The sequence below is a fragment of the Martes martes genome (genome assembly GCF_963455335.1).
Source record: "Martes martes genome assembly, chromosome: 3".
In the NCBI taxonomy this organism is placed as follows: Eukaryota; Metazoa; Chordata; class Mammalia; order Carnivora; family Mustelidae; genus Martes; species Martes martes.
This window is the reverse complement of record NC_137890.1, coordinates 168,382,471-168,669,979: the sequence shown is the minus strand read 5'-3', so window position 1 is coordinate 168,669,979 and position 287,509 is coordinate 168,382,471. Positions and strand designations below refer to the sequence as shown.

At 52.6% G+C, this 287,509-nt stretch overlaps 1 protein-coding gene across 1 annotated transcript; it reads right to left on the bottom strand.

Moving 5' to 3' along the window:
- Positions 1-97,450: 97,450 nt before the first annotated feature.
- TNS1 (tensin 1) lies at positions 97,451-231,216 on the bottom strand. The gene is made up of 31 exons (XM_080798523.1): positions 231,191-231,216; positions 208,570-208,611; positions 195,236-195,277; positions 194,201-194,251; positions 188,368-188,417; positions 185,992-186,163; positions 183,852-183,902; positions 182,609-182,731; positions 182,080-182,144; positions 180,808-180,891; positions 177,212-177,324; positions 176,789-176,849; positions 176,495-176,570; positions 175,817-175,946; positions 174,259-174,324; positions 172,773-172,889; positions 141,429-143,027; positions 130,594-130,790; positions 129,541-129,616; positions 125,879-125,971; positions 117,278-117,476; positions 113,296-114,362; positions 110,145-110,231; positions 109,327-109,458; positions 108,871-108,963; positions 108,117-108,194; positions 106,242-106,313; positions 105,832-106,000; positions 104,692-104,760; positions 104,266-104,298; positions 97,451-102,142 (listed from the first exon to the last, which is right to left on the bottom strand). Exons 6-31 carry the CDS (start codon positions 186,157-186,159, stop codon positions 101,998-102,000), a joined length of 5,163 nt encoding a protein of 1,720 aa, XP_080654649.1. The 5' UTR covers positions 186,160-186,163; positions 188,368-188,417; positions 194,201-194,251; positions 195,236-195,277; positions 208,570-208,611; positions 231,191-231,216; the 3' UTR covers positions 97,451-101,997.
- Between the last annotated feature and the right edge of the window lie 56,293 nt (positions 231,217-287,509).

Below are 287,509 nucleotides of genomic sequence, written 5' to 3'. Positions count from 1 at the left end.
AGGTGATTGTGACAAGTGGTTGGATATAGGGACCACTGCTCTTGGAGATATAGAAAGCATTTCCTCTGGCCTTGGACTCTTCCCCAGATGATTCAACTCATCCAAGACCATGTTGATAAATCCCCCATTGTGCTGTGGCACCCATGCTCCAGTCTCCTGTCCCTTGTCTTTCCCCCATTTGCCTGGTCCTCTAAGCATACTTCTGTCACTCCCACCTTCTGCTTCCCTTCCATGCCATGAACTTGCACATCACAGCCCCAGCCCCCTTCTGAACGGACCCTCACATCTATGCTGTCTCTGGCTTGGCCTTTCTAACCAGCATGCTTTGCCAACAATGACCTGTGGGGAGCTACAGAAAATGTCTTAGTTTATATGCTATTTCAGGGGAGTTCACCCATGTATTTGTTCCAAGATAAACACTCAAGAATATGACTGATTAGGTAGAATGTACCTAAAAATCTATTTGTGCTCTGTCTCTTATCTTGCAATAGGTTCTTAAATGGCGGAGGAGGGAGATTCTCATTTAAAGAAATTTAGTGCCTTTGAAAGCATGAGCGGGGTTTCAAAAAGATGTATTCTTCCTAAATGAGATCTCCCATTCAAAGAGCCAGTGGCCTTTATCCCTACCTGTTTGTGTCGTTTGATGTGCCTGAAATCTAGACTAGCAGGGCTGGAAGGGACCTTCAGTGACATCTTATCCAAGGGCTCAGAGAGTCACCGAAAGTTCTTAGAATACAAACCAAGCACTTAAAACTTTCCTTATAATTTTATTGTCGGAGGCCACACCTTTGTCTTGTCCACCAGGAGATGGAAGCAGTGGATGCTGTTCTCAGACCGTGTTAACCCTTCACACATTGGTGTTCCGTTCCAGGGATTCGGCCACAGGGTACTGATTCCCTGTGGCAGGTTTCTCAACAGCTGCACTACCGATATTGTTGACCCAGTGTTCTTTGTTGTAGAGGGCTGTCCCAGCCACTGCAGCCGTTTGGCAGCATCTCTGAACTCTGCTCACCAGAGGCCACCAGCACTCCTCCCTAGTCCCCAGAATAGTCCCCAGAAAGGATGTTCCAGACAGTTCTATCCTCTAGGAGCCCACCATCCAGATGGGACATCGGCATCTCCACCAGTACTCACCAAACCCCATGATAAGCTCTATCACAGGAAAGAGAGAGGTCCTACCCTGCCTAGAGAGTCAGAAAAGCCTTCACAGTCTTCAGAAAAGTCTTCACAGTGGGGTGACTTTGGGGGCAAGTCTTAAAAAATAAGAAGGCCTTTCCAGAGGAAGCGTATTTCAGATGAAAGAAATAAGCTTGCACCCAAGGCGTGGAATTGCGTGCTGTATTCCTCGAAGAAAACTGTTCAGAGGAGTTGGAGCTGAGAGTCCCTGGTAAGAAGGGACAAAGAAAGATAGAACAACTGAACCAGAACTTTCAAAAGCTCCAGGTTGAGATCCCTGGATGGTGTTGTCTTTTCTGACAGCCCAGCCAATGCTGGAATTCAATGACCATGACTACCATGGCCCAAACCCAAGATCTTGCATCCAGGTGTGTCTGGGTGGGGAGGTTACATGCCAGTAAAGGTTGGGCTTACTCTGACAGAAGGCACTAAACGTTCTGCCAAAAAAGAGAAGCTCCCTGTCAGTAGCCATTGCTTCTGGCCTTCCCAGAATTCCAGTAGCCCTCGCTACCAAACTGGCCTGCCCTCCCTCCCAGCCTCTTGTGCTAGCCTTGAGGGATGACTTCTGTGCCCCTTCCCCTCATTATCCTTCCTCCCCTGGGTCTCCCCACACATGACAGAATCACAGCGAAATAGTTGCATATCTGTGGGGGGTACATTTTCTCCCGGTACTTTGTCTCCATCTCGTCCCTGCCCCTCACTCGGACCCTGGCCAATGCAGGCACTGTTGGGGCGAGCAGGGGATGGAGAAAATGACCTCTGGAAGACCCCTCCAGCTGACATATCTGATTCTATATCACTGAGGAAACTGAAGAAAGGAAAATGTTTATTAAAATCAGTGAGACCTAACAAGGGGGTGGAGACAGGGGGAGTGCCTGAATTCCAGCATTCTCCCCACGGAGAGAGGGTGGAAAAACCCAGGCCTTTCAGCCTGGACATCATCAGATCCCAGCCTCCCCAGAGTCAGAAATCAGTGGAAATGTATATATATTTTAATACACCCTCATTACCAATAAAAACAGTGTTACATCAATACAGGGGTTGGTTGAAATGCGTCCCAACTTCGCTAAACGGGGAACGCATCGAAACGCCTGTAATAATATCATGCAAGGCAGTCCCTCTGCCAAAACGTCCACGGAGGGGAATTCATACTGCCAGAGAAAATCTGTTCTTCATCAGGGCTTCAATATTTGAGGAAGCCGGGGACATTTTTCTGCAATTGAAGCAAATTGCCAGCTGCCAATACTATGATTTAATTCCCTCTTTTTTTCCCTCTCATTTGAAACAATTACCACGAGGGATTGGTGGGCCATGAAGTCCCTGTGCATAACCCTACCTCGGACCCACACGGAAGGAAGGAATGTGTCCCGGGAGAGCAGGAAGAAAGGGAGGGTGGTGTCCAAGGGAGGTGAGAGAAGAAAGGAATGAAGGGAGCGAAAGAGAAGTGAAGGTAGGAAATAAGGGGGAGATGGGGGGGCAACTGAATGAGGAGAAGGAGAAAGTACAAGGAAAGCAGGAAAATGAGTTAGGGAAGGACAGAGGAGAACGAGAACAATGTGGGCGAGGGGAGGTGAGGAGGGGAAAAATCACAGCCGGAGAACAGAGAATGCCAAAGTCAGATAGGAAAGACTCAGAGATGACACAGTTTGGTTTCCTCTCAGGGGCGAAGTGTTTGCCCAAGGCTATGGAGCTCAGAGGGAGAACCAAGCACTCCTGACTCCTCCAATGCTGACTCCTTGGCAGCAGGCAGAGAGCAAGGCGAAGAGAGGGGAATTAAGATGAAAAAGATGAGAGCTTGTACATGTGCCTATGTCCGCCTGCAGCATTGGGTTTCTTCAAACCCCTGTGTTGTCTAATATAATCTAATATTCCAAAATCTATCATGATCTCATGTTCATAGTGTCCTGCTGGATAGATCCTGGGAGCTTCTCACGAAATGTACCCAAGACCTTGAGGACACGATGTGCTCCCTCAACATAAATGGTCAAAACCAAGTCCTCCAAGGCCTCTGGCTTCCTGGGGTGGTAAGTACACTGACAAGACCCCACCGCTTGTGTGCCTGGAAATCCCAAACTCCAAGGTGGCAGTTCCTGCTTTGGAAGCCCCTGGCAGCCTCTTAGAGATGAGGGTCTTTCTGGCTTAGGCCTTGGTTAACTAGTTTTCAATCCTGTCATTATTTAATAATATTATGTCAGTGTTGATTTATTTTGATAATGGCTCTGGGGTTGTGTAACATTAATATTAAAGGAAGATGAGTCAGAGATCTACAAGACCTTTCTGTATTATTTTTTTGTAATTCCAGTAAAACTCTTATTAAAAAAAAAAAAAAAAAAAACCTTCATCATGATTTCAAAGGCCAGGTTTGAATTTGGAAGTGGCAGTAAGTCCCTGGGTCCCAGCCTCTGGACTCTGGTCAATGGCTCACCTCTCTTGTCTTCCCTCCTTCATCTCCTTCCCATACAAGCAGACACATGTGGATGCTCTAGGTTGTTTGCCCAAGCTCAGGCCCTGGCCCCCTGATCCTGCAAATAGCCTCTCCTTTGCCACCCTCAGTGTCTAGGACTGTGCGCACCGGCTATGCCATCTACCCCCAGGAGGACAGACCCAGGGAAGGCTCAGGGCCTTTTGAGCAGGAAATTTCACAGTCTCAGGTGCCAGAAACATGGCCTAGAAGCAGGTGTGAACCACAGGCTCCAGGGAGGCCCATCGTTGGCATCAATGCCTGAGAAGGCGCATGGAAAGAGAACTTTGAGGTTGAGAGTGCCTTACCAGCTTCCTCTGTCTCCATGAAGACAGTGAACACACTCCCTGTAAGGAGGTAGGTCCTGTACATTCACATCCTAATCAAACACCCCACACCCCCCACCTCCCATCCCCTTTCAGGAAGCATCCCCAGATTCACTCCATCCCCAGACACAGGGATGCATGCTCTTCTCGATTCCACATCACCTACCTGAACTCCTAATAATTCTCTGATTACAATTCTTTGTGTTCAACCTGTGTCTCCTGCACTAGACTGATAATTTCTCAGAGGCAAGGACTGTGTCTCATGTACCCCCCACACTCCCAGCCCCAAGTACGGCACATAGATGGGCTTTATTCATGGATGGCTACATTGCTCTGTCTTCCAGAGAACAGAGCAGAGAGGTTAGGAGATTATGTTGCCTGGAATCACGCAATTCAAGAGTTCAAATCTGACTCACACATTTAATTGCTATGTGACCGTGAAAAAGTTACTTAATCTCTAAGGCTTAGCTTCCTCGTATGAGTTGTTGTCAGAATTGAATGAGGCAATGCTGTTGAAGCACTTGGCAGAGCCCCCGGTATTCAGCAAGCACACCATAAATGTGATGAACGGTAAGATCAGGCTGCCAGGATCGTGGGCTGGTCCGTGGATGGCTGGTTTGCTCACACCTCAATAGCTGTCTCAGTTATCTCTAAGTACAGGGAGAGCCAAAGCAAAAGATAGATGCAGCCCTGAAAGAAATCACCCGGGTGCCTCCCAACCCCAGCAGCCAGGTCAGCGGCCTTGCTCTGTAAACTCAGGCCAGCAGGATGCCTCGGCTCTCCCAGCCCGCTGCTGACTGATGGAGCCCCAGACACTTTCCAGAGAGCTGACACTCTATCATCTCCGGCTCAAGCCATCATATTTCAGGGTGGCTGGTGACAATGCTGAGACACATCAGGAGCTGACAAACCAGAAAAGACTGTTTTCAAGAGATCAACACATCAACACCTGTTAGTAAAAACTAACTAATTCCAGCAGCCTGGGAATGCCAAGAAAGAAAAAGACATGAAAGATGGATCCCTGGATGGTAGTAACAGAGACTGAGGTCTCAGAGCAGATGGCCCTGTGTGGCCACAAGTCTGGTGTGTTGGGATAGGGCAGCAGTCCCCAAGGGGGTCCAGGAACGAGGTCAAGAGGAAAGTGTAGCAACTCAAAGCTACACCAAATCAATTCCAACTGCAATTAAAATGACAAAAAGCAGAAGGAATAAGAAAGTAAAGGGTAAAAATCCAATCAAACCGCACATTAAAAAAAAAAAAGTTTGTTAGAGAATTAAAGTGTAAGCAAATTCAATTTAGGTAGAAGAATTTCACTGGATAAAGGGCATGTCTGAAATACAAAGTCAAACAGTTAACAGATGTAACTAACTGTAGACATTTAGGGTCTAGTTCTAGAGCAATAAAGCAGCAGTGTTCTAGAAAAGTCTGTCTTTCTCATTATCCTGCCAACCCCACCAATGAAACCCTGCTCTGCAGCATTTGTGGGTTTCCATGGTGTGAACATTTGGGGGGAGGGACAGAGGGAGAGGGGAAAGAGAGAATCCCATGCAGGCTCCACACCCAGCATAGAGCCCAACTTGGGGCTCAGTCTCCGCCCCCCCCGAGATCCTGACCTGAGCCAAAACCAAGAGTCAGATATTTCACCAATGGAGCCACCTAGGCACCCCTGGACACACTTTTTTAAAATAAGTTGTCTTGTTATAACTGAGTTCTAAGAGCTCTTTGAGGATTCTGGGTACTAGTCTCTTGGCAAACATTTTCTCCCATAATGTAATCTGCCTTCTCACTTTCTTAATAGTATCTTGTGATGAACAGAAATTTGTTTTTTAATTTTGATGAGGTTAAATTTATCCATTTTTTTGTAGTTATTAACTTTGTGGCCTGCCTAAGAAATCTTAGCTTTCCGCACGGTAACAAAGGTATTCTCCTATGTTGCCAGCTAGAAGCTTATTGTTTTAGCTTCCGCATTTAAATATATACCCATTTCAAGTTAGTTTTTGTTTTTGGTATGAAGTAGTCTCTTTTTTAAATCCCATATGTTTCTATCCAGTTGCTCCAGTATCACTCACTGAAAAGAAGACCATCCCTTCCCCACTGAGCTGCCTTGGTGCCTTTGTTGAAAAACAAGCGACCATGTACACAGGTGTCTAGAATCTACAGCTTTCCCAACTGGTCTGCCTGCCCAGGCACCTGAAACTTCATCGTTAGAGATAATTATCTTTGTAATTTGCGTGATCCGAGTCCTTACAAATCCCAAATGTCTGTCTGTGAAACACCAAATCGAGCTCTGTTCTCAATTTATACCTTGGGGTCCTGGCTTTCATTAAGTGCCAGACAGTAGAAATGCCCTGGGCCTGAAGTCAGAAGATCTGGGTTACAGACAGTTCCAATCCAGCAAACTTCCACTGAAGGCCTTCTCTTTGCCAGGCAGGGTGCTTGGTTGTGCTGGGGTGGGGGAAGGGGAATGGGAAAGTCTGAGAAACACTTTCCCTGTCCTGAAGGCCTTCACAGCTGGGCTGCAGCTCAAATGGTCTGAGACCACCTCCACTGACCCCAAGCCCTACAAAGAACCCTAGAACCCAGGGTGGAGAATTTGGGAGATTTTCCATTCCACTGGTAGTTTCAGAAATTTTAAGATGTCCTAGTCAGTTCCCTACTGGTTCTCAAGAGCCCTAAATTTCTCCACTGTTGAAGAAAAATTAAAATGGCCTCATTCATACACAGTGCTTAGCTCTGAACGTGACATCTAGTAATTGCTTAGTAAACAAGCTGTTATTGTGATGATGATGATGATGGTGGTGGTGGTGGTGGTGGTGGTGGTGGTGTTAATTCCTCCCAGGGCTGTGATTAAAAATAAAGTTGTAAGGACAGAAAATCTCAGGGTTGAAGGAAACTTCCTACAGGAGATCAGTGTTTAATTATCCAAGTGGCCTAGATATCTCAGTTAAAAATACAAATTCCCAGGAGTCAGCCCAATATTCCATTCTTTTTCCACTGGGTGAGGCCTGGGAACCTGTATTTGGAACAAAAAATCTCCGAATATTCTATGATCAGCTAAGTGTAGAGACCACTGACCTCTGGCACAACCGAAGAAAGGTGGGGATGGGAGGATGCCTACTTTTCTTAGAATGGTGTTATTATACAAATGTAGTTGGTTAAGCAGACAAAATTGCTATAGTCATCAAATACTTTCCAGAGAAACAGCTACCACCAGGCAAATGCAGGGAAGGAAAGGACAGGAGATAGGAGGGGGCTGGAAAGGAAGACGGTTGGGTGCCAGAAACACATTTCAACTATTTCACAATTTTACCTGGGGCCAGGCCCTGCTTAAGACCCAAAACCAATTTGTATCAACTTAGTGATGGATGAAACCAACAGGTCTGGTAGCCAATTCAAACTCTAATATGAAAAAATAAATAAATAAATTGGAGCCAAAAACTAATTGAGTGCAAGATAAGACAAGCTGATATTGCAAACTCTTTGAAAAATGATTTTAAGGCACAGTAGCAAATTTCCAATTCTGACTGAGGTATGGTGACCCAGCAGGACTGCTGAGAGTCAGGGCACCTCCAGAGTTGTGCAAATCTGACGGATGACAGGCCAAAGTAAATTGATTTCAAGATGGAACAAAGCAGGGAGGGGTTGGGACTGGTTTGGTCGGCAATAAAATTTTCCATGGGTCACTCAGATTTCTTCTTTTTTTCTGAATTTCAGGGTGCGTAAGCAGATGGCTAGAGCACAGGAAGAGAGGAATAAAGGATCTGGCTGAGAAGAACAAAGTGGAAGTCCTGTAGGTCACGACTGAGACCGGGAAGCAGAATGATCCCACCTCCAAAATCTCCAGAGAGGACACTCACAAGCATACTGCCTCCTGGTACAGGAGGAGGAGCTCTGGGCTGGGATGCAGGAGGTCTTGCTTTAGCCAGTAACAACCAGAATGACCTTGGGTAAGCCAATTCCATTCCCTTGGCCTCAGTCTACACATTGTCACTGGTCACTAGTCATTAGATCCTACAGCCATGACCCCTAAGGTCCCTGGAATACTGGATGGCTATTTCTGGTTCACTAACGCTTACTGAGAGAATAGGGAGCCCACTATGGTCACCAAAAATTGCTTACCCATGAAACTTCTCCCACTTTTCCTCATATCTACTTGTGCTTCTCAGGATGAGTGGCTGAGGTCACAGTGCGCTCAGTGGTATGGAACTGGGGAAGCGGGGGTTCATGGGTCTCCTCTCCAGCTGCAAACCCCGCCAGACCTGAGTAGGAGATGGACTTAGAATCACTGCTGAGGTCTCTGCTAACACTTCTCCCACCCAGCCTCATCCCCAGTTCCCATCACCACCTCCTCATCTGGGCTGGGGAAATGGAGACTTGTCCACCAAGGGCACTCACTCATGCTGTGGAAAAAAAGAGAGAGTTAAGAAAAGCCAAAGGGAGCACTCCCTCCCTGTCCAGAAAACCAGTAGTATGAAGCATATTTCCTCTTACCGTCATAAGCTGACTCTGGAATGGCAAGTCCACAGTCAAAGAGAAACAGAATATTTGGCAGATAAGCTCCAACTCTGATCTCTTGGTATTCACATTAAGGAGACCTATCTTTGAGAGACAAATATGGCACTAATATTCTCTCTTTCTCTTACACAAACACACACACACACACACACACACACACACACACACACACACACACACTGTTGACACCATGCCCTACCACAGCAACAAAGCCCAAGGAGAACCCCCAACAGAAGTTGGGAAAGAAGTTGATTTTTTTCCCTTTGTTTTCCTTGCCTTACTTTAATTATTTCATGGTGAAGTGATATATATATCTTAAAGAATCTTATTCCTGACAAGCCTGCCCAGATGACTTCCTAACCCATATCACCTGATGAAAAATAGCAAGACTGACTTGTTCAGCTGAATCCCTGGAAATGGTGCATCTCCTGATCTGCCCTTCTTATAGAAAATATGCCATCATCTTGAGGGCTGCAGTGGAAGTTCAAATGCAGCCCAGTCATTGTGACTGTGATCATGATGATGTGGATGATCAGTTGAAACCAGCATTTTAGGAGAACCACCCTTGAGACAACCTTTCATCCTTGGAAGCATTCCTGCCTTGCCTTGGGTCAAGCTCACTGCCTTCTTGGTTGGGACAAAGAGCAGGGCAGTTCCACACTTGGAGACTCAGGGCCCGCTATAGGCAGATTACCCATCTGACGACTCACTTAAGGAGACCTGAAGTCTTGTCTATCCCTATTTCCAATTCCTGGCACAATTATTTGTACATATCAATGAACAAAATTTCAGAAGACATTAAGACATAGTCAAATTCAACCTGCACAAATAGACACAAAGACAGCCAGGCTAAGAATAGATTTCTAACAGAATCACCTAGTGCTTTGTCCCTTTCTTAAGAACAGAGTTTGGGCATTTTCTCTTGTTTCTAATTTGAATCTTCTGGCTATTTTATGAGCCTACTTTCTCCTTTTAAGAGAGGAAGAAAGAGGGCTCCCTAGCACAGAGAAGACCCCACCCAAATTCTTTTTATTTTATTGTATTTATTTTTTTCTTTTAGAGATGGGTGGTGGTGAGGGACAAAGGGAGAGGGAGACAGAGAATTCCAAGCAGGCTCCGTGCCCAGCACAGAGCCCAGTTCAGGGCTCAATCTCAAAACCTTGAGATCATGACCGGAGCTGAAATCAGAAGTCGGATGCTTAACTGACAGAGCCACCCAGGCACTCCACAAATTCTTTTTGTTTGTTTGTTTGTTTGTTGTTTTTTGTTTTTATTTTATTTTCAGTGTAACAGTATTCATTGTTCTTGCATCACACCAAGTGCTCCATGCAATACATGCCCTCCCTAATACCCACCACCTGGCTCCCCCAACCTCCCACTCTCCACCCCTTCAAAACACTCGGGTTGTTTTTCAGAGTCCATAGTCTCTCATGGTTCACCTCCCATTTCAATTTCCCTCAACTCCCTTCTCTTCTCCATCTCCCCATGTCCTCCATGTTATTTGTTATGCTCCACAAATAAGTGAAACCATGTGATAATTGACTCTCTCTGCTTGACTTATTTCACTCAGCATAATCTCTTACACTCCTGTCCATGTTGCTACAAAAGTTGGGTATTCATCCTTTCTGATGGAGGCATAATACTCCATAGTGTATATGGACCACATCTTCCTTATCCATTCGTCCATTGAAGGGCATCTTGGTTCTTTCTACAGTTTGGCGACCATGGCCATTGCTGCTATAAACATTGGGGTACAGATGGCCCTTCTTTTCACTCCATCTGTATCTTTGGGGTAAATACCCAGTAGTGCAATTGCAGGGTCATAGGGAAGCTCTATTTTTAATTTCTTGAGGAATCTCCACACTGTTTTCCAAAATGGCTGCACCAACTTGCATTCCCACCAACAGTGTAAGAGGGTTCCCCTTTCTTCACATCCTCTCCAACACACGTTATTTCCTGTCTTGCTAATTTTGGCCATTCTAACTGGTGTAAGGTGGTATCTCAATGTGGTTTTAATTTGAATCTCCCTGATGGCTAGTGATGATGAATATTTTTTCAAATGTCTGTACTGCCTAGAGCAATCTGTACTTTTAATGCCATTCTGATCAAAATTCCACCAGTATTTTTCTAAGAGCTGGAGCAAATGATCCTAAAATTTGTATGGAATCAGAAGAGACCCTGAATTGCTAAGGAAATGTTGAAAAACAAAAATAAAACTGGCGGCATCATGTTACCTGATTTCAAGCTTTACTACAAAGCTGTGATCACCAAGACAGCATGGTACTGGCATAAAAACAGACACATAGACCAGTGGAACAGGGTGGAGAGCCTAGATATGGACCCTCAACTCTACGGTCAAATAATCTTCGACAAAACAGGAAAAAATATCCAGTGGAAAAAAGGCAGTCTCTTCAATAAATGGTGCTGGGAAAATCGGACAGCTATATGTAGAAGAATGAAACTCGACCATTCTCTTACACAAAGATAAACTCGAAATGGATAAAAGACCTCAATGTGAGACAGGAATCCATCAGAATCCTAGAGGAGAACATAGGCAGTAACCTCTTCGATATCAGCCACAATAACTTCTTTCAAGATATGTCTCCAAAGGCAAAGGAAACAAAAGCAAAAATGAACTTTTGGAACTTCATCAAGATCAAAAGCTTCTGCACAGCAAAGGAAACAGTCAACAAAACAAAGAGGCAACCCACGGAATGGGAGAAGATATTTGCAAATGACAGTACAGACAAAAGGTTGATATCCAGGATCTATAAAGAACTCCTCAAACTCAACACACACAAAACAGATAATCATATCAAAAAATGGGCAGAAGATATGAATAGACACTTCTCCAATGAAGACATACAAATGGCTACCAGACACTCCACAAATTCTTAACATCAAAACAATTCATAGCCTGGAAAGAGATACAGAATTCCTCAGACTATATTGCCTGTAACTTGTAAGATGTCTGTAGACCTAATCTTCTAAACTTACTTATTTTCCCATATTTTGAGAGAGAAATCTTCCAAATCCCTTTTTATAGTCATAGCCACATTTGATGTATTCCTGAGGTCAATGTATACCTGAGGTCTCAAAACCTCAAATCCACTATTGTTGGTAATGAACACAGAGGTTCCTCTACCGACAGAAGGGTCTATACAAGTCAGTTCTATAAGGCACACATTCTTATCATGGAAGGACAAGACTCACTACACACCAAGTGTGAGCACTGCGCATTTGAAATATTTCCCAATTTTTCGGATAAGAATTCAACAAGTTAACATCATTCCACAGCCAATATCCTTCATGCAGTAACAACCAAATGGCCATATGGGAATCTAAATTACTGGAGCTTGGTGCTTCACCACGTGGCTGAAGATTGTGCAGGCACACGGGAAATTTTTCCATCCTAGACTTCCTGGAAATGCCAAAATCTGTTTTGTCCTCATCTTAAGTGAACTGAATTACAAGCTGGAAATAACTCAGTTCCTTGAAAAAGGAGGTGTGCTAGGTACATTCCATCCCCGGATCAAATTAAACAGTTTACTCCAAAGTGACCTTCTTTCCCGCACACTGAGGCTCATCTGAGTTTCCCTGCAGTAAGCACAGACTTCATTCAGTGGGAAAATCTCCCTTTCGCAACACCTAGACCCTCCTCTGAATCATGTCCATTTCCCCTGCTGATTTTGTTCACTCTTAAAACTGACGGATTGTTAAATGGGTATTCTCTTTTATTTCTCCTGTTTCCTCCCCTCACCACACCCATTACTCTACCTCTTTGCAAGCCATGAAGGAGAAAATGAGAAACTAGGTAGTCTAGAGAAAGTTCTTTGGACTTTGGAGGGTATGCCCAGCCCTAGGATAGTTGGAGAAGGGTTTCACAGAGTAAGAGTCACACGTGGCTAGAACTGTGTGGTGAGTGGGCTTCACCCACCTGCACCCTGGGTTTCTGTCTCCTAAGCCTCCATGGGAGGGCAGAAGCCCTCTCCCACCCTCTTTAAAAACCAGGCCTTCTCAGAGGCTGGTCACTTATAGGTGCTAGGGATGTGGGAGCTCCCTCTACCATGTTTGATTGGCTCCATCATCGTGGTCCTTTGGGTAGTTTTAAAATCTGTTTTTAGGGGCACCTGGGTGGCTCAGTGGGTTAAGCCTCTGCCTTCCGCTCAGGTCATGATCCCGGGGTCTTGGGATCAAGCCCCGCATCAGGATCTCTGCTCAGCAGGGGGCCTGCTTCCCATCTCTCTCTGCCGGCCTCTCTACCTACTTGTGATCTCTCTCTATGTCAAATAAATAAATAAAATCTTTAAAATCTGTTTTCAAATGTTTTTCCAACTTACCCATTTCCAAGGTTGTATGTCAACAATAAGGATATCATTACATTCAACAGATCATGTATATGTCATTTGATTGCCTAGCATCTAAGATCTTCCCTGCTGGAGTATGAAGAGCCTGAAGAATGAGACTGTGAACTTTTATGTCTGTATCTGCAGATCTTAGCTTAGTGACTGGCACATATCAAGTGCTTAATAGAGACAGTTAAGTGAATAAATAAAACAATGAATGAAGTCTCAACCTAGACCCAGCATTAACTAGGCAGACCTTGGGCAAGGAAGGGGGACAGGGAGGGAGGAAGGGGGAGAAGGAAGGAAAAAATAGAGGGGGGAGGGGAGGAAAGTAGCAGCATAATGTACAGCACTAGTTCTCCAGAAAGATAAGATTTTCCTGCATAAAACAATTGGGGAACAAGGAAATTCGATTTATATAGTTCCCTCCACTGGAAGACAAATCAGATGAGTGAAACTGAGTTTCACAGGCAAAAAAGAATGTGTGTGTGCATGTGTTGAGGGGGTAGAGGGGAGGAGAAGGAAGGTAAAGACACATAGTCTACTGCCAAAGAGAAAAGGGTTACAGGCCTGATTCTGCCAGGTCAGCCATCCCTATTCATCAAACTCACTTAATTGCTGTAGTCTGGACTCCCTTTTGCCTGAGTAAACAAAACCTAAAAGATTTTTCGAGTTTATGCCCTTGTTTTCTTAGCTCTTCTGAATGTGCTGTCAGCCAAAGGCATTGGCCGCACCCCTCTCTTTCAACACACTCCAGGGGTTTGCTCTGTTTATCAAGCAAACAACTGGTTTGCAGCAAAGACTATCTCCAGCTTCGGGGAAGCTGCTCTGTTGGCTTGCTAACCTGTTTGAGGAGCTGACAAAATCAATTTTCTCTGTTGGAATCCTCAGAAGCCATACAGGGTCCTCCAGGCTCCTTACTCTGCACCTTCTTGGATGATCAATCCATCCCCTCCCCAGGTGAAGGTTGAGACTGAGGAGACCCCCTTTCCAGTTTTTGTGTTGGCCTCCTGGCTGTCATGGCCATGTTGTCAACTTAATTCCATTGCTAGATCATGAAAGTTTTAGCTACATGTTGATGGCAGCCCCATCCATTTGACTTGCACTTCTTAGATTACATGCTGAGTAAAAGGCATTTCTTTTAAACATCTAGAAACCCACCGAATGTTGCAAAAGCATGCATTCATATGCACGTGCACAAACACATACACACACACAAATACAACCTGAAAAATCTCATTTCTCACAAGATTCTGAAGCCCTGCTTCTCCTGAAGCAGCCCTTATGCACTGCACAAGGCTTATCCTTCCATGCTCTAGAAACCTCTTTGAAATAAGCTGTTTCGAAAATTGAGCAAGTCAAGCTTTGCGCAGTGGCAGTATCGTAGCCAATGAGGTTTATCCGAGGCGCGATTATTGCTAATCGAAAATTGAGCAAGTCAGAAAGATGGCGGTAGGGAGGAAGGTCACCTTGTGTAGATTAAAAGGAGTGTTCTAGTTAAATGCCTACATGTTTTGTCATGGTCTAGATTGATTGTGACATTCCAGTAACACAAATATATTTATCTTTGAGTTCTATGTAATGTATACATAAATCTTACATATTTGTTCAACATTTACTGCCATTATTTATAATGGTCTCTGAGCACTGCAGATGTTAGGTTGATGCTATCTGTTTTACATCAAAAACTTAGTCTACAAGGTAAAAACCCAACTCTAAGCAATGACTCCAGACACAGAGGTTTCCAAATCCAGCTACACATCAGATTCATAAGGAAAAAAACTTTTTTTAATATTGATTGCAGGTCCCACCCCTGAATTTCTGAATCTGGATCTTGGGGAGGGAGTCTTAGGCTCTTTGCTTTTAACCACATTCCTCGGTGATCTTTATCAGTCAGCTCAGCAGGGCAGGACTCAACAGTCTAGCAAATGTAGCTGCAATTATTAACAGAGTCTTCCAGATGGAACAGCCTCTGCTGACACCCAGATCTCTCTGAAGTCAGTACTCCCCAGGACCTGTGAGAATGAGATGAGGGAAATCCTGCATCCCTGGGGCATGGTAGAGACCTCAGAGAAGGAATTTCTTGAGTGAAGACCCTGAAAGATCATGGTGGAGATCAGCTCACTCTGCTTCTTTCAACAGTGTCAATCTCTTCCACTACATCACCCTTCTCAAATTGTCCTTCCACCTGCAGGTTTCCTGTGGACATGAGGGAAAAAATGAAATCCTAAAAGATCACTCAGAATTGCTCCAGAGACCCACCCCACAAAACGTTTCTGAAATGACATTTCTGTTTGCTCCAATTCAACATTTACCGAGGCTGTAGTTTTTCACCTTTTCTCCATCCCCAAAAGAGATGTTGCTCAAGCTAGTGCCATAAGCAGCGAGGACAATCATGAACCTAACATAAGCCTCTTCTCACTTCATTCTGCATCAGAAAAACTCAAGAAAAGCCAAATTGCCTCCTCCCTGCACCCTTTATGTTCCCCTATTTCTGGACATTCAAAGATGCGAGGGATTCTAGGAATCCTTCCAGTTCTCACTTCTTTATCTTCTACTCTGGCAACATTCACCTCTTGTTCTCTGCCTTGCTTTTTTCTGTAGTTCCCTTTATACACTGTACAGACCACCAAAAAATGCTAAAATTCTATCCCTTAGCAAAGCAGAAACAGCTCAGTAGAGATGCTAACCTGACCTTATGTTGGGCTTTCAGACCCTCTCCTCTTTGAACCTCTTTCAGAATCTGTCAATCCAAGGACACACACTCTTGTCTCTAAGTTCTTTATAGCTATGGTTCATCACCATCCACAAGGTCACTGACTGCCCTTCCCCATGACCTACAGCTGTATTTGTTTGCAGCCTTAAATAGTACTGGCTTCTCCTTCTAAACAACTGCCTCCCTGCCCCACCTCCCACCCACCACTCCTCATCCTTCAGCCCTGGGTCAGCCAGTGGTAAGTCAAGGGCGAGTACAAAACAAATTTGCAGTTCTCCTTCCTGCCCCAGATCTTTCTTAGTGCTAATTTTTTCCAGCTTTTCCCTTAATGCTCAATATTTGTATCTGGGATTCCTGTCTCCAGATGTATTAGTTTGTGTGGTTCCAGGCTGGACTTTAAGCTCCTGTCTCTTCCCAAGAAGAAAGGATCTTTAAATCTAGAAAGTTCCATCCTGGAATCTTTCCTGTTGTCCACCAGGAGCTCCTATTCCAGAATCCACAGATGGCTTGGAGAAGAGGTTGGGCAGGGGTGAATCTCGTTCAGGCTGTAAATATCCAGCCAGTCCATCCCACAACACACACCAATACTGGCAACCAACATCGTGGCAGCTACCACCCCTCCCTCTGACCTTCACTTGAGCAGAGAACTGGCCACAGCACCTCCCAAAATAATCTGCACACAGCTTAAATTGAAATTTACAAGGACTCCTATCACATTTTTTCCTAAAATTCTAAATCCATAACATCTACAGAACTCCTTTGATCCAATTATTGAGCAATTCTGTGGACGGAAAAAAAAAAAAAAAAAAGAAAAAAGAATGGAAAAGAAGACCAACCCATCCGCCATCCACCCATTAAGGTTTCCATGTTTTGCTCTTTCTTTTCTACCAGCCAGACCTTTGCACTTTGCCCATTGTGACCCCAGTTTGGTTTTCCACAAGTGCTCTGGTGCATATAGAAGTGATTAAGTTTGATTTGAGCTCCAAATATTCACCATGCTCTTGAAAATCAATGATGCCTCCCTTCCAGGGTCTTGGTGCTAAATGTATTGATCCATTAGGTGTTCTCTGAAGTATGGCACTCAAGGTGAGTCCTGTGAGTCTGGAGGTCTGTGAAAAGGTAGTTCAACTTCGCTAAGTACCCAGCTCCCTCATGTGACACCCAGGGGGCTCCTAGTTATTTTATACTAAGCTAAATCTGAATCCTTTGAGCTAATAAAAAGAAATCCAGCCATACAGTAGTTTTGGGAGAAAGAAGCACAATGAATCCAGTCACTACCATGTCACAGATTCTCAAAGTTGGGGAATTTCTGCTCTCTGGAGTGTCAGTGGGCCAAAGTGACAAACTAATTGTTCTTTTCCATCTGGGTAGTTGGCATCATGTGGACATAACTGGTATCTGATTCTACTGCCTTGACAAACACTGAAACTATGCAGACCAAATTTTATTACAACAGCCTCAAAGGGCTGTCCATTTATATCATGCTGAATTTTGCTGCATCAAAGATTTTGCAAAAGAAGAGGCCACCTGCTTAGAATTCTTGTTCCTGCCTGGAGAGTTTGAAGAGAGCAGTAAGGGTCCCCCGAAGCCAACCGTCACATGCAGACCTCCAGTGCCCACAGTGGAGTAGCACATGCTAGCTGGCACCTTCCAGCTGGAAGAGAAAGACAGAGAGAGAGATGGAGAAAAAGAGACACAGAGTGATTGAATTCAAGCCACTCAGACCCCAGGCTAAATTGTCACACCCTAGTTACCCTAGAACAGAGTTTAACAGGCCATTCCCTGATCCAGAAAGTATCTCAAGAATTCTGGTCTAAATTCCATGGTCTACTTAATTTCTCTCCACTTATCCAGAATTCCCAAACTCATCCCAAGCTGGAACTCTGGATTCTGAGCCTGTGTGAGGCCTGGTGACCTGTGGGCACCTCTGGTCTTGGGTGACCCCCACCTTCTAGTTTGGATCCTAAATCTTGAATGTCTCTTCCAACTTGACAGGTTTCTACCTTGCCCTCAGGACTCACTATAAAAACTCAAGCTGCCCGGGGCTCCCAGGAGTGAGCTGGCCTTGGTTCAGTGATCTGGAACTAGATATTTTTGATGAAGGGCTAAGTTGTGTCATACCTTTCCTGAATTCCAGTCCAAATTGTTGTTTTTAGAAGCTCACTAACAAAGAATACACAGCTGGAGAAAGTTATCTCCTTTCTCTGTGTTTTCTAACCTCCAAATTAAAAACTAGAAGTCACAATTCCAATAAGGTATCCTGGCCTCTAGTAGATGTCCAGAAACCTGGGTTTCACTCCTGGTTCTGGCACTACCCTGCCTGGTGACCTTGGAAAAATCCCTTGAGCTCTCTGAGCTCAGGTATTCTCTTCAGCTTTTATATGTTCCTGTGAGATCTAAGAAGTCACAGCCTTGCCAACCTAACCACCCACCTGGCTTAAAAGCATGACTATAATTTGGTTACTCGGGTAACCCCTGTGATGGTGAATTTAGGTGTCAATTTAAAGGGCATTTTTGTTCCACGTATAAGTGAAACCATGTGATAATTGTCTTTCTCTGCTTGACTTATTGATTGCATAACATAATCCCCTCCAGTTCCATCCATGTTGATGCAAATGGTGGGTATTCATCCTTTCTAATGGCTGAGTAATATCCCATTGTATATATGGACCACATCTTCTTTATCCATTCATCTCTGGAACATAAGGAATAGCACAGAGGGCATTAGGAGAAGGAAGGGAAGGAGGAGAAATCAGAGGGGGAGATGAACCATGAGAAACTATGGACTCCAAGAAACAAACACGGTTGCAGAGGGAAGGAGGGTGGGGGGATGGGTTAGCCCGGTGGTGGGTATTAAGGAGGGTACAAGTTACTGTATGATGACTAACATAACGTAATAAATAAATAAATAAATAAATAAATTGCATTTTTGAATGAGATTTGCATTTAAATCAGTACATTTTGAGTTAGAAGCTCCCCCTCTGTAATATGAACAGGTCTCATCCCAACAGTTGAACCTGAATAGAACGAAAAGAGCTGTCTCTTGGAGTGATACAGAAATCTCCAGCAGACTGCCTTCAGACTTCATCTGCACCATCAGCTCTTTCTCAATCTCCAGCCAGCCCACACTGCAGACTTTGAACTTGCCAGCCTCCATAACTGCATGAGCCAATTCCTTATAATAAATCTCTCTATATATACAGGCTCATCCAATTGGTTCTGTTTCTCTGAAGAACACTTACTGACACAGCTCCCAAGGACTGAGCATCTGCATGTACTGAGCCCCATGGCCATCACTGAAACATAGGGTTCTGCTACCAAGGAGTACGCAACCTAGTTGGAAAGGTAAGACAAACTTGGAGGAAATAAGACAGAACAACATACACAAGTGGCAGAGAGTGTGGGCCAGTTGCTGGTGCTATAGCTCAGAAGAGGATTCAGAAGAAACTTTGAGGAGGAGATGACACTTCTACTGGGCCTCTAGGACAGCTGGAATGTCTCAAGGGGAAGAGAAAAGGAGGGATGGCCCAAAAGTGGAGATGTGTATGGTTCCTCTCCTGCCCCTGGTTTCCTGCCTTCATGAATGCCATCACCGTCTCCATAGGTGCCTGGATCACGTGGGCCTTGGCCTTGTCTCCACCCAAGCACTCCAGCCTCCACTCCTTTCCCCCACAGTCAAGCATCTATCTTTAGAGACTAAATACTGAGAAATGTTCCCCTGCTGTCCAGCCCCACAGCTGCCTTTCTAGTCAAGGCCACCATTTTTGTTCCCTTGAGCCACCAGTATACCCCTTATATGCTGACCCTTTCTTTAATCTTGCCTCTCCAACTCTTTGCTCCCCACAAAGCAGAGTGATCCCTCAAAGTGAACACTGGGGGCACCTGGGTGGCTCAGTGGGTTAAGCATCTGCCTTCAGCTCAGGTCATGATCTCGGGGTCTTGGGATCGAGCCCCACGTGGGGCTCCCTGCTCAGCGGGGAGCCTGCTTCACCCCCCCACCGCCTGCCTCTCAGCCTACTTGTGATCTCTGTCTGTCAAATAAATAAATAAAATATTTTTAAAAAATTAAAAAAAAATTTTAAAGTGAACATTGGATCACTCTCTTTACTTAAAATTCTTTTTTTTTAATCTTTTTTTTTAATTTTTTTAAAGATTTTATTTTATTTATTTGACAGAGAGAGAGATAGAATCACAAGTAGGCAGAGCAGCAGGCAGAGAGAGAGGGAGAAGCAGGCTCCCCGCTGAGCAGAGAGCCCGATGTGGGGCTCGATCCCAGGACCCTGAGATCATGACCTGAGCCGAAGGCAGAGGCTTAACCCACTGAGCCACCCAGGTGCCCCTTTACTTAAAATTCTTTAGCAGCTCTTCATTTCCTATAGAATAAAATGCAAATTTAGTATGGCTCCATCATGTTGTACTATAGCCATTGCTATGTCTCCATCCCCATCACTTGCTGCTCACATCTTTTACTACTAAAAGCTCTCAGGTCCTCAGAAATGCCATCTTTCCCATCTCCAGACCCTTGCACATGCTATGCCCTCTACTCAGAACCCTTTTCCTCTTTCTTCAGCTACTTGCCACTTTTCTTTGGGTCTCAGTTCTATTTTCTAGGAGGAACCCCCCCAACTTCTGCAGATTTGTTTGGGTGTTTCCCCAGCTATGCCCTCTCCTCCCTCTCTCTGAGAACTTACCACGAGGGCCAACTGATAAATTTCCTATCTTCCCAACTGGACCTTAAACTTGAGAGACATGTCCAACTCCCAACCCCAAAAATTCCCCCCAAATACTAAAGTACACATGCTAGAAACTCAAATGTTTTAAGTATACTAGGTTTGTCCTGTGCCCCTCAATACAGAAATAACAAGGCAAGCCTGCCTTCACAGAGCTCACATGCTAAAGATAACAAACAAGTAGATAATGTATAAATGCAGTTAGAGTTGTGAATACAGCCATAAAGGAAAAACTAGAAGGTTGTCCTAGACCATATTGGAAGAGCTAGAACTGGAACACCTACTTTAGACACCAAGTGGTAGGGAAGGTCACTCTGAGAAGTTGACCTTGAGCAAGGATCTAAAGAATGAAAAATGGCCAGTCATGCAAAGACCAGGGAAGTGATATCTTGAGGCAGGAGAAAGCTGGGTATATTCTAGGAATGTCATAAGATTAGGATGGCAGCAGAGAAGAAAAAGAACATATTCTTGATGCTATTAACCCCACTGTACCAGAGGCTCAGACTGCAGCCACTTTATCGCCTATGGGATGAGTCATTCAAAGAGGTGGTTTAGTTCCCTCCAGTGGGAAAGACCTTTGGTAATAGAGGAGCCCCATACAGCATTGTCTTTTCTACAAAACATTTCAAAGCCCTAAGGCCCTGGCTTACAAGCTCAAAATCCAATGCAGTGAAGTGAAACTTGTCTTATTTAAAATGTTCCATATGCTAAAATCAATTAATAACTAGTAAAGAAAGAGGAATGAGATTGTTAGTGATCCCTTTTTTCCTTGATGGGGAAAGAGGAGCATGGGCAGAGGACAGGACTTCTGGTGTCCTTCCAACCATCACATCAGGATGTGTCTCTTTGAGAAGTTGGGCTCTGAAGGTATCACTGGGATGAGTAGACCTCTTTCTACGGATTAAGAGTAGGGACCTCCCTTAAGGTCATGGCACTTCCCAGCCACACCCACTTTATTCCAAGGCTGCTAATGCACACTAGATCTGGAATGTGACCTGTCATCTGCTCCTGGGCTGGTTCCTCCCTTTCCATGCCCCAGAACAATACCCATGATAGACTGAGTAACTGTGGATAATAACAAGGACACTGGAGCCAAGAACTATTTACAGGTCCTTCTGGACAACCTGTTCTCTTAACCCACGATCAGAATCAGAGCTCCTTCCCTCCGTTTGTCTGCTCCTTCAGCCCTCAGAGATGGTACACATTCCTAGCTTAGGCAATGCATTCTTGCTGTCCTGACACATACCACCAGAGTAGGCTAGGCAGGCCATTGGGAGAGCCAAGCTACCCACCCAACACTTGGCTTTGGCCAAGGGCATCAAGCCAGGCCATGGTATCATAGCTGCTAAGGTCCCTTGATAAGCCACATCAACTCAACTCTTAAAATTGTTCATGGTATTGCTGATGGAGTTCACGAAGATTACATCAGACTGTATCCCTCCAAAGCCCAGACTGAATGATGTTTAATTAGGACAAGTCTGGTGGTTAACTCTCCCTTCACTATGGAGGCAGCTACTAGATCCAGATCTGGGGTGGGTTTCAGTAGGGACAATGTTTTTGGTTACAGGAAGCACCATAACATAATGGAAACTTCTGGGTATGCAAAGGTGTCTACAACAGCTCTTAGATCCAAATCCATCACTATGAAACCACCACTGACTCTGGATTATTTTGAACAAATGTCCAATATCAATGCATTCCATGAATAGGTTTCATTCATTCATTCATTCAGAAATTGTGTTTAGCAGTTCCTGCATGTCATTAGCTGTGCTAGATATGTGGGTCAATGAGATAAATAGGACATATTCCCATCCTTCAGAGATCTCCATAAAATGCGATATGTTTATTTACTTTTATTTATAAAATAATAAATACATTTATTTCTCTTGAGAAGGTAGCTGAAATACCTCTACATGAAACTTCCAAAGCTACAAAAACTACCAAAAACATCATCATGAACTATAATGAGCACCCCATCTACAGGGACAGTGATGCTGCTGCCTGCCAGCCACCCACCACACATGGGTGTCTGAATCCTTCCAGCTGCCTTGGAGACCTGGGTCGTTACTCTCTCTGGGCCAATAATTCTGATGTTCCTACAGCTCTGTCCCAGTCTCTGTCCCAGTTTCTGTCTCTGAGGCTGCATTAGTCATGCTAATGTTTTTTTCTTTTCCACAAGGCCTCATGTGTCATAGGCGATTAATAGTTAACAAACAGAATGAAATAGAGCTGCAATCTCTACAGCAAAGAGGGCATTCCCTTTTTTGTGTGATTACTAATGTAACATTAATATTAATAATGACATTTGAATGCTTGCTTAGTCCCAGGAAAGTTCTAAATGCTTTCTGTAATTATATCATTGAATCTTAACAGTGTTACCAAGAGGTAAACACTATCGTTCATCTATTTTCAACCTCACTTTGTAGAAGCAGCACCAGAGGCTGAGATTGACTTGTGTACTTTATTCCCTGAAAGGATTTCCAGGGGTTCCAGTTGAGATCTGCTGACCTGGTTCAAGCTTCCCACTTTATGAAGCCCATTCATTCAGGCTTTATCACTGCCCGGCAGTGGCTACAGTGCTTTTCCAAGTGGTGGCCACAAACCCACAGGCTCCAAATTACGAGGTTATTTAGTCATTCAAGGAGTACCTATTCTAAATTCCCATTTGATGAGAATACAGTGATAAAACAAACACAGTCTCTGTCCTCAGGAGGCTTTCAATCTGGAAAAGTAGATAAAAGATAGAAAAGCAAGAGCAGGCCTTGAACTGACTGGACTTCCTGGCACTAGCCTGGAAACCAGTCTGAGCCTGGCCTTTCAGCTCCCCTACCTCGAGCTCCCACAACTGAACCCTTGGGCTCCAGGCCCTTAGTATGGCTCACACCTTGGAACTGTGCCTTCCTATGGCTCAGAACCCTACCCTATGACCAACCTCACTCCACCAGCACCCATGTCATCAGCATCATGGGCAAGACAATGCCAAAAATTTACTTTATGCCTTTTAATGGAACTAAAGACAGAGAGAAAACACCCAAAGAAAGTCGTTGGACAGACTGCCTCATGACTTCAGGAATTGGAAATGAGAAGACACCCATAGCTACTGAGATTAGCACTTCACTTGTATTGTGGCAGGAGAGGTTACTTGACCAGCATCCTTCTCTTCATTATGATGTGTCTGTGAACTACAGCCTGGACTCCACCATCTTCTTCATTGACATCATTGTGGCCCATGAACCCAAGGGCCTCCTGGTCATTGTTACTGCCACCTTGCTAATGACAGAAAAGTGGATGGCCAAGAAGAACTTCCCAGTGAAGAACCTGGATGTGGTGGAGACCCTCATTCCACTTCTATCATTTGCTCTAACAAAACTGTCACTGAGACTCACCATGGGACCCACATGCAGTTTGACACTCAGACCTACGTGGCTGACACACATGAAGAAGAGACAAACCAACTCTCTGCCTGAAGCTCTGGAATCTGGGCCTCCTTATTTAAGATAATAACACTGGATAAGCAAGTTGGGTTCAGCAAGGACAGGAAAATATTCCCATCATCAAGAAAGTTTTGCTTGGAGATGCCTCAGAAATTGCCCTTGGATGTTCTCAGAGGTCACTGTGGTGCTATGGTAGAAATTAGGAAATAAAACTGCAAAATGCCTGTAATCTCTTTTGATTCTACCAGCAAATTTCATCTCCTCGTATATGAGAGCAATGGCTCCAGTGATTAATGTCCCCTTGTGATGGTGAGAACTTCTCCCTGTGAAGGCCTTAGAGAGCACAGCACCATCACTATCAATGTCCTAGATTCACCTCTGGACAAAGGCACAGCTGAGGTCTTCCTCACAGTGTATACAGAGCTAGATGGCCTAGGGTAGACACATCCTTGTCTTCTACCCCCTCTACCTTCCAGCAAACAAGTTCCCAGAAACCTACTCAGTTGACAGACACCATGATCTTTCCCACCTCCAACTTCTGCTTTGTACACTCTTGTCAACAAAAAATCCATCCCCTTCAGTCTGTGCACTGTGCCTGATGCTACTCAGTGAATGCCAAAATGCTGGTATCAATATCATTATAACTACAGGTAACTGTCCTTCATAGCCAAAACACTCCCAAGGGTGTGTAGGTACCATTTCAGCCAATAGTAGGATGGTAGAAGATATCAAAAAATGCCCATCGCTGATGGGGAGCAAGTTAGCAAATAGACTGCTAAGGCCACTGTAGTGGCCAGTATGGAACCGAAGGACATAAATCATGGGCACCTGTATGAGTTCTTAACCAACCACTTGGGGATCATCTTTGCAAATACTGACCATTGTGTTAGGCTGTGAGAGATCAGACACAGTTGTTGCCATGACCAATGAGGCAGTGAATGATTTTCCAGTCTAAAGAAGGCAGATATTGGGATTTCCATGGAGGTAGCAGGTTCTGATGCTGCCAAAAAGACAGGCCACACCGTCTTACTGAATGACAATGACATCTCCTTACCTATAATCACAGAGTGGAGGAAGGATGCCTAATCTTTGATAACCTGAAGATAATTGCTTTCACCCTGGCCTAGAACACTGCTGAACTTTGCCCTCCTTTTTTATTTAAATTTAATTAATTAATATATAGTATATTATCAGTTTGGGAAATAGAATTCAGTGATTCATCAGTTACATATAACACCCAGTGCTCATTACATCAAGTGCCCTTTTTAATGCCCATCACCCAGTGACCCCATCCCTCCATCCCCCTGCCCTCCAGCAGCCCTGTTTCCTATAGTTAAGTCTCTTATAGTTTGTATCCATCTCTGATTTCATCTGCCCTTTTTAGTTTACATTACTGCTGGGTTTGCCCTGTCCACCAGCATCATTACGATCTTGTCCATCAATTTGGACACAGACATAATTCCCTCATCACTTTATCTTACGAAAAAGCTGTAAATGATATTATGAACAAGAAGCCTCACCATAGGGAAATGGACGGGCTGGTGAACAAGCCTCCTGCCATATACTGCTGCCCACACATTGGCCTCATGCAAGCCTCTGGAGCTTTGGTAGTTCATGTCACTATGTATGCAGGGGGAGATTTAGACCCAGTACTCTCATTAACTTTGGGACAATGGGAAAGGACAGCATGAATGATTGGGAAGACAGCTATGCACAAGAATGGGAGAGGTATCAGAGACAATACCTGGAATGAATAGGCTACACAGCTGCTCTCATTGGCATTATTAAGGTCCAGCACATAGTACATCTGATCGTGAAGAAGATCCAGAGTAATTTCATCTTCTAGCAAGATCTTTCCAGAAATAAAGCCATCAAGGCAGGGATTTCTTCCTGATTTATCATAGCATTATTCCTTTCCTATGGCCTTAAAAGTACCACAGTTCTGAATTTCACTGTGTTCCTGGCACAGGGTTGGTCTGTGGATAGGCCACTTGCCCTTCTTCTTTGGATGTATAATCACATGTGAAAACTTTTCATCAGATTTTACTATGGAAGCTGTTAGGATAATATATCACTAAGACATCCTTTTCCCCATGTCTCCCAATTTCACATTGGTGATATCTTCAGATCTCTTGTGCTATGATCACATCATCAAAATCCACACTAGAGAATAACAAAAATTACATGAAAGACATTCAATTGATGTTTTGTACTTTACAGCTGAGATCTGACTGTTCATGCATGACTTTCATCTCTACCTCTATCTCCTCTATCTCTACCTCCTGTTTTCAAACATGATAATGTCAAGGTGATGCTGTAGGGAACAAAAACACATTTTCATGTACACTGGTTTCCATGATAGTAAATAGTCTTGTATAACCCAAATGTGAGCTGGGCTTTCCCTGCTTTTAAGCTCCAAATAGGATTCCCCAAATTTCCATTCTGCAAACTGTTGAAGATCCAATGCCCTCCCCAATATCTCTGTGAATTTCTGAGGAAACTTTGTTCAAAAATTCAGCTCCAGGTTTGCAGGAAATGGAGGTGGAGGCAGGGTCACATCATAAGAACACGGGCTTCCACATTCATTACTCTCAGATATCGCCAGCATGCTTTCCCTGCACCTCACCCTTCACCCCCAACCCTCGCTGTCTCGCTAGGCCATTTTTGTATTATCTACTCCCATCTCACCTCCTCTCCCGCCTCCCAGACTGCCCTTGACCCCTACCACTAGAACACCAATTTGGCTTCCCCCGACTCATGCTCTAAAACTGAGCTCCAAGTGCACTTTGCATATCCTAACTCAAGGGGCTCAACTGAACAAAAGGGTCTTTCAGTTACCAGGAAGCCATTATGGTTTGAAAGAGTAATATCTATTTCTTGTAAAACATTTGCAAAGCACTTTCCAGCACTGACATTTTGCCAATCCTGTTTCACACTTTTGACTTGCATTTATTCATGTAGAACACATATTATATTGACAGGCCCAGAGAGAACTCATTTTAAAGTAAAAGACATTTTCTAAAACAAATAAAGATAGAAAATATTAAGTGACATAAGAAAGGCCTAGAAATCAGACTATCGGTAACTGACCTCTGACATCCCTTCTTAATTCCAATTTTCCATGATGCTGGGTCATGTACCGTGATGCCTAGTTAGGTGAATAAAAGAGGTTTCAAGGAGCAAGTGCATCTGGCCCAGACCTAAAGAAGATACAGTGGCAAGATAAGGGATCCAAAGTTTAGAGAAAAAAATTAACTGATTCCATTTTCCTTTGAATGAATCAGGAGTCTTTATCAAAAAATCAATATTGGGACTTTGACATTTCTGGGACATTCTCAATTATCTCTTCTTAGGTTTTATTACTTGTAAAATGAGGAGATACCACTGCCTCTCTTTCCATATTTATTTCCTTTAAGCAACATTTCTTGGGAGCCTTCTATGTTTTGGGCTGTGCACCAGGCAGTGAAAATACAAAGATGCAGCCCCCAGAGGAAGGAGTTCAAATCAAATGGGAAAACGGAAAGACAACAAATGTAACTCAGGTTCAGACCTTCCACCCCTGCATCCCTGACAGTCTCTAGTTTCTTTCACTCAAATTTAGGCACAATACCCAGGGCCCCATCCCCAAGTTCATTCCCACCAGCCATTTTGATGATTTTAATAATTTATAATAAACCTTCAAAGCGAGTCAGGATCACTTCCTTCCCTTCACTCCTATGGTCTCTTCCATCCCCTGGCTGCCCCCTTACCTCTTTCTCCTTTATTCTATCCTCACTCACCTCTCAGCAACAATACAAATTCCCTTCCTTGCCCTATGCATGTGGTTCCAAAGTCATCTTTTGCTACTCGAACACAGCCTTGAGTGTCACCCTCCACCCATAGTGACTCAAAATATTTCTTCCAACAAAATACAGGCCCCCTTCAAGGAAGAGTTCCAGAGAAGGAGGGAAAGGGGGTCTCCATCTATGCTCAGAAAATGTAGCCATGCTCAGACTAGGGTGGGTCTTGCCCAGTACAAGGCAGAAGAGGCAGCCTGTGTGGGAAAGACTAAAGGGAATTCTGGTTGATAAAACATTATTTCTAATTCTCAGGAAGACCTTTCCAGAAATGTAGGGAGTTGGTCCACATACTCGCCAATGTTTGGGTTATGTTTCAACCTTGCTTGAACACTATGAATGCACACAGTGCCAACTCCCATGTGCTTTGAGGAGGGCTGGGTACATTATGCTTCTCTGGTTTTGTTTTTTGGGTCCTTTCCCTATGTGTCTGCGGTGTTTCTTCCATTAAAACCAGGACTTTTCCTCCGTCTGGGCTTCCACACAAACTCTGGCCCAAGCCAATACTCCCAAGGGATGCTAAATCCACTTTTGGAACCAAAAAAATTGGGATAATTTATTCAAAAAAATATGCCAACAACTCTACAAAGAACTTTTACGGGCGGTATCATTTTGCTCCAGATTTCCAGACAGGAAGGAGTTATTTTGTTCACTCATGGCATAGCAATGACAGGTTGTTCTCCAGACATTTCTGTGATGGAAGGAAAGGCAAGTCCAGAGCATGAGGTAGGGCCAGGGAGCCCCTGCAGCCTGGTGTGGGAGTTTTTGCTTATTCACCTCTGAGTTCCCTCTTTTTTCTAGGTCCTTCTTATGTACAGAAATCACATCTCAAATCAGGATTTCAGATGCAGTCTCCCAGCATAACTGGCATTCTTGTTAACGCAGCTTGGAAAGAAGATTTCAGAAAGACATGATCACTGTCCTCAAATAGCTAAAAGCATGTCACATAGAAGAGACATTATATTTACCCAGCTTGGTGACAGAGAGGAATGGAGACTGTAGAAGCCACCAGAAGGCAAACACATCTTCATTATGGAAAAGAGGGCTTTAGACCAACATAGAATTGAGCTATTTCAAACATCTGAAGTTACGAACTCCCCCAGATTCCCCAATACCCAATTTATTTATAGCACTGATTAGCATGGGGTGTGAGGATGTCCTGGGGAAAGAACTTGAACTTGAACCATGGCCAAACTGGGGTTTCAGACATAGAAAGGGACATGGTGAATTTGGGGTGTGTGAGCAAAACATGATAAGAGAAGCCATACTTCAAAGGGAGAAGCAAAGCAGAATCTGCAAGGAGGAGGCAGAAAAACATCAAAGTGTGGGGTCTTGACTTCAGGAGTGAGAGTGGGGACTCTGGGAACAGTCAGACAGCAGCCCTGCTTTAATTGTCCCAGCCCCAGGCACCATGGTGACATGTGCATCAAGAGGAAAGGGTCTTTCTTAAGCATAAGAATAACCATGATATCTAAGGAACCAAGCAATTTTTCAGAGGGAACAGAAGTAGACCATCAAGACAAGGAAACCATTTCTGTCTTGGCAGAGAAAAAACTCTTAGGTAGCTTGGAACAGTAAGGAAGCAATCAGTAGCCTGGGGGAAAGTCTGGAAAGGCCTCGACACAGGCTATAGACCAAGTGCAGCCTCAGAGACAGAAACTGGGACAGAGGCTGGGACGGAGCTGTAGGAACATCAGAATTATTGGCCCAGAGAGAGTAACGACCCAGGTCTCCAAGGCAGCTGGAAGGATTCAGACACCCATGTGAGGCAGCTCTTGTAGACTTCCAGAGACAGGAGGGTTCTTCTCTTGACCATCATTACACAAGGACCAAAACTTTGCAGCTACATGGATGGAAAGCATCCAACTATTGAATTTTATGTCTGCATTCTTTTTTTTTTTAAATTCAATTTACTTAACATATAGTGTATTATTAGTTACAGGGGTAGAATTTAGTGATTCATCAGGGCATTTAACACCCAGTGCTCATTACATCAAGTGCCCTCCTTACTTCCCATCACACAGTTACTCCATTCCCTCACCCACTCCCCTCCAGCAACTCTCAGTTTGTTTCTTATAATTAAGAGTATCTTATGGTTTATCTCCCTCTCTGTTTTCATCTTATTTTATTTTTCCTTCCCTTCACCTATGTTCTTCTGTTTTGTTTCTTAAATTCCATATATGAGTGAAATCATATGGTATTTGTCTTTCTCTGATTGACTTGTTTTGCTTAGCATAATACCCTCTAGTTCCATACACATTATTGCAAATGGCAAGAGTTCATTCTTTTTGATGGCCAAGTAATATTCCACTGTGTATATACACATCACATCTTCTTTATCCATTCATCTGTCAAAGGACATCTGGGATTTCTCATCTTCTTTTATATTTCTATAAGGTCAGAGTTATAGATGTAATTAGCTTACAGTAAAATCTACCCTTTTAAGTGTACAATTTAATAAATTTTCACAAGTGCATACAATGTAAAATCACTCCCACAATCAAGATGCAGAACATTTCCAGAACCCCAAAATGTTCCCTCATGACTGTTTGTAGTCAGTACCTTTTTATAGTCATACTCCAACCTCTAGCAACCACCAACCTGTTCTGTTCTTTTGTTTTGTTTTGTTTTTAATACATACAACTGACCCTTGAGTAATGAGGGGGTTAAGGACTGTCACTCCCACACAGTCAAAAATCCATATATAACTTTGCTCAAAACTTAGCTACTGGTAGCCTGCTGTTGACTGGGAACCTTAGCAATAACATAAATGTTTGATTAACACATATTTTTTATGTTTATGTACTATATACTGCCTTCTTACAATAAAGGAATTTAGAGAAAAGAAAATGGTATTAAGAAAAGGGCTGAAACTGTGGAAAGAGCCTAGATGTCCATCAACAGATGAATGGATAAAGAAGATGTGGTATATATACACAATGGAATACTATGCAGCCATCAAAAGACATGTAATCTTGCCATTTGCGACGACGTGGATGGAACTAGAGGGTATCATGCTTAGCGAAATAAGTCAGTCGGAGAAAGACAACTATCATATGATCTCTTTGATATGAGGAAGTGGAAATGCAAGGTGGGGGGGTTGGGGGGAGGTAGGAAAAGAAAAAATGAAAAGATGGGATTGGGAGGGAGACAAACCATAAAAGACTCAATCTCAAAAAACAGACTGAGGGTTGCTGGGGAGAGGGTGGTGGGGAAATGGACATTGGGGAGGGTATGTGCTATGATGAGTGCTGATGTGTAAACCTGGCGATTCACAGACCTGTACCCCTGGGGATAAAAATACATTATATGTTTATTAAAATAAAAAAATTTAAAAAAAAAAGAAAAGGGCTGATGTCCAAGATCTATAAAGAACTCCTCAAACTCAACACTCAAAAACAGATAATCACGTCAAAAAATGGGCAGAAGACATGAATAGTCACTTCTCCAATGAAGACAAACAAATGACTAATAGACACATCAAAAAATGTTCATCATCATTAGCCATCAGGGAGATTCAAATTAAAACCACATTGAGATACCACCTCACACCAGTTAGAATGGCCAAAATTAACAAGGCAAGAAACAACAAGTGTTGGAGAGGTTGTGGAGAAAGGGAAACCCTCTTACACTGTTGGTGGGAATGCAAGTTGGTGCAGCCACTTTGGAAAACAGTGTGGAAATTCCTCAAGAAATTAAAAATAGAACTACCCTATGACCTTGCAATTGCACTACTGGGTATTTACCCCAAAGATACAGATGTACTGAAAAGAAGGGCCATCTGTACCCTAGTGTTCATAACAGCAATGGCCACAATCATCAAACAATGGAAAGAGCCAAGATGTCCTTCAACAGATGAATGGATAAAGAAGATATAGTCCATATATACAATGGAATATTATACCTCCATCAGAAAGGATGAATACCCAACTTTTGTATAAACAGGGACAAGACTGGAGGAGATTATGCTGAGTGAAATAAGTCAAACAGAGAGAGTCGATTATCATATGGTTTCACTTACTTGTGGAGCATAAGGAATAACATGGAGGACACTAGGAGAAGGAAAGGAAAAGTGAATTGGGGGAAATTGGAGAGGAAAACGAACAAAGAGAGACTGGACTCCGAGAAACAAACTAAGGGTTTGGGAAGGGAGGGGGGTGGGGGGATAGATGAGCCTGGTGGTAGATATTAAGGAGGGCATGTATTGCATGGAGCACAGGGTGTGATATGTAAACAATGAATCTTGGAACACTGAAAAAATAAAATTTAATTAAAAAAAAAAGAAAATCATTAGAGGGGTGCCTAGGTGGCTCAATCAGTTAAGCAACCCACTCCTAATTTTGGCTCAGGTCATGATCTCAGGGTCACGGGATGAGGCCTATATTGGGCTCCATCCTGGGTGTGGAGCCTCCTTAAGATTCTCTCTCTCTCCCTCTCCCTCTTGAGAAGAGAAGAGAAGAGAATTATGGGGTGCCTAGGTGGCTCCATTGGTAAAGTATCTGCCTTTAGCTCATAATCCCAGGGTCCTGGGGTGGAGTCCCACATCAGGCTCCCTGCTCACTGGCAAGCCTGCTTCTCCTTTTCCTCTGTTGCTCCCTCTACTTGTGCTCTCTTGCTCTCTCTCTGTCAAATAAATAATAAAATAAAATATTTTTTTAAGAAAGAAAAATAAAATCACAAGAAAAAAATACATTGACACTACCACACTGTATTTACTGGAAAAAAAATCTTCATTTAAGTGGACCCACTCAAATATATTATTTGTTGCCTCTTCCAGAATGTCATATAAGAGGAATTGTAAACTTACACAGCCTTATGAGTCTGGTTTCTGTAGATAAGGCATTGAAATTGATCCATGGTCCATGATGTTGCACATTTCAGCCCTGGGTCCTGTTTTCCTAGTAGCAGAGCTCCAGGTACAGGTACACCATGGTTTATCATCTGCCAGTTGATGGACTGTTGGTGATGTTTCAGTTGCTTCTAGTTTTTGATGATTACAAATGAAGCATTTGCATCCAGCTTTTAGTGTGGACATATGTTGTCATTGGATAAATAGCTAAGAGTGGGATCCCTGGACCCAACACTAACTGTATGTTTAACTTCTTAAGAAACCGTCAAACTATTTTCCGAAATGGCTGGACACTTTGGCATCCCCATTGTCTCTGACTCTTATTGGGGGGGACCTCATTTAAACTCATCAGATCTTGAGCTGAAAATACTGATATTCTACTTCTGCTGGTTCAATATCCAGGAAGTCAGACGTGTCTTGAAGAAATAGAAGAAACAGAATTTGCAGCTTCTGGGAAAGAGACTTTTGTGACACTGTGGGTATCCTATAGGGGCTAGGTAACCACTTGTCATGGATGCAGAGGAGGGCTAGATGACCTCACCTTCCAGCACCCTCCCCACTCTGTCTTCTGTGAGACCATGAAATGACTGTCACCCTGGCAAGCGTTCTCAGACACCACTCACCATTTCTTACCACTTGGCTCACAGACAAACATGCATCTTGATGTTTGACATCTTTATCAGTTTGACTGATGTATTTTCCCTGAGTTGATATCTTTTATGCAATCAATTGGATCTCTTAGCAGTTTTTGCAAAAGAGGTAATAAATTAATGGACCACACACATTCTGTTTCAGGTTCATCGGCTGACCTGTTTGAGACTATAGATACTTCACTCAGCCTCTGTATGCTTTAGCTTCCCCATCTGTGCCTGACAGCACCTAGTGCTGAGAATTCTGTAGAGCATGCTGAGAATAGGAATGACTGAGAAATGGTGTTAGTATTTATGACTAGAAACACTGCTTTTACTCTGTCCTCTTTGCTGTGAGTTCTGGAGTCCAACAAGCCTGAATCTGGATTCTGACTGTGTGACAAACTATGTGATCCTGAACCAGTCGCTTAACCTCTTTGAATCTTGGTAAAATGAACATATTCTGCAGATGATTAGTTAATGTAGGTAAAGCACCTTGCATATTATCTGGTAGACTCACCCCTGGGGAACATGATGCTCGTATTTACTGTCACTGAATCTACTCCCTCAATCACCACTACCTAAGGGCATTGTGGTTATCTCAAGTTAATGCAGTGGGAAAACTGGGGCTGAGATATAGCATTAGATACAGAGCAGAATGTGGGGATGGCAGGAAGGGCTGGATGGGTGGTGACAGAAGTGACTCAGAGGTGACCCATCTGCAAGCACTGAGGAGCTGCCTCCTTGTGGTAAAGCTCCCCAGTTTCTGGATTTGGAACCATTTTCTATCACTGTCTATGAGCTCCTGGCTTGGGATATCTTTCTGGTTAATGGCTTGCATTTCTGTGTCTCCCAAGGCTCTTGACTCCTCCCAGCCATACTGGGCCTCCAGGAGCAGAATTACCCTCAAATTACTTGAATGGACCCCAGGACCACAACTATTAAGCAGAAGGGTGGCCAAACAGCTCTGAAATGTTTCCTTTCTATAACCAAGGTAGTGGGTGGATCTGACTGGACCCTGACAATCAGGCTTGGTCAGAGAAATCAGAAACTTGTAATACCTGTAAACTTTGTTTTTAAAGTGATTTCCCTAGACCAGGCCATTGTCATCTCCAAGAACATGGGAATAATGAAGGGAATATGTCCTTCACCTTGAGAAATGTCTGTAAACACTTCTCAAAACCAACACAACTGACTTCTCACCTCCCATCTCCACCTATGTTCTTCCTGTGTATGTCACCCCTCATCCCAACCAACCTACCTCTCCTAGGTTGGGGAGACAAATTAATTCCTTCCCTCTCCCAGCCATGTAGTAAACCAGGACAATGGGTTCCAGCCAAGAACTGTGCAATGAAGGAGCCAAGAGCTGGGTGGGCAGTGGTCACCCCTCTTCCCCATGACCTGAGCCAAAGGCAGATGCTTAACCACCTGAGTCCTGACCTATCCTGATCTAGGGGAGGATGGGAGAGGGGGAGTCTGCACAGAGCACCACGGGGAGAGAACACTTGACTTGGAAGGAGAGCGCACCATGTGGATCCCAGCATTTCTGAGTCATGCAAATTTGGGCAAGTGACAACTTCTCCTAGACTCCATGTTCAGATTCTGAGCCTATAAAATGGGGGTGACAACACTGCTCTTGCAAGATTACTTTTGGGGATTTGAGATTACACATATACAGCACCTGGCACATAGTAGGCACTTATTAAGCCATAGATACTCTTGTTATCGTTGTCTTTCTTCTTGCTGTATGGATTAAATAAGACAATTATTTTGAAATTCTAGTACTGATTCTCAGGAGGTCCTCCGATGTATGACTGGGAAGGAGGGGAAGGAGTAGGTTCACGGGCATGGGCTCTCCTGTCTCCATTACTTGTGGCCTGAATAGGGGCATAAACAGGTTCTTTGTTTTCATCAATTCAAGCCTTGGAGGGAAATCTCAGAGTGATGGAGGAGCTGGAAACGAAATCCTTAAAATGTCACTTTTCAGCTACTTAACTTTAGAAACATCTTCTGAAAGGGGGAGTTAATTCAGATGGCTGACTTTTTTATAATCATTATCAATTTGGGGTTCTAGACATCATTTCTCTGGGCTCTCCAAATGCTCCCTCACCCTCCCACACCCACACCAAACCATGGAAAATCCAGAGTTGGCCTTGGACAGCGTGTTCTGCCTCCTCGCAGGTGATACCTATTTTGGGGACAAACAGAGGGTTCTGGTTTCCAAGGCTGTGGAACTGGAAGCCAATCCACTTGCTAAAAAGATTGGAAACAGCGTCTCAGCAGCTTACAGCTAAGCATGAAGGCCTCAGCCCCCAGGGAAGCTCTCACATTACAAAACTTGACAGAAACCACTTGGAGAGACAAGACCCAGGTCACTTTGTTCCTGCTGCAGGAATCTGGGTGGGAGACAGAATTGTGACCGGATCCTGGCCCCAAATACCACCCCAGCCATGCAAGCTAGCTCAGCAAAATGGACTGCTTCTCCCCAGTCAGCCACCTCCGCCTTGCCTATCTTTCCACTCCGTCTTTATGTCCAGTCATTACGCAACAGTGTAGGACCAGGACTGCTGGAGGGGCAAGATCTATTCTCACCAACCTGGAAACCCCACACCAGCATTCCTGTTTTCAGCATGATACCTCTGCCTGCTCTGGAGAATATGTCTAACCAAGCCAGAAACCAAAAATGCCCCATCCTAGGCCTTGAGACTTCACCCGCCAAAAACATGTCTTTCTAAACTGTCCAGGAGATTCCAGATCTCAGAACAGAAGTATCTCACGGCTCCAGGCTCTACATGCTGACTCATTTCTCATGGACAAGTTAAACCCCTTTTGGGATACAGAACTAAGCTACAGGTGCCCCAAACCCAGTTCCAAAAGCCCTCCAGGAGGGGGGCTCAGACAGAGCCAGAAGAAGTGGAGGCGGGTGGCAGGGCTGGGAAGGCGCCAGAGGACGGGAAATGAGCTTCTGCCCTTCGGTCAGTTTCCAAGAGCGGTTCCTTCCAGCCAGACTGATTGGGATGCATACAGCTGTCTCCCTGGTGGGGTTTCAGTGTGTTTCCTCTCCAAAACTGCAGCTGGAAAGGACAGTTGTGCAAAAATGAAAACAGGACTACGAATCCCTTTTCAGCTTCCTTTCAGCACAAACGAAGTAAAAATGCGGTCAGTGAAAAATAGGAGAAAATAACATCCTGGTGAATTAGTACTTTAGCATAAGATTAATTGGAAAAATTGCTTAAGAACTAATTGTTTCTATTTTGCATCTCTAGAATCCTGGGGAGCTAATCTAGTCTCAAGAGGAGGAAAGATAGGGACTTCGAGATTCTGATGGAAGTGTCAGCTGGCCTCTATTTATGCCTGTGTTCATTGTCTCAATTCCATTTAAATTATTGTGATTTCTTTATTAAAGAAGCAATCTCTGTTTGTTGGAGCAAAAAATCAAAATTCAGTTAACTAGAAAAGCTTTTTTAAGTTCCCCTTCATTTCTTTCCCGTCCCATACGATGTACATAAGTGCCAGATTTTTTTCTATGCTCTTATTAAGGTTTTGTTTTTATAAAAGTGGAAACACACATATTTTGTCATTCTTTATCCTCTCAATTTTATCAATATGTAACCTCTAACCCAGGTTACCATTTTTTTTAATGTATTTATTTGCGAGAGAGAGAGAGAGAGAGAGTGAGAGAGAGAGCACAAGCCGGGAGGAGAGTCAGAAGGAGAGGCAGAGGGAGAAGCAGAAGGAGAAGCAGACTCCCCACCAAACAGGGACCCAGATGTGGAGCTCAATCCCAGGACCCTAGGATCATGACCTGAGCCGAAGGCAGATGCTTAACCACCTGAGACACACAGGCGCCCCAGGTCACCATTTTAAATGGTTCTGTACCATATCCTCATATTCCATAGTCTACTCAACAAATCCTTATTATTGAATATTTACAGTCTTTCCAACTTTTTGTTAATAAATGTTATAATTAAACCCCCCATCTTGCATATATAGCTATGTGAATTTGCCTGGTCGTTTATTTAGAATATATTCCTAGATGTTACATTACCATGTAATATTTTGTTTATTTTTGATACATATGCCAAATTGTCTTCCAGCCCGGTTGGACCCAATTATATTCCCATTGAGTCATGAGTGCTCACCCCCACACACACACTGTCACTATTATGAGTATTGTCATTCTTTTCTTTATTTCTTAGCCATGTCCATGTTTACTTGATAACTGCTTTCATTTGCTTCAGTGAGCATATCATGAATATTTTGTCTTTTCTTTTGGTTGCATTTGTGAGATCAGATCAACCTTGGTCATTATCTATTAATAGAAAAGAAAGAGAGAGAGAAAGAGAGTATGGAGGAGACAAAGGAAAGTCCAATCAGGTAAAAGAGCAAGAACTGGACTTTCCTTTGTCTCCTCCATACTCTCTCTCTCTCTCTCTCTCTCTCTTCAAAAGAAAAGACAAAATATTCATGATATGCTCACTGAAGCAAATGAAAGCAGTTATCAAGTAAACATGGACATGGCTAAGAAATAAAGAAAAGAATGACAATACTCATAATAGTGACAGTGTGTGTCTCAGTGCCATTCAAAATGGTAGGACACCTTGTGCCACCGTTTAGTTTCTTCACAACCATTTTTAAGTTGATTCAAGTGATGTGTGTATCCAACTCACAGATAGTGCACATTGGAGCAGAGTTGCATTTGCTTGGTCTGCAGAAGACCACCGCACAACAAAAAAGTGAGGCATTCTCAGAGGAATGGACCTGGCTGGGTTGCCACCCAGTATGGGCTCCCCAAGCCATTCTGTTCATTAGCAACCCTGTCAACAGCACCACTACCAACCCCTAACCCCAAAATACCAGAGACTGGTTGGAACACAAGTGAGAGAAATGATGATAATTTCCAAGTGCTTCTCCTGCGCTTATGACTTCCTTTCCTTTATGTTCCACACACATCATCTCTTTAATTCTCTCAATTTGAGGTAGATGTCATGGTTTTTCCCTCTCTCTGTGGGGGTGGAAGGGACAAGCTGAAGCACAAACCATGGCAACAAAGCCAGAACTTGAGTCCAGATGCCCTAATTTCCAGCTTAGGCTCTTTCCACTCCCATGGCCTGGTAGGGCTTGCAGGAATTCTCCCCACTTCTAGTTCAGTTTGAGGGGAGCCTCAGATGAGAGCCCAAAGATAGCCAAACCTCTTGTTGTTGCACCAGATAAGAAAGAAAACAGTAGTCAGGCAACAATGCCCAAAGTCCCTTTCAAGTTCTGGGCACAAGGACAAGGTATCACTCTTCATAGAGAAGTGGACTCCAGTGCCTTCAGGACTGAGAGGTGTTAAGAAATCAACCCCTGTTAGACAAGCTACATGTAAATGAATGACACCCATTCTGTTTCTCCCTGGAAAAGCTCCTACCAGGCCCATGTGGCTTAGTCTGAGCTGCTTAGGGACACAGGATGTGAATGCAAGACACCAATCATGTGGCTTCTTCCTCCCCGTTGCAGCTTTCCTCCAAGAGGTGGAGAAGATCATGGCCACCAGATGTTGCAGAGGGAACGAAAGTTGGTGCCTGGGCTTTGCCAGAAGCCTACCCCCCATCCTGCCACAACCATGGGGCTCCCTCCAAAGATCACTGTGGGGGTCACATCAGAGAAGCTTCTCCAGCCTTTGCAAATGCCCATCTGCCTGGGCACCAGGGCTCAGAGGGGGCACCACAGGGAGACCGGATCATCTGGTGTTAAGTATTTGTCAAGACCAAGTTGAGTCTGGTGGACTGGTTTGAGGGTTGCTGTCAGGAACATCAAAGCAATGAAAATATTAAACAAATAAGCTACTTTAAGATGTCCTCCGAGGTGGCGGACCTCTTATAAGCAAAGGCTGGTAGAATTTTGTCATCCCTCCCCCTTTTGCCAACCCCCATACTTTGCTGGATTCTCTGCCACTAGCCAAAACTTTTCACCTAAATTAGACCTTCTTCTGATGGAGCTTCAAAGCACTCCATCTCCTGGCCTCTCCCACCTTCTTCAATGTCTTTCAAAGGACACTAAATCTACCCCTCTGGACCCCCCTAAAGACAAATGCCATACAACTCCATTTTCCAGCCTTCCAGTCCTTTCTCAGACCATCCCACGTAGCAGAGTCCTCCAGCATCTTATTTCCTAAGGTGCTTGAATCATACCAAATCCCTGACTCCAGGGAAGCTTCTTTTGTCCCACACACCCCACCAAAGGCCATCATCACCTTGCACTCAGGCTTGCATTCCAGGGCAGGCGTTGACCACAAATGCCCCAAAGAACATCTGCTAATCCACACATTCACACGTCACGTTGCAGGAACGCAATTACCTTGTGACTGAAATCAACCTCAGAAAACTTGCTTTTCCTGCCTTCGGTACATTCTCTCTTCCTCACTCGCCAGACTGCCTCATTCCAGCAGATGCCGAGAGCTTCTGGTTGTTAAGAACTCATAGGTCCCCCTCAGATCACCAAAACAACCAGATGAGTTAGATAGCATTATCCTCATTTTACAGGGGTAGGGACCGGGGTTCACAAAGATGGAGTGATTTGCCCAGGTTCACACAGCTGGCTGGAGCCTGTCTGCTGAGATTCGAACTCAGATCCATTGAAAGTACAACCCATGCTCTAACAACAGCCTGCCACACGAGAGACCTCCGCCAGGTCACACTGTTGTTTAGTGGGGTTAGAAAAATAGAACTAAGAGGGGCGCCTGGGTGGCTCAGTGGGTTGGAGCCTCTGCCTTCGGCTCAGGTCATGATCCCAGGGTCCTGGAATCAAGCCCCGCATCGGGGTCTCTGCTCAGCGGGCAGCCTGCTTCCCTCTCTCTCTGCCTGCCTCTCTGCTGGCTTGTGATCTCTCTCTCTCTCTCTGTCAAATAAATAAATAAAATCTTTAAAAAAAAAATAGAACTAAGAGGAAGATCGAGGCTTAAGGAAGGGAGTAGCAGGGATAAGCAAAGAAGGTAGCCTGTTGTCAAGGCAAATAAGTGAACTCTTATAGGCATTTGACTATGGCAGTTCTTAAGCAGAAAAGCAAAAGTAGGCAGAGGAAGAAAAAATATATAAGTAGAAAAAAATCTCTGAAAATCATTATGTCTAGGCTCCCGCCTCCAGAAAAGACTTCCCTTAAGCCACACAGACCAGGTGGAATCATTTCTCAGGAATATACCATCTCTATGCCTATATGGTATGAAATCCCAAGCAAATGCCCCTGAGCCTTCCCCAGAAAGCCCCCCTCCCATGCCACGCCCTGTCTTCAACTGCCCTGGGACAACCAGGCTGCTGCAATGGCTTGGGGTTCAGCCGTGGTTTGAAGCACCAGCTCAGCACTCCCACTTGATTCTCAGCCTTGATATGGTTCATGAGAAAGCCCAGACCTCCCCACACCAGGCCTGAAGGGCAGGATGAATTCTGCAAGACCTCCCACCCCAAATCTGCATCAGAACTAAGATCCCATGCCTGTGTTGCTTGGGCTGTCCCCAAGCAGGGGCACAATGGGATCTCTGGACACAGATTTTCATGGCGACTCCCAGGAACCAAGACCCTTACGGATGGGAAGCCAGCACTCCCGGTCCCATTGGCGAACCCAGCACTCTCTTCCCGTGTTGGGTTCAACAAGACACCATGATCAAGAGTCAGGAGAACAGGGTTCTTATCCCAGGCTAATCACCAACCAGCTGTGGAGCCTTGGCAATTCTCTGACCTCTGACAGGATCAGACCCCTCATCTCAAGACCCTCAAAAGACTGAGTTTCCAAGCCATCATAGAGAAGATCTGATCCAATACCCTCATTTTCCCAGTGGACAAGACAAAGCCCCAAGGCGGGAAGTGACTTTGCCAAGACGGTGGAGTTGACCAGAGTCACACAAGACTTTAAGAGAGGAGCAGAGGCACTTTCACACCTCTCACTTGGAAGACAAATACCCCCACAAAAAAGGGGATGGCCCCTGGGAGGTGGGGGATGGATGGTTGAATTTCAGGGATGCTGTAGAGGGATAGAATGAGCACTGGACCAGTGGTTAGAAGACCCATGTCCCCACTTGTCCCCCAGGTGAGCCACCTTGCCCTGTCCCTCCACCTCTTCTTGGCACTCAGTTCTCATTTATAAAACGGAGCCCCCTACACACGGCTCATACCTGCTATGAGAAGTAGATGAGAAATGTGTCTCGAAAACCATAAAGGTCTATACGTGCACAAGTGAATTCTGCTTGTCTACACAGCCACCTTTAGGATTTGGGTTTGGGACCAGGAAACAGAGACAAGGGTGAGCCATGCTCTCTGAGCAGATCCACGGCCAGGGGCTCTCTCAGCAAAGGGGTCCCAGAGCACAAGCCTAAATCCATGTCATTAGAGCAGGGCTCAGGTTGTGTGTGTCTAAGCAGCTTTGGTTTGAAAAGATTAGGAGGCCAGTAGAGCGAGAAGAAAATTTGATGAGACAGCGGAATCCTGCCCGCAGTACCACACTGCCCTCTCCAGGTCAGTAAGGAGAAGGCACCTCGGCGGGGCCAGGTCTGGCGAAGTCGGAACCCCCAGGGTCATTGGATCCATTCCTCTGCCTGAGAGTGGAGCAATCCCTCTGCAAGCTGAAACGGGGTTGGGGGACCGCCCTCACCCTCAGCAAATCTGTTCTGCCTAGCCCAAATCTTCCTCCTGTCCTGATGCTCACCACTCTCCAACCTGCTTTCTGAGGAGCCTGCAGGCAGCCTTAGCATCTCTCTCTCTCGCAAGTTGGGACTTAGATGGTTCTGGAAACAGAGTAGCAGTCCCAGCTTCCGCCCCACTCACTGTATCCTCTTTGCCCCAGAACAGGGTGGTTTCTCCATATTCTGGGCATATTCTTGTCCTTGGGGAAAACCCCCTGAACCTAGGGTATCGTGACCTGCCTAAATAAAGGGACAAGCCAAGGCCCTGCAGTTTTTGAGAATGAATGAGAAATTCTGTGACTCAAAGAATCTCCTCACAGAAACCCACAACTGCTCCTCGATTTGGAAGGTGGCATCCGGAGCCCAGAGCCTGCCCCCTGGCCCCATGAGAACGTCCTTCTTCAGTGGCCCTGGCTGGGCCAGACCTTCCCCCACCCCCACTTCATTTGCTGTCCTTTCTCGGCTGGTATAGTTCAGAGCCCAGCCCTCTGCAGCTGCCTGACCAGCCTCCAGGCGTGGGCTTGGGCCACGCTCCTGTGCGCCCCTGTGCAGACCCGGGCAGCCGCTGCAGCCGGCCCCGCCATGTGACAGCAGTGATTCACACCCGCAGACGCCCAAACCAGCTTCTCCATTCTTCCTCTCCAGGACATCACAAAAGGCACAATCTCGGCTGTTCAGGCTGGAAAGCCTTCAGGACAGAGCTGCATTGTTCCCAGGGTCAGGAGGGGCTAGAGGCTGAAGGGAATTAAGAAGACAGGGAGCCCAGGCACAGAGTGGCTTTCCAGGCAGCATATCCCTCATGCAGGCCAAGCCCACTTCCTGTCCTGGCTCAGATTCTGGGGCTCGAGTTTACATCTCCTCCTTTAGAGCTGATGTCAGGTTGGATCATGGGTTTTTCTTATTTTCCACTCTGCACGTGTGCATTTCTTCGAAAAATACGCATGTACTGTTTCTTTGGTCCTGTCCAACACATATCTTTTTTTTTTTTTTTTTTTGGAGACAATAACATAAATGCAGAGCCTGGCAACCTTTGTCTTTGGGGGCATGCTTTATCTTTTCTCTTCTGCTCCCTACCTCCAACTAAACAGGGCCCCAGCAGGTGGATCAGGCCTTTCAAGGATCTGGGAAATTATTAGTCCAGTCCTTCTGATTCTCAGATTAAGAAAATCTTCGATTCTGGGTGGTTAAAAATAAGTTCCTAGTAAATAAATATTTGGAAATGAAAGGGCTTCTGGAGGCCGCGGGGTCCCATTCTGATCACTGGGGAGGTGGACCTTCCTCCAGAACCAGCCCGTGGCAGGCTAGTCGGTGCGCCCCACTTCTAAGCAGCTCCAGCTCATCGGGAAGTGTTTTTGAATATCAAGCCAAAAAATCTGCCTTTCCTGCCCCATCCCCGTGGTAGACTGGAAAATGGACCACCATTCATTCCCCACTCCTCCTTATTCCCACGCTGTTTGCATGTGACTTTGCAAGACAGATCTATGACTTGCTTTGACCAACAGAAGGCAACCAAGGTGGTGTCGTGCCATTTTGGAGTCTAGGCTTCAAGGGTCTTGCATCTTTCCACACTCTTGGAACCCCATCACTGCCATGAGAACAAGATCAGGGTCGCCTGGAGGAGGACGAACAGACACAGGCACGAAAGCTGAGTCATACCAGCTTGAACGCCCCAAGAGCAGCCAGGCCTCAGCCGGTCTGCCAGCCGACCACAGATGCACCAGTGAGCCCCGGCTGAGGTCTGCCCAGCTGGCCCCGATCGGCAGAACTGCCCTTCTGAGCCCAGCCCAAATTGCATGCCCTCTGAATTATGAGCTGAAGAAATGGTTGTTTTCTAAGTCACTAAGATTTGGGATGTTTTGCTATGTGGAAAATGTAAGCTGATGCACTCCTAATAACCCTCCGGAACCATACCAAATAATTCTGATTCCTTGTCTGGGGCGGAGGGGTGGTGGACAGCCCTTTAAAGATTGGAATAGCTGATTCTCATTGACTCTACACTCCAAAATGGCTTTGGGGGGCAGTGCCACCCTCCAACCCCCGCCTTAGAGGGAAAGCACAGCCCAGGCATCTTCCCCCTCTCCCCGCCCCCAGCGCCAGCCCCTCCAGCTGCAACAGAGCCTCCTTTACCCTCCATGGTCTGCATCCATCAGTAGCATCCTGTGCACTCAGGAACCCCAAAAGCCCCAGTGCTCAAATATTCTAGTCTTTCTGGTATATTCTCTGATCAATTAAGAAAAAACTGAAAGATTGAGGCAAAGAAGGTGCTAAAAGTTCAATGAAAATACTTAAGTCAATTAGTCTTCTTGAAGCCACTTTTGACCCAAATCTAAACTGCCAAAAAGCCTCCAAACCAATGTCCTTGGTAGGTTTCCAGTGGAGCCCTGGTTCCATGGGCCACGATAGTGGGAAGGTGGTCAGAGGATGCTGGCTTCCAGAATTTGCCACGTGGAGCCAACAACAAATGCACTGAACTTGGTCTTGGGGTCTAATGGGGAAGGTCACCATCCCCACCACAGGAGACGGATCCAGCCAACGGCAGCCCCCATTCTTAACCAGACACAGAGGGAAGTGGCGTTGTGGGAAACAGCGGCCATCTGTGGATCCTCTGGCTGAAAACTTCGTTGCAAAGTTGGCCGGTTCCAAACGAGCCCTTGCAGCTTGGCTTCCTGTTTTCCATTCGCACTCCCTGTGTGTCACGGCACAATTATTCTGGTAGACGTTCTCAAAATGGACATGGTCTCCAATTTTCTTTCCCTAATAACAGTGCGGGAAATAGGGGTGAGGGAAGCAGAGAAAGAGAGAGAGAAACCCCAAACCTCAGAAAAGGATGAAAACACTCCTAAACTCTATTTTGAAAATGAGAATGTCACAGTACACAGCCCTCTACTCATTCAATCCAGTCCCCTGCTCCGGGCAGGCTACGGGCGAGGACACAAAGATTTGGGGAAGTGAGGCAGGTGAACCTGCTTTCATGGCACATGAAATGAATAAGTCCCGGAGACGGAGGGAGGTACAGCACGGGGAACAGAGTCAATGCTATCATAATGACCTTGTGCGGTGACTGTGCTTACCACGGGGAGCATGGAGTAACATATAAAATTGTTGATCCACTATGTTGGATACCTGAACTTAACAGAACATTGTGTATTAATTACACTTCAATTTTAAAAAAAGAATATTTTGAAATTTCCCTGAGATCCTAAAACTCATCAGCATAGCATCGATGACAACAGCAACAAGTGGCTGGTGGCAAGCTCCTGGGAAGATGGCGGCCACCAGCAATTATTTTTCAGCCTCCTAAAGGACACTGAAAGTGGCTCAGAGCAGAACAAAGAAAGGGCAGCTCTCTTGCAACTCTCTTCTCTCTTCCATCAGACAAATGCACCAGTCCCCAAATCCATTCTTCTTCATGGCCGTGAAAACAGTTTGAAGTCTAGAGTATGCATATTTTAAAGGTCTTGGAGCTGACTTGCTTGTGGATTTTAGATTAAAAGGTTAGAATATGTGAGTGTGAATGTGTTTGTGTGTCTGAATTTACCTGTTTTTTTAATCCATGTGCATACAGATACACACTTGTTTTTGTGAGAGCTACTGCCCATGAGTGAGGGTTTACATAAATAACACTGAAAATCAGTGCAGATGTCTGTGAGCCCATGCGTTTGTGCACTTGTTGGCCGGTACGTGCATGAAATTGTGCATATGTGTGTATGTGTGCAAGCGTGTGTGTTCTCCGCACATACTTCACCCCAACATGTCTTCAGGACTGAGTTTGAAGTGGGTTTGGTGCCTATACCTGCCAGTGGACTCCGGCCTCTGAGAGGTGTGTCTGTATGTGCACGTGTCCTTCGCACACGTGAGGCCCCGTGCCCGCCCCATCTCCTCCTTCCTTCCCATGAGTCCACAACAGCTTTTGTTCACCTCCCTTTGGGATCTGCCAGCTAATGGCAGGGGTCCCTCTCCTGGGAAACAACACTCCTCCCCTGCTCATTTGTGTCTCATCAGAGGGCTCCAGGCTCCAGCCCTTAAATGGCAGCCCACGATTGCAACGGACGACTTTCTTAATTGCCCATGATGCTTGCGGGCACAATACAAACACCACAGTAGCTACTAGGCAGCGCGAGCTCAAGAAGGCTGCATTTTGCGCCTGTGTGAATTGAGTGTTCCTGGGAGCTGAGAGGCCAAAGCGGGTTGGAGCCACTGAGAGGCTGTTATTATGGCCTGGCACGGGCCCACTGGAAGCTTCTTGGGACCCTGAGGCTATTTCACCACACTCTCCATCGGCAGCACCCCTAGAATTTCCAAACCAGGACACCACCCCTGCCCTGGCTGCCTCCTCCCCCATCCCCTAGTCCCGCTTTCTCTTTCTCTTTCTCTGTCTCTCTTTCCCCTTTCTCTTTCTCTCTCTTGTTCTTTCTCCCAGTTTCCTTCTCTGTGTCTCTCCTCTACCCTTTTTCTCAGTTTGTCCTTCTCTCTTCTCCCTTCCTGTCCTCTCTCTTGGCCTCTCCACCCATCCTTAGCTCACAACAGCACACTTAAAGCTGGACAGTGGCCTGAGAATCAGGCCCCCAACGGCCTGGCCCCCACTCCCAGTCTATCCCCCAGGTCTTCATCCAGCCCATTCCTTCCAAGCTCTGGGTCCCCAGGGGGGATTTGTTCTTTATATTTATCTCCAAGGCTTTGGAGAGGTCAGGGTGGCCTAGCAAATGGACGGTCTTGTTTCCCTATTTCCATCTGTTCACCCCCTCTTAGGTGCCTGAGATAGCTGTGCCCAGCTCCTTGATTTCGGCTTCAGTGGCTTTCACTCACATAGGGGGAAGTGAGGATCCAGAAACAGGGAGAAGACACAGAGATCCCCAGCAGGACAGAGATAGGGCCACAGGTGCCTGAACCCCGGCTCCTGGGTCCATAACTTAGGGCACAAAACTGCTCCTCCCTAGGCTCAGATCGAAGAGAGATTTGAAGAATTTTGGAGCAATGACAGCAGACCACCTGATTTCTTCCTGAAACCTGGGAGAAGAGGTTTGGGGAAGAGGGGGAAGATTCTGTTTTATAAAGGGCTCAAAGTACCCTCATCCAAACAGTTCTTCAGAACATTTTGCTTGGCTCCATAAATGTTTATAACTCAGTGAATGAATGAATGAATGAATGAACAGACTACTAGATTCTCCTCCCCAGGAATGCCAGGAGACTTCAATAATGCTAAATCTAGATCTCTGCTCCAAGCACAGATGTGCAAGGCAACATCAGCAAGGCTTTCCAACAAAAGGAAACAGCAACCCTTGGGTGAGTACCCTCCCCTGGTTGCACTCCAGATTCCTTGTCTATGAAATGAGCCTCCCGTGAGGGTCTCAAATGATCTTCCCACCAATAAATTTGGGGACAAGGAAGCTGAAGCATCAGGAGATACACGTCCCACCCCCTCTCAAGCTTCTCCCAGAAGTCCTTCATTAACAAATCACCTATACACTAATCCTCAGCTCAGGTCTGCTTCTGGAAAGCTGAACTTAGACAACAGGTACTCCAACAAAAATGCTTTCAGTTGGGGTGTGTAGGCAAGAGAAGCTATAGAAATGTCCCACCCATCTAAAGAAAATGGCCACTTTCCAGATGTTTGTTCCTAGAGGGAATGGAAGCCATGCGGCAACATACCCTGATTTTTTTTTTTTAATTCTTAAAGGAATTCATGGTTTTCATGAGATCTCTTGATTTTTAAGTGTGAGAAACATCTGAGAGCATTTTTAAAGCCCTGCTCACAAACAAAACAAATACACAGACTGTATTCAACATTCTGGCAACCAGATGCCGATATGTGATCTTCTTATTCAAAGACTCCAGTTAGGAAATGATTGGGAATGACTTCTATATTCAACTAAGTTGGTATCCAATCCAAAATCACCATGCACTCAAAAAAGCAGGAAAATAGGACCCATAGTGAAAAGATCAACCATTCCGTGAAAACCAACCTGGAATTGACACGTGGTAGAATTTACAGCCAAGGAAATTGAAACAGTTATAAGAGCCGTGTCCTACATACCCAAAAAGTTCAGCGGAAATATGCAGCATATCTTAAAAGACGCAAATCAAACTTCTAAAAATGAAAACTAAAATGTCTGAGATGAAAAATACACGAGTTAGAATGAATGGGAAATCAGGCATTGCAGAAGGAAAGATTAGTAAAGTTGAAGGCATAGCAAAAGGAATTATCCAGGACACAGAGAGAGAAAAGATAATTTGGGGGATGGGGGAGGAACCCAGAGCATCAGGGATCTAGGAGATGACTTTGAGCTGCCTAATACATGTATAATTGGAGTAATTGAACTAGGGGACAGAGAGGACAGAAGAAATATTTAAGAAATACTGACAAACAATTCTCCCAGTTTAATGAAAACCGTATATCAACAAAGGAATGAATGCCAGGCAAGAGAAATATGAAGAAAATCACACCATATAATTAAATTGCTCAAAACCAGTGATAAATAAAGAGATGCTCTTAAAAGCAGTCAGAGCAAAAAGATAGATTACAAAGCAACAAAGATCAATATCTGAGTAGATGTCTCATCCCAAACAGTTCATGTGAGAAGGGCACTAGAACCACATCTTTAAAAGAGTGAAAGAAGAAACTGGAATTCTACACCTAGTGAAAATCTTTTTTTTTTTTAAAGGTGAAATAAAGATGTTTTCAGACATGAGAAACTGGAATAATCCATCAGCAGCAGACTCACACTAAAAGAAATGTTAAAGTCCATCAGGCAGGAGGAAAATGAAGCCAGATGGAAAATGAATCTCATAAAGGAATGAAAAGCACCAGAAATAGTATTTTGCAGCATATTAAAAAAAAAAAAAAAAAAAAAACTGAGGGCACCTGGGTTGCTCAGTCAGTTACATGTCTACTTTGGCTCAGGTCATGATCCCAGGGTCCTGGGATTGAAACTTGAGTCAGGCTCCCTGCTCAGTGGGGAATCTGCTTGTTGATTCTCTCTTTCATTCTCCCTCTGCCCCTCCCTTCCCACTCATTCTCTCTCTCTCTCTCTCTCTCTCTCCTTCTCCCTCCCTCTCAAATAAATAAATAAAATGTTTTTCAAAAATGAAAGAATAAAATAAATTAACTCAAAACAAATCAGAGACCTAAATGTAAAATGTAAAACTGTAAAATCATCTATAGAGAGAATATCAAGGAAAAGTTTTATGATTTTGTAAATACAGTACCAAAAGTACAGGTGATAAAAGAACAAGTTGATTAACTGGTCTTTGTCAAAATTAAAAACATTTGCTCTTCAAAACCGGAATGAAAAGGTCAGCCACACACTAAATATTTATGAGTCATAAAGCTGATAAAAAGGATTTCAATATAGATTTATGCAGAGAACTCTCAAAACTCAATAATAAGAAAATGAGCAACCAATAAATAAGACAACCAAAAGACTTGAACAATGGACACTTCCCCAGGAGAAGAGACACAGGCAACAAATAAGCACATGAAAAAGAAGGTCAGCATCCTTACTCACTAGGGGAGTGCAAATTAAAACCCTAAACACATACCACTTGTGAAGCTAATTAAACAAGGAGGCCATTAGACTGAGGTGGCTCTAATGCTCTGGTGTCTATATAAGCAAATCAGACTTATAGGAGGCGTGTAAATGCCTCCAGGTTACAAAATCAAAAACCCCAAGGACAGCCAATCACCAACAGCCAACTAGCCTTTCAGCCAATTGATTGGCCAATCAATAATCTCCCTACTTTGCTTCTGCATTTTCTCTATAAAATCTCTCCCTGAGCTCCTCCTGCTCACGGAGCTCTCCTAACCACTTCCAGCTTGGTGCTACCCAGGCTCAAATCAGTGTTTGCGCAGATAAACTCTTAAAGTTTGTAATGTGCCCCAGTGTATTTTTTAACACCCTAAACAACTATTAGAATGGCTAACATTTTTATATAATTTTTTATTATGTTATGTTAGTCACCATACAGTCCATCATTAGTTTTTGATGCAGTGTTCCATGATCCATTTTGCGTATAACACCCAGTGCTCCATGCAATATGTGCCCTCCTTGATACCCATTAGTGGGCTAACCCATTCCCCATCCACCTCCCCTCTAAAGCCTTGAGTTTGATTCCTGGAGTCCATAGTCTCTCATGCTTCATCTACCCCCCTGATTCCCACCCCCCTTCATTTTTCCCTTCCTTCTCCTAATGTCCTCCATGCTATTCCATATGTTCCACAAATAAGTGAAACCATACAATAATTGTCTTTCTCTGTTTGACTCATTTCACTCAGCATAATCTCCTCCAGTCCTATCCATGTTGATCCAAAAGTTGGGTATTCATCCTTTCTGATGGCTGAGTAATATTCCATTGTATATATGGGCCACATCTTCTTTATCCATTCTATTGAAGGGCATCTCGGCTCTTTCCACAGTTTGGCTATTGTGGACATTGCTGCTATGAACACCAGGGTGCATATGGCCTTTTTTTCACTACATCTGTATCTTTGGGGTAAATACCCAGTAGTGCAATTGCTGGGTCATAGGGTAGCTCTATTATTAACTTATTGAGGAACCCCAACACTGCTTTCCAAAGTGGCTGCACCAGCTTGCATTCCCACCAACAGTGTAAGAGGGTTCCCTTTTCTCCACAACCTCTGCAACATTTGTTTTATCTTTTCTTGCCAATTTTTGCCAGAATGGCTAACATTTAAGAGATTGACCATATCAAGTGTTAGTGAGGAGGTGAAGGAACTGAAACTTCCCCAAACTGCTAGTAGGATTTTAAAATAGGACAAGCACTTTGGAAAGCAGTTTGGCAATTTCTTAAAAAATTAAATACACACCTACCATATGACCCACTCTACCGTATGACTTACCCTAGAGAAATAAAAGCGTATGTTCATACAAAGACCTGTACATGGATTTTCTTAACAGCTTTATTTGAAACAGCCAAACGCTTGAAACAACCCTTCAACAGGTGAATGAATAAACCATGGTATGTCTATACAGTGGTCCATTACACCACAGTTACAAGGAGTGAACTACTGCTATGCACTAGGACACAGAGGAATCCCAAAATAAGTACACCAGTGAAAGAGTATAGACAAGGCGATCTGATCTAAAACAGATTTTTCCATTTGTAGAGAATTCTAGGAAATTCAAACCAACCTATGGAGACGTGAAGCAAATCAGTAATCTCATGGGGAGAGAAGCAAAAGACTACTCCGAAGAGCCACAAAGAAACTTTGGGGGATTATGGACATGTTCATAACTTGATTGTGGTGGTGGTTTCACAGGCATATACATACCTTGACACTTGCCAGGTTGTACGTCTTGAATACATGTGGTTCTGGTGTGTCCATTATACTTCCATAAATCTATTTTTTAAGAACAGGGTATAGCAGTTAACGAGTGCTCAATAAATAGTTGTTGAATTAAAAAGAAAATTAATGGTTACAAAGAGGAAAATATCCCTAACCTGGGCATCTTGGTTGGGGGACAAGGGCAGGGGGCTCCACTGCCCATAGCATTTGGGACACTTGGCCCCCCATAGAGGGTCCAGCTCCATGGTGGTCCCAGGGTCCATTCATTCCCTCTCCACATGCCTCCACAGGGATTGAGTTAGCAGTACATTTACTCCAAGGTCATGTTGTTAATATCCATGGGGAAATGAGAATGGATACAAATCTCCACCAGGGACCAGAGCTTCATCAGATCTTTATTTTACATAATCCATATAAAAGTTTGCCTTTTATCCAGGCATAATACCTGACTTAGGCTAAAATAAAAGAGTTCACCCTCCACACTAGAACCATAAATGCAGTATAGGCCAAATGATCCATGAGCAGGCCATTTGTTTGTAACTACTCTGCACCATGGTCTTCCTGGTGTTTACTAAAAACCTAATATTTTTCAATATATTTCTATGAAACTGCCTCTTCTTCTGGATAGGAACGCTCAAATGACCACCAAAGGGTCTAATTTATGACCCCAGAGCCCATGGCTACCTCATTTATGTTCATTTATATTTAAAGCAGTTCCCACTCATCGACATGTGTTTCTTATCTCACAAGGATTTTCACAGCGCCCAGTGGGAGTCAGGGGAGCGGACACATGATCCCCTCCTCACAGATGAGAAACCCCAGGCATGAATGTGAAGAGATGTGCTCCATATGACACAGCAGTGGCTCACAGGCCACATGACTGCCCACGCAGTCTCCGGTGAAGTAGAAGGAAGCACCGTCGCCAGCCAGGGCCGTGACCTTCCCCAGCTCTCTGGGGTCAGAAGGAGCTGTGCCGTGAGGTCATCCATGGGAGTCCCATGGCCCGAGTGTCCCAAGTCCTATCTGCCACAAAGACTCACCCTCCTGCCTTTACTCATTCGTCAGCTGGGAAAGGATATGAATCTGATTACTGAAGGGGCCGGAAGAATCCATGGGTCTGGAAGCCAAAGTGGATGCCTTTTGTCCAACTCAGCTCTGTCCCTAGAGCCAGCAGGCAGTTTAAATAGATCTCAGACAGCAACTGTGCTGGGAACCCAAGGTCAGAGAAGAACACATAGCTCCTACATTCCACCACCACGAGACCCACTGCATGGGGCCGGGATCTCAGATGCAGAAAGTAGGATGGGTAGGGCTTCTCCAAGAAGAAAAGTGGGAAAACGCAGAGTTGGTCTTGCAGCACAAGCCCGGGGAACCTCTGGCCCAGCCTGACATTCCAGTTTGACAGGCTCTCTCCCCGACCAGAAGACCACAAGCCCCAGAGGTCCATTAAAAGTTCAAAGGACAGCACATGAGGTTCCGGTCCCCTTATCTCCAAATGGCTTTACAATCAACCAGCCAGACAGCTGCAGGAATCTGCCACTGGAGATGGGGAAGCAACTCAGGAAGCTAGTAGAGATCACCAACCAGGAAGTCAGAGAAACTTACTTTCAGACCCAACTCTCCAGTTTCTTAGCTGTGAGACCTCAGACAGGTTACTTTGCCTCTCTGAGCCTCAATTTCATCAGAGAATGGGCATGATGGAAGTGCCTACCTCATTAGGTTGCCATGAGGATGAAATGGATTAATGCACAGAAAGAGTTTAGTGAAACGCAGGGTACACAGGAAGTGTTATTGTTATAATTCTGCTTGGAGACAGAGGAAAGGAAGGGGACACTGTGGCCTGCTCGAGGTTTGTTGGATGGGTCCCTGTGGGCGAGTGGGGTAAAGCAGGGCAAAGGGAGCCAAGACAGAGCACACAGATGCTAAAAGTGGACACAGAAGGCCACCGGATCCTCCGCATCCTTCTGTCATCTAATTATTGTTCTCACTTGGCAGATGACAAAATGAGACTCAGGGGGCTGCATGGTAAGACACCCCCCACCAGCAGCTCTGGTCCCACCATGGGCCCTGATTCCGTGGTCTGTCCTTCACTCTTTGTCGAGACTGGGTCCCTTCCCATCTGGAGAGCCACTGGGGACAGGATGTGCCTTTCAGCAAGCCTCTTCCAGCACCATGCAGAGAACAGCTGACCTGCTTGGCATCATCCTGCCTCCCCACTGTGGCTGCACCATTACCCTCTGATGCCTGTCACCCTCCCCTAAGAGAGCGCCCCCAAACCCAGCCCAGCAGCCCACCTGCCCTGCATTAGAAGCCCAGGACACAGACCTTCCAGCCTTCCTCCCACCTATTGTGTCGCAAGCCAGGCCCAGGCAGCTCAGTGTTAAATCAGTACTTGGGGCGGGGAGTGTGGAAAGGTACACGGGGATAAATCACTCAGGCCCTACTCAGGGGGAGATCACGCACCGACCAAGTCACAAGGTTGGCTGCAACAAGTGTCTTAGAGGCAGAGGCACAGATAAAAGGCGCTGGGAGTTCCAAGAAGGGAAGAGAGCCTTCCAGCTGGAGGGCAGGGAACAGGCATTTGACCCAGGTGGCATTTCTGTGCCCCAGACAGCCAAATCCGTGGGGATTTAGCTCCTGACTTTCCCTGATGAAATGTGGGAACAGGTGATGGAGGCAGCTGGTAGCGCTTCTCTGAGGACCTTGAAGGGGAGCCAGAGCCGAAATATGGGGCTCCCTCCTCCAACACTGCTCCATCCTCAGCATTGGACTTCCCATGCCTACACACACACACACACACACACACACACACACACACACACACCCCTGAGAGCTCCCCAAAAGAGCCTGGCTGGATTTGCATGCAGAAGGGGTCTCGCTCAGGGCCCACGGGGGACTTCAGAGCCCATGTGACTAGGAGAGAGCTCTGAGATCTCACCCTTCTGCCCTCAACTTGCTGAGAGTCCCTGGGCTCTGGGGGACCCCTCATGGACCTCACTGGGGAACCCCTCATGGACCACAGTCATTCAACAAGCAGGAACGGTGTCCCTCTACTGCCAGCCCTGGCATAAGTGCTGGGAACTCATTCAAAAAGTAGGAAGGGATGGGATACATAGGACTAGATGGGAAGTTCACACTTCACCTGTCCCGAACACCTCCAGGCTTCTCTGATCCTCTTTCTTTCTTGACTTCATTCTTGTATCCATTTACTTAACAAATGTTTATTGAGCCCAAGTTCTCCGAGAGGCCCATGGTCTCTCCCACCTTTCAAAGTTTGCTTTCTTAGGAATAGTGCATCTCAAATTCAGGCAGGTTCACCCTCTGCCACAGAAACATGACATGGTTGTTAAGGACTTCCAATGCTTCCTATCATTCCCACCCCATACTGCATCAGAACCTCAGCCGTAGATCTGGGACCGCAAGCACAAGTCATGGTGCCTCCAAGTCCAGCTCTTGTGTGTGCAACCAATGCACATGTGTGGGGTCTCTGAGCTCAGAAGCACCCCATGGTGGCTTTGTGACTCTGCTGTCACCGTCTTGAAGTTCTTAGTAATTTCATGTTTGTGTTCTATAGGTGAAGCCCAACAGGACGCGGGCGTGCTTGTGAGCAGAGTGGAGAGAGCATTAGCTTGCCCACCGTTCTTGGCCTCCCTGTCTGCAGTCAGCACTTGCCAGTCCTCTGAGCACAGAGTTCCAGCGGCCTCGTGGTGCGTGGCAGTTCCGCACGACCCAAAGCAAGGACAAGATAAGTGCGTCGTGCTTGTGGTCAAAGCCACGCGGGAGCTGACAATCTCAAGAAGCTACATTGCCCGTTCAAACCAAAGGTGGTTTGAACTCAGAAAGAAGGAAAGAGCTTCTAGGAAACATGCACAACCATGGGAAGGGGAAAAGAGAGCAACACATGGATCTTATTCCTTTCAGGTCTTTGGTTCCCAGCCAGGAAGGTAGAAAGGGCTACCGAGTGTGCACACATCAAGAGACAAATCGAAACTGTAGAGCTGGGATGCCTGGGTGGCTCAGTCGGTTAAGTGTCTGCCTGCAGCTCAGGTCAGGGTCCCAGGGTCCTGGGATGGAGTCCTGCAGTGGGCTCCCCGAACCTGCTCCTCCCTCTGCCCCTACCCTGCTTGTGCTCTCTCTCAAATAAATAAATAAAATCTTTAAAAAAAAAAAAGTTTTTTTCATTAGAACTGTAACTTAAAAAAAAAAAAGTGGAGTGAGTTCCCACTTTTCATATGTGAACTATGATATGCGATTATGTCATTCCAGTGGTCCCGCTAGTTAAATGCTCCTCTGTTTTCATCTAAAACTGGCATTGCATAAAATAACAATAAAATTCATGCCTATCACTTGATTTCTAAATTTCCATTTACTTAGAACTACATTAAACAGCAAATTAAAAACACCTTGACAGACCAGGCAGGAAAAGGTTTCATGTTTTAGCAGCTTTAAAGGCACTTTTCCCCTTGCTGTTTGAACAAGGGGCCCGTGTTCTCATCTTGCACTGGGGTCTGCGAATTCTGCAGCCAGCCCTGTGGACACCTGCTCAGATGCATAGCAGATGAATATTGGAGAACAGCCGGCTGGGTCACGGGGGAGCCGGGGTCCGAAGCCGCAGTGTGCCCGGCTGGCCCTCACAGCTCGTGGCAGCTCTCAAACGTCGACAAGCATCTCCCCCGAGTCTGCAGTCAAGACATCAAATCATAACTTGAAATCTGCCACCGCGAGAGTATTTATACCACAGAAAGGAACTCACACTACAGATCAGGCCTTTCTTCCAGACAGCTACTGTTAAACAGAGACTCTCTCTCTCCTCGGGACACCAAAAACCGGGCGGGTGTGATTATTCAAGGTCCCACTGTTCCCAATGAGAGGCCTGTAGGATTTGGTTTCCAAGGTCTTAATGTGGAAAAGAGTGGTCCCCGAGAGGCCATTGAAAACCAAAGGCCAGCACCCCAGCAGATCCCTGTGCCGGTGATGATCAGGCTCTCCCTAGGATAATGCAGGGGTTAACTACAGGGAGTGTGTCCTCCCCGAGTTGTCCTGTCACCAGGCAGGAAGCGTAACCTTTGCTTACAAATGCTCGCTCCAGAACATGCCTCCCGGCCCATAATTGCTTTCAGAACATGCTGTTTCCACTTAGGGAAACCTGAGCTTCCTTCCAAATGGCACCGGGCATGACCTGAAATTGCATGTTTGCCTTCCCAAATGGATGCCCTAGTCAAGCCGCGGCCCTGGAGTCCCCACAGTCTGGGATGCAGGAGGCGCTGGCGGGAGCTCGCTGAAGCATGGGCAACCATGGCACCGGGTGAAGCCCTGCTGGACGTCAGGCTCCCACAGCTTCCGCCACAATGCAGAAGCTGGCACTGGTCTCTTCTCTACCAGTGCCTGGACCCACCCAGGGCACAGCGCTGCGGCTTGGGCCACCATGGGTTCCTCAGTACCCCCACACTACCTAAAGTCTCCATTCATTAATGCACAACACACTTGCCAATTACCCACCATGTGGCAGGCACTGAAGACACAATCCTGAATGAAGCGTTTAGCAAAACAGATGTAGAGGCAAGTCCTTATCATTTAAAGGAGACTCTGATGTGCTCCTGGAGAGAAGAAGGAAAAAGAAAGTGATTATGTCTGGCCTGGCAGGGAAGGATGGGGTCTAGGGTGTGTGATGGAGGCGATGATTCTCCATCTTGGCATTGAAGAATGAGTAAACTCGAACGCTTTATGGTTTCCAAGTACTTGCGCAAGCATCAGTTCACTTGAGTCTAAGAACCATGGTATCACAGAGTAAAAAAAACAGTGTTAGTTCCACTTTCAAGAGGTGGATTAGGGTCAAGGTGATTTGACCATCATCATATAATTAGAAAAGGAAGAAAACAGCTGAACATCAAAGAGATGAGAGAAGAGGTAAGACCTTAGCATCTTCCATCCAACAGGAAGAGAAGCTTATCTTAGAAACTGACGTGGGAGAGGGCTGGTTCTTGTTTCCCCAGACCCTGATACAAGGGTGTCCTCCATCTTCTTCCTACTGGGAGATACTCTCTCTGACCTCTGTGTCCCTCTGGTTTCTCTCTTCTCCACAAATGCTCACCCAGCATCTGGCCACCAGCAGCCTCTGATTCCTGAGCCCCTTAACTCTAGTTGCCCCCTCCACCCCACCTGGTCTCCCCACCCACCCACCCCCCACTCGCCATCGCTAGTGTGTGCTGGCCAGTGAGGTGTGTGGAGCTTGCTCCTGGAAAGAGAATCTGGGAGTTCCTGGACATAATCCTTGCAGCTTCATTGGCTCCAGCCATAAGTATGCCCCATCCCTCCAGCTACAAAGAACCACATGGAGAACCTGGGAAATACTGGAGTCCTGGGCCCCACCTCTGATGGCTCTGGTTTAGTGTCTGTAGTAGGGCTGGGAAGTATGACTTCTGAAGTTCCCAAGTGAAAAGGAGAAGCAGGCACAGGTGCTTTTTCTTTTATCTGTACAGTTTAGTCTCAGCAATACTTGGAAATACAAGGATGTTCATGGTAGTATTTTGCATTTTCATTAACATCAAAGGGGGGTGAAAAATTTTAAAGCTCTCCAAATAATCTGACGTACCCAGATTTGGGATGCGTCTTCAAGGCCCTTGGGAGTCATTTCATTGGCCACCTCTGGTCTTCAAGAAGTGCCTTTTAGTCTAGCCTCTGAGACCATGGCCCAATTCCCATCCAGGTCGCTGGGGAAGCAGTGGTGACAGCCTCCTTCCCACCCGTCCCCATGGTCTCACCTCCCTTCCTGACAGATGGCCCTCCTAACTGCCTCCCTATTGACCCTTGACTCCAACAAAGAGACATTTCCCCTTTGTACTGGAAGAGGACAGGCCCTTGCAGAGTTGAAGGCATAGGGGTGACGATAATTTTTTTTAGATGGAAAAAATACAGAGCTTTGAAGTGAGCTTATGGTGATACAGGAGTGAGTTGGGGGGGAGAGATGCATGGGACAAGGGGGACGGGGATTCTCCTGGCACATCCACACTGGAAAGAGACAGGAGGCATTCGTGTGCTTGGACTGAGGCTACAAATCTAAAATTAAGGAGTTGGCTTGGTTGGTCCCTTCTGAGAGCTGTGAGGGAAGAATTTGGCTTGCGGATGGTCATCCTCACATCATCTTTTCTCCTCTGTGCCCCAATTTTTATAAGGACACCAGTGATATTGGGTTAGGACCTACCCTAATCACCTCACCATAAGTTCCTCACCTCTGCAAAGACTGTCTCCACATAAGGCCATACTCTGAGGTTCCAGGGGCAAAGACTTCAGCATATTAATTTGGGGGAGACACAAGTCAACCCATGATACTGACCTAAAATTTCATCTGTTTTCACATGTGATGCCCCAGTCCCTCCGCCTGTTTCACGGAAAGGCAAACTGAGGCGAGGCGCAGCGGGCCGCCCATCCACTAGAACTGCCATGACTCGTTGGAAGGAGCCAGAAGTTGACCCAGCAACTGGACTCCCAGCCCAGAGCAGTCACCACAGGCTCCTGTGAAGCCAGAAGGCAGAGGTCTCAGAACTGGAATCTAAGTCCATCCAATACCGTGTGGTTTGCTCAGAGAGCCTTTTATTTACTTTAAAATATAGACATATAGAAAGCTGCGTGCCCTCCAACACATGTGAAACAACCTCTATTCAGATGATCTGCAAAACCCCAAATTGTCCCCATTAGGTTCCCAGGAGCCTCTCAGTGAGCACAGCTGGACCTCAAACCCCACTGCGTGGACAAGCACTAGCTAGTCATTCCAGTCACTCTGGAGTCTGAAAATCCCTCACATGACCCCGTCCCTGCCCAGCCCCCCTCCCCACCACATCATCAGAGTTCACTAAGTCCGTCCTTAGTTCAGACTCAAAAAAGAATGTTTTTCCCTTTTTTCCAACATCCTGAATGTCATCGTGTGGATGACAAGGGGCAATGGTGTCCCAGGCCTCCCAAGGGCGATCTGACAATTCGGGGGAAGGGATGTAGACTGGACCCTGGAGAGAACTTCCCGATACCCACGGCCCAGCTCAGACAGCTCTGGTCAGCCTCCAAGCCAGAGCTCAGTGGACCCTGACTGTGGCCATCCGTGCTGAGAGATTATTCTGAGGCTGGATCCAGTTCTCTCTGCGGCTCAGCTGAGTCCCTAAATCATGAGCTCAGCCTCCCGTGGGTTCCGCATGTGAGTGTAAAGGCATTCAAACGTGTACGGGGAGAACCAATCCGTTTTTCCAAGGAAGCATGACCTCTCAGGGATGCCCCCCCCCCGCCATTGCTATCATGCCCAGTCCATTGTGAGGAGCTTCTGGGGGATGGCACAGGGCTTGGCCGGCACACAAGGATGTTCTGGGGTTCACAGAGGCAGACAGTAGAATAAACTGACTCTTGGACCACAGTGTGTCCATCATGTATCTGCCTGTTTTCTCCCCAGTCTCTGCTCCATGCTGCACAGCAGAGAATCCCAGGCTCCCTTTCCTCTGACATGGGGACACAATGGGAGGCTGAGAGGCAGAAAGACCACACTCTTTCTGCCCTCTCTTTCTGCTTTGAGCAGCATCTCAAGCAGTGGCCGCTCCCCTACCCCCACAGGCTGCCCGTGGTCTCAGCCTCTGCCAGGTGGTCCCCATCCTGGGCACCAATAACACCACCCCCCCCTTATCCCTCCAGCCCCAAAGGGGTTCAGATCTTCCTGATATGATGAATTCCTATTTGGCGTCTCAGCCCTGCCATCTCTGTATTCAATTCTCTGCATAGAAAATATTCCAAGTGGTTTCTGTTTTCTGTCTGGACCCTGACTAATACTGCGAATGACAGAAATCCAGGGAAAACCTGCCAGGAAAGAGGAAGGACTTGTTGCCTCACAGAAGGTGACAGCGGGCAGGACGGGGAAGCAGCTGGGTGTGAGGAGCAGCCGGACCCAGAATTCTCTGCTTGCTCATGTCTACTTCTCTCGGCAGGCCAGCCTCCTTCCCCCAGACAGGTGTCCTCCATGCTCTTAGGCAGCGGCCCCCCACAGCTCCCGGACACACGTGCAGGTCCAATGCCAGGAGGAAATAACTGTTGTTTCTTCAGTTCTGATTAAAAAGCCAGCAGGTGGGGACGAGCTGCAGACACGCGCCCACCTCCGTGGCCGAGACGCAGGGAGCTGGCAGGCAGAGCCCACTAGAATCACGTGAAGGGGGCCCCCCTTCAGTTATCAGGCTTGTTAGGGCTCAGTTCCAAGGCAGAGAGAGCACGGGAAAAGGTGGTTTGGCAGGAGGAAAGGGCAGCAAATGCAGGCAGAGCCTCATTTCCAGGTTTCCAGAGAGGCCGCGGCCCCGACGTTTCTGTGGGCACAGTCACTGCTCCTGACCCCATCGCATCAGGCAGAGGAAGGGAGAAGAACTGATCTGCTGGACCCCTCCCCTCTGCTGTCTATCCTAGGTCAAATTGTCCATATGAGGCGTTAGCGCCCCCCTGCCCATGCTTCTGGGTTACGGCACCACTTGGCATCTTGAAGGAACCCCCTCTCCATCAGTGACCAGGATGGGGGCAGGGGGCAAGGAATGAGGGCCTCTGCACACCAGGTCAGGTCAGGCCCACCATGGCGGGGGCAACGCAGGCCATGCTGTGACCCAGATTCATCCTGGGGGAGGACAGCGCTGGCAGGAGCCATCGCCGTGGCAACAACAGGTGCATCTCCATAAGCAAGGGGTGAGGGCCCAGGAGCGAGAAAAGGCCAAGCACATCAGAGATGATGTGGACATTGCTGTGATGGGAGTGAGGGGACCAGGGCCTGGAAGAAGGAATCACTGTCCCAAAAGGCAGGGGTCCTATGGGGACAGAAAGGAGCTTCAGGACTGGGCGCTGCCAAGTTGAACAAGAGGTTGAGCTGACAAAGGCTATCCCTGTGGCTTACACAGCAGGGGCACACAAAGACATGCGGGAACAGCAAGAGACACTCAGAGTCAGGCTTTCTGGAGCTCTCCTGTGTTCTCTCACGTCTCCTTTCCCTTTTCCAGGCAGCTGCTCGTACCAGATACCATTTCAGGGGACTACTACATGGTCTGTGCTCACACTCACATGCCCTGAATGCAAGCACTCCTCACAGCCTCTACGCTGGCCAGCCCCGGTCCTCCCCACCCCAGGGCTCCCAGGCTTGGCTCCTAATGAGTCGGACTGCTTCTCCAGCCTTCCTTTGCTTCAGGCTCTTCCACACGCAGCAGCAAGACGGCCCTTATAAAACCCAAATCAGATCTGATTTGTTCTTTCCCCTTCTACCCCTCAAAGGCTTCCTTCCCCTCACACTTCAGACAAAAGCCATACTCGTCTGCTCCTAGAAGCTCTGGGGTCTAGACCTCTAGCTTCCTACCCTCTGCTCTCCCTCACATACCAGTCTCAGCCACACCGGCCGTTTTGCTGTTCCTGGACCTCAGCCTATGTGCTCCTACCACAGGGCCTTTGCTTTTGCTGTTTCTCTCCATGAACCCCAATTCCCCTGGATATCAGCATGGCCCATGCCCTCCCTTCTTTCAGGTCTCCACACTGAGTCACCCTCTTGGAAATTCCCCCTGTCCATCACCCAAGCCACAATAGCACTTCCATTTCACATCCTACCCCCTTCAATTGTTTTCTATTCCTCGTGTATTTACCATGCACTGACATCCCTCTGTGTGTGTGTGTGTGTGTGTGTGTGTGTGTATGTGTGTGTTTCTCCCTCTTCTCCTTCTCCATTGGAACGCATGCCCCATGCACTTAGGGGCTGGTTCCCTGACACAGCTAAAACAATGCCCGGCATGAGAGGTTCTCAATAAATATTTGCCTGATGAGCAGATCAGTCTGGTGCAGGATAGATGGACCCCCTGTGGCAAAATGATGCTCAACAGGTGTGAGAACATGTGATCGTCACGAATGCCTTGGGACTCGTTCTGCAGCACATTGGTCTGGGAAGCCGCAGAGGCCCACGGCAGCTGGGACTCACCCCGCCTGCTCTCTCCAGAGCAGGGCAAGGAGGATGGTAGACCAGGATCCGAGGCCAGGCTACCTCTGGTGGGGGACAGTTCAAGGTGGGCGTCAGGGGGAACAGGGTGCCATCCCTCAGGGCCCATGCTTACAACAGTCTATTGTCTGTTTAAAAGCATTTGTCATGGAATGTCAGGAGGAAGGGGAGATGGGCTCAGCGCCCCCTGCAGTACAGCCTAGGAAATGGAGTCTCAGAGAAAGTAAATGACTTTTTCCCCCCTGACACAGTAAGTTGGTGGCCAAGCCCACCATGACAGATTTCTAGACACTCTTGGCCTCTCCATGGTGTGAAGGATTTGGTCCTAGGAACACACCTCCCTTCAGACAAAGACCCTGAGAAACCTTCCCACCACTCGTGGCTAGGGGGAAACTCGGCCCTTAAAGAAGTTCATTGATGTGACGAGCACTGGGTGTTGCATTCAACTAATGAATCATTGAGCATTATATCAAGAATAATGATGTACTATATCTTGGGTAACTGAATTTAAATTCTAAAAAAGAGACAAAAGAAAGATGCTTCGTTGTATTTAAAGTTAAAGCAGTAGAGTGATTTGTCAGGAGACAGAGGATTTTCTTACTCATTTAAAAAAAAAATTGGGTTTTGCAAACATCATGAGGGTTGGGAAGACACTTACGTGATTCCCACTGCTTTCCAAGTGCCAACTAGGGTCTGGGCACCTGGTTGGCTCTCATTAATCAGAGCTGACCTAACCGGGTAAGGAGAAGGGAGAGTCGTTCCTCTGGAGGAAAAGGGCCTGGCACCAAGGTTGGTATTGTCTCCATTTTGTGTCCATATGCGGGCAAGACGCAGGAGGCAGTTGAGATTGGTCATGGCAGTGTTAGGATGAGAAACCAAGGAATGTCCCTGATTCAAATAATTCAGTCATGGATTAAAACAGGACAACGTCCACCACTCGCCACTCACAAGGCTTTTCTTCATTTAGAGAGTAAGACGAGATGCTGTGAAGCCTGGGAGTTATTCATACCCTTGTAGAGCTGGACTGAAGTGGGCACGCCACAAGAAATGTCCCACAAAGGCTTTAATTATGAAATTACCAACATTTTCCCACTGCCATCCGTATGAGGGAGAATGCTACCTTCATGCTCCTAAGGGTTGGCCTCTTTGCAAACTTGCTTCTTAAGACTTCATTTGACTAAGAAATGGTTTCAATAAAGAGATCTGCTCGTTCCCTGCTCCCCAGCTGTGGGCACCAGGTCTGTGTGATGAAAGGCCACCGCTGCCCCAGGTCCCGAGGGCAGCCCACTTCTCTGAGGACATGAACACACTTCTGACAAGTGGAGTCAGCAAATCGAAATACACGGTCAAACAGTGAGTATCCCAGCAGAAGTTGAAGACTGCACCACCCCCAGAGCCAGGCCCCATGGACCCCACTCAAAGGCCCTAACCTATTCTTCCTCTGGCCTCGATGCCCTCCACAGGGCAAGGACTTAGGGGGCAAAGGGAATATGCTAGCCCAAAGCTCAGCTCTCCTTTCCACACCATGCTGTGGGCACCTGCGTGGGCCGCTGCCTGGGCATCCTCCTGCCAAGACCAGACCAACCCCCTCTCCTGGCACACACACACCTGGCTTGAGGGGTGACCCAGCTGGGCTGCAGGGCGTGCTGTCACCACCTGCATGCACACAGGATCTCCAGGTTCAGGGGACAGACGGGAGAAGGGAGAGCCGAGGGGTGGAGATGGTGGGTGGGGACCAAGGACAGTTCTCCCTGTTGTGATATATTGCCATCTTCCAGGTTGTTAAAAAAGAGTTTTGGGTCAAGGAAGGAGGAAAGAACACACAGTCTGGAACTGTTTATAACTGTTGAAAACTTAGCCATATATTAGATGGACCTCCCTCCCACCCTGGACCCCAGTGATAGTAGGGTTGGGTCTGGATGGGAAGTCACTTCTCCCCATCAAGTCCTCGGGGGCCACTGCTCAGGGATACTAAGCCTGCAAAGGGGCTTGTGGGGGCTAGGGTTGGATTCCCCAAATCCCAGAGCAGCAACCCCATTTCCACAGGATTCACCCCAACAGGGGCTTCCCCGAATTCGAGCTTCCAGCCTTCCTCTGTCAGAAGGAAGAAGAGCTTCCTAGGGATACCGTGAGTTGCCCACGTCACTGAGCTTAAGCTGTTCCCAAAGGCGGGGGGGGGGGGGGAGGGTAAGAGACTAGATCAAAGAACTTGTGTGGGGAGAAGGGAGGATATCTATAGGGACTTAAGAAGGCCCAGAGAGGTTACTTTCTTTGGGAGCGTGATTCTCTGCAAGGCTTACAAGACTTTTGAGAGATGGGGAAGGAAGAAGCAGAGATGGCCCTGCTTTTCCTGAACCTTGGGGCCATTGCCTGAAGGCATGGGGTTTAGCTCGATGTCAGGTGGCAGCAGAGGCAGCTGGGTCCAGGGAAGTCCTCAGAGCCCTAGAGACAGATAAGGAGGCACGGTCATCCCGTCACTGACAGCACACACAGCCAGTTTGGGGACCCCTCGAAGATGCCTTTATTTTAGCTTCTTTAAAAATTGTAAAGCAAAAATCAGTACAGAAAAATGAATATGGGACACCTGGGTGGCTCAGTCAGTTAAGTGTCTGCCTTTGACTCAGGTCATGATCCCAGGATCCTGAGATCGAGTCCTGCATCGGGCTCCTTACTCAGCAGAAAGCCTCCTCTCCCTCTCCCTCTGTCTGCAGCTCCCCCTGCATGCTCTTGTTCTCTCTGTCAAATAAATAAATAAAATCTTAAAAAAAAAAAAAAAGAAGAAGAAGTAGAAGAAGGAATATGTAATCATGAATTTAGCCTGACTTGTGTTTGTCTTTATACCAATGCCGTCATATGACGTTGAACAGTTTTCTAGGGACGAAGGGGCCCACAAGGGCAAGGTGCCTCAGACCCATAGAAATCAGACTGGGTCCGCCGACAGCAAGAGGTCCTGATGGGGCTGCAGTCCCTTGGAGAGACACGGCCCCGGTCTGAGGACCTGCTCAGCATCAGTCAGCTCTGCCGAAGCTGGGAGTGGAGCAGCGGAGGATGGCATGTGGGGATAAAAAGTACTTGGCAGCGGGCAGACACCAGCGGGCAACACCAATTACTGGGAATTATTGGTGATGGCCAAGTCCACTGGATCCCAGAAATGGCTGCCTCAGCTGCTTAAGACCCTAGGCTTGCAAGGACAAATCTAGATGCCAGTGCCTGCTTTACATCTCACCAAAGGTGTGACTGTGGGCGAGAACCTGCGTTTCTCAAGCTGTCGAATGCAAATTATGCATTTGCTCAGAGAGGAGCACAGAGCCCCACACGTGGTTGCTGCTCCGGGATGCTGACGTTTTCCCCGTGAGATAAGGGCAGGTGCCCGCAGGGTAACTGAGAGGTACCTCCCACCCCAAAATATCTCTCTACCAGCACCCCCTTTCTCATATCTTCAAATTGGCCATTCAAAGTCATCTTGTTTGTGAAAATGTAGACAATCTCTAGGGCCAAGTAAGAGAGTGGGCTTAGAGGGAAGAACAGCAATGACGGGGCAGGGCGGGCGTGGCACCCACAAGGCGTGAAAAGCACAGCATAAGGTGTATTAAATCAACACATTTTATGCCTTAAACTAACACATTGTTGTATGTCCACTGTATCGCAATACTTTAAAAGCACTGAGTAAGGGTTGCTGGAATAATCTAGACAGATTCCCAGCCCAGGACAGGAACAGAAAGAGAAGGAAAGAGCTGAGAGTCCGCTCAGGGAGACAGTCTGTGAAAGTGTCCCCTCCAGCAAGCTGGGGGGCCGTAATCCTGCGCACTCCTCCTGAGAGCTGGGATCCTGTCCCTGTTTGCCCTACAGAGGGCATTTCATCCACCATCCCCCATCTCCAGGCAAGACTCCTAAGAAACCCCAGGGACACCAGGAGACCTCCGTCTTGCTGTTATGGTCTCTGGGGAACAGGGACTTTGCAACCCCTTCTTCTCTGCCTGAACATGTTAGATAAATCACAGATATGTCCCGGAAATGCTGTCAGAGCCCCAGAACTTTCTGGGACTCTGAAAATCCCACATTGGCCTCTGTCCCCCTAGTTCTTTCCAGCCACTCCCCATTCTTCTGACTCGTACCGCAGCATTCCCACCTACAGAAGAACCTCTTAGCAGGAAATTAACTGACAGACCATTTTTCTAACTTTTTTTTTTAAAAAGGCTGATTTTTTTTTTTTTTTACCTTTTTATGTTAGGGTGAAAAAAAAAATCAGCTACATCCAGACCAACAACCTGTCTTTCTTTAAAAAAAAAAAAAAAAATTACTTTCTTGGACTAAAATCAACCCAATGTTTTGTTTTTAATTTCCCAAACCAAACAACATGTGTGGATCTAGGATCTAAGTTTCATATCCTTCTCCCCACCAGTTCATCCCTGACGCAGAACACAAGGAAAACCAAACAAACAGGAGAGAAGGGTGGGCAGAAGAAGGCTCATTCCTTCCGGGCCAGCTGCCTGATTTCCATCAGGCCAAGTCTGAGACTTCTGTGGTCCATCCATGGTCGGTTAGGATTTGGAGAATGACAAAGCTACACGGGCATCTGCAGAATCTAGAAGCTTCTGATGGTTGCCCCAAATCATTTCAAAGAAAATCCCACCATGAGGTTAAAGCAGCCATGAGCCAGCATCGGGGCTGTGTGCAAAGATCCTTCATACAAAAAATCCCAGCCTTAGAAATCAGCAAATCGGTTTGAAAAGTTAAAGCACCTTGACCAGCAGATAGGCAAGGCAAGACCCACCCTCATCTAGGGCTGCAATCAATGGGTCCAGGCCCCCTGCCCTGAACTGTTTCCTTTACATTCCTTTCTTCCACTACCCCAGCTGAGATCCCGAGCAGCCAAGGGGAAAGTTCCAGGTCTCGCTGTGCAAGCATTTGAATGATCAGAAATGAGCAGAACTGGACTGGCTCTCCCACCCACCATCTCCCACCCCACGAAGGCTAAATGAACTCAGCTGAAAGTTTCCAAAAATATTCCACTTTGGGGCCAAGCCCAGAGATGGAAACTTTTAGCCTGGGAAGGGAATTTAGCAGGAAGCAGAGCTAGTGAAAACAGAAGGGCTGAACAAGGAGGTAACGAGAGGGGCATCTCTGTCTCTGTGCAGGCAGCCCATGGGGCCGGGCACCATGGTCCACCCTGCGACTGTCCCCCAAATGGGGCATCCAGCCACTGAGTCACCGTCGTGGGAATGGGGTACTGACAGGCAGGCACTGGCCTCCTATCCCTAGGGCCTGTATAAGGAGGAGTCTCTAGTCTTTGTCCTCTGTACCTGGCCAACTCACCATCACCCTGCACCCCACTTTCAAAGCTAGCCCTGTGAGCTCTGAGCTGGGCTTGCTCTGCGGGCTGACCACTCCCGACCTAGTGTAGAGGTCACTGGAGGCTGCAGGAGAGGGTGGCTGTGGGGGCTACAGGGCCTATCGCTGGCCCCAGAGGAGGCTCTCAAATGACCAAAAAGTCTTGAAGGCAAGAAGCCCCTGTCTAATGGGGAAGATGGAGACAGGAGGGCAATCTCTCATTCCTAGGGCCCCCAAACTTCCCATTCCCATCTCTAAGTAGGTTTAGGCATCTCCCCATCACAGAAACCCTTCTCTGAAGGTGAGAGCCCAATACCACCTACCAGGGCTGCTAGTTGAGTTTAAGGCAGGAAAGTACGTGAAGCTCTGGGCCAGGTCCTGACACTCAGAACTGACCACTGACCATTAGAATGGAAGCCCCTCAAAGGTATGGCACCACCTGACTCTGCACCCCTAGTGCCTGGCATGTTACCAGGCATACAGTGGTGCCTCATTAATACTAGATGGATATGCAGTCACACACATGCTCCAAGTGGAGAGCTGGGGGCACCTGGAGGGACACACACACACACACGTCACCAGACGCCAGGCCCCTGGCTCCCCAAAGGCGTAGGAGACACTGCATCTCTGTGAAAAAGAGGCTGCATCCTACAAAAGCAATACAGCCTCGGGAATTGAAGGATCCCCCAAAGAGGCTGGCCAGGGGAGCAGGTTAAAAGCAAGAAGGCAGGCCCATGAAGAATTCACAGTCACGGCCAGTTCCAGAAGCCAGGCTGGAGTCAGGAGCCACCCCCCTTCCAGGCACACTCTGCTTTGCATCACATGGGCAAGCTTAGAAATACCCCAGCGGGAGAATCCTCCCTCTCCTGGGATCACTGCCGACATGCAACCCATTCTGTGGTCAGGAAGCAGCAGCATGAGTACAAGGCTCGTTGGCATCTGCATGGCTGGCAGACACAAGTATGATCTCCATTTTACATATGAGGAAACTGAGGCACCCAAGTTCAGTCACTTACCCAAGTTCACAGAGCTCCTGAGTAGCAGTTTGGATTGAAGCCTACCCCACCCTTCTGGCCCCAGAGTTTAGGCCCCTCATTACCACACTCTCCTCCCTTAAGAGGAAGAAAGCTTAGCCTGACTCCAAGTAGATGGATTCCATTGTGTGTCGTTGCCTTAGCCCAGGCGGGCATCCTGGAGCAGGCAGGCTCTGATGAATCCTGAGAAAGCAGAGGCAGGGGCACTAAGGAACTCGGGAAGGAACAGGCTTCCCAGAGCACGACTTACGGAGACAATGGCAAAGTGGGGATCAGGCAGCCCATGACCACCTTTGGGGTGAGAGGTAACAAAGACTTGGACATCTGCCAAATATCACCTAAAAGCTTGTCCTGGTGCCTGGAATTGTCCCTTTTAAAAACAAAAAGAAAAAGAAATTTGCATTCCTTTAGTGGCATCCTGGGATCTGAGAAGAGAGGTTGGCCATTCTGGTCCACAGATCTTCGGAGGGGTCAGCTGCCCTGAAAAGACCCCCAGAGGCCTCACACTCCGGTCCCGACCTTCCTGTCCTGTGTCACATGCTCCGTCTCCTCCAGCCTCCCACTGGCCACACAGATAATCCCCTGTGCCTCAAACTCAAGCTCCCCAGCCCTTACTCGTCTCTCCCATCAGCCTAAGCCTGCAAAGCCCAGCTCACGTGTCACCATCCTGCTTCAGGCAGACTTTCTTTTTTTTTTTTTTTTTTAAATTTAATTTCTTTTCAGTGTAACAGAGTTCATTGTTTATGTACCACACCCAGCCCTCCATGCAATACGTACCCTCCATCATACCCACCAACCAGCCTCCCTCAACCTCCCACCCCCCGCCCCTTCAAAACCCTCAGATTGTTTTTCAGAGTCCACAGTCTCTCATGGTTTGTCTCCCCCTCCGATTTCCCTCAACTGCCCCCCAGAACTCAGCTCTAAGGCTAGAACAACTCCCTAAAGGGATGCACTCTGGTCACTATGTATCCATCCTCTGCCCCAAAGTCCCTCCAGGAGGACGCATCCAGCTCCGTGCCCCCCACAGAGTGGGAGCACCCCTGTGTGGCTCCTCTCAGAAGGTCCCAACAGGCTAATCTATTATTACCAGTGATGTATGCATTTTTATTTCTGCCTTTTTGACTGTGGTAGAATATACAAAACATAAAATTGACCATTTTAACCATGTGTAAGCAAACTGTGGGCATCACGTACATTCACTCTGTCATGCAGCCATGACCATGATGCTTCTGCAGAATGTTCATCCCGAATTAAAACTCTCTACACATTAAACAACAAACCCCACACCCTAGCCCCTAAGCCCCCAGTAACTACCATTCTACTTTCTGTCTCTGAATTTGACTACTCCAGGGACCTCCTAGAAATGGGACCACACACTATGTCCTGTTATGTCTGGCTCGCCTCTCTAGCCAAATGTCTTCAAGGTTCCTCTGTATTGTAGCCTGTGTCAGAATTTCACTCTTTTTCAGGCTGAATAATTTTCGATTTGTATGGAATATTACATGAATATTGTTCCATGTAATACTTACAAATATTATATATCAAAGACACCATTTTACCTCTCCACTGACAACCCATGTTTTGCTCCCACTTCTGGATATGGCGAGCAGAGACCGCTGCTGTGAACATGGGTGTGCACACAGAAGGGTGACTTTGGAGGGGGATGAGAAAGGGCTCTGGGTCAGGGAGCCCAGCCTGGGAGAGGACCCCTGAACCTGGGGTGCTAGGGAGAAGCCACGCCTGCCCCCTCCTGTCTGGGTCTCCCTTTGCCGGCCAGGAGGAAGGGGCTGAGACCACAGCACAGGTCAGACAGAGACATGGAGAAAACAAGCCCTGCCCACTCCTGCTGGGTCTGTGCTCACCGCCCAACACACACCCTCTCCCCAACCCTCAGGGGAGCCTCCGGCACAAGTACTGGCAACTCCCCCATTTACAGGACAGACAAACATGGCACAGAGAGGGGTGAAGTGCTCTGCCCACATCACCAGCACGCAAGAGGCAGAGCCAGGATTAGAACCTGGAAATTCTGGCTTTGGATCTGTGCTGGAGACCCAGACAGAAACCTCCCCTACTTTGATAGGCCTCAACATCTCCCCCGGAGAGAAGGAGGAGCTGGAGTTCAGACATCTGGGAGAATCTGATGGGAAGATGTCTAGCCCACCGGGGCAGAGACCTTGGACTTCAGAAGATGAGGGGTTCAAGAGGGGGCCCAAGGCGGGGGGTGGGGGGGCTAGTCTAGAGGAAAAAGGATGTAATCCTGAGGCCAACAGGACTCCTGGATAGGGAGCCCTCTTGGCAGCCTAGGCTTCCGTAGGCCCCACTTGCCTTGGGAACCACAAAGCCAAAATGTAAAGGAATCTATTTTCTAAGGAAAACACATACTTATACATTCTGAGTAATTTCCCGTGGAACTAGGGAAAAATAAACACAACACCCCAAATGGTTTTTTGCTTACAAATGGTTTCAAGTAAAGAGAAGTGGCAGAAGAAAATATAGGGTCAGGGGAAACTCTGTGCTTGTTCCAAACCTCAGAAACAGCCTGGAGGCTTGAGGGGCTGGAGGGGTGAAGAGGGATGAGGAGGGATGGGAAGGGATGGGGAGGGGTGGGAAGGAATGAGGAGGGCTAGGGAAGGATAGAGAGGGATGGGGGTGGTGAGAAGAGATGAGAAGAGATGAGGAAGGATGGGGAGGGTTGAAGAGGGCTGAGGAGGGTTGGGGAGGGAAGGGGGGATGAGAAGGGCTAGGGAAGGATGAGGAAGGATGAGGAAGACTGGAAGTGATGAGGAGGGCTGGGGAATGATGGGGAGGGTTGAGGAGGGCTGAGGAGAGATAGGGAGGAATAGAGAAGAATAGAGAGGGATGAGGAGGGATAAGGAGAAATGGGGAGGCTGGGGAGGTCTAGAGAGAGACAGGGAGAGATGAGTAGGGGTCAAGAGTGTTGAGGAGGAATGGGGAGTGATGGGAAGGGGTGGGGAGGGCTGGGGGTGCTGGGGAGGGCTGAAGAAGACTGGGAATGATGGGGAGCGGTGAAGAGGGCTGGGGAGAGATGGGGAGGAATAGAGAAGAATAGGAAGGGAGGAGGAGGTGTGGAGAGGACTGGGAAGGGCTGGGGAGGGATGAGGGGGGATGGGGAAGGACAAGAAGGGCTGGGAAAGGCTGGGGAGGGTTGGAGAAGGCTGGAGAAAAATAGGGAGCAATGAGGAGGGGTAGAAAGGGATGAGGAAGGATGAGGGGTGGAAAGGGATGAGGACAGCCAGACATGGGGCTGAGGAGCCCAGACCCAGAGGCCTGCTGGCTCCTCTTCTAGGAGCTCCTCACCCACCCTGGGAGGACTCAAGAGTCGCATGTCCCACATGGAAGGGGATTCGGCAGTTAGAGGGGAAATCATGGAGCCACAGAGCACAAGTTCAGACTGGGTTCAAGAGCACAGTGCAGTGGGCACCAATAGTGGCACAGCAAGGTTAAGGTGAAAGCTAGGTCACATGACCATAGACTGGATGGTCTGGGAAGAACAGGCTAGAGTAGGCCTGCGGGCCAAGGAAGGACAGCTACGTGGGAGGCTTCAGATGACAAGCATCACTCCAAGAAAGCCATGAAGAAGGACACTGGTGGGGAGAGGACAGTGTAATGGTGGACAAGCATTTTGTTTTCCCAGGCCTAAGGGTACAATGCCAAGGGCAGAGACCCATCCCATCCTCTGCTCTCGGCCAGCTCTCTCCCCCAGGACCCACCGGAAGGTGCCAGAGACAGGGGGCTCCACGGCAAGAACACCTGATGGAGACCCAGACCTCCTTCCGAGGCTACCCGCCCTTAGCCAAGTCACTTTGCCAGCCTGAGCCTCAGCTTCCTCGTCTATAAAACCAGAAATTGCCTCGGGTTAGCCATTTGTGATATTTTAGAGTCAAATCCTGGCTTCCCCCCAAAATGAACCTTACCCTAAACCCCAACCAGAAACAGAAAGGCAGGACCATGAATCAGACCAGAGGCCTAGCAGGGCTAGCTCTTCCATCCGTCCACAGAGTCCCCTCCACCAAACCATAAACAACATGGAACACGATTTGAAACTCTCTTTACCCTTCTCCACAGAGCCCAGAAGGGATACAACTTCTCATGGCTCAATCTGGGTCTCCTCTTTCTTCTTATGTTTTCCTAAATGTCTCAACCACCATCAAAATGCTGTCAACTTCCAAATTTTAACTTCAGGTCACAACAATGGCTACCCAACACCTACTCCTGGCCAACTGTATTAGTTGTCTATTTCTGTTTTATCTCACACAGTTTCTGCTGGAAGGTTCTGGCTCACAGTCCCTCATGAAGCAGAAGGCAAGATGTCGGCTGGGGCTTCTGTCCTCTGAAGTCTTGACTGGAGCTGGGGGATCCATTTCCAATATGGCACCCACACAACTGTTGGCTAGAGGCCTCAGCTCCTTACCACCTAGACCTCAACAAGATGGTGGGAACTTCCCCCTCAGCAAGGGACTCAAGGCAGAATAACAAGATGGAAGCTCCAACGCTGTTATGACCTAGTCTTGGAAGTCAGAGAACGTCACAGTATTCTGTTTATTATAAGCAGGTTACTAAATCTGGCCCACAGTTGAGGGTGTGCCCGTGGCTTGCTCAGTGGGCACCCGTTGCTCTAATAGGCACCAGGAGGGTGGGACCGGGTTTAGGGGAGGAGGAGTTCACACAAGTCTGGTTTTGGATGGTGTAGTGGTTTTAAATAGGTCCACAAATCCTCTGATAGTCCTTTCTTCAAGTGTTGGAGCTGGATGCCCCTTAGAACACACTCCCCAGTCTGTGTTACTTAACCAAGTCTTTTCTTCCCCTTGACACTAAGCTCCATGCAGGCAGGACCACACCTACCTTTCCTTGCCACTGTTTACAAGACTCCTGAGCCAGTGCCCTGCACAGGGTCAGTTTTCAGTGAGTGGTTGTAGAACTAGCACCTGAAACGTTCCCGCAGGTACTTGTGGCCAAGGTTCTAGGATGCAGCAACTAGCCGACAAAAAGGGTCTGCCCTCCGCAGCGTCCTTCATCCTTCCTCACCCACCCTGAAGGTGCTGACTCGTCAAGTCATCCCCTGAGCAGAACCACCCTTCACATCCTGCAGGCTGTGTAAGTGTAAACAGAAACTGGACCCCTTTGTGGGAGCACCAGGAGGGGGCTGCCTGCCTTGCTCTGGGGCTGGCTGGGGCTCTCCTGTCCTCTGAGGAAGTGATGGATGGGTTTCACCCATAGCTTCCCCATGCCTGGGAAAGGCGCACATTTGCCTGTCTTGCTCAAGGTCGGAGATCCTGGTAGTCCAAATCCCTGGCCCTCTCTTCAATTGCTTTCCCTGAAATTGGGGTCAACCTTCAATATTCTCACTGCTTTCTCCCCCAGTTATAGGCCTCAATTTGTTCCCTACAGTGGGATGACCCAAATATTCTCTAAGATACCCCTCACAAGAATTTCTAGGACCCCCGAGTAGATTTGGAAGAGACTTTCAGCTCTTTTCCTAAGATATAATGTTCTTTCGCGTATATCCCTGCCCTCAAGTTACTTACTCATTCAACAACCCTTTTATTTTTTTTTTTTTGAGAACCTAATCAGTACTTGCCTCTATTTTATATGCTGAGGTTGAAGCAATGAACAAAACAGACAGCAACACCTGCCCTCCGGGGTTTGTGTTCTAGTGAAAGCCCCACAGAGACAAAGCCAAAGTTCAGAGATTTCCTCTGCCTGAGTCAACCTCTCTAGTGCTGCCATCTTGAATACCAGAGCATCTTGCAGATTACTGTCTCCTTTCAAGTTCAGTTCATGTTCCAGCTGTTGCTCTCCATGGCTTCCCTTCCAGAAAGGGGCAACTGTGCCCTCCTGGGCTTCTCTAATATCTCCATTATTTTTCCCTCCTCCTTCCCTTCCCCTCCCCTTTCCCTTGATCAGATTCACTAGTCAGCACTTTTAGCCCAGAGGAACATCTGTCTATCCCCTCTTCAGTAACTCACCCCCTTTTGTTTTGTCTCATCAGCATGGCTAGGCTTCGCTGCCCTCCATGAGGATTTTCTCCTCCCTAGAGGCTGTTTCTGGAGTCCACAATGACAGGGGAGCTGAACATTTCCCAGTTGGTTGCCAGCCCTCAGCCAAGCTTGGCCTGGGGCCTGGGCAAGCATCTCAGGAGACAAAAATCAACTTTCCTGGACCCAGCCCCTGGCTTTCCAGTGAGAGCCCACAGTCCCCACAAGCCGCTGGCATACCCTCTGGAAGGACATATGGGATGGTAAACAGGACTTTGTATGTCCCCACAGCCTGCAGGCTGACAGGGTAAAGCCTGGCCCTTTCCATAGGAGTGATTCTACACACAGGCTTTATCTCTGGTTCCCATGTGAACATTGTGTGTGCCTAGCCCCGGACTGAGGTATGTCCTTTGGGACCCCTGAATCCCAGCGCAGGTGAAGGACTCCTGAGCACTCTGAGTTTGTGACAAGTTCTGGGAACTACAATGTCACATACAATGATGCCATGCTCCATGAGCTCTACCCTCCCCAGCAGTGAACCATCCCATAAGGCCTAACCCTCAGGATCATAGGGCCCTGGCAGGGACAAGAAGATGCTACACGTTCCCCTGCTTTCCCTCTCATGCACACAAAAAAAGAGCCATCCACACTCATGGACCAGGCAGATGCCAGCTTCCAGTTGAGTGAACAGGCTTAGCAGAGTCTGGACTCTCTCAGGCCCCTGCATGATGTTCGAGGCCCTGAAGACCTAGTTTTGGTCCATCATCAGCATCTATCCACCCTCTGCAAGGGCTGAGACTCCATTTGGGTAGAGAGAACAGGCTGGGAAGAGAAGGGTGACTCTCCCAGTCAGTCACAAGGATGGCCTGCAAATGAGCAAGTTAGGACAAGACAAACAAGGGCTACAGAAATCTGAGTGGACCTCTGATGCTGGGGTGGCCAACCTGACCCCCCAGAAGGGAGGCTGTGGGAGGATGGCATCTTCTCTCACCAAGGTCTCCTGACCCATTTAGAAAAGTTTCCAACAAGGGAACATGGGCAAACCAAGGGTGACCCAGAAATGGAAGCTCAGGAGAAAACAGTGGCTTTAGGAGACCACTTGCATTGAGAGGAGAAAGGTGGGGCAGGGGTAAGACAGAGAGGTCACATTGACCTTGGGAACCCAGTAAGACTCTGAGTTGAAGCCGTCAGGGCACAAATCACAAGGAAATGATGGCAGCTAGAGCGTGGGAATGTTTCCCAAGGAGGGAGAGTGGGATTCAAGAGTTGCTGATAAGCAGACATCATCTTTCCTGGACATCAGTGCCAAAGAGGACACCATTCAGACGGAGTATGGCAACTCCAGCTTCCAGACCCCAGATAGGGGGCAAGGATGGTATGTGATTCTGAGAGTCCAATTTTCCTGGAGCAGAGAAGGTCCCACAATGGAAATGCCAGGAAGGGGTGAAGACTGGCTCAGGAGAAGAGGGGGGTCCAGCCAGCCTATTTGCTTTCACCCATATAGCCTAGGTCTTGAGTCTTGACAACCCCCAACTCCCAGTAGACATGTCCAATGGTACCTCCCAGAATAGAAGGTATTACAGAAAGAGTGGAGGCAGGTGGGAAGGATCTGGAAACATGGCTCTGAATGACCTCCATTGTCCATAACAGGGAGGGGCGGAACAAGATCACATTCTTCTGGCCTCCCCATGCATATTTCAACCAGAATGCTTTACTTTCCTCATTTTGTTTCTTCTAGTGTGGTTCCATTTGCACTTTCATTTGAAGAAAAGGTAGCACAGCTAATGAGAATCTCTAGACCCAACGATGGCCAAGGACCCTTCCAGCTCTGCTGTGTGCCGTCTCCCCTCTGCTGCCCTCTCCCAAGCATGCTCAGGTCCTGGGAGTAAAAATTGATGAGCCCAGCTCCTCCAGGGTCAGAGCTGGCTAGCCCTCCCCTGATATCCACGTTCACCATCTTGGAGTGTGGGTGCCACTCCTGCGTGTCAACAGCAGAGTCGTTCCTGTAGGGAAGTATGCCGCCAGCCTGGCAGGTCTTTTGAGACACCCTGGAGAGACATTAGCCACTGAGGCTCCTGAGAACACAACAGGATGCCCTTGGCACAATCCTGGAGCGGAGTTTAGCCTGCTCTCCCAGTTGGAGCAGATGCCCCTGATCACGAGCCCCAGCTGGTCCCCAGTCACTTTTCTTTGGACTGTCAAAGTGAAAGACTTGGGTTATCAATGTTTCCCAGACATGAGCACAGATACTCTAATCCCACTAGATACTCCATGGAAGGAGGTTTCTCTGAGCAAATAACTCTCAGAAATGCTCCTACAATACCAGCTCTTGCAGATCTCCCCATCCCCCTGAGCATGCAGACTAAACTTTAAAGATGCTCGAAGAGGAGGGGTGATGTTTAGCTTCAGGTGACGTTTGGTATGGCTTCCATGCCTGGGTTATGTTCCGAAAACTATATCTCAAACCCTTTGAAGAGGGCACCCTCATGGCCCCCACTTATAAAGGAGGAAACAGAGGCACGGGTTTTTTGGGTATTGAATGGCAGTGCTGGGATTTATTTAGATCAGGTAGTCTGGCTCTGGAGTGGAGACTCCTAGCCTTCACTCCACAGCACTCAAGCAAGCTCCCGGGGTGGGGGTGGGGGTAGTGGACTGTAAAGCGGGACCCATGGGATCGGCACATTGCCTTGGGGGTCAGCTCTCTGTCCCCCAGACCAGAGAGATGAGGGCATCAGGTAGACATGAGCATTCTAGAGCCCACCTTCCGGGGTTCCCATCTGCCCGCTCCTAAGCTGTGGGTCCTGATAGCAGGTGGTCTGGGCTGCAGCCGGGGTGGGGGGGCAGGGTGTCAGAGGCTGGAGGGGCAGGCACATGAGTGTTTTGGGGGAAAACATTTCTTGAGGAGAATGAGCATATTTATGGTCAGTCTCGGTCTCCTTGGTGAGCAGCGTAGACTCCCTTCCCTCCTCTAATTCTGGCCCCCTTCTCTCTTTTCTAAGTCTCAGAGCCCAGAAGCCCGCCCCTTCGGCAGGTGGCAGAGACGCTCAGTCTCCAGCTCCAGCTCCAGCTTCTTCCCCGCCCCAAGCTGGTGACCTGTTTCCTCTGTGAGGATTCCTCCCTCCCTAGGCAAGGCCCCTGGCACCCTCCAATTGTGGATGAAAACACACATGCACAGGAGGTCACCTTCCTCTTCTCTCCCAGAGCACTATGTTCAGTTAAGACACTCGTCTCCTCAATAACGGTGGCGCTCCCCCTTTTTCCATCCCTCTCCGTCCCTCAGTGTCTCTGTCTCTCAGTGTCTCTGTCTCTCCATCCCTCCTTCGAATTCAGTGGAGTCTTCTCATGGTGAGCCAAGCCTCTAACTGGTCTCAGAGATCCTCCTGTCCTCATTGCTCAAGCTGTATTCCAGGATGTTAACAGGCATTTTGTGACAAGTGTCCCAGGTCCAAGCCCGACATTTGGGAGGCTGTGGGCAGAGGGGAGCAGAGCAGAGCCATGCAGTGGTTGTGCTTGTGGACGGTGCAGACAGATGGGGATAGCTGCCTGGCATGGGGATCCTGATGTCCCCATTCTGCACCTCTGTGGTGTTTGTCTTGTCAAATGCAAATGGTGGCCAGGCGCCTACCTTGTAATTTTGTCATGTTTGTCATGCACAATAAGATGCAGAGGAAGTCACTTGGCCCAGAGCATTTGCTATTAGCTCTTATTGTCCTTCTGATTCGAGCCAAGAGCTGGCCTCCAGGCCCCCCAAAAAAACAACAGTACCATCAGCAGACAGCCCCTCCTTTGTGGTCTGGCCCAAAGACAGTGAGGAGTGGTGAGAACTCTGAGCAGGTGAGAGAGGAGTGCCACCCCATCACCAGGCTAAGGGGACACACTCCGGGACAGAGCCTTCGCCAGCCCATTTTACAGATGAGGAAACTGAGGGAAAGAACCAAGGCTTTTCATTAGCTGTGCTCTGAGGCCCAAGCCCAGTTGTGGCTTCAGCAAGACAGCACTGAGTTTAGCAGAAATCCCCCAGGACATCGAGGGGTGGGGGACTGGGCAAGGAGGCGGGTGACATAGGGAGACACCAACCCGAGCCCCAGTGGATCGCTGCCCGGGTACCAGGCCTCCTCGCTGACCAGGCCTGCGACTTACCCCACTCTGGGTTTTTCTCAATTCTGCCTCTCCCCTCTCCCTCCCCCTGGAAAGCCATCTTAGGCAGGCCTCTCCCAAGCCTCTGTTCACAAAATTATAAGCTTCCTTTGTCCCCAGCCTCCTCTGGTTATAATACTCGTGGGCTCGCCGGAGCTTTCAGGGGCATGGAAAATGTGACTTCACTCCTCAAGGATTTTCTGCTTTAACAAAATGGCATTGGGGAAAGAAGAAAAAGATGCCTCTGTCCATCCTTGACAGAAAAGGCACCAGGGCTCCCGCCACCCAGCCCAGAGCTAGGAGCAGCAGCCCCAGAGGGTCCGGCAGAGACGGACAAGGGACCCTTACTGTCCCCACAGGCTGGGTGGGCTGTGAGGGGAGCAGGGAGGGAAAGGCTCCCTGGAGAGACATGTAGAAGGCAGGAAATGCACACACCCTTCCTTGGCATGCCCTGATCTGACTAATCGATCATTTCTGCACTTAGGGATTCATTCAGCCAGTCCACTTCCTTGCTCCAGATGCTTCGAGTGAGGGGCTCTGGGCTCCGGTCCCCCAGGTGAGAGTCCTGGCTCTGCCCCTTGCTAGCTCCTTTACTTTGGGTAATGGACTTCACCTGTCCTCGCCTCAGTATTCCCATCTGTAAAGTGGAGACAATACAGCCCATTACCTGGACTAATGAGATAATATGCCCAAAGGGCTCAGAAACAAGCCCAGCAGATTGCAAGCACTCAGTGACCCGTGCCTCTGCTTGTCATCATTCATCCCTGCACCTTTCCCAAGAAGACCAGCTTGCCGATGTTGGACCGTGGGGAATGATCTCCAGGCACCTGCCGTCTGCAGACTCCAGCCTGGCCTCTCGCCGCCGAGCCCACACGGTGGGCAACGAGGAAGCACTGAGAGGTAGGCTGGCCTCTAAGGAGAAGGGCCCAGGGAGCATTTGCTGTGCACTCTTCCTCAGTGAGCTCACCTCTCGAAGAACTCAAGTCTCCAGGAAATCACATACGTTAAAATAAAAGGCCAGAAATAATAGTGATACTCGTGTTAATGTTACTGTTACCACTTTACAGATGAGATCCTGAGACACAGCCGTCAAATGACCCAGGAAGGTCAGGAAGGGTGACCCCGCCGCCTTAGCTCTTTCCTCTTCATTTTTCTCTGCTGCATTAAGGGGCACTTGGGTGGAAAGTCCCAGCGCTTCTGGGAACTGGTGGCGGGGCCAGCGCCCTGCAAATGCGTAGAGAAGCACCGTCCAGGGGTACGAGCACCTTTGCACAGGCCTTACAGACTCTGGTTATTTTGAAAGAAAACTTTTGTTGCAATGAAAATTGAGATTTTCTTTTTTAAAAAACAAAGCAATTAAAGCATTGCTTTTGGTAGCAGAAAATAAAACCTCTCCATTTCTCTCCACTTAGCCCCCACCTCCACTCAGTGGCCTGGAATCTTCCATTCTTTTAAGGAAACAGAAATGTCTAGAGCTGACCCAGCGGTGCTGAGGGACAAAGGAACACAGACTGTCAAAACGGAAAGACCCGCATTAGACAGATGAGAAAATTGAGGTCAAGATAACAGGAACGACCCGCCCAGGGTCAGGCACTTGAGCACATACTTGGGCACACGCGCGTGTACACACACGCGGGCCGTGCACACTCGGGCTCTGGCTCCGCACAGCCCAAACGTGCCCTCCCGCACGTACACACGTGAGCCAAAGCGCCCTCTCCTTGAGCCCACCCCTCACCCTCCCGGGAACGCGCTCTGCTCACCTGTGGGTAAAGACTGCCCCCTGGTGGTCACCAGAGTCATTACAACCTGCAGGCCGGCATCTTGAGCTCTTACTCGGTCCTCCTTCCAAAGTAAACCCCAGGCTGCTCTGGGAACTTGACTTCCACCAGTGTGGTCAGGAGTCTTAGGACCAGGGAAGGAATAAAGCAGAGACTTGGTGTTGCAGGTCAGGTGTCCGGGAGGCCGACGCTGAGGTGGAGATGGGCAAGCAGGAAGTTTATGGGGGAGCATTCTAGAGACACACACGTGCTGGAAAAGGGCACAAGCAGGCTGGCTTTGGCAGTCCCCCACTTCTGGGGCTCTGATGTTGGGACAGCCCTTCATCCAGACTCACCAGATTTAGCAAATAAAAAATAGAGCATGCTCAGTTAAACTGGAATTTCAGATAAAGGGTGAACAATTTTCTAACAGAAGTATGTCACATGCAAGATGAAGAGGGTGTCTGGGCGAGAGGGGTGGGGGTTGCGAGCAGGAGGAAAATAGATGTGTTACCCAGAGAGATGGGACAAACACGGAATAGACTGAGGATAATGGGAGCCGTGTTTCTCACTATTGGGGATGGGACTAGGAAATCTAGCAAGGGAGGAGGCAAGGAAGTAGATATGTTGGTGTGACCTCAGCTTCCAACATAAGGTGATGTAAGAATAAATACAAATATAAACATGTGACTATAGATATAATGCCTGAATATATACCTGTGTACATAGGCATATACATAGTTTGAATATTATTGAATATTTCCATATGGAAAAGGCTGGAGAATGGACAGCTGCATTTCCCAGGTTCCCATACACCTGGAATTGTAAATGTGATTGGTACTCTGTCAATCAGATAGATGCACTCAGGTTTTTTAAAGCAGGGGTGGGGCTGTTACTGCGGTGCAGCTTCCAGCTGGGGCAAGCAGCAGCGGAAATGCAGGTTTTTCTGTGAGCAGGATTAACAGAAAGGGGAGGGAGTCCAGCGACAAACTTCAGGAGTGCCGAGGGGGTGCTGGACGCAGCCGATCCGCGACTGATGGGTTCAGAGCAGCTCCGGGTGGTTCTAGAGCCAGTGGCGGTGGTGGCTTCCCCCATCTAGACAGTTTCCTCCCCTTAGGAACAGAAGTTGGCTAGTGTGGTTCTGGAGATGGTGGCCCCCTGAGTGTGGACATCACAGAACCCTGGGGGTGGTTGGGGAGCGGTTCCTGAAATTTTAACCTGGAGTCTGTTTTTTCCTCCTCTTCATATATGCTGAAATTCGTTTAGAAAATTCCCTCCCACTCAAGCTTATCTAGAGTGGCTTTTGTCCTGTGCAGAACCCTGACCACACAGCTGTGTTCATGTCAACCCTGACATTGACTTTCAGCTTTAGAGTCAGCCTATGAAGGAGAACCCAGAAATGGACCCTCAATTCTATGGTCAACTCATCTTCAACAAAGCGGGAGAGAATATTCAATGGAAAAAAGTCTCTTCAGCAAATGGTGTTGGGAAAATTGGACAGCCACATACAGAAGAATGAAACTGGACCATTTTCTTACACCATACCCAAAAATGGAAGAAAGACCTAAATGTGAGATAAGAATCCATCAAAATCTTAGAGGAGAACACACACAGGCAGCAACCTCTGTGATCTCGGCCGCAGCAACTTCTTGTTAGACACGTCTCCAAAGGCAAGGGAAACGAAGGCAAAAATCATATGTTGGGACTTCATTAGGATAAAAATCTTTTTGCACCGCAAAGGAAATGGTCAAAAAAAACAAAAGGCAACCGATAGAATGGGAGAAGATATTTGCAAATGTCTTATCTGATAAAGGGCTGGTATCCAAAATCTATAAAGAATTCGTCAAACTCAACACCCAAGGAACAAATAATCCAATCAAGAAATGGGCAGAAGACATTTCTGCAAAGAAGGCATACAAATGGCCAACAGATACATGAAAAAATGCGCAACATATCTTGGCATCAGGGAAATACAGACCAAAACACAGTGAGATACCACCTCATACCAGTCAGAATGGCTAAACTTAACAAGTCAGAAGCGACAGGTGTTGGGGAGGATGTGGAGAAAGGAGAACCCTCCTACACTGTTGGTGGGAATGCAAGCTGGTGCGGCCGCTCTGGAAAACAGTATGGAATTTCCTCAGGAAGTTGAAAATAGAGCTACCTTACAACCCAGCAATTGCACTACTGGGTATTTACTCCAAAGATACAAATGTAGTGCTCTGAAGGGGTACCCGCACCCCAATGTTTATAGCAGCCACAAATAGCAGTATTTGTGGAATACTTTTCCACAAAGTATTGTGGAAATCCAAAGTATTGGAAAGCCAACACTTTGGCTTTCCACAATAGCCAAACTGTGGAAAGACCCCAGATGTCCATCAACAGATGAATGGATCGAGGAGATGTTGTGTGTGTGTGTGTGTGTGTGTGTGTGTGTGTGTGTGTGTGTGTGTAATGGAATACTATGCAGCCATCAAAAATGAAATCTTGCCATTTGCAACAATGTGGGTGGAACTAGAGGATATGCTAAGTAAAATAAGTCAGTCAGAGAAAGACAATTATCATATGATTTCACTCATATGTGGAATTTAAGAAACAAAACAGAGGAGCATAGGGGAAGGGAGGGAAAAAGAAAACAAGACCAAATCAGAGAGGGAGACAGACCATGAGAGACTCTTAACCATAGGAAACAAATAGGGCTGCTGGAGGGGAGGTGGGTTGGGGGCATGGGGTCACTGGGTGATGGGCATTAAGGAGGGCACGTGATGTGATGAGCACTGAGTGTTGTATGCAACTGATGAATCAGTGACCTCTACATCTGAAACTAATAACATACTATATGTTAATTAATTGAATGTAAATAAAATAATTGAATGTAAATAAAATAAAATTAAAGTTTTTAAAAATTAAATAAATAAATAAGAATCAGCCTCTGAAGTAATCACTGAAGAAAATAGAAAGACTACAAACTTGGTGATACACGAAGGACAAAGACTGCTAATTATTAGCCAAAATTAACTGTTTTGTTTTCCTCTTCTTTCTGGGCAGCTAAACAGAATACATCTCCCAAAATCCCCTGCAAAAGAAAATGTGTCCCTGGGTCTGAGCTGCAGCCGATGGGGTGTGAGGGACGTGACATGTGCCTGGCCCAGAGACATGGCCCGCCTCCTCTTGTTCGTGCTCATTATCCTTTCCTGCTGGCTGACAAGCAGATTATCACCTTGGACACCCCCATGATTCATGGTTGAATTCATCAAGCTTCCATCAGCCTAAATCAACGAATGAACTGCCAACCTAGTCACCGTCCAGTGCTGCGCTGGGAGCCAGAAGTAAACTTCCACTGTGTTCAAGACGTATTTGTCTCCTCATCTAGTTGTAAACCAACTCATAAAGTCAGTAAAAGCACACGTGAAAAAAAATAAATGTGCAAGGGGAAAAATTGGTGAGGGGAATGGACCCAAATATCTTCAACTTACAAAATGAGGGAGTCAAGATGTATTTTTATAATTTATGTAACCAGAAATAAAGACGCATCTTCTAGAAAGTTCCAAAAGAGACAAAAGATGGACTACAGGTAATGATATTGGTAAGAGGTGGAAGGCAAAGGGAGGGGATCATATGAGTTAGCTGTCAGTGTATCCTTGTGGAAAATGACTGCATAATCTCTGAAACAATCATCAAGCAACAGGAGCATATTATAGAAGAGGGAACCACAAACAAAACTTCATTTTTTTATTATGTTCAATTAGCGACTGTATAGTACATCATTAGTTTTTGGTATAGTGTTCAATGATTCATTAGTTGCGTATAACACCCTGTGCTCATCACAACATGTACCTCCTTAGTACCCATCACCCTGTTACCCCTGTTACCCCTGCCCCCTCCCCTCTGAAACCCTCAGTTTGTTTCCCAGGGTCCATAGTCTCTCATGATTCGTCTCCCTCTCTGATTTCTCCCCCTTCAGATTTCCCTCCCTTCCCCTATGGTCTATTCCTTATGTTCCACATATAAGTGAAACCATATGATAGTTGAGAGAAAGCTCTGCTTGCCTTACTTCACTTAACATAATCCCCTCCAGTTCTATCCATGTTGATGTAAATGGTGGGTATTCATCCTTTCTGATGGCTGAGTAATATTCCATTGTATATACGGACCACATCTTCTTTATTCATTCCTCTGTTGAAGGGCATCATAAACGTGAAGTTCCCTCTGGATAATGGGCCTGAGATAAGGAAGGGTGGGGCAGGGCTCACGGGTCAGCTTCACAGGTGTGTGAACTCTGCCATTGAGCTCGTTCTCATGTTCTGCTATCAAGGTCATGAATTCTTGATGGTTTGCCTTTGAACTTGAGTTTCGTAACTCAAGCCCAGAAGCCTATGGAGAATGCCCATGAGCAGAGAAGATGCAGCAATAAGCTTATCCATGAGTCTTTACTGCCCAGACACACACGGCCATTGGCAACACCCAGTGAGCCCAGAATCCAGTGGCTGTGTTCTGCGCTGGAATTCAGCAGGATTCAAAGTGAGTACAAGACCAGCATGATGTATGTATGACTGGGTAAGCCAGGGCCTGATAGCACTGGGAGGCCACGCCTTCCTTTTGAACCAGAACTTGCTTTGAATCCAGACAAAAGGAAACTTTGCTCTAAGAAACACACACAACCAAGGAACTGATCACATTCTTCCTCATTCATGTTACTTCCCCGTATGAGCCAACCATTCATGTGAAAAATGATGCTACAGAAGGAGAGAGAGGCGAGCCCATCGAAAGCATTCTTCATGTCTGCTACTGTGTTTTCTATTTCGAGCCTTTCCGTTTGATTTTTTCTATAGTTTCCACCTCACTTTTGAAATCACCATCTGTTCATCCAGGCAACAAGCTGGATGAATCTCAAAAACGTATTGCTTAAGTGAAAGTAGCCAAACTCAAAAGGCCACTTACTTTAAGATTCCATTTACATAGCCTTCTCGAAGAGGCAAAACTCTAACGACAGGAAACAGATCCGTGGTTGCCAGGTCCTGGGGGTGACAGAAGGGATTGACCATGAAGAGAAGCAAGGACCTTCGGAGGCCGGTGTAGTGGTGTTGGAAATACTATGTATTTTTATACATATTTATATTTATATTTATACACGAAAATGTGGAGGTTGATGAAAATTCATAGATCTGTCAATCTACAATAGTGAATTCTGTTATATACAAATTATATATCAATAAACCTTATTTTAAAAAAAACACACAATGAATTTCCTGTCTTCGCACTCACTCCAGGAGAGCTAATTTCCAAGAAGGTGTCCATATGAAGTGTTGGTGGGGATGGAAAGCAATGGGGCAGTCTCTAGCTCTATTGGTAGGAGTATAGATTCCTATGAGAACTTTGGAAAATTCTTTGACAATATCCACTGAAGTTGAATATATGCATACCCCATGACCCTGCCCTTCTATTACTAGGTTTATGCCCAAAAGAGATTCATAAGAATGAACCCCAGATAATTAACCCAAAGATACAAATGTAGTGATCCCAAGGGGCACCTGCACCCCAATGGCTGAAGAAACGATGTCCACCATAGCCAAACTATGGAAAGACCCCAGATGTCCATCAACAGATGAGTAGATAAAGAAGACGTGGTTCGTGTATACAATGGAATACTACTCAGCCATCAAAAGGAATGAACTCTTGCCATTTGCAACAACGTGGATGGAACTAGAAGGTATTGTGCTTAGCTAAATAAGTCAATCAGAGAAAGACAAATACTGTATGATTTCACTCATATGTAGAATTTAAGAAACAAAACAGAGGATCACAGGGGAAGAAAGGGAAAAAAGAAAGATGAAATCAGAGAGGGAGACAGACCATAAGAGACTCTTAGCTATAGGGAACAAACTGAGGGTTATGGAGGGGAGGGGTGTAGGGGGATGGGCATTAAGGAGGGCACGTGATGTAATGAGCACTGGGTGTTATATAAGACTGATGAATCACTGACCTCTACCTCTGAAACTAATAATACATTATATGTTAATTAATATAATTTAAATTTTAAAAATAATTTCTTAAAAAAAAAAAAAAGAATGAACCCCGAGTACAAAAATGCTTACAGAGAGAGCTTTACTTGTAGTAGCCAAAAATGGAAACACCACCATGTGATTGATAATTAATTGTGCTCAACAATTATATACATGTGTGTTTTGCACACTTTTTTAATGCATTTTGTGGGGTTTTATACTTTATAAAAACATACTCCATAGCAAGGTGGACAAGGCCTTCCATGCTCAGCCCCACCCACCTCCACAGCCTAATCTCACCATTTTCAGGCAGCGCCTGCCCCAGACATACTCATGCACCATGTGCTCATGCCCCATACAAATACACCACGGCCTCTCTGCCTCCATGCATTCGCACACTCTGTTCCCACTGCCTGGATATTCTTCCATGTGTCTGATTTTGACACTCTTCATCTGCATGGAAATCACCAACTTATATTCCAAACCCAAGCCAGATATTACCTCCTCCCAGGAGCCTTCTTTGAACTCCCACTTCATACAACCTCTCCCCACGAGGCTGAACTGGACACCTGTCCTGTAATTTCTCCTAACACCCTATGCTTTAGGTCTGCGTTTATCAAGCCCCACACTATGGACATTTGGGTTGAATAATTTGTGTTCTGAGGGTCTGTCCTGAGTATTTTAGGATTTTTTTTTTTTTTTTAGCATCCCTGGCCTCTGCCCAGTAGACACCAGGAGGATTCCACCGTCCATTGTGACAAATATCACCTGGACAGGCAAGACCACCACTGGTTGAGAAACACTGCTCTAGAGATTCAGAGAAGCAGTCAATAACGTCCTCTTTCCACACCTGAATTCAGAAACAACTGACTGACCCGAAGTAGGGAAGAGGAAGGTCAAAACGTTAGTGACAGAGCTGATGAGACAAGGTGACTTTAGAGCAGGGGCCACACTAACTGGCCTCTGTGTCATTCATAAAGTGAGACCCTCCCATACCAGGGATGAGTGGCTCGGGACAACGCCAGGGCTCCCGCCAAGGACAGGCCCCCAACCACGTGGCAGAGGAGACTGGAATGCAACCGTTCTAGGAGCATGCTGCCTCTAAGGGGGCAGAGAGAGTGCGGGGAGCTCCATCTCTCCTCCCAAACTCCCCAACCCAAGAGGGGTGAGGAGAGAGGCCAAGGTATTACGCAGAAACCCCTCCGGAGGAGAAGAGGTCATGCCCCTAATATTGTGTCCCTCCACCCTGGACATGGCTGCATGCTGGTCAGCTGGCCTCTCCCTGGGTCCCGCAGGGATGGTGGAGGGCGTGGTCCAGGTCCTGCTCATCTCTGGGTCCCCGGTGCCCCGCACAGGGCCCTGCTCGCACGGAGAGCTCAGTACAGTCCTCCCCACCGCTGCCGCTGTGAGGTGCCTGGAGCCCGACGTTCCTCCGGAGAAAACCACTCACAACAATGAAACCGGAAAGCTGCCACCGTCTCACATGCACCCTGCTCCTGGATATCTCCCACAAAGGGAGCCCCAGGCCCAGGAGGAACTCAAAATGTGTTTCAACTGTGATGACCTGTGGGCTGGTTGCCGGCTGCCCTTCCTCGGATCATCCAGCCTTGTCGTTGTAGCACCAGGGCATGGCCATAAGGGGGCGACATCCCCCTTCCTAAGCCTCTGCAGCCTCGTTTCCTAAAACCAACACTTTCCCCAGGACCCTGGGAGGGTGGAATGAGGCGGCTTGCCCGTTTCCCTCTTCTAAGGGAGGAAGAGGATTCTGGGCCAGGTCATTGGCCTCGTGGCCACAGCTGGATGTCCAGTGGACACAGACTCTAACCACGATGTCCTTGGCCGGAGCTGCCTCTCTGCGGCTTTTCTTTCCCTTCTCCCCTACATTCCCAGAGGTTCTCTCCCATTAAGCCCTGGAGCATCCCAGCCCCACCAGAGGCAGGGGAGGTGACCCCTCTAGTGTGGTTTCGGGGATCTCCCAGCTCTGGCCTCATGTCGACCCTCAGTCTTCTCACCACCACCACCACCACCACCACCCTTGTCCACGGTGTCACTGCTGTCCTTTCTGCCACCCATGCTCAGGCCCTGGAGTCTCCCCAGAAGCATCCCACAGACAACATCTGCCTTCTCAGTCTCCTAAGGACCGTCCTAGGCCTCTCAGTCCCTGAATCTTTGGACCATCCAGGCTCCATAGGCCAAGTGACCAATGGAAAGTCCCTTCCCCTCTCTGAGCTCAGCTGTCCTGCTCACAAAGGGCACAGTGAGATAAGCAGTAACCAGATCTCATGAGCCCCCAGTCCTCCTCTCCCTAAGTCCAGTCCCTGGCTGGTCTCACAAGGACTTCCACCTTCTTGGGACCCTGCCCTCAGGAGGCTCCTGCCTCCACTCCACCTGTACTTTCCTAGCTGAGTCTTTGGGAGCAGACAGATGTGAGTTCGAATCATTCGATGGGCTCTTATGAATCGTTACTTCTCTGAGCCTTGCTTTGTTCATCTGTGAAATGGGGGTGATAATGAGCACCTTGTTGAGTTCATGGAACATGAGATCCTATGTCTCTCACACATCGCAGGCGGTCAGTAGATGTGACCACCCTCCCAGAATTCCAAGCTGGACACCCTACATGAAGGACTTCCTTTGTCATGACTGCCCTGTGTTACAGACAAGGAAACTGAGGCACAGAGAGGTCAAATGCCTGGCCTGGAATCAGGGGCTAGGAAGCAGCCGAGCACACTGGAGGGACTGCCCCACCCGCAGTTCGCTGCCATGTTCCACACGCAGACCGATGGAAACGTCTCATCTTTGTTTTTCAGCTGGGTTATCAGAACTTCAGTCCTGTTTCTACAGAGGCGCCCACTGTCACTCCTTTCGGAGGGGAGAGGGCCTGCTCACTTATTTATTTTCATTTTTTGTCACATTCGGCTTCTCTTTCATAAAGACCTGGGGACATCTGGTGAGCTTAATGGCCTGGGAGTCTTCGAGAGGAACGTGGAAGTTCACGCTCACTCTCATGGGCGTCACTGACCTTGAAGAGGAGGGAGGTAAATGACCCTCTGAACGGGAAGCTGCTGGAGGGCCGGACCCTGCAGAAATGAGCTCCATGGGGACAGAGGCACAGCGGCGAGCAGAACAGAATCTACAGAGCATCCGGTCACCCCAAGGGGCAAGTGGGACCAGCTGCGTTGTATGCCTTGAGAGACCCTCGCCTGCCCCCCGAGAGAGGAGGGACAAAAGCAGGCTGGCTGCTGGGGGCAGATGGGGCTTGTGGACCCAGGAGATTAGAAGACGGGTCTGGGTTGTGCAGGGCTGTGAGAAGGCACCCAGACCCATCGACTGGCCCAGAGGCCCAAGTTAGAGACGAGGACACGCAGTTTTGAGAGGGGAATTCTCTTGGTCAGCCCCCGTATACCCAAATCTCTTGGCTACTAGTCCAGTACCCCTCCACGGAGCCATCCCCTGGTCAGGGCCTCAGTGACTCCTGACGCTGCCGGCTGCCTGCAGGGTCTCTGGCCCTGCCCCCAAGCAGGTCATGGAGGGGCTCTGGACCAGCTCCAGTCAGCCAGAAAGGAGGATCCATGATGGAAACAGAGGCCTCCAGGTCTCTGTCCCTTCCACTCCCCCAGAGATTTTAATAAACAGCCTGCCTCGAAGTGCCCAACGACTGGCTTCCAGCTCTAAGTAAACGGGTCTCTCAGGACCTTGGAAGTTGGCTCTGCCCGGGGTGCACGGACACCTCTTCCAGGAGTGCCTGCAGTTCCCCCTGCGGGCCACTGGAGGGAGCCTTAGGCCTGGGACGGCACTGGGAAGCTGTGGTGTGGCCCTAAGGCTGGAGGAGAAAAACTCAGATATCAGAATAGCAGCCCCGTCTGGACTTCCAAAGCCCTCCCTCAGCACACCCCCAAACCATGCCTAGTTCCCTCCTGTTCCCTGAGGTCCCTGGTCCATCCCATCCTAAAGGACCATAGCCAGGAGCTGCAGCTTGTCTACGAGTGGCCATAGGGAAGGTGGCCTAGGGTACAGAGATGGAGCAATGAGATGCAAAGTGAGGGGACAGGACCCAGGGAAGAAAACAGGAGAAAAAGCAGCTGGGAAGGGGTAGGGAAGGCGAGAAAGGCAAGAGGGGAGGGAGGGCCCCTCGGGAGGAAACCTTGAGCTGAACGTCTACCTTGGGCCTCCTCCATGGGGCTGGCCCTGCAGGGCCCAGACACCCCTCTCTGCGTCTGGCTGGAGCTCGGCCCGCCCTCCTCAACACCAATCCAAGGCTTGGGTTATCAGCACCCCGGGGAGCAGGACATCCGGGAGGAAGGGCTGGGAGAGGGCTGTAATGTCACACCAGGCGCACACAAAGGCGGCTGGCTGTCACCTGATTTTCACCTCCCTTATCTCCCCAACTTGGGGTAGAGTCTGGTAGTCCTAGTGATCTGAAGGAGCTTCATTCAGAGAAGGCCTCTCCCTCCCCAGCTCTCACCTGCTGATACCACAGCAGGTGGTATCAGACAGCTCCTTCAGCAGAGCTAACCCCAGGGGGCTTCCGATTTCCAGGACAAGTCACTCCCTTTCCCGGTCCGGGCCCTGAACGCAGGCTGAGCACCTGAAAGCAGAGAGCAACGCTAGGGAAGAGAAGTGAAATCGCGGTGGGCAGAGGTCAGGGTTCTTGAAAGAGCTGTCCACACTGGCTGTCTCTCTCCACCTCCTGTTCGCTCACGGAGTCACCGATTCTAGAAATACCATGAGCCGTTTGGAGCCAGACACTGTGCTAAGTCACTTCCTCAACCCCGAGCCCCCACGCTCTGCCGTCTGTCCCCAGAGGAGGAAGCCAGGATGACCTCCTTGTGGTCACTTCAGTGACCTTCTCCCAGGGCTTTTGATGCAATCCAGGGTGGGGGTTGGGGGTCAGCTGGATTGTCTGTCGATTGTCCATTTCTTCCACAAAACTCTCACCCCTTGCCTATGGAGACACGAGCTCTTCCTCCCCTTCTAGAGCTCCGGTCTTCTTCACAGGGCCATTTTCCTCTACCTCCTCCCTACACCCTCACGTGCCCTGGTCCCATTCACAACCCTCCCCATCCTTACGATGCCTTTAGATCAGGATGAGTCTCTACCCACAGACACACAACCATTCTTCCGTGATTCAGCTCATCTTCTTGGTCACCCAGCCCTCTGGACAGAAATAGTGAGGAATTTCAGCAGCCGGGGGGACCTGAGCCTTAGAGAGCATTGCAGTGTCCTCTGGGAGGCATGGCCCTGGGTAGGCCGCTCTCTGCAGTTTCTGGACCACACCCAAAACACAGGGACCTCTGTTGTCCTGCTGCCCCGGTCCTTGTCCTCTGTAATGAGACCCAGGACCATCCTTCCCCTGTGTCCTGTCACCTCTCAGAGGGTAAAGTTGAGATGCTCCTACAGCCATCCGCCACCCCAGAGCCCACCTGGAGTTGGATCCTGGCCCCTGGGTCACCCTGCAGCATCATGGGGAGGAAGCGGTCAAGGTACCCCAACGCACAGACATGGCTGCTGGGGGGCACGCCCAGAGGCCAGGTCCTTCCCGTGAAAGAGGATGACCGCTGAGCTGCGTGATTACGCCACGTGATATCACTAACTCCAGGATCCTGACCCCTCACTCCTAAGTGCCCAGTGACCATTTCCACCGGAAGTCCCATGGCGGCTTCCCTCAACACATGCACCTCCAGAGTCTTCAACTTCTGCTCAAACCCATGCCTCCCAACTCAGCGTGCTGTCGCCAGGCCCAGTCCTTCTCAACAGGTCTTCCGTCGCCTCTGTGTTGGGTCAGGGATGAAGCTCTTCCATGTCCACCTGCTGAGCATGGTCTGAGTGAGGCCGCAGAAGGAAGCATGGCACGGGCACTCCCCTCCTGCCCCGGGAGCCACAGAGGGGCTCTCCCTCCCACAGGTGCAGGTGCGTGAGTCAGAAACCAACAGTGACTCCCAACACCCACTCTCCTCTTCTTGCTTTAATAAGAAGTCCCCAGACGTATGGCCAGGCTCTTGTCTGCACAGCATAAAAATTATATTTCCCAGCAGCTAGTTGAGGCCATGTGGTAGTTTGAGCCCTTGCCCTCTGAGCAGAAACAAATATACACAATGGAAGCAGTGTATCGTGTCCTTAAAGAGACAGGCATGATCTTTCCTTCCCGTCTCTGCTTTCCACCACCTGGAATGCAGTTGCAATGGCTGGAGGGCATCAGCCTTTCTGGCCACATATTGAGGATGGCCGAGCAACAAAACTGAGTTCCTAAGCAACTTCATAAGCAGAGCTCTGATAGGAGCTAAAGCCTTTACTTGAGAGAGAAAGAAACTAGGTACCTATCACATTTATCTCTAGCACTTTCCAACTATGAGATCTCGGGCAAACTACTGAATCTTCCAAGCTTTAGTTTCCCTAGCTGTATTACCTATTTCCTGGGGTCGTTTTATAAATAAATGAGGTAACATCAGACACATCGTCTAACGTATAGCTGGGCTGAGCTGCAAGAGAGGTTGAAACAGAGACCCCAGGCATCTTGGCCAAATACTAATCTGTCCCCACCATTTCCTTGATTCGGACTTTTCAAAAAGTCTTAAGGACTTAATAGTCTGAGGGGAGGGGTCAAATAAGCAGATAATAAACACAGCTCACATTTATTGAGCACTTACTATTTGCCAAGTGCTGCCCAAAATGTTCATACAGGCAGAGACTCTCAATTACTACAACAACCCGAGTCAGAGATGACCATTACCATCCTACACTGATAGCAAAGTCGAACAACGTGCTCAGGGTCATACAGCTAATAAGAATGGAGCAGCATTTGAACCCAGAGCCCACAGTCTGTGCGTTTAACCACTTTTCTCTCTGGCCCGCAGTTGAATGTGAAATTAACACTATAATACACACTGCCCAGGGGAGGCACCCGAGGTTCAAGCATGCTATGCCCCTCCTGCCCCTGGACCTTAGCATGTGCTGTTCCCTCCGCCTGAAATACCCTTTCTCTCTTCTCTGCCCAATCAACTCCTGTTCCGTCTGTGGACCCTAACATTTGGATAGAGTCACATCCTCGAGGACGCCTTCTCTGCTCTCCCCAGACCATCAGAATCTGCTTACAAACTCTTGCCACACCATGCACCTGTCCTCCGGGGCACTTATCACACTGTAATTACATATTAGATGCTTCTTTATGTTGTCCCCATTCCCTCTCCCAGCTGTCATGAGACCCAGAATGCTGCAAGAGAAACAAACACACCAGTAGTGCTCAGGGCCCAGTACAATGCCTGCACCTAGTAGGTACTCAGGCCTAGTACAATGCCTGCACCTAGTAGGTACTCAGGCCTAGTACAATGCCTGCACCTAGTAGGTACTCAGGGCATAGTACAATGCCTGCACCTAGCAGGTACTCGGGGCCTAGTACAATGCCTGCACCTGTTAGGTACTCAGGGCCTAGTACAATGCCTGCACCTAGTAGGTACTCAGTACATCTCAGGCGAATTCATGGGCTAATCGATTTATCCCAAGGGAGCCCCAAGGTCTCCACCAGCTCTAGGGGGTGTCTTTTCCCTGTCTCTCCCTGGTGGTCTCCTGCCCTCCTCCAGGACCCCTGGCCCACACAGGCTCTGTTCCTGAAGTCCCCAACCAGCCTGAGTCCCATGAGGAAGGGGTGGTGGTTTGGCAGCTCAGGTCCGCTCATGCAGGATAAGAGCCGGGGTAGGGGGCAAAGAGCCTGTGACCTTATGTACCACCCCCCACCTCCGGTTTCCCAGGACCAACCCAGAAGTCAGAGAATGGGAAGGGGCTGAGAAGAGGGGTCCGGAACCTAGACATCCTGTCTTGATGGCCAGAGATGATTTTTAACCCCCCAGAAAAGCTGGAGCCACAGAGGCGGCAGTACCACCCCCGCCCCGAGCCTGTGGTCGGGAGTCAGGAGCCAGCTAGATCAATATCATTAGGGAGGCGTTCAGCCATGAGTCTGTTCTGCTGCCAAGTCCCCCCAGAGGCCTGAGAGATGATGGGGAGGAGGCAAGAGGCACAAGAGGAGGAGCGGGGTGCATATTCCTTAAGGCCCCAGAGCCCAGCAGTCGACGGGGGTCTACCTGCACACCCCGCCTCTGGGGTCAGCATTCTCCTGTTTTACAGATGAGGAAACTAGGGCCCAGAAAGGACAAAGCTCTCCTGAGGCCCTGGCAAACCAGAGCCGAATCAGCTGTGCCTGGTTCAGAGGCCAGCTCTCCCAAGGCAGGTCAGAGCGGACGAGGCTCATCTCTGGTCCAAGGGCCTGGCTGCATGGGCACTCCCAGCTCAGGCTGGAAGAGGGGCCTTTCCTAGGTTGTGCCTGCAGCCACACCTGGGATGGACGCAGTCATCACTCCTGCATCTGCAAGGTCAGGGCCTCACTGGTCCCAGGGCACGCTTTGCAGTAGCTCCCCTCCACTCTGTGCTCTCTGCGGCACTCCCCTAGGAGGTGTGAAGCCCAGAGAGTGTGGGCTCCCTTGTCTGCAAGAGGCCACAGGACATGGCATAGCCAGCCTCTTGGCCTCCCCACGCCTCTGTGTCTCCCAGCTGAGCTGTCCCAGTCCTTAGGCTCCTCGTGGCTGCAGCCCACTGGCCCTTTTCCACCAACTCCTGCTTGCCCACATCCTGCGGCCACTGTGCACCAGGCCCCTGGCCTGACCTGCAGAACCCAGGGCTGCTGTCTCTCTTCTCTGACTGTGCCGCTCCGCGGATTAGCACAGCCAGAGGTCAGCTCGCTGCGGGAGCAGCCCTGACCCATCGCCGGCTTGTAACCCTGGGACTGAGTCTCCACGCCAGACTGTTGGCAGCAAGAAGGTGGCAAAAGAGATGCCTATGTGGGGACTCAGTACAGCCCAGTGGGCTAGGTCTCGTGTGTGTGTGTGTGTGTGTGTCTGTCTGTCTGTCTGCACGCACACAGGTGCATTTATAGTACTCCTGCTGTCCATTGTTTAGAACCAGCTGTCACCTTCCCATACTTTGGCTTGCTTAGAAACTGCTGAGACTAATCATTAGTCATCTTCGCCAGGGAATGAGGAAAATCCAGGTCTTTAAAAGAGGAAGGCAGAATTTAACCCCCAGGAGGAAAAATTTCAGAGCCGCTGGAGCTGGATTTCCCAGACCCTACGCTTCTGCTCACATCTAGAAGGCCTGGGCATGGCCCCAGGGGACAAAGACAGATTCTCCTTCCTCAAAGAGCTCTGGCTCAGGAGGGTTGGGGCTAGGAACCCCTCTAGATGCAGGAGGAGGGACATCGGGCTCAGGCCCTAGAGGGGACAAGGGAGGCACACGGGGAAGGAGGCCATGGGGACGCCCGAGCCCATCCAGAGGGGATTTCTTCCTCCCCTGCTCCTTCTCCAGACTGTTCACCAGTGCGCATGCTTGTGTGTGTGGACACATGCACTTGCTGTGGAGGATTCCATTTGCACAACGGTCTTCCACACTGGTTCCAGCCACAGGGTCCCCGGCGGAGAGGCAGAAGATTCCAGTGCCCCCTCAGGACCTTAGACTCACTCAGAACCTCAAGGGGTGACCTGCCCAGGCTTCAGTACTTGTCAGCCAAGTTCGAGACCAAGTGAGAGACAACTCGTCTTTGGCCCCCAACCCCATCCCTCTGCCCCGCCTGCCCTCCTGCTGCTGCTCCTGCCTCTTCCAAGGACAGCCTCTCCAAGCACTGCCCACACTCCAAACGCCTGCCCACAACCAGCGGACTCCAGCGCCAGACCCCGCCCCCGCCTAGCTTGCGCCTGGCCCAGGCTGCAGACACTCCGGGGTCCCACCAGCCGGTAGGGCCTAGGACTCCTGGTGTCCAGTGGAGGCCCAGACAAGGGCCGTCACAGTCCTCATCGTTCAGGCGGGGCGGAGGCGAGCCCTGAAGGGCATGTGAGTCCCGCCGGGCCGCTCAGGCTTCAGCATGCGCGCAGGTCACCTGGGGGTCTCCTGAGGGTCTGGTCTGCAGGCCTCTGCCTTTCCGATAAGCTCTGGGCAATGCCGATGCTGATAGCGCAGGGGCCGCACTCACATAAGAAATGGAGGGTCTTCCATGTAGTAAGGTGTGTCAGGACTCAAGTCCCTGCCTCAGAGCCCTCCAGCAGCAGCCCACTCACTCCCTCCTCCTCCTCCTCTTCTGGGCACACTGGGAGCACAGATGCCCCTCCCCGCCACCTCCCTGTTGGGACCCCTCAAAGCCAGGCCTCAGAGCCCAGCCACAGGTCCCAGCCTGCCATCTCCTCGGTCTCTCTCATCCATTGGCCCAGGCCCAGCTCGAGGTAGCCACATCCATCCACACCTGGGGGCACTGGAGGGTGATCTCCTGCTCACACACCTGGAGTCCTGGTCCACTCCGTGGGAAACTGGCCAGGCCCCCCATCTGGCCAATGCCCCCCATTGGGTCTTCTGCCTGCCTCTCACTCATCAGAGTCTGTCCTTCCCTCGTAAACAAAACCCTAAGGGCCAAGGAAGGGGTGTGAGCTAGGAAACGCATGGGCTTTCAGGGTTCACAACCTGCTTGGCTGATTACCAGCCTTATGATTTCGAGCCATCTCTCCACGTCTTTGAAGCTCTGTTTCTTTCAAAGACAGCCCTCCTCCTCCCAGGCACGCGTCTGTGACAAAACACACAGACACACTCAGCACGGCCTCCAGAACTTAGCGGGATTGTTCAATGCCAGCTGTTACCAGTGGTGACAAGTTCCAGTTCTGCCTGTTAGAAGCTAGGTGACTTCTCACAGACTCGGTTTCCTTCTTTGTCACCTCAATGTAACGACACCTGCTTTCGCCATGGTCCAGAAGGCTCCAGAGGCTATCCCGCGAACCAGCTCTGCATAGACTGGTTGGTTCTGAGCTGGTCCTACGACCCAAGCAGGGCCCATCAGAGTTAAAGAGCACTTGCCCTAGCATTTAACATTTGCTCAAAATACTGGGGAAAAGAGCTCCCTGCGGTGGCTGCCGCGCTGGTAAGATACGAACTGGGAGGGCCTTGTGGCCCGACGCTGGGGCACAACCTGCCTGAACGTGAACCCAGCCCAGAGCTGCGGGATGCAGACCAATTCAGGCTCCGCCGTTGGAGCTGTCGGGTCCCGCTGGGCCTCGAGAGCCGGGAAAGCCTCTGGGAGAATGATGGGGGAGTTGTGTGTGAGAGGCACCCCTGAAGCCCACTGCACATCCGGAGCCTGGGGGGGAGCGGCCCTTTGTGCTCACCGCAGACCCCTGAGCAGACCCCTTCCCAAAGAACACAGCTAGAGAAAGACACAGATTTTTCTTTCGCTTTATCATGAATAAAGCCATACAATGGGCGCAAGGAGACAAAGCAGCTGTACAGAAAGAGGCGGGCAAGGGCTTCGATACATTCATATCCAGGGAAGTAGCAGGTCGGGGTTTACACAGGTGGCAGAGGCTATAGGCACGATGATACAAAATAGAAAGGATATTTCCATCTATATAAATACACAGCCAGGGGGTGGGGAGAAGGGTGGGTTCATCCGTCTCTCCTGCAGGGGGCCGGGGAGGCCTGGAGGCGGAGGCAATGAATCTCTTACATTTGTTCTGGATGGCATGACAGAGGGAGGAGAGAAAATGGGGGAACACGGCGTGTGAACACCGATGTGCTCACTCTCACACACAAACCAAACACGGCCACCCGGGAGAGTCTCAACCTGTTTAACACTGATCAGAAACCAAACTTGGGATATCCGTCGGCAAAGACCCCACTGCCAGGAAGAGGCCAGGTGTGGGACGTACATGGAAGTCCTCCAACAGTCTGGACATCCGAGGACAGAGAAGTCAGGAAGGAGCCCATCTGCCAGAGCCCCACCCAGGGGAGCGAGTCGTCCCCAACAACAATACTGCGGTTCCTCCCATCGGGGGCCCTCCTGATCCCTTTCACGGCTGGGTGACATTGAACTGGATGTCCTATTGCCCACCCACTCCCTTTGACGCTAACCCCACGTTTCCTAAAGAGATCAGCAAAATATGCACCGTATACCCCTCACACACACGCGCACACGCCTACATCCAGCCTTACACTGGCCAGGAGCTCCAGTCTCCAGATCCTGGGGCCTGGACCTGGATGAGGCATGGCTCTTGGACTCTGCCTCCAACTTCTCCAAGGACCCTGAGCATGGGGAGATGTAGGGGCCGGAGGGAGCCCCCAGACAGGGCATGGACCTACTTGACCTTCCCAGGGCCTGAAGTTGAGAAGCTCCAAAGAAGCGGGGTAGACCCGGGAGGGAGGGTTGGTGGACAAATGTCGAAGGCATAGGTGTTCTGCTTCTAGACGCCTCAACACACCTTGTGTGGCAGGAGGAGCCTGCCCAACCCGGACTGGGGCACACTGGAGTATCCTCCCTCCCCCACCTCGAGCTCCCTTTATAAGGATCACACTTGTCCAGCGGGCAGTGGCTTCTTCTGGCCACCAGGCCCCACAGTCCCTATCCTGCCAGTCTTTGATACACAGAGGGATTCCTCAAAACCCAAGGGAGAAGGGGTCCACGAGTTTTCAGAGCTGTTAGGAGAGACTCCGATGAAGAGGGGGATCAGAAGGCCCATCCCAACCTCGGACACAGCGTACGTGGCTCTCAAGCATCTGGCTGGGTAAGGAAGCCAGGACACCAAGACTGCTGGGCAGGGGCATTCCAGGAACCCCTGGAGGTGGACCCGACAGCTCCCTTCCTTCCTCTCTCCCCTCTGGGGTCACCTCTCCATTGTTCCCGTGCTCTGCCCTCTCCTCCTGGTCTACCGGCATGGAACACCCCTGCACCTCGCTGGCCCTCTCTCCCCGAATCAGACAGATGTCACTTCCCTGCCCTCTTCCCTCCAGACACCACGCAGGCCAGCCTCAGGGAGGCCCTGGGCCGGCCTCAGATGCCTGGCTGGAGCACGGGGGCCATGAGCCTGCCTGGCGTCTGCACCCCGCCCTGTAACCTGACCCTGCCTCTCCCCTTCCTCCTTGCCAACCTCCCCCGGACCCTGGCCCTGCCAGCCTGTTTTCAAGACCAGACAGCACTCTCCTGGCTGACAGACAGATTCAACAGTAACAGCAAAAAGGGGTGCGGGGGAGGGAGGAGAGAAAAGGTTAGACATTTACACAATAATAACAATAATGATTAAAAGTGCTTTCTCTTAAAGGAAATCTTTGGCAAGAATATACTGCGGTGCTGTGTGTGTGTGTGTGTGTGTGTGTGTCCGCGCGCACGCAGGGGTGCACAGACCTAACCTGTGAGACATGAGAGGGCCACAGTGTCCTCCCAACCAGTGTCTGACCCAAAGGTGGGGCCACTTGGAGACTGGGGTACCCTTCCCTAGCATTCTTCTGGAAACCCACTCCTTCCAGAGGGATGCGAGGGAGTGAGGAGTGAGCTGCTCAGCTTCCCAGGATGCCCTGGTCCTTCCCAGGGTCACACTGGGCTCAGGCCTGAGTGGGGCAGGCTGGCCATGCCTGGGAGGCGGGGGCTGCCGGTGGGCGGTAGGAAAGCGTGGGTGAAGGCCCAGGGCTGGCTGCTGAAGGGTCTGCAGCCGCCAGGCCCCGAGTGAGGAGAGGCCATCCAGACCAGGAGGGGCAAGTGCCCGGGGCCACGTCCAGTGGGAGATGTAAGATATTTACAGAGGAAGTGGGGAGGAAATATCTCCCCTCTGGGGAGAGAGTTGGGGTGGGTGGGAAGGAGGAGGGGAGGATTTCTGGGTATCTGGCTTGAATGCCTCAGAAGGAAGAGCACTTTGGAGGAGCCTCGGTCACCAAGCACAAGGCTGCAACCTTTAGGAAGCGGGGGCCTGCTCCCCACCGTCAGACACTCTCCTTTCCAACTCCCTGAAAACAGAATGTCCACACAGATACAGCTTCTTGGAGGAGAAAAAATGCAAAAGACACACACTTCCCCCATCCACCACACACACCCTTGTCCCAGCAGCCCCACAGGGAGGAGGACAGCCCCCCGCCCTCTCTGGGAGCTGACTGCTGTGCCCCGGGGCTTGCCAGAAAATAAGGGGGCCAAGGGAATGGAGCAGGTGCCACCACTGAGCCCCTGCTTCCTCCAAGAATAAAGGGCCCCTACATTTCCGACTTCACTTAGACATAAAAAAGGGATGGGAATTGGTTTATGCCCGGGGAGGCAGTAAAGCAATATGGGAAAACAATAAATACTTCTCGTCAATTTACCTATTCTTTTTTTTTAACCTTTTCTTATATTTTATTAGCTTACAGATTCTGTCAGTATGTCTCACATATATATTATATATATATTTATATATCAGTACAACGCCTCTCTCTAGGGGACTCAAGAATGGAGTCCTGGTGAATTTTCCATTCCAGCTTAGAGTCCTTGGGTGGTGGTCTGAGGGGTCCCCAACTGCCCAGATGGCCTCTTGGCCCTCTGACCTCAAGGCATCCCTTGGCCCCTCTGTTCTGTGGGGAGCTTGGCTCTGCCAGGGAAACCAAGGCAGGAGGGGGACAGCAAGGCTTTGGCGTGGCGGGCGGGCCACGGGGGATGCACAGACAGCAGCAACAAGAAATCTGCTAAGGACATCCCGGGCAGTCCGGTAGAAATCAGACCCCAAAACACTCACAGAGGGAGCCACGAGCCCTTCGGGGACCTCTCCTGGGACTTGCTGGGCAGGGCTTCTGAAAGCAGGTTCCCCAGGACAAGCTCCAACACGGGGACCCTGAAGGACAGGGCAGGGCAGGAAGGCTCAATCCCCCACACCCAGAAGGGCAACAAGCAGATAAGCAAGTGAGGAAAGGCTGGTCTGGGGCACAAAACCCAAGAACGGGCTGAGGGCTCGGGGCAGTGGGAGCGACCTGCCCAGGCTGCTGTGGGACCACACACGTCCAATCTGTCCAGTCCGCTGAGCTCCGAGGCCGAGGCCGCCCCTCCTGGTGGCTCTCTTCCCCAAAACTACACGTGTGTCTGCACCTCCCTCTGAAACCAATACTCTGGCCTCCCCTGCCCCGCTGGGGTCTTTGTTGAGAAGGGGCTGACAATGCCCAGGGCCGCGAGAGCGCAGGTGCAGAGACCCACGGTCTGTGACCCAGAATCCTGGGGAAGGGGGCTTATGTCCCCTCGGGCTGCCCTGTCACCCCCTGCTGTCACCTTCTCTGGACAGGAGGCACATGTGTGTGCAAACATGCGGGGCACAGACAAGGCTAGGTGATACAACCCTGGCTAAGAGGCACGTGGAAGTCAGTGTGTGAGGACAAGGGTGTGGTCTCATGACACACCCTCTACACACACCAGCACAGACCTCAGGGCAGAGGCACAGTCCGGATACCCCCGGGGTACCCCAGGGCTCAGAAACTTTCAAAGGCAAAAGTTCAGCCACTTGATGTCCCATGCTGGCTCTATTTGGTTCACCCATCTACCCCAGAGGCGGCCAGAAAAGGATGCTCTCAATCTGATTTCTCCTTGCCAAGCAGTAGGGTTAGGAAGACAGAGCTTTTCCATCCACTCCCAAATGACAGATCCCCAAGGAGCTGGTCGGTCTCCTCCGAGGAGCCTCATCCTCTCAGAGGGACGGGGGGAGTCAGGTGGACCTGGTGGGCAGTGGAGGCTTTGGGGGCTCCACAGTATCCATCTACCCAGGGGAATCCGAGTTATTCTCCTCCATCTCTCTCTCTCTCTCTCTCTCTCAATCTCTCCCCCTTCCCCTCTGCAATTCACTTCCCCCTCCCCACGTTGCACTTTCTTCTCTCCTTCTCCAAAATTGGCCCAAAGTCCTCCTTCTGGATTCAAGGGTGGTCAGGATTCATGGGTCCCCTCCCCACATGCCCCATCCCCACTGCCCTGGCCCCGGGCGAGGGGTGGCATTCATCTCTTCTGGCCGGCATTCAGCATGACCTTGGAGACGAAGTTGACGATGGCGGAGGCGGGCTGGTTGGGGTCAAGCTCAGCGAAGAGGTGGCAGGCGTTGTCGGTGGTGCTGCCCTGCTTCCGGGCCACGAAGCCGAAGAGCCTGTGGGGGTTGGCGGGGGCAGGAGAGGGGGTGACAGGTGTGAGGGGAGGGTTGGGGGTGGGGGACACCCGAGACCTGGGAGAGCTGCCCGTGTGAGCAGGCCTATCCTCAGCTTGAAGCCCCTCCTGGGTCTTCCCACCTCCCCCTGCACATGCAGATGGGAGAGAATCCTCTCGTCCAGCCCCAGAAAACCAGGTCCCAGGGATGAGAGTGTCCCTGGTTTCAGGGTAGGCGGTCATGCCCCTTTGAGGAGCAATGGGGGAGGAGGAGCTGGAAGCAAATGAGGAGACTGGCCAGCAAGAGGTGGGGAGCAGACCAAAAATAAAACGGGGACATTCCTAGGCAGGCTTCTCGCGGCACTTCCCAGCCCCACCCGGCCCGCCCGTTCTTGCACACAACACAGAAGCACGTGAAGAAAACACGGACGGCCGTCAGAGTGCTTGGCCTCCTCAGACACCAGGAGAGGATCAGGGAGACAAAAGGACAAGGGGTTGCCACCCCCCTCACATACACACACACACACACACACACACACACACACTTCTCCTTGGCTCAAGAGAATGGGAGGGGATGGGGGACCCCACACCTGTTCCTCCCCACCCCCACTCCCTGCACCAGAGTGACCTGGCATTCTCTCCGCAAAACAGAGTTAAAAATATGAGCAGAGAACAGAATGTGAGCCCAGGTCCCCTCCCAGTCGGCACATTGCTAATTAGAGCGAGATGGGGAAATCGGGACAGCTGGAGATTCCGATGGAAACCCCTCTCCCCAGGACTGGACCACAACAGCTAAAATTAGCAAAGTTGGGTCCTGCTTGCCACCACCCGCACACATAAACACACACACACACGCACACGCACACGCACACGGACGTAGGACTTCCTACAGCTTTGCTCTCCCCACATTTGTTTCAGGACCCTGGAGAAGCTAGGGCCCGAAGTCCGGGATAATGACCTACCCAAGTGCAGGGGATGCCTGGGTCCATGGCCCAAGCCCCAGCACCTCCCTTCCAGGCCGCTCAGGCTCCTTGGTGCCCAGGAGGGCAGTAAGGGCAGAGGGAGGGAGTGGCTCCGAGCCACCGCAGGACCTCGAGCCAAGCCTGGCCGCCTGGTTCTGCCAGGGTGGGGAGCCAGCCAACCACACCAGCCTAAACATGGCCCGCCTGCCCTCCCTGCTGTTTATTTCAGCTCCCCCAGCCAGTTCAATGACTGCCAGGTCCTTTCTCTGCTGGGGGGAATGGATCCAGGCAGGAAACCTCAGCTCCAGGGCAGGGAGGAGCACTTGCAGGAACCTGAGAACACGCCTCCTAAAATCTGGGGCCTCAGGCGCCTCGAATACCTACCCTCCCCTCCCTCCCCCCCAGGCTCTCCTGGGCCTCTGCCCTGCAGAGCAAGGCCGCGTCAGCAGAAAGCTCAGCACAAAACCAGCTCCAGAATGAGGAGAACAACTTCCAGGCTTGGGAGCAGCCCACTTCTGTCCCCCACCCATCATCTCCCCATCACGGGGACCACTGGTGACCACGGATGAATTCCTTCAGACACAGAGCTCAGGCCTGCTTGCTTGGGTCAGGGACTCGGAGACCCTAACAGCCCTGGGAACTCAGAGAAACCTAAAGCAGGTGTGAGGCATGGGTCCTCCTTTCAGCTGGGTCGCCCATTCTTTATGACCTCGGGCATGGCGAGGTCCCCTCCATCCCACACCGCCCCTCTGAATGCTCCCAAGGGCGTTCATGGAGCTTTCCAGTGCTGAGCAAGATTCCCTCCACACTACAGGATTCACAGAGGCTCACTTAAAGAGTGAGAATGGGAATCAAGGAAGCCAGGATTTGGGCAGAAAGACCATTCAAACAACCCCCTGCCCCGTGGCCACAGCCTCCAATATACTTCCAACTCTCTGTCCACTTCCCCAGCTCCCTGACAGTCTGGTCCTGGGAGAGGCAAGGTGACAAGACTGGCTTCAGCCTCAAGAAAGGAGAAGGCAAAAGTCCTCGCTGCTTGGCCAAGCTTTTCTCTCGAGTGACTGACCCCAGCACGAAGGCCTTTGTTACCCTTTGCCTACCCCTGGCCCCAGATCCTAGGCCTCCCCCAGGAGCAGCCCGCTGGGGCAGGGGAGAAGACACTTACTTAGCGGGGACACCTCCCTCTGTTTTCATCCACCTGTGGAGAGAAACACACCATCGCATAAAACACTACACCTTTTCACCCCCCAGAATCCGGCCCCTCAAATGAGGGGAAGGCACTGAGGGTGGAGAGAACACTGCAGCCTGTCTCCCAAGGAGCTCTCTGGTGTGAAGAGGAGAAGCACATTCAAGGTCAAGGATATGGCAGAGGGCATGGAAGAATGCATCTGAGTCCCTGGGAGGGTCTCCAAATGTGTGGCAGAAAAAACTCAGATAGCTACTCAACACAATTACAGTCTCACAGACACAGGCAGACCTTCAAGTTGAACCAAGAATATTCACCCACAGCCACACGTGCACACACTTGCACACACGGAGACTCCAGTGTTCTAAAAGTGTGCAGAAGGGAAGGTATCTGCAAAAGACTTACTTTCTCTCCTGAGGATCCAGGTCACAGAAGGTGACAGTGTTGAGTGGGTAGTGTCGTCTGAAGAAGAGCCTGAGGTACAAACACCAGGTAAACAGAGAATGAGCGTGGAAGTGACCACTCTCTTCCAACCTCCCCTGTGGGTCAGGCCACCATGTGTGGCTGTCACAGACTGACCCAGCCTCCACCTTATACGCAAGATGGCCTGGGCCACTCGTAGAAGCAATGTCCAGGGACAAACAGACGTGTCACTGAAACATGTCCCAAATGCTAGTAAGTGGGAAAAGAAGGAAGAAATTGGTATTGAAGAAGGAGAAAATGAGCAGACCCAGGAGGAGGAAGGAAAGAAGTAGGAGGGAGAGTCTGAGAGGAAAGGCTCTGCTCTAGAAAGCAGGCACTTTTGTCAGTTGTATTTATGGCTGTGTGCTCAATCCAGGCACAACTGTAGTAGGAAAGATGGAAGGAAGGAAGGATGGATGGATGGATGGATGGATGGATGGATGGAAGGATGGATGGATGGAAGGATGGATGGATGGAAGGATGGGTGGGTGGATGGAAGGATGGATGGATGGATGGAAGAAGGATGGGTGGGTGGATGGAAAGATGGAAGGATGGGTGGGTGGATGGATGGGTGGATGGATGGATGGATGGATGGAAGGATGGATGGATGGATGGATGGATGGATGGATGGATGGAAGGATGGACGGATGGAAGGATGGAAGGATGGATGGATAGATGAAAGGGTGGGTGGGTGGATGGATGGATGGACGGAAGGAAGGATGGGTGCATGGATGGATAGAGATAGAAATGGATGATGGGATAAATGGGTGGGAGAGGATAAATGGAGGATGAATGGATGCAGGAATGAGCGAATCAACTGGTGAGTGGATGAGTAACCGGACGGATGGGTGGGTGGGTTGTGGATGGGTGGGTGGGTTGTGGATGGATGGGTGGGTGGGTAGAAGAGTGGATAGGTGGCTGGATGAGAGGGCAGGTGGATGGATGGATGCATGGATGGGTAGGTGGATGGGTGGGTGGGTGAACAGGTGAGTACAAGGAGCAAATGGTAAGCGGGTGGGTAAGTAGATGGATAGATGGTCACCGGGAGAGAGCCCGACATGGAAGCAAGTAGAAGAGGCTTACTTTCTCTGGTTGTCAGTCAGTGTGATTCCCTGGGCAGAAACTTTGAAGTGAACGATGGTGGCAGCTGGTGTGGGGTCAGCAGCCAGTGTCTCAGAAGTGGCTTTGGAGATGGCCTGTGGCCCAGTGAGTGACTCCATGTCCACGGAGTTGACGAAGAGCACGTTGCAGGCTGGAATAAGCCCACCCAGAGAGGAGTCAGTGGGGCCGCAATGGGGTGGGGAGGGGATGACACACCACATCAGCTCTCTGGGGAGAAGGAGTGGATGAATTCTAGGCCAGCCCCCCGGCCAGGCATCTGCACGGGGACATGTGGACTGCCTGGCGATATTCGGGTCTGCAGGGAGGGACAGCGCGGGCCAGAGGAGAGGGGAGGGGCCTGCGCAGGGACCCAGGATGGGGTGGCCACTCACCTGCCCCTTGCTTCAGCAGATCAGTGGTGGAGTTGGCAGGGCCCGAGCTAGCTTTCGACTCATCTGTGGGGTCTGAAACAAAAATTTAATTCAGCCAGTAATTAAAACTCGAGAGCTGGAAAGCAGCACACGTCTGGTTGAGCCTCAGGCAAGCTCTGCAAATACTTTGTGCAATGGATACCGCTTTTCATAACAGGCCCTGGCAGTTGGCACGTGTGTGTCCAGTTGGAACATTCCAACAGTGACGGCAAGTGTGCCGCACACGGGGGGAGCACTCTGGAGTCCAACAGTGTGCGGGTTCAGACTGTCACCCCAGCATCTGCCAAGGAGCTATAGCACGGAGATGGGATTGTACCCATTTTGCTGGGTTTTTGAGATGTTCCACGCACAGGGGGAGCCCAGTGCTTGGCATAAAGCAGGTCTTTGAATGGCAATGGATGCTGCTCTTGTCATTGCCCATGGGTATGTCTTTGTTTAGCTCCATGAGGGCCCTAAGCCATCAAGTCCTTAATGCGGCACAGCTATAACTTCAATATTAATAAGAACTGAGTATTGTCTGTACCAGACTCTGGTGTGCAGGCTTACGAAAACCCAGATGGCCGAGCCCCACCCCCGAGTTCCTAAGTAGGTGGGGCCTGAGAGTATTTGCATTTTTCACAAGTTTCCAGGACGGCCAACCCTGTGGGTCTGGGAATCATACTTTGCGAAGCGCTGTTTTCTACAATGTAAATATCAAACAGTTTTATAATTGCTCAACTACTTTCATAAATTTCATAGAACTATAATTTAGTTGGTGTCCAAAATGTGGGGTTAATAATGCTACTTAAGTTGTATTTGAACCTTTAAACCAATAATGTTGGTCAATTATTAATAACCCAATGAATTGAGTTGGATACATTGAAAATATCAAATACTACTGGGGGTTTTATGTGTGGGCATAACCGCAGGATCCCTGAGAAAAACTGAAAGAAAGTCCCAGAGACACTTCTGAATATCCTAGTTTTGTACAGAGGATGGGGAGAAGGGACCCAGTCTCTAGTTCCTAGAATCCGAGGTCAGGGCTGAGCACAATCCCCCACGCAGGGCCCTTGTATGTGGGGCCGGGTGGCAGAACCCCATCCCGTGTCTGTCCTGGATATCTGTCCGCCCTCCTCCGAAGCTGAAACACTTCTCTGACAAGGGGTAAACTCTCCTTCGCTGGGCGCATGGTCCCACTCAGATTCTCACCTAGAAGTTCCGAGGCTCTTGGGTTCCATTTATATTTCCCACAACAAACAAGCCTTGCCCTTCCCATCAGTTCTGCAACCCCTCGGTCAGAGAACACCCTCACAGCCAAGCAGACCGGAAACTCCAAGGACATCTTGGCCCCGTTTCCTTCCCACGCCAGGCAGAGCCTGGCCACCTCTTCCTCCGAGTGCATTCCCTCCTCTTCACTCACGCCAACCTCCAACCGGGGAACGTCCCCCCACCACATAAATCCTCCTTCCCCTCCCCGTCCCCTCAGCCCCGTCCACCAATGCCCATCTCAGCCTCTACACGTGGTCCTCCCCCTGACTGTTTCCTACTTCTAGTGCCTCCCCTGGGCTTATTCTGAAGATTCGTGAAAGAATTCCTTAAAGCCACCAGAGAATTTTCCAGAACAATCTGGCAAGTCAATTATGTGTGTTCCTGGAGTTAAGTTTTTTAAAGAACTTTTCCTTCTTTTGTATTGGGTGGGGGTGCAGAGAAGGAGAGTAGTTTTGAATTTCCCCAGACTGGCAAAATGACCCATGTCCTCCAACCCTGGCCTGTGTTCTGGAGTAGCTGGCAGAGCGGACACAAGAAGGAGGCCAGCTCGGAGATGTAGCTGGAGAGCAAGGAGTCTCACGTTCCTACCTCGGTTTGGAATGACCAGCTTACAGGGCAGAGCCAGTGGGATGATGGAATGCTGGTAGACGAGGGCAGAGAGAGACCCTGTGGGAGGAGACAGCACGTCAGGACCGGTGTCCCTGGGAGCGGGCCAGGGCGCTGAGGAGCCCAGACACCCCACCCCATTATCCATAATCTCTGGCTTCTTTATCACCTCTCCCTCAGCCCAACAATGAAGCTGAAAACCCACCCCCTTCTTGTTAGCAAGATCCAAGGGAGAAGGTTCCAGAGGTTCCCTCTAGCAGCCACAAAGGATCTTTCCAGAAAATTCCTCCCAACATCTCTCCTCAGTCCTTCCGGCTGCTGGGGCCCCTCTCAGGACAGTGCAGCAGAGGTAGCAGAGAATCGTGGGATGAAATCCCAGCTCAGTTACTTATCAGCTCTGTGTTCCTTGGGTAAGTCTGGCTTCTGTGAACCTCATGTGGGAAATGGGGCCATAACACTTCCCAGGCAGGACTGTGAGGAGACCAGAAGTAATAAAAGGTTCCCAGACGGTGACTTTCACATTGTAGGGGGCCGTCTGTGGTTGTTATTCAAATTCCAATGATCAAGCTTTTCAGGCAGTGGGACAAATGCGAAAAGGCCTGTGGCTAAGCGAAGCAGCCACAGTACAGAGGATGGGGCGGGAGGGAGGGGGCACTGGTCCCTGCACCCATGACAAAGGGGACCAGGGACCACCTGAGACTCTGCGGGCAGGTTATGGAGGTGGGGGACAGCTCACCGAAGTTTGGCTCATTGGGGCACCCCTTGAGCTTGACTCCTCTGGGGCCGGTCTCAATCAGGAAATGTCTCACCAACTCGTGGGTCATGTCCCCTGGGATGAAAAGAGAGAAGGATAGAGCACTTTTTGTGGCACCCTCCCTCCACCTGCCAATGGCACTCCATCACTTCTCCCCAGTTCGGCTCTGAGAGAGGAGAAGGCTGGGATGGACAGTACAGCCGGAACCCCAGAATGGAGAGATGACCACTCAGACAAATAGAACCACAGGGTCCCCATAATCCTGCTTCCCTATGCTCTGACCCCAGCCATCACCAGGCCCAGGACTTGCCCTCCTGAAGAGTCTGACTCAGCAGGGACCAGGCCCCTGCTGCTCTTGGGGTCTTCAGGCACCTCTGTCTCCGAGGACACAGGACTGACCATGTTGTCCAGAAGCCCTGTTCGAGGAGGGGGAGCTACCTTTTTTATTCTGCTGCATGATGGTCGGAGGGGGAGAAGACACCTTCATGGCCAGCCCGTAGGCCCCTCGGAAGGAGTGGCTGTCGCGAATGATGAAGGCCCCCGGCTCCTGGTCCTTGAGGAGTGCGATGGCTGGGATGGGAAGGAGATGAGGAGAGAAGGGGAGAGGACAGGGATGGCCGTGGTCTTAGTTGTGACTCGAGGCCTATCGAACCTCGTTCTTTAGAACTGAAGGTTCAGAAGGGTCCTCCTCTACTATAGGAGACAAGTGTCTTCTATGAAAAGCCAGGTAGTAGATACTCCTGCGAGCACAGGGCCACCACAGCCGCCCGATGGCAGCCACACACAATAAGGAAGCCAGCCGACACGGTGCATTCCCCTAAACCGCAGTTACACCAACAGGCAACAGTCTGGTTCGAACCTGTCGCCAACACCTGCCTGCCTGGGGAGCCTGAGGTGGGCCTCATCCCCAGCCCCACTATCCCAAGTTTGTTCTTTCTGTAAAACGTGCACAAATCTCCCACCTCGTGTAGACACGGGGCTGAGATCTGCTATTACATTAGCCAGCCTTTTACTTTACTTGGAAAACCCAGACTTGGCTGATTTTAAGGACCCTTCATGGGTCTACAAATCCGGCTTCTGCACCACCCCCACGCTTCACCGTGGGGAGGTGCCTCTTACTGTCTGACCTGTGACCGCCACGTGTAACAAAAAGGAGGAAGTCTGCTTGTGTTCCGTGCCCAAGGAAGACACAGAGGGTGGTGGGCAGCAGTGACCTCCGATGGACCACAGGACCCTCGGTGCCACCTGGGACTCACCCTGCTCTCTGGAGATCTCAGGCTTGTACCAATACTTGGAAGTGTCCTGAACAAACTTCACTTTAGCCCGTGTCTCGGGGCTGTTGTCTACGAGAGATGAAGAGAGAGAAACAGCGTTAGGGGTTGAACTGTAGCCCCCAAGAAGGTCTGTTGGAGCTCTAAGCCTGGGTACCTGTGAATGAGACTTTATTCGGAAATAGGGTCTCTGCAGATGTCATTAAGGTAAGGTGAGGTCGTGCTGGGTGAGAGGGGCCCCAATGCCATAGGACTGATGTCCTTATCAGAAGAGGGGAAGACACAGAGACACGTGGGGAGGGTCATGGAGACAGAGGCAAAGACCAAGGGGTGTATCTATAAGCCAAGGGACACTAGGGATTGCCAGCCACCATGAGAAGCTAAGAGGAGTCCTGGAGCAGGATCTCCCTCGAGCCTCCAGAAGGAACCAAACCTTCCAAAACCTTGACTTTGGACTTCTAGCCTCCGGCCCGGGAAAGACTGAATTCTGTCGTCTCAAGTGACCATGTGTGTGGTACTCGGTCATGGTGGTCACAGAAAACTAGCACAGGAAGGCAGTGTCCTCACTGCTGGAGGGGACCTTGAGCAGCCTGCCCATCCTTCCCCTCTCCTGCCAACTGTCGCGCATCATGAAGCTGCTCTCCTGTCCAAGAGGCTGGCACAGCACTCTCCCCGGGCTGAGGAAAGGCCTCCTCCACCCTGTCCCCTCCTCTCTCCAGGTGATTTGGACTAAACTCTTCCTGCAGCTTCTCTCCCGCAGGCTAAGGCACCCCACTTTCTGGCCTCTTTCTGCACAAGATGGACTTCCCAATTGTGTCATAACCACCTCAAAGTTGAGGGAAGAAAGAGATATTCCCATTGCTTCTTCCCCAGCCCCCCCCCCCAGCCCCTCATGCCCTATATGGAGAGCCCGTGTTCTGCGTCACAAATTCAGCCATGCCCTGGAACAGAGGAGGACCTGCCCTGGAACTGAGGAGGGGGTGGCCTAGAGGCTATCTACTGTGCATGACATACCTACCCCACTTCCCTGGCAAATGACCCTCACTCAGACCCTCCACAGACCAGAGACGCTTTATGGAGCATTTAGATTCTGAAAGATGCTCAGAGAGCATCCGGTCTGACCACTTAACTTTACAAATGAGGGAAGTGAGGCTCAACGAGGGAGAGAGACCTGCCCAAATCACACAGCTGGTTCTCCGGAAAGGCTCCTGTAAGTCCTTCCCAGGTAAGGAAACATAGCCGCCAATGTGTTGTTCTCACTCTCCAAGCTCCTCCTTCACATTTTGGCACCAAAGAAACAAAAGGGGGGCTGGAGGAAGAGGGAGAAAGGAAGATTCCAATTGCATATGTGTTTTTGCTCTCCTTTCTTGGAAGAGAAGCTGGGACAGAGGGAGCCTGTGCTGACGAAGCTGGGAAGCTGATGGTGAGGACCAAGCCAAGAGTTAGACTGTGTGTCCAACGCTCAGTTCGTTTCGACTTGTCAGTTACACTGTGCTCGACCCCTGGGACCGGCCTCCGGAGGACAGCGAGGGGGTAGGCCAGCTCCCTTTCCTGGCAGCTGTGCATGGAGGGGGGTGCTCTGGGCTAGGCATCTGGGCCACAAGGGCTGCCTGCTGCCTCTCTCTCTCTGCTCAGAAGGCCCAGGCCCCCACTGCTGCTGGGGCCTAATGAGCTGTCAGAGGCGGCTGGAGCCCCATGTACCTTCCTGTGTTGACTCCAATGGCTATTTTAAGCAGGGAAGATGGTGGGAAACAGGAAATGTCCCAACTACTAGAAGTTTTCCATCCTCCAAGAGGGGCTGGGAACCAGATGTCCCTGGTGGGCAGCAGGAAGCAGGGGTGTGTGAGGTCCTTGTAGGTGTCCCGAGTTGGCAGGCTCAGGGCAGGACCCTGGAGAGTCACACTGAGCATCAAGGCAGCTGAGGCCCACCCTGGACTGCCGGAAACTGTCTAAATCATCCTTGAATGCCCCAGAACCCCGGGGCCACTCTGCAACAGTCATGTTCCAGGTCTGGCTGAGAGCTGCAGATCAGCTGAGGCCTCGACCTTTGTGTTTAATAATGAGCCCTCTCCACAGAGGAGAAAAATGCCTAATTCTGTTGATGAGTGAAGAATTCAGTGTGCGAACGCACATGGGCTTCTGCAAAGCTGGGCCGGTAGGAACCAGACTCCGGCAAACGTGCGCACCCCCCAGCCTCGGCCCACAGGGCAGCTGGCTGCTTGATCCGTTATTAGTGACATGCACACAGGGGGATCAAAAGGTGGGGACAGAGTCCCATGAGTGCCAAACGTAGGAGGTCCAGGTTGGGAGGGCAGATCTTCAAGGGGAGGCTAAATCACAAGTATGGAAACATGATCATTCAACTCCAATCACGCTTTAAGGGCACAAACTTTAGGGTACGTGGGCCCAGATGAGAAATCATTTATCAAGTGTGTAACCCTGGATGAATGACTGAGCCTCCCTAAGACTCGGTTTGCTCCTACATAAAATGGGGGTTGTAAGGGGGGCACCGGGATGGCTCAGTGGGTTAAGCATCTGCCTTGGGCTCAAGTCATGATCTCAGGGTCGTGAGATCAGACCCGCATGGGGCTCTGTGATCAGCAGGAAGCCTGCTTCTCCCTCTGCCTCTGTCCCTTCCCCTGCTCGTGTTCTCTCTCTCTTAAACAAATAGTAAAAATCTATAAAATAAAATTTAAAAATTAAATTAAATTAAATTAAAAATAAAATAAAGTAATAAAATAAAACAAGGGCAAGAATACCTACTGTGCCAGACAGCCACGAAGACTAAGGAGCCCATGAGTGGCTCAGAGCCTGGCACACAGCACGTGCTCAAAGGTGACAGAAGCCAGGCTGGGGGAGAGGATCATCGTTCAAGGTAATGTCACCATTATTACTCTCCTCCTCCTCATCATCATCCTCATGGACACCCACGTCCTCATCACGGAACCTGCACCCAGCACACTTTCTCTGAGGACACCTCCAACTCCCATTGTAAAGACAAGGAGACTGAGCCCCAGAAGTCAGTGATCTGCTCAAGGTCATGTGTGAAAAAGACGTCAGAACAGAGGCGGAGACAGATACCTGAACCGGAAGATGACCCGTCACAGTAGAGGCAGGAGCGGCAGGAGGGGCTCACCTGGCATGGAGTACTTGGAGAAGTCAGGCAGTGTGTGGGAGAAAGAGACAGTGCTGCCCCCGCTGGGACTGGACATGCCGCTGGCCACAGGCGAGGAGGACACCTTCCCATTGACGGTGGCATAGTTGGGGAGGCTGCCCGCGCGGTCTCCCACGGACATCCTCCGCTTCTCCGGCAAGGCTGGTGTGGGGCTCCCTTGACGGAAGGCTGCTGAATCCGGCGACGGGGAGGTGGCAGGGCTGCTCAGGCCCGGGTAGTAGGCAGGGGACACGGGGAAGGAGGGCGTGGAGGGAGCCTGGTAGCCAGAGGCACTGCTCTGCCGGGACAGCGTGGGTCTTGGGTCCTCGGGGGTGGAGTGACCACCGTAGGCCACGTGCCGGTCCAGGCTAGGGCTGCCGGGAACCACAGATCCAGACCCTCCCAGGTGCCGGCCCATGCTGGGGCTTCCCGGGCTGGCTATCGCGTTGCCGTGGAGACCAGGAGCCAGGCTGCTTTGGTGGGCCCCAGGATGCCGGCCCAGACTGGGGCTTCCCGGCGTCGTGGCCATACCACCATGGAGGCCAGGAACCTGGTGGGCCCCGGGATGCCGGCCCAGGCTGGGGCTTCCCGGAGTGGTCGCTGCACTGCCCTGGGGGCTGGAGACGGTGCTGCCATGGAAACCAGTTCCTGCTGGACCCATCACCTGGCGGTGGCTCAGACTGGGACTACCAGGGGCAGCCAGGCTGGGGTTGATGGCCCGGCGGCCAAAGCCAGGACTGGGGGGGGTGTTGGTGCCCACTGTCCTGTGGCGTGCCTGAGGGCTCCCAGGCACCGTGTGGACACCGGCCACAGTGAACTGAGACCGCGCCTGGCCTTCGGGGGAGCCGAACTGCTGAAGGGAGTAGTCGGGACCGCCGTAGCTGCTGCCCGCAGGTGGGAGAGGAGAAGAGCTCTGGTAGTTTCTCTGAGCTGAAGGGCTGGGCTGGCCCAGGCTGCCAGGACGGAAGCCCGAATCCAGCAGAGGCTGGGTGGGTGTCCGGGGGCCCTGGTCACTGCTTTCCCCGGACGGGAAACTCCCCACTGAAGTGCTAGGAAGAGAGGAGGCCGAGTGAGATGTCAAGGTGAAGGACAAGCTCTCCGTGAGCACACAGCCCACCCTCCCACCACCAGCAACAATAAGAGTTCCACTGGCATGTGTGCCAAAACGTCATGGCTTTTGCGCATCACCCTATGGAAGCAGCAGCAGAAGAGACGGAGGCTCAGAGAGGTGAAGCACTGAGCTCATGACCACACAGTAGAAGACCAGGGTTCCAGCTCAACTGCATCTGATCAAAACCCATATTTCCCCCACTGCCCCCGTTGACTCCTAAACTGCAAGTCAAAATGAGGGGGTCTCCCTAGGGACACTGAAGATAGCTGTCCTCATGTCACCTCCAATATCACCAAAACTGAACACCAGGGAGGGGTCGACCCACCTCGCTCCTATTCCTGCTGGGAGCATCCCCACCTTGACTCACTTTTCCCAGAACACTATGATCATCTTTGGACACAGAGAGTGCTGGAATTGGGCTTTCATTCCTGGTTAGCTCCAAAAGGCAAAGACAACAAATCTCACAGAAAGAGATTTCAGCTTATTGTAAGGTCTGCTTTCCAGCTGTTGGATCTGGCCCCTAATTCAGCAAGCTGCCTTGCATGGTAATGAGACTCCCGTGGTTAGCAGTATTTAAGCAGAAGCTGACCTGCTTCTTGACCTGAATGTTGTGGGGGGGGGGATCTTCTCTATTGGGAGGTTAGATTAGATGAGCTCAGAGGTCGCTCCCCATTCTAAGATTCCAATAAAATTCATTTCAGAAGGGGCTGGCCCTGGGGGAATGGCCACAACCATAGATTCTCCTCTGAAGTTTTGTACAACTCTCTGTACAGCAGGACAATGCAACGGCCACCAGCTGGGAAACCTTGGTTCTGAAAAACCTGGTTAACTTTTCTCACATGGCAAAAAAGGGGGCTGAGTTAGATAACCCCAACTCCTTCCAGACCCAAAGTCCTACCCCTTGATGATATGGTAGGAGAGGCAAAGGTTGACAGGGACCCTGTCTGAGCTGTGGCTGCAGGGCGATAGCAGGCGGGGTCTGCAGCAGGAGCCCCTGGACAGGGGCCAGGGGTGGGGGGCAGTCCTTACACAAGACGATGGGTCAAAGTCTGGAGCTACAGACTGGAAGGAATCTCGAGGCCAGGATGGATAAGCTCAGGTCCCTGGGGGGACGTGGGGTGGTGGGTCAGGCAAGAGCCAAGGGCAAGAAGCAGGTCACGGGCCAGGCCAAGAAAAAGTCTACCTCGAATCCCAGAAGGAGCTAGAGTGGAATGCCATTCCTGGGACGGAATAACACAGACTCTGAGGAACGGAAGGATGTGTCAAGCTGAGTGGGGCGGGGTGAGGGCCACTGACATGGAGTTCTGGAAGACTAACCCCACGGCAGGACCGCTAGCTTCCTGAGCCCTGAAAAGAGCCAACCCTACAGCAGGAGGAAGCTGAGTGAGAACCAGTGAAGACATCCTAATGTCAGGGCGCCCTGAACAGGAGCCGTGGTGGCTGGCCAGGTTAGGAAAATCCCCTTTCCTTTAAAGGAAGATTTCACCTTCTGTCCAGAAGCAGACTTGCCGAGAAATGGAGCCGTCTGCCCTGTGCAGAGGCTGGAGAGGGGGCGAGATGGACCAGGGTGCTTGCTCGGCTTGAAGTTCTCAATTCTCAGAACACAGGTGAACGCAGCCTCTGCCCCCCGGGCCACCCCCACCCTGACCTGGAGGGGCACGCTGCACCGGGCCAAGGTAGGGCATAGGGCACACAGCAAACTCAGCACCGGGCCTGGCCTGCGACAACAGGAGAGGGTGGCTGGAGAGTTTCTGGGCCCCGTGGAAGGCCAAGGCAGGAAAGAGGGTGGACATGCAGAGGGACGCCTCGCAGCAGTCTCCCCTCCTGCAGGAGAGCTCTGGTCCGGGCAGGCGAGCCCAGTCAGCACCCCCAGGCCTGGCACCCTATGGCAGGGCTGATCTTAAGCTCCCTCTCCCATGTCAGATCCCGTTCTCCCTGTCACAAAGTCTACAGCCCACTCCCCCTGCAGTCCACACACGGGGCCTCCCTCTTCACAGCCCTCCCCGGCCTGATTCCAGGCTCTCCTCTCTGTCTGACCCACAGAGAATGCCAGCTGTCCATCCACCTTCCCACCTGCAAGTGCGTGCCCTCAGCCCCATGCACCAATACATCCACACCCCAGCCCTCTGCTCTGGCTGCACTGTTCCTTCTAGAATGCCCGTTCCCTCCTCCTCCTCCACCTTTCCGCAACTGCTCATCCTTCTGGCCTCACCTCCAATACCTCCAGCCCCCAGAAACCCTCTCTGCATCCCTAGCCAGAAATAGCGGCCCCTCGCGGGGCAGCTCCAAACCCTTATATGTCTGCTCTGGGCACATCTATCACCCTGGGACAGGCAGGCACAGAGACACAGGCCCAGGCGAGAGGAGAGACGGGGGCTCTAGAACCAGACGCCTTTGGTCTGAATCCTATTTCTGCTACTGCTTAGCTGCAGGACCTTGAGCAAGCTACGTGGCTTCCCTATGCCTCAGTTTCCTTTTCTAAAAATGGGATCATAAGAGTACTTACTGCTCAGGATTGCTGAGAGGACTAAATAAAATAACCAGATAAAGCATTTAGCAAAGTGCCTGGCACACCAGAAGCACTCGCTACAGAGTGATTGCTGTTACTAGGTTTTGAACTTGGGGGAAGGACTGGTTCCCCATGGTGGCCCTCATTCCTTCCAGCACAGTTTCGGACAGTGAGATTGAATTCAGCCTGGGAATTATATTTCATCCACGCTCATGCTCCCCGTGGGCTTTGGCACCCAGGACACTCTCTTGGTGCACCCGTTTCCAAGGTACAGCTATCTGGATATGATTTCTGCCCAACCATGCTCTAGGCAGATCCAGGCCTGGGTCCTCCTCCCCGCTTACCTGTCAGCGCTGAGGATGGGGCTGCTGGTGGAAAGGGGGCTGGGGGAGACAAAGGAGCCTCCCAGGGTCCCGTTCCTCAGGGGCGTCTCATGGCCATAGGCCTGGGCAGCTGGGGCGCTAAAGCTCTTGGGCTCGGGGTCCTGAGCTCGGGGTCCAGCCACTGCTGTTCTCACCACTGACTCCACATAGCTCCGGGGCTCTGGAAGGGGGCAGAAGAGAGACTGAGATCCACGGGGGCAGAGTGCAGACCCCTCCCAACCTCTCAGGGAATTCCCCAGCCTGTGGGGACAGCCCCAAAAAGACAGCCAAGCATGCAAAGGGCACTTCTGGGGTTCTATCAGCCGGCCCATGCCTACCCCACTTCCCAGTGTCTTGAAGAAGCTGTGAGAGCCCCCACAGAACCCCACAGAAGCTTCCCAGAAATGGACCCCGGCTTTGCCTCTGAACACAGTCATCATAGAATCTTCCCTCCTATAGGTAGGCACCCCTTTTAGCTGCCTCCTCCCTCCTAGGTGCCCCCTGGCATGGCTGGAGTCTGCTCCAGACCAGCCTTGCCCATGTTCGGAACAGCGCCAGGCTTCCCGTGGGCTCCACCCACGCCCAGAATCCAGAAACAGGCTTGCTGGCCTAGCAACAGGCCTATGCCGGCGAGACACGCCCAGCCCCTTCCATGCCAAGACACACCCACCCACCGTGCCTGACACACTTAGCATTCCTCTGGAGACTGACATCATTACCCCTGCCTGGTGTTTAGAAGAGCCTAAGAATCTGGGGAGTTGGGGGACAAGGGCCAGAATGGGCATTCTACAGGTGACGACACTGAGGCCTGGGGCATGTGACATCTGGAGGCAGACCGGGAGATCTGATTCCCAGCCGGGGTCTACCCGACCCTCCTCCCAGACCTATGGGGCCAGGCCTGAAAGGCACTCAGAGTGACACAGGGAGAAGCAGCAGGACACTCCTGGCTTCTTCTGGGACATGATCAGGGATAGATGATGCTCCCACCACCTCCAAATCCGGCCCCGTCCTGTCTCCCCCCAGTGGGACGTGATCGGAGCACAGCTCGCACACTGACCCCAATCAGGGCATCTGCTGAAACCAGCCTGAGAAAGGGAAGAACCAGAGGGTTTGTGCTGCCCTGGGCAGGCCAGGCTCCGGGAACTTTTGCTGGCCAGGGCACGTGGGGGTGGGGCGGGACGTCAGCAAAGGGACAAACAAGCACGGGGCGAGGCAGAGCCAGCCAGCTCGGTGCCCGAAGCTGGTGTCCGTATAGGCGGAGCTCAGCCTTGTAAGAGGCCTCCTCCAAAGTCTCCTCAACCACCGGGGCCACCCACCCACCTCCCAGGAGCCTCAGGCCACTTTCCCTCCAAAGGCCTGGATTCTGTGCTGCCCGCACCTTAGAGTTGGAGCCTGGAGACGCTGCCGAGACCCTCTGGCCTGGCGCAGGTGTACATTTTGTTTTGTAAAAGATTCCATAGTAAATATTTCAGGCCATTTAGGAAATGGTCACTGGAGCAGCTAGTCAAGTCTGCTTTTTCAGCCATCACTCGTAAACAAAAGAGCAGGGCCGTGTTGCAATAAAACTTTCTTTAAAAAAAAACAGGCAGGGGGGTGCCTGGGTGGTTCAGAGGGTTAAGCCTCTGCCTTCGGCTCGCGTCATGATCTCAGGGTCCTGGGATCGAGCCCCACATCGGGCTCTCTGCTCAGCGGGGAGCCTGCTTCCCCCACCCCCACCTCTGCCTACCTCTCTGCCTACTTGTGATCTCTCTCTCTGTCAAATGAATAATAAAATCTTAAAAAAAAAATAAGCAGAAAAAAAAAGGCAGGAGGCCAGAGTTGGCCACAGTTGGCTGACCCCCTGACCTCACTCCTCTTCTCGGCCCAGAGAGGTAGAGAGATCTGCCTCAGAACACACATCCAATCAGTGGCCACGGTCTCCTGACCGTCAACGCTGGCTCCTGGTGGCCTAGAAAGGGCCCCAGCATCCTGGGGATGCCGAGAGCTGGCAGCTACCCAGTCCGCCAGCATGTCGGCCACGACTATTAATAATGATAAAAATAGCAAACAATTACACAAGGAAAGTAGGAGAACGTCAGTAATTGGAGAATGTACGCAGCTCACCCCAGCACACAGCACCAAGGGGCAGAGTTGGCCCAGGAAAGCTGGCAGTCTGGCCCAGAGCCTGCCCCCTCACCCACGGCACACACGCCAGTGAGCTAAACATCAGGGAGCCAGTCTAGTCTTGGGGGATTAGCTGTGTCCTTGCCATGCAACAAGGACCCCATAGAAACATCAGTGGAGACACGATGCCAGGGCCAACCGTCCCCTCCCACCCCTCGCCGTTCTGGGTCACTTCCTGAATACTCCTCCTACCCTTCTAGGCTCTGGGCTTCACCTGCGTGCCTGCAATACTCGCCACCCCTCCCCCCCGCCAACAGAGAAACAGTGAGGGCTCCATCTGCTCCCGGGACACCCCAGGCTCTTTGCTGATCTCTATTTGCTGCGCCCCACACAACCCCGGGGCACACAGCGAGCCCCTGACAGGTGTCTACCGTACAAGCTAGCAGATGCCTGACTTTCACCCTCCAGCCCCCCCCCACCCCCATGCAGAGATGCATCAGAACTAGGACCTGAGAGGCACGCGTTCACTTTTCTCATCCCCTGGAATTCATGCTGACCCCAGAAGTTCAAGCTCAACCCCCGTGGGTGACTCCTGAAGTCTGTGCTCTCCCACCCATCAATGTCCCCCTTCCACTGGCCAGCCCGTTCTGAGCCGCTGGAGGCCACTACTGACCGCATCACCCAGACCCTCAGGTCCCAGGGTCCCAGAAGGCTTTGGCCTTCAGCCTGTGAAAGAGACTGGCAGGAGATGGGAGAGAGAGTGACGAGCAAAGGTCAAGGTGCCAGCGCCTACGTCCCTCTACCCAAGACCACAGCTCCGGTCAGGGCTACTCTCCACCAGCTCTCTGCTTTCCTTGAGGTCTGGCATGGGAATGGCTCCCTCTTCCTGCTCGGGATCACCCGGGGGTGTTCACCATCCATCACTGCTTTACCCAGACCTTTTAAATAGTCCATGAACCTCTCCGTTGCCCCATAGAATTGAGCCATCCGTTTCCTACCAGGACCGGGGCCCAGACACTGGGTAAACAATACACATTAGCCTACACCCCACCTGTAAAAAAAACAAAAAAACAAAAAAACAAAAAACTACATGTATCCCTTCCACCAGCAGTAAAACAGATAAAACAGGCCTCACCACCCTGTCCCCTAGTCAGAACAGAGCCACAGCAGGGACCGTGGACACTGATTCCCATCCCGCCTGCTCTCCAGTACACAAGGCTGTGTCCTCCACTCACAGCTCCTGGCCTGAACGTGACAGCCTGAGCTCCAGGCCGGGGGCCTGCACATAGTTGGCACAGGGTGGCGGTGGGACGGCAGATCAGAAATTCTGGGCTGTTGGGAAGCCCAGGGTGGTCACATTTGTAAGGCATCAGTGTCATCGGTCCCTTCCCCACGGCCAATGGATTGTAAGCCACAGAAGCCAGACGAGGTTCTGCCTGAACTCGGGGAACAGGATCGCTTCCCCAGGGAGAAGCAGCAGCTGCCTTCCTTCCACACGGTACGAAACAGTCCTCAGGCTCAGAGGCCAGCCAGCCTCAGGGCTCTGCTCCCAGGTTGCAGGATTTCTGTGACCCAGCCCACCCGGCCCTGTCCTCACCTGTTCCCCTCCCTTCCCTGGTCCTGCCAGACACACGACCACCCTCGTCTCTGCTCAGCTAGTCTGCTACCATCTGTCACCCCTTCCTGGCCTGCCAGGCCCACCCGGGGGCAGAGAGGAACAAAGTCCTCTGTTTCTCATGAACCCGGAGCAGGACGGACTTTTGGGAAGTTACTTCCTTTCTGGAGTCCATCTCCAGAACTGTTCAAAACCAATCTTTAGGGCCAAAAACAGTTTCACCAGTTTCAGACTCAGTTATATTGAAAACACCTCCTTTATCTGCCCATTCTTTGGCTTTTTCTCTCTTCCCAACCACAGGACAACATACGATTCACGGGATCTCCCTTCTTTCAACTCCTGGAGGGGGTGACCTGAGACAGGCTGCTGAAACTTGCTGGGACTCAGTTTCCTCATCTGTACAAGGGGAATGAGAATACTCACCAGCGCAGCCAGGATCAAGTGACAGAGATGGGGAAGTTCCCTCTCGTTCTTTCCTGCTCCGCCTCACACCAGCATTTCTAAGCAGCCCTCCCGGAGCCTGCCTCTATCCTGGCCACACCCGCTCCTGCCTCCCTCCACCCTTCTCTCCCAACCTCTCCTGCTACTTTCCTCCTCTCATCCAGTCCTGGGGCAGCTGCACCCAAAGGAGTTGGGAAGAGTAGGAGAGGTGGGGCCCGAGGGTGCTTCACAAAGAACATTCCAGAACTCAGACTTATTCTAAGTGGCTGTTGGCTGCTGAGAGCAGAAGCAAGCAGAAGAGTGACTTGGCCCCACCAGGCCCAGGGTGTGGTCAGCTCTTCACCACCCTGAGGTGCATTTCCTGCCACTGCACACCCACCCCCAAGGATCTAGTCTGCTGGTCATCTGGACAGAATCTAACCTAAAGAAGCTTCCACACCTTCTTTCCCTGTTTCACCTGGGAAGATATTCTTGATGTTGACCTCACATCTTTACTGCTACAGGCTTTCTTCCTCTCCTTCCTTCATGGAGGAGAGTGCCCAGTCCCCAGGCCCACTGTTTAGAGGTTGTGCCCAGAGCAGTCACATGGAAAAGGGGGCAGCCTCCACAGATCGGGCATTCACTCTCAGCCGTGCCCCTGACTGACTGTGTTAGGCCTTAGACAAGACATTTAACAGCCCTAAACATCATCTCCTCCTTGGTAAAATGGGGTTCCTACCACTTTCTTTTGGATGCGTCTGTGATTGCTAAACAAGATGGTGTGACAATGGTCCTACATGGTCCACTCCTGCTGAACCTCATCCGGACCACATTCCCCCTTGCTCCGTCCTCTAGCTCCCTCTTACTCTCAGCCTCACTGATTATGCTGTTCCTAGGGGGGAAAAAATGTAATCCTCTCCAACCCCAGGTCCTTTGTACATGATTTTCCTCCACATGGAATGCTCTTCTCACCTGCCAGTTTCACCAAGTTAATGTCACTCACCCTCACATCTTACTTCTTCTGCCAAAGTCAGGTTCTTGGCCAGAAGTCTCCTAAACTATATCCCTTCCCTTTGGCGCTCTCTCTCAATAGGTAATTCCAAGTAATTTAATCCTGGCTTCTGTTCCTGCCTATGCTCCATGAGATGAGGAATCACAGTACTGCTTTATCACTACATTCCCGGAGCCTGGCCCAGGGCACAGCACACGGTAGGCACATAAAATACTAAATAAATGAATCAGTGAATGAGACAATGAATGCACGACAAACATTTAGCACGGTGCCTTGACCACAGCAGATTCCCTTGAAGTCTGCTCTTCCTCTAGCTGGGTAATTCTGCCTCTGATCATTTTTCCTCACAGGCATCTTTTTCTGAATTTCTCATCAAAGTCTCAGCAGGGAAATCAAGCAGAGCTTCAGAGGGTCAGCAAAGAATGTGCTTTAGTCTGACCCGGGAGGCGATACATGAGTCAGGGAAAATGGAACAGGCTGCCCACAGCCTTGCTCCCTGCCCCTCTCCTGCCCCGCCCCCCAGGCCGCAACAGCAATTCCAACCCCACGCTGGAATCCCAGGGCACAGTGCCTGGAGGCAGGAGGAGGGCCTTGAAATAGCCCCTGGATGAGGAGACAGAGAAGAGTAGGTCCAGTCTGGGTCCTGCTGCCTCCTCACTGTGGCCTTGGGCAGAAGCCCCAGACCCCCAACCCCACAACACAGGCCTCAGCCCCACATCCGTGAAAATGATGGGTGTAGCTGAGGAGATCCGCAAGAACCTTCCCCTCCAAACTCTGTGGCTCCAGGACACAGGGAAGAGGGCCGGAGGCCTCGGGGCCGTGAAGCCTGAGAGGCATCTGTGAGGCAAAATGGGCAGGTCTCAGTTCATAACTGCTAATACTCACTTCTCTGAAGCATCGCCCCCAAGCGAGAAACACAGCATCCAGGGCCTGTCAGCTCCTGGGATAATCTCCCCTCAGACCCTCCCACTAAGAGCGTTTGTGGGAAGGGAAAGGAAAGGAAAAAGGAAAGGAAAGGAAAGGAAAAAGGAAAGGAAAGGAAAGGAAAGGAAAGGAAAGGAAAGGAAAGGAAAGGAAAGGAAAGGAAGAAAGAAAGAGGGACGCCTGGGTGGCTCAGTTGGTTAAGCGGCTGCCTTCGGCTCAGGTCATGATCCCAGCGTCCTGGGATCGAGTCCCGCATCGGGCTCCTTGCTGGGCAGGGAGCCTGCTTTACCCTCTGCCTCTGCTTGCCACTCTGTCTGCCTGTGCACTCGCTCGCTCTCTCTCTCTCTCTCTCTCTCTCTGACTAATAAATAAATAAAAAATCTTTAAAAAAAAAAAAAGAAAGAAAGAAAGAAAGAGAGAGGAAGAAAGAGAGAAAGAAAGAAAAGCTGATAGAACCTTTAAGGAAACCAGGCTGCAGAGAACCAGGACCCAGGTGGGAGGTCAGAACATCTAACATGTCAGAGCTGGAAGGGACCTCAGCCTCCCCACCATCCAAGGCCCCCTGGTGAAGGAGAGGGGGACACGGATGCCCAGAGCCACACACAGAAGGCCTAGGCTGGCACCCTCTTCATTTCACCTCATGCTCTGACTTGTCATTTGAATTCTATCCCTAATAAGTTAAAGACCTCCAACCCAATCAAGTCCCCTCTCTGCTTTCCTCTCTCTGCTTACGTCCCATTCCCTGCTTCACGTACAACAGAGTTCGTCTAAATCGAGGGTTAAGCTGAGCCACAAACATACGAACTCCAGGAAACTATCAAAATTACGTGCATGGGTGTCCCGACTCACTCATGTGGGAGTGGACCCATCGCTGTTCTGAGAGCCCCAGAGGCATCCAAGCTCCCAGAAGGACAGACTCCCTACCATCTGTGTTGATATGACACCAAGCAGGGGCTTCAAGAAGCCCACTCTTGGCTAAGACTGCTGAGAAGTCCTGCTTTGAGTGACACACGTGGAGTGTGCCCCAGGCAGCAGAAGAATATCATCCTTTCGCCCTCTGAGGGGGCTGGCAGCACCCCCAGGCAAGCTAGCAGCGGTGCGGCTGTAGGGGGGGGTTGTCACCAGATGGCACTGCCCTGGCGCCTGGAGCCGGCTATGCCTGAACCCCAGCCAAGCTTGCCCGTCAGAACTCGGGCAGCATCCAGGGTGAGTGACAGCTCATCACAGGGCAGGGGGGTGGGGAACAGAAGGCTATGTGCCCGGTCATCTGAGACCTGTCGGGAAAGAGGGCTACCCCTGAGCCAGCCCGGGCAAGCTCCTCAAGAACGGCCATTCCCAGACCCAGAGAGCAGGAAGCGGCCACACAGCAAAGCCACACTTACCTTTGGGAAGCTCCGTCACCACCTTCCCCTCATCCTCCTCTGAGGAAAGATGAGAGGAGAGGTAGGAGGAAGGAGAGGCAGGAAAGAGAGGCAGGTGAGGAGGAGAGGAAAAGCAGAAAGGAGAGAGAGAGATCGATTAACAGAGATTATTTCCTGAAAGACAATCCACTGAGAAAAAGGAGGCAGGAAAGGAGGGGTGAGACCGGGGCAGAGGAGCCCAGGGTAAGAGGTGAAGTCCACCCTGACACGGCCCTGGGGGCTCAGGACACATAGTCTAGATAGAGGGCTTCGGTCTCAGGGACAAAGCCGGCCCCCACTCCCAGCCCCTACGCCTGGGGCTTGCATCTCAAGCAGAAGGGTGCTGGCTGGTGAGAGGAAGCCCCAGGCCCCTTGTGCTCCCCGGTGACTCAGTGTCCCCGGCCATGCAGACACCTCCAAGGGGGAGGCTGTGCCGGCTGTGTGTCCATGTGGGTCACACATGCGTGTCACTGCCCTCCTACCTGGCTGGATCAGTCTTCTGGTGACTAAGGAAGAAAAGCAAAGTTGGCCCCAAGAGCCCCAGCCCAGCCCTAAAACCAGAGACAACTTTCTGGTCTCAGCCTGCTCAAAATGGCCACTCAGGGACCAGGGCCCTCCACTCTCCCCTTGCCCACAGGGAGGAGGGGAGCTGGGGGATGTGGTGAGGAAGTGGGAGGTGGGAACTGGGGTGTGTGTGTGTGCACGCACAGGGTTGCGTGTGTGTGTGTGTGTGTGTATGTGTGTACACTGGGTTATGGAGCCAGGCTTCTGGCAGGGAGCTAACCAACTCCAAGGAAACTGAGGCCAAGCGTCCAAATTCCCAAGTCAGAGCCCCCTCGGAGCAGCACTGACCCTACCTGTCCATGGGCACGAGGTTGCAGAGGGACCTATCCCCCTCAACTCCTGCAGAGAGCCCCCCTCCTCAGGACTGATCACACTGTGGGCACAAAGCCAGGCTTTCTTGTTTCCAGAAGGGTCCTGAGGACCCATCACCTCTGGCCATTTTTTGATGAGATCCCGAGGCTCGGCCCAGGACCACAGGGGTCCTCCAACCCCCATTCCTCCCTCTGGCCTCCCCTACCACCTCCCTTCCAGCTGGAGTCACTCACCACCTGTAGGGTGCAACAGGATGTCCGCTGGGTTGTGGGGTTTCAGGCCGAGAGCAGACAGGGGTGTCTTGGCCAGACCTGGAGGGGAGCGCACTGTGCCAAGAAGAAGAGAGGACACATGGGGAGTGAGCCTGGGGATGAGGGAGGTGTGGGGAGAGGAAAAAGGGGCAGGAGCGGGGACACCCTTGAGTGGGCCCATGTTGGTGAGGGGTGGGCAGCAGGAAGGAGGACAGGGGAGCCGGCCCCAGCCCCAGGGATTACTGCCTTCTCCCACTGCCCTTTCCTGTCTCTGTGTTTCTCCACAGCTCCAAGGGTAGAGTGAAAAAGTCAGCAAATGCCCCTCAAGCCGGCCCTGGCCCTCGACCTTGAGCAAATAACTTTTATCCTGGGGCCCCCAGGGGCATCACTGCGGTCCCCTTATGTCGCCATAGCTTACAGCATACACACGGCTTTCCTTGGCTATCTCTGACTTCCTCCGGATTATATTCTCTCTTCCCTCATCCTCTCACTCCCCCTGATACACACACAAGTCTTTCCACACCACGCACTTGGATGGGCTTTGAGAACAAAAGGAAATGGGAAAACAAGAAGGCACACCCTGTAAAGGATGGAGGGAGTGAGGGATCACAGGTGGAGCCATGCCAACCCTGAGACCCCTGGGCAGCCCTCGGCTGGAGGTCTTTGACCCCCAGCCAACCATGCCACTTATAAACCCCAGGAAGAGAGAATTTCTTAGTGTGGGGCTCTCTGTACCCCCAAAATCTCGGTGTTCCTCTGGCAAGAGCACCAACTCCCTGTGCAAACCCCAGGGCCCTTCCAAGCTGCCCGGCTGGGCTAGAGGTGTCATGGAACACGCAAGGTCAGAAAGGGCTGTCCAGCCTTGTCCCATCAGCCAAGGACGTGGCTGGACTCTGAGCTGAACAGCAGGGGGATTGGTATGCCCAGTCACACGACTTCTCGGTGGCAACTGCCATGTCTCCTATCACGGCTGCTGGGAGCATGCAGAGGCCACTGGCCCTGAGGACAGGCAGTCACACAGGTCAGCCAGAGCCCAAGCCTGCCTGCCACACACCAATGGCCCCAACAAATGAGCTGTGGCCCTCGGGTGCCTGGCCCCCACGGCAGCCCCAGGACCCTCCTGGACCCCTCCTCCTTTCCCCAAAAGACAGAGAGACCCACTGGAAACAAAAAGCTACAGTCTCTCACTATAAGCTACATACATAGCTTCTCTGTGCGCATGTGGGTGTATACACAGGTACACACAGCAATAGTGAGAAATCACAGGGCTCTGGATGGGGCAGACTGCGTCCGCACACCATCCTCAGATGCCCAGTGGACATAGCACAGCAGAGGGGACAAATGTGTACAAATGCACACATCCCAGTAACAAGGTAAGGCTAAGCTTGCATGTCTCTATCCCTCCCTCTCCTTATACACACACACACACACACACACACACACACACACACCACAAAGATTCAATTTCTGTCCCCCTCCAGCCCCCTGCCCATTACTGAAAATGGCGTCTTGCAACAGACCCTTATTAATGTTTGTCAAATGAATGAATCTGAATGTAATTAACCATGGAGGAATGAGCCCAGCCTCAGAGACCACAGTCCCTTGAACACCCGTGGAGCATCTCCAGCCCACAGGTGAGCACGTGTTGGTAAAGGAGGTGCTGCAGAGGCACAGGGCGACCACTGAGACAAGATGAAGAGGACAAGAAGCAGAGGGAGGTTTCTCTTGGTTCCACCGCCAGCTCCTCCAGCTCCCTAGTCACTGGTGCCCCCGTCCCCCGGCATCGGGCTCTTCTGCTGAAGCAGACGAGTGGGCGGCCCCGAAGCCAGGCAAGGTTTTTGCTTCCCGAGAGAGGAATTCCTTGCATTTCTCCGCCTCTGTCCTCTCTCCCAACCCTGTGCACTGATGAAACCTCTGAATTATTCTCCCCGCTGGGGCAGCAGGGCTGGCCAGGGCAGTGAGTGAAGAATGGGAACAGACACATATGACAAAACCTAAGCCTGACTCCGCCCGAATGGCTTCCATCCCATATGGGGCGATGTCCAAGATCCTGGCTGACTGGACCAACAGGGAATCGGAGCATGCGGGAGGGTGGCGGGTTAAGACCACCCTCGGGAGGGAGAGCGATTCCAGGGAGTCACTAAAGGCCACTAAAGTTGCCTCTTGGGTAGCCCGCCCTGGGCACGCGCTGCCCGAGATGGCAGGCAGGAGGGTGACGGCTGTACAGCCAATCAGAATTGAGATCCACTCCAGGTGTAACACACACCGGGTCTCCAACACTTGGTAGGAAACACGAATGCGACGTATCTCTTTATATTGATTCCATGTTGAAATTATAATATTATAGATCTTTCGAATTCCGTAAAACCTGTTAAAAGTAATATCACTGGCCTCTTTTCACATTAAAAAAAAAAAAGATTGAGCACTGGGTGTTAGAGGCAACTGATGAATCATTGAACACGACATCTGAAACTAATGATGAGATAAAGTGTGTTGGCTGATTGAACCTCAATAAAAATTTTTTTAAAAGTTTGTAAGATATCTCATTAATATTTTTATCTTGATTTATCTATTGAAATGATAATGTTTTAGACATTTGGGGTTAAACAAAAAAAATTACAGTTTGCTTCTCCAGTTTTCTATGATGTTTTTCAATGCGGCCACTAGGAAATGCTCCATCACAAACGTGACTTGGGCTGGATTTCCACTGGGCCACGCTGCCCTGGGGAGGGTCATGGCTTCCACTCCCAGCTTTGGCTTCCTGTGTGCCCCAGACAGCAGCCCACACAAGGTCCACAGCCCAGGGCACATTCTCCCCTCAGGACAGCCAGCCCTCGGGAGAACATACTGCCAGCTCTGGTCTCCGTCCTCACCCTCCACCCCTCCCTGGTCTCTCCTTTCTTGGTTGCCCCAGGCCTGCCACGGGGACCCTGAGTCCTTCTCAGGCATGTTCCATCGCTGTCATTCCACGGCTACCCCACTTCCTGCTCCCCCTGTCTCGTCTACCATAATAAGGTACACTACCCCAGCCCTGCACTCATCCAGATCTTCTCTTTGGATGAAAAGGCCTCTGCCCGTCAGGGCTTTGCCTCTCCCGTGAGTGCATCACGGGCTAGAGACTGAATATTCCTGCCTGGACCCTGTGGACGGATGAGCTGGGGACTCCTTTCTTCCCCTGATGAAAACTTAGTAGGCTGCATGAAATAGAAGAGGTGCCCGGATGTAGATGGAAATGGGGCTCAGGAGCAAGGAGATCAAGGGGTACAGAAGATCAGAGATACACCAGCAGGTCACAGAGAGTCACTTTAGGATGGGAGGGTGGAGTTTTGCACACAAGATGCAAAACCTCTCAATGATTAGGAAAATTCTAGACTTTGGGAGGCCAGAGACCCCGCAGACGGTCGGGAGGATCCCGATGTGGGGGGTGGCTGCTGCACCCCTACATGCGTGTGTGTGGACAATGGAAGGAAGGGGAGTCGGGCAGGGATGGTGAAGTGAAACGAGCCATCTGGACCTAGAGCGACAGATCTCAGCCCTGCCCTCTGTCAGCATCTCCCCTCAAACCCGAGGTGCTTACTCAGGCTGGGGCTGAGAGCCTGCCTTGCGGGGACCCAGGAAAGACAGGCTTAGTGAGGAGCTCTTACCCCCACTGGACGGTGGGCTGGTCGGGGAGGTTCCCTCCATCTCCTCAAAGGCCTCCTTGTAGCTGTGCAGATGGGGCTGCGGGAGAAGAAGAGGGGAGGTGGGAGGGGATGCCCACTCGTGGCTGTGACCCTGAAGAGCACCGGTTTCCCAGGTAACAAGCCCACATGTCCCCTTGCCAGCCCTACCACCCACCCCTCCTCGAGGAACCACAAAGTTCAAAGGGAGATCCTGACCATTCATGGCCCACCCCCCAACCCCAACTCCTTTGTCACTGAGAGAACGAGAAGTTCTATTTGCAAAGCCATGATCCAGCACGGGTGGAAATCAGGAACATTTGCCTTGGAAATATTCCGCAACAGGGCCAAAGAGAATGGGGCTGGGGATGGGGGACTCGGGTCCTGCCAGAAGGCAGCATAGAAAAGATGTCCAAAAGCCATTTTTAGCCAGAATGACTCGCAAGCCTGGATTTTATGGGACATGGGTCACTCATACCAGAATCTTCCAGCATGGATGTTTAAAACGCCTATTCCTAGGCCCTGCCCCAGATCTAATATGCTGGGATCTCTGGAGGTGGACTTGGGAATTAACATTTTTAACAAGCTCCCTGGTGGTTGTTATGCTCTTTGAAGTGTGAGAGCTACTGCCTCCCATGACAGACAGGTCTCAGAAATGCAAACATTTTGGCATTGAAATTAGATCTCCCAAGGAAACCCCACACCTAGGAAGAATTCAAAACCACTCTTGTCAGTCTATAGGGCCTGGCTGGGAGCTTAGAGACTGTGGTCGTCTGTGTCATACCCTTACCATCCTACTAAACAGCACTCTTTAGGAATCAAGGAGGGAACTTTGATCTCAGTGTTAATCTAAAAAGTGGGAGCATATAAGCTATTTAGGGAGGAAATGCCAGATTCCATGTGCCAGAGAAGAGATACAAGGTGAGGACTGTGTTTCCTGATAGGGCAGGGCCATGCAGATGACACTGTGACTCCTAGACAGTTGAGGCGGGCTCCACTCCTCTCTCTTTGGCCACAGGATGTAGCCCAAGGACTCACCTCTTTGGGCCGCCCTCCAGGATTGAGGGCGATGGTGAGAGCCAGCTCAGGGGAGACGCACTGGACAGGGGAACGAACCCCAGGGCTACGGGGGGACGCGGGTTCTGGAGACTGGTTCTCATACTGTCCATCGCTGGCTGCCCGCCTCCGGAGAGGGGCGGGGGGCTCTGCAGGCTGCTTCTCCCGAGCCTGCACCCCTGGGAGGAATGCGGGGCAGAGAGGGCAATGAGCATTGTAGACGAGAAAGGATCGATCAGGCCCAGTTCCCCAGAGAGGGCGGTGTGTCTCAGGCAGGGTCCACGCTGGAGCTGGGTCTGTCTCACCTCTGGACTCCCCACTGCCTCCCGCTGCCCACACCCCAGGCTTTCTCTGCAGGGTAGGGGATCCGCTGAGGTGGGGCTGGCCTTCCCCAGGATTCTCCGCCCTGCATAGGATTGGGGCTCAAAGCACAAAGGGCTGATACGAGAAACAGATGTCAATGCCTTTCAAACCCTGGAGGCTGAGGGCCAGGGCTTCCAGGCAAGTGAGGGAAGGTGGGGAGAGAAGAGACCGTCTCCAAGGTGACTGCATCAACCAACAAGCAACATCAGGCCCGTGGGGAAGAACTTGGGAGAGAGCAAATAATGCATCATCTCGCAGATGGCGCTCCCGAGAAGAAACAAAGAAATGACTAAGCCTTGTTATGAAGTCCCCAGCCCCAGCTGGACCCTAGAATATTGCTGGCCTTTTCTGGGGCTCCCCAGCCTTCCTTTCGTGCACCTCTGAAAACCTTTACCAACTGCCTTTATGTTGGCCTCTTGTCTACCCTCCCCTCGTTGTCCCCAGAGATGGTCCAGCTTCCGGCCCCGCCCCTCCCCTCCGAGCAGGAGGCCAAAGGCCTGAAGTCATGTGCTCCATCTGCCTTTCTGTGTTCCCTTCCATTCCCCAGGCCGCCTCGGGCTGTTAGCCTTGCCTGCCTTCCTTCCTACTCTGTCTCCCCACAGCTGGGCTGAGCCTCACTGAGCTGGCTCCAAAATCCTAGAAAACGTACTCCCCACGGCCCAGAAGCCAAGACCCGGCCTAAGGACAGGCTTCTTGTCTTCATGATCTTGTGCCAGGACGTCCACAGCTCTAACTTCACCACACCCCCTGCAAGGGTAGGTTAAGCGAGGGGAAGTTCTGGGCTGCACCAGAAGGCACGTGGGACCCTAGCTGCGCCGGCCTTGTGGCCGACACATCGGGAAGCCCTGTCCTGTGGCACGCTGCGCACACAAACACAACTGCATGCATGCACACACACACCACTGGCCCCCCAGGATGTGCCTGTGAGGCCTGCTCCAGACTGAATTGCCTGCCCTCCACAGTGGGGTCTGCGAGTCCCCTGCTCCAGCTCCTGGCACAGCTGCTAAGGTTGCCATGAAAATCACGGGCTGGGAAGCCTTCTGACCTGTCATGAACAGCAGGCTGCCGATGCCAGACTAGGGATGGACATATACTCGCTCACGCGCACATGCACACATAGTCCCTCGGAGACACGGACTCATCGGGTCACATAGCCGGGGGCCCCATCCGGATGGCGGCAGGACTAGTATAGTGTCTATAAGGCAGATGGACCCAGAGGGGTGCGGGGGGAGGTTTCAGGCCTCCTCCTGGGACTCTCTACAACTCAGGGCAGCCTGCCTGCTGTCTCAACCGAGAGAAAACAGCCCTGGATAGGGACAGTGAACCAGACTCATAAACCGCTTGACTTAAAGCAAATAAGCCCTCCTCTTAAAGTGCCCTGATTTTCCGAATAGAAAAATGGGAGGTCACACAGTCCTAACAAGGGTCTGTTAGGACCATGATAGGACCATCAAGCCAGATTAAAGACGCAGCAGGCTCTCCCAGGGCTGGGCAGCTCCTGGGACCCCAGGCTGCAGCCACCTCAGGCTCCCAGCCATCAGAGAGGGGGCTGCCCCGAGCACCACGCCACGTTTGCAGGGGGTTCCTGCCTTCACCCCACTTTTCCCACCTCCACCGAGTCCCTGCCTCCTGGGCGGCCTGGTCCAGAGCTGCCGCGTGTTTCATTCCTGGCAAAAACATTAGAAAGAAACAGACATAACCATTGATTTTCTAATAATAATTGTGACAAAGGAGGCCCATTTGGGAAAGGCTCTAGGGGTTTGGAGCTAAGTTCAGCTCCAAGATTAAAAGAAATGCATTAGGGCTGGTTTCAATTCCGGCTCACCCAGCCCAGCAGCCTCTTTCTGGCAGATCCCTGTGCCTTTGCAAGGGGTGGCCGGGTTCGCTGGTTGGGGATCTGATGTCTGCCCTTGAAAAGTGGGTCTGTTTCCGTTCGAGGCCCTAAATCTCCCCCAGGGACAGAGAAAACGCTCTCCGGTTTGCCCAGAAGCACCCTCCATAGTCAGGTGCTGAGCTGGCTGTAGCCGCCCACAGAAGGGGCCAGACCGCCCGAGAGGGGCTTCTCAACAGTGGAGGATGCGAGATCCTGGTATAGTCAGCTATCCGAGAACGATCACGCCTCCTCAAGTCCCACGGCGGGGGGAGGGATAGGACGACCCCCAAAGAGCTGGACTCTGCAGAAGGGAAAGACCCCACATTCCACTCCCACGGAGATGGCCGCTCCCCCTGCAGCGTGCCCCATGGCACCAGTGGCCAGTCAGAGCCTCTCACATTCTCTGAACACAGTATCTCACTGTTGTTCCCTTTGGCAGGCCCAGATATGCCCCAGAGCGCTGGAGAGCCATGTCCCCTCTCTCTTGTCCTTCTCTACAGGAGGGGAGACAGGGCATGGCAGCGGGGAGGGAAGAGAGCCCTATTGTTCCTCAGCCAAGCTGGGACGGCTGGACACAAGCTAACAGCCAGTGTCACAGAGAGAACACCCCTCCCTCATGTCCCAGAGACTGACCGATGGTAAAAATAGGTTTAGTCCCTGCCACACACCTCCACACCACCACCCTCAACCCCAGGACTTTCTCGGTCACTTGGCCTGGTTCCCTGTCTCTGTCGAGGCCTCTGTGTCCATGTGCTCCACTCCCTACACGTGCAAGCGCGCGCGCACACACACACACACACACACACACACACACACACACTGAGCTCTGGGGGCTGCAGCCCTAGCACACACCCAAACACCCACTTTGGCAGAGCACAGGTGCCCCGAGTCCCATAGACAAACGCCTGGAGTCAGGTTTCATCACACACCGCCCCTATTCCCCCCGGCCCCGGGACTGGCCACGTCCACCCCCGCAGACCCAGCTCTTCTTTCCAGCCTTCCGATTTCCAAAAGCCTGGATTCCTCAGCTCCAGGCGACGGGGCTGGGTGTCCAACAGCATGCCTGGGGCTCCAAAAGCCAGGGTCTCCGGGAGGCCACCTGCTGGGCCAGGGCACCAGAAAGCCACACGGCGATCACACTAGCAGCCCCAGGGCAAGCCATGCCAGCTCCCCTCGGGACAGGTCCACTGTCCCAGATCTGCCCCCAACGCCCAGGTCCGACTGAACACTGCGCTCCCCACCACTGGGCCGAGAAAGGGTGAAGGGAGGGGAGAGGAGGCAGACAGGGGGCATTCTGCTAGAGCCATCTCCCCATTTTCCATGGACTGGGAAGAGGAGGGTCTATGCAAACACCAGATACTGCCATTAGGAGTCAAAAATCCCCACTACCCCTACGCCTTTTCCTGGAAGTGCTCAAGGCCATGACCTGGGGCAAGCCTGAGCACGGCCTATCTCTCCCCTGGGTCTCCAGGCTTGGAGGGGCAGGGAAAATGATGGGGCAACTCCCTCCCCTGAGCTAAGAGCCTATGGGCAGATGCTAGTGGGCATCACCCTCCATGCAGGGTACGCCATATTGGGGCCCGTCAAGCCACCATGCAAAATACACATGGCAGGCTATGATGACTCCCTTTTTCATGGTAGGAAATGGAGCTCTGAGTAACTAAGAGACTTGCCCAGGGTCACAGAGGTGGTCACTGGCAGAGCCCGGACAATGCCCAGGGCTTCTGACTCTTGGACATGGGTCCTAGGATCAGAGATTCGGGATGAGGTCGGAGGGGCAGCCGTGTCCCCAGAGGACCATGCTCAAGAGTGGACAGAATAGCAGGTGCCAGGGCGCCACTCTTTGTCGTGAGCCTGGTGACCCATGCAAAGCACAGCATGGCTCCTGCTGAGACCCTGGCCCAGCAGCCTGGGTGGTCTGGCCAGGGTGGCCGGAGAGCTGGACTGTCCCCGCCTTCACCAAGCACGCTTACTGCAAAGGCATGTGTGTCCGTGGGGAGCCTGAAAGTTCATCTAGTCACCTCAGACCCTGTTCCTAGCAAGTAAGGCCAAAGCCAAAAGCATCAGGCCTGTGTCCATGCAGAAGTGGGAGCACTCGCTCATGCAGAAAGGAGGGGGAGAGAGTCTTGAGAGAGGCAGGAGGGAGAAGTAGGCTGTGGCGGTGGGGGGGAAGGGGGGAGGGTGTAAGGAAGTGGGGAGGGGAGGCAAAGAGAATGGGAAGAGATGGAAAGAAGAGGACAGAAGGAGGAGGAAGAAAGGTAAGGGGGATGGAAAAAAATGAACCAGGATGAGAGCGGGCAAAGGTTAGAAGAAGTAGTCCATGAGAAAGAGGGGAAGAGAAGCTGAGAGCTACAATGAGGGCCAGAGACTGGTAAGGGGGAAGGGTGGAGGGGAACCAACCGGAGAGGGAGGAAGATCGGAGCCGGTGGAGAGGACGCAGCTGGAAGCCGGTGTGTCCCATGCCCTGCAGCTTGGCGTTGTATGCTGCCCACCCCGACCCCGGGGAGCCGGCAGGGAGGGAGGCAAGCGGGAAGAGAAGGCAGAGGGCAGGGAGGGGATGACACCAGGCAAGGGAAGCACCACGCCCACAGCACAGGGGACAGATGGACACAGGACACACAGAGAACGCAAGGGACGAGGCATTAAACAAGACGAAACAAAACAGAAACAAAGAGAAAATCAAGATTAGTTGGTGTTCTGAGTCTGGGATCTGGCCACACGCTTGGAGGGAGGTGGGAGGGTGTCAGACAAGAAGAGAGGGTGAATCCGGGGTCTTGCTTCCCCAGTGGGCAGGTGGGCCTCCTGCTGTCCCTCGGGATGCCACATCTCTTGCTTTTCTAATCCCAGCATGGGGCAAGCAGGTGCTGGCCCGGGACCAGGTGAGCAACCCTATTGCCCCACGACTCACCTGTCCTCATAGTCAACACGGCCCCATCCCGGGACCTCTGTCTTCTCGTGGTCACCTGCCTCTTCTGGACCCAGCGGTGACCCTACCAGCCTAAGCACAAGGGCCACAGTCCCTAGCATCCTAGCATCCCCCTGCCCTTTATCCTTCCCTCACCCCCACCTTTGTAACCCTCTTCCCTGGAGTCCCTTCCACTTCTACTCCTGCCCAAGGCTGCTGGGCACCACCAGAAAGTCCTTAAAATGAGCCCGCCTTGATGCACTATGAAAACCTGCTACGCCCTCCTTTTATCAGCCTTCACTGACTCCCCGTCCCCACGGGGGGCTGCACGGGAAACCCTGCTCCTTCCCCAACGCGCTGCCTCACAAGCTAATCCACACCAGCTTCTTGGCCACTTCCCTCTCGTGCCTCCAATTGCCAAATGCAGGAGGCTCTGGGACTCATCCCTGGGACCTCTGCTGCACGTGTGTTCCCCCCAGGTGCAACCACACGTGCCATACTTCACATGACACCATACACTGGCATCATCACAATGCCCACGTTTCTAGGTTCCACCCTCTCCCCGTGGCAGTTTCGAGGGCATCTCCCAACTATCATGGCCAAGATCACACTGCCGACATTCCCTCCAGGTCTGCTCTTCGCACATCCTTACCCATCTCAGCAAGGAGCAACTCCATCCTTTAGTTGCTCAGGTCCCAAACCCTAGAGCTGTCCTTGACTTTTCTCGTTCATTTCCCATGTCTAGCCTCCCAGACTGTCTACAGTCTAAGCACTTCTCACCATCTCCACAGCCACCACTCTGATCAAAGCAGCAGCTGCCTCACCGTCTCCCTCCCTTCCATCCTGGCTACACCGATCCTTTTAGAACGAGTCAGATGACATCACTGCTCTGTACACAGCACACAGAGTAAAAGCCCAAGTTCTTAGAATCACCTACAAGGCCCCCTGCAAGCTGGTCTCCAGGCCCATTACCTCTTTCACTTCGAGCCCTGCTCCACACCTCACATCAGGTACACCCCGACCTCAGGGCCTTTGCACTTGCTGTTCCATCTGTACGTCCCTTCACTGCCCAGGGCAGCCTTCCCTGATCCTATGTCAGGTGCAACCACCTACCTACTCTACACTTTCCTGCTTCATTTTATCTCTGTGCCACTTACCACCCATCTGACAGATTAAATATGTATTCGCTTATGTGTTTATTGTCCATCTCCCCCATGAAGGCAAGGGTTTTTACCTCTTTTGTTTACCACCATTTTTCCAGACCCTAGACTAACACAGACGAGGAATGCATGCTGAATGAATGACTGAATGGACCTGGATGTAATCTCCTCTTTCCACGATGAAATGTACAAGTTGGGTTCTCAATTCAAGGTCCCAAAGCTTGACACATATATTTCCCTGTATCTGTATTCATCCTTCACTTGTACTCCACAAGGAGGTATCTCACCTCCTCGTTGAGCCTTAATCATCCACCTGGGCTCCTAGGCCTATATCCCCTCATCCTTCCTTACTGGTCTTATTCCAGCTACTTCTTCCTTTCTCTTCCATCATTTTCTTCTTTCTATTCCCTCCATATTCAACTTCTGCTTCTTCTCTAAAATTATTCTCATGGCTTCTATATTTAGAGGGAAAAAAAGGCTCTCCATATCTTGCTGCCCTCCTCAGCTACCAACCTCTTTCCTTTTATCATACAACCACTCAAAAGAACAGTGGGCATCCTGGCTGCACTGCCTCTCTGAACTCACCCCTCAATCCTGTCGTCTGCTTTCCACCACCACCGCTCTACAGAAAACGTGTCTTTGAAAATCCCTGGGGCCACCTCCTTGGAAAGCCCAGTGAATTTCCCCCAGTCCTCCTCCTCGTGATCTCTCCAGTGACACTGTGAACCCCCCATCCCCGCTCCTGAAAATCCTTTTCTGTCTTGACTTCTGGGGTGACCCACTGTCCCTGTCTTCTCTCACTGTCCTGAACACTTCTTCTCAGTCCCCTTCCCCTCCATTCCCCTCATGGCCATTTCATCCTAAGTTCTTTTCTCTCCATGCCCTCTGACATAGAGATCTCATTTGTGGCCAGTCCTTTAACCCATGTCTTTCTGAGGATGACTCCAAATTCTACAGTTTTTTCTATTTTTTCAGGCTCTAATTCCAGATGTTTAGCTGCTTACCATACATGTCTATGTACAGGCTCTACCGTCACCTCAAACTCAGCATAAGGAACACTGCCGTCTTCATCTTATATGAAATCTGCTCCTCCTAACTCCTGGCTTATTAATGGAACTAGCATTCTGTTCCTATTCGTGGAGCCTCAGAATCCCCTTCGATGTCTTCCTCTCCTTCACTGCCTACACCCAGTCAGTTTGTAAGTACATTGGTTCTACTCTTATAGTATCCTTGGCACCCATCTCTTCTTTTTCATCTCCATGGTCAGCACCCTAATACAATCGCCTGACCCAGTCTACCTAATAAACAATGACATCTCCCAACTCAGAGTCTCTCCTATTTTGCATTCTTTCTGCCCAGATCCACCAGATACATCTTCCTAAATTACAGCTCTGGTCATGGCATACTCCCAACTAAAACATGGCCACAGCTTCCTACATTGCCACTAGATAAGATTCAAGCTCTTTAGTCTGGTATTTTAAGACCAACCAGAGGCAGGTCCCAGGCTACCTTCCTTGACTCTCTCTCACTGCCAATATGCTCTCAATCTACTATATTCGTCAAACACTTATGCTTTCCTGGGTTCTTTAAGAATCCTGTGCCTCCCATGATCCCATCCACTTCCAAATTCCTATTCCTCTCCCAAGGCTCTTATTTAAAACTCACACTCAAGATGCTCCTCAATCTCTACCACTGATATTAATCTTTCCTTTTTCTTCACTCCCGCAGAACTTTCTCCATATCTCACTATTGGGAATGACTTCATTTTAAAGTTCAAGCTCTTTCTCCCCTTACTAAACTCTAGACTCCTTAAAGATTAGATGCACATCTGATCACCAACATGCATTGAAATCTCTACCTCTAGAGACATCTGAGATCAGTCCAGTCACAGACTCAGGATCATAAGATAACATGGACTCAACACCTCTGGCTCCTATTTCTTTTTCTTGTCTTATTGCACTGGCTAAGATAGCCAAAACAATGTTAAGTGATAGTGGTGATAGCAGGCATTCTTATTTTGTTCCTGGTGTACCAGGAATGCTTCTAATGTTTCACAAGAAAGTGTGACATACGCTACAGATTCCTGGTACCTACTCTTTATCAAGTTAAGAAAACTACCCCTATATTCTCTGAGATCCAAGCTGAAATAAGAGATAAGGAGTCATTGGATCAAAATGGAATGAGCCAGGGATCTAGTATTGAGGTATGGAGGAGGTACTGAGCCAAAGAAGAAAAGGCAGACCTGCAGGAGAAAAGCCAGGAGAAACCAGATCAAGTTCATGGCCATTAAGGGGTTCTCCCTCAGATCTGAGCTTCCTGGGTTACATGCTGAAGCTTATGTTTGAGCTTCTTGCAGAAGAACGTAGAAGCAGCAGGAAGAAGTGATACTGGCCTGTTGCCTGACTCCCAGGTTGTTGTACACAATGATCCTGCCTTTGCACCTTTGCTTACACCAGTACTGCAGACACTCTGCAGGGTTACGGAGGAATTTGTGCAAACAGGACCTACTGACCTAAGAAATATTTTCATGACAGAGCATGGACCAAAGAGGCCCCTTTATAGCCCTGGGGACCAAATATATCTGTCCCCTCTCTACCTCTCAACCCTTCTCCTGACTGATTCACTCACAGTTGGGGGAGAAGATGATAGCAGGGTTGGGGACAGAGACATTGTACCAACATCTCTCCCTCCCTATGACTCATTGGCAGCCAAAGCCTGAGCAGCGAAGGATATGGAAGCGACAGTCAAGACTTCAGAAGCTGGCAGGAGAGAAAAGGCTGAGGGGAGATGCACATTAAGACGGGCATCCTTCTGGAGCTATTAAGATATGGCTTCCTTTAGAGCAAGCTCCAGGAGAACTATACAGAAGGATTTTCTGGTAGGGAGAGCAAATTCACTCTGATTCCCCAGAGAATCTGTCCATCATTAGGTTAGAGTGTTACTATTCCCCAGGCTACCTCAACTCTGTAAAGTAGTAAGAGGGCCCCATTCCTCTCCCTTGAATAAAACCTCTGACAAAGAAGCCAAGGGTCCCTCTCTCAGGAGTTCAGAGGTGGGAAAAAGCAGAAGATGGCAGCCCCATGTGGACCACGCCACAAAGCCTTTCACCTCTGGAGTTAGAGAGCTACTCATCCTGTGTTTTGACATTCAGTTAAAAGCAATGATGTGCTTCTGGACCAGCTCTCCAGGCGAGGTGAAACCCTGATGGCCAATCTCCCTGCCATCAATACTTTCATCAGAGCCAATCTGAAGTTACTGAGAGTGGAACTAGGGACGGTGCTCTGCTCCAAAGTACAGCAGGGCATCCCTGCCCCCACACCAGGTCCTGGACCCAGCCCAATAGCCAGCCAGCCTGCCCTCAGCTGCTTCCCCAAACCCAATGTCCATCCCCAGGGAGGGGTCTCCCTCTCACCCTGCAGCTGGTATGGTGACTCAGCTTCCCCTAGGTTTAGGGGGAGGGGTGGAGGGCAGAGTCAGCTGCCCAAGCTCTTCTTCTCCTCCCTGAGCTTCCACCACCCTGTCCACTGAGGGGCTTGGCAAAAAGTCCCCTAGCCCCCATCTCCAGCTCACCTCTGCCTGGCCTGACCTCCACAGCTAAACAAACCCATAGGATTTCCCACTGAGTGTGGCTGCCCCCATGGAATGGTCATGGGCTTAGGCCAGCAAGAAAGGAGGAGAGCCCTTCCTGTCCCTCCCAGCGTGGCCCTGCAACACTCTGCCATTTCTTGTCTAGATCTCCCCAGTAAGCTCTCTGGTCGCCCCATCCCCTCTCCTGCCTCCAGAAATGAAGCCCATTCTCCAACAGGAAATGGAGCTATGTTTCTCAGCACCTGCAGCTCATACGCAGCACATCCAAAAGCAAGCACTAACAGGAGGGTTGAACAAGAAGGGGAACCTTGGCCTCCCCACCAAAATGAGACATACCTGGAGGGAACCCACCAGGGATGAGCACTCAGATAGAGCCCTGGCCTTAAGGATGCCCTCCTTTCTCTGTTATGCCTCTGGGAGGGCCCAAGGGGGAAACTGAGTCTATAGAAGCCTTCCTCCCTCCAGGCTTCTCGGTACCTTCCCCCAAGAACTGAAGTCTGAGGACAGCAGGAAGTTGCAGAGAGCTTCTTCTCTCTGCCTAGAAAATCTGCACTCCAGCCCCAAAGTCACCACTTCCAAGAAGCTTTCCCTGATTGCTCCAGGTGGTAAGCCTTGCTTTCCCTCCAGCTCCGGGGATTTGGTCCCCACCCCTGTCATAGTACAGCTTACGCTCATGTGTACCTGTCCCTTTACTGTACTATAAGACACTGATCTTTGAATCTCAATGCCTGCCTTGGAGCCTAATGAATGAGGAATGCAGGGAGGGATGGCTAGCACGTGACAGCCTCTTCTCCAGTCAAAGCAGCACCCGCCAGGGGGTGACGGCTACTCTTGTACCTCCCCCAGCAATATCATCCAAGACCAAAGAGGGCGGGCATGGAGGGAGTAGGAAAGGAGTCCCAGGGCTGATGGTCCCTAAGGCTCTTACCTGCTACCCGGTGGGCTACCAGCCCCTCCAGGTTCAGTGGCTCCTCGTCTGGAGTGCGGGATGGGTCTGAAGTTGCCTCCTTTGGTGGGAACTGAGGCTGAGCAGGGAGGCCAGGGAGAGAGACTGGGGGCTGCTGAGGCCCTGGAGGGCTCTGGGTGGTTGGAAGGAAGGTGGACGAGGAGGAGGAGGCTGGGCTTTTCGGACGGAAGCTCTGGCTGGACCCAGCAGGACATGGTTGATAATCGTAAGGTGAGTATGGTCTGCCAGAAGGGAAGGACTCCAGGGCCAGGGAGGACCGCGGGGCCGGCTCAGGGGTTCCCAAGGAATGCCCACTGGGGATGTAGCCAGACCTGGACTGGGTCAGGGGATGGGGCTGGCAGGGGGAGCCAGAGAGAGGCTGGGAGGACAGCGGGGAAGCCCCTGGCCAGGCCCCCGGCACACTCTGGGACTTGTGCAGGGGGGCGGCTGCCGCGGGCGGCTCCAAATCCAGCATCAGCATGTTTAGTGCTTCGATGGACTGCTCGATCTCCTGCTGGGAGGCCGCCCTTGGGAACTCAGGGAGGCCGGGGGTGGGGGTCTCTGCCAGAGGCTGAGGGCTGGGCCTGCTGGGCCCGAGACTCTCCAGGTGGGCTCTCTCCTGCTGGCGAGGAGGGGGACGAGGCTGCTGCTGCTGCTGCTGCTGCTGCTGCTGCTGCTGCTGCTGCCAGGAATTCAGACCCCTCTGCACAGCCTCCCGGCTGCTGCCACTGCGGGCTGGAGCTGGGGGCAGCTGGGGCTCGCTCTCCGGAAAGGACTGGGAGCGGAACATACCGCTGGGGTCAAGGCCATAGTGGGAGGTGGTTACTGGCTGTGGCCAGGCTGGGTGGGGCCCCTCCCGCTGGTAGCCGGCTAAACCCTCCTGTGCCGAGTAGGAGGGCCGCACAGGGGCAGGGTGGCCGACATGGGCAGGCGCCGCCCGGCTGACGGACTCATAGGGGTAGCCCCCGCCGTTGACCATCGGTTCCCCTGGGTAAGACTTGTCCAGACCGTTGGTCAGTGAGGACAGGGCCTCTGGGTAGCCCCCCTCACTGGTGTTGGTGACCCCGTCCAGGGAGGACAGTGTGCCCATGCTGCCCACGCTGTGCCCGTCCTGGTTGGGCAACTCATCATCCAGGATGTCCGTCTCCCGCTCAGATGCCAAGGCCCCGCCGTTGACGTGAACCTGGGCTGGGACGATGTGGCGGCCGGCGGCGGGTGCAGCCGGGCCCCCCGAGGGGCGCGACCGGAGATGCTGCGTGTGGTACATGGGAGCTGGCTTCTCTCTCTCGACGCCGAAGCCACTGAGCAGGCGGTCCAGCTCGCGCTTCTCCTCAGGACTCAGGGCAGCGGGGGCGCTGGAGGGGCCGGGGGCCGGCTCATCGGTCTTGTCTGTCTTGGTGGAGGCTGTGGAGTTGCCTGAGTCGCTGCTCACGGAGAGGGTATGCTCCACGTGGTTGGGGGTGGCTGACAGGGCAGGGCGCACGGCGTTGACGGCCCCAGTGCTGCCATGCAGGGAGTCCTTCTTCTTCACCTTGGCGTACAGGCTCCCATCCAGAGGCCCCTGAGTGTGTCCCACCACTTCTGCAAGACAGCCAGAGGGCAAACAACAGGTGTCAGTGAAAGGCTGGCATGCCCTCTCATCTCCCCGAGGAAGGGAAGGAAGGGCTGCCATTCCCTGAGTCCTAAAACCTCCTCACACCACTCAAGACAGAGCTGAGGTCAGGGATGTGAGGGACAAGGACAAAAGGACCCCTACCCAGGCTGTTGGGCCCTAACACCCAGCTCCAGAGCTGTGAAGCCTAAGTGGGCGGGGAGGGGGCGCCTGGGAGCAAGGGGCCCCAGTCCAAAGCCTGGCCCTGGCATTTCACCAGCCTCCCAAGGACCTGGAAGTACTGGGTCAAGATGGGGCTCAGCAAAGCCAGCAGTCCCCGCATCGGAGGCGACACACCTTCCCTCAGAATGCTGGGCTCCTGGGATTCTGGAAAGAGGATCCAGAGAGCAGGGGGGCAGAGGAAGCATCTCAGGGATCCAGAACACAATAGGAGATGTTCTCCTCAAGGAGGGGTGTCCCCTGTGTCATTTTGTCTGGGGACCCCATGAGCAATACTTTCTCTGAAAGGAAATAGTGAGTGCTGGGTGGCTCAGGGCCAGAGGGCTGACTCAGGAACGAAGAACGTCCCCACCCAGAGGGACTCAGTGATTTCACACCCTGTACAGTCAGCAGCCCAGCTTCCAGCCCCCGACACACACACACACACACATACACACGCGTGCATGTGCACGCCCCTCCCCTCCCTTCACTCCAAGGCAGGCCCTCAGTTGGCAAGAAAAGAAAGCCCCCCCCCAATACGGCAAAGTCCAGCCAGACACCAAGAGTCACACGCACACACCATCCACACACAGGAAAACCAGACACAAAGACGTCCCGAGACACACACGCCAGCTGGTAATCACCCAAGTCAAACACCCACAATTCACCCAAACTGAACCCCTGGTGCACTCTCGGGGTATGCTAGATAGGTGCCCCGAGGCACTTTACACAAACTTCATTTCCAGTCCCACGAGTCAGGGAGTATCACGCCTCCTTCAGGAACAGGAGAAAGTGAGATTCACAGAAGTGAAGCCATTTATCTACAGATACACAGTATCTGGTAAAGATGGGATTTAAAATCAGAACTAATTTAAGATATAATTAAAATAAAACTAAATTAAAGGCAAAATTAATTTAAAATCAGAACTTCAAAAACCATCCCATTTTTATTATTTCACACCATCCATCATATAACACACAGAGTAAACGAAACACGTAAAAGGCAGCAATACCCCAAAATAAATACTTAAATCTAAAGCCACAATCATTTCAGAAAATACAAGCACCTACCATGCCCAAGGATCAGCCCTCAGGCCAGAAGTGGCAGCCTCTAAAAATAAACACTCGTACAGAAGCCCACAGCCAAAAACAAGGGATCAGACAACCACAAAACAGGAACATCGTGATCAACAGACATACACACAAACCACAGGCCGACCAAATGACGTCAGCGGGAGCAAGCGCAGCGGTGCCCAACGAGGCACAGCATCCACGCACACCCCCCAGGGGCTGGATGTTCCCTGCCCATTCACCTAACTCTCCAGACCCATCTCTCCATCCCCTGTTTTCCCCAGGCCTTTGGGACCTTGGCCAGCAGCAGGTCCCAAGGGACACTGGGCCAGAGTGTGCCCGCAGCCCCAGGCTTCAGGGGATGGGGCTTGTCGGGATCAGGAATGGGTCTGAATCTGGTCCTTGTGCTGGGGCCCCCAAGGTCTGCTGAGATCAACTGGTCTGTCCTTGCCTCTGAAGGTGTCAAAGCTACTGAAGGAGAGAGGCTGCCTGCATGTCGTGTTCTTCCAAAGAATTGGGCTCCCTGCCACACAAAGAAAGAGACCCCAGCTAACAGCTTCCATAGGGGGGAAGCGTTGAAGACAAGAGCTCTGCTCCACTCAGATTTCTGGGGGTGGTTCCCAGGAAGGGGGGGCCCTTAGACCAGTCAGTGGGAGGCCGAAGAGCTGTCCTTCCTTCCCACTGTGCCTGGAAAGTGGCTGGCCCCAGAGAAGGCAGGCTCACACTGCGAAGCCAGCAAGCTCCTCCAGCCCCGGCAACCCCTAACCTCCCAAGTTCATGCTCATGTGGTTTGGGAAGCAGGGATAACAACAGCAAAGCAAATGGTAGAGTGTCCAGCTCCCCGTTTACACTTGGGGGCAATGAGAACCACTGGGTACAAACCAGGGTAAACCAAAAACTATTGTTTCCTTCAGGGTTCATAAAAGAAGAGCTTTTGGCAAGAGAGCTACGAAAGCATCCCCTGAGGGAGACAGGGAGGAAGAATTCACACTGACTACCAGTACCTGATATCTTGCCCCTTTGGGCCCCTTCATTGATTGCGACAACATCAATATTAAACCTATTCTGCCGTGTAATTTACCCCCACACGGACCACTGTTTGCAGCAACATCGGGAACAGTAACCGCCAGGCCACTGAAGTTGAGTTAGAAAATCGAAGAAGTGCAGATTGTTTAACTAAATCTTTTCCACACGATACAAATGGAAATGTCTATTGCTGTCCTCCAAGATGGAGCCGGCTGCTCCTGACCACCGAGCGCCTGCCCCATGCTCCAGGCTGTCCTATACCTTCACTGGTCTCCCTCTCCCCAACAAGAGGGGGCTGTGAGGACAGCCAGGCCCATCCCGGGTCTAGCCCAGCCCCCGGGAGGGCTCCGCTGAAAGCCCAGTGTATTGGCATGACCCCAGCATGGCAGGTAGCCCTGTTCCTCCCATCAGAGATGAGTGTCGCCCCCCTGCCCCCCACACCGGTACACACATGCTCGTCCTTCCCTTCTGCCGGCCACTGCGGCCACATTAAGTGCTACTTAGCAGGACCACAAGAAGCCGGAACACAATGTCGGTTTCACTCTGTTAAGGCAGGAAGGGCAAGAGAGAGAGGCAGGGCAGAACAAGGAGAGGGAAAGAAAGAGCCAGAGGAGAGGGTGGGGGAAGACGGCTTTGGGGCTCTCAAGCCGGGGGGTCACGAGATCCGACTCAGTCCCAGCAGCCTCTGGGGGCACGGCCAGCTCAGAAAAATCCTCTCGGGTGAGAGGGCACTGGACACCCAGTGTGGCAGGGAGCAGGGGACAGAGGAGGAACCTGCCAGACCGGGGCCATGGGTAGCAGCACGGGTCACCATGGAGGAGAAGGACAGACAGCAGGGGTAACACAGGTTGCAGGCAGCCCAGAATGGGGAGCTCCCAGCCCTGCAGGTCGGCCAGCCGGAACGTCCTGTCTCGTGGGCCGTCTCCCTGGCCGCTTCTCTAGGGAAGCCGAGACGCCCACAGTCCCTTCAAGGCCCCATTTGCTTTGTCTGAATATGTCTCCTGGCTCCCCCGGCAGCTGCCCAAGCCCCAGCCCCACCCTCGACATCGAGCTTGATCGCACCAAGAGGCCCTTCTTCCACAGCGGCCGTAATCCAGATGTGCGAGTCATACTTTTGGAAAGCTCTGAGGAAAATCCCCAGCTGACTTGGACGTGGACCTACTCCTAGGCTCCCTCCAGCAAGCCACAGAGGTGTGTGTGGTGCTAGAAGCCCAGTACAGGCCAGGAGGCAGGGAAGGAGAGACATGTGCTGCCTGCACACTGCAAAGAGAACGGAAGGACTATGGGAGGCAAAGGTGACCCGGGTTTAGGAGAGTTGTTTTCCAACTTCCAGGTTCATAAGCATCTGCTCCAGAGATTACTAAAAATGGAGATTCTAGGGTCCCACCCCCAAAGGCTTTCACTCATAGGCCTGGGGCGAGGCCAAAAAGCAGTATTTTAACTCTCCCAAGGCTCTGGGGCTCACACAGGTGGACGATATCTTGAGAAACGCTGACCCCAGAAGTCAGCCCTTTGGACTCTAAGAAGAAGGATCCCCACTTCTCTTACTAATGTCTAGCAGAGAAAGTCTGCTTATTTAGAGATCAGGAGAGATGGCCCGAGCATGGAGAATAAAAGGCTTGAACCTGGTCGGCTCTAAGAAAGAAGTTTCCTCTGGCGATGAACCAGAAAGCAGCGACCCCACCTCTTCCAACCGGCAGGCTGGTTTTGAGTAGTGAGTGACTTACTAAGGTTTTCAGGCTGGGGCCCTTCAGGATAAAAAGTCCTTTGGGTCCATGTCCAGCTGAATAGCAATGCATTAAAATATACTACACAGAGCACAGTGACCAACCGATGTGGAGGAAAATCAAAGCATGTCAGTGGGAAGAGGCACCATGCCCACCCTGGACACTGGTAGTTTGGAGGCAGACCGGGGCCCGGCACACCCAAAGGGAATCTCAGATCCTTCAACAGGGAGTGGGGCATCAAAGGCCGTGAGTGAGCATCTAGGAAGTAGGTGACCTTTGACAAGGGCTGAGGCTTGGCCAAGAAGAAGCAGGTCTGGACATGTGAACCGGAAATTTCATCACAGAATCTCCCTCGGCCATGGAGGGAGCCAGGCAGGGCTACTGAGGGGCAGCATGTGGGAACCAGAGGATGGGGCTGGGTACCAGGGAGGCCCCAGGGATGTGGTTCTGGAGAAAAGACAGAGGAGAAGCGCCCCTTCAACTCCACCGTTGTGCCAGATAACAACCGTTACTCAGAAGGATGGTCCCCATCTTAATGTCAAGTCGCTTGCCTCTGCCACTTAACCACACAGAGCCTGGCTTCCAAGCCTGGGGGGTGAAGATTCAGATGCTTACCTGCAGGTTTGCTGAGTGATAGGACTCAGGAGCTAAATACCTGAAGCTAGGCATGGCACATCCCGGCACGCTATGTTCTCTTTCCCTCCTGTTTCGCACGTTTTAACAGCTCCCATCACCCACCCAGTAAAGCCCAAACCCCCCCCTCCACTGCTGGACAAGCCATACCTCCTATCATCTGGCCCTCATTTGCCTTTTGAAGCCTCACCTTCACTGTCCCCAATACCCCCAACACCCTTCCCTCCTCTTACTATTCCTATGCTTTTCCTACTCTGGGCTTCCCACCTGCTGTTCCCTCTCCTAAAAGATCCTTCTTCACGTTTTCCCCCCACCCCACAACTCTCAGGCTCCCTGGAAAACCCCTTTCTCCTCCTTCAGGTTCAGCCTGAACTTCTTTGGGAAGCATCCTTCAACCTAACCCTTTCCACAGCCCTCCAGACTGAGCTTAACCTCTTCTGAGTTTCTGTCGCCCTAGGCAGACAACTCCTGGAACACAAATCACCCGGAGGCTGGTCATGACTGCCATCCGTATTTGTCCTCCCACTAAATGGGAGGTTCCTTAAGAAAGAGCCTTTGTCCCACCCCCACCCCCACCCTGCCAGTGCCTGGTTCCCAGACGGTGCCCTTCACAATATGGTCTATGCGAACAGTGTCTCTTGGAGCTCAATGCCTAACCCGCACGGCTTACAGCACCGCTCTGCAGAACGCAGGGCCTGGCACACGTCGCATGTTTCATAAATGCTTCTTGCATCACATTAAATAGTCCAAGAAGTTATATATAATCCTGTCGGCCCCTGAGGCACTCTTCTTCCACTCTTCTTCCAGAGACTTGAAAAATCAGAGGTTCAAGGTGGACCCAAGCTTCTCCCAAAGGAAAGAGAAAAGACAAGCACTGCAGCCAAAACATGAGAGAGAGGCATCTACACAGCTGGTGGCCCAGGTGGGGCACAGCAGAGGTCCTGAGCCAGAGCCCACCCCAGGGAGTCCCTCAGACGACTCCAAGCCATACTCCAGGCCGGCGGACATTAACTTTCATAGCTAAGGATGCTTTGGGATATCTGATGGAAGTCCCGACTAATTGTCCTCGAAATGCATAAACACAAATTACGCACATAATTGCAGCAGTCCTCAAAGACCACCTATGGATCTTCAGTGTAAACGTATGAATCTAACAGGTGCTGCCTCTCGGGCTCCCTCTCTGTTGCCTGGGATTCCACACAGAATGCCAAGCTGCCTCCAAGAGAAATAGGAGAACAAACAAAAAAGGGCGATCTTCCGGCTGGAGGAGCACAGGTGGGGCCCAGCCCAGAGGAGCCCACTGAGTCGCAGCCCACCCGAGGGAGGGGAGTGTGCGGCGAGGATGAGGATGGACAGCTCAGACATGACTTGGGGTCCTCTTGACACGCCATGGCAACAGTGGCGGGGATCTCCTGTGACCCCGTCTGTGACAGTCTTGGCCCCAACCCATGCCAACCTCCCATCCCACAGGCAGCCGGGGACTAAGGCAGCCTTTTGTTCCTCCCAGCTGCAGAGAGATCTGGAACATCTCCAAATGGGAATGGGCTTCATTGGGGATTCTGCAGGTCAGCAGAATTCGAGGTGAAGGGAAGTCCCCAAGTCTCTGAAGGGAAAGCACACAGAGGGGACACAGCCTCTGGAATGCAGAAAGCAGGCAACAGGTACAGCCCAGGAGACCTAATAAGGTTCACACTGGGAGGTGCCCACTCGTGGGCATGGGCCCTCAGGCCCTGTGGGCAGAGACAGATGAGGCCAGGCATAGCCAACAGACACCTGTCTATCTTCCTGCTTGAGAGCACTCAGAGGGAACCCCCTGCCTTCTCAGAGACAGGGCAAAAGAGAAAAGCCTTCTCAAGGCTGATGTCAACCTATTCACAGGTGGCTCTGTGCCCGTACAAGTGACCACACTAGAGTCCCCCACAAACCTGCCTCTGTGGACTTGGGGGTGGGGTGGGGGCACATCCAATATTCTGCTGTGGCAGGAAAGAGAGAAGGTCCAATGGCCAAATGGAGCTCTGGTCTAAATGTCAGCGGGAGGGCCCCTGGACAGAGAAGGCCAGCATGCAAACAGAAATGGGAACGAGAGCCCCTCCCATGGGCTGCTCCCGTCTCCTGCGGCTCCAGAAGTCAGCCGAGCCAAGACAGCTTTCTAGATCCATGGAGACTTTAGCTGAAGGGTCTCAGGGGATCAGTTAATCCACTGCCCACCCCTCATTTTACAGGAGGACAGTGACACTCAGTAGGCCCAGGGGATCCCCGTACCAAGGTCACCCAGCACGGACAAGCTCAGTGCTGTTTCTCCTAATGGCCTTCAAGGTGAAGATGGCTGGCATCTGGGGAGGGCGGGGCGGGAGGGAAGGCCTCCAACCATGGCCATAGACCAAGAACGTCCCAATATAATCCATGGGGCTTCATCGAGGGCTGATGACAGATGTGTCCCCAGGCCTTCCTCAGGAAGGACCCACAGCGCTTTCACAGATACCATCTGATTTGAATTCCTCCAGAGAGAGGGAGCAGGGACAGAAAACTCGATTCTGACCTTTATTTCAGACCCGAGGGACCAGGGCCTGGAGTGACCTGCCCAGGTCACAGGACGACCCACGCCTGTGGGGCAAATGTGAACTTGCAAGACCAGCCTCCTGACTCCAGCCTGGCCTTCAGCTCCCACGCCAGACACTATAAGCAGGGCCTGGCACTCCCACTCCATGCCCGAAGCCTATCCGGGCACCAGATATCACAGGCACCTGGGACAGTAAAAATAGCACCCGAGTCCACAACAACCAAAGTCCTTCTCTGCCAGGCCAGGGTGCCTGCCCGGACACTCCGGGATCCCTGGCCAGGAGGATGGTCGAGCCACTCCAAGCCCTGCCAAAGTCAGGGCAAAGCCAGGAATGGGAGCCGGCGGGTGGCCGGCAGAGGAATGGTCAGCACTGGGAGGACCACAAAGCTCAGACCACAGAACGGGAGGGGGGGTGTCCTGAATACACATCCCACTAGGGGTGTCTCGGGGGCTCACCAGGCTGCCACCACATTTCCTCCACCAACCACCCCATCTTCATCCTCCATGAGCCATTACTCCCAAAGACTGAGGCCAGCTCAGACACACCGCCTCCCACAGACTCAGCCACCCCCCCAGACCTGAGGTAGCGGCTCTTCCCTGTCCCAGGGCAGCGGGGCCAGGAGGGAGGTGGCCAGGTCCACCCCAACCCACCTCCAAAGGCACTGGCATGGGCTACGACCCCATGCAACCCCCACACACTTCCCGGGTCCAGGTCCACCGCAGATCCCAGTGCACGAGCCCAGCAGCTTCACAGCCCCAGGTCCAGTGAGAGCCACTCAAGGACCCACACAAATGCCTAGCAGACACTCACCCTCTGGACGGAGAGGCAGAAAGGGGAGGAGGAACTGCTGCTCTGATTTGATCTCTGCTCCTTGTGCCTCAAGTTTCAAATAATTCCTCCATGGCTGCAGCCCCAAGGCTGGCTGTGTCCTGCTCAGGCTCCCGCAGACTGTCAGGGGTGGGAGGAGCCCGTGCCGCCTGCCTGCCCGGTCTGCACGCACCACCCCTCCCTCTGCTCACTCCCTTGCTCACTCTCCCCCTCTCGGCCAGCTCAGCCGGCCTCGCTCTGGCTTATAGGAAGCCAGTGGGATAAAACTCTGTCTGTAATTTCAGCCAGCTGGGTCCCCAGGGTTTCACTTATCATCCTGTAGCTATGCAGCTCTTGAATGACATCACAGTGGCTTCCCAAGCCCTCCACACGGAGTGAGGAGCCCCGGCCAGCCCAGCAACCGCCCCAGCACAGCCCGGCCCAGCCCGCCCCCGTCCCAAACCCATCACAGCCCCCGGTGCCCAGCGTGGTGGGAAGAAAGAAGAAAGGGCCCCAGGAGCGGAGCAATCGGGATGGGATGCTCGCAGGAGAGAGGGAAGGGCCGGGGTTCCTACGAGGGTACTGAGATTTATTTCCCCAAATTTTTCCACATTTTTTTTCCATTCTCAGCAAATGAAAGGCAGAACAGATGACAACAATTTTCCAGCTGCTGAACAATAAGGTGGAAATCTTTTTTCCCCTCCCTCTCCCCCTCCTTCCCCCACACCCCCACCACAGGGCAGAGTCTCAGAGCCACAACACTTCCTTGGCTCAAAAAAGGGCAAGAAAAAAAGAAAAAAAGAAAACCCACAAGCCCCTGTACTTCCCAGAGGTGACAAGAGGTCTGAGGAAAGAAACCAAGCTGTCACCCAGGCAGGTCTGGGGGGGAAGCAGGAGCCTCAAAGTTACATTTTCAGGGCAAAGCTTTGGATTCTGGCCCAGCAACCTTGACAATTCTTGAGGCCTGACTCTGGGAAGGCCAAATGGGACTCTGGCCCAGGACATCAATCCACCAGGCCCCCTAAGACACCTCCAACTGACTAGCCATCGGTACTCAATTTGTTCCAATCTATAAAGACCAGGAATGGCAGAGAGGATAACTTCTCAGAGTGTCAGTGACCTCCACCTTCACCCCCAAGCACCCAGACCTGAAGCAGGTGCGTCTGCCAAAGCCATGAGAGGTGCCTCAAGTCCCCACCACGATCTTGGTATGCCCTAAGAAGTGCCAGAAGTCTCTGGGAGCAGGACACCAGACCGTAACTCTTATGTGCGCGATGTTAGTGCCTCATTTTCACATCGCATGAATGTCCCACGCCAACTCCCAGAGTGGCTAAGACATGGCCTGGCGTCTGCAGCCAGCCCAGGGGGCACTTCAGGGCCTGCTGTCGCCTCAAGGATCTCAGTTAGTTTGCAACCCCAAAGTGCTTCTGCAGCACCTCGACCCCAGTGCCCAGACCCTCCACAGCCTGGGCACTGCAGGCTCAGCAGGGAGAGGCATGCCAGGTCCAGACCCTCTGCTCCTCCCTCTCCTGAGCCAACACCTCGACCCCGGCCCCCTCCCCAGCACTCACTCTCTCACTGCTCTTTTCTGAGAGTAAAGAAGGAAAATAAGAGGAAGAACAAGTATGGCACTGAATGTCCTGTCTTAACCACATCTCTAGGGACGAGATGGGTGAGCCCCCCCCCCCCCCAGTATCACAGACTTCACAGGAGCCATTAAGAATGGGGAGGGGAGGGGCGCCTGGGTGGCTCAGTGGGTTAAAGCCTCTGCCTTCGGCTCAGGTCATGATCCCGGGGTCCTGGGATCGAGTCCCGCATCGGGCTCTCTGCTCAGCGGGGAGCCTGCTTCCCCCTCTCTCTCTGCCTGCCTCTTTGCCTACTTGTGATCTCTGTCAAATAAATAAATAAAATCTTAAAAAAAAAAGAAAAAAGAATAGGGAGGAGAGAAGTGGATTTCCAGAACTGGGGACAGGAGGACTTCCAATCTTTCCAGCTCCGGGATGTTAGGAGACCACAATCTAGACAAACTCCTACGGTTTTCCTCCTACCTCTTCAGAGCCTCCCGGAACTAACCCACAAACCCCAAGATCCTGAGGGGGTTCAGGTCACACAGTCCACCCAGTTCCCACCGAACCTCTTGTTTATCTGTACCTGTGAATCCCAACAACACTGTTTTTATAAAATTTTGTCATTTAAAAGAAAATTAAAAATACAATAAAATTTCGTGATTTTTAAAATAAACTTCAGTTCAAGTCATTCTAAGCATCCGTATATCCGTATACACAACCAGGGTAAAGTCTATACTTTTTTTCCTACTATGCATTAAAATAAATGTACCTAAAATCCTTTTACATGTAACTGTTAACGTGGCCAACATACTTTGGAAACACCACCACACGGAAGTCCTTGGAAGCAACGACCCCATCCTATGGCACTCTGCTCCCATCCTGGGATTGGCTGCCCCAGAAGCCAACTGGGAGACTCTTACAAAAACCCTGACCCCCTGGCCCCACCCAAGACCTTCGGAAGCAAAACTGTGAGAGGTGGAGCCTGGGAAATCTGAATCGTAAAATACTCCCCAGCTGAGAACGCAAGGCACCCAGGTTTGGGGGAAACTGATGCTAGATGTGCTTAACTATTTTTAGTTATGGGGAATCTTACTATTGCCCCCAAACACCCATTTCATCTTTCGATGCCATAACAAGTAGATTTCAGCACCCTATTTTTTTTTCCACTAACTGGCTGTATGGTGCCCCACAGGATGGCTCAGACAAGCCAAATTTCTGCCACACGAGAGCTCTTTAGATACTAAACGTGGTTTGCACGTCCTCCCAAGTCTCTCCTGGACCCAGCCTGGAGTCCTTGAGCCCACCACACCACACCCTCCCTTTGCTTCTCTTCCTTACCTGAGCACTTGCTTCCAGCAGATTTTATCCCTCTGAAGCAAGAGACCCACAAACAACAAATTTGGCTCTCGGACGGGTAAGGAGCCCCATAAGCCTATCACCTCCCACTTTCTGGACACCATACCTTTAATAATGAGGCCTAATGTTTATGCCCAGCCCTTCTTGCTCACATCACTTAAGCACCTGCCAGGGACACAGCGGCTAAGAACACAGGCTTAGGCTGTCAAGCAGACACCGCTTTGAATCCAGACACTACCACTTACTAGCTTAGTGCAATCCTGGGCCAATTCCTTAATTTTTCTGAGCTTTAGTTTCTTTATCTGCAAAATGGGTACATTAATATTTTTATCTCAGATGGTACTGCAAAGACTGATAAAGCAGATAAAGCATGGAAAGATGCTCTAAATGAGGTGGCTACATATATACAACTATGACTACGACCTCTGCTTCCCCCTCCTTGTTCCCTAGCCCAGCTCCACCCTGAGCTGCACATTGGTGACCCTGTCACCCCGGGATACAGATGTGCACACCCGATGCTTCAACTTCTGGGCGTATCATTCGCCTCGCCCTTTCCCTTTTCAAAAATCACAGCATCAGATGAAACAGCCCGGACTCTAAGAACATGATGCTCCTCAGCTAATAAATACCAAGACTTTCCATCTTGGTCACTGCCAACAGCAGGCCAGAAAATGCCACTGCCTCTCCCACCTCCAGGGATGGCTTCCACCTAGGACCATGGCGGGGGTGGGGGCGCGGGGGTCCTATACATAAGTAGGAAAGTACTGGGCACGGGGTGTGGTAGATCTGGTTTGAAAAAGGATATATGCAATTTAACCACTTTCTATTTGAGAAGAAGAAAAAAATTTTTTCTCAAATACCTAGGGCAAACATCTTTCTGCCTGGGAGATGCGTGAGGCTAAGCTTGAGAGGTGAAAATACTGTTCACTCTTCCCAGATGGCTGGGTGGGCCCTGTCCCCTGGGACGGCCCTGGGCAGGGTGGTTTCATGAAATGTAAGATCTAGAGCAGGGATATGACCCGGTAACCTTCTGGAGCCCCTCAGAGTAGTAGTAGTCCTGGAGACCCAGATTTGCAACACAAGGCCCAGCTGTAGACCGCCGGCCCAGGCTGATCCCTATAGTTTCAGCATGGTCAACCCAGAGGACATCCGGAGTTCATCAGGCCCCCACCACACACACCCCGATGTGGCCAAGACTCAGGGTGGGGAAGTTTCCAACCCCTGCATATTGGGTCAGGACTGGAACAGAGACTAACCACCCAGGAGCAAAATGGCGGAGTGTTTTGGTTTTCAAGCAGCGGATCCTGGAACAGAAACAGGAAGCAGGATAAGAGAAAAGGCTGTCTCACCCTACACACGGGAGAGCTAAGAACCCAGAGGCAAAGGGCTGAGGGAACAGGGAGGCCAGCGGTCCCCCCGCCCAAGGTGATATGTCCCCCCAGAGAATGTGGAACGATGTCTGGAAATATTTGGGGCTGTCGCATCTAGAAGAAATGCTATTGGCATCTGGTGGGTGGAGATGTTGCTAAACATTATACAACACAGAGGACGGGGCCTGGCAAGAAGCAACGACCCAGCCTGAGTTCAAGTGTGCCACCGCTGAGGGGCCGCGAGCCAGCCCCAGGGCGGAGGGAGTCTGGGGTGGGAGAGACAGAGCTCGGCACTGTGACTCAGGAGTCCTGGTTTCCGGTCTCCGCTGCGCCACTAACAAACCACTTGACCTTGGGTAAGTCATTTCCTTTTCCTGGTCCTTGGTCTCCAAAGTGGTAGGATGGCAAGAGAAGAACAAGACGAGCTCTGAACTCTAAAACAACTGGTTCTACGCAGAATCGCCGGAGGAGAAAAGCAGGGAGGGGTGTGCCGGGTGTTAAGGTGTTGAGTGAATGTCAGGTGGGCGAAGGGGGAGCACCTGGGGAGGCTGCTCCCCGGCAGGGTGGGATGCTGTGTGTGGGACCTCCTTGGGACCTCCTCCCACCTTCCAGCCCACGGGAGAGGGGACGCGGGGCTCACTGGGAGCTGGGGAAGATGAAGAAAGGGCAGGTTCTGGGCACCCCTCCCACGGCCTGGGCCTTCCAGGGTCTCCAAATGTCCCCCCACCCAGGGCCAGGCTCGGGAGAGCGTTCCCCGAGAAGGGAGCAAGGGCCAGTGTGCCAGAGGATCACTCAGGAAGGGAACTGTCAACTCCCAGGCAAATGTCCAGGTGGGACAAAGGTTGGGGGCATACCCACACGCCTCCTCCTGTCTCTCCCCACTCACCGTCTCCCAAGGCTCAGCCGCCAACTGGAGAAGGATGGAGGGGAATGGAGAGAAGGCTGTGGAGCTTGACCCAGGAAGGACCCAGGAAGAATGGCAGCGTGTCCCAGAAGAGGGACAGCAGGTTATATACTGTGGGTCTGCCCTTCGACGGACGCGTTCACATTTGCTTCCACAAGTGCCTTTCAAGGGCAATACCATCATGCCCATCTTCCTGATAAAGGGACTAAGTCTTGGACGTTGCAGTTTGCTTCAGATCACATGGCCAGTCTGACTCTGACGTTCAGGCTCTTTCTGCTTCCCAGAGAGGAAGAAGGAAGGAGCAGGAGGGGCAAAGGGTGGGAGCCGGAGCTGGTGGAATCCACCAGGAAGAAGGGAGTGAAGAGCGGCAACCAACCACAAGGCTGGTTCAGAACCTGCCCGAAACAGGTGGTCCCCTGGGGCCACTGTTCCCATCTAGGTGGTCCCCTAGGGCTTTTATGCACATATCCTAATGATGCTCCCAGGGCTCCAAGCATTTCTAGCAACTTGTAGGGAGCTGCTATAGGGCTGGTTCAAAACTCGTGCAAAGGAACCCATCTCTGCACTTAGGGGTCGATCCCCATTCTTGACCCCAAACAGGCCCATTAGGTACCACACATAACTACCGGTTATTGGACTGGCCATGCAGTTTTATAATTGGAGCCCCCATCAAACACCACACACTGTGGGGTGTGCAGTGGGGTAGAGGTCTGTGTGGGTCTATGAATGAGTGGTGGGTGTCTGTCGAGTGGGGGATCGTTGGGGTTCTCTGCACAGGTGGTGAGTATAGGCAGAGGGGTCCATGTGGTTCTACACCTGAATGGGTGTGGGTATGGGTGGCAAATCTGATTGAGTCTCTGCTTCCTTTCCCAAATGGGTCCATCCATGTGCATCAGTATAAGGAGGCTCACATGGGCATCTCCATGGGGGTCTGCTAGGCAATGCACATGAGCTCACGTGCCTGACCCAGCATGGGCCAGAAGCTGGCCATCCCCGCTGCAGAGGGACCAGCTGGAAGTGACCCTCCTGACCCACAGAAGCTACAGAACCAGGGGGTACAGGCCTGGACAGGACCCAGAAGCCAGGGCACTGCCCCCAGGCTTCTTTCTCTCCTTGTGTCACATGAAGAGCGCCTGTCTGGTTCTGGAAGGTTTGCAAGCAATGTTCAGACAGAGGGAGCGGGGGCAGGGAGGCAGGAAGGGAGAAGAAAAGATCTGAGAGGCTTTGAGCTTTCATATCAAAATCTGATCTCACTGCCCCTAGAGAAGGAGGAGGACAAACATCAAAGAACACTTTGCTGCTCGACAATTTTTAAAGCTATCAGAGCAGCCCAAGGCAAAGTCTCTGACAAGCATCAGGGCATTGACAAACCATAAGGATGTGAAGGCTTGGTTGGTCCAGGATAAGCAAGGAAGTCGGAGCTCCTGGCGCCCACCCGCTACAGCTCCTGAGCTGCTTCCCAGAAGAGGGAGTCCCACTGTGGCCTGTATAAAGCCCCCCAAGGTCAGACAGGCCCTGGCCCTGGAGGGTAGGGGAAAGACCCCAGCAGGTCTGCCACTGGAGGCAGGAGGACCCACATCCCTGCCAGAGAGTCCTGCGCTTGCAAATAAGGCTTGAGCACAGAAAGGGAGGGGCAGGAGAAAAGGGCGCTTGGGGCAAGACTCCAGAGTCCCCTTTGCACACAGAACCTTGCTGGGGCTTTGTCGGAACGCTCTAGAATTTGCCTTGTTCCCCCGCGTCCATGCACCGTGGTCACTCATCCCATTTAGACAGATGTGTGGGGTGGAAGGAGCCTCAAAAAAAATCCAGTCCTGTCACCAGTTCTTGTTTCTCATGACCCTCCAAGGCAAGCCAGTTCTCCCAGATGTCAGATCTCTCCATCCGGCCCGCTGCAGCTAAATCCCACTCTTTCCCACTCAGTCCTCATATCCCTAACTGGCCACCGCACAATGAACAGACCTAGAAAAAGGCTGTCCAGTAGCAACAGCAGTTGCCTGGGAGTCAGGGGGCAGAGTACTAAGGAGTGCTCTTAGATGGGCCTCAGTGTACTCCTCTGTGCAATGGGAGAGCACAACCAGGTGACCCCTGAACTCCTGGTCAACTCCAGATGCTCAAAGATCCACCTCCAAGAAGATGCTCAGCCAGGCACTGAGCCTGGTTCTCCTCTCCTACTTGCTCCTGCCTGGGGGGCTCCAGGCTCCAGGCTCATCTGAGGCTCTTGCTGCAGCAGCCCCAGGGCCCCCCGGGGGCTAGAACAGAAATAGTGCCTTACAGGAAATCTGGAAGTACACACCAGGCTGCAGAGCTCATGAGGACCATGCCGGGCAGTAAAGAGGTTGATTTATTTTCATCAGTGAAATGCCGAAACCCAATCCCCGGAGCAAGCTGACCCAGCAGACGGCAGCAGCGGGGAGCGCCCCACCAGGGAGCAGAATTAGCTGGATTGCAGCCTGCCAGGTCTCACCGCAGGGGCTGATGAGGGGAGGGACAGCGGGGGGGCGGCCAGCTTAGACCTGTGGCTCCAGGTCCCTCAGGACGGGCTCCTCCCAGCCTGCTGCTGGCCGGCGGGGGTCTCCAGGATACAGGTGCAACACCCGGCAGAGCTGGGCAGGCAGACTTTCCATTTTAACTCTTGTTTTCAGGAGTCTCAAACCCCAGGCTGCTAGGTCCACATGCCCACTTGTGGGGGGCAGGGGGCAGGGGCCAGAGCTCCTCAGACCCCTGCCCCTGCGAAGCCATGGTGAGAAATGAATGGTGGGCATCAGAATCCCAGCTCTACACCTAACTGGCTGTGCAAACACTCATAGGTTACTTAACCTCTCTGTGCCTGTTTCCTTGCCTGTGAAATAGGGACTAGACTACTCAGCTCACAGGAGGGTCCTGAGGAGTAAAGGGAATAAGAGGCACCTCACAGTGTCCCACATACGGAGGGTACATATAGAAGGCAGAGGCAGCTTTTCCTCCTAGTCCCTAACCAAGTCACTGGTGGGGAGTGTCAATCACTAGAACCCTTACAAAGGCCACTTTGACACTCTCAGAATGATACACGCATATATTCTTCACCCCGCAATGCCATTTCTACAAATTCCACTTCCACAGATAGAGTTGCACAAACAAAAATGGTGACGTACAAGGTTATTCTCTGCAGCATTTTTTAAAACGACGAAAGACTAGAAATAAATGTCTACATTACTTAAATACAGTGAAAGAAAATACCAGTTAAATAAAACATAGAACACCTGTGTACTGATGCATCTGAAGGGGGTGAAACGGCTCTTTACAAGCTATTATGGAAGGATACCTATGACACACCATTAGATGAAAAAGTTCAAGATATGAGCCAAATCCTTGCAATAGCTACCAGACCCTGCAGTGACCTGGTCCCCATTACCTCTGACCTCACTGCTTACAGCCTTCACTGCAGTGACACTGCTTCCCAAGCCTATGTTTTGGGAAAGCTGCTGCCTCAGGACCTTTGCACTTGCTGCTCTTCTGCTGGTAATGCTCTTCCTCAGATATTTTCTTGGCTGACTCTCTCACCTCCTTCAAGTCTTTGTTCAGATATCTCCTCCTCAGTGAGGGCTGGGCTAATCAGCTTTTTTAAAAATTTCAACTCACCCTTAACTCCCCCCAATCACACTTATTCCGCTCTATTTTCTCCCAGAGTATTCACCACCTTCTAGCATGTTCTGTCGTTTACTCATAATGTCTTTAAAAAAACTTTTTCATTGCCTCTCTTCTCCCACTAGATAGAATCAGACAAGGGCAAGGATCTTTGCTTGCTCGTTGCTGTATCCTCAGTACCTAGAATAGTGACATTGTAGGCCCTCGGTGACTATTTGTTGACGGAGTGAATGTTACTAAGGCTAGTCCACGTACCAAAGAACACATGCGATTTGGTTTTTTTCTTTTTTCCTTCTTTGTCAGTGGAGCGGATTCAAGGTTACCGTTACTATCATGTTATTCTCACTCTCCTATACTCTGTTTTCTCCAAAAGGAAGAGAAAGAAGAAACAGGGTTGTGCCAGCAGTCACCATAACCCATAGCCTGGACATTGTAGAGGACTGGTGCCCAGGTAGGGGGCAGGACCCATGGAGGGGAAGACCCTGAAAAGACCCTGGGAGCTAGGGCTGGCTCTGCCCCCAGCTATCGGTGTGGCCTCCACAAGTCCCCCAACCCCAGAGCAGAGGGAGGAGCTCCCCCATGGGAATGTGGCCGGTGTTTGGAGGGAAATGGTTCAGACACCTGGTCCATGTGGTAGGAAGAACCCTGGACATGCAGTCGGAGGCCCAGGTTCAAAGACCAGTTCCATAACCGCGATCATCTAAAAATGAACTGACTTGCACTCTGGGAAGCATTTTATAAAGTAGCCCCCAAGGTCAGGTCATGGTATCAGTAACAACAAACATGAACCACTGACTTAGTGTGTGTAGACACAGACACAGGCGCCCATAGGTGACCTCATGTAATTCTCAGCCCCAGAACGACAGGTGCCATCCTTGTCCCTACTTACAGATGAGAACACTGAGGCTCAGAAAGTTCAACAAAAGGCAAGAGGGACTCACCCGCTGCGAGATTCTGTGTTTTTTGTGTGTGATTTTGTCCTGTCTTTTCTCTGACTCTCCTGGTTTGCCCTCCTCTCCTGGACCCCAGTATGCGGCTCCCCAGGCGCTCCCCTCACCCTCACCTCTACCCCCTCCAGCACTCCCACCTGCACCAGCTCCAGCACCCCACCCGCCCACCCCAGGACGACAGAAGTGGTGAGAGTGAGGTCAGTCTGAATCCACTGCTCCTCTTTCCCTCTGCTAGCTAGGCTTGGAGCAAGGTTGTTTTTCCATTTCTCGATTGGAATACAATTCTGCTCTCCATGCCACACCCCCTCCCAGACTCAGTACAAACACAGCCCCTCTGCAGAGCCATCCCCTCTCAGTGCCACCATCCCCAGAAGATGCTTCTCTCCTGAGAAGCCGTGGCCCCGGCCGAGATTCCTCTCCACGCAGCCACGGGGCACAGTGGGTGGTGCCACAACCCCTCCTGCCCTTATCTGCAGGCACGACTTTCTACAGTGTCTCTAGCACCAGGAGCCAGTGCAGGGCCCACGACCTAGGAGGCGATCGGTAAGGATTTGGGGGAAGAAAGGACGCAGCAAAGGAAGGGAGAGAAGGAAGAAGGGAAGGAGGCCAAAAGGGATGATGGGTGAAAAGCAGCCGCCTTTGGGGAGGAAACAAGATCTGATTAGTGGAAGCATCGGTGTCTCTCCTTGCACGTGGTTAGTCGGTATCTTGGGGTCTTGTGGGCTCCAGCTACTTTACACTTGTCTACAGGTCCGGCGGGGGGAGGAGGGGGTGGGAGGGGGGACAGTGCCCTCCTCCTGCCCTGCCTAGAGCTCGATATTTGAGCCCAGCAGGAGGGCCGACGTGCGGTCCAGGCCACTGGCCAGGAGCTCTGGTCTGCTCTGAGTGTGGCTCCGGCCTTCCACCCTCCACCTGATGGCAGAGATTACAGAGGACCAAAGGCACATTCACTCCGGAGGGTATTGGTTTACTGAATGTTCCATGGGCAGACACTACTCTCCCGGCCTGCCAGCTGCCTTGCAGAGAGAGCCAGAGCAGGGTCTGAGGGCATCGGGACAAGCCCCGCCTCGCCCCGCTAAGCAGGTGGCTGGCAGATGCTGGGTCAGTGGTGTCATCTTCTCTGCCCACAAGGTCAGGCTGACCTTGCATATGGACTCCCCCCACTTGGGGTATGAGAAGGCACCAGATCCTCCTTAGGAAGCCATTTTCTCCCTGCCTCTGTCACTATGTCTGTGCAGGCCATCCCACACAGAGACCCATTTGCCTTGCTTCTTGGCATCTCTGCCCAAGGATGCCAAGAGGACAAGGACCCAACCTCCCCACCGCAGCTGATCCACGCTCTCAAAGCCAGAAAGTTCTACCAGGTGGCTAACTCAAACCCTTCCTGCTGCAGACTAAACCCTGGGTCCAAAGGACAAGACAGAACAGGGACAGATTTCTGCAGCAGCTGTGAATTTCTCCCTCTCTGCCCATCCCTGTCCCCCCAGCCCCTGAAGTCACACACCAGAAGGCCTGCCCTCTACAGCAACCAGGTTAGGATTTCCCAACAAGAATCATTCTGGCACCGAATACCAGCTTCTCGGTCAGACGATCAGCCCTTAAAGCCCTTTGCTCAGAGGTAGGGGCAGAGGCATCACTCCGGGCCTCCGGGAACCCCCTCGTGAGTTATTTGGGACCACCTGTGACCTTGTACGCCTCTCTTCCTGCTTCCACTCACGTCTTACCCGAAAGGTCAGAAGGCAGGAAGGCCAAACCCTATGAAAGTATGTCAGGGGCAAATATGCACCACAGGCCACAAGTGTCCTTCCAGAGTGGACACAGGGGCTGTGTTCCCCCGCTGCCCAGCTGCCTCACTCCCAACACAAAGGGGCCACTTTCTGGAGGAGACACTACCCTCCCTCCTCCTGCCTGGCCTCAGGGAGATGAAGGCACACGGGGCCGTGTCGGGGGCTGAGCCCCTGCCATCCAGGGATCCGAGATGTGGCCTCCCTCTCCGTGTCACGGGGCAGCTTCTCTAGGCCAGCTGAAGCACCGGCTCTAGGGCTGGAAGGAGATCAAGACCCAGCAGCCGAAAGCATTTCGGGCTAGATGAATTATCTTTTCGATCTAGATCATTAAACGATAGGAAGCTGAATCAATCCCTGACTCTGGGCCCAGGGCCCCCATGCTGGAATCCTGCCTCCATCATCTACACGGGACACTATCTTGGATAGAGCCCCTCGACCTCTCTCAACCTCTCTCCTGGCTCAGGCCCGAAGTCTGGAGGGTGAGAGGCAGGTGAGGGGACAGACAAAGGGGCTGCCTTGGCCAACTGCATCCCAGGTTTGGCTGAGGCCAAGAGCACGCAGGCCGGCCAGGGGCCCTCTCAGATGCTGTCCAGGAGGGCCACCTGTTGGGCTGAACCGACTTCTCTGCTACTACCTGTTTCGTCGTCTATAAGGTGGGACCCCGCGTTGCTACCCGATGTTAACGTGTAAGTATCGCGAACTCAGCTGTGACAGAGGCCCCAGGAAGACAAACACCCCACGCCCGGATGGAAGGCAGGCAATCGGCACACAAGCAATGCAGAGAAACATCGCCGGCATCACGAGCGGGAAGAGATGACACCCCACAGAACGGGAGAAAACACCCGCAATCACTCATCTGATGAGGGACCTGTTTTCAGAATAAAGAACTTACAACTCAATAGCAAACAGAAAAAAAAGAAAAAAGATTTTTTTTTAAGTGTGCAAATGTTGTGAATAGACATTTCTCTAAAAATGGATCTCTAGTGCTCCATTACCACGTGAAAAGATGCTCAACATCGCAAATCCTGAGGGAAATGCAAACCCAGACCGCAGTGAGATCCTCACTGCACCTCACACCCACCGGGACAGCTAGGGTCCCGAAGGCAGAAGGCAGGGAGGACACAGAGATACGGGAATCCTCAAGGGATGGGACACGGTGCGGCCGCCTCAGGAAACAGTCAGGCAGGTCCTCAATGAGTAAACATATCACAACCCTATGGCCCAGTAATTCCACCCTGAGATTATCTACCCGAGAGAAACCAAAACCCGGAGTCCACGCGAACATCAGTCCACGAATGTCCACAGCAGTGTTCTTTAAAATACCTAAAAAGTGGACACACAAAAAACGTTCGTTGACTGAGGTACGTATGCCCAAAATGTGGTGTGGCCGTCAACGGAGTATTACTCAGCAATCTCAAAGCCCAGCACTGACCCACGCTCCAGCAGGGAGGCGCCCTGAAAGGAACATGCTCAGTGACAGAAGCCGTGTGCTGGATAATTCCATTTGCAGGAAACCTGCAGGACATTCAAATCTGTCAGGACGGAAGGAAGACGAGGCTGGGGGTGGGGTCAAGAAATGAGCGGGGAGATGGCTGCTGATGGAGAGGGGGAGGGGATGGCGGGGGTGGCGGTGCCCGGGGGAGGGGATGCCGATGGTGGAGGGAGGGGCTGCCAATGGCAGGGGGCGGCTGCTGATGGTGCAGGAGCGAAAAGGTTCCACAGTTATAAGTTATGGTGATGGTTGTACAACCCCAAATATAGTAAAACCCACTGAATCGTGCACTTTAAAACAGGTATAGTGCCAGTATTAAGATATATCAATGAATACAATTTTGTTATGTGATATTGGGAATATATGATATCAGCTGTTATTTTTTTTTTAAGAGAGAGAAGGCCGAAAATTGTTCTGCGGCTCTAAACTACGTCACACACATCCACGTCAAGGAGGAAAAGGATCAGGAGGGGGAGAGGCCAAGAGGAATTTTACAGAGTCTTGTTTTGCAGCTGGAGGCTTTTCCCGTGATCCCAGTGAGTCTTGCAGAGCACAGAGCAGTGGGGAGGCAGAGCCTGGCTCAGGCCCAAAGTCTGGAGGGTGAGAGGCAGGTGAGGGGACAGACAAAAGGGCTGCCTTGGCTAACTGCATCCCAGGCTTGGCTCAGGCCAAGAGCACGCAGGCCGGCTGGGGGCCCTCTCAGATGCTGTCCGAGAGGGCCACCTGTTGGGCTGAACCGACTTCAGCAGGAGGTGGCTGCAGGGAGCAAGGGACATGTGAGCCCAGAAGGGTTGTGACAGTCTGCCTGAACAGCAGTCCCCGCCTGAAGGAAACACAGAGGGAGTGACTTATGGGGAGCTCAAGGAGAGCCCCCAAAACACCCACAACAGTGCTGCAGGAGAGACACGGTCGGCATATTTGACACTTCCAGAATCTTCCATTGGCAAAGAGCTCAGGAGTGGTCATCTGCATCTGTGTCCACACAGAGTGTGCCCAGTGGGCAGGAATCCCCTCCTGATTCCCACCCTCATTCCCTCAAGTCAGGAAAACCTAGTGAGTCCCCCACCCCACACACACACCACCAATGCCCAGCAGGAGCTGAAAAAGGGGGGAAAGAACAGGCTGACTGAAGTGCCAAGTCCACTGGCACTGGGGGCACTGTCAATGGACCAGAGGGTGGCCCCAACAGACACGGGACTTGCCCTGGTATCAGGCAGGTGCAGGGACAGCAGAGGACAGATTTAAGGGCAGTGGTAGACAGAGAAAGGGTCTAGATAACACCACCCTACAAGTTCTGCCTAGCAGTCACGAGACAGTAGGGCCTCCTGGTGAGGAGTAATCAGGAAAATGTGGAGTTGGGGGTGCCGGGCTCCAGGCAGGGACTAAGGCTCACTATCATCTAGTCACTGGCACTGGCATCATTATCATCATTAGGGCTTTAGCTGAATCCCCCTTTGGAATCCATCCTCCTCAGTCCACTGATAAGGGAACTGAGAACCAGAGAAGAGAAGTAACTTTTCCAAGGTCACCCAGCAAGGTGATGTCAGAGGCAAGTCTCCTGACTCCCAAGAGTGGGTTCCCGGAAAAGGGGCAGCTATAGATGGTTCCCAGAGAGCAGAGGGGCCAGAGGGATGTGGAATCTTTCTGAAAAAGAAAGGGCTCGTATACATTCAAATCACCTCTCTCCTTCCCTCCTCCAGCACTTCAATAATAATAGCGATGATGATGACAATGACGATGATGGACACAAATTACCAGGAGCATAGTACATACCGGGCACTCTGGATTTCACCTTCCACATGCATTACCTCTTTGAATCTTAACATCAATCCCATGAGTAAAGTACTGCTATTTGTACCCATTTTATAGATAGAACATTTGGGTCTCAGAGAGGCAAAGTGTCTTGACCGAGGAACACGGTTATCAACAACAGGGCTCGGCACCAGATCTTCTGACTCTGGATCCCACAGACTTCATCCCTGCCATAGATCTTAATCTGTTCCACATTACTTCTGCTTTCTGTCCTCCAGGCACCATCTCTCTGCCCCCTTTGAAGCATGACTTGCTTTGGACAGTGAAATGTCACCAGAAGCAATGTGTGTCACGTCCAGGCAGAAACAGTGTGCACGTCACAGCATCCACTCCCCACAGTGGCAGCAGTGGTGGAAACAGCTATGGATTGAAGCCACCACCAGCCCGCCGGAGTAAATACAAAGATCGCAGACCCTTTGCCGACCCCACTGGACAGGCAGCATGGGCAAGAAATAAATATATGTTTTTGTTTGTTTGTTTTTGTTTTTGGAGTAAGAATTTGGGGCTTTGTTACCAAGCAAACCAAGCCTCTCCTGACGCCTACAACCACCACTGAGCACACTGTACCCCACCGCCGCCCACTGCCGCTCCAAGCTCACAAGATGGGAAGGTCCGAGAGGGAAAATCAGTTGGTCCGTCTTAACGCCTCACAGAAAGAAACAATGATTAAGCTCAAAGAAACAGAAAGAACCACTCCCCTAGTCTCCTCATTTTATAGGAAATAAGGGTGCTCTAAAGAAAAGGAGTTACCAAGGGCACCCAGAACACAAATCTCTAGGCCAATGTCTGTCTGGGCCTGTCTGTCTCTCTCTGCACGTCTCTTGGCTGTTTCTCCTTCTCACTCTCTGACTGTTTGCTGTGTCTCTCACCCTCCCACTTTCTTCTCTCTCAAAAAAAATAAAATAAAAATCAGAGAATTCTTGGACAAGCCCAGCTCAGGAGCAGTCACCGCAGACCAGGGGCTCCCGGCAGCCATCACGAAGACTTTTCCCCGGCTCAGACAACAGACCTTGAGGAGGCACTGGGTGTCTCACAGAACTAGAAGCTCGCCCCTGAGGAAGGGAAAGCCTTTCCTCACAGATCCGCCAAGGGCTGAGAAGCTTGGGCACAAAACCACACCCCCTTGTCACCAGCCCCTGGCTCTTGGGGACCTTCCCACAGAGAAACAAAAGAGGGCCTAATGGGCACCACACTTAAGAAACCCAGAAAGGGATGGTTCCTGGCCACCCTTGCCATCTGTAGCCAGGCCGGAAGGCTTGTCATGGTCTCCATTCTTTCTTTTTGGCCCTGAGCTATCCGCTGCTTTGGACAGCGCGTGCCCAGCACGCACCCCTCTTCCCCAATACCCATTTAAGTTATGAGAGACCTTGAACAACTCAATGTCTGAGGTGGTGAGGGGACAGGAGAAGTGAAGGGGGACAGTGAGGCAACTCAGGCCTGGCCCAGCCTCTGGGCTGCTCGGAGGTGGAAGGCAGCCCACAGCTCTTGGTATGGAACTGGCTTCCGAGAAGGCTCACCCTGGAACACTCTGGAGGAATTTGGAGGCTGCTCTGTGCAGCATAGGCAAAAAACACAGCCCTGCTCCCACCCACAGGGAACTGGGATCTGGGCACGGGGCTTCAGAACTCAGGCCAAACAGCTAATGGGGCTCCTGGAGGCTGTGAAATGTGGTGTCAGCCAGAGCGCTGAGCTGGCAGGCTCAGACCAAACCAGAGAAAGAGAGAGCCTGCAAGGAGGCTGGTGGGGGGCCAGACCACTCCCCCCCCCATCCGCCCTGGACCTTCTCTTCCCCCCGCCCCCCCACTCAGGACCAAGGCTCCAGGCATCCGACTACAGGCAACCCAGAAAACTCCTTCCTCGGTGTCACGGGCTGACGTGTTCCCCCCCACCCAAGTTCATATGTTGAAATCCTCCCCCCCAGTACCTCAGAATGTGTTTGGAAATAGGGCCTCTAAAGAGGTAATTAAGTTAAAACACAGTCACATAAGTAGGCGCTGTCCTTATAAAGAAGGGATCAGGACACAGACGCACACAGAGGGAGGACCGAGTGAAAACGCGGGGAGAAGACCGCCATTTACAAGCGCCAAAGGGACCAATGCTGCTGACCCTTTGCTCCCAGACTTCTGGCCTCCAGAACTGGGGAAAACACAGGTCTGCTGTTGAAGCCCACAGCAGATTTTGTCGTGAGGGCTCAAGCAGCCTCAGACACCAGCCTGCGGGGTTCCCCAGACGGCACTCCTCCCGAAGCAGGAGTCCTGGAGAGGGCAGGTGCTCCCCAGCCACAGGTCCCAAGACCCGGACCCTTCTCTAGTCAGAAGGTTCCTGTTTCTGAGTTTCCATATTTTATCACTTTCCCTTCCTTCTGGCCTGAGTATGGGGAGCTGTACAGGTCCCCGAGCATCCATGGTCCCAGCAGCCTTGGTCCACCACACACAGGCAACGCTCCCTTTTCCCTCTATTTCTGGTTCAGTTTCTGGACTCGTCCAACATGAAACAGCCTGCCCCGTGTGGCGGTGAGCTCTATGCCATCCAAAGGTGTGAGACCTCAGACAAGCATCCACAAGAACCACCCGAATTAGGGGGTTTGGGGCCCTGAATACGCTGAGCTCCAAGAGAGGTGGGGAGAGGCCAGAGTCAGAGCCCTGGATGCAATAGCAACCCCATGCCTTATGTCATGACCTCCTCCCCCAGCATGACCACCCTCTCCACACGTTGGTGTGGCCATTGGAACAATGGGGTCAGTATAACAAGGAAGGAACTGAGGTCATGCATAGTGGGGCTCCATGCAGGAGGGTCTCCTCTCCCTCTGGCAGGTCCCTGGACCCTCACTGTGACTGTAGGGCATCAGACAGGTTCCGTGACCAGCCCAGGCCACCCCAGAGAACAGAAGTCCCATGGACTTTCTTCCCTCACTTTGCTGCTGAGATTGATCAGGGATGTCCTGGGGGAGTGGGAACTTGACCTGGGAATGGGGGGCTGGGGGGAGACGGGTGCAGACATCGAGGAAGGGGTTAAACACACAGTAGCACAGAGAGCGAAGTTGGGTCTCCTGCGGGAGCAGGAGGAACAGGGAGTAGAGGGCTGACGGCGCTCACTGCAAGGAGGGGGCAAGGAGCAGCCCAGGCCAGAGATCATCTCTCTCTGTTCCCCAATGCCTGGCTCAGCGCCCCCGGCCTTCCCCTCCGAATCACCACGCGGCCTCCAGAGGGACTGGCCTGGCCTTTCCCATCCCCTCCCTCACCGGGCCTGAAATAGAGGCGTGCCATTCCCAGAAATGGCCTCACCTCACCTCAGACACCCGCCCTATTTTGAGAGGCCATCCTCTCACCAGGGCATCGAGGTGTGAGCATCCGCACACCCTCCTGGGCCGGGGGGCCGGGGGGAGGGCATGTAAGGACATCAAGGGACACACCTCAGCTCTTCCCCGCACTGAAGCCCAGCTAAGCACCTGCCACAGGGCCAGCCTGGTGGTCTCCAGGCTGCTGCGCCCCAGGTACCACGGTGTTCAACTCCTCGCCCCAGGTACCATGGTGTCCAACCCCTCCCCCACCCTGAGACTTGAGACAGGGCTCCTCTGGTCAGCCCCGTGGTGAAAGGTGGGGATGGAAGGGGCAGATTCATCCAAGCTCAGTGGCACCCAGGGTGTGTCATGGGAGCTAGTTCCCGGAATACAGGCATCTGTGGTTACCAAAATCACGTGGGGGTTAACGCTAGTGTTCCACACCCAGATCTGCTCTTTCCTGGTGAGGCAACTTTACAACTTTACAGGTTACTGAACCCCACTGTGCCTCAGTTTCCCTACCCAGGCATGGTAACAGTGCCCACCTCAAAGGTGAAAGAGTGACTTGCAAGGGCTTGGCACTATGGCTGGCACAGAGCAAAGCCAGAGCAGCCTCCCAAGGCCAACGGGCCTCCCCCTCAGCTTTGTCGGCAAACACCTGAGATGCTGGCCACGGTCACTACCGACGGGTCAGAGACTTCTGAGGAGCCACGACAGCTGCCACCACAGCTCCTACCCCCCAGAAGGTGCTCAAAATGACCTGTTGACTGAATCCCCTGCACACAGCGGAGCAAACCGAGGACCTGAGAGGGTGATACCTTGTCAGAGGATCTGAACCCGGGCGGTTTGACTCCAGAGGCCACATTCCGGACCCCGACACTAAACCGCCTTTCACGAAAATTGCTACATTAAGCCAAGGACACCCCAAGTCTGCAGAAGAGGAAATTAAGACCACAGGAAGGCTAAGTCAGGCCTTTAGCTGTGGGGGGCGGGATCCGGGACCTGGACAAGATCCAGGCCAGCACGCCCGCTCTACCACTCTACTATAGCATCTCAGGCTTCGCCTACCTCTGCCCGTCTGTGACGTCCTCGGGGAGCAGACAGAGCCCACCCCAGAGCCCATTCCCCCAGCCCTAGGGCCACCCCAGGGAGCTCCCTGGCACCTTGAGGCTCCAGCTGGAGTCATCTTCCGGGCACCCCAGAATCTTAGAGGTTAGATGCCCTTACCCCAACTAATACCTGGGGAAACTGAGGCACAGGACTTGCCCACAACTAAGGAGACAAGCCCAGACCTCCTATTTCCCTCTCCAGACCAAGAAAATTTGCCAGAAGAAAGCGCTTCTCTCTCTGAGCCCCAGAACCTAGAACCTTCCAGAAGTGCCTCCAGCCAGGAAGAAAAGCAGGACTGGAATAATGATCACTGCTCCCGCCCCATGGCTGGCTTTCCTGTCCCCGTGGGGGAATGCAGCCCAGCGGCGGACAGGCAGGCTCGGTTCCCGGGGACCACCCCAACCATGGAGCGCCCAGTCCAGGCCAACCATAGTCGGGCCAGGCCAGGCCACGGAAGAGGACAGCAGAGCCTCCATCTGCTTCCCCTGCCTGCCCTTCCCACCCTTCAGGCACGGGGCCAGCTTCTCAGCCTCCAGACAGCAGCCCCTCTGTCCCTGCAGGATGAGCTGACCTTTCACTGGCCAGAAAGTCCCACGGGTTCCATCCCCCTGCCTGAGGGAACAGATGAGGAGAGAGGAGGGAGGCAAGGGGCAGAGAAAAGCCCAGGGCTCACTCAGCTGCTCCTTCCTCCCCCAGCCTGCCTGTCACTGCTGCGGTCTCCTCTGCTCCGCCGTCTGCCCCTTGCCTTCGCTCATGGCAGTGGGCCTTCCCCAGCCTCTCTTTTCCCCTTCACTATCTTACCTTTTGTTTGCCTGGCACTTACTTCATAGTTTACAGAATGTTTTGACATTTACCATTGCATGGAATCCACCGCAGGGAGAGATGATGGGGACACACCGAAAATACCTTGAAATTGCCAAGTACTCTTGTTAAAAATGCAAACATCCCTAGGATGATGACCGATTAGGCTGACAGCCACTGGTGGCTCAGAACTAATTCATTTCATCCTCTGCCCTCTCCCCAGGCACTCAGCACAGCAGAGGGAGGGGCCGGGGTAGCAGGGAGGAGCACTTGGGGAGGTGCCTCTGCAGAGTGGGGTATCTGAGCCCCTGGGGGAGGACAGGGAGGAGGACAGGGAGGGCGGGGACTAAGGTAGACTTGAGGACAAGCCATTCGCTTTGCAGTGCTGCCTGCCTGTAAACAGCATGCTCTCATCTAGGCCTAAATTCTAGCCCAACCACCGCCCACGTCCCACTCACTCGGAAATCCATCACTCATTCTGGTAGCTCGAAGGTCAGAGAAAGAATCTTTTTTCAAGAAAAGGCCTAGAAGACTTGCAGAGTAGAGTCAACAAACCCAAAACCCTGGAGAAGAAGGTGGAAGGAGGCGGGGGGTTGCAGAGGATCGAGAGCAGGGGGTAGCCAGCAGGACTGGCTGTCCCTAACCCGGCTCTGCCCCAGGGCCCAGAGTCCCCGGGATGGTACACCCCCACCCACCCTAGGACCAGCTGCAGCCCGGAGCCTGGGAGCTGGTGTCCTTATATCCTGAGCCGTGGGGTTAAATCAGAAGACCCTTCCTTCGAGGGGGCATCTCAGTTAGTCCCAGCTAAAAACCAGGGGATGGGCTGAGAGTCCCGAGGTTCCTTCCAGCTCCCGCATGCTGCAGTCCCAGGACCAAATGAGAAAAACGAGTCTATGCCAAACCCCAGACAGGCGTCTCCAGGGCTCCTGGGCCCCAGGCATGCTCACTTTTGGAGCCCCGCCCCGCCGCCCACATTCAAATGAACCACACAAACATATACAACCCACAGCTAACAGTCAAAGACTGAACTGAGTCGCTGCTGCCCACTTGACATAATGCTAGGTTTTGTAGCTAAATTAAACATGCATTAATTTCGGCTGCGGCTTACTTTTCAGATTTTGGAGCCTATCGGTTTCCAGCTCTCAAACATTTTTGTTGGCTTTTGATGAAAGCTTGCAGGCCCTACATACTGGGTCTAATTCCTAGTGCTCTGACCCAGGGGGAGTCAGGCCGCAAGCCTGGAGACATCTAAGAGCAGGTTTCAAAGACATCTAACAAAGTGCTGCATTTGCTGCACAAGAATTCTGTCAAGCTCCACTCAAGGCCATCTCCTCCAAGGAGTCCTCCCAGGCCACTCCAGGGCCACTGCCAGTCTCAGAGTCCAGATCATTTGTTCCTTAGTGGTTGCTCGCCTGCATTCTTTAGCTCTGTCTTCATTGTTTCACACATTCCTGTTTTGTCTTATCTGTTTTGTCTTATCATCCCCCACCGAACTGGGAGCTCTCGGAGATGCCCTGGACCTCTCCTCTGCCTCCCCTCTGAACCCGGTACAGGGCCATGGCCCACCAGCAGCACCGAGACCGCAGGAGCAGGACAGTGCCACGGGGAGGGGAGCTGGAAGTCTAGGTGCCACCTACCCTCCATGCCATCCTCTCGATGCCCATCAAAGTTGTCATAGGAATCCCAGCGGATGAGGGGGTCAGAGGTGTTATAGTCCACGGACACACTCGGCCCATTCTCCAGGTGTTCCATGCCTGAAGGAATGGGGCAGGAGCACAGCAAAGAGAAAGGAAAAAAAAAAAAAAAAAAGGATCAGCAGCTGGAAAAACAGAGGCAGCCAGCAGCTCCCCCAGGGCTGCTCCCTGAGGGGCTTCTCCTGTTCCTGACCACGGTGGGGTGCGGCCAGTGGCACAAAGTGGGCAGAGAACCCAGGAGTCTTGTTCCTTGCATTCTTCTTTTGTTTTATTTTGCTTTAGGATATTTATTTTGTTTTAGGATAGAGGGCCAAACAGAGGGAGAAGGAGAGAGAGACCCCTAAAGCAGGCTCCACGCCCAGCGAAGAGCGCAACACGAGGCTTGATCCCACGACCCTGAGGTCATAACCTGAGCCGAAATCAAGAGTCAGACACTCAGCTGACTGAGCCACCTAAGCACCCCTGGTTCCTTGCGTTCCTGAAAGGCTGAGACCCAGTTATAGGGGTAAATCAAGACAGGACACTGAGGAATGAAGACCCCAGCCCCCCAGGAGAAAGCTGGGGGGCCCTCTAGCTAGGTGTCTGCCTCTTCCTTTTCCGTGTCCCAAAGGCCCTTGCAGCAGTGCCAGGAGACCAGAAAGGCTACCTCTGGAGTCAGGGGGAGTGTAGAAGAGGTTGGTGATGAGCAGCATGGGGTCAGGACAGCAGGGAAGTCATGGCCACACTGAGAGGATACAAGGTCATTTGAGCCATCCCCCTGCCTCCCACTTAAGGTGTTCCCGGCTCCAGGCAGAAATCTGAGGGGGAAAGCAGTCTCTCCTATGCACCCATAGAAAGATGAAGACCACATGAGCCACAAGCCCCGCCTCCGGGGGCAAGTCCCTTTCCTGACCTGGCAAGCCTTCCTTGAATCTTCCCAGGGTCCCTCCGCCTGTAGCCTAACTTCATCTCATCTCATTCTGTTCTCAAATAGGATAGAGAACAACTGGCCTCCACATATAACAAGTTTAAAGGCTTCACGACTATTATTAAACCGGCCTTCTCATCTTCAGGTTGAACCACCTCAGTTTTCATAAATACTTCTCATGCAGCTAGTACCCCTGAATGTCCCTCAGCCCCTCCTTCCATCTGCGACAGCCCTCAGTCTCGGAATATAATGGGATGGTGACCTAATGGGACCAGAACAGTATATCCAGCCCAGCACCTCTTGGTCGGCTCTTTTATTTTTATTATCCAAAGATTAAGTCACTGGTTCATGTTTAGCTGGGGGTCCACTGTGATACCCAGATCCTTTACTGCTGGCCTGCCTCTCATTCACAGGCAACTTGATAATTGTAGAGCACATGAGTGGGAGAATTGTGAAAGTAGGGAGAGGACAGGTTAGGATGGAGGCAACGGGGTGGAAAAATGAACTCTAACAAGCTTATACCTTGAATTTTCTCTGGTCCATAAGAAAATACAAATTCTACTTTGCCATATTCTGGAAATCGATCATCTGAAAAGGGAGAAGGAAAGACAAAAATGAGCGATTAATTCCCCAAAAGAACTCCAACTTTAATCTTTCTAGAGAAGGTTAAAATAATATGCATATATATGGTTGATAATACTATAATGCTATATATACATATATATAAAAATATAAATATATATATATAAAATGAAATAGGCCTCTTGCCCACCTTTGGCCCCAGTCCTACTTGCCTGAGATAACCATTCCCATTCCCAACCATTTCTATTTCTTATTCTATGAGCTGTTACCGTAAGACTCTAAATAGCCACTATTTTCACGCCACCATTTCCTGATACACCAATTTCAAATAATCTCCCTTGATTTACCACTAGGAAGATAATGAATTTGGCCCACTAATATCACTCCCATCTCCTTTATTAATTCTGATAGTAGTAGGAGTAGTATTTATTCTGATTGCCTTTGAAACTTTAAATACTACAGCTAAGCCTCTATTTCTTGAGCTATTGTCTATGGTGTCCGCTGACTCCCTCGTGTAAGAGGAGAAAGTTTGTGCCCCCACTTTCTCTGCCTCTACAGATTCCACCTTGATGTTGTCTGCTGTCCCTTTATGTTTCCCTGTTAAAACTGATAACGTTAACATTCCGCTCTGTAATTATGATGGCATCTTCTGTTTCTGCCCTCCCGGCTACTGTACAGAGGAAACCATCACAGAAACATTCTTTTACCGCATGAACCAGACTACATTGTGTGTGGGGAGGGAGGGGTCATGCTCCTCTCAGCCCCCTTCCCCCACCCTCCAAGCCCCAGCTCTATTCTCTGTTCTTGACCTAAGTTCAGTCTGGACAAAGATTATACCATCCACCACTTGTGGGAAGAGAAATTACAGTAGGGATGGTGACCGCCTGTCATCCCTGTGCATGTCTGTATCACTGTATGCACCACTTCGTAGTACCCCACTTGTGTGTCTCTTTCTCCCATGGAACTGCGAGCTCCCTGAGGGTAGGGCCTGACTTCTTTCTCTTTGTAATCCCAGGGTCTAGCACATGCCTGGCACATAGAGACCCCCAAGTATTTCTTGGAGGATAGATGGATGGATTTGGATGGATAGGTGGATTGATGAGTGGGTGGGCGGATGGACAGATTTAGATGGGCAGGTGGATAGATGGATAGATGAATGGATAAATGGGTGGATTTGGAGTGGATGGGTGGGTGGATTTGGATGGGTGCGTGGATGGATGGTTGGATGGATGGATTTGGATGAGCAGGTAGGTGGATGGAAGGATGGGTGTGTGGATGAGTTAATGGATGAATGGATGTGGATATTGTCCCAAGTTTCAATGTGATACAGACAAAACCTTAAATAGATAAAGAAGCAAAGGAAGACAACTCCCTAACCACCTCTCCCTCCCTCAGAAAATGGTTTCCCCTTCACTGCTGCCATAGTTCCTCCATTATCACTCTTCTACCTTATGGTATCATTCCTTGCTGGGTCTATGTCTCTATTCAGTGAGCTCACCTTTGAAGGCATCATCAAGGTCTTCCTTCCCAAAGACAACCCCCAGGTCATGGATGGCACAGGTGTGGAACTGCACACGGAAGATGACATCTCGGGCTGGGCTCCGGAACTTCTTGTGGTAGCACTTCAGCTGGTGGGAAGGAGAGCAGAGCCCACCAGGGGCCCAAGGAGGGGAAATCAGATCTCAGGGAGCTTCCTTATTAGCTCCATGACTAAGACCCCAGGGGTCCCCCAAGCCTAATGAGGGAGAGGTCACAAATACCAAATAGAATCTCAGAGCTATCTGGGGAAACTTCCAGAAACAGAATGTTGGAGGCCAATCTTGTCCTTTGGGGACAACACTGTCCTCCCAAGAAATTCCTGCACACAGAATGGAAAAAGGAGGAGTGAATTTAAATTGCAGAAGGAAAGACTAAAGTTAGAGTTGAGGAAGTCAGTCACCACAGGAAGCAAGAAGGTAACAGCTCACATGGAGAGATATTTCCCTGGAGATATTCTAGAACAAGAGATAAGCACAGGAGAAGGGATGTCCAGCTCTGACGCAGGGGAAGGCCTTGCAGGAGCCCTGAGGGCCTATGGCCCCACAGCTGGTGTGACAAGAGTGACAATCCTAAGACGGAAAAAAGGAGAAACGATAAACAGGGAGGAGGGGGCTTGAGACAGAGGGGCAGCGCTCACCAAAATGTCTCCCTTCAAGAGCAGCCCAGGCTCGATGGTGATGCAGATGCTGGTCTGGCTGTCTCCTTGGACATTACTGGGGGAGAGGGGAGTGGAGAGAAAGAGAGCTGCTGAGGGGGGCAGGCTGTGCGCTTACTCCCTGCTCCCCCTGCCAGAGGGCTCCTGGGAAGGTTTGCTGCCTCTGTCCCTCAGCCCTCTGCCAGATGAGATCTTCCCAGAAGTCCTGGCCCCATCCCCCCACACTCTTGTCCCTGGGCCTGGGCCTCAGGCCTCTCATTCCCACGGAATACCTACTAGATGCCAGATGTGTAGACAGGCTGCATGGCCTGGTAGATCCGGAGAAAGGGCCGACACCCTGTAAGGGAGGGTGGTGTTAGCGGGCATGGTGTGGGGGCAGGGGGAGAGGGGGAAGGAAGGAAGGGCTGGGGAGAGCAGAGATAGGAAGGAGAAATGAAAAGAGAAAGGAGGAAGAAATACTAGCTTTTCATCTGGGAGGCATTTCTGAGTTTAGAAAAACCATGGCCGTATCCAACTTCCCGCGCCAGCAGGCACCGCCAGAGTCAGTCCCGTGAAGCGACCTGGAGCTCAGAGAAGGCTCAGGAGGTGGTGCAGTCCGGACTCCCACCCAAGCCCACGTTTTTATCCCCTAAGGCTGCCTCTTGAGAAAAGAATGTGGGAGCCAGGAGGGGAATGAAGCCAGAGGGCTCGGGCAGGTACCTCCTTTAGACTCAAAGTTGGGGATGCCGTGCATGATCACGTGGTGCAGAAACAAGGGCTTGTTGTTCATTTTGATGGAGCCAGAGAGCAGGCCACTGAAGTAGTGCACGTACCTGGGGGTAGGGAGAGAGGCAGCGTCCGCCTGGAACCTTGTCCTAGAGCAGAGCTATCCCCGTCTCTCTTCTGGCCCCGCCCAGCCCACCCACCCCCCACTCTCCTAGGTCTCCTGGAAGCTGGGGTCTCCGTTCCAGCACAGTCCTTCCTAGCTGCCTGGAGTCCCAGGTAGGGAGGACAGGCAGGAACTGCTCAACTAGGAACTGCGTCAAACCCTTAGGACTATTTGGGGGTGTTCTCTGGCGCCCCCTGGTGGTCACCATGAGCATCTCGTTCCAGCTTCACTCCCAGCCCAAAAACCTCCTGCTGGACCAAAATTCCTCCCACACATCCCTGACATCCCTCACATCATTAAGCTGCGCGCTACTGCACACGGCAGGCTGATCAACCATCAGACATCTCTAATACTCTCACACAAAGCTTAAACCAAGCTTACATTTACACCCAATGCCCCAGTTCTGCCCTGACAGACCCACCAGCCACATGACAGTCCAACAAACAGTAAGAGCTTAATAATTACAGTCCCTATTTTACATCACACTGAAGTGTATGAAATCTCCCTCTATATATGGTATTGAAAGACATTTAACTTCCACTAAGCATTCCTATCCCTAGGGTCAAGACTCCCCAATACTTTCTGGATCTTATTGGAAGAATGCAAGAAGTAATGCATCTCTATTTCTTCTGGAAGAGAGGGGGAAATGGGGTCCAGAAAGAGTTGCTGACCCATAGCAAGAACACACAAAACTGGGGGTGGGCAAGGAGAGAGGAAAAACCGTCTGAATTTCAGTGCACGCGCCAGAAAGAGAGGTCCGTCCTTCTGCTGGGGCTTGGTTGAGGCATCCTCCTTGTCTGAATGGCCAGAGGACGTGAGCTGGGTCAGCCAGACCAATCAGAACTAATCCTAAGACTCCGTGAGGGGCAAGGGGGCTCTCTGAGGCTGGTGGAACCAGAACCCACATGACCATGACAACGGTCCCCTCCTGTCTCTTGGCTCCTTGACCCACCAGGCCTGCAGGCCTCTGTCCCTGGGCCCGGGTGGGGCCGCCTCGCACTCCCCAAGCCAGATAATCTGATGGGCACCACCAGTTCCTATTCAGCCCCTGCCCAGCCCCCAGCCCCGTTACTCAAACCGGAAACCTGGAATGGCGGTTCCTATCAGATCTCTGGCCTGTGCCAACAGGATGTGTCTGTGTGCTGGGGACAATGAGTCTGGGGGTGGGGTGACAATGAATGGGGAGTTGCAGGCAAAGCCCCTCGCCCCCCCGCCCTCCTCTCCTCCAACTGATCCATTCCCTACAAATGACACTGCCCAGAAGGCGGGAAAGTGGCAACAATTACACACTGAAGCCAACAGCCGCACTTTCGCACGGGCCCCGACAGAACTGCCCGCCCATAAGCAGATGCGCTTGCAGATACAAGCTGCCAGGCAGACAGATAATGTAAATGCCCCCGCCCCCGGCCACGTGCGGTGTGAGCGGGTGCGGCACACCGTGGACTCGCCAGACACTCCTATTGCTGAGAGGGGACACGGAACCCAGTCCCCAGACTTTCAGTCACAGGGACGTGGCTGCTCCACCCACTTCCTCCAAGCCACACGGTGCCGTCGCTCCTTCACGGTGACACGCGTGACCAAGGCCACCAGTCTTATGTGGCAAGTGGGTACTTGAACGACAGCGTCTTTCCTCCCTGGGAAAGACTCTCTTCGATCCACAGCTTCTGCGTCTGGCAGCCCAGCCAGAATTTTCTGCACGTGGACATCTGGCTTCTGATGGCTGATCCAGAGACCGGGTCCTGCCTGTCCTGCGGCCACCAGGGGGTCTGGGGACTCACTTCTGCTTGGGGTCCCCACTACAATGGCAGACACAGTCACTGGCAGAGCCAGCAGCCTTCTAACAAGGCAAGCAAGGTGGGGTGATGGGGGATAAGATGGGGAACCCCAGCAGGGAGAGGCCAGGGGCTCCTGCTGGCCCTGTCAGCATTCAGAGGGGCTAGAAAAGCCAAGGGGATGCTTTGGCCCCTGGGCCAGCCTGCTTGCTCTTCCCTCTTGCGTGGTTACCGCAGACCTGCCCCCGGATGCTTCCTTCCTCCCCTCAGAGCTCGCCCGCCCCACACGTCACCTTCTCTCGAAGTTCAGCCCCCACGCCCACCGCATTGCTCTCAAAGCCATCATGTTCTGTTTGGGTTTTTCCCCCCTTCCCAGTACTTCTCATGACCTGAAAGTATATTGACGGCTCGTGTCCTGCTGAAACAGCCAGCCCCACAGCCGCAGAGCACAGTGCAGTGTGGCCCATCATGGACACGGACGGGTGGCGGGCCCCCCTCTCTGGCTACACGGTGGTTGGGCCCCATTCCCCATCTCCAGTTCTCCCCTCTGGGCCTGGGCTTCTGCGTCGCCCTCACTGGCGGCCTCCCCACAGCCCACCAGCCCTGACTCTACCTGTGCTCACCTATGGACCAGCCACCATCATTACACAGCACGTTATCCACAGAGCAGAATCCAGCCCTCAGGACGGGGGGTGGCATGAGCCCAGAGGGGCCTTGGCCTGGCCTGACTTACAGGCCCCTGAGTACCTTCTAGCTCTGCTCCTACTCGTTATGGATCCTGGCCATGTTGAGTCCCCTCCCTAGGCTCAGGCTTCTCATCTGTAAAATAGGGATATGCCCCAGATGGTCATACGGTAGCTCATCATTATTACTCAGGTTTGGCCTCAAAACTACCAGCTCTGACAGGTGTTCCTTGATCCCCTTCACTAAAGAGCCCCAACCTCCTCCATCAGGTCTACCCTACTCGGGCCTCTTCCTCTCCTAGCACCAGCCATTACTGAAATGGTCCTGTCGGTCTACCTACAGGGCGAGGTCCATCCTTCCCAATGGGATATCAGTTCACTGAGGGCAAAGCACTTTGTCCTGTTCAACTAGATGTCTCCAGCACTTGGAAAGCAGTAGAGCACCTGAACCTTGTCCAGTGGATGAACGAACCCTCTCTGCCTTACTTTCTGCCTAGGCTGCCATGGACTCCAATGAGACCACGGGCTTGAGAGCCCCTGGGTAAATTTTTAAAGCTCTTCCAGCAGAAGATGACCCTTATGGTAAGAATCTGTGACCTCTCCAGGGAAAGTGGCTAGGACGTCTGCCTCCTGTAGGCTCATCCAAGCAGGGAAGCAAGAACAGCACCGCCTTCTTATACAAGCTGCCTTCTGGCACCCAGACCGATGTGTCCCCCACCAATGGCCCCATTGCTCTCCACCACTGGCCTCAGGAGCCAATGGCCATGCCCACCTGTGGGTGCACACAGCTGCCCCTGGGCTTACCCATGTCCCTGAGCTCACACCACTCCAGGATAGCACCTGAATATGCACGTTCGGTACACACACACACACACACACACACCCAGGCATGGCTGTTCCAACCCCAGACTAGATAGCAAGCTCACACGCACACACACACACAGGCACTGGCTGTAAGCCCTGGAGACCCACCTTCTCTGGGATGGCTGGCCAATGGGCACAATCTTATCCTCATAGAACCGCTTCATGGCAAACCGGTCCAGGGCCTGATCAGCGCTGCGGGGAGAGACGGGTGTTCAGAGGAGCCAACTCCTATGGCCGACAGCCCCTTGCCTCCCCAACCCTGCTCTCCCAGACCTATAGAGCCCTCCAGCCACCCTATGCTGAGCAGCTTTCAGGAAAAGTGTGCTCCAGCATTTCTCCATCTTGTATGCTGCAGGCCTCAGCATGGGGGCTTTGGAGCCAGAAAGCCTGGGTTCCCATAGCAAGTCTGCCACTTATTCCTCAGCCCTGTGTCCTAAATCAGGTTATTTAATCTTTCTGAACCTGACTGCCCTTCTTTTTTTTTTTTTTTAAAGATTTTTATTTATTTGACACAGAGAGAGAAATCACAAGTAGGCAGAGAGTCAGGCAGAGAGAGAGAGGGGAACCAGGCTCCCCGCTGAGCAGAGAGCCCAATGTGGGGCTCGATCCCAGGACCCCGAGACCATGATCCCAGCTGAAGGCAGAGGCCTTAACCCACTGAGCCACTCAGGCGCCCCCTAACTGCCCTTCTTGTCAAATGGGAGTGACCAGTGTCCTCCTGAAGCTTGTTATAGCAATTAAGTGAAATAACATCTACAAAGAACTCGATACACAGGGGCACACAGTGGGTACACAGGAAACGTTCACCATGAAGGGAACATCAGGCTGGGTTGAGTTTCTTAAAGTCACAAAACTACCATCTAAGCCTCCATAGAACATTTTATCTATCTGCAAAGAGATTAAAAAAAAAAAAAAAAGACAGATGATGTAGTCCCCCTGCTCTTAACTCTCCAATGATATCCCATCCTAAACCCCAAAGTCCTTATTGAGGCCCACAAGGATAAGGTCACTTCTAGATGGTTCTGCCAGACCCAGATCTGAGCCAGCATTTCTTTCTGACTCCCTCACCAGCTCACTTGGGAAAACAGAAGGCCTTTTGCCACGGAAAAGTGGCCCCGAGATGGTGGTGGGTTGGGGTGTCCATAGATGGGCCTGCCTCCCAAGGCTGCTCCCACCAGTGCTCCCAGTAGAGGGAGGGACTCTCCTTTCTCCCGTCCCCCACCCCCATGAACAGCCACCTGCCTCAGAGCTGTAGACTCCTTTCTGTGGGCTCCTCCACCCCATCCCCAGCACCTGTGAACCCCAAGGAAGGGAGAGGCTGAGGAGAGATGGGCAGAGGGGTTTCCCATTGACAATATGCAAAGAACGGGGGGCTCTTACCTGGCAGAAATGTTGCTGTAGTGCATGTAAGCCGCAATGACAACGCCTATCCTGCCTCGGTTTCCCTAAAAGAACCCCAAACACAAAGCTTTTATTTGTAAGGTCAGCCCTACTGCCCCAGAGCCCATCCAGAAGCCTGGAGAAAAAGGGGGCAGTGGCTGGAGAGAGGGGTGTGGTTCTAAGGAAGAACTGGACAGAGGAGGGAGACGCAAGGGAGGGAAGCAGGTCAAGCTGAGTCTCAAAGAGAAGAAATACAGCCAATCATCTACTACCCTTGAGGGCCCCACAAGCTCATAACTCCTCATTTCTTGGGGGTGCCCCCTGGGACAGAAGCTACTATCTCCTAGAAAGGAGAAAACACACAGACTTGCACACTCACACAGTCCAATGATACAGTCAGGCACACACACTCATCCAAGGACACATCCATGCATGTGCACATGTATGACCACATAGGCACGTGTGTACACATGCACACAGACGCGGACACACGGGTGCACACGCACACCCGGCGTACCCCCACTCTGACCTTATTGTGTAGAACAACGACATTGTGAGGGTCTGCATTGAGCCAAGTGTCCATGGCCTTGCAGACACTGCAGATCTTCTCCAGGGCGGGGGTGTGAAGGTCAGGCCAGCCAAATTCCAGTACCTACAGTCCAAGCCATGAGTGAGAAGGGACGGAAACCCCAGAGGGTGGACCAGAGCTAGGGGGAGGGGGCACATACCCCACACCCAGGTGCCACAACAGCAGCCAGCCACCCACCTTGCTTCCTGCCCTGCCCATCAGCCCAGAGCGGAGGTGAAGGTGTGGATGCAGAGGACACCCACCCAGCACCAGAGACCCAGGGCCCGAGTCAGCTCTCGCACTGCATCGCGCTAGGGCCTCTGGCAAATCATGGCCTCTGGCCTGGCCTCAGTTTACCCATATGTGTGTAAAGTCAATGACCACAAGGTCTCTTCCACATGATTCTGACTCCAAAATGTGCTGGGGCCCCCCACTACTTCCCCCAAGCTCTCCTCCCACAGACAACCCCAAGGCCTGGCTCAGGGACAAAGAGGGAAAGTCAAGGGCTCCCAGCTGTTGACACCTCTTTTCCAGGCCTGGACACACAAACCATGGGCTTTCCAGGCCAGGCAAGAGAAGCCTGAAGGGGACAGGGCAGATCTAAACAGCAGCCTTCAGGCTCCTCGAAACTTTTCTTAACTCATAGATCATTAAACAGAGAGAGAATTCTTGCTCAGAAGAGCCAAGAGAGCACATCTCATCTAGCCCGTCTGCTTTCAGAGGTGCAATCTGGGACCCAGAGAACTGTCACCTGCCCAGGGTCACAAAGTAAATGGGCGCCAGAATCCGGGAGCCCAAGCAGACATCCATGCAAAGCCCTGCGCTCAGCCCGCTGAGCCAGTAAGTGAAAACGGGCTGTAGGCAATTCCCAGCCAGTTTAAATGCAAAATGCATTTCAATAAGGCTAGAAATCTCATAGCTCCAGCCTCACCCCAGAAATACTCGTGCACCCCAGGGGGGCAGAGCTGGGTAGGAAATCGCTGCATCCAGCTTGGCTCTCAGCAATTTGTATTGCAAACACAACAAACACAGTCTCTTTCTTGTTCCAAAGAGAAGATGACACAGACTCGGAATAGGATCGGCAGAAGGGTCTCAGCGCTTCCCCCCAGATTCTAAAGCGGGAACCACAGGGACACAGGGCCCGTCTATTCTCCTTCTCTTCCAGGCAACGGGAAGCTCCCACCCCGGATCGGCATCGGCTCACCTTGGCGTGGAGCTTTGTGATGTCCGGCCTCCGCTCAGAGAGGTTAAAAAGCTGGGAGGAAAAGGAAGAGATTATGAGATAGTGTCCACTGTCCTCTGTCTCTCTGTCTCGCCCCCCTCGGTGAAAATCCTACCCGTGCAAGAGCTTGCAATGGCGTCCCATCAGACACACACCCATGCTGACCGACAAGAGCTCAACAGGTTCTCAGGGTAAAGAGCAGGAGAGAGAAGTACATAGACACAGCCACTCCCCTCTGGGAGCGGACAGACGCCCAGAACTGAAGACAAGAAGGGGACGGACGCGGGCTGTCGCAGGTCCCACATGCCCCCTGCAAGGTGGGCATCTTCATACCCTGAACGGGAGTCCAGGAGTGTTCAGTGACAAGTATTTGGCCGTCTCTGGTTTCCACGTCCCACGTCAATGTCAGAACCTCCTCCCCCGAAAATGCAACAGCTGTGCAGCAGGACACCCTCCCTCAGAAGGGGAAAATCGCCCCAAGTGGGCCCTCTCAGACCCTAGACACCCCTCTCCCCGCAGATGCCCTCTGACACCTCACCGTGTCCCACAGGAATCCCCCTGGTCTCTGGAATTCCCTTCTCCACCTCCAAAGGAGGGGCACAGAATTGCCGTCTTCCTGGGGAGAACAGAGGGCCCACAGCCTGCTGTGGGTAAGACAGAGGGAAGGCGGCACAGCACGGAGACCCACAGGATCCTGGACTCCTGACTGGGAACAATCTCAGAGGGCTACCAGGCCATTCTTGGACCGACAAGGGCTCACACTTTAGCACATTAACAACAGGTCCCACTCGAGTGTCCCCAGTCTGCCAGCCCACCCTGAGGCCTTTACATCTAGCAGAGGGCTTAATCCTCTCAACCACCACAAGAGGTAGGTGGTGTAATTAGACCCATTTTACAGATGCACAAACTAAGGTTTTGTGAGGTAAAGTGGGTCAGAGCAGAGCCTACATTCAAACCCAGGACTCTTCCAATGTCTGAATCAGAGTCCTCAACAACACCCACCATGGCTGACGGACAGACCTCTGCAGTGGGTTCAGCAGCATCCCACAAAAATTCATATCCACCTGGAACTTCACAATGTGACCTTATTTGGAAACAGAGCCTTTGCTGATGTAAGTACTTAAGGATCTCAAGATGAGGTCATCCTGGATTTAGGGCCGGCCCAGGATCCGATGCCTGGTGTCCTTATAAGATGAGATGAGGAGGCACAGAGAGACCCAGGAAAGAAGGCAGGCCATGTGGGGACAGAGGCAGAGTGATGGGAGTGATAGAGCCACCAGCCAAGGTCACCGAGGACTGCTGGGAAGCACCAGACCCCAGGAAGGGGTATGGCCCTGCCAACATCTTGGTCTGGACTTCTAGCTTCCAGAACTGTGGAAAAATTAATTCTATCATTTATAGACCGGCCAGTCTGTGGTCATGTGTTATGTGTCAGCCCTAGGAACCAAATATGGCCTCCCACTGCCTGCCTAGGCTCACATCGCACTGAGCCTGCCCCGACCCATCTGTGGGCCCAGCCCAACCCCACAGGTGCTTCCCTGTAAAGTGGAACCGAGCCCTCCTCTGGGCCCGATCCCACAAGCCAGCCCTCTGACATCAGAGAACACCATCGGCCCCCTCATCCACGTCCATGACGCACTCCTCCTGGGCCAGGCCCTGCCCCAGTGCCAGCCACACAAGGTCCCACAAGATGCCCGTGCCACAACTCTGCCCTCAGACCTCAGCTCTGCCACTTTCCAACGCTGTCACCTGAGGCAGACCCCCCCAACCCCCACAGCGCTCCAGCAAAACCTGATTTCTAAAGCTAGCTCAAAGTTAAATATGTGGACAGCAGTTAGAACGGGGACCGCCTCAGAGGGAGCGTTCAATAACATGAGCTCAGTGCACACACACACACGCACAGACACACACACAGGCGTTGCATGCACACAGGACTCGGGTCCAGGTGCCACATTCCAGCTGTGACGGACTCCTCCCAGCAAAGTGGGGCCCGAGAGTGAGTGGAAATTCAGGCCACAAGTGGGGCATGTAAATCACGGGAAGGAGGGGGAGCTGGCCCTGGGGGACACCTGAAGCAAGGGGGTGGCGAGCAAAAGGACGGGGGCACTGGGCCCCCCCTCACCAGGTAGCTGCCGCCATGCTTGGACTTGAGCATCTGGGCCACCTCTCGGAGGTTGCTCCGGAAGTTCTCCTCGTTGGCCGTGCTGGGGAAGGAGACGGCGATGATCCTCTCGGTGACGTACACTAGGTCCAGCTCACAGCTGTCCTCCATGGCCCGGCTCACACTCATGTTTCTGGAGAGACAGGGGGCAGAAGGGGGTCCAGATCGGGACCCAGCTCCTCAGGGCAAGGTTCAGGTAGCTGTAGCCCCTGCACACCATGTGGGGCCCCCAATTCCATCCCAGGAGACTTCGATCTCCCCTGACCCAGAGCCAAGCCTGGGGTCTCCCCTGGCCAGGCCCCTGCAGCCAGCAAGGCCAGCCTGGGAGCCTGGGCGCACCTGGCCGGGGGCTGGCAGGATCTCCGGCCATTTCTGTCACAACAATAGTCCTAAGTGCCCATCCACCCTGTCGGCACTGCCTTCAACCTGTGAACCCAGAGGTCAGGGCCAGGACAGGAGGTAGCCAGGAGTCCAGCTCAGCCTCCCAACACACTGTGGCCACCTGGTCTGGCAGCCATCTCTCGAAGGATCCCGGGATAGATTTTGAAGAGGAAGGAGAGCCTGAGCTGGGTGCTCTCCAGCATCCCAGGGCTGAGCAGCAGGCTGCCCTCCCCCTTGCTCCCAAGCTGTACAGAGGGTGGGGAGTCTTCTCAGGGGAGAGAGCAGCTCAGGTGACATTCTCACCTCGGCTCCAGGTAAGCCAGACCACAGTGCCCATTCCAGCCCTCCCCGGAGGCAGGCCAGCTCCCGCCCTTTGTTCCCCACGTCTGGCAGCATCCACCACCTGCCTGAGCTATTTCTTGGCAGTGGCCTCTGTGATCTTGAAGGGCCCAGGGAGCAGAGGGTACTGAGTCTTTGCCACTGCCATGGCAGGTGGTCCCCAGAGACCACAGCACCATCTCAGCTCCTCAAAGAAGTGGGAAGCCCCGGGCTGGGCTCTGGGTGAGGGGAGGTAGGGGTTCATGCCTTCGCAGCTCACCCAGCTTCTCTTCCAGTACCAGGGCCCAGGAAGGGGCAATGGGTCTCGGGACACTGAAATTCCATCCTGAGGCATACCTGAGGCTTCTGGGGGCACCTCGCACCTTCCTACCCCCACACTTTCTTACCCCATCACCAACCCCCTACTGTCTCACTTGCCCTCTCTATCCAAGGTGGGCCACACTCATATTTCCTTTTGGAAATCTTCCGCTACGGCAGGGTAAAGGAAAGACTGGGGGAGCAGTGAAGAAATGCCAGCAGGATATTTCAAAGGGACAGGACAGCACTGGCAGAATCCAGATGTCCATCAGAGTCAACTCTGAGTCCAAGCGTGTATACAGGGCTTGGAGCTAGGGGAGCCAAGGGTGATGTATGGCTTCTCCATGGTAGCAAGGACAGGAGCCAAGTGGCAGAGGTGCCAGTGGGCTGTAGCAAGGAGCCCAGCTTGAATTTGACCTCTGAGCCCCCACCATCCCTTGTCCCTAAGATAAGGTTCTCACTGCAGCCTTGGTGGGGGGAGGCGAGGGTCCAAGGCAGAACAGCACCACCGCCTGGACAACTCCAGCATCACACCCTGCACCCACCCACCCCAAGGTGGTTCTCAGCGCAAGGGAAGACGGGATCCTCTAAAAGGCTCCCCCGTCCAGGCCACAACCCGCTGAGGGCTTTAGCTACACATCAGCCCTCTCTGGCTGCGGCTCCATTTCCCCGGGGCCAGATTCTCACTCATCTCGGGAGCCTCAGGAGTGGAGGGAAGGCAGAGAGGGAAGAGCCCGAGCCAGAAAACCACAGAACCGGGACACAGGGAAAAGAGATCCTGGATCAGCAAGACCCTGAGTCTTCACGCATCCCCTCCCCCAGCCCCTGCCAGCTAGCCAGTCAGAGAACTTTCCTTTTAGAAATAACCCTCCAACACCCAAAACTCCTGCCCACAAAGAGGACCTGGACCTAGCACAGGCCTTGACGCCTGCCAGTCCCGAAGGCACACCCAGGTCTTGCCTCTTGGTGGCTGTGTGACCTTTAACAAGTCACCTCACCTCCCTGAGACTCAGTTTCTTCATCTGCCGAACGGGAACAAAACACTTACCTTGCAAGGTTGTTGCAAGGACTAGATGAGATCGTGCAGGGACCATAAAGAATCCAGCTCAAGGCCTGGCTTCAAGCTAGAACTCAAAACATGAGCATTTCCAAACGGGCAGCTACCGGCATCCTGTCCCTGTGGCTGGCATGTCTCCCACACCCCCTACCTGTGGCTTTATGACTTCGGTCTCAGAAACCCAAAGGCATGACTTGCTGGAAACACCCACAGTGACCTCACTGCGGCACCCCCACCCTTGGCCCCCCACAGACCAGGCATACCTGATAGGCTGAGGATGGGGCTGGACACTCGGGGTGACTCTGGCAGAGGCCTGGGACAGAGAAAAGAGAAGCGGCATTACAGAGGGGCCCGGCAGAGGGCCGGCCACGGGAGCAGTCAGGGCTGTGGACAAACACAGATTCCCTTCTCCTCTCTCTGCCAGCATTCCAGCCCAGGCACCCTAACACCCAGGCAACACGGCGACCTAGAGCCAAAAGCCATCAGCGCCATTTCCTCGGCGGTGTTTCACGCAAGCCCTCAGAGGGCTCAGCTTCCCCTTCCCCAGGGAAGGAAGAAATCCCAAACGCTGAGCACGGTCTGGGCTGGTGCCGTCCACACGGAGTCCACACTCACAATGAAACAGTCACTACGCAGATGGAAACACAGTTCGTCTTGAGTCCCTGGACGGTGTCACAGCAAGTCCGGGGGGAAAAGACGGACCACAAGCCTCAAAGAAGGAACGTCTGGTCCGGCAGCCCTCCGCCTGGCTCGGAGCCTTCCTCGGCGACCGCCATCCCCCCCCCCACCCCCGCAATGCTCCCTGCGAGGCGCTGCCGCTGAGCCATTCAACCAAGAGGTGTGGGTCCAGAGCAGCTGGAGGAGGTGTGTACCAGCCGAGGCCAGTGTGAGGCAGCAAATCGCGCTTTAAGGACCCGCTGCCCATTGTCTGTCACCTCCTCAGCTGCTCCCATCTCCAAGGTGGTTCGCTGGCACAAAATTAGGCAAACGGACCCAAACAACCCAGGACAACCCAATGGCACAGGGAGGAAAGCTCGGGGCTGGGGCCCCTCAGCACCCCACCGGGCCATCTTATGCTGCTTGACGCTCTGAGCTTCCATAATGTCCCACAGAAAATGGGGCAGTCCTTACCGAGTGGTTTGAAGATGAAAAGGAAGTAGGCATATGGGTCACTTATACAGTGTTACTGTTCTTACATCTGACCCTATTAAAAGGGTAGTGATACAACCATCATCCACCTCTACAGAAAATCAAGGCCTGCATCACCTCTGCCACAGGCTGCCGCCCACCCTGTCAGCCACCTCACCTGATGCCCAAAGGCCCAGTTTCTAGCTCCCAGGCCGGGCCAGAGCCCTCAGAGCCCACTGGCATCTTCCAAACCTCCCCGTGCCTCCCAGCCTCTCCCAACCTCCAAGCTGCAACCACCTCTTGGAGGACACAGGACCACAGTCTGCCAGGAAGAGGAGAAACTGAGGCAGCGACTCACCCCCCCCCCGCCCCCGGCCAAGTCCCAGGGAAGTCAACAACTGGCAGGATTCACCCTCAATCTCTGGGTTTGACCGCGGGGGCCCGGAGCAGAGGAGCTCCTTCCAGCCTCCGCCAGGGCCCTGTGGCACCCACCAGGCAGGGGTGCATGGTAGGCTCAGAGGCCCGGCTCCTGGCTGGGCCCGAAGTCAGGGCAGCCCCATAAACGGGAGGGCTCTCCATCCAGCCCCCAGAGAAGGCTGCAGCCAGAGCCCCCTCTATGTGGGCTACAGCTGGCCCGCCACCGCTCAGCCTCTGTGGCAGCAGCGGGAGGAACGGAGAGCCAAGTGGGACTGTCGGGGTGGGAAGTTTCTGTCTCCACAACCCCCTGGCCCTGACGACTTGGGTTTACATGAGTCAGGCGTGGGGGCGCGAGTGGGGGATGGTAAGGAGGGATCATGTTTGGTTTTCAAGCCCCAAACCGGGCTGTTCCAAGACGACCCACCCAGAGGAACACAAGAGACCCGACACTCCATCCGTCTTGATCTCACGGGTCCCTGATGAGGAGTCGCTGAACCTCCCCAGGCCCCAGGCCCTGCTCCAGGCCCCAGGGCCGCCCTGCTATAAATAGCCCCTCACGTCTCATCTGCTGCCGACCCACAGCCACAGCCACGTTTGGGGGACTCAAACACTGGAAGCCACAGCCGCCGCTGAGGCTCAAGGTGTGGCTCGGGCCACAGGTCCCAACCCACAGAGCTGTGGGGAGACAATGCGATATTGAGACTGGTTTGGCAAGGGGACTGGGGAGCCAAGGGGTGCCAGGAGCCTCCCAGGGCCCAGGGGTGAAAAGGGAAGAATGGGGCAGGAGAGCTGGATCCCATCTCCCCACCCCCCCTTCCCAACGTTACAACACTCTACATTCCTCAGCCTCCCCACCCCAAAAAAGTCAGGAAAGATAAATAAAAACTTGGCCCCAACAGAGTCTGGCCATGCCGCCTCCAAAGGTGATAAGACAAAGTCCAAGCCGCTGTGCTCCCCCAGGCTGGCCAGGGCAGGGGAGGCAGGGGAGGAAGCTGTCGTGGGCCATGACCCCACCAGATGACAGGGATGGGAACAGCTGGATGGTCATCCCCTGTTGAATCACTGGGCTGTCCTCTTGCTGACGGGGCTTCCTGTTTTCCGCAGAGTTTGGGGACATGTGACGCTTGCTGGCAGAAAGCAGACAGAGACGGGTGACAAGTCTGAGTCCAATGGACGTGGAGACTCACACACCGTTGCAGGGCTGGGGGGTGTGAGCCAGCATAGCCTAATGCTCCAAAACACACAGGTGACCTCACACAGGCGGCCAGAGATGAGCCCCCCACTGCTGCATGCCTCCCCATGAAGGCTCTTTCTAAGAGGCTGGGAGTGAGTGGACACACTGGTCATCTCTGCTGCCCATCACAGTGTTTAAGCCCTCCTCCTGAAAGCCCTCACTGGGTGCCACCCGCTGTGTGCCCGGCAACATACGAAGCACATACGGGGACCAGGTGAAGTCCCTGACCTCAGGGAACTTATATTCCGTGAAGGAAGACACTCTTAGGAACCAAGCCATCTGTAAAATGGGTATAGCCCAGCGCTCATGGGATTTCACGGGATCTACCTGTTCCACCTAAAGCCTCCAAGGAAAACTACCAGAGGGCTTTACACAGAGTCCTACAAAGATTTTATTTTAAAAAGAATTCTTCTGTCTGGGGCTGTCCGAACCCTTTGGCCCCTAGGCGTCCACTTCCTCCCGGCGCCTCCCAAGACCAAGGTCAGTAAGAAAACTTCAATTCAACTCCCTAGGCACCAAGAACTCTCCCCTGTAGTCATCACCAGATCATGGTCTCTGTCTCACGGAGAGAACAGCATGAAAGGAAACTCCACCCCACCCCCTCTACCCCTGCCAAAATAGTGGTCTTACTTCTCTTACTCTTGGGAAGTTCCTCCTGGTGTCTCACCCTCACCCCTCCTCCTGCAGATCCAACCAACTCTTTCTGCCTCGGTCCTCCCTGCCAACCACCACTCAGACACTCCTGAGTGGCTCAAGGTCTGCGGCCCTAGGCTCCAATCTTGCCTTCTCCACCGTACAGCAAGGAGCAGGAACCTCAGAACTTGGGTGGGGACGTTTAGAGCAAAATCGACTGTGTGGGAAGAGTCTTGCCTGCCTTTGAGGTCCACAGACCAAACACAACAGCTCGGGACCAAAAGAAAAGGCGTTTCCTGAGCCCCAGTCCCTAGGGGGCCCAGTTGGGAGGAGGGTCTTTAAGAAACACCAGGGGCCATGTCAGGCAGCCAGAAACTGGTGCCCAATCTATGTCAGGGGCCCATCCCCATTCCTACCTTTCCTCTGGGGGCTGTGGCCACCCCCTCCACCCCCGCCAGCCCCTCCAGCCACACCCCTTCCTCTCTCCTTCCTGCCCACCAGCCTGGATTTTTCCAAAACAAAGTGCGACACAGCACACTGTCCACAAACCTCTCTAACACACCAGCCCTGCTAGAGGAAAACAGACATTCCCGCCTATGAGTCCTGGGCCATGGGCCAGAGCCAGGAAAACAGCTCAACAAACAGGCACACAAGCATGCCAGGAGGCCCAGGGTTGCAACGGCTCAGCCTCTGAAACCGGTCTCCTCACATGGGCCAGACTGCAGGGGGGCCCCAGGCTGGGCAGGTGTGGACTAATGACCCCGGGAGCACCCAACCTGGGACAGGTGTCTGGGAACTTCAAAAGTGAGGGCTTGCCTCCTTTGCAGTACACAGGCCATTCTAGAATCTGCTCCCTTCACTAGACTGGCTAAACCAAGATTCAAGTTGTCCCCCGCCCCACAATCCAGACAGGACACAACCCTTACCCACCGTGGCACGCCCAGACACACATACACCCTCCTCCCAAATTAACAAAATTTTCTTCTAAAATAACCTCCTGTCCCAAATAAAGGGCCACTTCTTTCTTCCCCAGGACCAAGGTCATACCCACCATCACGTCAGAAAGTCCTTCATGATGTCTAACTTCCCTCTCTCTTGCTGTAGCTTTCTCTGACCAGCTACGTCTGGCCCAGGCTGCAGTTGTGGGGAACAGCAGCATTAGGACTTGGCTTTTAAATGTGCTCAGACCACTGTAAAAGGTTTGGTTCACACAGCATCCCCTGGCCAAGGGTTGGGAGAACCGGTAACACCAGATCCAAGCACCAGATCCAGAAAGGGATGCAGAAGACCCTCACCAAGTCACTGAGCCCTTTCAAGTCTCTGTTTTCCCATCTAACAAATAAAACCAGAGCATCTGCCATTTGGGGGAGGGGGGGCGGGAGGGATAAATAAATATATAAATAAAAACCCAGCCCACCTCCTGGTCCTTAGTCAAAAGAATAGTAATAAGAATGGCTAATATTTATTGAGCACATATTATATGTTCTGTGTGCATTAAGTTCGTTCGTCCTCAGTAGCAGGTACACACAAAAATTAATTTCTGACCCACACCCCAGCCCTGGAAATATCACAGACTTGGACCAGAGTCCCTCCCGACACTTGCACTCTGAGCCCAGGGGACCCATGCATACCTTGAACAGAGCCTTCCCCACTAATTTACGAGGCATGCTCCCGCTCCGGACAGGCTATGCAGCCGGGGAACGCCTGGGCCTCGCAGGGTGGGCCCCGGGGCAATGCGACAGTGGCAGGCTCCCCACAGAAGTGTGGCCGCCTACAGGAGCTGTCTCCTGCGGCCCCAGCACCTCCCTCCGGGGCCCTCCCCACCGTGGGTCAGGCAGCTGTCAGATGATAGGGCCTCATGCCATCAACAGCTCCCCCCGTGCCAACCGCCAAAACCACTCCCTGTTCCTCTGCAGAGCAGGGCGGGCAAGGATGGAGAGGCCAACAGAGGGGCAAACTGTCAGAGGAGGGCGGGGAAGAAAGAGGAAGGCCCAGCGCTGGGGGGCGTCTCCCCCAGGGATGTGAGGACAAGCCCAGACACAAGCATTGCTCAAAGCAGGGTCCTGGGAGAGCCCCTGCTGCCCTTCCCTGGGGTCCTTCCATTGTAGGAATTTGCCCCTTGACCTCCACCAAAAATGGATGGCAAGAGGAGCCCAGAGGGCTCAGCTGCCTTGGCCCACCTTCCAGGCTGCTCCTGAATCGATGGCATTGAAATCACACAGAAGACTCTGACATTTTCAAAGGCTCCGTTCTCCCAAGAAGCCAAGCCTGCAATTCCCCAAGGTCTGACGACCCTGAGAGCCCAACAAGTCTTTCTGCACCTCGGCCCTTAGTCCTTTTGCCCATTTCCCTTGGTCTTACCTTGGTGACTGCTCACACCATGCCAGGCCTCCAAGAGCCTTCCCTCCCTGCCTTCCCCGCCACCCACCCTGCAGCACGGAGGTCTGGCAAAGTGGTGGGCAAATGAGCTCCAGAGCCAGCCAAGCTGGAGGCCAAAGCCAGACGGAGGAGGCCCAGTGCAGAAGTGCATGGGGCCTGTTCACCATCCCAGCCCCTCCTCCCCTGCTCAGCCACAGAGCTGAGTGACTCCCACCCAGCCTTCTGCAAAGGAGGCAAGGGATGTTCCACCAAATGGGACAGGTACGGGACATTCTCCCCTTCCCCTTCCCCATCCCCACACTTACGTCTTCCTCAAGGCTTTTCCGTGTGTTTCCACCCCGGAAAGCTCCTTCTCCCTGGAGACAGAGAAAAGGCAATCAGAGAAGGAGTCAAGGAAAGTATTCAAAAGGCACCCTGGTTTCTCACCTCCTGGGTCTGGCAGGGGTGGGAGGGTGAGGGGGCTGTTCCTTTAGCATTTTTTTAAAAGATTTTATTTATTTGACAAAGAGAGACACAGCAAGAGAGGGAACTCAGGCAGAGGGAGTGGGAGAGGGAGAAGCAGGTTTCCTGCTGAGCAGGGAGCCTGGTGTGGGGCTCGATCCCAGAACCCTCCTGGGATCATGACCCAAGCGAAAAGCAGACACTTAAGGACTGAGTCACCCAGGTGCCCCTGTTTAGCATTTCTTTGTCCACTAAAAGCCCCTCAGAGCTAACCAACCCTCTCGCCTGTGTCTCCCGACCACTTTTCCGGGAGATCTTCCTGTTCTCATTCTGCACATGAGAACACTGAGGCACACACAAGCCCATGACTTGCCAACAGTCGCACAATTAGAAGCTTGGCAGAGGCAGGATCTGAACGCAAGCCCTCTGACCGGAAGCCCATTACTGGGCACGGGCCATGGCCAGGAGATGTCCCTTGGCTGCCAACCTCAGCTTCCCCACTGCAGGACCCGCCCACTCTCTTCCCTTTCTCCTCCATGCAGCCTCGAGGAAACGGGGAAACTGCCTTTCTGCTAAGTCAGAAAGATCTGTTTGGAAACATCTGCCCGGCTTTCTCGCACTCTGCATATTTAATAAAGAAAACCACATTAAACCACGGGCCTCTCCCACCTGCCTACTTCCCTAGCAATCCATTTCCGAACACACAAGTGAGGTCACATGCCTGGCTCCCAACGTGACCCACGTCCCCATCACTCTCGCCCAAGTTCCTCAAATCAACTCCAGAAGGGTATCCCCAGACATCTGTGTTCACTTTCCCCCCACACCGCCCGTCTGCCTTCAGGCCTCCCCACGTTGGCCCAGGGTGTTCCCCGCCACCCACCCCACCTGCTGTCACTCACCGTGTCGGCTACATTCTTCAGGGCGCTCTCAGTGTTGATGGGCTGGGAACACAGGGAGAAACCAGCGTGAGGCCTCAGGGCGAAGAGCCACGGATCGGCTGTCTCCCCAGGGCTGGTGGCCGCATGGGCGGAATGCCTCCTGAAGCCGGCCCCATGGCATCAGCCCAAGGCTCAGACTTAACCTGGCTAACCCCAAGCTTGTGAGGCAGTTGGGAAAATGAAAAACAATCTTCCTGGTACTAGAACCACCCAGCTCGACAAACCTCACCAAGGCCTCTGACTCAGTGCTGACCCCTCAAAAAGGAACCCAGAGTAGGTAAAAGTCACACCTGTACCTCTGGGCCAGACCCCTTCACCCGCACCAGCTCATTTATTCACGATGAGAACCCAGGGGGGTAGGTCCCATGAGCTCCCCTGAGCCCCACTTCACAGAAGAGGAGGTTAAAGGAGTGGTAAAGTCATCGACTACTCCCGTGACAATAGGATTTGTACCCCATCCTGGGACTCCAGGCTCTTGGTGTGAAATCACCACAGCCCAGGACAGGGCCTGCCAGAGTCTTAATTTCTGTGGGCCTCCAAGGCCCCCCACCATGAGCCCTGCCCCCTCGCAGATCCCGGTGCCCCAGAGCTTGGCCCCATCCAGACCTGTCCCCTAGATCCCCTTGCTTATTCAGCATCCAGCCCTTTGCTTGTGGGACGGCTCCCCAGCCCACACTCTTTTCCGACGAGCTGTTCTCTCCCCCACGAGGCCATTCCTGGACACCCAGCAAGAAGGACTTCCTCCCATCTTGGGACTCCAGTAAGCCTGCCCTCTGGGCTACGTATCTGGTCCTTAGGATACAAATAATCTCATCACAGCAATACGTCCCGTTCCCCAATACGGTTTGGTGAGTCTTATCCCACCTGCCTAAACAGTTTCAAAGCAGCACTGTAGGAAGTTCCGCGGTCATGTCCCTCATGCCAGGGACTGGGATGGATGTGTAGAGGGCCACCAATAACCCCTGTGGACTGAGCCTGTCCCACGTGCCAGTGCCACCCCTTCCCGGCCAGGACCAACAGACGTGCTTTCTACTAAAAGCATCCTGAGAAGTGGGCTCCTCCCCCGTAACAGGAGAGAAACTTCCCACTCCAGGTCCACTTCGTGCCTCCAGTCTCTGAGGCTCCATTACCAACCCAGTGAAGTGGTTCCAGGGTCCCCTGAGTCACACAGAAGGACACGAGCTTGACCGTGAAGGTGAGGAAGCAAAGCCTTTGCCAAGATGAGCAGGGATCAGCTCAGGAGCCGGTGACTCAGAATAGGAAATGCCTACCCTACCCCCATTCCTGGTGAGCCCCTCACCCCTGAAGAAGACAGGGGAATGGACAGAAGGGCCTCTGAAAGGCTTTGCCATCAGGGAGGAGAGCAGGGCCAAGATGGGCATGGAGGAAAAGAGCCAGTGGAGGTCAAGGTAGCCGTGCTCTTTCAGGAAATAGCCTGGACTCCTTTCCCCCTAAAGCCTGGAGGATGGAGAGCTGAGGTCAAAACTTCTTTCCAAGGCAGCTTAGAGAGTGGAAGGAAGACAAGGCCAGAGAACAGAGCGGGAGGTGGGAAGGCATGTCAGTGGGGCCCTCCCAACCCCCAGGTCAGCCCACCTGGAGCCTGAGGATGGTTCTGGAGAGGAAAAGATGCCACGTTCCACCCCCTTCCAGGCCAACCCCGGTCCTCCCCCAATTCCCTCCCAGCCCCCACTCCCGAGCCACAGGCCACTGGGCAGGGACCTCTGACCCAAGAACTGGCTCTAAGGAACTGCCTGCTAATCGGGGCCAGGTTCTCCCCTCGGCCTCCAAAAACCACCAGCCCCAACCAGGGGCGTCCTCGGCAGCGCCACTAGCCTGCCCTGCCCCAGCCCCCCGCCCCTCCCTTCTGGTTCAAGGCTCTGCGGCGCTCCAGCAGAGACCACGGCAAGGCAGGCAGGACCAAGCGCATCTTCTCTGGGTGGCTCTGGCCTCCAGGTGAGGAGGAGAACCAGGAGAGCAGATCCCAGGGGCCTTCTACATGCAGAGTCTACACCACAGGACTGCGATTTGAATCCAGATATCTCAACCCCAAAGCCCTCACTCCTCACCAGCCTGCCTAGATGGGGGCGGTCAGAAAGGACAGAAATGGGGTGGGAGGGAGAAGGTGGAGACAAAGTACTGCCCCAGGCCCACGACAGGCCCTGAAGAGACCCTCATCTTGCTCTGGGTGAAGCCTCCTAAGAGGCCCGGACTCTGGGCAGAACAGAACGTGAGCCAGCAGCCCCGAACAGCCCTCAGAATCACCTGGAGGGCTGTGGACATGCAGGGAACGGGCCCTGCCAGGAAGGTCTCATCTAGTGGGACCCAAGAACGTGCCTTTCTCAAAGGTTTCCAGCCCTGGGAATGACACTTAGAAAACCACAGGTCTAAGCTAACAGCGTTAGCCGTAACGGCCGGGGCCGAGCCCTGACTCACTCTGATTCCTATCCCGTGTGACCTCGGGCAGGTCACTTTGTCCTCGGGGCCCCTCACCAGGCCCGCACGGTGCTGTTTTGTGAGCACCAAACGGGACAGAACACATGAAGCGCTTAGAGCAGGGCCTGTCCTTAGGAAGCTCTCATTAATGTCAGCTGTCATTTCTCACCCGCACCCTGCTGCACCCTCCGGAGGCCCAGGCCTCCCCACCTCGACTCTCCTGCTCTGTCCGCCCCTCCCCAGTCTGGCACGATGCAGACCAGGGAGATGGGAGCCAATATTAGAAACCACAGGCCTCAGCCCTGCTGGAGAAACTTCCCTCCCGGCCAGCAGCCTTTGAGCAGCAGCCCCCCTGCCCTCACCCCTTCCCCAGGCCGGCCCACAGATGCCTGCAACTTACTGGTCAAGGTGCTCCCTGGGAAGGCAAACATTTCCAAAAGCCCGTCCGGAGTGACACGCCCCGTGTTTCCCCGGCAGCGTTTGCAGACACGGCCCAGCGTGCAGGCCAAGCTCCCCACCCCTCTCCTCCAGCCCAGTCCTCCCAGGATGGAAGCCCTCCCTGCTTCCTTGCTTCCCAGGTGCTGCCAACTCTGGGGCTACTGGGAATGAAAAGGGCAAGAGGCAGGTTGCATGAGGGCAGGCTCTCCCCCAACACTGCCCTCACCTGGCCCCAGACCCCTGGCAATGCTGTAGGGAAGCTTCCAGAACACCCGAGCTGTGGGTCCAAAGCCAGAGCCAATGGTCAGAGAGCCCCCCTCGGCCTGGGCTGTTACCCACCTTGGACACACCCACGCAAACACCTCCTTTGTCCCTGTGGCGTGGTTTATTTTTCTCCTTAGAACTCCTCACTCTCCGGCACACGATGTATTTTGCTTCCTGATCTCACTTAGGGTCTTCCTTCCCTGCTAGCACATAAGTGCCCGCAGCCCACAGAGCCTAGGACTCGGCCTGGCACACTGTAGGCCCTCAGCAAATACCAACTGAGTGAGCCGACCAGGAGAGCCCCTCACTCTTTGCCCTGACCCCCTGACCATGCTCACTGCTGACGATGCAGCACCCCCGGCCCTTCTGGAGCCGAGGTCTCTAAGTTCCATCTTTGCTTGGATCTGGGCCAGGACACAGCCCATCCTTGCATACCACTCCTCAGAACACTGGCTCTGGGAAGAGCCATCTCCTCCCTCCCTGTTTCACAGACAAGGAAACTGAGGTACAGAGAGGCACGATGCCCCACCTCTCACAGCAGGGTCTGTGGCCAGACTGGGGTTGGCACCCAGGTCCTGGAGAGCCCCCTGCTGAGCTCAACTTTCTGCCCCTCCCCTCCGTGCCTAGTCTGCTGGCCCAGTTAGCAGAATGCCTCCCTGCAGGCTCTCCTCTTCCTTCCCCCTTAGGCTCAGCTGCAGAAGGATACGGCACATGGAGCCCAGACAGAGATGGCACCCCCACATCTAGCCATACCCGCACCTAAGCCCAGGACAAAACCTTTGGCTTCTTTTTTTTTTCAAGATTTTATGTATTTAGGGGCGCCTGGGTGGCTCAGTGGGTTAAGCCTCTGCCTTTGGCTCGGGTCGTGATCCCAGGGTCCTGGGATCTAGCCCCGCATCGGGCTCTCTGCTCAGCGGGGAGCCTGCTTCCTCCTCTCTCTGCCTGCCTCTCTGCCTACTTGTGACCTCTCTCTCTGTCAAATAAATAAATAAAATCTTTAAAAAAAAAAAAGATTTTATGTATTTATTTGTGAGACAACAAGAGGGAGAGAGCCGAGGAGGAAGCAGAGGGAGAGGGAGAAGCAGACTCCCCACAGGGCAGGGAGCCGGATACAAGGCTCGATCCCAGGACCCTGAGACCATGACCTGAGCTGAAGGCAGACGCTTACTCAACTGAGCCACCCAGGCATCCCGACAAAACCTCATTCTTCAGGACCCCAGGCCTTCCAAAGCTGAGGGCAGCCAACTGCACAGCCCCGCCAGGGGTCTTCCAGAATACTCCTTGCCCCCAGGCAGGACAACTCCAAGCAGGAGGCAGGGTTTGGAACTGGTATCCCTTGATGGCCACACCTTGTGCTTCCCAGTTCACTCTGCTCTAGGGTCTCAAAACCTGCAATTCTGCAGCAAGGCAGAGACTGGGGTGAGGAGCTTCGGGCAGGAAAGTTCAGGAGGCGTTCACTCTCAGCTTGCTGGACATGCACCCACACAACGCTGACAGCCAGGCCCCCTCAAGTGTCCCACCCTGCGTGCCTCCCCTGCCTGGCCTCTTCCTGCCCAGCTTTGGGGGGGGGGGAACCTTTTCATAACAGCAACGTGCTAACAAACACTGTTCCGAAAGTGCTGATGCTCTGGGTACAATACCAAGTTCTTTCCTTCCACGATCATAAGTCCTCGGAACCGCCCTGGGGAGGTAAGCATGACCCCACTTTGCAGTTGAGATGGAAGGCCCAAGAGGTTCAGTAACTTGCCCAACATTGCACAGCTGGTCTTTGACCTGGCCTCCCTCCATCCTGGGTTCGTTCTCCTCTCCCTGACGAAGACCCTCACTCACTAAAAGTTCCTCTCGGTCAACGGCCCTCCCGTCGGGAGCAAGCTCTCTGTGACTTACACTAGAACCTTCTCGGGTCCTCAGGAGAAAGAGACTCCTTCAGTCCACTGCCATAGGAAGAGGAGGAAATGGACGGCAGTAGGAGACACTGAGATCAGACATCAGCGAGAACTTCCTGAATGTGAGGGGTTGTGAACCACAGGGCGGATAAGGGAAACTGCACATCCTTTGCTTAAGTTCTGTTGTTGTTTTTTTTTTTTTTTTTCCAAAAAAAGACATGCACGCCCCCTCCGTGCATGCATACCCACCCCTAACCGTGTGGGCTCGAGGGGCTGGGTGGCTGGGAGGATGCCCAGAGGTTCGTGCATATGACACGTTGGTGGCCTTCAGGGAGGGTGGGCTGGGAAAAAATGTATCTGTGGGCTGCTGCTGTGGAGGACGGAAAAGGCAAGGGCCATGGCGGGGGGAGGGGTAGATGCCCAAGCCCAGGCTGGGGGGAGGGGTCTGGCGCAGAATGCGGACTCAGCCTCCGGAGGAACATTCTGTCCAGAAATTCCTCACACCCTCCTCCCTTCCACCCCTCCAGCCCTCCCCAATCTTGCCCCCTGGGAGGCCTGGAATCCAGGCAGTTTTTCAGGCCAAAAAAGACCCCATGACATCACATCTCCCGCCAAGGCAACCCACTGTGAGCTCACAGGTGGCGCTGCCCGTCAGGATGGGAAGGGAGCCGGTGGGAGCCAGCAGGTAGGGCTGCGGGGGGCTGGAGCGTCCTCAACCTGGGGACCCACAGCAGGTTATCCGAGGCTCACTTGCTCCACAAATAGAACCCTAAGCAGATGAAGGGAGGGGCTGGAAGCATAAGGCAAGAGCAGGGACGCGCCATTTACTGGGCACTTAGAGGGGGCGTGGCCAAGCTGGCACCTGACAGACCCCCCAGTCTGCTCAGTGGGAGCGGGACCACAAGGATAAAACATCCCGCAGCAAGTGGGGCCTCTCAGGGAGCTCTTTGAACTCCTTTGAGCAGATGCAGAAACCAAGTGTCCAGGTCTGCACCTCCAAGCCTGTGTCTGCCCCCTGTTTACCACCCACCTCCTGCCCCGTATTAATTACCACCATCCTGGGAAAGGGGGGAGCCCCTGGGGGTGGGCATCAGCACTGAGGGCAGGGGGCGGGAGAGAGGGTGCGGAACCGGTAGGGCTAGGCCCTGCCAGGCTGGGAAGGAGGCCGGTGGCCTGGTTCCCCATGAAGTCCCTTCAGGGGCTCCATCCTCTCCTGGGCAGGCCTAGGCCACCAGAAAAAGAACAGGCGGGGTGTGATGGAATGAAATGCGATGCCTGATTTTCCCTGCCCCCCCTCAGGGAGGGGCCTGGGCAAGCCCACTCCTGTCCTCAGGCCGGCCCCAGCTCACCCCGAGGGACTGGGACCGAGGGACCGGACCGGCTCAGGGTTCCTGGCGGAGAGAGGGCAAGGGCAGGGGTGGCATGCGCTCACTCGGCCAGGTCACGGTGGAGTACTCCTCGATCCCTCCTGCCCCGCATCGGATGCTGTTTTCCCCTCAGCCAGAGCACTGGGGGTCCAGTCGTCCCCAGGCCCTTCCTCTGTGCCCCTCTGGCCACCATTGGCCATGTTCTCTCTCTTCTCCAGCTGAGCACCCATGCCCAGCACTCCTCCCACAGCCCCTCACCACCGAGCCACACCCCACAGCTGGCAGCAGACTCTCAGATCCCGCTCTGGGTCGCTTCCCCACTCAAGGACCCATCCTGGCCCTACTGCTTGGCTCATCAAGTTCAAGTTCCCCTGCCTGGCTTGCGGACTCCTCCCTTATCTGGCCCTTCCCCACACATGTCATGTTTGCTGTTTCCATTCCTGCACTCATCCATTCCACCAGCACGCCCAGCCAGGGCCACCAACCAAAATGACACAGAACTCCCTGGCCCCCACTCGCCCCCCAGCAAGGGCAGACTGGCCAAAAATATTTACCCTGGATTTGCCCCGGCTCCCAACAGGCTCGGTAACTCCTGGCGAGTTCCTTCTCTGGGCAGAGGGTGGGGGGTGGGGAACCAGGCTAGGGCCCTGCCCCCTCTGTTTCAGCTCTCCCTCCTCCTCCCCTCCTCTCTTCCATTTGCTCAAATCTTAAACTAGACTTGGAACAAGAGACAGACTTCCTCAACTACCACAGCACAGACTGACTGCTTCCTTCCCGGACCCCCAAGGCCACCTCTGGTCAGAAGCCCCCAGACGGGCACTAATTGGTTTCCATCTCACACTCCTCTCTTTCTCCCCCACTGAACAAGGCTCTCAAAGGCTTCTCTTCACTTGACTTGGGTCTCTCCTAATAGAGGTCCCTGGGATGGTGGTCAGCACATTCATGGATGCCTTGACCTCCAGGAACCATGTCTCTTCACAGCCCAGTCTACAGGCGGGACTTCCCCCAGTCCCCCCACCCCCTGCCCAGAGAAGGAACTCGCCAGGAGCACTCACCTTATACCTAGTACGTGTTGGTGAGTATGGGTTCCAGCAACAGACAGCGACTCCCGCCCCAAGACAGGAGAAAGCTCTTCTTTACATCTAAGTCTCCTCTTCTTTGTAAGAACCTCCACCTACCAGGTGCTACTCCAGGGAGCAACAGCAAATCTCCCCTTACCCACCTTCTCACTCCCATTCTGCATCCGCTCCCTATTTCCCCTCTCCAAACCATACAGCCCGGTTGCACAAACGGAGATCTTCAGCTTCCCTCACCACTCTGAGAATCTTCTTTGGAACGTAATGCCCAGTTTTCTCTCTCCTTTGAAAACCAAGACTCTATTGGGCTCATCTCTCCTAACTTTGCTCCGTTTTCTAGAATCCTCCAAGATGGCCACTCATGACATTTGTGGTGAGAGGATGAGATTTCATCAGAGACTAGAGTTCAAACTAAAGTGACTGCTAGTCATTCTCCTTAATGGAGGACAAGATGGCATTGTCAGGGGCTCTGCCCACTTGTCCAGAACATCACATCCTCCTCCTCATCTGTGAGGCACCGTGGTGCCTTTTTGCCTCAGATCCAGCACTTGGGCACCTTGGGAAAGTCGTCTCAAAATCTGAGGACCACCACCTTATGCCCAGGAGGATGGCAGCTCGCAAGAAAACAGCATTATTCACAACACCTAAAACTCAGAAGTAGCTCAAATGTCCACTCACAGATGAACGGGTAAGTAAATTGTGATACAGACAACGGAATATTATTCAGCCTTGAAAAGGAAGGACATTCTGACACACAATGCAACACAGGGAGGCTTGAGGACATCAGTGCTAAGTGAAATAAGCCCGTCACAAAAGGACACATACGAGTTCACTCACAGGAGATACTTCAGTGGCCAAATTCAGAGAGATACAAAGAGAATGGTGGTAAGCAGGGACTAGGGAAGGGGAGGGCAGAGTTCTTGCTAAATGGATAGACTTTCGTTGAACAAGATGACAAGAGTTCTGGAGATGGATGGGTGACATTTGCACAAGGACAGGAACGAACTTAATACCATGACTGTACACTTGAAAACAGTTAAGGTAATTAATTCTATGTTCTAGTATTTACCGCAATAAAAAAAAATTAAAGTCAAAAGAATTTTTCAGCGCCTCCTTTTCACCTGAAACAGAGCAGGACTGGACCAAATGGTATGTAAAGTCCTCTCATTCCTATGGCTCCACACCAACCCCAACCCCACCCGCCTTCTAGAAGCCGCACTGTGGCAGAAAGAAACTTTGCAGCCCCAGCATTGAAACAGCAGTGGGCACAAGGCAGCTGCTCAGGAAATGTTTGTGGGCAGGACAGACGGACAGAAAGATGAAGAGACAGACATTCCTCTAAATCCCAGGCCCTGAGCTAGCTAGGTGCATTTGTGGTTGGCGCTGTTACAAAATCCCAATCTGTGAAACTGATAAGACATTGTGTGTCAACTCTACTTTAAATAAATGGAGGGAGAGAGGGAGGGAGAAAGGAAAGGAAATCCCAGAGAAGTCCACCTGGCTGTCGTCAGTATTTACATCAGCAGCAAGCGTCTAGGAGGTTCTGGGGAGAAAGCAGAACCAGGAATCTAAAAGCCTCTTCCTGATCCAGCACCCCACTACCCAACCCCCCCCCCAACTCCCATGGGACCATGAACAGGTCACCTTGCCTTTCTGAGCCCCACACTGTTCCTCAGCCTACCCAGGTGACTCTGACAACACGCCCTGACTTCCACAGAATCCACTGTAGGGTCCCCATGGCCTGATGTCCCGGGAAGGGCTTTGAGAACCACAGGTGTTGTGGAAGTGAATGACGTCTGCCATGATTGATGGTCAAGCGGGTGGACGGCAGTGCTGGACTACTGAGTCAAAATCCCACACCCCCTTCGAATAGCTCTGTGGCTCCCTCAGTTCCTCATCTGTAACACTGGGATAATCCCACAGCATCTCTCTTGCTGTGTTGTCATGAAGAATAAAGGAGTTTATTTTTGCAAAGCTTTCAGAACAATGTCCGGCAGAAAGTTCCATACAGGGTGACCGTCTCACCATTGCTCTGATGGCTATTATGGGTGAATCCGGCCTGGCATTCCCACTGTCCTGTTCATCTCTTCCCTCCTGTCCCAACAGACTCCCCACCCAGCCTTCAGTTCATTCTGAGCACTGCCAAGGGGCTGCTTGGGTGAGGAGAGGCATTGCACCCTCATATGTCCCCAGCGCGCGTCTCCTGGGTGCCAGGCTCTGTGTGCAGGAGGGCCCACCATCCGGCCGACCTTGGCGGCCACTCCACTTGGCTATCACCCTCGGGAAATTCCTTTTGACTCTTTATTTTTCAGAAGTGGAGAAAGGCTGTTTCAGCAATTTCCAAGGATCAGGAGTGTCCGTGGCAAACAAGCCCTCTCCCCTCTCCATCCTGCCCCCACCAGGGGACCCCACAGGAGGGAGGTGACCCTAGGACCCTCTACCCAAGGCCTTGGGCAACATCTGTTGAGTAAGATGAAAACACGGGTTGAAGATTAAGCCACTTTGCCCTGGCTGGCCTGGCACAGGCTGGAGAATGTATCCAGCAGGCCCACAGTGGGCAGAAATCCTGCGCCCAGGACACGGGCTCCTGATCCCAGGGTACTAAGATCGAAGCGAGACAGGTGAGATGGCCAGAGGGAGAGCTGTGCCCTCTCTGAGACCCAGAGAAACCACAGCAGACACACACGCTGCGAGGCACGAGGGAAGGGGGGCAGGGAGACCAGAGACCAGCTCTGCCAGGGCTGAAGGGGAGGCAGCAAATGGAAAAGGAAGGAAAAATACAACCCGCCCTTTCCTCCCTCTTGTGAACCTGCTCAAAGCACTTGCCTAGCCTGCCTTGAGGAAACAGGTGCTGAGTGCTCTCTGGGGGAAGCCAAACTTTCTCCCGGTTTCCCCTGGGCCGCTTTCCCACTCCCTGGGGACGACAGCAGAGCGTCCTTCTGGAGCCCAGCACCCTCCCCCAGGAACAGACAGACCCCTGCCCACGGGCAAGCCAGGGAACAGCAGCCCTACTTGCTGATCCCCTAACCCACACAGGGTGTCCGGCTGAACGCCTTTCTTCCAGCCACTCGGTGAATGCGCGCTGATTCGGTGAACCCCTACTACATGGCAGGTGGTGGGGATACAGCAGCAAACACGATAGATACAAATCCCTTGTCCACACAGGCTGCCGTGCTGGGAGGAGGGAAGCCCTGTAAGTGAGACGCACCATGTCCCCAGTGGTGAGATCGTGGAGGGACGAGGAAAGCAGGGATGAGAGACGGGGTTGCTGGGGGGAGGGAAATCTCCCACGTGTGTGAACACCTGAGGGAGGGAAAGAGCCTGGCGGGGGACCCGGGGGTAGAGCCTCCCGGCCAGAAGGCACAGGAGGGACAACAGTCCAGGAGCAGGATCCTGCCTGCTGTGTTCAAGAGCAAGAAAACCAGGTATCTAACACAGAGTGAGTGAAGGAGAGAGTTTCTAGAAGGAGATGTCAGAGAGGAAAGCCATCCTGCAGGGTTGTACATGCCAATGCAAGACCCTGGACTTGTACCCCAAATCAGGTGGGCAGTCCCTGGAGGGCCCTGAATACAGATTAATTAAATACACTCACGGGGCTCCTGGGCGGCTCAGTAGGGTAAGCGTCTGCCTTCAGCTCAGGTCATGATCCCGGAGTCCTGGGATTGAGCCCCACGTTAGGCTCCCTCTCCAGAGCTGCCGCCTCCCTACTTGTGTGCTCTCATGTACACACCCTCTCTCTCAAATAAATAAAATCCTTTAAAAAAAATTCACTCATTTGCTCCTTTTATTCTCCCTAAAAACCTTACAGGGCAGCGGCTATTACCAACTCCCAATCTGTAGAGGGGAAACTGAGGTCCAGAGAAGTTAAGCATTGTGTCCAAGGTCACAGAGCGGAGACTGAGAAGCCAGGATCCAAAGGGGAGGAGTCTAACCCCCTCACTCTGGACCATGCCAGGGTGGGGGGGAGGGGGGGAAGGTTGGATTAGATGGGGAGCCTCAGGGAGCACAATCTGGTACGTCAACCACTCCATTACCAGCCTCCTGGAAGGTCAGAACCCCCTCCGCACAGGTGGGACAGGACACAGGGACGGGAAGATCCTTCTGGTATCTAACTGCAATCCTTCTGGCCCGAATGCCAACCTCTTCCCTTTTGTTCCAACCCCTGACCCTTCCTCACATAAACAAGCTCCCCAGACTCTGAGTGGCCAGGAATCTGGCTTCTGCCTGCAGATCTCTAAGCCCCAGACCCCCCAGCTATCCTGGACCAGCCAAGGACATTCTGTTCTCAGGGACGAGGTGGCAGTTGAGTTGAAATGATGAGACTTATGCTCCCTGCTTCCCCCACCCCCTCCCCGTCCACCCGCTGCAGTGACCCTCTGCAACCCCAGAGCGACTTCTTGCTGGCGGTTGCAAACCAGGCCTTGCACCGGCCTCCCCCCACCCCCCTACCCCCTGCTGTTGTCAGATGACCTGTGACCGGGCTCTGTGCGAAGAACACTCCACATCTGGAGAGGCATGGCTGGGCAGAGCTGAGCCCAGAAGGGTCTGAGCCCCAGGAGACCAGGGAGGCGGGGCCTCCAGAGGAAGAGACATAGCTTGGCGGGGCCCAGCCAGGGCTGCAGAGGACAGGCACCCGGCCATGGGCCCGAGGCGGCCAGGGCTGCAGAGGACATGGACGTGGCCGTGGGCCCAAAGCATCTGAGCATCTGAGTCCCGAGCGTAGAGTCCCTCTATAAACCTTACTTCATCCCATCCATGACCCTCCATGGAGGGGACACTTCCAGCACCGAGAAGGCCTTGGGAGCATTGGGAGCAAGCACTCCCCTTGACAGGAAGGGAAGCTGGGGTCCAGAAAGAGCATGGGCTTGACCACTGTCACGGAGTAAGCAGGTGTCTGAGGGAGAGGAGAGACCAGGTGGCCTGACAGTATCCAGGCTGAGTGGATGCACAGACACCTGAAAGTGCAGAGACACCCTGGCCTCCTCCCCAACTCCCACCCACACTGGTGTCACCAGAGGCTCCTCTGTATCAATAAACAGGATTGTGTCCATAGGGGCCCTCTGTCCTGTGTGCCCCCCACAAACACGGAAACACACATACATGCACCTAGAGTCATGCAGACCCCTCCGCTCCAGACTTCAGGGCCCTGCCCGCCTTCAGCACCGGGCTGGGGAGAAGGGGTGCCTGAGAGCGCCGGGAGGAGAAGCTCCCAGTGTTTCAGCTCAGCCCAGCTGGGATCCGTCTGGAACGGGCCCCTCTCCCCACAGCCCACAACTCATAGGAGACCTGCCCCTGTCCACACTCTTCTGGAAGACTGACAGGAGAGGCTGGGTTGGGAGACATGGGGACAGAACAGAAAAGCAGAGTCAGCCAAGGAGCTTGGAGGTGGATCGGGCCACCTGAATGCGAGCCACTGCCCAGGCGGGGGAGCTCTGTGGGTCAGGCCATCCACTCCCCTCCCTCCGGCTGAAGGGTACCTGACCCGAGACCCGGCAGGTAGAAGAAGGTGCCGTCCCCTGGTCCCAGAAGCCCCAGAACAAAAGGCACCTGGCTGGGCCCAGAGGAATGCGAGATGCCCTTTTATGGGTTTTTCCAAGGACTTTGGTCTCAAATTGAACTAGGAGGGCCTGCATCTCGTCAGAAGGGACCTCATGACTCATTTCCTCCCAGTCCAGCTTCGGTCTCGGGAAGTGTCCCCCTCCTCCTCCTTACCTAATGGCCCAGAACCCTCTGGGGCCAGCAGCATGCTTAGGCCTAAAGGCAGCTGTAACAAAGGAGCTGAAGAAAGAGGGGAGAGAGCCCAGCAGGGTAGGGAAGGGACTGTCACTCACCACCAGTTCATGGCTGGATGGAGGGATGCAGGGGGCAGCCACCTGGGGGAGGAACAGAGAAAGGGCAAGGTTAGCATCTTTCACCCGCACAGAAAACCGGGGCCTCCTGAGGCCATTCCACGGCCCCACCTCCAGGCCAGACACCCCTTCTCTCAGCTCAACACACTGACCATCTCCGGCTTGAGAGGTCACTAGAAGATGCTGCAACCACGTGGTGGAACCCTCAGGCAATCACGCTGGGGGGAGAGGGAGCAGCAGAAGGCAAAAATGAAATGTACATCATGATTTTTTTTAAAGATTTTATTTATTTATTTATTTTAGCGAGAGCGAGCGTGCATCTGCACGCTCATGGTGGGGGGGTGGGTGGGCAGGAGACTCCACGCTAAGTGCAGAGCCCGATGTGGGACTCGATCTCACGACCCTGAGATCATGACCTGTGCTGAAACCAAAAGTCGGAAGCTTAAAATGACAGAGCCACCCAGACACCCCATATATCACACAATTTTTAAATTCTGTAGAAAAATAGAACACTGGAGGTCAGTGCACCAGGATTTTTAGTAGCAGTGGGTTAAGGTCCTAAGAAGAAGGTGTTTTTTTTCTTTGCTCTATGTTCTAAATGTTCTACAATATGCTAATGTTTGTTTTACATTTTTTAAAAACATGTTTAAGAGCTCTAAGAAAGGAGGTTCTCCCCAATGCCAAGGCATCTCATCCAAAGCTGCAGACAGAGTCTGGGGTCCCCACAGCTTGAGGGAAGCAGGTTGGTGAAAGGCCCTGCCAGTTCTTCTGAAGAAAGTCTTGAGGGGTGAGAGTGCCCTTTATGAGCGAGCTTTTATTCTTAACACCATCCCCATCTTCCTCTCGGATGGAGGGCGGGGGCCGGCACGTGGGCCTCCAGACAGAGGGAGGGGAGAGGGAGAGCTGCATTGCTCCCTCCCCTGAGATAACACCCCCATCCAGGCCAGGCAGCCAAACCACTACCCTGACAATTAGCAGGGCCCTTTATCAGAGACTCAGTGTGTTCTTTTTTTCTAGCTGGGACACGTTTTTCTTGGAGCTCATACCTTAAACTTGGCTCCAATTCCTAACCCAAGGGGCCCACAGAGGGGACTGGGGGGAGGCTCTCCCTCAGGCATAAGTGGGTCTGGGCACAAGCCCCTGATCGCCGAAGACAGGGCTGCTGCCTCTTCAAACAGTGGGCAACCCCAGCTCCGGCTACCAGCCCAGCGGAGCGGCGATGGTGACAGCCTCCAGGCTCAGCTAGAGCTGGCTCCCCACAAGAAGCCACCCTCAGCCAGGCCCCCCTCCGCCCGACCCAGCTCCATCCTCCATCCAGCCCGAGGGATCCCCAGGTTTGATACACCAGCCCAGAAGGGGCAAGGCTCACATAACGATGTGCCCTGAGCTCTGGAAGAGGCGGAGAAGCTGGAAGTTCAGCATCCCTGGGTTCTCCACCCGGTCCAACTACAGGCTTCCTGCCCAACTCATTCTCCAGCAAAGAAGCCTGAGCTGAGTCTCCATGTCTATCTCCCTGTACTCACCGTTACCCCGAGACTGAGAGACTCACATGTGGGGCCAAAGGAAAGGAACAATAGCTAATACTCATTAGATACGGACTGTAGGATCGACAGGCATTATTACCAATGCTTGACCCATATTGACTCATTTGATCTTCTCAAACATCCAATAAGGTAGGTATTAGTCCATCTTTGGCTAAGGTGCAGGGGGGCACAGAGAGGTTACACAACTCGCCCAAGGTCACAGAGCTGATAAGCGGTGAAGATTTATTCTGAGTCCCAAAATAAAATATGAAGGGAAACTCTTCCCCTGTATTCAAGAGAATGAGGAAACAGGGAGCCAAATGCTCTCCCAAGTTCAGGGTTCTTGATACATACAAGCATGGAGCCATCAGTGAGTGTTTTAGAAGTTTCTGGGGGAGACAGAGTCCAGGGCGGCGTGGAGGATCCCAGGAGAACAGACTGGGAAGGAAGGGAAGGTCCCAGAGATGGCTGTGGCTGGCAGGCCAGACAAGGTCTCAGCCATGGGGGACACAACTGCCCCCCGAGGCACCTGTGGGGCAGGAGTTCTGCATCCAACAGTGGCCTCTTCCAGTGCCCTCCTGTCCCTAACCCCATTCACAGGTTGTAGCTTTCAACCTCATGGGGCCAGGTTCCCAGTGTCTCCTCTCCCACCACTCTATCATGCAGGGGTCCCTCGGGCCCTGGGTGGGAGCCAGTGCAGAGCGCTCTGCTCTGCTCCTTCCTTCGGAGCTGGAGCTGGAGCTGGAGCTGGAGCTGGGGCTGGAGCTCAGGCGGGGCTGGGAACCTGCAGGAGGAGGGACGCTGCGGGCTCCGGCCTCAGCCTCCAGACCTGGGCAAGTCCCATCCACAGCCACTGCCTCCCACGCCGTTACATGAGGGGTTTCTAGTCTCCCTTCAGGGTCTGGGCACTTAGGGAGTCAGGGGGAAGTTATAGATCCATTTAAAGTGGGGGCGGAACGGACAGTGTCCTCTGAAACAGGGAGAGGGCCTCTCTCCCAGAACCACCTTAAGGCAGTGGTGGAAAGGAGGAGGGTCCACGTGTCCTGACCCCAGGTCCCTTTCCTGTTTCCCCGAGGCAGTGCCGCCCCTAAGGACTGAGCTCTGCGGCAGAGCAGTGGATCCCCAGCTAGAGGGCCTGACGTCCGGGTGCCCCTCGTGGTCTGCTGCCCCCCAGCATCTCCTCCACCCGCCACCCACAGCTGTGCATTCCAGGCCAGCCGGCCAGCCAGCCCACTAACTTTGTTGTGTGTTTCAGTGTTTCTTGTCTCTCTCTCTCTCTCTCTTTTTTTTGTAAGCAGAGAAATGTTTCCTTAAAAGGCTCTCTCCTTCCCTCCGGCACCCTGGCCCCTGGCCACCCTCTCAGGAGCCTGGAATGTGCCAGGGAGAGCCAGGGCCCCCTGCCACTCTGCGGCCTATGCCCTCTGGCCCCACACTCCTGGTGTCAGTGGTGACCACGCCCTCTGCCCCATAGGGACCCAAGCTAGGAACCCTCTCTCTGCAGAGGGGGCAGACTCTGGGGCATCCACAGGGGCTCGGGGTCCCAGCCATGTCATAGTCTCGTTTCCCGGCCACTGGCAGGGATTCCAGGGCTTTGGCCCAGGAGGTCAGCCTTAGGTAAGCCTCCTCCCACAGTATAGCTCCAAAAACCCGGCTACACACTGGAGGCTGAGCGGGCCTGATGCTCAGTCTGTCCACTCAGAAAAATGTACCAATAAAACTAGCAACAGCGACAGATACGCACATCACACTTACTAGAGGCCCGTCTGCATGAACTCCCTCATTTTGCTCCTACAACAACCTTCAACATCCCATTTTACAGACCAGGAGGCTGAGGCGTGGGCAGGTCAAGAAGCTAGCCGATAGGGAAGACGGACTGTGAACCCAGCAGGGGGGCTCCAGGCAGAGATGCGCTCCTGCGCTCTGGGGCACGTGGTGCTTCCGTACACACTAATGTCCGGACAGCTGTGTCCAACAACAGCAACAGCCCCTGGAACATGGCTTTCTGTCCACTCCTGGCCTAAGCTCTCAAAATGTTTGGGGTAGAGACTCCTTCTCCCCATTTCACAGATGAAGAAAGTAAGGCACAGATAAGGTAATGATTCGTTCGTCCAAGGCCACCGCAGAGGCACAGTCTCACTTGGAGCCTACAAGGTAGAGAGCTGGGGGCACTGCCGGGTGTGACTTGCCAAGCCCAGACCAGGGCCAATGCCTGGCATTCTTCAGTCCCCTACCCACTAATACCTTCTGAATTTCGAAGGTCCCTGGACGAGATGCCAACAACAGGACACACCCTTGGAGACTCCCCACCCCGGTCAAATGCACCAGACGGCAGCCCTCCAGGCCAGGGCTCCCTGTGTGATCTGGGCTCTGCCCTCCTCTCCACCAGCACTCCATGTCCATCCCCCTTGCCCAGGACCTAAAGCCACACATCAGAGTGACTCTTCTCAGTCCTTCGAGCACACCTAGCTCTGGGCCTCCTCAGCACCTCTGCATATGCTGTTGCCTCCACCTGGAACATTCTCAGCCCAGCTGTCTGCATTAGTTGTGTCCGTCCCAGACTTCTGGCTTTGGGTTCAATGCCGCCACTGCCAAGAGGTTCTCCCTGATTCCCTTAAGTCACACTCACGTACGCACCCACGCACAGACTTTTTCTCCAGCCCTCTCATCTCTATCTTCACAGACCTAATTGCAATTTGCAATTAAACAGGTGTCAGTTTCCTTGTCTGTAACCTGGTTCCCCTGTGACAGAACAAGTGTCCTGAGGGCAGAGAATACATCTCGTTCATCGCACTGGACCCAACACATAGTAGCTGCACACAAAGCACTTGCAGAAGGATGTAGGACACTCAGGCCCCAGGAAGGAAGACACCTGCAACCACCAGTGGCCAAAGTCGCCACCATCACTGAGCATGTCCTATGCGCCAGGTGCTGGGGCCAGTCCTGCCACATGCTTGTCCCTCTGCACCCTTCCAATCCTGCAGAGTCAGGAATATTGTTCCCATTCTACAGATGAGAAAAATAGAGGCTCGACAAGATCGTGCCACTCATCCCAGGTCAGTCAGCTGGGAAAGGGCTCACTGCAGGTGAAATCTTGGTCTGGAGGCTCCAGGCACTGTTCTTGGCAGAGCAAGAGAAAACTCAGGCATACACCCGGCACGGCCCTCCCGTCACCTCATGAGCGTGCAAGCGGCAGGACCTGGTCCCCAACTGGGTGACACTATATTCCTGGGGCCTCAAGCTGTTGGCCCTGGGTACATAAAACCCCAGGCTCCTAAACTTGCCCAGCCCTCCTGAGACACTCCCCGCGTCCGCCTGGCCCTGGGGCTGGACAGGACTGCCTTGCCCCAGCCAAAACTGAGAACCACTCAAGCCTCTGACTCTAGCTTCATACAGTCCTGAGCAGAAGGTTCTCTTTTTTTCCCCTATCTCTAACTAGTCCTCTCTATTCTTATTGTAATAAAATGCACACAACATAAAATTTACCATTTTACTTATTTCTTTTTTTTTTTTCATTTTACTTATTTCTAAGAGAACGTTTCAACGGCAGATAAGTGCATATTCACGCTGCTGTACAAACATCACTCCTCCCTACTTGCAGAACTCGTCACCTTCCCAAACAAGAAATCCCACATCCTTTAAACAAGAGACCCATCCCCCTTCCCTCCCAGCCCCTGGGGATCTCTCAGCTCCTGTGTCTCTGAATGTACGTGTTCTAGGCACCTCACATAAGAGGAATCACACAGCAGTTTGAATCTGGCTGATCTTACTTCATGTCCTGGGCTGAGTTCCATCCCCCCAAATTCACACGTTGCAGTCCTAATTCCCAGGACCTCGGAACGTGACTGTATTGAGCGAAAGAGGTGATGAAACTACAACGAGGCCATCAGCGGGACCTAATCCAACCTGACCCGGTGTCCTTATCGGAAGAGATTAGGACCCACAGAGAGTCACCAGGGGAACGTGCAAAAGGCGAGGACCACGAGTGGACACAAGGATGGGCCTCAGAAGGAATCAAAAGTGCCCACACCTGGACCTCAGAGCTCCTGCCTCCAGAGCTGGCTGAGGAGGAGTTCGCTGTGTGAGCCACCTAGTGTCCAACGTGTTGTTAAAGCAGCCCCAGCAATTGTCACACCCAGCGTCCCGTCCTCACGATTCATTCAGGTCACTGCAGGCGTCAGAGCTGTCCTCCTTTTCAGGGCTGCATACTAGTCCACTGGGCAAGTCCCGCTCACTGTATTTACACACCTGTCCTCGACGGACACGCAGGCTGTTCCCACGGACACCGCCTCCACGCCCTTGCCCCCACGACTCCAGGCCCCCATCTCAGCCGACACACAAAGGTACAAAGGAGGGAAGGAAAGTAGGGTTTGCAGAGCACCTATGTGCATCACTGACCTGGGTGCTTTGCATACATTTTATTTAGTCTTCATGACAGGTCTTTGTGGTACATGGGTTCAGAGAAGTCAAGTAACAGCCCAAAGTCAAACAGCTCATAGTAGGTGGAATGGCAGATGCAGAAGAAGGCAGAAAAAGATGCTCACTGTGTACCAGGCACTCTGTGTTATCCCTTCCACTGCCTGGGACCTTCTGGAGGAGAGACGAGTGCCCGCATCTCACAGGATCTCAAACCGTCTTCTCAGCAATCCTGTGAGATCCAAGATGGCATGGCCACTAAGTGACACACTCCAGGTCTGCCTGATTCCAATGCCACCTGGCCCCATGCACCATGCTCTCTCCACAGCCAGACGGGGGCCCCCGGGGCTGTGAGAGCAGAGGGCACTCAGGGGTCCCGGGTGGGGTCCACAGAGGAGGGGACACTTGCACCAGACCTCCGGGACATATTGCTTTTGTCTACTGGGCGTCTCACCTAGGACCATTCCAAGAGCCCCAAGGGTGGTAAGGCCTGGTCCGGATCCCAGGGCTCACCTGGCACGTGGATGGGGTTTTAAAAGGTAAAGACGAGGAAAGGGCATTTTGGGTGGAAATGGTCACATGAACAAGGCTGGGAGGAAAAAACCACTACAAGTCCCCTTTGGTGGGACATGGGATGGGGGAAGGGGCAGAGGAAGGACACTAAAGGACACACTGAAGAAGACAAAGGGAAGGAGGACGGGCTGCAAACTCTCTTTCCAGGCTGGACCACAGGCAACCCGGAGGGCCCAGCAGAGAAGTTAAGACTTTCAGACACTGGTACTGGGGAGCCACCGAAGGTGCCTGAGGAGGAAAGGGAGCAGAGAGAAGTAAAGAGTGAAGCTTAAGGCAGGCAGAAGATGTATAATAATGATACTAATAATAATGGGGAGGGGGAGGAGAGTGGGGGAGCCCAAAGCCCACAGATAAAGGGCCGCTGGGCACCCTAAAACCCAGAGGTCATCATCTCCACCCTAACAAAACACACATTTGGACAGACCCCGACCTCCAGCCTTGCCCTTTCTGCCCCCAGCCACAGCGCAGGAGGACAGCACTGCCCCGACTCCTTCCCTCCCTGCCCTGCGAGAAGGAGCAAGTGGACCGGCCCCACGGGGCTTCTGCTCACCCTCCGGGCCCCACCTGGGAACCCCGTGGCCAGTATGTTGCCACCTCTGAGCCCTGGTTGCTGAGGCGACACCACAGGGGTCAAGAAGAATAGACACCACAATCCCCAGAGGATCTAGACTCCATGCCACACCACTGAGGAAAGGACCAGAAAACCCCATGGCCCGTTGGACAGCCCGGCACCTCAGGCTTCATGGGACGAGTCTGCCGGGCTCCAGCAGGAAGACCATAGCTGGGCCCACCAAGTGGACGGAAGGATGGCTTGGAAGCCCGGTGGGATACCAGTGTGCCCTGAGTGTCCACAGCAGGCAGGCAGCTACGGAATGCCTCAGCCAGGGTCGGGGGAGCAGGGACAAGGTCGGGGCTGAGAAAGGCAGAGCCCCAACCTGGCTCAGGCCTCAGGACACCGGCCTCCCTTTCCAAGCCCCAGGCCCTGGGCCGGGGGCTCCTAAGGAGAAGATGGCTACCACCCTGGTTCCATTTCCTCCCAGGCCTATGCCCCCCCTCGAGGCCGCCTGTCCTCACCAGAGCGTGCTCCCAGCCTGCCCGGCTCTTTCCTTCCCTTATATAGAGTTCTGCTCACGATCAGGAAAGGAAGCACATCCAGTTCCTGGAGGCAAGAAGGGGCCTGTTCCTAGGGACACCTCGAGCTGAGGGGGGCAGGGCATGTTCCAGCCGAGAGTCCCCTCCAGAGCCAGGGGCCAGTATTTCCCCAAACCCAGCACAGGCTCCAACTCCAACAAGAAACAGAGAAGAGTCCCAGAGAGGCAACTCTGGGCAATGCCCCCCGGGACTCCGGCCCACACCGTCTGCGTAAACCCTCCTGGGCCACAGGCCTCTTGAAGCACTGACCCAGTCAACCTGTTCTCCAAGCTCCGGCAGCGGCCCCTTCTCCCTGGTCCTCCCTCTCGTCTCGGGACCTTCTCCTCAGGCCCCACGCACTGGCCACACAGCCCACTGCCAGCCTCTAGGTCTGGTAACACGTTCAAGAAAGGGACCTCCAGAGAGAGACGTTTCTCTGCAGCCAAACTCCAGCCACACTCGCACGTAGCAGCCGAACCTGCACGGCCCAACCCTCCACAAGGCGGGGAGCCGGGGGTGCCCCTCCTGTGCCCGGCCAAGAGGAGCACCCCCAGAAAAGGAGGGTGCAGTGGACCTAGTGGGACACAGGCTCTGGTCCCCTGCAGAGCCCTCTCGAAGGATGGCGGGAGTTGGCCCAGGCTGGAGGCCCAACTGGTGGCAGGGCATTTTCTCTGTTAAGGGGAAGCTGTGCCTCCCTTAAACCCAAGCTGAGACCCAGGCTCAGGGACCACACTTCCCCACACTCACAGGAGTGACTGTGGGAGGCCTGACTGTAGTGACTCCAGGAGGCCTGAGCTTGCGACCAGGACAGCCTTCTTCTGATGAAACCCCCACGATCAGGAGAAACAGAGAAATTGAGGTCAGACAAACCTGTACTGGGCGTCTCGAATTTGCCAGGCCCTGGGAGCACAAGAGAGGAAGCCAGGGGTCCCAGAGGGGCTGGGCAATGGCCCACAGGTGAGGTGGGTCACGTGGGGCCGCAGGAAAGCACCAGCAGGGGTAAGAAGGCACAGCTGGGCCCTGGGCTTGACGCTGGTCAGCATCCTGGGCTCACAGCCCTACCACCCCCGCCACTACCAAATGCATCGGCCACACTCCTCCCCAGCTCACTCCCCCACCGCTGGCCACCCAAAGTTCTGAAGCCAGAAACCCGATCGCCTGCCTTGACTCCTCCTTCCCCTCCCTCCCAGGTGGGAGGACAATTCTTCTGCCCAAATACCTCTCGGGCTGCCCTGCCCCGCCACACTGAGATGACTACAGGAACCTACAAGAACCTCCTAACTCAGGTCTCTGCCTCAGGTCCTACCCCTCTAACCTATCCTCCTCTCAGCAGCCAGGGAACTATTTCTAAAATGCACATCTAGTCCTGTCACTCCCCTGCCTCAAGTCCTTCCCAGCTCCATGGGATGGAGTCCAAATGCCCTAATATGGTCCTTGCGGCCCTGCGGGACCTGGCCGGGTCTCCCTCTTTCAGGCCCCATTCCCCACCTCTCTGCCTCAAAGCCCTTGCTCCAGCCAGAGCTGGACCCCCTCTTAGGTCCAATTCTGTTCCATGTACTGTACTCTGAGCCCATTTCCCAGATGAGGCTCAGAGAGGTCACACACTTGGCCCAAGGCCGCAAGCCTCAGCTGTGCTCAGCCCCACGCCACACGGACCCTTCAGAGGCCCGGCGAGGCTTTCCCGGAGGGCAAGGCCTCTGAGGCGGGTGGGGCAGGGGAGACATCGGTGGCAGGAGAACAGAGAGGAGACCTATCAGCGAGGCCCAAGGCCCACAGGGCAAAATGGAGGAAGAGGGTCAAAGGGGGCGCATTGTGCAAGCCCTGGAGGGCTGAACTGACACCCGTAGCCAGCGGCTCTGGACTAGCCCAATGCCTCCAGAGCCAGTAAGAGAGGGCGCAGGCGAGGCACGGGGCTGGAGGCCAAACATCCAGTCCAAAATAGTCAGCGGCTGCAGAAGTGAGACCAGCGCTGAGCCAGGGCCGGGTGCAGAGAAGAGAGGCTAGTGGGGGATCTAAGAAGCTGGGGAAGCCGGACACCACCAAGGGGCCAGCCTGGAGGCCTCGGAGTAAGCAGAGCCCGTGCTATACAAGTGGAAGTGTCCACATGCAGTTGGAAATGGAGATTTCAGAACCGCCTTCTCCTGAGACCCAAAGCCTGGGGGAAAACCCCAGCCCTTCTTCCCTGCCTGGAGAGGGGCCATTTGTTCCGAAGCAGGGGGTGGTGTGACAGGGCCTGCAGCACAGAAAACACAGCTTCTAGGAAGTTCCTCGAAGAATCTGGTCAAGGAAAGGGCTGTGGTCTGTGGTCAAGGTTTCAGTGGAACTGGGGGGCTGGGGGGGGCAGTGGGGGACAGGCATGGGAAGCAAGACCCTGCATTCACCCAACAGCACTAAATTAGTCCCCTCCCTCGGTGCCAGGTTCCCAGCAAGGGAGACAGAGATGAATAAGAATGGCCTGGCCCGGGAGGGGAACTTGGGGCCCACATGTAAACAGGGAATTATAAAAGAACCCAGTAACTGCTATAATGAAGGTATGAAGAGGGCTATTATCTCACTGGGATTCAAATCCATCTGTTTTTCCAGAAATTACGCCCAGAGGGAGACTGCCCACCCAACCCCCCTCTCTCCCCACTGAGGGTTTCTGTCCCTAGAGGAGAACTTGAAGGGACAAAGTCTTTGACCCGAAACGGTGCCAGAAGAGTAAGGCAGGAAGGACGCATGGGAAAAAGCGCTAAGAGCAAGGGGGAAGCCCAAGGAGTCAAGAGGTCTCAGAACTGCGGCGAGGCACACCAGCAGCCCTGGAACGTGGCAAGGGAGGCTGAGGGAAGGGCTGGGGCGGGGAGACGCTGGGGCTCAGCAGGGCCACCAAATGGAGAATTCTGAGGCTGGGGGCCACCCTCAAACCCACACCAACACAAGAGGGTCCCTCTGCCTTCTTAAACCAGACCAGAGTCGGCTCGCGGGCCAGGTCCAGGGCCTCCCCGCCTCTCTCTCCCTTCCACCTCTGCAGACGGCAGGGCTTTCCACCCTGTTTCCTAATCTTAAAGGTGCTACAGGTTGCCGAGGGCACCACCCACCGGGTAACAACTTTTGAGTGGGAAAAATGATACCCAAAATGGGCATTTCAATTGCAAGATGCATGCTAATTTCAGCAATACTAAAATGTAAAAAAAAAACAAAACAAAACAAAAAAAAGAGTCCTCCAGGCTCCCCAAACTGCCCTATGCTGCTGACAATCAGGAAGTCTCTCCCAGCATCTACCTACTTCCTTTTTTAAAAATTGAAGGACACCCAAAGAAAGAACAAAGTGAAAGGGAAACCCAAGCCCATGCTACCAGGAGAAAATGCTGTATATTCTCAAAGCCCATCTGTGGACCCCTGGACCCCTGTAGGTCATTCTGTCCCATCGCCTGACAGCAGACAGCTTTGACTCTAAGCCAAAACCAGGAGCTGGGAGCGGTTCTGTTCTGAAAAATCACACCTAACACCTTCTGTGGATCCCTCCTTCCAAATTCCTCAACACATCGAGAGGCTGTGAATTTCCAACCAAAGGGCAAGAGCTGGGACCGAAGCAGCAATGGGCTGGGAGCCAGGCGTGGCTTCCAAGTCCACATAGCCACAGACCACCACTTTCCGCTACTCCCCGAGGCAGTCTCCTCATCTGGAAAATGGAGAGAAGGAGATCTATGTTGTAGGGTGCAACTAAATAAGTTGACTGAATTGACACAATTAAAAACTCCCAGAACCCAGCCCACGTTTAGTACACGGGAGTCCCCTCCATTTGGCGGCCACCAACATGGTGCCCCCCATGTCTTCCTGTCCAGGGTCATAAGCTGCACGGCCTGGGCCATGCACGGGGGCCCCGTGCTAAAGGCTGCATGTATCTCAGCTCATCGAATCCTCATATCTGGAGCACCTGGGTGGCTCAGTCATTTGGGCATCCGACTCTTGGTTTGGGCTCAGGTCATGATCTCGGGGTCCTGGGATCAAGCCCTGTGCTAGGCTCTGCACTCAAAGTCTGCTGGAGACTCTCTCCCTCTGCTTCTCCCCCTGCTCATGTTCACTCTTTCTCTCTCAAGTAAAAATCCTTAAAAAAGAAAATGTTAAAAGAAAAAAGACATTACTTCAGCCCTGGGAGGTAGGCTCTGTTCTCAAGCCCACTTGACGGAAGAAGAACGGAGGAACGATAACAGGTGAGAAGAGGTAGCTGATTGACAAGGTCCCATCCACTGAGACGTCAGAACTTGGGACCCTATAATACAATGGAAAAGATTCCCATCAAAACAAACAAACAAACAAAAATCCTCCTCTTTCCCTGAGCCCTTGACTCTGGCCTCAGCTTCAGTGATCTGAAAAGGCACTCATGCAGGAAAGTCCTGGGCCCCAGACGGCAGCTCCAGGAGGAGTTAGCAGGTCGGTTCTACACAATTAGCCCAGGGCAGGGGCTGGTTTTCTGGAACCCCATCTGCTCTGATGGGCCGCACCAGGAGCCCCGGAAGCCGGAGTCCCAAGGGCAGGGCGGCCCGGCCCCATATTGCTCCTTTAAATCCATCTGCGGTGAGGCACAGGAAGCCCCCCTCTCTCTTCCAATTAGCCAGCAGCAGAGACTTGAAGCCAAGCCAGCACTGAAGGCCAGCGGAGGCCTGGCTGTCACCGGCATTGTTCGGCTCCATCTGACGCATATCCACCTCCCCGCAATGTTTCCTTGTCCTCCGGGGAAACCTCGGAGACGCACGCCTCTGAAACCAGGTCTGCAGGGAAGGGGTTGCTGAAGGGAGGGGCAGCGGAAGACCCAGCTCTAGCTGGCTCAGAAAGCATCGGCAGATTTTAAACAGATCGGGGAGAGGGCTCACATGTGCCACAGACCAGGGGACCCAGAGCCACTGCTGAGGTGCAGACGCACAGTTCACACACCCCAAGGCACACACACGGTGCAGACACAGCCCACAGGACCCCTGCCAGCTCCAGATGCAAAGTCACTCCCCAGGGCTGCCAGCCCCACCCTGAGCAGAGCCTGCACTGACTGCTGCCCAGAAGCTGCGCCAGCACACCCAGGGGAGGGGGGACGCGGGGGACATGGTCCCGGAGCACAGCTGATCTCAGGAAGCTAGGGCAGGGAATGATCCATGGGTGCAGACTGGAGGAGGGGAGAGCAGGAACCAGCAGAGGCAGCGGGGGGCGGGGAGTCAAGTGTGAATGCTCACCCAGATCTCAAGGTGTACCCAGGAGCCAGCCTATCCACCTAGCAGGGCCAGCAGCAAATTCCCCTCACTCTCTGCCCCCTCTTCGCATCCCGCCCATCCTTCTGGAAAAGCAGGTGAGGGCCAAGGCACACTGATGGAAGCTGGGGAGGAGGTGTCAGAAAGAGGAGGGCTAGTGTACCAGCCGTGAGGCGGAGCTGATAGGAGAACAACGACCCTGGACAACACGACCCTGGACAACACGGAATACAGGCATGGGAGCAGAAGTTTTAGGGGTGGAGGTGGGGAGGAGTAGCAAAACAGAGTTTAGGGCTTGACGTACCACCGAATTCGCCAAATCCCTTGAATGTACTGGGTACTACAGACCGAGTCCTTTCAACAGTACATACAACAGCCAAATCTCCCTTCTCCATGTGGGTCAAGAAGCTCAGGGAGAGGAAGTTAAGTTGCCCAAGGTCACACAGCAATGAGCAATGGAGCCAGGACTCAAACCCGGGACAGCCAGATCACAAAATCTATACCCCTGCGGGCAAACCAAGTCACCCCCATGCTTCGCCGACAAGATGAGGCAGCTGTGCGGCCTGGAGGGCGTGGCGGGATGGCAGGGAGGAAGGGCTAAGGCAGAGGGGCACAGAGAGGCGAAGGGGGCAGGTGGGTGGGCATGCCGGCCCGGACCCCCAGCTTCTGAGGCACTCAGGCTGTCGTGACTCAGTGGCTGGGCCTCCAGGGAGCATTTCCGGAGCCCCAGACAGCTGGGCAGCCTCGGAGCCACCTGCCCAGCGCAGACACTGGGCCATTACTCACAACTGCTGGTTACTCACTCTTCTCGGCACCCTGCCCCCCAGCACATCACTCACTCCCACTCTGCTCCCTGAGAGTGGCCAAGGGGAGGCAGCAGATCGGGCTGATTCCCACCCTTGCTCCGCTAGCCTCAATCCTGTCAGCGCAGCCCCACCTGAGTCACTGGGACCGAGCCCCGCAGACTCTGGCCCACTCATCCCGGACAGCTGTTACCCTCCGCCCTGTTCCAGGAAACAGAGCTGCCCAGAGGACTGGTCACTGGGCAAAGAACCTTCCAGTCCCAGGGTTGGAAGGGACCTTCCCAGCATCTCAGCTGGCTTCCCAGCAGGTGCCTGAAGACCTTCCAGGACCCCCACATCCATGCTAGGTGGCTACTCCATCAGCTCCAAGAACAAGAGCCTCTCTGTCCAGAAAGATCCGCAGCCTTGCAGAATTCCAGCACTGGTTAGAGAAACGGAGGGCCCTCCTAAGGCCAACCTCTCATCTTACAAGTGAAGAAACCGAATCCCAGAGAGGGGACGTGATTTGCCCAAGGTCGCACAGTGCCAAAGAGGGACTGGAAGCTGGCCGTCTGGCCCCCCTGTCACCACTCACAGCAAGTCCTTTCAGCCCTCAAGGAGTCGGTTGGGCTGGCCCCTGCAGCCTACCCCTGCAGCCCACCCTCACACCCTCCTGTTGCAAAGCAGCTGCACCTAGGGGAGCTGAATTTGGACTTGGGAGAGCTGGACCACTGGATTTGGGAGAGCTGAAGCCCAGATGAAAGGAGAAGGAAGGAGCTGCCATAACACTGTGCTTCGTGGGGAGCGATCACTTTCTAACAGTGACGGAGCATCAGGAACAGTCTACCCAGCAGACGGGAGATGGACCACAGGCCTTCGGGAGGCCATGGAGCTAGAAGGCCAGGCCCTCTGGCAGGACATAATGGGAGGAATTCCTGGGGTCCCAGCTGGGGACTTGGAAGAGTCCTGGCCTCCTCTCTGCTCACCTCTCCTCCCCCTGCCCCTTGCCCCAGCTCACCCCTGCTCTCCCAGGGCTCCGGCCTGGAATCCAGGCTGGCCAAGGCCTCGGCTCCCACGCCTGGCTCAGCCCAGCTGGCCACATCAGACACAACCCCATGTGTGGGGTTGGAGGCAGCTCACGAGGGATGAGGAGCCTTCAAAGCCTCCCAAGGAGTCTCGTCTCTCCTGTGCTTTCCCACCCACTCGGGGCACTCATCCCTGAGAGGCCCCTGCCTGCCTCCCTCCTTCTGCACCACAAACAACAATAGTAGCAAGAGTAAGCAAGGGTCACAGAGCATGGCCCTGTGTGCTGGCCATGGCTCTATTTATTTCCCACTTTCGACAGATGAGTAAACTGAAATACCGACGGGTTGGGGTCAAGACCGAAACCCAGACGGCGTGGCCATGGCATCTGATCTTGACACCCCCCACCCCGCGCCGGCCTCCAGCCCCATCGTGCCCCATAAGAGGACCTCGCTCCAAGTTCAAGCTCCCGAAACCCCTGCTTCCTCATCCGCATACTGCCACAGACCTCCTGCAGCCACGCCGGCCTCAGTGACACTCAGCAGTCCTCAGGCTCTGGACAGGCAGCCCCCGTGCAGACACGTACTAGGCCACTTACGGTCAGGCCAGGAACCCTCGGCCTCCGAGCGGGCAGGCTCCTCTACCCTGACTTGGGGACACTCCTGTCTGTTTGTTCATTCGTTCGTTCAACCAAGAGTGAGGGTCCGCCGTGCGCCAGGCAGATGGCGGAAGACGCCCCCCAAAGGAGCCTCCCGATTCCTTAGAGACTCGAGCTGCCCGCGGTCTACCCTTACTCCTGCCCGCTGCGATCCATCCATGCCAGTCTTGTGTGGGAAGTCTTGCCAGCAATGGTTCTCTTTTGGCCTGACGATCTCCCAGGAAGGAGATCTCAGGGCCTCCTCAGCCTCCCGATCCAGGAGAGGAGGGCAGCCCGTGGCAAGGACCTGGGAGAGATGAAGCGACATGGGAAAGGATTTCCCACCTTGGGGCTGAGCAATTCACACAGCAGACTCCAAGGGCTCTGGCTCATGGGCTGTGCCCAGATCTCCCTGGCCACTACAGCCTTCACAGCAGCTGAAATCATCATCCTAAATAACAGTCTCATCACATTTTCCCCACATGAAAGCCCTCTGCTGCTCCCTCATTCACCTGACCCAGAAACCTCTCCATGGCTGGGCCCTAGGCAACACCGGCAGGCTCACCCAAAGCCAGCCTTTCTCACACACACACTTCCGGTGGGCCCTGAGCGGGGCACTTCACAGAGACGATCTCATTTCCTCCCGGTCATAGCTCTATGAGGCTGGATGTTGGCCCCATTTGACAGATGCAGACAATGAGGTTCGGCCCAAGGCCACCCAGCTAGCAAGCAGCGGAGTCAGGAGGGACAGCACGTTCTGTCTGACTCTAACACAGGGCTGGGGCTATTATTTCATCCATTGTGACATGTGTGCCACTGTGCCTTCGGGCATGCCGTCCCCCTGTGCCTGAAGAAGTCTTTGTCCCTTTTGCTCCCCGTGGAACTCCTCCTCAACCTTCAAAACCCACCTCCAGGGGTGCTTCTTCTCCAAAGCTCTGTTAACCCCACCAGCTCGTGTACACTTCTTCCTTCTTGACATTCCCTCTGCACTTGGTAGAAACCTTCCATCTACTCCCCTTCGTCTCCTTCCAGACGGTGTCCCCCCGGTCTTTCCAGCCCCATACCCCTGGCACCTTACCTGGCAAAGGGTCGGTGCCCCAAAAAGTCTTGGAAGTGAATAATCAAGGCCCTCGTGTACCCGGCCAGACTCAGCCACCATCACACAGCCACCACTGTGGGTCCCCAGGCACGGCCTCCACCCAAGAAGCCCACCCCCAGTCACAGGCAGTGCCCCCCATCACCACCTAACACCCTGCTCGTGCCCCTCGGTGGGAGCTTCTCCCTGTGCCCAACCGGCTGCCTGCCCCTCTCTGCCCAACCAGCTCGGCTGTTTCTGGGAGTCTCAGCTGGTGATTAGGGCCCTAATCAGCAGGACTTCCTGCCAGCAATTGCCAGAGGTGGGGGCAGGGCAGGAGGGAAGCAAGGTCAATCCAAGGTGAAGTTCTGGCAGCCTGGGACCAGGGAAGATTCGGTCAGGGAGATGGAATCACAGACTCTTCCAGCCCCTGCACCCCCCAGCCTTTCGCTGACAGGTGAGGACATCAGGCCCGGCAAGGGAAGGGACTCTGGTTCCAGAGTGTAGGAACACAGCAAGAGCACTGCTCTCCCCATGCTCTGGCCTTTCTTATGCTCCCTTTGAGCCCCTGTCCGCCCCTCAACCCCCACCCCAGCATCAAGCCCAGGGCCTACCCCAAAGACTGCTCCCCAGAAAAAGTTGTTGTAGACCAGTGAATTGCTCAGGTCTGGTCAAGGTCAAGAGCCAAAGGCGAGCCCCTCCTCTAGATGAGCAATGGCCTAGAAATGGAGCAGAGGTGAGCAGGGGCTGGGGAGGGGAAGCCAGAAAGGGCCGGGCTGAGCTCAGAAACCCTCCCCAGCTGTCATCATCATCAACCCAAACCCATTCTTTCTCCAAAAAAAGCTTAATGCCTTCTGCAGCTGCAACTGGGCGGGTCAGGGGTCCGGAAATAGAGCTCACCCCCGACCTGGAGCGACCCCAGCCTCCCTGGGTGGGAACAAGGGGCTAGGTGGAAAGGCCTTGGGGGCTGACCCCTGCTAATGAGGGACGTCAGAGGCACCAGAAGTGAAGGACCCGAGAAAGGACAGAGGTCTGGGATGAGGCGGGAGTGTGGCCAGGACCCGCCCCTACCACGGGTTCATCGCTCAGAGCCTTGCGGCATGCAGGAAGGGCTGGCCATGGTTCTCCCCCACCTCCCACCAACAAGGGACTGAACTTAAAGTTGCAGCAAGAGGGATGCAGGTTAGACTTCAGAGAGACCCAGAGCTATTTAGAGATCCCACTTTAAAATACAGACGCCACCCCCATGGGTATAGCCCAGGGTCAAGAGTAGCCTGCCTGGAGGCTAGGCCAGCCACGTCTTTGCCAGGCGTGGGAGTCTCTCTGATTCAGTGACTCTCTTCAAGGAATGGGATGGGATCCAAGGAGGGGAGCCTGGACGGGTTTATAATAATGCATCTTGTTTACACTGATGGCCGCTTTCTCAGAGTCCTTCATAAACACAGCTCTGCATCGGCTCCCCTGGGCAGACAAGGCCTTGGGAGGTCCCCTTAGCTCCCTGCCTTTCCCCACTCACAGAGGGGGAGAGACAGATGTGGGGGTGCGGGGGGAGTCTCCTCTCTGGGCTCTGATGCTGGGTCTCCTAGAGGGAAAATGATGCCACTGTCTCCTCTACCCTCTGGTCCCATAATCCTCCCGTCTTAGGGATGCAACCACCACAAGAGAGAGAAAGGAGTCCACCCAGAATTGGGCTCTGGGAGAAACACCAGTACCACCACTATGACCCGTAAAATAACTACAATTACTAATATTCATCAATCCCTGACTATGTGCCAGGCGCTGCTCAAAGTGTTTCAAATAAACTAACTCATTCTATACTCACAACCATGCCCAGAAACAGATGCAATTCTTACTCTGCTTTCCAGATGAGGAAACCGAGGCTCAGAGAGGTTCCGCTGCTTGCCAAAGCCACACAGCCAATATACAGGGCCAGCCTGAGTTAAGCCCCAGCAGTCTGGCCTTCAGAGTTACGTTTTCTGCCTCGCTCTAGACCTCTTGGCCAACACAGCCCCGTTTCCAGGCCCGGTCTAAATCCCTCACTCCTCCGCCCCTCCTCAGGCAGTCACTTAGCGCTGAGCACCCTTGGACAGGCATAGCGTGGACCACCAGGGAGGCAAAAGGCATGGGCCTGCCCTCAAGGAGCTTGGAATCCAGCTAGAAGATCTCAGCAAGTTTGCAAGGAAAACTGAGGGGTCCTATATTCTCTGTTGGAGAAGGCCTAGGAAGGTTTCTGGGGAAACTAGACCTCAAACTGGGACTCCCCTTCACCATGGTGGCAGGACAGAACTCCGGTCTGTCACCCCACCTTGCTCATTGACTCACTGGGACCACGCCCTCCCAGCCCGCTCCCTCCTGCTTCCCAGAACACTCAGGCCTGAGCTACAAGCCTCCAGCCCTAAAAAGGCAGGGACTACAGAGCCCAGACTAGCCCTGGAGGAGGCAGCACCAGGGACTGGCTCGGGCCCCCCAGCCCCCCACCACCCCACCCCACCAAGCTCCAACTCTGCAGAGACCGACCATCTCTCTGAGGGAAACCAAGGCGTGAACAAGTAGGAAGATGGCCAAGGTCACCAACCTGAGTGGAGGCAAGCAAGGGACCCAGCCGTGCCTCCTGCCACCTCCCGTCTTGGGAAAGTGCTGGAGGCAATCTCAGCACAGGAAGGAGAGGAGGGCCAGGTGTGACCTTGCATAATGGAATAGAGCACCCAGGGAGGTGGGCACAGCCCGCAAGGCTGGCAGCCCAGCCGCCTGGCTACTCTCGTTCCAGCTCGCTGGTGCCCACACCTCTGCGTGCCTAATGGCTTTGAAAGCTAAGAGCAGGGCCATGGGAATACAGCTCTGGGGACAATGGTCCCTCCAGTCTCCCAAAACCTCTCCCTCCCTCCCCCGGCATCATGCCCACTGGCTGTTTTCAGAGTCCAGTAACTGAGAGGGCTTTCCTCTGCTCCCCTCCAATATATATCCCTCAGTTCCCCTTTCTGGGCAGAGACTCGTGGCCCCAGAAATAAGCCAAGAAGCCAGAACGGCCCACTGCTGAGAGCCTTTGCCGTCCATGCCAGCTCTAACCCTGACTCGTCCAGACTCAAGGGCACACTCAGCATCTCACCTTCCCGCTCCTCTAGGGTCCCTGTCGGACCAGAGGAGAGAGTGCCCTTATGAAGCAGCCTCATCTAGTCCCGACCGGAGACACAGGACTCCAGTTCGACACTGAAAAGGACTTCATCCTCAGATGAAGCCAGGGCTCACAGGAGGCAGGGGGATAACCAGGGCAACTCAGACCCTACTCCTTCACTCTCCCCACCAAGGAGAAAAGGAGTCCCAGGGGCCGCAGGGAGATGTAGGCTGGGACAGAAAGGACGGAGCCCAGGCGGGTCCTGAGCCCAGCCTAGAAGCCCACCTTTGACATCATGAAAAGCCCCAGCCTCCCAGGGTGTGGTGTTCAGAAACCTCTAACCTCAACCCCACCCTGCCTTTCCTCCCACTGCCTGGTGCCCACCCCACAGGGAAATGGGTCTGGAGAGGTGACAGGGAGGGAGCAAGGGAACCCACTCCTCCCACACTCCTCCCTTGCAACCCCGCCTCGACTCACACATACCACTTCAAGCTGCCCGGACAACCCTGTGTTAGGTCACAAATTTGGAAACTGAGGCTCAAGCAAGGGCCAGCCCTGGGACTTTCTGCATCTCAGAACTTGACACTGTTCCTCTGCCTACTACCTCCAGGCAGCCTGGGGAGGCCCCTTTCCATGGTGGGGGGTAGTGGGACTATGGTAGGAGACAACAAAATGGCAGGGGCTTGAGCTGTCAAACTTCAAGCACACCCCGGCCCCTAATCCTCCCGCACAGGCCACCAGTTAGCCCCCTTAGCAGGGAGCCCGGGATCTAACTAAAGGCAGGCAGGGGGCAAGGTTGCCCCCTCCATTCCGTACCACGTCACACAGCCCACAGATCTGTGCTGGCCCTCGTCGGGTTAACCAGCAGGGCAAGGCTCAGAGGGAGACAGGAAGAATCGGAAGAAACTCAGAATCTTTGCAGGAAGCAGCTGGGGCAGACCTGGTAGGAGAGTGTGCAGTGGGTGCGAGTGGAGAGCGCCAGGCTCTCTGTTCCCCAAACACTGGCAGGGAGGAGGAGTCAGTGCCCACGCCCCAGGCTGGAGGCTACCGCCTTCCTGCTCCCCCATTCTGGCTGTCAGAGAATTCCTGACTCCAAGAATCCCAGGACCTCAGCATCCCAAGAGACCATCAGGGTCATCTCTCCTAACCGCATCCCAGCTCAGGAATCCTTCCATGCTGTTTTCCAGCCTCTGTCTGAACTACCCGCCCCGGACGGGAAGCTCACTACCTTACAAGGAGCCCATTCTCCTGGGCTGAGCAGCCAGGCTAGTTAAGAACCCCTCTGTTAAACCTGAGCCAAGCTTCCCTCACCCAACAAAAATCCATTCTCCCTTTTCGCTTCCTGTTCCTACCTCAGTACAAACATGTCACCGAGAAGTCCCAAACTCCAGGTCTTCTGCTATAGCCCGTCAGAGGTGAGAAGACGGTCACCCAACAGCAAGGTCGGCTCTGAACTCACCCACGCCGCAGCCAGCACCCCCCACCCACCCAGCCACCAGCTCCAGGGTGTTTGCGACCCTGGAGGCAGCCGCCCAGTCAGAAACTCTAAGCCGGGGCTCTGAGGAACGTGAAGTATGGAGAGCCCTGAGAGAGCGATAGGGAAGGAGAGGCAGGTGTCTGGAAGCAGGGGGTCCCACGTTGCCTCCTCCACCACCGGATAATTCTCAGCTCTGGATCAAAGACCTGGTTCCCAGCTCGGAGGGTGGAGGGGTCCTGTAGACTGGCGGAGACCTTCCCCACCCTGTGATCCCAGCACTGTTCCATGGAGAGCTCTCCCCCCCAGCTCCCCACCACAGCCCTGGGCCAGGGGTCAGACAGGGGGGCGCTCAGCTGTAGCAAGCTCTGAGATCCTGGGGGAGAGTGAGGGTGGGGAAGCCAGGAGCAGCGGCCAGCTGGCAGGACTAGAAGCAACTTAAGGCCAAGTCGGAGCCACAATGGTCCCCACCCCACCCGGCAGCTTCAGGAAGGGGCCCAGCAGAGACTCAAGGAAAGAGAGCGCTCCCCACGCCCTCCTGACCCCCCTGCTTTGCCTCTGCCACATGGAAGAAGTTCTGCAACTTCCAGAAGAGAAACCCCTGGTTTCCAGGTCCTCCTCTGAGCCTCATACCATAGTGGCTTGTCTTGCCCTCCCCTACCCAGCTCCCATCCTGTCCGCTAACCCCATCCCACGCGCAGCAGGCTTCTCCTGATCACACCTAGCCCCCCACCCCCCGACTTTCTCTTCTACGACAGTGGCCTCAGCCTAAGAACATCTGGTCCTGAATTGGGGGGGGGGTGCCAGACACTGAGGTTAGCTTGGCAGAGCCTCTCCCGCTTGGGAAGGGGTGGCAGGCGGGGCACCAGAGGGCCAGAGGAGGAGATGGGGGGGTGGGAGCAGAGGAAAGGGGGGCAGAAGGCAGCTGCATGTGTTCATTAACTACCTGGATTAGCCATTTCTGCCCGGAGGAGTGAGGAGGGGATAAGAGCTCCTGGCTGGGGGAGGGCGGCAGCAGGCACGCATGCCAGGCTGGGCCCGCGTGCCCAGGGACCCAAGCCGAGGGCAGTGCAGCGGGGAAACCCTTCCAGGCCTGCCTGACCCTCCCGTGCAGCTGTGGCCAGCCCTCTGGGAGATGAGAGGTGGGAGCAAGGAGAGCCCCAAGGAGGAGAACGGGGCCCAGCAGCAGCTCCAGTGGGAGGCAGGGAAAAAATGCCCAGGCTCGTGTCTCTCATGGTGCTCTCTGAGGCAGCCCCAGGATGACCAGTGGGTAGGGGAAGAGACTAATACTCCCAGCCTCCCCCTCTTTTGCCTGCTGACCTCAGTCTCAAGCAGCCCCTGACAACCACAACTTCCCCAGCAAACCAAACTCCTGCTGACAGGCTCAGAGCAGGGACAACCCCACCCCAGACATCCTTGCCAGAACCAGACCCCGCAGGCAGGGAACTGACAGGTTGGCCTCCAAGGTCTAGACCAGCCCCAGGGTATGTGACCTGGTGGGCTGACCTCCCCCTCCCCTAATTTATAGGATCGGTGGTCCTGACAGCATCAGTAGGACAGGTTAGCGCACACGCACATACACACATACACATACACACACACACACACACACACACACACACTCACACACGCCACACTCACCTTTCCAACAGAAAGGCCACCGGGTGGGGTGGGTGTCTGGGCTCACGGGACAGAGCAGTGGGCAATGACGGGGCAGCAGCTGTGGCCGGCCAGAAGCTGGTTGCCGAGAGGAGGGCGTGAGTGAGCCTTGTGTTTAGGCAGGAGCCGGCAGGGAGCGGAGCTGGTCCCAGGGCCACTGCTGGGAGCAACTGAGCCTGGGCGCTGCTGGCCTGGCTCCCTCCCCCGGCGCGGCGGGCGGGCAAGCGCACCGCCTCCTTCCCCTCCTTCCCGGAGCCGGCCAGCAGCCTGCCCGCCGCCGCCTCCTTTAACCCCTGAAGCGCTTGGCTCCCTGCTCCCTGCTCTAGGCTCCCGGCTCCCAGTTCCTCGGCTGGGCGGCAGGCATATGACTGGGGCCCTGGGGCCCAGAAGTTCGGCCTCCCCTCCTTCAGCCACCAGCCCAGCAGTTTCCCCCGGACCTGTAGGGAAGCATCAAAGGGCCTGGGGACACAGGTGGGGAAAGGGGACAGGTGGCCAAGAGGTCCAGGACACCAGGGAAGAAACACAGCTGCAGAGAAATGGCCAAAGGGCTGCCAGCTGGAAAAGGATATTTGGTCAGATGGTAATGACAATGATAATCACAAGAAGAGCAACTCCCAGTTTCTGTAGTGTACCCTGCTCTCTGCCAATCCCAAGCTTTTGTGACTGTATTTTTATTTTTTTTAAGATTTTTATTTATTTATTTGACAGACAGAAATTACAAGTAGGCAGAGAGGCAGGCAGAGAGAGAAGGAGGGGAAGCAGCCTCCCCTGCTGAGCAGAAAGCACCATGCAGGGCTCGATCCCAGAACCCTGGGATCAGGACCTGAGCCGAAGGCAGAGGCTTTAACCCACTGAGCCACCCAGGCGCCCCTGTGACTGTATTTTTAAAAGTGATGTGAAGTTGGGGCACCTGGGAGGCTCAGTCAGTTAAGCATCTGCCTTGGGCTCAGGTCATGATCCCAGAGTCTTGGGATCAAGCCCCAAACTCTCTTTCTCCACCCAGCTAGTTCTCTAGAGCGCTCGCGCGCGCTCGCTCTCTCTCTCTCTCTCTCTCTCTCTCTCTCCTTCTATCTCCGTTGCTATCTCTCTCAAATAAAAAAAATATTTTTTAGAAAAGTGATGTGAACTCTAGTCAATGAGACACATGCTTCAGCTCTCTTTGAAACGCATCAAACAATAACATGGACTGATGGATAGAGAGAGAAACAGAAATGGGATAAAGCAAATACGCCAAAGAATTCATCACAGAATCTAGAGAGTTTACCGTATAATTTTTTCAGCTTTTCTATATGCGCAAATATCAGCGGAAACGTGATCTGAAAGTCTGAAGCACCATATAAATAAGAGTGAGGAAGGGAAAAGTCATTTGCTGAACACCTGTTGCATGCTGGACTCTTAAAGAATATTCTCTCTCACTTCATCTTCGAATCTCCCTCATTCCAGCTGAAGAAAGCGATCTTGGAGTGGTTAGGTGACTTGTCCAAGACCACACAGGACGGTGCTGAGTGGAAACTCAGCCTTGGACAAGCTCGTTCCAGAGCCAAGCTCCCCACCACTCATCCTCCAGGGGCGGAAAGGCCCTTCTCTTCCCCATCTGGGCCGCATTTGTGGGAGGTCCTGGGCCAGCAACCTGCATCTCAGAGCCTCAGTTCCCCTGCTGTCTGATGAGTTTGAATCCAAAGGTCCTCAGGATATCTTCCAGTTCGAACACTCTGACTTCACTAATTCAGCCAAACCCTTCCCCAGGCTTCAGTTCTCCAAAGAGTAAAGTGACAGGGAAGGCCAGAGAAGGGACAAACGGCCTCAGGAAAGATCTGGGGGCATCTGGGGCCAGCAATGGTCAAACCTTCGGACCTCCCCACCCCACCTTCCTGGTTTTGGTGATAGTGAGATCCTTGAGGATTCAGGGAAGGGGGCACCTTCCTAGGACCCTGTGTGGGCAGGGTAGAGACAGAGCCTAATTGTGCCCTCCCTATCCCAGCCTTCAGGACAAGATGACTTCACCCCTTCCCAGGTGGAGAGTCTGGGTTCCCAGGGTCCCAGATGCCAGCATCTCAGAACCTACCAGCCTTGTAGGTGGCCTCGGTGTGTGAGGGTGATGGTGCTGGCAGGGACAGAGATGGGAGAGACGTGCCCCGCTGAATGTATGTGTCTCTGAGCCTGACAACTACCCAGCCCAGCTCCCTGCCCAGCCCTCCCTGGCCCCAGTTCTGGGGCAAAGGTGAATCCTGAGAGCTTTGTCCCGCTAACCCCTGTACCCCTGCAGACCAAGGCTGGCCCAGGGGCTTGGGACAGTCCTGGTCAGGTGAGGGAAGTAAGAGATTCCATGTCAGCAATTGGGACTCGCCTAGAGGTGGATGAGGAGTCGGCCATGAAAGTGGCAGCCCCCCCCCACCGAGTCCTGGGCCACAGAGCAGCCCCCCAACCCCAAGTGCAGGACTGCACACTGGCTCCAGGGCCATCCTCCCCATCTCCTCATTCCAAGCCATACCCCCTGTCACCCTGATCAATACCAAACTGTCCCGGGCCCCCCACTGCCTACCAGATCCAGTCCCAGCTCTGCAGAAGGATGCCCTGCGACACAGCCCCAACTCTGAGCCTTTTGAAGGCACAATTAATTCCCTCTCTTCTCTAACGTTCATCAGGCCTCAGGGACCTTCTGCATCTGCACCATTCTGTAGGTACTGTCCCTTTCTCTGGACCCTCAAAGCTCTTGCTCATACATTGACACCAGGACACTCACTTGTTAGGAGCACTTCTAGATCTCCCAGTGAGCTGACCCAAGATTTATGCATCATTCCCTTCCCCTATCCTAGCGCACTCAATGCCCAGCACAAGGTGGGCACACAGACTCTCAAAGAATGCGGGATGAATAATTGAATAGTGAAGAGATGGCTGGATGGATGGATGGACGGACGAACGGACAGATGATGGATGGATGGATGGATGGATGGATAGATGATGGATGGATAGATGGATGGGTGGACAGATGGATGGATGGATGATGGATGGACGGATGATGGATGGACGGTTGATGGATGGATGGATGGATGATGGATGGATGGATGGACAGATGGATGGATGGATGGATGGACAGATGGATGGATGGATGGATGGATGGATGACAGATGACTGGTTACAACAGAAGGAAAGAGCACTTTTAAATGCTTGATTCGCAGACTTTTATCTTCAAAGCTGTATAAAAAACTGACCATCAGAAAAACTGACCATGCTAAGACATGAGGTTCATGTACCTGATTTCCCAGGCACACACCCTCCATCCCAGGTCTACAGGAGATTAGGGAGTGGGGTGGGTGTCTAAGAGATGCTGTCCTCAGCTCCTTGCAAGGAGCCACTGGAAGGGACATGCTCCAACTTCCACCCCAACACTACCCCTCTCTCCCAGCCCTCCTGCTCCAGCACCAATCCAGCAAGTCTCTAGAAACCACACAGACAGGAAATCAAGGAGCTAGAGGATTTCAAAGCAAAAGAGTAGCCTTCCCCCTTTATTTCCAAGAGCTGTCCCATAGCTGATCATCCCCCAGAACCCCTCCCCCGACACCCCGGGGTTTCCCCAGTGTCAGTCCCAGCATCTCACATGCCTGCACACATGCACGTGCACACACACACACACACACATGCTCACATCCAGAGTGAGAGCTGCTTTCTACAGAAGGCTGCTTAGCCCTTTTTCCCTCCCCTCCACGCAGCCCTCCTCCAAAGGAGGCAAGGGATTCCCAGGGTTTCCCATCTCCCATTCCCCCCTCCCCTCCCCACCTCTTAAGCCAGCCCATGCCCCTTTCCCTCCTCCCGCCCTCCCTCCCTCCCACCCCCAAGTGCAGGACTGCACATCTGGTTCCAGTTGTGGTTGGTCCGTTCAGGGGTAGGCCTGGGGGTTTCTCATAAAACTGAATAATACCAGTGTTGGAGCCTGTGGAGCTGGGGGAAGGGAGGGCAGGAGGCCGAAGGGGCGGGAGGGAGAGAGCAGGCAGCAAGGAGGCAGAGAAAGACACAGAGCCCAGAAAGGAGCAGGGCTGCGCCTGGCATCTAGTGAAGATTCAATGGGTGCTTGTTGACGGAAGATAGAAGCCAGAGAGACAGAGGGCAGGAAAGCCAGGAGGAGAGAGAGCAGGACAAAGAGAGGGTCAGAAACAGAGACCTAGAAGGAGGAAAGAGACGAAGCTGGGGGTGGTGGGACAGCGCCACCGGGCCACAGAGCAGCCATTGAGAAGAACAGGGGAAATGAATGGTGCCTGTCGGGGCCAGGTGCTGAGTTAGGCACTTCCAGTGGAACAGGAGGGGATGTGACAGAAAGGAGGACAAAGGGACACACAGAGACACAGAAGAAAGGGCAAAGATAAAGTCAAGGGAAAGACTGCCTAAGAATGTCAGCTCCGGATTCCCCCGGCCTCAGGGCCCCACAGGAGCAGCTCCTGTGTTTTCCCTCATTCTGTTTGCGTCAGGATTTGAAAGCCCAGCCTGCACCAAACCTTTCCCATGTGTTTTTCCATTAAAAACCCATGAGATGGCTCTAATTCTTATCCCGGTCTTAGAGACGGGCTCAGAGCAGTTAAGCAATTTACCTAAAACCACAGGGCAGCTGATGACACGGTCTCTGAACCCAGGTCTTGCAACTCAAGGCTGCTTTGCCAACCGACACAACTGGGAATTCCGGGTCCCTGGCACTCCCTCTGGAGGCCATTGTGTCATGTAACCCCCACTCTTGTGGGGCTAGATCCCTGGGTCCTTCTCGCCCTGAGCAAGGCAAAGAGTAGACCACCACTGTCCAGCAGGCAAGGACTGGCTTCCCAATCTTCCTAGGAGGTGCTGGAGCTATCCTGTCTAGCGCCCTTGGCCCTCACCCTCGTCCTCCCTCTCCACCACAGGGAAGGCAGCACCACAGGCCCTCTCTCCAAGGGAGAGGCCTTGGGACATGCTGGGCCCACATCATAGCTGGTTGGGAGCCAGGCCCTGGGGAACACCCTAGGCACTTGGTCAATGTCTGTGCCTTGGGTTCCCCTCTCCCCCTTCAGACGACCGCCTCCCCATCAACATCCCAGCTAGAGATGAGTTGGGCTTTCTCCCAGGATTCTTCATCTCAGGGATACCTCCTAGAAACCACCCCCCCTCAACTCAGCTGGCCCTCCCTCTCCCCGAGAACTGGCTTCAGAAGCCACACCCCCACCCTGCTGCCCCACAGAGCCCCTCTCCCTTCCTTCCTGATGCTGGGTTCCAGAGCCCAGGTCACAGGACTCTTTTCTATTTGTCATCCGCAAGACTCAGGCCAGGGACACCTAGGTGGCTCAGTCGGTTAAGCCACTGTCTTTGGCTCAGGTCATGATCCCAAGGTCCTGGGATCGAGTCCCACATTGGGCTCCTTGCTTAGCGGGGAGCCTGCTTCTCTCTCTGCCTCTGCCTGCTTGTGCTTGCTCTCTCTCTCTCTCTCTCTCTCTGAAAAATAAATAAATAAAATCTTTAAAAAAAAACAAAAAAACAAAACAAAAAAAAACTCAGGCCAGACTGAGGCAGCAGCAAGGGGCACCCCCTCCTCACCACTGTCCACCTCATTTGCATCTGATTTGCATGCATTCCCAGCATCTTGCCAAGTGCAGAGCCTCAGCCCCGTGCCACAGTCTCCGCCAGGGAGGGAGGCACGTTCTGCCTTGTGCGTTCGGGTTTCCTACTCTCGGGTTTGTGCCCGGGGTCTGAGGGCAGAGGAGCAATAAGGCAGGAGAAGCCTGAGAGAAATGGCCTGCCAAAAACTTGTGCCTAAGACACATGCTGGCAGCCCCTCCCCCTGAGCCTGCCTCAGTTTCCAGCCAGGAAAGGCCCTTGGATCTAGCCCCAAGGCCTCAGACTGGGAGTCAGGGTCTTGGGTTCCAGCCCTGTCCAGCCACCGATGGTGGCCAGAGGACACTCCTGGTCCCTCTTGGCTTCCATCCCCTCATCTGACAACCTCTAAGATCCCTTGGAAGATTCCCAGAACACGTTTTTAGGCAGACATTGGTCCTTGGCAGAAAGTCCCTGCTGTGCCAGTTCATTGCCCACAAATCCCTGTCTCCCCTGAGAAACCCGATTTTAAAGCTGTAAGAGCTCTGGGCTTTAATCGCCTCTGGGACAGGACTGCTCTCAAGCCTACACCAGCAATGATCACCGGCTTCAGCCCGGATCCTTCCTTTCAGAGAACCCACAGCTCTCCCTCGCACACCACACCCACCACCCTAACCCCACTATTACAAGGCCCCTAGCCCGGACAGGACAGTCGGGGATCCCCCACACCTGAGGTTATCTGGATTTCAGGAAGGTGTTGGCAGGAGCTGTGATGAAATGCTTGGAGACGAGATAGAGAGCCGAGCAGATTCCTAACCAGCAAGGCAAGGGGTGTTGATTAATAGATCAATGTCAACTTCCTGACTTGCCAAAGGGCTCTGTCCTCTGCCCTGGCTTGTCCAACATACTTATCAGTAACTTAGATGAAGACTTAGAACAGAGGCTTACCAAGTACACAAAGGTAAAAACGCAAAAAAGGAAGAGCTAAGGCGCTGAACTGAACCAAAACGCAAAACTGACTTTATAAACAGACCAGAATTAGTAAGAGAACATTTCTCTTGCAGTCAAGTCCTAAACTAAGGTTCCAAAAGTCATAAAAACCCTGAATTAATAATAGTTCGTGCAATAACAAAAAAAAATAGTTCATGAAAGAAAAGGCCTAACATTTAATGAAAACAGAAATTCAGTTCAGTTCTCAGTAGGCTATGGTTGCCACCAAACAGGCACATGGTCTTTGGGTTGCATTAACAGAGGTATAGAATGTAGACCAAGGGAGATGAAAGTTCTAGTCTCCTCCATGCCTCTCAGACACCACCAGAAGTGTCAGGCATTGTTGAATCAAAGTACAAGAAAGGTTAAAGAATTGGGCCAATTTTTCTTTCAGATCATTAAAAAAAAAAAAAAAAAGAGGACACAACACACATCATCAAGTATTTGAAAAAACTGTCTTGGGGAAAGTGAGCCAGGACAAACTCTATTGCCCACATCCACCTCCTTTGTCTCTCTGCCCCTTCATCTATGAATTCCCTGAAGCCTGGGACCATTTCCCATTCATTTCTGAATGTCCAAAGGGCAGAATCAGTCAGGGGCTGAGCAGCTGTGAAGGACGAAACAGCATCCTGACCAGGCCTGTGGGCACTGATTAGTAGGGAGCGTGCTGGCCCCGGCACTAGAGCTGAGCTTCCGCCAAGCTGGCTGCTGAAGCCAGAGGAGGCCAGGAGCCGGGCTGGTGGCTGAACGTCTGGCTGGCACACACTGTCCCAGGCCGGCTCTCATGCTGGCCAGCTGGCCTCTCACCCCCCAAGACTCACCCCTCACCACTGCTCTGTGGGGATTGGCCCCAGATGGGCATCCTTGCTCGACGTGGGGAGCTGCCCCGTGGCCCAGGTCCTGCCATGACGGGATTGGTCCTGTCTCCCATCACCTGCATGGCTTTCTTTTCTTTTCTTTTCTTTTTTTAAAGATTTTATTTATTTATCAGATAGAGATCATAAGTAGGCAGAGAGAGTGGGGGAAGCAGGCTCCCTGCTGAGCAGAGATCCTGATGCGGGGCTTGATCCCAGGACCCTGGGATCATGAAGGCAGAGGCTTTAACCCACTGAGCCACCCAGGGGCCCCTGCCTGCATGGCTTTCCACCTCATTTTCTGTGCATCGACTTCCTCTCCCTCACCCTCTAAGCGACCCTTCTCTCATCATCCCTCCTCAACATTGATCCTCATGCCTCCAGGGTTCTTAGGGCTGCTTCTTGCTCTGTGCTCCCTGGCTGTAGGCTGCTAAAAATGGCAGCCCTTGCCCTGCTCCCACCTCCTCCCCCATTTTTTCTTATTTATGTTGTGCTTTCAGGGCTGGACAGAGCTGGAGACTCTCTCCTGAGGACTTAGCTTTGCCCACCCCCCCATAGATAATGATCTCTCAGCTCCACTTTGAAATGCTCCACTTTGAAATGCGGTGCTGTCCCTCTAGGAGTTTGAGAGCCAGGGAAACCAGGCCCCATCCTTCCAAGACCCAGGGCTGGAGGGGAAAGTGTCTAGGCTTTGGTGCTGCATGGACCATCTCTGAAGCCTGTCCCCCCACTCCCCCAGGCTGTGTGACCTCTGACCCGGAGCGGCCCTCCTATACCCAAGCTCCTGCCACCCCCTCCTCCTTCAGAAAAGCCCTCACCATCCGGACCGTGGAGTCAGGATTCATCTCTCCTTCCTGTGTGTCTCTTAGGACCTGTTTAATAAACACATTTACTAAGAGTTTTCCATGTGCCAGGCACTCTTCCTAGAGTTTTGTGGTTAATAACTTCAATCGTCCTAACAACCCTATGGGTACTGACCATTATTAACCCCATTTTCTAGATGAGGAATGACGCTCAGAGACGTCAGCTATGATTGCCACTGCTCTCCTCCCTGAAGCAGCGTGTGAGGGGGCCTCGGGGCCCGTCAACTTCCTGTGCCCGACAGATGCTCGCTCGCAGCCTCTCCTCTCCCACAACAGGCCCTCGGAGTTTACCCCACACCCTGCTGAGGCTGGAAGGTTCCACTGAGGGGCAGCCTGCTTCCTGTGCCTCCTGCTTCTGCTGCAGAGCGCAAGTCCCTTCAAAGCTTTATTCAGAAATCTCTTTCTCTCTCTCTCTCTCTCTCACACACACACACACACACACACACACACCAACTCACAATCTCCCCCACGTCCTCACTTCACAGGACAGACCTTCCCAGCTCTGCTGCAGTTTCTGGCTCTTTCCACCCTGCAGGTGCTTGCCTATTTCCCTGCCTCTGATCCCATCCCGGCTGGCCTTCCTCCATGCCTCCGTTCGCCCATTCATTCAACAAACGCTCCTGAGTGCCTGCAGGGAGGCAGGCCCAGGGCCAGTGCTGAGGGCAGATCCAGGGGAAAGCCAAGACGGGGCACCTTCCCTCAGGAGTCCCTGGTCTAGAGGAGGGGACACCATCCAAAAGAAGCCTCAACACTTCACACCAACAGTGCTGAGCCATGCGAGGGGAAGAAGAGAAAGCCCAAGGGAGGGGTGGCACGGATCCTGACAGCTCCTGTGCACCGGACATGCTCCAGACCCCGATATAAAGCCCCCACATGCCTCATTAGCCTGTTCCCTCCTCACCACGGCCCTGGGAGATGTCCTTCTAACTCCACTTTGAACAGTGGAGGGAGCTCAGACACAAGTGGCCAGCCCCCTGGGCTGGTGAGGGGCCCACAGGACCAGCTAAAGGATTCTTGGGCTCCAGGTGCCGCCCAGGCCTACTTTTCACCAATGACCAGAACGGAGGCTGGGGCAGGAAGGTTAAGCAGGGCAAGGGACATCAGCTGGAGCCCCTCCCTCTGGGTGCTCCTCCCTGGGGACCCCATGGGTGACTGTTTTCCTAGGAACATTGTGTTCAAGCTGTGAGTCTTGGCCCAAGCACCCTACCCTGGCAGATCTCCAGCTGCCTGTTTAATAATGTACAGCCGATCGGCCAGTAACAGCAGGTTCCAAAAAAAATTTTTTTTGATGGGTGTTTTTGTTGTTGATTTTTTTTTTCTTTTCCTTCCAGGTAGTTGGTGATGGTTACAAGGAACAAGTCTCCCCTGGCTGTGGTCCAGGGCGACCACTGCCTGCCCAGGCGAAGGGATCCTGGCAGATCCCACCTGCCTCTGCCCACCCCGCCCACCGTGCCCAGGCGCCAAAGTGCCCACACCCGCCTCCTCGGTCCTGGCGACACCCTGGGCCTGCTTCCCAGGGGCGGGCAGCTGTCCGGGCACCTGGGAGGTCCAGAGAGGCCCAGCAGGGCCGAGGGAGAGGATGTGGGATGTGCTGGCGGGGGCAGAGGAAGGGCAGGTGGGGGCTCAGCGCTAAATGGGCCCAGCGCTTCCTAGGAATGCCGCCCCGTCTGGCTGCAGTCAGGAACGGAAGGTGGAGCCGGGGTTAGGCCAACCAGGTGCGAGGACCTAAGTCCAGAGCCAGACGGCCAGCTCTCCTGGGAAGGACTGGGAGAAAGGGTGAGGATTTGGGGCCCTGCCCTCCTTCGGGCCCACTCATCTCCATCTGAGAGAGAATCTGCGGCAGAACCAAGGGAGCTGGAAAACAGAATCCTCACGGGAGGGCAGTTAGGACAGAGAGTGGAACGTTCAGTCCTGTAAGAACAGATCCAGTATTGCAAAGATTGCTCCTGGGCTACGTGCAGCGCCGGGTCCAGGCAAAAAGGCCGGCCAGACGCCCCTTGCCTCCCCGGCCTGGCACCCCAGAAATGGGAGTGAGGCAGTGCAGAGGGTGGGAAGAGCTGCCAGGAGCCAGGGACTGGGTCCTCACAGCTCCACACAGCTCCCTGATGACCCCAGGGCCAGTGTGTGTCCTCTCTGGGCCTCCATCTTACTGCTACGCCAGGATGAGCTGCGGGTCCCAACCACAGGGGGATGGCCAAGCCCAGATGCGGGGCAGATGGAGGAGTCTAGAATCGTGATGAAGATGGGGAGGCACTAGCATTTGTCAAGCTCTCAGGATGGTCCAGACCCTGTATGTTTCCCTCTGTCATTAGTTCTGCTGGGCAGGCGCTATTACTCCGACCCCTGAACAGAGGAGGACACCAAGGCTTGGGGCGGGGAAGGACCCATTTGCCCAAGTAACGGTGGGAGTGACAGAGGCTCGATGTGCACACCAGCCGGCTGGCCTCAAGCTGCCTTGGAGATTCCAACCAAGGGGAGCAGCCCAGCCCCCGAGCACCAAGGACCCCAGCAACCTCTCCTCTCCACTCTGCACATCCAACGTCACCTCCCAGCCTCTGTCCTGCCCAGGTGGGTTCCACAGCCTCCCTTCTGTCCTTTCCCTCCCTCCAGCTCATTAGGCCCCCTTGGGGCTTCCTGCTTCCCCCAGGGCAGAGGCATATGCAGCCACAGCCACATGGCCCTGCACACTCACACACTCATACACACACACACACACACACTCACACAGGTATGTACAGGGACCCATGCACTACACACAAGCATGTGTGCTTACACACACACACACACACACACACACACAAGCACACCCGTGAGCCCCAGCCACGGGTGGCCTGGCATAGACCCCCGCAGACTGTCTGGGCAGGCCGAACCGGACAGACGGCTGCCATGCCCCCTGGGTGGTTATCCCAAAGGCGAGAAGGCCGGTGGCTAAGAATACTGCGGCGCATTCCAGGCCTGAGATAAGCGGCCCCAAGCATCCTCGGCACGTTCTGGCCTCGCTGTCTCACCCCCGTGGATTCCACCCACCCGCAGCCCCGTCCCGGAAGGGCCCCAAGCAGCCGGCGCCGCCAGTGCACACACCTTGGCTGAGGGCCGGCCACCCTCCCCTCGCCGGGGACCCCAGGCACATGGCGGGCCTCGGTCTCCCCCACAGAGACACGCACGCAGGGAAGGAGGGGACGTGTGTGTCCATCCTGAGATGTGGGCTAACCTACAGGGCCAGCAAACACACCCCACACACACCCCCCTTGCTCGTTACACACCAGCCAGAGCCTCATCAGAGCCGCGTTCACCCCAGCTCTGCAACATCACTGTATCCTGCAGGGGAAGGGACCGAGGTCCACGGAGACCCCACTGCTAGGAAGGAAGAGACCCTGAAATTGAACCTAGGTCTTCCAGCTCCTAACCCACGGCTCTTCCCAGGACCTCAACCCATCCCCCTTCCCAGCTGACTCTTAAATTACATCTTTCCAGGGCCACCATGCAGATCAGCGACATCCTTGGGGAAAAGACTCGTGTTCGTTACAGGCTCAGGAGGGGACTCTCAGTCATACACACACGCAGGCAATACCCCCACAGAAGGGTCAGGTGTTCTGGGGCACCTGCAGCTGCCTTGAGGAGTCAGGATTGTCCCCGGACAAGGGACAGAAGACTATGAGCTCTCAAATCTCCAAGTCCCCGAGGGTTTGGGAAGAAATGGAGGAAGACAGAGAAAGGGGCTCCCCCACCTTTAGAGCCGAAAGCGAAAGGCCTTTGGATTTTAGGGCCAGAGGATCAGGACAAAGGGCTGGGCCTTGGGGAACAAGGCAGGATCCTGAGGGCGACGGGAACATATGGAGTCCTCAGCGGCCCAGAAGGGACACAGAGAGGACAGACAGGAAAGAGAAAGAACAAAGCAAAGGAACCTGAGGTCCCTAAAGGAAAAAGGCAACAGGGAAAGATAAGAGATGCGGTTACGAAAGTTCTGGTGTACCTTGGTGATCCCGGGCAGCCCACACTTCTGTCTTTTTCTCACCTCAGAGCCCAACCCTGTTCCGGGGCAGCAGTTCTAAAGTCTGTGTGCGCGGACACACACACGCACACACAAACACACACCCCCTTACATCTCAAGTGTCTCTCTCAGTAACCCAGTCAATGAGGTCAAGAGCTGTTCTGGACACCTCATATGAGAACAGTGGGGCCCAGAGAGGGGCTGTGGCTTCCCGAAGGCGCCAGGTTTCCTTTTTGCTGGGCTGGGGGAGCCAAGAAGAGGACCCTAGAATCCCTATCACCTCCAGTCCTCTGGAGTCAGCCCTGCCAAGGAGCAGAGCTGAGGCCAGAGGCCTCAGAAGCAAAGGGAGACCGGAAGGAAGCAGGCCCGGGGGACTCTGGGGCATGACTTTCCCAGCCCCAAGGAGATGGGATCAGGGAGGATCAGAGCAGCATCTGAGCTTGGCACCAGCTGACCTTGGCTGGCGATGAAGGCAGAGGGCACAGAGGCGAAGGAGATAGGGTCACAGTAGGGAGTGAAGCTGAAAGAGGCGGTGTGTCCCCATGAAGACTTGGCCACCCCCAGCCACTGGCTTGGTAAGACAGCTGTGCTTTCCAGAGCCATGTGACCCCGCAGCCGGCGTTGCCTGCTGAGCACCCCATCCCCTCCCGCTCTGAGCAAGCCAGGCAGCCTTACATGGACATCTCAGGGACACAGGCATGTGAGCTCCCCCCTCCCCCCCAACTTCACCCTAGGGTGCTGCGCTTTCTCCACCGCCTCTCCTTCCAGAGCCCCCCTCTTTCCTGAGGACAGGGCAGCAGACCTTCAGGCCAAGGCCAAAGAGGGGAAGCTGAGATGGGGGGGATATTGGGCTGTGGATTTCATACCAGCTGGATAGAGACCCCAGCTGGAAGCCTGTAGAGAAACCTGGAACGGAGAGGCCAGGGCTACAAACTGAGGAATGAGAACCCATCGGAAAAGGGATCACAGATGCTCTGCTGATTGGTGAAGGGAAAGAGCCAAGAATATATGTAGACACATGATTATTCCAGAAACAGGCAAGAGCAGAGTTTGCACATTCATTTGCCTGATGCAAGCAAACCAACCGAAAACAAGACATTTTTGAGATAATCAGGGAAAATTGAACATGCACTAGGTTTTAGCTGCTCCTAGGAAATTGTTATTAATTATGTTGACTATAATAATGGTATTATGGTAATGTTAAAATTAAAAGTCCTTATCTGTTAATGATACACAGTGAAGTATCTACAGCGGAATGATATAATGTCTGGGATTTGCTTTAAAAAAACTCCAGCAAAAAAAAGGGGGGGGGGGGGCAGATGAGACAAAAACAAGGAGAATTCACGGTTGTGGAGCACGGGTACAAAGGAGTGCATCACGCTCTTCTCACTGCTTCTGCGTATGTTTTAAATCTCCCACAATAACGAATTGACAAACACACACACACATGCACGTACACACGCACAGCAGGGGAAGGGGACTCATCTGATCCACGTTCCCCAAAGTATGGTATTCAGATGATTTTAGCTGGAAACGTGGCTCAACAATTTTTTTTTAAATTTTATTTATTTATTTGACAGACAGAGATCACAAGTAGGCAGAGAGGCAGGCAGAGAGAGAGGGGGAAGCAGGCTCCCTGCTGAGCAGAGAGCCGGATGTGGGGCTCGATCCCAAGACCCTGAGATCATGACCTGAGCCGAAGGCAGAGGCTTTAACCCACTGAGCCACCCAGGTGCCCCTCAACAATTTTCTTTTAATATTTTTGCATATTGAAAGAAATTAAAAATATATAATTGTAGAGTAAGCCTACACATTTTTTTTTTGGATTTTATTTATTTAATTGGGAGAGAAAGAGAACAAGAGGGAGAGGGAAAGAGAATCTGAAGCAGGCTCCCCACTGAGCAAAGCACGACCCGGGTCTCGATCCCACGACCCTGAGATCATCACCTAAGCCCAAACCAAGAGTCAGGCGCTTAACTGACTGAGCCACCCAGATGCCCCAGAGTAAGCCTATACATTCTATCACTTAAATGAGCAAAAGTTTATAAAAGCCAAGTCTTTTTTTTTTTTTTTTTTTTTTTTAGTGCCGTAATAATGTAGGCTGGTGAGAACGGAAACCATCAAATGGCAAAGGAAATTCACCCGAGCTCAGCTGGGAAAGCACCAAGCCGACCCAAACTCCCCGTCGCCAGGGAAGCCGCACAGGGTCCCGCAGCAGAGCCACTCCTCCCTCGCCGACATCCTAGACAGGCAGGTGTGCCAGCACGCCTGAGACACCACCGCAGAGGCTGGACCGGGTGATGCCCGTGAGCCGCTGGAGTGCAGGGACCGCAGTGGGGAACAGTGGCTGCTGTCTACCAAGGGCAACTCCCTGGCTCTGTACTTGCACAGTCTCCCGTCCCTGATCCCCACACAGCCCTCCGAGGTAGACAACAACATACCCATTTTACAGATGGGGAAAGTGTGACTCTGAGAGAAGAGGGGACTTTCTCAGGGCCCCAAGGCCAGTGCATGGCAGAGTCAGCATTTGAGCCCCCATCTCTCTAACACCCAGGCTTGACGCTGAACCAAGAAGGCAGCCAGGTAACCAGCCCAGCCGGAGCCTCAGGTCCTGCACTGATCTATAGTGTTAAAAGAGTTGGGAAGGAAGACGAGAACAACAGGCGCTGTGGGAGGGAGGGAAGGGAGAAGCGGGCCAGTAGGCCCCGGGCTGCACCATCGGCTTGCGTGTCCACAGAGTTGCTACCCAGAAGTGGCAGACAGGAAAGGGACTGCAGCAAGCTGACGGAAGGTCAGACAGCTGGGGGGCCTGGAAGGTAGAGATGGAAGGCTGGGAGCCTTGGTCAACGTTTCAAAACGCACTTCTGAGCTTTGGGCTGGAATTATACCAACTCAGCACGGGAACACAGGTCATTCCATGCCTCCTGGAAGTCTCCAGTTGGTACCCAAAATGTGCTGACTAACAAAAATGGAGAAATGCTTGTAATTTCTCCAAATGTGAGGTTCATGGGGGAAATAGAAATAAAAGAATCCTTTCATTGTGCACCAGAATGTGGACCACACCCAAGGACAAAGGGGTTAAGGTAATGGCCCTTTGGCAAGTCTATCTGCCTGCCCAAGGTTCGAACTTGGCAAAGCTACGAAACAGGGGAAGGAACGCTTGAGGGACACAAAGCTTCTATAAAGCCCCGGGCACCCAGGAGATCCCCATCCATCTTTCTGGGCAGCAGAGATGCCCCAGGGGGGCCCAGACTCCTAAGCAAGTCTCGCTCCATTCTTGCATCTGCGCTCGGGGCTGGAGCCCGGGGCCTGGCTTGGACGGGCTGCCTAACGCTGGTTGTGGGGAGGGAGTCCCGTGTTATCAGCAACATAGGGGTTCTGGCTCCATTCATGCGCTGAGTGAGGCTGGGCAAGCAGCTTGATCTCTGTCCTATTTCTCCGGCCTTCCCACCTTCCCCTGCCCATCCAGCCACGACTGGAATAATAATAACAATAATGACTTCCTCGTGGGGCTGTTTCGAGAATTCACTGACATGATCCATGTAATGTGCTTAGTGCGGAACCTGGCGTCTAATTGCTTGATCATTGATAACCACGGCGATTATGATCCTTAACTATCCTGTCTGAGAGCCACAGTGGGGCCCTTTGGCCCTCAAGGCCTCAAGGAGCCTGGACCAGAGGAGGCCTTAGGGTGGGCAGCAGCCCACAGCACAAAGGAGGCTGAGAGGGGAGAGCAGCCCAACCCCATCCTCTTCAGGAATGCGGCTGGAGACTGGGAGGGCGGGGGGCGAGGGGAGATGCCTCGCCGCTGAGGTCAGGCCCTATTAGGAGCTGGCAGAGTGTTTATCATCCTCACGTGTGGGGGGAGAGGGGGGGTGGTGAGGATCGGAGACGGGGAGGAGGAGAAGCAGCTGCTGGGAGGAGCGGGAGGACTCCTGAGCGGCAGAGAACTATGCCTTTGCTGGTGTCCTGGGAGACCCCCCACCCTGGGCCCCTCCACTAACTCACTCCATGAGTGGGGGGGCAGGAGGAGAGCCAGGTGCACACAGAGGTGGCCCCCACTCACTGCCTCAGCCAGAAACAGGACACCCACCTCTCCGCGGGCCCCATTCCCAAAGATCCTCACAACAACCCAGCAAGCTAGATCTCATCATCCTCATCGGACAGTCGGACAGTCGAGGAAACTAAGGCTGGGGCTGGTCAGGATCACTGCCCGAGGACGCTCCCTGACGCCAGTCCCCAACTCCTAGGTCTCCTCCGTACCCCAGAGGCCACTCATGGGGGTGGCTGCCTGGGAGGGGGGTGGGGGGGTGTCAGTGTGAGAAAGGCTACGGTCTTAAGGAGGCTTGGTTGGCCTGCACTGGTTTTCCAGGTCAGTGCAAGGCTGGCTGAGATGCACCCTCCTGCCGCCTACAGACACACTGGCTGCCAGGTCAGGACACCTCGGCCCTCCCCCGCCCAAATACAACCACTTCTATTCCTGACATTCCAATCAAGGGGCCCCAGCTGCTCCTTCGGTCCCCTGGTGCCCCTTTCCTGGCTCCCCGCCCCCAGAAGACAGCCCCCCCCGGAATGAACCCAACTCACTCCAACTGCCATTTCAACCTGTCTCCTCCTAGGCTGTCCTCCACCAAGAGCAGGAAAATTTTCTGGGCCCCCTCAGTGATTGGGGTCATGCCCACTCCTCTAATGGAGCTAGAACCACCCCGGGCCTCAGTTTCCCCTTATGGAAAGAAGGAAGGCAAGTGACCCAAGGCCCTAACAGAGTATTTCTTCCTCTCTCTCTCTCTCTCTATCTCTCACAACACACACACACACACACACACACACAAACACACACACACACACACACCCCTCATAGCCACAACTCCTGCCTGTACTCTGTGGCTAACCCACTTTGATGACTCTGATTACTGTCTCCCATAGTGATCAGACACCAGACAATGGCTGCCAACGTCTCCTCTCCCAGAAGGGAAGGTACCCCGTGTGTCCCCAGAAGACTGGCCACACGTCCCAGAAGGCAGCAGAAGCCAAGCCCCGTGGAGGGCGTGTTCCCACTAAGGTTTCTGAGGAGACATTCAAAATCCTTCCTCTGATCCTCCCCAGCCCCCTGAGAACAAAAACGACTCTTGCATTTTACAGAGGAAAGGAGGGATCTGCTCAAATCTCACAGAGGGCAAGAGTCAAAGATCAAATCTGCAGACTAATGAGGCCCAGACTAGAAGCGCAGACTTCCAACCCAGATCAGCCTGGTGGGGCCCCTGTATTCTCCATCCCTCTACCTACCTTGACAAATGAGAAGCTAAGTGCCTGTCGTGCTTCCTGCAGAATGGGTGGCTGTGATGGCCATCTGCATCAACTTGTCTCAGCCACAGTACCCAGTGATTTAACCAAACACAATCTGGACGTTGTCTGAGGACAGTTAACATCTACAATCACTTGACCTTGAGTAAAGGAGATTGCTCTCCATCATGAGGACAGGCCTCCTCCCATCAGTTGAAGGTGCAAAGAGCAAAAAGTAAGGCTTCCCAGAGAAGAAGAAATTCTGCTACCAGGCAGCAACACCAGCTTCTATTTGATTGGCTAGACCACTGGCCTGCCCTAGAGATCCCACACCGGCCAGTCCCCGCTGCCATGTGAGCCAATGCCTTCGAATAAAGTATCATAATATACACACCAGCATAGCTCAGAGACCATGCAAGTTCAATTCTAGACTACCATACTAGAGCCAACTGCCCCAGTAAAGCCCGTCAGATGACTTTTTTGGTTTACCAGTGCATATCAAAGGTAAAAGTTATGTTTACACTAGACTATAATCTAATAAGTGTGCAAAGGCATTATGTCTAAAAATTTACACGATTTAAAAAATACTTAATGGCTAAAAAAGGCTAATTGTCACCTGAGCTTTTAGCAAGTCACCTTTCTGCCCCGTGCAGGATCTTGCCTCTGTGCTGATGGCAGCTGACCGATCTGGGTGGGGGCTGCCAAAGGCTGGTGAGGCCGTGGCAATTTTGCAAAATAAGACAATAACGTTAGCCACGGTGATGGACTCTTCCTTTCATGGACCATTCCTCTGACACTGTCTGAGAGCATCTACCCATAGCATGACTTCTTTCATCACTGGAGCCAATCCTCTCAAACCTGCCTCTGCTTTGTCCACTAAGTGTGTGCACGATTCTGAATCCTCTGTGGCCTTTCCAACATCTCCATGGCATCTTCACCGGGAACAGATGCCCTCTGGAGAAACCGCTTTGTTTGCTCATCCACAAGAAGCAACTCCCCACCCGCTCAAGTTTGATCACGAGCTGGCAGCCAGGCCCGCGCATCTTCAGGCTCCGTGGCGAACGCTAGTCCTCCTGCCATTTCCACCACGTCTGCAGCTACTTTCCCCACTGAAGTCTTAAACCTCCAATGGGTGGGGGGGATGAAAAAGGCAATCCCAGCAAAGCACACTATAAAGAGGTATGTCTGTGTATACCTCCTACTGGTCGCTTCTGGGGAGAACCCTGGATGCAAATAAGATGTCAAAAAACGTGAGTCCTACCAACGTAAACTCCCAGTGGCCGTGGCAGGGTCAATTCGACCAAATAATAATAATAATAATAATAGCATTGGGTTACAACTTTTTTTTAAAAAGTGAATATCCAGGTTCCATACTGACATAAATAAATAACTGAATAAAACAGTAAGGGCTCAGAGACAGTGGGCTGAATAGGGACAGTAGAATGTGAAAAAACAGTTGAATTCTATCTATCCATGTAGAAGGAGTGATGGAAACATAGACTCAAATAAACTCAAACTAAGAGACAGTCTAAGAAATATCTGACACGAAAAAAAAAAAAAAAGAAAAGAAATATCTGACACGTATTCTTCAAAAGTGCCCAAGTCATGAGAGACAGAGAGGGACTGCCGAACTGTCCCGGCTGGGTGCAGGCGAAGCCGGCAGACAGCTAAATGCAATGTGGGATCCTGACGTGGGTCTGGGATCCGGAAAGGGGCGGTGCTGGAAAAACCCAGCGAACTCTGCTAAGATCTGTGGATTAGTAACAGCATCCCATCAGTGTTAATTTCCTGGTTTCGATCATTATGCAATAGATCTGTAAAGCTGTCAACATTTGGGGAAGTTGAATGAAGGGCATATGGGAACTCTGAACTATTTTGGCAAACCTTCTGTAAGTTTAAAATTATTTCAAAAAAAAATTTTTTTTAAGTGAGTTCTAAAGAAGACACAGATTAAGGGTCAGAATGAGAGCCAGAGGGCAGTTAAAGAATTAGGTCTTTGGGAGGAAAGAGGGATTCGATGTGGGAAGGCCCCAGATGCCTCAATGAATCAGAGGAGGGATGCTCAGATGAGAGAAGGAAGAAGGCAAACTGCTCAGGGTGCATATAGCACACAGATCTGGCCTCTCTGGATAAGGAGACACAGAGTACATGGGCCTCCCACCTCTGGGACCCTCACCTAGAGAAAGCCCAACTTGGCTAAGGACCATGACACTGCCACCACCACCATAGATGTCACGGGTCACAGGCCACTAAGCACCAGGAGCTGAAAGCACGCTCCATATTGACTAATTTCATCCTCATTATAATCCTGCAGGAAGGTCTTTATGACCTCAGTTTATAGATGAGGAAACTGAGAATCTGCAGTAAATGACCCCAAGTCACTCCACTGTAAACAAGGGAAGCAGGAAACAAATCCAGCTCAGACTCCCAAGCTCCCAAACCTCAAAAACAAAAGAGACCTTGACTACTCCCAGTCCAGCTTCCCTCTGCACAGCACAAGATGGCTGCTAAGAGCTTACCATCTCACCAGACATCCTGGTCCGAGGAGACCATACTCATTGTCTTCCCTGAAGATCAAAGCTGGCTTGGTCTTACAGAATTCCCTCCACCCAACCCGGCAGCCTCTGTCTGGGACCTCACTCCCAAGGCAGTGACAATGACACAAAATGCTGGGATTCATGACCGCCCTGAGCACTGTCTATGCATTCACTCATTTAACCCTTATGTGACAAGGCAGGGACAGATCAGAAGCCCATCACAAAGAGCGTGTTGAAGAAGGAAACTCAGAAACGGATCGGGTTTCTCACTATACCGTGTACAGGTCAGACTCCCTCCTCGAGGCTCTCCTTAAGTCTGGATTCTCTTCCTGGGCCCCAGTTCCACCACCTTCCTGGCTGGGCGAGCAGACGGCTCAACCATCCCAGCCTGTCTCCTCCTCTGGGCCCTAGGGGATTACCGTAATGCCTACCTTTTTGTGTTATTGTGAGGATTAGATGAAATGGCTCCTTTCCATGCCAGGATAGGGGATCTTTGTAAGCCAGGCACTCGTGGTGGAATTCAAGCCAGTGTGTTCTTCCTAGCACAGGAGAGGGCACTGGAGCCTTTCTGCTGTTCCTCCAATCACATATGACCCATGAGTGACCTTCCTCCCCGGCTTCCTTCAACAGAACCCAGTTTGAACCCAGACACCTCTGGACACCCTCGCTTGGGTGCCCAGGCCCAGCAGGTGGAAGCCGGCCAGAGGGTTAATCTGTGACTCACTCAGAGCTTTCTTCTGCCTCAGGACATATATATCCCTCTCTTCCTAATGGCCCCCCACAAACATCCCAGCCTGCTTGCCAGCTACAGGGGACAAATGACCAAGTCACTCATCAGCCAGAGGCCAGAACCCTCAGAGAAGAGGGGGTGGGGCCTCGGAGGTCCTCAGAGGCAGGGCAAAGCAGGGCATAGGAAAGGGGGGCCAGCAGGTGACCCCAGGCAGAGGAACCAATGTGGGGGAGGGGGAGGGAGTGTGGGCCATTGTCATTGTGGCCGAGCTGGCCAGACCTGTGAGCTGGTGGATTCTGGGGCACTTGTCTGTCTGTTATCCTTGGGTCTCAGAATAACAGAATAAAATATGAGTTACCATGTATTGAGAAAGAGCCTATCACATGCCAGGATCTTACCAAATCCATTTTCTCTAATCCTCACATCAACCTTGCATGGTTGGCTGATATCAATGTCACCAGTTCTATATTGATGAGGAAAGCAGATTTCGGAGGTTGAGTGACTTGTCTGATATGACACAGCTCACATAAATGGCAGTCAAGATCTACCTGACCCCAAGGCCAGAGGAGCTCCAACTCCCCAGCGTCCCCTCTTGGGACAGGCAGGCTTTGGAAACTGCTCGAGGTCAGTGGCCTGGGAGGCTCAGAAGTTTAAGACAGTCTTGGCTGCTAGGGAGAGCCAAGCAGGAAAGAATGCTGGGTTCTGGGAAGGCAGCTCAGGACCCTGGGAGGCAGGGGCTCACCGTGCCCCAGGAGTGGGGAGCCCACTTCTCCCTCACCCTCTCTGCCTAGCCGGCTCCAGCAGAGACTGTAAACCCTCACGCTAAAAGGTGGAAGCAGTGGAGGAGGCTGGTATGGGCCAGGGATCTAGGAGTCACCCTGTTCCCTCCCGCAGCATGGACAAGCTTCCCCATCTGCGCCACACCACAGACCCCAGGCCTCACCAGATCCCTCACACTTTCAGTGGGAAACCGCTGGCCTCTGTTCCCTCCCACATATTTCACCACACGTCCTGTCTCAACAGGACCCCAGGGTTTCCCTCTCCTTTCACCCTCTCTGGCTCCAAGTCTCCAACTCCCATTCGCCCCCTCTCCCTGCTCTGGGCTCACACCCGCCCCCTTTCAAAGTCCTCTGATCCCTCAGAGGCAGCAATCCCCTATGGGATGTTTACACAGCCCCAGAGTCAGAAACACTGCAAACTAGGAGACCTTTGGGGAGCCACATTCCAGGAAAATGAGAAGCTCAGTGTCACTTTCAACCCCCGCCCCCCCAAGCCCTCCCCGCCTCGTCCCCTCCCCGCCGGGGTGTGTATGTGTGTGCGTGCGCGTACTCACTGCTAGGACACATGCCCCAAGCTCACTTATTAACTCCTGAAGGTCCTACACGCTATTTCCTCAGAGAGAACTTTAGGAAGATGGAGGGGGGTGGGCAGGGGTATAAAAATGTACAACTTCTTGCAAATTTTTATAACACAGCAAGGAAACAACTTCCCACCCAAGACCTATGTTATCCTTGACCCGCAACCCAGGGGGGAAGTGGAAGCCAGGAGAACACAGAGCCCAGAGGAACCAGTGGCTTCCTGGGGAACGTAAACCCAGGAAAGCTGAGGAGTATCCAGGGCAAACACGGGTTACTCGGGTGCTGTGAGGGAACCCCAACGTCAGAATCTTTGGGGACATTACGTAGTACTACGTATCCCTGGACCTGAGTCCAGGCTCACTGAACCAAAGTTGAGGGTGGCAGGAACATGCTTAACAGGCTCACCAGGTGATGTGGGGCCCACTGACAGGTAATGAGTGACAGGGAAGAGTGACCCATGGCTCTCCCCCCTTAGAAATCGGAAAACAAGCCTCAGCAGCAGATGGTAGAGGCTAAAAGCAGAATGGGGTGGGCCCAGCTGCAGGGAAAAGTCATCAGTCATCAGTCATCAGGGGCATCTGGGTGGCTCAGTGGGTTAAAGCCTCTGCCTTCAGCTCAGGTCATGATCCCGGGGTCCTGGAATCTAGCCCCGAATCGGGCTCTCTGCTCAGCAGGGAGCCTGCTTCCTCCTCTCTCTCTGCCTGCCTCTCTGCCTACTTGTGATCTCTTCTGTCAAATAAATAAATAAAATCTTTAAAAAAAAAAAAAAAAGTCATCAGGCTTGGGAGCCCCAGCTTCCCAGAGTTTGACCTCAGTGTTCTCATTCAACAGTGCATCCAATGACATCTGCTTTAGGTGTGTTTTCTCAAGGACGAAAGGAGTCAACTGTCACGTAGCCACCACACAGAGGACACTCAAGAAACAATGGCCACAAACAGAGTGATTGCAATGAAGAATCCTGTAAACGTGAGAGTTGAAAAAAGTAGGGTCCTTGAAAAGGCCAACGAAGTTGACAAGTGTTTAGGTAGACCGACCAAGAACAAAAGAGAGAAGACCCAAAGTACTAGAATCAGAAATGGAACAGATGCTCCTGCCAACCTCGTGGAAATAAAAAGAATCATGAAGGAAGACTACAATCATATGCCAATAAATTAGATAGACAGAAGGAAATGGACAAATTCCTAAAAAGACACAAATCTCCTGAGGCGCCTGTGTAGCTCGTCAGTTAAGCGTCTGATTCTTAATGTCAGCTCAGGTCATGATCTCGGGGTCATGAGATGGAGACCCACATTGGCTCCACATTCAGCATGGAGTCTGCTTGGGATTCTCTCTCCCTCTCCCTTTGCTCTTTGCCCCCCACCTTTCATATATAATTAAATAAAATCATATTCTAGAAAAGACACAAACTTCCAAAACTGACTGAAGAGGAAACAGAAAACCTGAAGAGACCCCTAACAAGTAAAGAGATTGAACACACAATCAAAAAACTGCCCACAAAAAAAAAAAAAAAAAAAGCCCAGACTCAAACTGTTTCACATGTGAATTCTACCAAACATTTAAAGAAGAATCAATATTAATTCTTCCCAAACTCTTCCAAAGTTGGAAAAGGGGCAAACACTCTCCAACTCATTCTGTGAGGCCAGTATTACCTTGATGCCAAAACCAGACAAAGACGTTATAAGAGAAAGAAAACTAAAAACCAATTATCTGTTATGAACAAAGACACAAAAACCTTCAACTAAATACTAAAAAATAAAGCCAGCTACATTTAATAATAATTATACACCATGACCAAATGAGATTTGCCCCAGGAATGCAGGGCTGTTTTCACACCTGAAAATCAGCTAGAGTAATCCCATTCCACAATTAAATTCCTTGATACAATCCATATCAAAGGAATAGAAAAAACAAAACCACTGATCACCTCAATAGATGCAGAAAAAGATTTTGACAAAATCCAGTAATATCTCCTGATTTATAAAAAAACACTCAATGAACTAAAAATAGAAGGAAATGCCCCTAACAAAGGGTATCACACACACACACACAAAAAAAAACCACAGCCATCATCATGCTTAACAGTGAAAGACTGCATGCTCTCCCCTAAAGCCAAGAATGAGATTAAGATCTCTGCTCTTGCTACTTCTGATCAACACGGTATGGGAGGTTCTAGCCAGCAAACTGGGGGGATGAAGGCGATAAGAAATCAAAAACATCCAGGATGGAAGGAAGGAGTGAAACCACCTCTATCCACAGATTACATGACCTCATATATTGAAAACCCTAAATAATTCGCTTAAAAACTATTAGAACTTCCCTGAAGCAAATAATGCATCATTTTTTTTAATTTTTTATTTTTTATTAACATATAATGTATTATTAGCCCCAGGGGTACAGGTCTGTGAATCGCCAGGTTTACATACTTCACAGCACTCACCATAGCACATACCTTCCCCAATGTCCATAACCCAACCACCCTCTCTCTAGCCCTCTCCCCGCAGCAACCCTCAGTTAATGCATCATATGTTAATAAAAATAAATAAATAAAATAAAAAATAAAAACTATTAGAACTAATGAATTCATCAGGTTGCAGGATAAATCTCCAATGTTCAAAAATCAGTTGTATTTCTACACACTATACATGTATTTCTATACAGCCATCTGAAAATGAAATTAAGAAAACAATTTCCTTTAAAGAAATTCCATTTCTTCCATTGAAAAGAATAAAATACTTAGGAATACATTTTACAAAACATACTCTGAAAACTACAAAACCGTGTTGAAAGAAAGTAAAGAAGTTCTAAATAAATGGAAAGACATCCCATGCTCATGGCTCGGAAGACTCAATATTGTTAAAATAGTAATACTCCCCGGATGGATAGATTAAATTCAATGCAATCCCTATTAGAATCCCAGCAGGATGCTTTCCAGAAATTGATAGGCTGATCCTAAAACTCAGGGACCCAGAACAGCCCAAGCAATCTTCAAAAAGAAGACTCACACTTCCCAATTTTAATACTTACTACGAAGCAACAGTAATCAGAATAGTGTGCTACTAGCATAAGGATAGCCATATTTATCAATGAAATAGAATCAAATCCAGAAATAAACCCACACACCCATAGTCAATTGATTTTTTGACAGAGTTGCCAAGATCATTCAGTGGGGAAAGAAAAGTCTTTTCAACAAATGGTTTTGGGATGACTGGTTAGCCACATACAAAGGAATGCAGTTGGGCGCTTACCTCATACCCTATATAAAAATTAACTCGGGGTGTCTGGGTGGCTCAGTGGGTTAAGTGTCTGCCTTTGGTTCGTGTCATGATCTCAGAGTCCTAGGATCAAGCCTCACATCTGGCTCCCTGATCAGCAAGGAGTCTGCTTCTCCATCTCCCTCACCACCCCTCTCTACCCCGCCCAACTCCCCGCTCATGCACTCACCCATGATCTCTCTCTCTCTCTCTCTCTCTAATAAATAAATAAAATATTTTTTAAAAATAACTCACAATGGATGAAAGACCTAACTGCAAGAGCCAACACTATTAAATTTTTCAAAGAAAACGTAGGGTCAAATCTTCATGACCTTGGATTTGGCAATGAATTCTTAGGTACAACACCAAAATCAGAAGTCATAAAATACATATAAATATAAATATATATATATATATATATATATATAAACAGACTGTATCAAAATTTTGCACTTTTGTGCTACAAAGTGAAAGGACAACCCACAGAGTAGGAAAAAAATACTTCAAATCATATCTGATAAGGAACCTGTACCATGAACATAAAAACAAAACTTACAACTCAATAATAAAGACAACCCAATTTTTTAAGTGGGCAAAGAATCTGAATAGACACTTCTCCAAAGATACACTAATGACTAATAAACGCATGAGAAGATGCTCAGCATCACTAGTCATCAGGGAAATCAAAGCAAAACCACAATGAGAGGTCACTTCCTATCCACTAGGATGGCTATAATCAAAAAGTCAGATAAGCTGCGATGAGGATGGGGAGAAATCATAACCTTCCCCCATTCCTGGTGAGGATGTAAAATGGTGCAGCTATGTCATGGGCTGGACTGTGTCCCTCTAAAAAGATATGTTGAGGTCCCAATCTCCAGCATCTGAGAGCATGACCTTATGCGGAAGTAGGTTCTTTACAGAGATAATCAAGTTAGAATGAGCTTCTTGTTGTGAGCCCCAATCCAGCATGCCTGGTTACTGGAGACTGGAGACCGGCAGACACAGAGAGAAGACAATGCGAAGACATACAGGGAAAAAACCATACGAAGACAGAAGACTGGGGAGATGCCGCTTTAAGATGAGAAGTACCACCGATCGCCAGCAAACCCCCAGGCACTAGGGAGAGGCAAGAAAGGATCTCCTCTACACCTATTAGAGGAGCGTGGCCCTGCCAACACCTTGATTTTGGACTTCCAGCCCCCAGAAATGTAAGACCATAAATTTCTCTTGTTTAAAGTCATGAGTTTGTAATACTTTCTTACAGCAGACGTAGAAAACTAATAGAAGCTACTTTGAAAAACAATCTAGCAGTTCCTCCAAAAGTTAAGCAGAATTACCATACCACCCTGCCATTCCACTCCTAGGCACATACAATTGGCCCTTGAACAAGGGGGTTAGGGGCACCAACAGTCTGAGCAGTGAAAATCCCCATTTAACTTTTGACTCCCCCAAAACTTAACTACTAATAACCTACTGTTGACTGAGAAACCTCACCGATAACATCAAGTCAGTTAACACATTTTTTTTCATTGAAATTGGCACATATTTTACATGGCATATATATTACATACCATAGTCTTACAATAAAGTAAGCTAGAAGAAAGAAAATGTTAACAAAAACCTCATAAGGAAGAGAAAATACATTTACCATCCTGTAAAAATCTGTGTATAAAGTGGACCAGTGCTGTTCACACCTGTGTTTTTCCAGGCATCCAGGAGAAATGAAAACATACAGTCACAGAAAGACTTGGACATGAATATTCATGACAGCGTTATTCATGATAATCGAAGATGGAACAACCCAAATGTCCACCCATTGATGCATGTGTACACAAAATGTGGTAGACTCTTGTGATGGAATATTATTCAGCCACAAAAAAGAATGTGTCTTAAAAACATTACGCTAAGCAAAAGAAGCCAATCACGAAAGCCATACATTTCTATTATTCCATTCATTCCAAATCTCCAGAACAAGGAAATATGTTGGGACGGAAAGTAAATCACTGGCTGCCCAGGACTGGGGCAGAGGTCGGGGGGAAGAATGGAGGGACTGAGTAGCAATAGCTGTCAAGTACAGGTTTCTTTTCAAGTGGACGGACGAAAAGATTCTGACACAGATGGTCAGTGCCAGACCAAGAGAGAAATGATGGAGACGGGTCTTCAGAAACTGTAGACCAGTGGTTCTCAAACTTGGCTGCCAAGGGGACTTACCTGGCAAGGTTTTCGTTAAATCAACTTTATCAAGAGAGAATTTAAATACAATAAATGCAACCCTTTTAAGGATATACTCCAAGGAGTTGGACAGCTGTATACATCTGCATAACTATCACCACCATCAAGATAAAGAACATTTCTATCACCCAAAAAAGTTCCCATATACCCTCTGGCAAGCTTCCCACCACCCCCAGTTCCAGAAAACTACTAATCCACTTTTTGCCACCATGGCTTCCAACTTTCAAGAACTTCAGAAAAATGGAATCATCTAGCGTGCACTTCTGTGTCTGGCTTCCTTCCCTTAGCAGTATTATCAACATTCACTCACAATGCCATGTGTAACAACAGTTTGTTGCTTTTCGTTGCTTTTCGTCGCTGGGTCATTTTCCACTGGCCCATAATATCACATATTTCTCCACTCATCTGTTGTTGAATATTTGTTTTTTTCGGTTTGGGGTTATTGTGCATAAAGCCGCTATGAATATTCATGTATTTTGCGGACATGTTTCCATTTCTCTCTGGTAAATACCTCGGAATGGCTTTGCTGGGTCAGGCAGCAAGTGTGTGTCTAACTTCATAAGAAACGGTCAAACTGCTTTCCGGAATGGTTGTACCATTTTACACTCCCAGTGCTGGTTGCCACTTTTAAAAATCCCAATGCCTGATCTTGCCCCAAAGCAACTAAATCTGACTCTGGGGAGAAGGACCCAAGCATCATTACCGCCCTAGGTGACTCTCCTGTATAGATAAAGTCTTTGGAACCACTGCTATAATCTCAGGAGCCCTGGGGCAAGCAAACAAGCAAAAGACACATTGTATTTGCCTGCACCATTTCCTCGTGCCTTCTTGATAACGGACAAAAGAGGAGAAACACATAAGCAAGTATCTTGCCGAGTCCACATTTTGCCCTGTGTTGGTCACTCAGATTTTCCCCACCTTCCAGGAGTTAGAAGGCAGGAAGAATACAAAATAATAAATATTGGCAACTTTTTCACCACTTGATCTAGAACGTGGCATATAGTTGGGTCATCACTCTCAGTGCTCCCAAGAGCCCTACAAGATAGGTCCTACTCTCATCCCCGTCGTATGAGGGAACTGGAGCACAGAGAGGTTAAGGAACTTGCCCAAGGTCACACAACCAATTAGGGATGCAGTCAGGATTTAAATGCAATACTCTGCCTTCAAGGCCAAAGCACAATGGATGGGTCCTAGGGCTGCGAACCTCCCCCAGTCCAGCTATAACCCGGAGCAGGAGAGTACCCCAAGTCTCCAGCACAACCACGAAGAAAACACAAGCAGGTGTGTTTAAGAGAGAGCGGGAAAGGTGGTGTGTCGTAAGACTGAAAGGCGGGGGTTCATTATAGGATTTCCTTTCCTTTCAAGCTTAAAGGATGGGATTTAAACCCCCCTGGTACAGCAGAAGAGACCAAGTCATTGCTGGTGCTCGGGACAGGGAAGAGCCAGGGTCTGGAAAGAGGGAAGGAGAAAGAGAAAGAAACAGGAGGTGAGTAGAAGCCGCCTGGAGGCTGAGGCGGGGACAGTTTGCCTGCCCAGCAGTCACCTGGGACCTTCCTTTCATTCACATCTGACCTGGAATGAACATTCTGCTGGAAGGAGCAGCATTTTTCATCTGGGACTACTATTTTAAACAAGGGGCAAATCAGGAGCGAGAAAAGCATTTCTCAAAAACATATTAGGGCTTAGGGAAACGGTGTGGGCTACATGGGTACTCCTCAGATCATCTTTGCAGCTTTTCTGTAAATCTAAGACAACTCTAAATTTACAAGTTCCCTTTAAAATAATAGACAAATAGATGAGAGTTAGCCAGTTTGATAAAATGCACCTGGAGGTTGTGGAATCCTAGAGCAGGGGAGCGAGAAGAAACACAAAACGGAAGAAAATCTGCCATGTGTATACACACTGTGCGTATGCTGGAATAAAAGTGGAAGACAAATCCTGGACCACCCACTTTAACCCTCAACAGGAGAGTAGCAAGTGGGGACAGTTAAGGACTCCATAAGACAGAGGGATGGGGACTAAGGAGGCTCAGAACTGCCTCCTTCAAGGGATTCGGAGTCGGGAACTGGAGGGTGGCATTTCCATCCACTGGGGTGACTCTCCAGTGCCCAAACCAGCCCCTTCTCTGTCTCACTCTCTTCCCGTCTCACCTGCTCCCCACCCATGGATCAGGGCAGTGCCAGAATCACGTAGAAAGCCTCTGGCCCTTAGCTGAGTCGGCTACCCTCCCCAGGCCCCTGTTTGGGATCTATAAAATGGGGCTGCCATGAGCCCAGCCCACCTCACAGAACTGAAAAGGTGAATGAAGATGTTCGTGTATTACAAAGTTCTGTGTCGATAGAGATGATTAAACATTCCTAGTCACATCTGTTCAGAATAGCCCCAAACTGCATAACCCAACCAGCAATCAACAGTGGGAGGGATAAACAAACTGTGGTTTGTTCATAGGCTGGAACACAACACAGCAATCAAAAAGAATGAACCACTGTAATATGCAAGGAGAGGATGTTGAGTGAATCAAGCCAGGTAGAAGAGTCAACAGGGGCATCTGGGTGGCGCCATCGGTTGAGCGTCTGACTCTTGATTTCAGCCCAGCTCATGATCTCAGGGTCATGGGATCGAGCCCCATGTCAGGCTCTGCACTCAACACGGAGTCAGCTTAAGACTCCCTCTCTCTAGGGGCACCTGGCTGGCTCAGTGGGTTAAAGCCTCTGCCTTCGGCTCAGGTCATGATCCCAGGGTCCTGGGATCGAATCCCACATCGGGCTCCCTGCTCAGCAGGAAGCCTGTTTCCCTCTCTCTCTCTCTCTGCCTGCCTCTCTGCCTACTTGCGATCTGTCTTCCTTTCAAATAAATAAATAAAATCTTTAAAAAAAAAAAGTGTTTAAAAAAAAGACTCCCTCTCCCTTTCCTTCAGCACCTCCCCGCTCTGTGCTCTTTCTCTCTCTCTAAAACAAATAAATCATTTTTTTAAAAAAAGAGTAAATGTACTGTATGACTCAATTTATAAGAAGTTCAAAAAGAGGCAAAACTAATCTGTGATGGCAGAAGTAAAACTAGAAATTTCCTTTAGGGGATACTGTCTTGGAGGGGTGCAAAAGGGCATTTCCGGGTGCTGGAAATGTTCTAGATCTTGATCTGGATCATATACAGGTACCAGCTTACTGACGTGTGTACTTGACGGTACGTGACTTACACTCCCACTAGAAAATGTAAATGACTAAACGTATGTAGAGTGTGAATCTCGGTCAGAAGGTCAGAGGGCTATTTGGAAGGATATTACGAAATGATTTTGCTGCTCCTTCTCTCCCGCTCTCAAGCCCTCCCTTGCCCCACTCTCATGCCTCTCTCTAAATAGGAACCTCTTGTTCCTCAACATTCCTTTATTCCACTCCTTTACTCCTTCATTGGAACCCCTACTATGAGTCAGGGACTATTCTAGAAGCTGAGGGTACAGGCTAACTCTCAGCCCTCCTTTGCGCAATTAAACAGGTACTTCACATCTATTCAGGGGCCCCTGCTCAGCAGCAGGGAGCATTTCTCTCAAGTAGGTCCCAGTGGCAAGAACTGGGCATTGAATATCTGAGATCCCTTCCAGTCTTCACCTGTGGTTCAAAAAAGCAGAAAGGCGCCTACTGTGTGCTGGTGTGCATTTATTTCTCTACAACATAGGTCACAGAGCTGGAAGGCAGCAGGGGTAGAGGGATAGGTTTGATTCCTACCTCTCTGCCCTTCCCAACACTGCCAAGGACCACCCTCCCAGGAGCCAGGTCAACCTTGCCCTCTCTCTGGGCATCCGTGCAGTTGGCTTCCAAGGTGGCCCCTCCATTGATTCCTGCCTCCAAGTAATCATATCTTTACATAGGTCCCTCCCATAGTCAATGACGATGACCTAGACAACGAACAGGATTCTGTAAACATAACAGTATTTGTCTTCCAAGGCGAGGACAAAAAGACACTGTGGCTACCACGTTGCTCTCTCTTGAATCACCTACTTTAAGGAAGCCAGCCACCATGTTGTGAGGACACTCAAGCAGCCCCATGGAGAGCACCATGGGGCAAGAAACTAGGACCTCCTGCCAACAGCCCACGCCAACTCGCTAGCCACATAAATGAACCACTTGGAAGCAGCTCCTCCAGCCCCAGTCAGGCCTTCAGATAACCATAGCCCCAGCTGACGTCTTGACTGCCGCCCCACAAGAGATCCCCGGCCAGAACCACCAGCCAAGCCACTCCCAAATTTCTCACCCATGGAAACCATGGGATACTAAATGCTTGTGGCTGCTTTCTGCTACTAACTTTGGGGGGAGATTGTTACATCCTATTGCTGTGTAAATAATACAGCCCCTCTCAGATCAGATCGTGGTTCACGTTGCAAGAACAGTCTGGAAAGTGGCATGTTAAGGCATCCAGAACTACTCAACCTCCAGAGGGGTGACCAGTGCAGGCTGAGTTTGAGAGGACAGGAGAGAACACACATATGCAAGAAATCCCCAGCATGCGGGAGAAGAGCTGTGAAATAAGAAATCAAGCAAAGCAGAAATCTTGGCACCTTCTTCCCTAGAAATTTCTCACACACTCCATCTATCTCGGTAAATGGAACCACGTGCACCCAGTGACTCTGGCCAAAAACCTGGGAGTCATCCCTGGGTCCATTCTCTCTCACACACCCAACATCTCATTCATCAGCCAAGTTCTGGGCTCTACCTCAGAATGTATCCCAAATCTGGCCCCTTCTCACTGCCTTTCCAGGGAGCACCATGGACTAAGCCACCAGCCTCCCCAACCTGGGCAATGTCAGCAACCTGCTGGCCCATCTCCCTAGCCTAACCTGTGCCTGCTCAAGTCCAGAGCAGCCTTCTCAAAACAGAGATCCGATCATGTCCTACGTGCTCAAAACGCTCCAGGGCTCACTATTCTCCAGTGACATGACCTTCTTTCAAGCATTTGATAAGCTCATCTCACCTCACCTTGCTCTTCCAACTTCCAGGTCATCAAGGAACATCAACATTTGGGTTTCACCTCATGCGATCCTTCCTCTGAAAAGTCTTCCTGGGTCACGTTAGCCTAATCACTCTAACACACTGCTTTAGTTCGTTTCCTTCATAGCACGTTTATTGTACTTATTGTCTGTCTCCCCCAGGAGAATGTCAATCCCATGAGGGCAAATACCTTATCTGTCTTGTATACCCAGAACACTGCCTGACCCTTGAAAAGAGGTCAGTAAGCATTTGTGTAATGAGCCCTGTCTAGAGGTAAGGGGATGGATGAGATGACCTCCAAGTTGATCTGGTTATAAAATCCAGAGGACAGAACTCTGCTGTGTGCACTGGGGCTCCCACCGCCCTTCCCGGCAGGAGGAAAAGGCAGGGCAGTAGTATGATCTGTGGTTTTAGGGGAAAGACTTGCCAGCTGGGTGGAGTGCACACCACCAGTGCATCCCATTTCCTATAAAGGAAAATCCTCTAAAAGGCTCTTTCTGTCTGTCTGGCCATGCCCTGCCATACCACCTCTACCCTCTGGGCTGTCCTCCAGGGCTAGGCAGAGCAGAATTTTGCTACAGCCTCCAGCCTGGGGGATTCTGAGTCCCCAGCACTTCCAAGAATTGCCAGGCAGGGTATGCCCCCAGAAGTCATCTCTGGCATCCCTCTGGCATCTCAGCCCCCATTTAACCAGACTCAGACCCTTCACTGCCAGTGTGTTCATTCCTTCATCCTGTCCATAGGCATCTGCTGTGGCAAGAGACAGAAAGCCAAGGGGGAGGGGCAGGGAAAGATTAAGGAACATCAGCAAGATGGGATCTTTAGAAGGAAGCACCAAGGCCCAGGGACAAAGATGGTGAGGAGTTACACCATGAGACCTTGGGAAAGTCATTCGCCCTTTGGGTGCCTCAGTTTCCTTATTCATAAAACAATGCGATCTTTCAGCCTGTTTTATGCTATGATGGGATTAAAAGAATAAAGTCAGATAATGCACTGAAGTGCTTTCCAAAGCCCAAAGCGCTGTACAAACATTCATTGTTATTAAGAGAAGCAGGTGCAGAAAGGAAGAGAGAAAGGGAGTAGACAGGGGAGGAGCGAGAAGGCGCAGCCTCTGGGGTTAAAGGGTGGAGAAGCTCTGCTCTGGATGAAGAGAACACCGAGGCAGATGGAGGGAGAAGCAGAAACTCACTGCCCGCCCCCACCAAGGGAGACAAGGCTGCGAGAACCAGAAAAGCAGAAGGCGATAGGAGGGGCAGCTCTCCAGGTGTGCCCATTGTGAGCCAGGCCCTTTGCACTTCTGCTAGGAGGGCACTCCTAACCGGAGTTTACCGATGGGGAGACGGCCCCGGCAAGACCAAGGATTTTGCTTGAGCAAGGTCACTCGGGAGGAAGTAGATTACCTCGCAGATCTGTCCACTCCACAAGCACCCTTCTCTAAAATAATCCTTGGCGCTTGGAGTGACCGGTTGATAATAATGACCGGTTACTCCATTCTGGAGCACCTACCTTACGTCGTCAGGCACTGTCCTGGGCACCTTCACACCCATTATCCCATTTCATCCTCATCATAACCTCTTCTTATTCCCGTCCCCTCGAGGATGAAACAGGCTCACAGAGGTTGCATGACTGGCCCAAGGTCATTTAGCAAATAAAGAAGCAAAGGATGAGATGAACCAGATACTGAGTCTGCACTGCCCCGTGCATGCTTTTGAAACTTCCTCCCTCCTCCTCCCATTCACTGAACTCCTTCCAGAAAGATCTGGGGTGAACAGCAAAGGTGGGCCGCAAGGGCAGGGTGAAGATGAGGCACATGGCAGACGGCGCAGACGAACAGGTAAGGCCCGGCATCTCCACCTCCAGAAAGCTGGGCCCATGTGACAGAACAGCCACCCTCCCAAATAAGCCATCATAACCCAGCACTCTAAGAAGCCCGTTCCTGACCCATCACTCCTCTGTCCAGGCCTGAGAGGACGCAGCAGGGCTCCAAGCCAGCCAGGCCAACCCTCTAGCCTTCTTGCCTCAGTTTCCTTCTCTCACCCAGGCCAGCCTTGAAACACCAATGGGGAAACGGAGGATCAAAGTGCCACCTGGCCAATAACAAGAGTGAGATGGTCTCGCAAGAGGTTCTGTGCCCAGGGAAAGCCTGACCTCCGACCTCATCCCCACTTCCCCACCTATCCCGTTTTCCCGCCATTGGCCTCCTTTGGCTGTGGCCCCCATCCCAAGTTTTTCCAGACTGCCTGAATTGGGCCAACCAAGGCTCTGTGCCGACCACGGGATAAATGAAATGCATCCCCCTCCTCCTTCATTCCCCGAACCAGCGCCCCTTCCCCCAACTAAGGGAAATACTTTCAAAGACCCCTCCCTTGGAGCTTGGTCCCCGCCAGCCACCTTCAGGAGCTGCACAGACCCCGCGCCGCCGCCCCCACCCCCCGGGCCTCGCCTTCACCTTGACCCGAGCCCGCTCCCGGCCCGAAGCTTTGCATAAACAAAGAGCAGGGCAGGGGACGACCCGGGCACCGCCCCCGGCCCGCCGGCGCCCCCTGCTCCCATCCCGGACCCAAGCCAGTCCCATCCCCGAGCCCCCCGCCGAGCCTGCCGGCCCGCGGCCGCTTACCTTGGCCTGGCATTTCCGATGACAGGAGAAGCTGCAGACTGCGAGAGGGCGAGACACAGAAAGAAAGTTTAGCCGCGAGGTATGAAATGGAAACTCGGGCGAAATCTCCTCCCACCCCCGCCCGCACTCCGCTCTCGGGAGGGAAGGAGGGAAGGAGGGAAGGAGGAACGGAGGGAGGAGGGGGCGGAGGGGGGCGGCTGCCGCAGCTCCCCGGGGCCTGCGGGGCGGGAACGCCCGGGACTGCGGACCCGCGGGCCGCGGAGGCGCCGAGCCCCCATTGCCAGAGCCCCCGGGGGGGCGGGTGCGGGGAGGTGGGAGGGGCAGGGGGAGGGGCGGGGGGGGGAAACCGACTCCCCTGCTGGATCTGTGCCAGGGGCAGAGGTGGCCGAGACCCAGGCCCCGTGGCAGCCGCGCCAAGGAATACGGCTTGGGGGGTGGGGGGTGGGGGTTCTCCCATTACATACACACCAGGCAGGCAGGCAGCCGGCACCCCAGGAACCGTGATCGCTGACTCTCCCCCAGAGAGAGACACACACACCCGATTTACGGTCCAGGAGAAGACGGGTGCATGCACACATGCACACTCACCAATAACCACTATCCCCGTGCACTCGGCCAGACATGTACACATACACATATATATACACACATAGCCTCACACACACTCACACTCATGCCCCAGGAAAACCTCTGACTCAGGGGCACCAGCACACACACTTTCACAGGACACCCCCAGCATACAGCGCGACACAGGCATTGGACACGGACACACGGATAGATGAGCCTTAGGCAGGCTCACAAACTCCTTGTGCATCATTTGAAACACACACACACATACACACACACACACACACAACACACGCGCCGCACAGCAGACTTAACTCTGCCCTCCCACCACCAGAAGCTGGAATCAAATTTCCTATGGGGTTCCCTCAGTCTGGAATGTCCCAGCCCTGCCTGCCCCACCCCCAGGGCCCTCCACCCTGGGGTTTGGTGGTCCCCCCCACCAGGTCTCACGGATGGGGTGAGGGGTCTCCTGAGCTGAGCTTCTGCACTGACTTGACCTTGTTAGCTGCTGAGACAGGGCGGGGGCGGGGGGTGGTGGTAGGAGTCAGGGAGGCCGGGGAAAGCAGCCCCAACCCCAAATCCTTGGCAAGCCACAGCCCTGGGCCACAGCCCGCTGCCATGGCCTCTTGGATCTACAGTTTGTCCAACCACTTTCTGGCTTTGAGCCAACCTGATTCTCAGCAGAATGCAAAAGGGGGAGACTGAGGCACTGATGAAGGCCGAGAGCTGCCAAAAGAGGACTGTCCATACCAAGGCTTCTCATTGGTCTGTAGGAGTGGAAGTCTGGGATGTGACCTTGGCCACTGGCCCTGCCTGGGACCTTGTTCTCCCAGAACCTAGTCCTGGCCCCAGCTCAGGCCTGTGACTCAGCTGTTGCTGAGCAAGCCTTTCCTAACCCCACCAGCCACCCAGGCCAGCTCAGGGACTTCTGCACCCCTGGCCACACCAGGATATACCCACCCCTGGCCACCCAAATCAAATCATGCCCATCTGTCTAGCCTTTCTGCTTCTCTCTTGCCCTACCCCACCCCACCCCCACTACCCCAAGGCTGGCAATTCCCCTCCAGACACCCCAGCCCTACCCCCATGCCTTCTTTCTTGGCCTTGGAATGTGGAATTGAGAAAGCCTGGGGCCATGTGGCTTGAGCTGGCCCTTCCAGCCAGGCAGGCGCCCCACTGGGCCACTACCTCCAAACAGAAGGACCTTTCCCCTTACTCTGCTGATCAAATCCCAACTCTCCTGGAATAAGTCCTGGGCCCCTCCTCTGTTCCCTACTTCCTCACAGGTATCACCACACAGAGCACGTTTCCCCCACCGCCTTGGTCCCTATAACTGTGGGCTCCTTCAGAGGAAGGATCTGTCTCTCTCTCTCTCTTTCTCTCACTACACAATACCTGGTACACAGTAGAAGCTTAATAAATTATTAAGGAGTTGGACCTGACTGAAGATCTCCCCTGGAGTTTATTTAATCATTCCCACCCCACTCTCAGCTTTCCCTTGAGCCATACCCTGCCTGCCCCCAGCATTTCATGATCCATCAAAAAAGCATTCCCTAAGTGTCCACTCTGGGCCTACTGACCCCAGTCAAGATACCAACAGCACAATGACCTCTGGGACTCCAACTTCAAGTATCTGACAGTTCACAGAATGCACCAAACCCTTTCCTACTTCAGGGCCTTTGCACTTGCTGTTCGGGCGCCTGGACCATCCTTTCTCACCCCAGCTGTCTGTCCATTGCTCACCAAGCCAAATCCTTCTTCTCCTTCTAAAATCCACTGAAAGCCATCCCTCTCCTCCAAGAGCCTTTTCCTGACCACCTAAATGACATTAGGCACCTCCAATATTCTTTCTCGGCAAGACCCTGATAATTTCTTTCTTAATACAGTTCACAGTCTGAAGTCAACATGGGTAACTACTGCTCGCTTATGAATAAGTCTACCTCCCTACACTAGACCTATGAGGGCAGGGAGCATGCCTGTCTCATTCACACCAAATCCCCAATAGCTAGAACACTTTCTGATCCAGCCCCTGGGACACACAGCTGAATACAGCATCTTTGTGGAAATGGCAAGAAGGTGCCCTTTCTCCAGGCAGACCCAACTCTGTACCTGGGTGCATGGTCTGGAGAGCAAAGTGTGGCTGCTTCCAGTGCTCTCTCGGGAAGGTGCCCTTGGCAGTGAACAGCCTGCATGACCGTCCAGGGCAGCCCCGCCTGTTGCACAGTGGGCAGACACTCAACCAATGCCCTTGGGTGGAGGGCAGATGGAGAGATCACTGGGCAACTGCAGTACAGTGAGCCAAGGGCTCTGTGAGTGCTGGAATGCAGAGGGTGCCCTTGAGAGCCCTCCAGTGGGGAGCAAAGGAAGACGTTCCCCAGGCCCCAGCCCGGAACACAAAAGCTCCACAAACTCCACTCAAGTGGCAGGTTCCCAGCAGCTCTTCTGGTGGATTTGTACACTTTAACAGCACCCATGCCCACCCCCAGAGAGGCCCTCTTGGGCTGAGTGCCCTCCAGGAATGGTGCCCCCTAATCTGGCCACCCTTCTCCGGTCTCCCCCAGGAGGGCAGTATTTCCTACTCTAACTGGCAGTTCCCCTGCTGTCACATGAAATTTGGGCATGCCACTCTGTGCTGGTTTCCCGCTTTCCAGATCCATGGCACGTTCAGATGTGCTGCAGGAAGGGAAACTGCGGCAGCCAGTGTTTTCTGCCTCCTGGATGCACACCTTCTTGTCATCCCCTCCCACAGTGAATGGCGCTGGCTTATGTACCCTGCTGAATATTGTAGAAACGCTGGCATGTGACTCCTGAGGCTCTGTCATCACAGGAATGATGGCTTCAGCCCTGGTGTCTCTGATCACTGGCTCTGGGGGAAGCCAGGTACCACCCAGGATGCATGAGGACCCCAAAGCGATGCTATAGAGAGGCCCACATGATGAACAGCTGGGGTCCCCCACCACCAGTCAGTGCCAACTCAGCAGGTGCATGACCAAACCACCTTGCAAGCAGACCCTCAGGTCCCCGTCAGGCCCTCTGATGACTATGACCCCAGCTGACATCCTGACTACATTTGCAAGAGGTCCAGACCACCCCATGAAGCCACACATGAAACCCTGACTCTCAGAAACCATGTGAGATCATAATTTCATATCTGTTGTAAATTGCTAAATTAGGGGACAAATTTGTTGTGTAGCTCCAGATTAACCAACACGGAGACCAGAGCCCAGGAGCCCTCAGAAAGCAAAAGGCTAAAGGCTGATGCTGGACACTGAGGCCAGAAGCCATCTCCCCAGTCCTTCCTTGCGCCCCAGGAACAGGCATGTTCATTTCTGAAATTCCTTCTTCCCTTTCCTTCCCCCTACCAAGAACTAGTCATCATGTCCCAGAAAGTAACTCCAAAGAGACTGTCCAATCTCTCTCCTTCCTGCCAGGTCAGATCAATTATCCTTCCCTGGGCCCTGTCTCTCCTCCAGCCTTCCCTGCCCCCTTTAATCCACAGAGCCACAGGCCATTCTCAAGTGCAAACTGACCACATTGCACTCTTGCTTAGAACAGTCTTGTCCAGCCCCTCAGCATACTTATAATGCCCTTGCCACCACTTCCAGCCACTGCCCCAAAAGAGATCTGCCATCCTGAACTCCCCAAAAGGACACTGAATCTAGTACATCTGAAATGGGGAACTCATATATACATCCTCCAAGGCCCGTTTCAAAATGTCTCTCCCTGGATAATCAGGCATTCAAAGATGATCCCTCCCTCCTCTGTGCTCCCAGTGAGGTCCTGTTCAACCTGGTAGTTTTGTGTCCTGCCCCTTCTCCTGGCACAAGGTCTGACATACAGATGGGGCTCAACAAATGTGGTGTAAATTTAAAAACTGGAAGAATTCTTCCCAGCCTAAACCACTGGGATCGATGCTGATGTTCTGGGGCAATGGAAGAGCCACAGGAGAGGGTGGATGAGCCCCACTTTTCCGCTCCAGCCCCTGCTGGAAGAGGGCCAGTGTGGACCATGGCCAGTGCTTTCTGAGTGCCTCAGGACACACACCACCCATGATCCAGCCTGGTCCAGCTCTCCATGTACCTGCTTTCCTATCTGGCTGCATGGAGACTGGCTCTCAGACCAGATGTTGGTCATGGTCGGGCAATAGTAGCATCTTTCCCAGCGTTGTTGTGAGAATTGATGGACTTCATGTGTGTGGCTGGCCCTGAGGATGCTCTGTGGAAGATTGTAGCTGGTATCAGCATCAGAGAGCCCGTCTACTAATCAGGACACCGGGTTCTAGTCCTGAGGACCATCGTACAGCTGTGTGACCCAAAGCAAGTACCTCCCACTCTCTGGTCCCCACCACACCCTGCTGACTCACACTCGTTAGCCTAGATTAGCCCTGAAAGCCCCCGAGCTGCTGAGCCCTAGAACAGAGGGTCCTCAAGCCATCTCCCCGCTGCAAGAGCCTGGGGCACCCCACTGGTCTCTCCACCAGTCACCACTTGCCTCTTCCTCCCTCCGACAATGGAAGCATGAGCAAGTCTGGGTTCCCACCCTGAACGCATCCCAGACTCTATGAAACACCCAGCCTGCGGTCGACAGGGAGGCCCACTCTGCAAAGTACCCCTCCTCATTGTGGGGGAACCAGGGCAGGAAAACGCCAGCCTTCCCATCCTGCTGGGCTTCGCGCTTGAGTCCTCTCCAGACACACATCCCGGCACCCACCCCACCTTGGTCCCCTGGCTCCTGCAGAAGGCTGGCCTCATAAGCCAGTGACTCCACAAGATGAAGCCCCCTGGGGAGGGATCCTGTCAAACCAAAGCTTGGTAGAGCCCCAGGAGCCTCACCTCTGCCCATGGGTGTCAGCATGCCCTCCCCTCCCCCCCCAGCAGGGCCCAGCCAGTGGCAGGGCTGAGAGCCCCAGAGTGTGGAGGGGTCCACAGATTACCTGCTGGGGTGGAAAACCGCACCCCCCAACCCCATTCTGAGCCAGCTCCCGCCTCGCTGGACTGCTGGGACTCTGTCCTGAGGTGGCTTCCTGCCCTCCCGGGAACACAGGAAACCAACATTGTTGGGATCTAAATGGCCTTTTCCTCCCAGCCTCAGCTCGGAAAATGAGCACATAGCCTCAGTGTGCACCTGACCCCAGCAGGAACCGCCCACACCCCCAGTGGGCCTCAGCTCCTTTCTCCAGCTGGCAGAGAGACTGGCCCAACCACCCACCTGCCCACACGGCCTCACAGCCTTTCCCTGCCCCACTTATCTCCACGGCCTGGCCTGGAGGTGTGTGATGGTTTCTATGATGTGTCAGCTCAGGTAGGCTATCTATCATACCCAGATAGTTGTTCAACATGATCCTAGATGTTTCTGGGAAGGGGCTTTTGTGGATAAGATTAACATTTAAATCAGCAGACCTTGAGTAAAGCACATTAATCTCCATGATGTGGGTGGGCCTCGTCCAATTAGTCGAAGGCCTGAATAAAACAAAGACTGATTTCCCCAAGCAAGAAGGGACTCTGCCAGCTGACTGGTTTTGAATCTGAACTGTGACTCTTCCCTGGATATCTAGCCTGACAACAGATTTTGGATTTGCCAAACCCCCTAATTGCATGAGCCAATTCCTTAAAATAGATTATCTATCTATCCATCCATCAACCTCGTACCCACCTATCCATCCATACATACATCCCGTTGGTTCTGTTTCTCTGGGGTACCCCAAGTAATACAAGGTATCTCAGGGCATGGCCAGGGGTGTGGGTGCCGTGTGGCTCTGAAGTTCAAGCAAGAAGAAACCTTCTTGTTGTTCCCATCCAGTGGTTTTCAAACTTTTATGCAGATGGAGTCTTACGGGGAACCTCAGTGATCTTGGTCAACATTGACTAAATGCTTGATCTGAGCTCTTTATGTGTACATATTATCTCATTTAATCCCCAAAGTAACCCAAGGAGGGAGGTGTGCTGTGTGTCTCATTTGAAAGGAGAGGTGACTGAGGCTCATACAGGTGATACAGGCTGCTCGAGTTCTTACCGGTAAGGGGCAGAGCTGGGATATGAATCCAGGACGTCTGGCTAAGCGCAAGACCACCATCCATTCTGCCTCCCAATATTCTAACCTCTAAAACCAGAGCTGTTCTGATTAAAGTGTGCAGGAGTTCCAGAACCCCAACCCCTCAAGCCTTCCCCCTTAGGTTTCCCCTTTCCCTACCTTCTCAGACCCCTAAATCGCCTCCAGAAAAACCTTAGAGTTCTGTTGGATGAGTTTAGAGCCTCTGATCTAGTCCAATCCGTCCTTTAGAGAAATGGGAAAGCTAGGCCCAGAGAGGTGAAGTTTCTCACCCAAGTTCACACAGCCGGGCCATGGCAAGCCAGGACTAGAACCTATGGGTCTTCCCACCCTACCAGGCTGCCTCTAATGACTCCAAAGAGGTCCTCAGGCAGAGGGTAGAAGCTGGGGTCCCCAGTGAAGTAACAGAGGACAAAGAGCTCCCTGCAACAAGGCTTCCCTACATCCAGCCAGTAAGGGCTTCTGGGTCCCATTGAGAGCCTAATTATCTTTCCCAAGTGCATCCCCCTCGGGGGAAACAGCAGACGACTTCCCCGATCTTCCAGGTCGATCAGAGGCATTGAGAAGAGAAGTAATCTAAGCTTTGCCCCCCAACCCAGGCCCAGATGTCAGCCCTTGGGCTCTTAAGCTGGCATTCTGGTCTCTTCCCTTGGGTTTCAGCCTAGCAGAAGGCCAGGGCCCTTTGGCAAGGCTGTAGGCTCCCTAGAGCACTGCCACAAGCATCTGTGAGAAACCCGTTGTTTGAACGGAGGAACTCTTACACATCCGTCAAGACCCAGCCTACATCTGCCTTCCCTGACGAACCCTGGTAGGAAAATCTCTGCTAAGTCAGAGAGGACCTTTCACACACACTTCTCTGTCAGCTTTGCCGCCATGTTCTGTGATTGTCGGATGGCCTGTCTGCCTCTCAGGTCAGGGGCTGGTTCTTGGCTCCAGTACCTGGCTCCGCATCGGGCCCAGAGGGGGCGCAGTTCGCGATCAGCAGATGGCCGCACGTGTGTTCGCAGCGGGTAAAGCGGCCGCCTCCACTGGGACAGTTAGCAGGCCTTTACAGACTCCAACCAGGGAGTTTTCCACAGACTCCCCCTTCCCCCAAATGGCCCTCAGTGCCGTTCTTGGTCCAGCCCCTTCTCTCTAGCTGAGGAAACTGAGTCCTGAGCGGTGACGTAACTTATCGGAGGTCACACAGCCTGGGAGTGGCAGGGCCACAATTGGGCCTGGACCCCTAACAGAGGCCCGGGGCCTCCTCTCCCGCCATTGTCTCAACCGTCCGTCTCCCCCAACACGGAGCCTTAGTCCCTAACGCCAGCATCTGTGTTACAGCCACACACAGAACCTCTGTGTTCCTCACAGTCACCACCTGCCCAGGGACCCAGGACAGGGTTTATTATTAACCCCACAGCACACAGGAGGAAATGGGCTCAGCGAAGGAGAAGACTGGCAGCCGTCTCACAGTGACCTCTTGGCCTGTTTATCAGTCACACTTACGCCCGAATGTCCTGCCACCTTAGTTCAAACAAACAAGCGCCCCAGTTTCTCTAGATCTAGGAAATTGTCCTCACCGCCCCTGCCTGCAGGACTTCCCTCATGCCACAAGCCCCGTGGAGACTGAATTCACAGCCTTGATGCTCCAGACACTCTGCCCCCCATCACCCCCAGCCACGAATCCAGAGGGTAACCACTCTGTAACCCCAGATTTGAAGCCCGGAAAAGGAACCAAAGCACAGCAAATCCTGGGCTTGGCAAACAAAACATGACCTGGATTTTAGTCCACAATCACCCCCTTCACCAGGGAGCAATAATGCATACCCTGTGGCCCTGGATGGATGGAGGATGGATGGATGCATGCATGGATGCATGGATGGATGGATAGATGGAGAAGAGCATCTATCCAGCTTGTGCCACCTCCCGGTTTCAAAGCACAGAGAGTTGGCTCATTGCTGCATCGCCCACCAGTTAGTACAGTGACCCCAACACTGACCTCAGGCCAGGTGACACTGACGGTCTTGCTGAAAAGCCACACCATAGCCTGTAGAGCTGGGAGTCTTCAGTCGTCCCTTGCCGGGCCCCAGACCCCAGCCCTTCCATGGCCCAGTCCTGACACCTGGTGGTGCCTTTGGACTTTAGTCCTGGCTTGCTTTCCACTTCTCAATAACTCATTCAGAGCTGCCAAACCAGCCCAGCAGCCCACTGGCCACCGGCCTTCCACTCTGGTTCACACCAGCAGGGCCAGGCTCCGAACCAGGTAAAACCCGTGTCTCACCTCGGGAGCCTTCCATTCCCACGGGTCACATCCCCTCTTCAACCCAGGCCCTCAAGCCAGGACCACAGACCACAGACCCAGGGGAACCCAGGACCACAGACCATCACAGAAAATTCAGCCACAGATGTGCCCAACGTCACACAGTGAGTGCCGGGACTTCCTTCTTCCCCACCTCTGTGCTGCCTCCTATCAGAGAAGCGCCAGCGGTCACTGGGGTGAAGGAAAGGCACACTGGGGAAGGAAGGAAGGATCTGGGGGGGACGCTCAGGGGTGAACTTCAGCAGGTTCAGGGGGCGGGGTCAGGTGGGGCAGTGACGCTAGTAAAATGCAAAACCCCGCCTCCAGCAATTCTGGCCTGACTCCTCCCACCTCCCCACCCTGACCCACCACCCGTCCTAGCCGGACCTTTTGGGAGGAGGGTGACACTATGCGGCGAATTTGGGTACTGCAGAAGTCCTTGTTGGCCGCCTAAATCCCATCTGGGTATCCCAGCTCTTCAGCGAAGGACCATTAACCTCTACCCTTTGCTGAGACCGGGACGTGCCTGGAATGTCCTCCACATGCACATTCGCACACACTCACACGCTCCCATCCACCCACTCCCCACTCCATCGTGCCGCTGAAACTCCTTGTCTAGGAAGACTTCCCTCCCCCAGGGAGCACACCCCGAAGCCCCAGCCAGCTGTGTGCCTTGGCAAGAGTCTTAGGGACTGAGCCCCAGCTTCTTCCTCTGTAAAGCGAGGGTGACACAGGCACCACCCCCGCCCCACGCTGTGAGACCCAGAGGAGAGCCTTGTGAGCGCTGTGATACAAAAGGCTTTGATAATTTCTCTGCTTCCCAGCCCCACTGAGACTTGGGTGGGGGGGGGGGGACATGGAGGGGAAAGTCCAGGTGGAGCCACGTGAGTCAAGGCCCAGGGCGAGAACAAGACTGGCCCCTTCGGCATGTTTGACACACTTGGTTTATGCAAGAGCCGAGCAGGGCGCAGCTGGGCTGAGTATGGACTTGGGGGACAGGGTAGATGGGTCAGAGACCTGGCAAGGGGTGGATGCCGCCAGGCCTCACAGTGAAGGAAGGGGGCAGTGCTCTGGCTTGGGGGCCGGGGAGGCTGCCAAGGCTGAACCCGGGGACAGACAAAACTAGGTCTGCATAGAGTCCCGCTGGGAGAGGTGAGGAGCTGTGGATTGGAGAGGGTGGGTCAGGAGGCAAAGGAGCTGCAGTCAGCCCTCCAGGTGAGAGGTGTGACAGCCAGAATTGGCAGCAGAGAAGCTCAAACTATATTGGGGGGCCCTGGCAATCGAGGGAGGAGAGGAAGGCATCTGGCAGGGCAGCTGGATGGGCGATGACATCAGGCACCGAGATCAGGCACAGGGGCCTCCCGCTGATTTTACGCTGATTTTACGGTACGATCTGGGGCAAGACACTGATTTCTCTGACAACAGTGGCAGCCAGACCCCAGGCTGGGTCAGAAGCGCATGAGAACAGTGACTGAAAAAGCCCAACAGCCACCAGCCCTGCCCCAGTGTGATCTGGGGCCTCAAACTCACCCCTAAATTTGGTGCCCTTCCCAGTGCCAGGCATACGCCACCCACACACCCCATCCCCATGCCAATCACGGGACCTCCACGTGTCATCCACGTGCCCGCCACACAATACCCACACATCCACACGCCCCACCTGCATGCCAGCTACACAGGCTGGCCACACCCCACTCACACCCCCTCCACACGCCATCCACACGCTCCCTACGTGCCAACCACACACCACACACCACTAGGCGTACACCTGCCACAGGCCCCCTGCAGGCCTTCTTTATGTCATCCACACACAGGCTACATGCCATCTCCATGCCACCCCACCTGCCACATACCACAAACGCCCACAAGCTTGTCATCTGCTGTGCTCAGCAACACCCCCTCCCCCCCGCCACGTGAGAACCCAGCACAAGCCAGGACCCCAAGGACATCTGCCTAGGTCCCAGGTCACCTCATTCCCACGACGACGCACTCCCCGTCCCCCATAACCTGCCCAGCTGCTCACCTTTGCAAGTGCAACCCTCGCGGGTGATGACCTGACGGCAGATGCCACAGGGCTTCACCTTCTTGAAGGTCTTCACCTTGAAGTGGTGAGTCTTGGGGGCCTCCAGATCCTCTGGCTGTTGGGGGAGAGGCACAGTGATCAGGCCTGGGCACAAGGCCGGGAAAGGAGCCAGGGGCACTCGGGGAGAAGTGGGCCAGGACTGGGGAAAACGAGAGGTGAGAGAGCCCCTTCAGGGGTGACAGGCCTGAGCCTATTTCTGGGAGGAGATGCCCCAGGAAAGAGAGCTGAACGGGATCCAGACCCAAACACTGAGGTAGGCGGCATACCGGGACACTCATTTCACATGACTTACTCAATACAATTTCACACACATATGCCATGTCACCACACTCCACAAGACTCTCTCATAGCCGTCCCAGTCAATAGCCCCCTTAGGTAAATACTACTGTGACTTTTTTTTTTTTTTTAAGATTTTATTTATTTATTTGTGTGTGAGAGGGGGAGGAGAGCAGAGAGGGGAAGTGGGGGGAATCCCAAGTAGACCCTGAGATCATGACCTGGGTCAAAATCAAAAGTTTGACACGGGGCTCCTGGGTGGCTCAGTGGGTTAATCATCTGCCCTCAGCTCAGGTTATGATCTGGTATTAAGCCCCACCACCGGGCTCCCTGCTCGGTGGAGAGTCGGCTTCTTCCTTTGTGCACACGGTCTCTCTCTTTCTCTCTCTCTCTCTCTCTCTCTCAAATAAATAAAATCTCTTAACAAGAAAAAAAAAAAAAAGGAGTCAGATATTTAACGAGCAGAGCCACCCAGGTGCCCTGATACTATTGTAACTTCTATCGGCAAACACTCATCTTGCTGGAGTTTGAAACTTCACTGCATCGTGAACTTCACTCCTGTGTCTGGCGTCTGTCGCTCAGGGTTAATCTGTGGGATTCAGCCACACGGCTCACTGCTGTGTGGTAGCCCACGTGTGAAAGTTGCTGCTTCCTTTATCCATTCTACTGGCGATGGTCCTTAGCCTCTTTACCCACGGAATGCCACGACCTCCCACTCTCTCTCACCCCCCTGCTACCACCTCTGCCCCAGCCCAGAAGCCTGTCTCTCCGCCTGTCTGATAAATAAAATCTTTAAAAAAAAAAAATAAAAAGGAGATTTAACAGACTAATATTTTCTTCTTCTTTCTTTTTTTTTTTTTTAAGATTTTATTTATTTATTTGACAGACAGAGATCACAAGTAGGCAGTGAGGCAGGCAGAGAGAGAGGAGGAAGCAGGCTCCCTGCTGAGCAGAGAGCCCGATGTGGGGCTCGATCCCAGGACCCCAGGATCATGACCTGAGCCGAAGGCAGAGGCTTTAACCCACTGAGCCACCCAGGCACCCCTGTTACATCTCCTTTTTAAAACTAGCCCAACCACACACATGAGATGAGAGGCAGGCAGGGGGTCCGAGCCTTCTCTGGGTCTGACCGGCTGTAAGCCCCTGCTCCAGTCACGGCCCACTGCTACCAAAGCCTTGGTTTCCTACTCTGGACAGCACGAGGTTGGGCCCCACACCCTCAAGCCCCAACAGTCTGTCTTTTGTAACCACGTACGGGAACACACTCTAAGCCGCAAAGCCCTGCACCCCCAGGGCTTAGACCCCCTACCCCCTTCTGCGGCCCTCAGCCCAGGCGTGGGCTGGGGGAGCTCCCCGTTCAGGAAGACATCCCTGCTCACAGGCACCATGCCTCTTCAGGGCACCCCACCATGGTGTCCAACCCGATTCATTTCCCAGCTTCGGCAGCAGGGGCCAGCAGAGCACAGACCTTGGCAGCTCCCTCGCTCTCTCCCTCTCCGGGGCCCAGAGCATCCTGACCCCCATCTACACGCATAGCCACACACAGAGACACAGCTGATGACAGACCCTGCAGTTCCGGGGGAGGGAGGGTTCTTCTCTTCCAAGTCTCCCTCCCCATACCCTGCGCCAGCGCCTCTGGGCTGGGGCTGGAGGGGGTGACTTGTGTGTTCAGAGGAGGGAGGGAGGCAGCCTCCCACCAACCCAGCATGTCCAGAATCCTCTTGGAAGACACTGCAGTGGAGAGTCCCGGGGAAGAGAGAGGCTGAGCCACGAGAGAAAAACCGACAGAATGAGAGAGAGACAGAAAGCCAGAGAAACAAAGAGGCAATGAGATAGAAAGGGAGAGAGACAGACAGACAGAAAGAATCAGAGAGACACAGATAAAGAGAGAGGAACAGAGAAGGATGGAGAAAAGCAACAGAGAATCTATGAGGAAGAAAAGAAGACCCAGATAAGGCGGAGGCGAAGGAAGGCAGAGACAAACCAGCACACACAGAGAATAAGAGAAATTAGACAGAAACACGCGGAGACTATACAGGGGAACCAGAGAATCAAAGGGGCAGACAGACAAAAGGACACAGGCGCCAGCTCGAATGGGCCCCCAAAGGCTTTTAAACCTGGGCAGATTTGAGCATCACAATATGGAATGGTAGTAGTGGCTTAAATGAGTCCAGGCCCATATGGGAAATAAGTGAAAAAACTCAAAGTGTGATGAGAAACAGAAGATTTACACATCTCAAAGACCCTCACCACGCCACGCCTCTAAATTACAAAGTAACTTCGCCTGGCAGACTCCTCGTTAATCAAGAAATCAAAGCGAACATGACCAGTAATGGGGTGAATGGAAATCGTGCCCCACAGAGGGGACACTCGGAGAACAGGACCCCACGTCTGCCGTGTCCCTGCCGAAGAGACAAGCTGAATGTAATCATGAGGAAACATCAGACTGACCCAAATCGAGGCACAGTCTACCGATTAAATGGCTTGTGATCATCAGAAGTGACAAGGTCACAGAAGTCGAGGCAAGACTGAGATTTCCAGACCAATGAGAAAGACCGCTGGAGTCTGAGGAGATATGGCAGTCAAAGGCAGGGGCTGACTGGAACTGGGTTCTTCCCGAGCCCATAAAGGACATCAGCAACTCGTCCACAAACAGCTCAGGAAAACAAGTTCTTTGCACTGTATTTGCCACGTTTCTGAAGTTGGAGACGGGCTCAAAATTCAAAGAGAAGACAAGCAGAGGGAGATGACAGGGAGGCAGCCCCCGCAGGGACAAAGCCCAGGACAGAGGTGGAGAGAGCGGAGGGCGGTGGAGCCGGGAGCCCGGCACTGCCCCCTGGTGGCTAAACCAGGCAGCAGGGCCTGGGACCTGCTGGTCTGGAGTGTTGGGTCCTAGGAGCTATGCTTCAGCTTCCGAGGAGGGTGGGCGCAGGGTGGCAGCAGGGGCAGGGCTGGGCACTGTCCTGCACTAGACCTCACTCAGTGTCCCCCAGCCCACCGGGAGGGACAGGTGAGCCCCCACCATTCTGAAGTCTCACCTCCCCTGTTTGCCCAGCTCGGCCCCTGGCTGGCAGCCTTCCAAATAATCTCGGTCTTAGACATTCCAGGGAGGGGGCCGGGCCCAAAGTCAACGGCAGCAGCCCAGCCCTGGGCTGGGGGGAGGTGCAGGAAAGGGACTTGGGGTTCAGTGTAAGGCCTGTGTAAGGAGGCAGACAGGAAGCCCTAAAGCCCAATCTTCTCAGGCCTATTCCAGCCACCCTCCAAGCCTGCCTCTCCCACTCCGTGGAGTCAATCCGAGCTCCCCATTCCAGCTGAGCCCCTAGACCTCTCTGTCTATACCCCAAACCCAGCTCTTCCCCCAAAGCCCACGGAAGAAGGCCTTCTCCCCAAAGTATAGCTGAACAGTGGAATCCCCCAAAAGAGGCTCCTGGCAGCCCAATGAACAGATGGGAAGCAGGCAGAAACTTCCAGGCTGACAAGCAAACACCCAGGCTTCTCCCCTGGGACCTCCTGCCCAAACTCATAAGTGCGAGTTTACAAACTCTCCGCACACAGGCGTGGAGAGCAGAAACAGGGTCTCAGATACATACTCCGCCCTCACTCATCTAAGCAGCCTGCGGGCCAAGGCCCAGCCCACTCCTGCCCCTCCCCCCACCTCATTCTGGCTCTCTTGCTGAAGGAACTCTGGGATGGGAGTCTAGAGGAGGACATCAGTGGCCTTCTCTGGGCCTCACAGAACCCAAAGGAAAATGATGGGTTTGGACAAGATAATCTGGGTATTGAAAGAGCAGGGGAAACATTGGGCCACTTTGAGACAAGAGGCTGAAGGAATTGGGGTGGGACATGCTCATGGTTACAGAGAGGGGTGCCTCCTGGGATATCAGCCCTCCAGGAGAGGCTGGGGAGCGAGGTGGGAGGGAAGAGACCACCTCCAGGCAAGTGGCCCCAGGCTGTGACCTCCTCTGCCTCCTCGCCCAGGTATAAGACAAGGTGTCTGGCAAAGTCGTCTAAAGAGTAACCTACAGAGCTCTGAAGGTACCAGTTTGCTGGAGGAGGAAGTCTAGGGTGGATGAGCCTTAGATCTTCCAGTATCTGAAGGGGCTGTCCTTGTAAGCAGGGACCAGACATGATCTATGAAGTTATTCAAGACAAAGCAAAACTCAGGGCGCAGAAGCCACAAGAACACGTGGTTCGATGCAAGGAGGAACGAGAGCGTCCCAACAACCGACCCGAGGTTAAAATCCTGGCGAAGAAGAAACCTGGGGGTCTGATACCCACATGGCCCTTACCCAGGGTTATTCTGCAGACACGGGTAGAGGACGGGAACGAGCCCACAAAGGCAAAGCTCGGCCACTGGTTATGTTTTCCTGACAAGTGGCAAACAGCCTCCCAAAGCACTCCCCGACCTGTCATAGCTGGGTTAGCTCCTAGAGGACCTGGGGGATTCTGGGGCAGAGGAGGCACAGCCATGGCAGAACCTGCCTCCCTCAAGAGCCCAAGCCCAGAGAAGGGAAGGGGTCCTAGTGAGGAACTCATTCCTCCCCACCCTCCAAGCCGAGCCCGAGCCCTGTGATAAGCACCCCCCACCCAGCATCCAAGGGCTTCCCGGGGCCTCAGGGGGATCCTGTCCTTCCCACCCTCCATTCAGCCAAGCCTGACTACCAGACAGTTCCAGCCAGAGGGGCGTGACACATCTGGCTGAACAGATTTGGCGGGAGTCCTGGGCCCTGGGGTGGGAAAGGCTGTTTGTCGGTTCCTCCCTGCCCTGTGGGGGCAGAGTGTGGTGGGGGTGGGGAGTAAAAGGGGACTCACAGCCCTAGGGGTCCTCCAGCTCAGGCCTCCAGCAGAGCTCCCCCAGCCCTGCCCCCACTAGGAGCCCCCAGATGATGTGGCCAGAGGGCAGACGTCTGCGGGCCAGTGAGCCTGGGGGAAGAAAGTCACCAAAAAGCAGGCGCTTGGAGAGTCAGTCCGTGCTATCCCCGCCTCCTGGCCATCCACCCCTCCTTGCCTTGTCTTCTTGGGTGGGGACACAAGGACATGGTTGGCATCAGCTGTCATTTCTGTGGGGAAGACTCGGACCCCCCAAGAAGCCGCAGGCTGGCATCTGGGAGACCCCAGTCACTTCAAGTGCAAGCTTTCCCCAGACCTACCACCCCTCACATACACACCAGAGTTCCTTAAACCACCCCCCCACCACCACCAATCTGCTAGCCAGCTAATGGCCTGCCGGTGTTCTTGGTCGCCCGGGTGGAAAACTCTGAGTCACCCCCAACTCCTCCCAGCCCTCCACCCTCCAATCCAACTAGCTGCCAGACTCTGAATTTTGCTTCCCGAACACTCTCAGCCTTCTTGTGCTTTTTGATTCTGGGGTGTCTGCCCTATGGAAAGCTGGGTACTTTGATCCACAGCTATTGCCACAGTCTCCTGGGCCCCCGACCCTGGGGCCCTCCTCCCCACACAGCATCTATGCAGCCTCCAAAGAGCACAGCTCTGTGGGATCACTGACACCCCCACTTACCCAAATGGCTTCCATGGCTACACGTGTACTCAAGAAATAATGTGCGCTCCCTCAAGCCCGCAGGGGAAGCAGCCTCCATCCATACCCAGCCCCCTCACCCCCGGCATCTCAAACCCCACACCCCGCTCCCCAGCTTCCCACCCTGTGTCCACCTCTGAGCCTCTGCCCTGCTGCTCCCCCTTCCCAGAATGTCCTTTCTCCCCTCTCAGCCTGCCAAGCCTCTCTAGGTCCTCAGGGGGCCACACTCCAGCCCCATCTCCCCAGGGAGATCCTCCCAGATACTCTCCCGTGTGCTACACTGCACACCAGACTCAGAGTCTCCACCGCTGTCTTCTTTCTCGTTTTGAAGGGTTTGAAAGCACTGGAAAAGATGAGCACGCATGTTCCGATCACCGTGATTCACCGTTTGCTAATGTTGTGCCTCTCCCGCCTGCGTGGTTTCTCCCGCCCCGTGAGGGTCACATGCAGGAAACCCCCTGTCAAGGGGGTACCGCTTGAAGATTTCATTCATATTCAAATTCCCGCTTTTGCCCCATGAGCGTCCCTCACGGCTGGGTCTTTGGTTTGGGTCTGCTCTGGGACTCAGTATCCATCAGGACCCTGCATCACATTTCCTTGCTGGGTTTCCTTCTTCTTTCATCTAGAAACGCTACGCTACGCCACCTTTTGGTTTCCCTTTTGAGAGGACTCCGGGCTGTTTTGCAGGAGGTCCCTCAGTTTGGATGAGTCTGCTTACTTCCTCGGGGAGTCCATTCAGGCTGAGTGAACCCCCACCTCCACCCCACCCCCAAGCACCCCCTCCTCTCCTGGTCCCACTTTTCTGGTGCCCCATTGGAGCCCTCTGTGCCATCTGACTGTCCCCTCTCCTCCCCTGTTAGCCAGGTGGCCCCATGCAAGTGGATTAACCCCATCTGCCTCACTTTACTAATAAGTGAAATGGGCTGATGATAGTCGCCTCCCACAGGTTGTTCAGAGACAATGCTTGGTGCCTGTTAAGCAACCCCCCAGGCATGGGCTATGTTTCACGTCATCTGTCACTCATGTGTGCACTAGGGAGCCCGTGTCTGCCAGGACTTCTGTTCCATGCCCCCGTGACCTGGAACAATGCGATCCCTAAACGAATTCTGAAGGAGTGAACTGAATGGATTTGCTGCCTGGCCTCAGTTTCCCCACGTGTAATTATACAACATGCCCACTGGCCTGCCCTCAGGGAAAGGACATGGGTCACCCCCCTCACCAGCCACAGAGGCCAGGCTGAGATGAAAGCTCTTTGACTCGAAGCAGCCCTGCTTCTCCACGGAGGGAGGAAGGCAGGAGGCCTCGCTGACTGAGCTCCTCCCCTGTGACAGAGGGGCACACGGAGGCTTGAGAGCCCAGGATTCAGCACCAGAGTCAGTCTCCGGAGCTGGATCACCTCTCCCCTCAGTTTGCCTCTCTCGGCCCTGCTCTGCAACCTCACAAACTCCATCCCCACATGCCTGAGCAGCCAGTCCCAGGTCCCTTCTTGTGTCCTCAAGTGAGTGGTCTCCTGGGGTAGGTGGCAGGGCTCAGACACTGGATGGGCTGATCCCCAGGCATGTGCTGGTGCCACGGCAAGAGGCTGCCACGGGTTCCCTCACTGACCCCTCACGTGACGAGGAGCCTGAGGAGCCTGCTCTGGACACACGGGAAGGGCAAGGTGGAACAGAGGTTCAAATCCAAGTCTCCCAGAGGCAGGGTCCCAAGTCCCTAGCCACCACACTCCCATGTCTCTGACAATGGGCCAGAGGTCCCAACAGTTCTGTCCTCAGTGTCCCTCTGCCTAAACACCTCCTGGCAGTTTCCCCAGTCCCGTCCACCCACAGTTATCCTTACCTGCTGCACCTGGACTTCTAAGCTCTCAGCTTCACCCCTACATTGAAGTTCACCTTTCGCAATACCTCCCCCTCCTCCAGTCCAGGTGAGGTTCCCCGCACCTACCCCCGCAGCTTCTTTCTTGGCAACACCCACCTTATTGTAATCTTTAGTCCAAGATCTGCAGCTTCTTGAAGAAAGTAGGCACCCATAACCACCCGTACGATGGGCAGACGGGCGGTGGGGATGCCCACGTGGCCCAGTGACTGGATGGTCTCCCTGTCGCACACAGCGCTTTCCCGACACTGGCTGCTACCCCCAACCCCCACACCCCCAACCCAGAGCGCCAAAGCCCTCCCGCCCCTACCCTTCCCTGTCTAGGAACACTGAACCCAGAAGCCACGTGGGCCTTGGGCGGGCCCCTTCCCCTCTGTGGGTGCCCTTCACCATGGCTGGAAACTGGAACTGTCATCCCTGTTGAAGTCAAGGAACTGTACACAAGGAAGGCACAGAGAGGCTAAGTAGCTCGCCTGGGCACCCAGCTAATACGTGGTATCCAGGCAGGCTGGCCCCCGAGGCCACGCTCGGACCTTCGTGCCTGCTGCCAGCAGGGGAAGGCCCTGACTGTTCTCTGCCTCCCCATCCTTCTCCTGATTCTCCTGGCCCCACTCACATGCACCCCACCCACCCTGCCCAGGAGGATTCCCAGCATGGAAAGCCCTTGATGGGGGACCAGGAGAACCCCGCTCTCCTTCTGCTCTGGCTTGCTAAGGGCTCTGAACACAGGCCAACAGACGATAAGAGCTAACATTTCTTGAGCCCTGACTGTGTGAAAGCCGCTATTCTAAATGTAGGCACCCATTAGCTCATTTAAAACCCAACGACCCTCTAGACAGGTGGGGAAACTGAGGCACACAAACATGAAGCTACTTGCCTAAGGTCTTGCAGCTAGCAAGTAGTGGGCTGGGATCAAAGCCAGCCCACTGCCCTTCCTCTGACCACTGCAGAGAAACAGTGAGGTACTTGTCCCTGACTTCGTGCCTCAGACGTCATTCTGGAAAGCTTTGCAAAAGGAGGGTTTTCTTTCAGACCCCAGTCAGTCTCGTGTAGCCCAGCCTAGGTCCCAAGCCCCACTTATCAGGAGGCCCCGGGGCCGGGGGGTGGGGGCACGGTCCTCAGAGGCGGACAACACTCCAGAGACAGCGGGTTCAGAACCAAGCGGTCAAACTGGGGGTCTCTGTGGCAGAAAGCACACACCGAGAATCCGTGGGCTCGTGAGGATTCTCAATCTTCTGAACCAAACTGCGCGCTTAGCCCTGGGAAGAACACCAGCTCCAGAAAAGAGAACGCTCATTGTCTGCAGCTGGAAAGGGCCTCTGAGAATACTTTCCCCACATCTGTGAGGTCCAGAAAAGTCGAGTGACCAGCCAGAGGCCACGGGGCTTGCTCAGGGCAGGGCCAGAGCACTTACCCTCCCCCCACCACCCAGGGCCCCCGCGGCCTCTTTCAGCCCCAGCACCTCAATAAGCACCTTCCCAGTTCCAAGCCCTTCTGGAAGGAAGACCTGCAGCTCCAACTCCATCAGCACAAGCCCAAAAGCCTCAATGAATGGGCATGTAATTATTTTCTAAACAAACCCTCCTTGAGTATGTAATAACAGGAGCATGTGATGAGAAAATCAAGTTATGCATAACATGTAGCCTCACTCCTCCACTGATAAATGATTTTTATTCTTCGAGCTCGTGAAAACCGTGCACACAGATATACCGCTGCCCAGAGAAAGCACCTGTCCCCATCCCTGCCCGCATAGACAAGCATGCACGCACGTGAGGGCACAAGACCTATCTCTTTCATACCGTGCCTCAGTTTACCTCCCTGAGGCGGAAGACCCAGCTAGTTGTTGGCCTCAGGATAGCTGGGCGGTCCCGGGGTGGTCACAAGCCTCAGAGGTGGGGCCCCATCCCACCACAGCGCTCCCAGGGAGATCCTTCTCACACAGCAGACAGGGGTTCAGGGGATCCCACGAGGCAGGTAGGAGGTTTTGGAGTAGGGAAAGGATGAGCATCTACTGAGCACCTACTGCATGCCTGGACACCCGATCTTTTGACATACATTATCTCTGCGCTCATCCCAGTCATGCGAGGTGTGCTTTATTATTCCCACTTTACAGACCAGGAAACGGAGTCTCACGAAGGGAACTGTTTCACCCAAGGCCCACCTGGTAAATACTGGAACTAAGGTTTTAAGCTAGCCCCATCTGGTGCCAGAGTCTGCACACTTCCCGCCACCAGCTGCCCCTTGGCGAGGTCTCCAGGGCCTCTGTGCTCCCTCTCCTCACCAGGCCATCTACCCCTCCATTGCCTGCCACAAACATACACCCAAGTCCCACCAGGAAGAGAGGAAGGTTGCTGGTAGAGCTGCGAAGGGGGGGGGGCACTGTGGGGGAGGGGGAGCCAA

Excerpts from the sequence above, each read along its gene's own strand:
- TNS1 (XM_080798523.1), bottom strand. The coding sequence starts at position 186,159 with ATGAGTGTGAGCCGGGCCATGGAGGACAGCTGTGAGCTGGACCTAGTG. Across the intron at positions 177,325-180,807 it reads GGCCAGCCATCCCAGAGAAG|GTACGTGCACTACTTCAGTG; the intron begins GTGGGTCTCCAG and ends CCCTACCCCCAG. Across the intron at positions 108,964-109,326 it reads CATGCAGCAGAATAAAAAAG|GGGACATGACCCACGAGTTG; the intron begins GTAGCTCCCCCT and ends TTTTCATCCCAG.